The following is a 224,853-nucleotide window of genomic DNA, read 5'->3' on the forward strand; positions in this document are numbered from 1 at the left end:
CATTTTATGGTAATAAGTAATAAAAATAATTAAATCCACCGCATATGATACACGTAATGCGTGACGTATTAGAACATAATTAAATCCTCCGCAAATATACTCGAATCCACCGCAGAAATTAGTAAATCCACCGCGAAAAACTTTATTTCTTCTTTTTCTTCTTTACCTCTAGCCTTAGATCTTTTTTATTATATTATTTTTTTATAAACGACTTTTATTTTTTCAAGAAAATAAATTATTATATATTATTTAATTTTATTTTTTTAGAAAGGATGTCTACTTTTTTTGTTAATATTCAGTATTAACAGTTAAGCGATCTTCATCTGCAAAATGCAGCTGTATATTCCCGGTTTAAAATAACCTGAGTATCAAGCTCTCTTGGAGAGGGGGACGGGAAGAGAGAGAAACGAGAACTCTCCTTTTCCCGGAGCTGAGTTGGATGACGAGAGCTTTTACCAAACTTGAGGATTCTAAGTCTTATATTCCATACACTAAATTTATTTCATCGTCGTTAAATGTTATAGCGGACCACCATACTTGATAACCCATCGAGTTCGTTTTACATGACTTGACTATATTCTACGTCACTTGCGTCCGTCCGTCCGCAAGTGCTTACGTACATACAGTCAGTTCAAAAAACGTTGTCGTCGACCGGCTTAAGCCTACGCGACTGGACCGAAAGGAATGTGGGTAAAAATCACTGAAGCGGTTAAATATCCGTTCTTGATCGTTCTGAATTAATTGTTCCCGCTAGTAATAAGATAATAATGGCAAGAAACAATCCACCAAATGCATGTATTTGGGTTTAGGGAAAGAAAATCAAAGTAGTTGTGATTCAGTTCACAATTTCGAAAATATAAAGGCATTAAAAAAAAACGTCTCCTTCAACACTTCCCGCTCGCCTGCGAAGGTTCGTGCTTTAAACCAGGCATAACTAGTCAGATAAAATTATGTGGTCAACTCGGCTTCAATGATTGCTACCCAGAGTTCCTTTCGGTTCAGTCGCGTAGGCTTGAGTTGGTCGACGACAAAATTTTTTGAATTGACTGTACATCCTTGGACCACGCCATTCCGGTTGCAGGTTGATTTCAAAGCAAAACTACTTCCAAATGCAGAAAAACCATTTTTCACGTCCATTGAAAAACAAAAAAACATTTTTTTTTAAATCGAAAAGTTATATGTTTTGGTCATTGCAAAACAAAAACAAACAAAAAAATAGATAAAAAGAAACGAACTTTAAGGGCGATTATGGTTTAAAAGTTGATTTGGAGCTTCAAAGGCAATTTCTCACTTGATGTGGCTTAATTTTTTCAAATCCATTGAAAGTTATATGTTTTGGTCATTGTTTTGGTCACAGAAATATCAAATAAATAGATAAAAAAGATTAGAAACTTTATGAAAGATATGTTATAAGGTTCAAAGGTCCTTATTTTTGATGTGAACTTAATGTGACCAAGAGGGAGCGACTTTTTCACAACCATTGAAAGCAACGTTTTCATAATCGAGAAGTTATAAAACTCTTGATATGGATACCCAAACATCGTTATGTAAATGAAGTAGAAGTAGGCTTATATTCGTTTGCTCAGTATTTTTTTATAGTTTTAAAGTTTAGGTGTTGTTTTGTCCTGAAAAATATTGCAAATTTCCAAGATTCGGATTTCATTGAGGACATTCTAGGTAAATTTTACTAAACCTGATATATTGTGTTTTACAACAACTCACGTAAATAACACATTCTGATTGGCTGAGAGCTATGATCAATAAGAGGACAGACACATGGATGACGTAATGTTTTTGAAACCAAGACTCGCCGGTAGGATTTTATCGTAAGGACTGTGATTTTGCGAATTTATTTTGCTAATAAAAGTCGACAATGGAACCAGAAGAGGAACCAAACTTTGAATTTAATCTTGCTGATAGTCTTGCCGACGAATATTTAGTTCTGGAGGCAGAAAAGATAGAGGAAGACGTGAAAATTTCATCTCGCTTTGCAACTTGCGAAGAAAAAGACTTGAATGAGCTTGTGTCAAGTGCTAACGCGAAGGGCAGAAAAAGAAACACCAAATGGGTATTAAAACTGTTGCAAGGAAGGTTAGCTCATTTTTTTCAAGCAAATATGCGTTAAAACCTAGCTAATATTGAAAAGGATAAAGAAATCTACAGAAATAATCTTACTTTCACTTTTAGTTACTTACGAGTTGTTGATGCAATTTTCAGAATGGTGCCATGAGCGAAAAATTTGCAAGCCCTTGCTGGATCTAACAGAGGCCGAGCTAAATGACATCCTGAGGAGGTTTTATGCAGAGGCCAGAAACCAGAAAAGTGAAGAGTATAGCCGCTCCTCGCTGCTTGGGTTCAGGAATGCTGTTGAACGCCATTTTGCAGTCAATGGTAAAGCAATGAAGCTCACTAACAACCCAGCATTTTACAGCTCTAACAAGATACTGTAGAGCAAGCTGAAGGTCAACAAAAGAGAACAGAAACAAAATACCAAACACAAACTGTAGTGTCGTTGTCACATGCCAATCATGTAACTAATTACCGGGTGCCTTTTGAGTTATACATACACACGTGCATACACGCACTTCATTAAGGAATAAAGTAAACCAGAGACCAGAGACGCGGTGTGCGTTTCTTTTTCATCCAACAACATTATACAAACCAGTCATTGAGCCAGCCGATGTGAGTAAAGTCAAGAAAAATCCTTTTTTGAGCCACGAGAATCCTTACTGCCTCCTTCGGCGAGTGTGGTTCATAGTGACCCTGTATTGTTTCCGCCGTGGTTGTGAGGGCCAAAGACAGCTCCGCCGAGAAAGCTTTACTTTTGATCTTGACGGTGAAGGAAAGGAATATGTAACCATGACTCACGAGGAGCAGACCAAAAACCATCAGGGTGGCTTTTGTGACAAGCAGAGTTATGAAAACGAAACACGGTTGTATTCAACAGGTGAAACTGGCGATTCGCTGTGGTGCCTGAAGTACTATCTTTCCAAACTTAACCCCAAACAACAAGCGTTCTTTCAAAGATCAGTGCCAATCTTTACACCAGAGGACCCAGTGTGGTATGAAAACAAGATTCTAGGTGTCAACAAGTTGGGTGATATGATGAAGTCAATCTCTATCGGAGCCGGCTTGTCAAAAGTCTGCACGAACCACAGCGTCAGAGCAACAGCTATCACCATGTGGTCAAATGCTGGAATCCCGACTCGTCACATAATGAGCATCTCTGGACATACCAATGAACAGAGTATTCTATCTTATAACAGAAGACGATCGGTCCAGCAACTAAAGACCTGCTCGGACGTGATTTCCAGTGCATTGACCGATTCAGAGGGCGAGAGTAGAAGGCTTGATCGAGATCCCAGGGCTGTTTCGTCTGCTTCCACCTCTGTACAGGTTGTACAGTCTGAGTTGGCCATTAACTCCATTCCAGAGTCGATCTTCAATGGCTGCTCCATCCAGAACATGAATGTCTATGTTGTCAAGCGAAATTGACATTGCTTTTCTTAGCTGAACTTATTAGTAAGCTTCGTTTTTTAGAACCTTTGAGTTCTGACTCAAACTCTTTTTGACTTAGCTAAAAAAGCCATTTATAAGTAAATGTCAAACGTTTTGACCAATAGCAAGCATTCTTTCACAGTGGCTGTCAAAGAACTGTCAAAATTAGCCAATCACAGTGTAGGAAGTTTGGTTGTGAAATGTTGACGTGTTTTATGAAAAAAACTTTTGTAAGTTATAAAATAACCTTTGAAATTTTCAAAAGTAAACAACCGAAAAACCTTCGTCTTACTCGCTGCGCTCGTGGTTCCACTTTAGTTTTGAACATTTTAAGACGTCATCTATGATCAATAGAGGACAGACAATGGAAATCTATGTGCGATTTGTTAATTACATTACTAATCTGTAGTAATGTTTCGTTTTACGAGTAAAGTTAACCAGCAACTTCAAAGTGTGAAAATGTCGCCCATGGCAAACGTTATCGCAAAAATTTTCAAGAACAAACATAGTACCCTGGCGTGGTTGCTGGTGGGTTTATACCCTTGTCAAAGTTTCTAAGTGGGGTGTAGTAAGGTGAAAAACTTAGACTCGCAAAGACAAGTGTGCAGTGCATTTTGATTATTTTTTTTTTACTGCTCTTCTTTATGGCCTGACATTATCGTTGGAATTTGGAATAGGAAAAATAGTTAAAGAAGTTTTCCTTAAGTTAGTCTTTAACTTTTATTTTATTACTCGAGATTTCCGTAGGAAATGCCCGAGGTATAAATTGGGCTTCATTATTTGCCTTCAGTCACAAATCGCAGTAGAGGCGCTAAAGCGCATGTGCGAAATCTAAGCAAGTCTAGAGCACGTGGTTGAACATGGCGAATGGGAATTTATCTTCGCTGAATGTAAGGATGGATAATATGGAATCCAACACGCTCAAAACAACACTGTTCACGGTAGACCCACACTAAAAGAAGTCGAGCTTTTTCGGAACGGTTCGGTCCGCCAACTTTATGAAAGATCAATTTACGAGCGAACCATTTTGAGTGAACCGTTTTATCCAGCATCATGCTATACTTATATCAAGCATAGCTATGATCTATGTCATCTTGAATGATCAAAGCATCATCATATATCGTGTATCAGTATAGACGTGATCGTGAACCAAGTAGAATACCAGAATACTAGAATACTCTGAAGCGTCTGAGGAACAAGAGCAGAAAGCTGAAGGAGTTTGACGGCAAACGTATTCGTCCAGGTATACCGAAGCCCTCCAAGCTGCATTGTTATGCTGAAGGTTAGAAAACTTACCAAAAATGAATGTAGGGTTATAAAAAAGAGAATGAGCTTGAATAAAATCACGTTACATGAAAAGAAACTTTTGCTCTAAGAGGATTTATCAAGGGAAATTAAAGTTAAAATATAATAATGCTTTTCAGTTGACTTTATACAGTTATTTGAAATCAGCAATTAAAGATATATATTTGTGTCTCTTAATTGACTAATCTCATCTTAATTGATGCTCTTGGTTCAAAGTTCTTAGTCCCTACTTGATGCTACCACTAAAACAATCCAATGCTTCACAGAAACTTTCAAATATGATATTTCAAAGTAATAAATGGGTAAATCTTTTGATTTTAAGTCGAACTTCCATGAACGCCCATCATTTTAGAGAAAATTTGAAAGTTTTGTTACACCATTGTTTTATTTTGGTATTTTTTCGGTTTTACCTCGTATGTTGAAAACCTCAAATTATTTCCACTTGAGAAAAATGTGGCATGTCAATCCTCCCGTTTTAAATTTTCCTTATTTTTTTCATAGAAAATGAGTTATCTTAAGGGTTGAAGTTAATTGACAACTTCTCACCCTACTTATAAAAAAAAATTATTACAATTATGAGAGGAAGCCAATTTTTGCTCATTATAAGACAACATGAAAAAGAAAAAATGTAAAACTTTCATTATTCTATGTTCTTAAAAATAAAAACTTCTCTTTTCGTCAGTTCTTTAAACATAGTCATAGGTTTCCACATATACAAGCCCGAGTTCACGCAGTTGTGCGTCTATTTTGTTAGGCAGTGCCTACGTCTATATTATCGACAGAGATGAAGTTTTGCGAGTTGTGATTGGTCGGGAAAGTTTAGTATTTTATTTTTATTTTATTTAGAGACTTCCACTCAATCAAAATACAAAAGTTACAATATACAAAAAAAAAAACATGGTAAAGAGAGAGAGAGAGAGAAAAAAGATAATAATGCAAGAAAACAAACGGACAAGACAGATAAACTGAGAAAACAACTAACGGACTCAAGGTCCCATCAAAGTTACTCCCAACTAACAAGAACTAAAGTTATAATAACACAAAAACTAAAATAAAAGTAATAGCGGAGATGTTATTGTATGAAGACTTTGTCTTTCACTTTAAAAAGCTACTAAATATTTAAAACATCTACAAATGCCAATTTACTGACAGGAAATTCATCATTTTATATTTTGCATTGCATTTTCCTTTATTTCTCTATTTTGTCTCAGTTGTTTTCTAACAATTTTATCTGAATCACGTAAACTTTGTTTTTCGAAAAATTTTTCGGTCGTTCGTGATTCAGTTCCGTATCTTTCTCGCGCATGAAAACAGATGGAAAAAAAGATCAAAAAATTAAAATCGAATCTCAAAATCTAGTATTTACAACTTATGTTTTCAAGCGTACCGAAAAGTAGTTAAGGCTCATACAAAAGGAATAAAAATATTCTAATGAAGAATTAGGATGAGAAAACTATTTTGAACTGATGACACATTTGGTTTTAACGTTCAGGGCCTTCATTTCACAAGTTTAGTTAGTAAATGATCTCCAGCCAATTTTCTCTCGCTGTTGCTACCTAATCATTTATTTTTCTTAATTTCATTGCGGTAAAAATACTGTTCTTACAAAAACCTAAACTCTTCATGGATAACCAAACATTATCATGTAAAAGAAGTAACAGTAAGCTTAGGTTTTGCTCACCTTTTCTTTTAAGCAGCTTTCTATTCTGTCCTTATATGGCCGTGTTCATTTATAGGAAATCTCCAAAATTTGGATTTTAATGAAAGACATCCAAGGTAAATTTCACTAAACTTGACATTTTATTGGAATATCTGTACTTATCTTTCGTTTTTCAAGTAAAACTAATAAGGAATTCAAAGCGTAAAAATATCGGCCATGGAAAACTTTGTCGAATAATTTTTCAAGAACAAAACTAGTGGGAGAGTACTAAGGTCGAAAACGACAAAGACTGGTGCGAAGATAACGATGTAGAGCATTTCCATTTCATTTTTTCACTTCATGGTTTCCCTTATGGGGGACATTGTCTTCATCTCGATGGAGAGAAAAAGTTGAAATATTTTTGCCGGATGGATTTTATTTTCATCTTTCAGTTTTCTCTAAATTGGGCTCCCTCTGCTATTGAATGCTCCGCTTTTAGGCAGTGCCTAAATAAATATATTACTAAAACGTCTTTTGTTCTGCATTTCGTTATTTCCCCCTTATATTGAAGTTTTGAATTATGCTAAAACGATTATTTAAAAAATTAGACACAAAAATGGGAACTGAATCCTCCTCCACTGCCTTTGTTGAGATCCCGCAACGCACGAGATCTAGTGCACTAAAGGATCTTGAAAAATAAAGTAACATTCTTTAGGGAGAGAAAAAAGAAAGCAGTTCAAGCTGAAAAGGGATTTACGTCCATAGAAATCGACGAATAGAAACGCTGAAAAATATTCAATAAAATCGAATACCAAGCAGCAGGTTGGAGAGAAATGATGCGTATTTAGTACAGTAACTAGTAGATGTCTGAAGAGATGTCTAATAAAAGCATATCCCATATTAGCATAAAACTACCAGCATACTATCACGAATCCTGCAATCTGATTGGCTAACATACTTACTATCCATCCGCCTGTGATAGATAGCGAGTAGCGAAAAACAAACAAGTGAATGAATGAACAATTTTATTTAAACAGGGTAATCCCTTCAGTTACATGGAATGTATAACTGCTATCAATAGGAGCCCTAATAAATATAAGATGATAAATAATTTAGGTTAAAAGCTAAAATATGAAGCTATAGTAATAAAATCTAAAGTATGTTAATAAGATCTAAAATATGATACTAAAATATAATACTAAGGCCGAGGTTAGACGTCGACCCCACATGCCCCGAATCCAACGCAAACGAGCAAACGCTAACAATTTCATTTGCATTGGGCTCGAGACATGCGAAACTCGACGCCCAAACCCGATCCAATCACACGTAGCCTAGTATATGTTTAAATATTAATTGAAGTATATCTATATAAAATTACGTATTAATCATATAAAGCAACAAGAAAGTGAAAAAATACGTGTAGAAAAATTATGACGAAGAAATAACTATGTTAAAAATGTATTATAAACTGTGCAACCATAATAATAAAAGCTGCGCTTAGCGATTTCCGTTTTTACCCTAGGTAAATGTAGAAGATGGCTTTGTCTCGTTGAGCGCTGGGAAACACTACTATTAAATTTAAAATAATTAATGAAGAATTGCGGACAGCGGCCACTTGTGCATTTCTTTACTAGTTTAAAAGTATGATGGTCGCGCCTACTTGAAAGTGTTCCCCACTTTAAGGAGTCCATTGCGTTATCACTGTCATGGGACTTAACAACTATGCGTGCTGCACGTCTTTGCAACCTTTCTAGGTCTTTAATATTTACCTCACCACAACAGTGGTATACGGTATCACAGTAATCTAAAATAGGACGAATAAATGACATATAAATAATGTTTGCACAATGCGCTGTCAAGTTATGCCTAATACGTCCTAACATACCGACTCTTTTACCAGCCTTAGCCAAGAGGTATTTAACATGAACACACCACCTGGATCATCACGGTTTAATGCAAAATACTCTTCGCCTTTAGGAGTTTTGTACAGTTTTAAGGCTCTCCGATTTTCTCTTCCACGACGACCAAGGTAAAAAGAAATAAGAAACCAGGCGGTTTGTTGAAGTTTTACTGGATTACTGTTGGACAATCAACGAGCTCTCCTTCCTCAAACAGCTTTGCGACAGCTTGTCTCGTAATTGCTGGCTTGTGCTTTGTTGGACGAATTCCTCCTTCTTTGATTAAGTTTTTCAAAAAGCTGTTCATCGTTTCACTGGCTTCTTGAAATTCTGGACTGCCGATAATTGAAAACATCTTCTTGTGGTCTTGTCTAAGATGTCGCTCAATGGCCGCTCGTATGGAGGTTAGTGAAGCTTTGTTGTAGTAGGAGTCGTCTTGTTTTCTTGCAGAAACATAAAAGTTCCTCAGGCATTTGTTTAATTCGCTTGTATTCATCTATTCAATCGGGTATTGGAATTCGTCTTGCTGAGAAAACCAGTCTAAATGACAAAATATTTGTATAGTATGTTTCGCAGCTAAGCTTTTGTAAGTTTGTAAACCAAAATTTCGTTTTTATATTTTATCTTTGTTTTCTCATTTTACATAACCTTTTTAAAATTTACCTTGAGAAACTTTTAGGCCATGATACTTCAATGCTTTTTTAGTAGTGATAGGAATGGCATTTACTTTCATTTTTTGCAATTTCCTCATCGGAAATTGTAGCAAAACGATTGCCGGCAGATGCCATTTGGTGCCGACTCAATATTCCGAGATTCAGAGGTGAATATCGTACAATATTAACCTCCAATTATAACCAATGAGCGCGCGCGTTCTTAGGAAGTACATAAGTTGGTATATGCTAAATATGTATATACACTCGACATCAAGGAAACGACAAAATACTCCGCTCGTAAACTCCAGATACGCGAAGGCTAGAGAGAACAAAAATCTCCGAAATCGATTTATGACTCAGCCAAAATGGCTGATGACGAAAGACAAGAAGTTCACATCGTCACAGAAACGAGAAATCTTAAAACTCAACCTTTCATTGATCCAAAAGACGCGAACAAGATCGGACGAGAGTGGAAAGAATGGATTGAAGGCATCGAAGGAGAATTTCGCTACTTCAAGATCACCGAAACGTGGGATAAAAAAGACGCTTTCATCATATATGGAGGTAGGGAGATTGCACGATTAGAAAAGAGCCTACCAGATCCTATACTGACGGAAGTGACTATGAAAAGTTGAAAACAAAGCTCAATAATCACTTCATACCAAAACAAAACAAACAACACTGTAGATATCAGTTACTAAAGATGAGATCCTCAACAGGCGAGTCAGTTACTGCATACACAGCCCCACTTCGAGAGAAAGCAAAGAAGTGAGAGTTTGGAGAAGTGCATATGAGAGAATACTAGAACACATAGTCCAAACAATTGATAACGAATCAATTATACAGAAAACCATCAACAAGAAATGGAATTTGACCCAATTCTTACAAGAAGCTAGATAGATTGAAGATGTTAATCGTCAAGGTAAATCGTCAAGTAAAGCTAGTAAAGGAGATGAAAACAGTTCCAGAGGAAGAAAAGAGGGTACTAGAGCAGAGAATCGGAAGTTCATTCAGCAATAGACGCCAACGAATTAGATCAAGCTACCATAAACCAAGTCAACCTCAGGAGCAAGGTAAACAATGCAAATGTAGCAAATGTGGATACGACCAAAAACGACATGACCGCTGTCCAGCATATGGGAAACGTTGTAGTAAGTGTAACAAGTAACAACACTTTGCATCAGTGTGCCAATCATCTAAAAATAGTACACAGGACCGACGAAAGCCTAAACATTATAGTAAAGAACACAAAGGACAAATCAAGAAAGCAGAGAATGAGGAATCAATAATGAATAGTTCAGAATGCCAAAAAGGTCAGTGACACTTTGGACAATAAGAAAACAATAACTGTCAGACTTGACGATGTTGATGTGGAAGTGGAACCAGACAGTGGAGCCGATGTTAACCTATAATAATAACTTTATTTCAAGAGGGTAAATCACATAACAGATACGCAAGATACTGATAAACTAGTGGCCCCCCCAAAAAATAAATAAATAAATGAAATAAAAAATTAAAAGTTCAAAGCTGTTGCCAATAGGAGCAAAACCAAACTGACATTGCAACCCAGCAAAGCAAAACTTACAGTACAAGCTCGAATTAAAAGGACAATTCCAAACCATCGTCAGAAACCAGACATGTGGAAAGCCAGCCAGATTTGTTGTTGTATATGGACGTATACACTCACCTCCCCTCATATGCAGAGAAACTCTGACGCAACTTGGTATGATGAAGATCCATCAAGATGGGGGACTGACCCAATCAAACGATATGAAGATACAGAATGAAACTTCACATGTGAAAGCAGCAAAACTACAAAAAGAAGAACAGGAAATGATGGACATCACCAAGAAATACAACCAAGTGTTACAAGGCATTGGAAAAATACATGACAAGATAAATGACAAAGAGATTTATGGAAACTTGAACATGAGACCGGAAGCCGCTCCCACTGCACAGAAACCTCGTCAAGTACCATACTACCGTAAGACACCACGCAAGCAATGGCTAGACCAAGGCGTAAGTGGAGACATATTTGAGAAATATGTCTCAATAACATGCATGGCAATAAAGTGCCAGTTCGGAAGAAGTACACTGGAATTCTACGGGTACAAATCCAGCCAAGAAGGGCTCAGGCCTACTGAAGACAAGGTACGAGCTATCAAAGAATGTGGCCGACCAGATCAAAGACGGAAGTTCGAAGCTTCCTTGGCATGACGGGATACCTGTCCAAGTTCATCCCCGATACGCATCCCGCAAAGCCCCTGCAAGATTTTACACTCAAAGAAACACAGTTCCACTGGAGTAAAGAAGAAGAAAGTGCCTTCCAGAAGCTCAAAGACAGCATATCCAGCAAAGATGTGATCGCATTCTTCAACCCTAAGCTACCGAACATGGTCAGGACGGAAGCCAGCTAAAACGAAGAATTGTCGGCAGGACTATTCAAAAAGAAAGAAAAGGGATGGCAACCAGTTCACTTCATTAGCCGCACCCTAACGGATACAGAGAAACGGTATGGGCAAACAGAGAAGGACGCACTGTGTGAAATGATGGAAGGAGATATTCAGCACCTACCTACTAGGAGCCCCAAGGTTCACCATTGTAACAGCACACAAGCCACTGTTGACACTATTCAACAAAGCCACAGCCAGACTTTCTCCACGCATCGAAAAGTGGGTAATGGCAATGCAAGATGTTGACTTGAAGTATAAACCTGGAAAAGATGAAGCTGACCCTCTCGATTTCTTATCACCACCAGAAATTGAGGAAGATGACACAGAATACACAGTAAAAGCTATCACTAGGGTAAAAGCAGCAGTTGTTATCGACAAAATTAAAGCAGAAGCAAGAAAAGACAGAAGACTTCTGAAGCTCAGAAGAAAGACCCAGACATCGCAACCTTCTACTCAGTGAAAGCAGAACTATGGTTGCAGATGACCAGATATTCCGACTAGACAGAAATGTTCTACCAGAGAAGCTACATAACAAAATCATCACTATTGCACACGAATCGGAACATCTCGGATCAACAAAAACCAAAAAAATGCTGCGAGCCAATTACTGGTTCCCATACATGAACTCAATGATAGAACATGCTGTTGGACATTGTTATGATTGTAAAGTAACAACTAAGCAAACAAAGGAGGAACCTATTAAGCCTACAGTGATCCCAGAGAAAACATCGGACACAGTAGCTGGAGACTACGGCGGACCACACCCAGATGGTCATTACAATCTGGTAGTGATTGACAAGAGAACCAGATACCCAGAAGTTGAAACCACAACCTCTACAGGATTCAAGACTACTGAGAAATAGCTCACAAAAATATTTGGACATCATGGGATACCAAGAAGACTGGAATCAGACAATGGCCCCCCCTTCAATTCCAAAGAATTCGCTGATTTTGCAGAAAGGAATGAACTGGAGAAGTATCCATCAGCGACGTCGTTTAGAGATGAGAAAAACTCTGTTAAATCTTCAGAAGTCAACGCAGTCGCCATCTTGCTTCATCCTCTAAATGATGACCGCTGATCCTTGTCCGCAGAAACGGATGGATACGATTTCAATCGATATTTTGTGATTGCTAATCGATATTTTCGTATAGTGATTTCCGGTAAACTGACATAGTGAATTCGTTTCTGATTCTGGTGAGGTAATTATTAATTATCGTTTTGCGATTTCCGGTAAACTGATATAGTGATTTTGTTTCTGATTCTGGTATGATAATTATTGATGTCAAAGCAAAACTACTCACGAATACGGGTCTTAAATGCACAGAAAAAAATTCTTTAGGACAAGTTATAGACCAAAAACAATTTAAAAAAAACTTTCATATAGTCGAAGATGGATCAAGAAGAGTCCAGGTGTGTGTTTGTTAGCAAACAATCGTATATTATACTTTTTTTTGACAAGCATTTTTCTCGACGAATCGGACAAATCCAAGACTTTCTCTCAAAACTTATATTCGTCCTTTACATACAGTTAAACTTGACAAGAACAACTGACACACAGTTAAACTTTCTCTCAAAACGAATATTCGTCCTTATTTAGCTTTGTAAATCTTTAACAATTCGGTTGTTTTTAACCAACTATCGTATGTTTTTCGTTCAAGAAAAATGCAGCTTTGTTCGCCTTCTATCGCGGGGGTTCTATCGGCAAAACAAAGAAGACTTTCATTCAATAGTTTTATATCTTTCTACAGATAATTTATTCAATTATTGAATGAAATATAAATTTACACCAAATATTCAACTATTTATTAAGCTGTTCGAGCAAGTATGATTATAAAAATGAGCTTACATTTGTGTTGTTGAGAGATGTTATTGTATAGACTTTCACTTTCAAAAGCTAAAAAATATTCAAAAACATTTACAAACGCCAATTTACTGACAAGAAATTCATCATTTTGTGTTTTGCCTTGCCTTTTGCATTATTTTCTATTTTGTGTCAGTTGTTCTTGTCAAGTTTAACTGTATGTAAACTTCGTCTCGTTCTGTAAAAGACGTAATTGCCCTATTTCACTATGACGTCACTGCTTGTTTATGTGGGGGATAGAATCGCCAGATCAAATAGAAAATTCAACAGAATTTGCTCCTAGCGAAACAGTTTAATCTAAAATGGCCTGGTTTTCAGATATAATATGTGTTTATATCACAGGTAGCCCAAGCTTGGTTTCTGTGGTGTCCTGTTATAAGGAAATGTATGGGGATTCATCAAAAATTTAAATAAAATAATCTAAACGTGAAATAAAGCCTTGAAATTTTACCCGATCATTGAGAAATAGCACTTTTTTCGCTCTGCGTGGTTATTTTTTGAATTTAGCCAGTTTTAAGATTTTTTCCCCACAAATAAGAAATAAGAGAAGGTTGGAGACTCGAGTCCCAAAAGCTAACCATCACGAGTCTTTGAAACCTCGTACGTCTTCGAATTTTCTTTCCAGCGCCAAATTTTAGTAATGACCCTTCTCTCACATCCCTATAGAACCGAGAAAGTCGCATTAGAGATTAATCTTCGCGTCTTTAAGTCATGAAATTTGCCTGTATTCACATACTACCTCGCTTGTTCTGACCCGTACTTGGAGCTCACTGTACACCAGTTCAACGGATTTCTTTCGGCAACCGACCCAAGGTCACGCCGGAAGTCTTCGTATCGTAAATGCGGAGCGGATTTGGATATAGTTTTCCTTCGAAATTATGTATTTTTTAACGGCCTAAGATACAAAAGTATTTATCTTATAATTTCGAAGAAAGACTATATCCAAAAGAAAATTCGAAGAAGTACGAGGTTTCAAAGACTGGTGATGGTTCGCTTTTGGGACTCGAGTCTCCAACTTTCTCTTATTTCTTACTTGTGGGGGAAAAATATTAAAACGGGCTAAATTCAAAAAACAACCACGCAGAGCGAAAGAAGTGCTATTTCGCAATGATCGGGTAAAATTTCGAGGCTTTATGTCACGTTTAGATGATTTTATTGAATTTTTTTATGAATCCCCATACATTTCCTTATAACAGGAAACCACAGAAACCAAGCTTGGGCTACCTGTGTTTATATGTACTAAAAAATATATTCTGAGCATTTACTGGCCATTCTACTTCTCTTCGTGGATTGATACGGGTTTTAGAACGGTTTTCGGTAAATTTGCGTGAATTTGACCCCCTCCGACGACCATGATCCTTTGCGTTTAAACAATAGATTGTTTTGATGTGACGTCATAGTGAAATAGGGCAATTAAAGTAAGCTTATTTTCTGCTCACCTTAACCAGTTTTAAAGTCTGTTTTTTGGTCTTGATTTTCCCTAAATCTCCAGATTTTCAATTTCAATGAAAGACATCCGAGGTAAATTTCACTAAGCTTGATATTGTATTGGATTATCTGTGGTTATCTTTCGTTTTTTTTTTTAAGTAAAAGAGATTCAAAGCCTAAAACTGTCGGCCTTGGAAAACTTTGTCGAAGAATTATTATTGAAGCTCTCGACAAATGGATTCCTAAATTAAAGCTGAAAAGCGCAAACACTCCGGCGTGGATAGATGGTGAAGTCATTCATTCTATATAAGCACAACACCTTGCGAAGCAAAGCAGCTAAAGGTAACAACGCAGGGTTATGGGAAAGAGTGAAGCTATTACGTCGGGAAACTAAGTACCTCATCGGAGCCAAATTTAACGCCTATGTACACAAGCTCAATACAAGTACTGCTGAAATAATCAACAAGAGTAAGGCCTAGGGCAAACCTTGAACTTTCCATGCACCGAACGCATTAAAAACAATGGATATCAGGTGTTAATGAGGCGGCATTCTTTGATGTAATTAAGTCCGGTGCATGGAAAGTTCGACGTTTGCCCTAGGCCTAAGATTTGGTCCTTTTTCAAGGCAGAGACAAGAAAATGTTGATTACCCGCGACTGTTGTGCACAACGGTACAAAGTAATATTCTCCTCTTGACAAAGCAGAATTTTTCGATAACTTCTTTGCTTCTACTTTCCAGCAACCTAGTCTTTGGTCTGCTCTACCTGCAACACATCCTTTTACTACTCAGACTTTCCAAATCAGCTGGACCTGATGACATCTCGCCTGCTCAGAGAGTGTGCTGCATAGATTGCTCCATATATTACCGACCTTTACGACCCGTCGGTCGCTGTCCAGTGTGACAGCAGATCTGTTACTCCGGTAACAGTCTGTTGTCGATAGATTATTTTCTTTCTTTATTATTATCCATGTCATGTTAGTTGTTAGTTATGTATCTGTTGTAAATCGTATCAATTTGTGTATGTTGATGGAAGTATGGGGCATGTCCACATAGACTACGAGTCTATCCATGCTCTGTTGAAGCTATTAAATAAATAAATAAATAAATAAATAAATAAATAAATAAATAAATAAATAAATAAATAAATAAATAAATAAATAAATAAATAAATAAATAAATAAATAAATAAATAAATAAATAAATAAATAAATAAATAAATAAATAAATAAATAAATAAATAAATAAATAAATAAATAAATAAATAAATAAATAAATAAATAAATAAATAAATAAATAAATAAATAAATAAATAAATAAATAAATAAATAAATAAATAAATAAATAAATAAATAAATAAATAAATAAATAAATAAATAAATAAATAAATAAATAAATAAATAAATAAATAAATAAATAAATAAATAAATAAAATAAATAAATAAAAATTGGAAGGTGTTCTAATATGTGTGATGGCATCATCAATCTTACGTATTTCATGACTTCATATTTCATAAAAAAGTAAAGTTAAGTGTACATTTGGTCGATTCCTGACCCAAAAGTTGATAATTTTTAAACTTAAATAAAGCAACAATTTTTATACAAATGGTAAGTCTCATAGTGTTTCGAAATCAATTATAAGGATAACAGTAATTTGAAAATGTAACCGTTTATCTTATCTTGGCTTAAGGATGACCATGAATCTAATTCACCATAAGTATATTTGTACCCGAATATACATTCCATTCATCCTCTAAACTATTTCTGCACAGTTCTAAAGCCACCCCTCCCCAGCCACATTCTCAAGGGGTATTCTAAAATTTAGACCACCCCTCCCCTCCCTAGCAAAAGGTGCTACGCGTTTAAATATGTAGCTATATAGTCGTGTCCGGTAAAACACTCGATTTTATCAAGGCCGTATAAATATAATTGAATATTTTTCTTCTACTCAAGTATTTGATGTTACAAGAAAATGGCGGGAATAGTCAATCGGATTTATTGATCGTATGACTAAGAATTTCGTCTAGATGTAGATCGATAATGATAGGAATATGAAAACCTGTCAAAAACGTTCGTAAAAAACAATGTTTCATTTCATAAACTGAACCGAAAAATAGTAATTGTCTAGTCATGACAGGGCATTAAGCCATTTCCGAGCAGTGAGAAGAGTCTGATTTTCAGCACTGGACAATTCCGAGATGGGGTCTGTGGTTTGACCCCTAGCAATAGCTGGGCTCAGCAGCCAATGGGTGTCCTCGAAGGATGACGGGGAGGAGTCTTGGGCCGCGCTCCGGAGGCTCCGGCTCCGGATGGCGTCTTATGACGTCACCCTCTCCGTGGTGCAATCGGCTATCCTAAGAATAAATAAGACCCATGTCCAGGTGTTCGGAGTGGGGTCTTGGTGTTAGCTTCAGAGCTCTCATTGTTTCCTACATTCGTTGACGTCATGCTATGGGCTCTGACGCCACCCCTAGGGTTGATCTCTGGTTCTTTAATTTTTTTTACGTCATGCTATGGGATCTGACGTCACCCTGCGATCCGCCCTGATCATCCCGGCGTAGAACCGCTATTGTGTATACTACTAGCTACCCCTCCACGCTATAATTGAAAGTCTTAATATATATATTAGGCACTGCCTAAAAGCGGAGCTCCCGATACGGAAGTCACAGGGAGTACAATTTGAATGAAACTGAAAGGTGAAAATAAGATCTTCAATTATTTTTTATTCGAAATGATGATAATTTCTCCCATAATAAAAACCATGCAGTGAAATCGAATCGAAATGCACTACATTGTTGTTGTTTTTTTGGTTTTTTTTTTGAGCGAGTATACTCTCCCACTCAGGTATTTTGTACACAACTTACCACCACCCCCAGGGGCTAGTTTTGTTCTTGGAAGATTCTTCGACAAAAAGTTTTCCAAGGCCTACAGTTTTAGGCTTTGAATCTCTTTTACTTAAAGAAAAATAGACGCTCGATGAGCGCATGTTGCTACTGCAGAATTGCGAAACTGGGATTTAGTTCATTTATTTTTATTGGAATGCTTTAACATACATGTTTTTACGGGTTTTCTGAGAAAGCAAGTGTAATCTATATATTTTCGTCCGCGTTGAGGGGTATACCCAGGATTTTCTCCGAGGTATGGACTGCAATTCCGCTTCATTGATCTTCTTTTGTCTTTTAATATAGTTTCTCACTAAATTACTTATGTCGTGTTTTTCTATGACAACGTTTTTGCTAGACTCTTCCACAGTCTCTCGCTCGTCCGTTCCGTCTCCACGCTTAGAGACTGTAACGGTACAATGACCGAAAGGACTTATGGGTCCCGAAAACTTGGACCCAGCGTGCTTTGGGAAGTCTCTCTAGTTTCAATATTTTCAAGATGGCGGCGAAAACGAGAGAGACTGTGGAAGAGTCTACGTTTTTGCAAGTAGGTATATATATTTATAGATTTCCCTCCACTTTTCTGGAACGCATGTGCGTAATAACATACAACTAGGTATGTTATTGTGGTTGTTGTTTTCAAATTATGGCTCGCCCTGGCACTAGTTTCCTGTCTTTGCGTTTGGTAGTTTTAGACCGGGCTGAGAGCTGAATGTTTTGGAGAGAGACGTCAAAAGAGCTGTTTTGAGTGTTCTCAAGTTTCGTTGAAAATGTCCAAATATTATTTTCTGTTTGTTGTGGTCGCTACGTCAATTTTTTTTTGAGCGGGCAGAGTGTAATAGTGCCAGCTCTATATTGAGAAACCTGTAGAATGTAGAACGAAGCAGACCATTTAACGTATATATACACAATTTATTGAAATAAGAAGTAGTTCAAGGTATTTTGAAACTTCTTTCTTGTTAATGAGGGGTTATCAGGTTGCGTGACATTTAAAAAGTTTAATCCAACATAAAAAATAATATTCGAAAAGAACATGCCAAAATTAGTAAAAGAGGCTAGGTTATCCTCCGAAGAGGCTCAATTATCCTCCAAAGAGGCTCAATTATCCTCCAAAGAGGCTCAATCATCCTCCGAAGAGGCTTTTGCTTTCCCAATAAAGGATTTATCTGCATACAAAGCTCATTGTCTGTGATCAGCCAGGTTTGTCTTCGCTGTCCTGCCTGGTAATTTCGGCGTAAAAATCGGCCTAAAATTTGAGTAACACTTGCAAAACATTTCATTCAATAGTACAGATAAACCAAATGAAAGTTGTGATAAATAAAAGTGAAAAATTTTATAAAAACACTTCACTTACTTGAACTTTGAACAATCAACCATGAACAGTCGAGTCTCCCACTACGAGGTTCTAAGGCCGTCATCGGTTGTCATCCCCCTCGGCAATAATCGGAGTACAGCGAGATTTTGTTGTTCAAGCGTTGATTGGTTCCGAAGTTTGTTCATCGTTTCGTATCGAATTGTTTATTATTGATGATGATTGCTGATTGGTTCCGAAGTTAATCACAATGCCTCGAAACCCTTTCGACTAATTCCGAACGTTTGCCGAGTCACACTCACTCTTACGGACGGACGGACACAACTCGATGACATAGTGGCTTCGCCTCTTCGAGGCAGTAGCCACAAAAGCGAAAGCTAACTACAGATTATCCAATACAATATCAAGTTTAGTGAAATTTACCTCGGATGTCTTTCATTGAAATCGAAAATCTGGAGATTTAGGACAAATCAAGACCAAAAAACAGACTTGAAAACTGGTTAAGGTGAGCAAAAAATGAGGTTTACTTTTAAGTAAACCTCATTTTTTGCTCACCTTAACCAGTTTTCAAGTCTGTTTTTTGGTCTTTTACAGTTTTCCAAAAACAGAGCTTACATTCATTTAAACAGTTGACAAAAAAAACTGAGACAAAATAAAAAATAGTGCAAAAGGCAATGCAATACAAAATGACTCATTTCTTTTTGCACTAAATTGGCGTTTGTAAATGTTTTTGAATATGTCTTAGCTTTTTAGACTGAAAGTCTAGTAGGTCTTTATACAATAACATCTTTCAACAACACAAATTTAAGCTCATTTTTATAATCATACTTGCTCGAACAGCTTAATAAGCAGTTGAATATTTGGTAAAAATTTAAATTTCATTCAATGATTAAATAAATTATCCCTGTAGAAAGATATAAAATTATTGAATGAAAGTCTTCTTTGTTTTGCCTACTGGATCCCGCGATAGGAGGCGAACAAAGCTTTTTCTTGAACGAAAACCTTACGATAGCTGGTTAAAAACAACCGAATTGTTAAAGATTTACAAAGCTAAATAAAGGACGAATATTTGTTGTAATATGCTCTTCATGTCATATTTCCTCCAGCATTAAAATAAATTAAGCTTATCGATAGAAATATAGAAAGTTTTGAGAGAAAGTCTTTGATTTGTCGATTCGTCGAGAAAAATGCTTGTCAAAAAAAATATATATACGATTGTTTGCTAAAAAACACACACCTGAATTCTTGAAGAACACTTCTTGATCCATCTTTGACTACATGAAAGTTTTTTTTAAATTGTTTTTGGTCTATAACTTGTCCTAAAGCGATTTTTTTCTGTGCATTTGAGAGCCGCATTTGTGAGTAGTTTTGCTTTGACATCAAGCGGGATTCCTGTGTTGTGTACAGGGACGGACGGACGGAAGTGACGTCAGCCAAGCCATGAAAAATCAACTCGATGGTTTACCATTTTTTCTTAAGTATGGGGCCCGCGCGGGAGCTCCGCTAAAACTTTTTACTCTTTGGCCCGTGAATATACCATCACATGTAGTACATTCACATGTTAAGTTATCACCTTTTATTTTTCGCTCCTGAATCCTATAGTTTAATTGCGAAAATTGATATAAACTAACCTTTTAGTTATTTGGCAGAATGCGAGGTTTTCCCTGCAGTCTGTTTTCTATTTTTGCGCGACGCCGCATTGCAGATATGCACGGGCTTCAATGCTAGCAAGGTTTGAGATTTGTCATGCAGGCCTGGTTACAATAAAAGAGCCAGAAGTATGCCATTGAGTATCCCAAACAGCTTTACTTACCAGACAAAGATCATGGTGGTTCCCACGGGTAAAGTGAAAATTAGCATCAAAGTTCAGTCATGTGTGCGCGTTTTTTTTTGTTTTTTGTTTTGTCTCGAAATTTAACGTCATTCTATAGGAACTTCGTGAATATCTGCAATCGATAAATCCATTTAGTCGCGAAGGGGTTTTCCTAATGTGACAAAATAGATTTCTCTCACCCTTTTTGGCCTGAAGAGTTCAGAGAGGGGGCAGAGGTCTTCTCCCTACGCCACTCGTAGTGAGAGTTGGCCTTTCTTATGGCTAAGTACAGTTACATCAGTGGGCCCACTAGCTCAATCCACTTACAGTATTCAAACATATTACGTTATGATTCAGTAAAATTCATTTGGTGTATGTTTTAGAAATTTGAACTTTCTTTTGAAACTCCTTGACACTGATATGTTATACGGAGTATCATAAATTGGTTGTGGCGAAATTCAGCGATAAAGAAATTAATTCAAATCAATAGTGCAGTTGAATAGACTAGTTACTCTTCTACAATACACCAAAACATTAAGACAGCAAACTTCATTTGGTGGTGTCGTAATATCCATTTTATTTCATTTTGATAACTAAGCAATTGATGCGTGGTGCATGATATTTAATTTAACTCAACTTTGCATGATTTCGTCAATGAATTTGCCGTAGTAATCTTCACTTTCCGAATCATTTTGTTGGGCATCATTTTGCATTCCCTCTTTATTTATTTTGGGGTCTGCCATTTTTCTATTGTAAATGTCAACTTTATTGTTGATACTTTGCATGCACTGAAAGGAAAGGGGTTGACCAAGACGTTCAAGAGGACAGTCAAGCATCAGAAAAAAGTTTTTGACAAAATTCTCATTGCTGGATACCATGTTAACACCTCTCCTCTTGTAAACATCCAACCAATAAGACATCATGGTCTCGGGGTCTTTGACACCAGCAAATGACACCAATCCTCCTCTTTTGGGAGCCGGAATGCCTTGTCTTAAAAATTTCATAGCAGCAAACATTCTCCACATGTACTTGCTCATTTTCAGCAAACATTCTTCTAGGATTTTTCCTTGACAATGAATGTATTCCTTGATGCTCTCGCCCCAGTTCTCTATCATAGATACCCATAAGTCGTTCAAAGGCAGTTTAGCTGTTTGGTATTGGTTTAGCTTCATTTGGGTTCCTCCAACCACATGACGTATGGCGCCACGCGTGTGATAAGCCTCGGCAGCGTACAGCAAAGCCTTAGCAAGAATGGCTGTTAATTAAACAAAAAGATTATTATAATCTGGCAGAAAGTGTATTTACGTATTATTCTTATCTTTTCAAAAAGTGACCAAAATTTCAATATACTTTCCCAAAGATGTACATAGATTTACATAGAACCGCAAGCGATCGCATTTATCTTACAAAAGGATGGCTAAAAGATGTTCAACTACTAACCGAATGAACAAAAAATATATTTTGTTAAAGAAATGAATAACGAGATGTGAAAAGAAAGAACTCAGAAAAGAAGCTGAGTTTCAGATGGGATTTAAACCCACGTAATCTAATCCAACCACTGAGCCTTCTCGTATTACTCTCTTTGTGATCTACGGTCGTTTATGTAGTATTTCTCATACATGAACTGCAATTCAGTAGTTATTACGATATATGTACTGCGGTCCAACAGTAACTAATTATCTCTAAAAAATATGATATATATATGTTCTTTTTTAGTCAATTTGAGTTGCTAAATAGTTTGGGTATAATCAGTTATAGTGTTCATTGGCGTGCACGGTATGATTTTCACTCAGATCGGGCTATATATAATAGTGATTATTATTTCTTATTGAGGACCTTCACTAACTTACTGAACTGCTAATCAGTCGATCTACAGATAATGTTCTTGCTATGCTACATGCTTAATCAAAGGCAATCTAATCGTGAAACATTAGCCCAGTAATCTATATTCCATTGCAAACCTAAACTATCTTTGGGTGATCCATAGCCGTTCTGAAGTACAGATATTTGTTCCACTAGTTGCTGATACTTCTCGTTATGCGCAGCTCTTGATACTTTAGCCAAAGGAACCTGTGAATCGAGTGCCTTGATCTGACTCCGCCATGTTTGCAGTGCAGTAGTTCTTGCGGAATCCGATTGAAGATTCAACAAAGCTGTTTCCCAAAGTTTTTCTGCAAATTCTTGGTTATATTTGAATACTTTGTAGTAAGAACTTGCAAGTTCTTGCATTTGGTAGTTGATAGTACCTTCTGCTGCTTTAACCTGGTTTTCAAAATTTGATGGGAGACCCGAGAATATCGAGGGCATGGCGTATTCAAGAGTAAAAGCGTAAACATTGGTATCAAACACCAACTCTGAAGGCTTTCCAAAGCCGTTGCTAGGATCTTGAAAATACTTATTGAATTTAGCGGTTACGGAACCAGAATCCTTGCCTATCAGTCCAACATCATAATCAGACGTGCAAGAGGCAGTTCCATAAGGTTCTGGATAGCAGACAGAGGAAGGGATTCTGTTTAACGCTTCATCTTTTCCACAGGACATCATGGTTCCTTTACTGACCTCCAACAACACATGAGTCACAAACAGATATCTCGCTGCTGTAATATAAAGAAGTTCCAAGCATTTCCCTGTTTTTCTGAATTGTGGATTGCTTTTTGTTTTCCCCCAGTCATTATTCCTTTTAAAGAATTCCCTTGCCCTAGAAGCAGCGATGAGAAATGCCTCGTCTTTCAAATACGGACCAAATTGGCCTTGCTTTTTCCACATATCTCTTCCCTCCATCTTTTGGAAACCGTACTTATCAATGATGTTTTCCTTAAACCATTTAATGTCATTTGCATTGGCCAAGTTTTCATCTTCATAAAAATTCAACCTTAAAGAAAAATGTTATTTCATTAATTGTAGTATAATCTAAGCATTGAAATAAAAATAATTATGTAATATAATAAAATATATAAGAACCTCCCATTATTATTATTAGTAGTAGTAAATATTTATATATATATAATAATAATAATTATCATTATCATAGCATTATAGCATTATAGCATTATAGCATTATAGCATTATAGCATTATAGCATTATGGCATTATGGCATTATGGCATTATGGCATTATGGCATTATGGCATTATGGCATTATGAGAAATGTAATAAATAGCGCATTTATACACAACGTCTCAATGCGCCTTACTTCTGAGATCAGTGGAGGACTTTACGGGAGACATATTTAGGTGCTAGTAGCAGCCGTGCCCAACTTACAATCATGTGTGGTTTGTTAGTATGTTAGCACCATGCCTAGAGACGATCCCCTACTCTTACGCGAATAACCATATGTAGATATTATTAAAAAGGCAGCACCTTCTACTCAGTTATTCTACTCAAAACCCTGGGTGTTGGTCCGGCCGAGGCTTGAACTACCTCCCGCACCGACAGACCGACGCTCTTACGAACTGAGCTAACCGGGTGGCTGTAATAATAGAAGGAGCATTGGATAAATGCTATGATTTGGTGCAGATTACTAACCCTGTATCATTCACTAACGTGCCATTCGTCTGATCAAAGAAAAACGCCTGATCCGTTTCAGGAAGTATGTCTTCCTCAACTCCAAAAATCTTGGCAGCTTCCTCTTCTGGGTGTAGCTCCCTTGGTACCTTGGTAATGAAAATAGCTTTAAAACACAAAATTATAATAGATGATAATAATAATAATAATAATAATAATAATAATAATAATAATAATAATAACTCATTATTTATATAGCGCACATATCCTGTGCTCATTGCGCTTTACAATCTTAAAAGTAAAGGTAACTATTTACAAAATCCTATACCTATATATATATATATATAAATGATACTTGATAAGAAAACTCGTAATAAGAATGAGAATGATAATAAAAGATAATCAAAACAAACTCCCATGAGTTCCACCATTCAGCCTCCACCCCGCTAGTGTAATAAATTACCTAATATTAAAAAAACAAAAAAACAAAGAACAGCTATTTATAAATTCTGTAAAAAGTTAAGTCTTGAGGTTCTTTTTGAAGCTGCCTACAGAACTTGATTTACGAATAGCTAACGGCAGCATATTCCAGCGTTTTGGCGCGCATACTGAAAATGCTCTATCCCCATAAGTCTTTGAATATGATCTTGGTTGTGTTAACATCTCATTACTTACCGGTAATGATCTAGAATGTGCTCGATAATGCAAATGCTTAGTTAAATAGGTAGGAGATGTCCCATTGAGTAATTTATAAACTAGTAATAGAAATATAGATAAGTTATAGTGCATGGGAACGAGGGCGAAAGCCCTTGGAATTAAATTCGGAAAAATTAATTTCCGACCTCGCTGGGAATCGAACCCACGACCTTCGGAATTGTACTACCAATGTTCTACCAACTATATGCACTATAACTTATCTATATTTCTATATCTTCATGTACTTCATAAGTGCTACGCGGTCCATATATTCTCATCTTTGCATCATAATTACCGCGACCTTACATCTATTTTACCCCGGCCTGCTCTCAGTCTGACCTCTAGCTCAGCTGGTAGAGCATCGGTAGTACAATTCCGAAGGTCGTGGGTTCGATTCCCAGAGAGGTCGGAAATTAATTTTTCCGAATTTAATTCCAAGGGCCTTCGCCCGGAATACCCTCGTTCCTATGCACTTATAACTTATCTATATTTCTATATCTTCATGTATTTCATAAGTGCTACGCGGTCCATATATTCTCATCTTTAATAGTTTAACTAGTAATAAAATCTTGAAAACAATACGATAATGAATGGGGAGCCAATGCAGATCCCTCAAGACAGGCGTAATATGCTGCAACTTGCCTACTTGACATATAACCTTCGTGTTTTGGACATATTGCAGCCTGAATGCGTGCGCCAGCTGATGCAACTAGTTTGTGGGAATCTTGGTCGGTGCAACAGTAATATCGTACTTTGGATGACTTACCACGCCTTTGCTGATTGTCAGCACTGCCAGTGTTATTACAAATAAGTTCATCTCGATTCACTGCCCTAAAATTATTAAAAAAGAATAAATAAAGAGCTGAACGGCGTATGGGAGCACGAAATTTTGAAAGTACGAATGCTTATTTTACATAATCAAAAGTTTTGGATATATACTATCGCTTGGAGTGCATTTGAGATACACAAGCAAATAGCTGAGTGGTTAGAGACCCCGACTATTACCTCTGACCTATCCTCCTCCTGCCTCATGGTACATAGCTGCATGAGTGGTAAGAGCACCCGACTATTACCTCTTATCTATCCTCCTCCTGCCTCATGGTACATAGCTGAGTGGTAAGAACACCCGACTATTACCCCTTACTTATCCTCCTCCTGTCTCATGGTACATAGTTGAGTGGTTAGAACACCCGACTATTACCCCTTACTTATCCTCCTCCTGCCTCATGGAACATAGGCCGTCTCGATTATGAACACCAATGACCGCGATGGAATCACCTAGAGCTATGCTGGCGGGAGTCATGTGATCCTGTTAGGGTCACCCATGCATGCAAAACAGGTCGAATCGCCTCATGTAAGGGAATCCGGACTTATGCTGGATTCCGGATTCCGAGACTCTTAATTACGGATTCTATAGGGGTCTGGATTCCGGATTCAAAAACATTTGTATTGCGGATTCCGGATTCCATATCGTTAATTTTCAGGTACTTTCTCTGAAAATTATATTTGATATACTTGTCAGTATAACTAGGGAGGTGTCCCTGGTATATATAACTAGCGTGATAAAAAACAATTGCGCATACATTAAGTTTCAGACATCATAACGTATCGCAAGGCCTGGATTCCGGATTCCAGAGTGCTGGATTCCGGATTCCAAAACCTAAAATCTCGTGGATTCCGGATTCCGGATTTCCTTACATTGGGCGAGTCGAAGGGTAGAGATCAGACGAACAGCGACCCCACTGGTCCGGGGCGGGCTGAGGGTTAATATTTGTTTATTGTCTCCTCCTCCTCTTGAAACTAGTTTTCTTAATGTTTTTCCCAGCCCCTCCTAATCCACAGTTTCTCTTGGCAATTTTTTGTCTTTTGGGAAAAAATTGTAAACTTATTTTTTTCAAGGCAGGAAGGGAATTGGAGCTGTGAATTGAAACTCATGTTAGAATTCAAATCTTTTGCTGTTTTGGATCAAAATCTGAGAGTAAAAATTAGGAAAACGTTTACGACCACTATGCGCGCAAACTGAAATAACGCGCTTGCTTTATAGTATAACACAAGCAAAGTATACATTTTCTGAAAGCTGAATAAACATAGTTTATGAAGAAATCTTCAAAATACGATTTTTTAGATTGTTGTTCACGTTATTGTCCTTGAAGCGAAATTTACCATGCCTCAGTAAAAACGTTAACGGACACGTACATTTTAAGCTATGTTTGCGCAAAATGTCTTAACATACTCAAAAGCTCTCGCTATTTTTGATCAAAGTTTGACGATTGCTGTTAGAGTGTTGTTTAGAGTAAAAAGCATCATAACTTTGGAAAGAAATTAAATTTCAAAAATCGGGGACACCCTTTTTCGGATTATGAGTTTCTTTTTAAACTCTTGCAAACTTGCAAGAAGTTTCACTAACATATGAAAGACAAAAAATTAAAGTTACGAAATTTCAAAAAAAATTTTTTCGAGCAAATCGTCATTTTTCGTATCCTAATACATATTTCATTCAATAATTATTCCGTCGAAAACAAAGGATTTAGTGTATCGTAGAATTATCTTATGGTGTTTATATTTTAAATTTGACATGGAGTTAAACTTTAATATTCCACCATTCATCGTCACGTCTTTCATCTTTCCCACTCACCGAACTTCTGATGCATTAAATCACTCCCGACCCGGTTAAAGACGGACTGTCAAGCCGGGGAGAAAGCTTGATTAAAAATTGTAAAAAAAACTGGCGGTAAAAAATTAATAAGCGTCAAATGAACGAGAAAAATATATTGGTTGTTAAGTGTAACTATATATTTGTTATGAGGTTTAAATACGAGTTCTCATTTTCAAAGTACATAGAACTAGAATCTTCCAATTCGAACTTTCATTTGGTAGGTCCTGATTTTTATATCATTTCACCACATTTCAAATTCATCTGAGACCTGAGGATTCTTTTTAAAAAAAGAAAATAAAAAATTCAATGAAAAAGTTAATCAGTTTAAGCGTGAGTTCTAGGGCTGAACAAGAATAAAACTGCTATATGTAAACGCCTTATAGGGCGGCGATAGCTTACTCGACCTTACGATCATGATCAATCATGCCAAAGAACGGCGAAACTCATGGGAAAGACAGTTACAAAAAATATATATGAAAACAGTAACATTTCACAGGAAACTTACTTCTCAGTTGAACAGCCCGTAAATTCGAATAGCTGTCTACCAGCCTCTTGACCTGACTCAATGGTCTACTTCGAATCCGAGATTACAGGTATATTGGTGATTAAATAATGCGTATATATACGGTACGACGGTTTTTCTATTGACAGCCAGTTTTGCCAGAAAAGACATCAACCAACACATGACAGCTTCTAGGCCTTGCTTTCATTGGTACTAACACCAGGCATGGAAACTAGGAAAAACCTTTTTAACTACAAGAAGTCGAACTCATGAAACTGATTTTTTTTGGGGTCACTCAACAGATGACCACATGTAGAATGAATGCTGAGAATATTGTCAGAAAGGTTATAGGCACTTAAAAGGAATGCGATTAAGATATTAATTAGCTTCTCTTATTAAAGAGCAGTTAGAGAAATACGAAAAAAATGGCTCCAAATTTCTCATTTCTACATGCATTTTACTCAATGCCCTTTGTTAATGCTCTTGTGTTCAACTTCCATCACATGAGATGTCTATTCACAGTGGCACAACCAGAAGGAAAACTAGATAGCATTTACATTTTATCCTCTCGAAACCAACGATTCAGTCCAGACAAAAGAATTATTACATTACATGACAGTAGTAAATTCCAATATTCAACACATCGAATCTTTATTAGTTTAGAGAAAAAACTATACACATGTTAAGAGTGAAAGCATTAAACCCGTGAAATAGATATTAGACCAATACACATTAATAAACCCTAATTCTATTGTCATTTTTTGTTTCTATTTGACTATTACGTGTCGAGTAGCATTTTATTCGCTCCATGTAAGAAAATCCGGAATCCAGCACTCTGGAATCCGGAATCCAGGCCTTGGAATCCGGAATCCAGGCCTTGGAATCCGGAATCCAGTTTATAATGGAATCCGGAATCCGCTACTTTGAAATTCAAAGTATACACTCAAATGCTATCGCCTCGACCTAGGCTGAACCGATGTAGCCCCTCCCCCTCTGTGTAATATCTCCACCAAGAATATCTCTCATTAGATGCTGATTTAATTGATAGAGGATTCTACTTATACTGTCAAGTATATCAAATATAACGATTTTCAGAGAAAGTCTCTGAAAATTAACGATGTGAGCCGATGTGGAATCCGGAATACGCAATACAAAAGTTTTGGAATCCGGAATCCAGACCCTTGGAATCCGTAATCCAGAGTCTCGGAATCCGGAATCCAGCGCTTGGAATCCGGAATCCACCATAAGTCCGGATTCCCTTACACGAGGCGATATTATATATCTTACGGGTTAAATGCCTTCACATAAGATAAAGTGAATAGCACTAGATGGTAGACAGAGGTAAGGCAAAGCTTTGTCTTTTAACTAAACATCCTTTATTAAATACCCTGGTTCTAGAATAACACATAGTACTAAACCATTTAATCAGATAAATTAAATATCAAAGACTATTGGCACCAAAGAAATAGTTGGCAGTGTCTGTTAAATGAATGACAAAAGATCATTTCACCTTGGAAATTACTCACAATCCAGCAACGAGTTCTCTTTTGTCAACAATATCGGCCCTCTATCTCTCTCTAAATATTTGATTTCCCTTGAAGAGTACATCTCAATTTCCTCTTAAAATTACGATATTACAAATAAGCAGACTTGCCTTCCTAATAATAAATTTAAGCATAAAAACTATATTTGGAGACCACGCAGGATGCCTATTATTAGCATGGAACTAAGAGAAAATGTAACAGAAGCATATTCCAATACTTCACTTTTGTAAGAGCAAGGAAACCAGCCTTTCTCCTTTAATGTTTGGGCATAAAGCTTTTGCACTATTTTGTTTGTCATCGTAAAAACCGATGTCATTAGTCCATTCTCGTTTCTATCCTGATAATGAGCATACTTTATAGGCCTCTTCAGCATGGAACAGATAACACGTTTTGTCTATTTGAAACTATAAGTCGTTCCATTGAATATTATTTTCATTTTTTCACACTTGTGTTGCCATCGCAACGATATATATGTCTTTTCCGATTTTTTTTGAAAATCATCGCATATCATATATATATATACCCCTTTAGTATCTGAAAAGGATTTTTGTTTCTCGGTATCTCATATATATATGTATGTATATATATGTAAATATATAAAAAATATAAAACTCGCATGTGTGTATCTCTACTGTGATATAAACAACCTGGGAGCTGTAGAGCACGAGGGAAGCAAGATGAGTTCTCTACAGCTCCCAGAGTGTCTATATCACAGCAGAGTCATAAGCAGCCGTTTTATACTGCTTTCTTAAAAGATTTACAGTGCGCGCGTCATATTTCAAATATTTTATATATAAATATATGAGACGATCCTCCAACTTTTTTCAGACACGGCTTATATATATATGTATATAGCGGATGATGCTCATAGTAATATTTGGTACTGACTTCTTTACACTAATTTTGCCAAATGTGCTGCGCGCGCCTTGACAGCGTTAGTAACAGTGCTTCTTTCATTATTTATACCAATCAGATCATGTGTATTATCTTAGCTATATGATAAAGTGATATTCTCTACTTCCCCATACCCATAATACTTTGCGGCTTTGCGGGGTAACCAAAGGAAAAACCGCATTTATTTTGCTGAAGGCTGATCAGACAATGTTGAAGTATCTCGTTTGATAGCCAAATATAAAAGAAGAAAAAAGCTGAAAAAGATATAACCTTGAATAAGATTAAGTAAATAAAAAATATTTCTTTCTTAAGTCAATACATTTTCTGTAACACCAAACCCTCTTGATGTTCTGTATGCGTAAAATTAACTCCGAATAAACTGATAATCAGTATTGTACAGATAGATAAAAGCAGATTTAATTTAAGAACGTATTTTAGCATTATGGCCATGGGAAAGTAGAGAATAGCGAAGTATTTGAAGCGGTAATAAGGATTTACCTACACCCTTCTGCCTGCACCCCCTGCAAAACAAAAAGATGGCAAAATACACATGATACATTATATATGTCTTTGGTTTCCTCATTGTCTCACATAAGAGGTTACGCTAACTCAAATTAAAAGTTTGAAGAAAGAGTATGAAGTTATGTACTTTCTTGCAACTGTTCGTACAAATGTCCGCGTGTAAATGTAAAACTGAGTGTTACGGTTTTGGAATTCTTGTTCAAACCAGTATGTCGAGCTGTTCGAACCTTTTAAGTGAAACAATGGGGTAAAAAACATGTTTATTATATAGACATTAGTGTTTTACTAGGAAATACCCCACTCATATTTTTCATACATGAACTACAACTGGGCTTCATTGACATATTTTACATGTTGTCTTCACAAGTGAAGATATCGATGACGACTTTCCCAATGTCTCTCCGCCTACTTCAACAAGTTTTTATTTGTCAATGTGTCTATATAATAAAAATTTTATGCAATATCCTCTATACATCCCATGCGCATATTTTTACCATCTTTTCCAACCCGGGGGTGGGGGTATTTTAGGTTGGAAATGGGACAACACTTGGGTGATGGTAAGCAAGTAAATTTAAAATACATTTTGCATGACTGTTGAAAATCTATTGAACGTATTTCATTCAATATAGATAGGGTGTTATTATTAAAATCAACTTTTCACTGAAATCAAGTAATAATCTTGGCTAACGTCCTTGAGCAGTCCGTCATTTAACTCTTTCTTACTCGATTTTATATTGCAACTACTATGACCGGGAGCACTTGGACAGCGTGAACCAATCAAATTGTAGAATAAGAACAATGCATTCCGACTTTGGGTAATGGAGCCAATCAGAAATCAGCAGAAAACGATAGCCTTTCGACATATCATTTTATTTCCTCGAGAAAATGACGATCGCTATCTAGTTGTTTACACGGAACACCAGGGTCAAATTACAATTCTCATGCAGTCTAGGTTTCTGATTGGCTCTACTACCCAAATTTGGAATGTATTGTTTTCATTCTAAATTTTAATTGCTTCTCTTGTCTATTTGTCTTAGTGGCCCCGGTTACAGTAGTTGCACTGGGCCACTGTACAGTAGTCGCGCCGGGTTCGGTGTTGAGTAGAGTTGTTTGTTGGTTCTCTCCTGTGCTTCGAGGGTTTTCCGGATTCTCCAGTTTTCCTCCCTCCGCAAAAATCAACTCCTAAATTCCAATTCGATCATGGAATAAGAGCCACAGGTTTGTTAGCCACTGGCTATTACGTGCTACCTTCGTGAAAAAAGGACGTTACTGTAAAACTTGCTTATCATTAGTGTCACCCAGCTGCTTATCACCGGCCGAATAAATACGTGTTTAATCCTATTTTGAACATCACACTTGTTATACTTTGTTATATATATCTTTTTGTCAGGGTCATTTTAATAATATAATGAGATAACAATAAAAGAGGATAAAAGATTGAAAGGGCAGAAACCAAAGAGAAAAGGGTACTGACCCAACTGGAGTCCAGGTTTTACTGGATTAAATCTTCAAAGCTACAAAAATTAAATAAATCACTATAATATTGAACAGTGATATTCAATTTGTCTCGCATTTCATAGCTGAATGAATAAAGAAAATGTTAAACACCTTGCTAAGATTACCTAACGAATAAGGTTCCCAAGTGTGAATTAAGACACCTGGTTGCTCATAAGTTAATTGTACACCTTGTGTTGTGGTACTGACATTATTTTGAAGTACCAGTCATTCTGTCAGACTAGCTTGCCTGTATTGATTTGTATCCATCAGCAGCTTACAGTGTCTTATATTTGTCTACATAGTCTGGAACGGGGCTAAAAAACATTAAAATACATTAACAAAATTTAACAAAAAAATAATACAGTATTCATAATTATACATGTCATTCAAAAACATTGTAAAGACGAATGTATGAGATAGGCGAAAAGCAATAGCAGATACTGAGGTCATTCCAAGATCCAAGAATTGCTGGAATGACTTGTGATTCTGCTTCTTATTCTCGTCATGAACATAGACCTTAGTGATGAGACTGATTGTATTCAACGAAACCATTTCAAAGTCGAAATGAACTATCGCCTATCGCCTTTGGCGATGACAACGTTTTTTGAAATAGGTGTATACTTCAAGTAAGTAGTAACTGAGACAAATCTGCTCCATAGAATGCGAAATACATAATAGACGGCATCCTGCAAACGGTTCATTGTAATAATATTTAATTTTTAATATTAATATACAGGTACCACTTTAAAAAAGGTTGGGAAGCTTTAGTTTCATGTTGCTTGAAAGCAAGCTTGAAATGTATTATGGATGGTATGGAAATTTCAGCACAGAATGGGAAGTAAAAAAAAAAACGAAACAAAAAAGTGTATACGTTCAACTTTCATATCATTGTGACCTTTCAATGACTCTATTCATATTGCCTATAGTGTATTTCGGGCTCAATAGGCAACATGCAACTAAACCTTCACCAACCTGTTTTCCAACTAGCTGTAACTTACTTGTTCGCCCTGCTAGACAGTTTACCATCAAAGTCAAAATGTAAAGAAATCTCAGTTTCTCCACCTGCTATGAAAAGAATTGATAAATTTTGAAACTACATGTAAATGATCAATAGGTAAAAATAAACTCATGTTTCATCTTTAGCCTAGATTTAAAATGAGTGTGAAAATAAAACAAAAACAAATTACCAACCTCCAAGTTCATCTGATCGTAGATCCTGTCTGTATAAAGAAAAGTGATAATATTAACATCTTGGATTTAGAAGCTTATTTGAAAGTTTTCCATCCAAATTCAAAGAACAGTTATTGGTACTTACTCCATTAAAATCTGTTCCACTATATCATCATTGCCTTTCTTGTCATCTGACGATTTCTGTGAAAAAGTGCTCTAATATTAATATCATGCTTCTATTCTATAACTGGACAATCTTGTGAGTTCATATAGTAAATAGACAATTTCATCTCAAAGGAGTATTGTTTCTTTTATATATATTTCTATTTTGAAAGGGGCATGCACAATGATTCCATTTCATATCAATGCAAAACCTAATACTAAGTAGTGTCCTTCGACCTAGTATTGGTCTTGATCACTCCCTTTCTTGACAGACCTAGTACTGGTCTTGACTCTCTTCAGGACAGACCTAGTACTGGTCTCGACTCCCTTCAGGACAGACCTAGTACTGGTCTCGACTCCCTTCAGGACAGACCTAGTACTGGTCTCGACTCCCTTCAGGACAGACCTAGTACTGGTCTCGACTCCCTTCAGGTCAGACCTAGTACTGGTCTCGACTCCCTTCAGGACAGACCTAGTACTGGTCTTGACTCCCTTCAGGACAGACCTAGTACCGGTCTTGACTCCCTTCAGGACAGACCTAGTACTGGTCTTAACTCCCTTCAGGACAGACCTAGTACTGGTCTCGACTCCCTTTAGGACAGACCTAGTACTGGTCTTGATTCCCTTCAGGACAGACCTAGTACTGGTCTCGACTCCCTTCAGGACAGACCTAGTACTGGTCTTGACTCCCTTTAGGACAGACCTAGTATTGGTCTTGACTCCCTTCAGGACAGACCTAATACTGGTCTCTACTTCCTTCCGGATAGGCTTAGTCTCGACTCCCTCCCACTGCACTGCCCAGGAGGGTCTGGGACCAACACTCATGATGGATGTCTGGAAGAAAATTAAAGTTTAAATAGTCTAAGGATAGTACTCAAATACTTTGTATTCACTAGTAAAGTACCTTCCAACTGTGTTGGGGAGAAGAAATCTTTTTGTTGACCAATGAAGAAGATAAGGTTTGTTCAGAGTCACAAATTCCAGTGTCCTCAGCTAAAAGCTGGTCAAGAATCACAGATACAGTATGACACAATAATATTATAAGTAAGTGTTCTGGACAGGAACATTTTAATATGTAGTATTTAATAAAGGCGCAAGGTAGAGCATTTTATTTGTTAATTAAAGCACACTAGCATAACCATAACATAAGCAGTCAGTCTTTTGATCAGCTTCATAAGCTCAGGAATAATTCATTAGCCTTTGACCATACACCTTTGATTTTTTACAAGATTTATTACCAGTTAGAGATGCTATATCAGACACTCAAGATTGTACCATTCTTTATCCCAAAGCTGTAAAACTGGAATTTACAATTTTAACCCAACCTTCAATGGTTTATCATACTGAAAAAAGCATCAACAATTAAAATAGATGACAAAGTCCAAAATATCTTAATGAACAGCATAATCATTTCAAACAATTCTTTCAATTTGAGTGATACTGTAGGTTTAAATAACAAAGTATGAATTATTTGGTACTCAGTAGGATATGTATGCATATAGCTTTTATTAGGATACAGCTTGAATGAACTTGATTACTTGTTGAAGGTAAAGATGGTATTCTGCAAAACAAAAACGAAAAAAAAAAAAAAAAAAAAAAAACAACAAAAAAAACAAACAAAAAAAACAAAAAAAGAAAGTAGAACATTACTACCATTGATAACTGAGCAGTATGACATACCTTTTTTACTCACATTCTATTCTACGACTTAGCAATTGAGTGTCAACCTGAATAAACTAATTAATAGATACAATCTACGGGTGCAGATCAAAAGTCCGAAAAAAAAAAAAAAAGATGTATGTTCATTTGGTCAAAATATAAAACAAAATCTACCTCCTGTGACCCTCTATGCTTGAGGAAATAGAATGACTGGTTGAATACCCAGAAATTCTTGAATGAAGACTTGAACTGCGGACATGACCAACCAGTGGAGGTTCACTGGAACTTCTTGCATGGCCAGGAATAAAAGGCACCTTGGGACCTCCGGGAATGCCACTACCAGCTCCCTGAGACTCTGCTGAATTGTTACTACTCTGACTTTCTTTTATGCTGGTGTTGTCCTCTGTACTTGCTTCGCAACTTGACATAGAAGAAGCTTTATTCTGTGGGGCTCGATTCTCTTCTGTTTCTGTTGAAACAGCATGGTGAAGATGAGGAGTTCCAGGTCTATATAAAAGAATGAATACATATATGTAAGCAAGACCCAAGTTTAATTGATATATATATTTAAAATAATTTAGATGCTGTGTTTGTTGTGAACGACAAACACACTTCTGGATATCCAGTCATATATTGTTAACAAGTGGTAGCTTGAAGAAGAAGGGTACAATTGGAGGTTCATTTGAGCCTAAATCTGAATGGGTCATGCATACTTTACAAAATGATTTAACAATCTGAAAGCCACCACTGCTTGCATTGAATTCCCAACATTCAGATAAATGTTTTTGGCAACAAAACATTTCAAATTGTTAAGACTACCTATGGCTATTGTGAACAATCCGTTTGTAAAATGGTCGGTAAGGTGTCGGTAAGTGGTCGGTAAGTGGTCGGTAAGTGGTTGGTGAGTGGTTGGTAAGTGGTTGGTAAGGTGTCGGTAAGTGGTTGGTAAGGTGTCAGTAAGTGGTTGGTAAGTGGTCGGTAAGTGGTCGGTAAGTGGTCGGTAAGTGGTCGGTAAGTGGTTGGTAAGGTGTCAGTAAGTGGTTGGTAAGTGGTTGGTAAGTGGTTGGTGAGTGGTCGGTAAGTGGTCGGTAAGTGGTCGGTAAGTGGTCGGTAAGTGGTCGGTAAGTGGTTGGTGAGTGGTCGGTAAGTGGTTGGTAAGTGGTTGGTAAGTGGTCAGTAAGGTGTCAGTAAGTGGTTGGTGAGTGGTCGGTAAGTGGTTGGTTAGTGTTTGGTGAGTGGTTGGTAAGTGGTCGGTAAGGTGTCAGTAAGTGGTTGGTAAGTGTGGTCGGTAAGTGGTTGGTTAGTGGTTGGTGAGTGGTCTGTAAGTGGTTGGTAAGTGGTTGGTGAGTGGTCGGTAAGGTGTTGGTAAGGTGTTGGTAAGTGGTCTGTAAGTGGTTGGTAAGTGGTTGGTAAGTGGTTGGTAAGGTGTCGGTAAGTGGTTGGTGAGTGGTTGGTAAGTGGTTGGTAAGTGGTCGGTAAAGTGTCGGTAAGTGGTTGGTAAGTGGTTGGTGAGTGGTTGGTAAGTGGTTGGTAAGTGGTCGGTAACTGACTTACTGACACCTAACTGTACGGTGCGGATTGTTCACAATAGCCCTAATTATACATTTACAGTTTTGATTAGAAAATGACTAGAATTAGGCTCAGAATACTTATTTGCAGAGAGCTTAAGGTGACTGCCTACTTTTGAATGTTCAATTTGAGCTTCAAATGCTCACATGAGGCTTCCATTAAATGATGATTATCTTGAAAACAAGTTTGGGACACCCAATTTTTCTTTCCAGATTTGGAGTCAGGATTAAATTTGAATTAGGAAAATCCAAGTTTTTAAAAAAAATTAAATTTTTTTCCAAAAATAGGCAGTCACCTTAAAGTGCAAATGAACCCTTCGACAATACTTTCAATACTGATCATACATGAAGTAAATAGTTGAATGGTAAAATATTTCTTGATTTGAGTGATGCGTTTCTAAATTATGAAGGTTTATACTTTCAATATGCTAATAAGTGTGATGTCTATTAAGGCTTAATTAAATATACAAAATCGAACTGGTTCATAGATACAGTATTTAAAAAGCATCATTATTTTACTCATGGTTTACATGAAAGCTATTTAAAATTTTTATTTTCAAAATGACCAGCATTAAGTATTACTAGTTACAACAAAAACACTCAAATACCTTACCTGACGTCATCATCATTAACATATTGGAAGTATAAACCTTCCTAACTTAGAGACGCGTCACTCAAATCAAGAAATATTTTACCAATCAACTATTTACTTTATGCAGAACCGGTACTGAATGTATTGTCAAAGGGTTCATGTGCACTTTAAGTTTGGACTCTTTGTCAGCCATCTTGTCAAGTTTAGTTAATGTGTTTGTGCATCACTTTTATTTACCTTTTTTATATGTGGATTTATAACTTTAACTTATTTATTGTAAAGGGCATCAAGTTTTCAGATTTTACATGAAGAGTAATTATTTTTTAACAAACTCATTAATAATTCATGAGAAAAACACAATAGAAATCACGACCGTGAAGAGTGTAGTTGTAAATCTGATACAAAACTGTGTTCACTTGCATAAACTTTAAGTTGGATTTTCTTGGCCAAATTCACTTTAATTTTGAAAATTTTAGTGAAACACAAAGGAACTAACCTAGACGTTTGATAAGTCATATACAGTATTCGTGTTGTATCTGATATACAATCACTCGGCTATGCCTCGTGGTTGTATATCTGCTATAACACGTCCACTCATACTGTATATATTACATAAAACTAACGCTGTTAAAACTGATGGCTTTAGTTTCCAGGTTTCAAATAAGGAATGATTATAAAACTAACTTCATACTTGAACTTACACTTTAAATAAAGGATCTCCTAAAATCAACTGCATACTTATGCTAACCTAGAAAAGGAAAAAAAAATTTAATAGCCTTTTCACTCCTGGGCATTTTAAACATTTTTTATTGTTTTTATTTGGGTTTGGATTGACACTGTCATTGCTTCATGCTAATAAGGGTTTACATTGAACAGTGGCATGACTTTCTAGCGCAAAAGGGAAGCATGAAGCCTGTAAAACATTGGTATATAACACATTGGTACGTAAAACATTGGCATGTAAAACATCAAACTTCTGCTGTGTATATATGAATGTCCAGTCTATAGTAGATATTTTGTTATTTGCAGATTAAAAATGTCAAGAAATGCTTAATAAAACAGCAAATAGCTAGGCTGTGCCTGTTGCAAAAGTAGGGATTATTGCTCTATATACAATGAATGTTTCAAGGAACTTACTTCTAATATAGAATTGTCTTGTCTTGATGTTTTGTCATCATATCCTTCAAGTATGTATCTTCTCTTCATAGCACCTGGCCCTGCAAACTCTGCCAAGTTGATGTCAACAAATCCAAGCTATAAATTAAGTAAAAACCTCTTAGATGTAAACAAATAACATACAGTACTGTATGTATAATCAAACTATTTAAATACTTGTCATAGTCATACCGGGGGGGGGTACTACCACCCCAACTTGGGTAGGGGTGTGCCGCCAGGACCTCAAAACCCTGACCCTACCCCAGACCTAAAATTTTGATTTTACATACTCTACCCCAGACTAAAACTAAGAATTGTACACCCTATCCCAGACTAAAAGACAGAAAATACGGTTTTACAATCGATTGCAATCAACATTTTTATTGTTTTTGTGTCGGCAGAAAGCGTAGCCTATTTGCCAGACAAAAATGACCAAATCGTTAACCCTATCCCAGACTAAAATGATACCCTATCCTAGACAAAATGTCAAAAAATGATACCCTACCCCAGACCCAAAAGCCGAAAACCATACCCTATAGGGCGGCACATACCCGTATAGCAAATATAGGGGAGTACCCCCCCCCCCCCCCCCGGGCAGTCATATGGATACAAGCTAGAGTGCAAAAGCTACTGTGTAATCATTTCACAATTTTTTTTCATGAATAAGAAATTTATTGTCACCGTGATTGCCATGATTATTGAAGATGTGTTGAACCCATAAAATCATGATTCACTGAAACACTTTTTGGGGTGATAACAGTGATTGCAGCAATCAAATAGAAACCAGGCTTTAGATGTTCACTAATTATTTCTCTTTCTTGTCAAGCACAAATTAAAACACTTTAAACAGGACAATGCCAAAATTTTGAATGTATGAAGAGTTTTGAATAACACTTTACTTCTGTTTAAGAATAGACACTGTAACTTAATTGTCACAGACATAAATATAACTTTACCTTGACATAAGACTTGCCTCCTTTTGCTTCCTATTAATGATAAAATCGACAATGTGTTAATTTGTGAATATTTTTTTAATCAGTCCAAATGGTGAAATCTACATCAGTGCATTTACAGCAAATTTTTTAATCAAAATGGTAAAAAATGAAAATATGTCTGTAAATTAGTGAAAAGCCTTAAACTTAAACCGTATTTACTGTATAAGTTTCATTTATTCATTAATTTTGATCTTTATATAATCCTTTGATTATGTGAATATTAAGAGTATTCTTTCTAAACAACCAACATGTCATCACTTCATCTAATTCAAAAGTTGATTTGTATATCAAAAAGCAAATTTGTTTTCAGAAAAAAGTTAGGTTGAGCCTAGTAATTTATTAAAATATATTTTGTTCGATCAAGTTGAACAAAGATCCACTCAATAAATAGATGTCATGAAGATGTAATTGCCACCTCTTATAATTGATATATTTGGGCATAAATTAGAGGCTTTTTTAAAAAAATAGGTACTTATTAGATCATTACCATTCAAAATCTATCGGAAATACACCTTGAACCAATATCACATAGAAATCATTTTATCAGCAGCTAAAATTTACAATTTTTCTAAAAAAATTAGATTAATGAGAACTGTAAATATCCAAATTCATATAATTTAATAGTATAGGTAATTGTATGACATCGAGTAAAATTAAGAATTAATTTCATGAGTGTTCAGGAATCGGGCAATTTCAAAACTTTTAAAACACATTTACAGTGAAATTCATCTTTAGCTTTACGAGGAACCATAAGATGAAAAACTTTATTGACAATCTATAAAAACTATATTAGCTTCATATTGAATCAAAATAAATAAATAAAAATAAAATAAAATAAACTGGACACCCGAATGATGGGTGGTATATGTATACGACTAAAATAATTTGAATAAATAAATTTTAAATATATCTAATAAATAACAATTCAATTCTATAAAAAACTATTTTCAATTTGTGCATTGTCTATGTCATAATTTAATTTCTTAATAGTTCCTTGTTCCTCGTATATATGGTACTGCTGACCTTATCAAATTTATTGGAAAGTTTTATTCTGAGCCAAATAATTAATGTGTTGTACTCAAGTTGTTTCTTCTTAGATAGTTTTAATGCAAGTTCTGAAATAAAGTGTTCTGCTTCCTTGCCATTTCCTTCATATGAAATAAAGATGAGTAAAGTTAGTGCTTAGTTTCTGGTTAAGGTGGCTCTTTGCAAAAGGGTTAAAAACCCTCACATCAAAGAATAAATGTTGCCCCCTTTGCCAAAATCCTCTGGCACTGACATTAAGTCAAGCCTCATCCGCAGTGAGGAGGAGAACTTCTCCAGTAAGTGGTTCAAGCTCTGGCTCCACTTGGACGTCATAGCACACATCTTTTAGTAGGTATGCGAACAGATCTCCGACGTCGTCTTGGCACTGGTGAACGAATCTGTCTTTCATACATGACATAGCATGGTCAACATCGAATCTCTTACCACAGAGGCATATTGATGGAAGGTAGTTTGGTGTCCAGTGATATCTAAGGTTGAGGGCATCATAGAACTCTCTCTTATTCAGGTTGAAGTTTTCTGACTTTAATGGTAGAGTAGTTACTAAGTCAGCTTGATACACCCTTCATTCTGCTTAGATCTTTATCTCTGAGTTGTTCTTGACTCATCTTCTCACAAATTTGTTGTAGAATGGTCTCTGACTCTGATTATGTTCTTTCTTGTGTTCTTGAGCTGTTCACTATCAATTGGTGATGTGTTATTTTGATCTTTGATGTTTGTGACCAGCTGTTGAGTTGCTATACAGGAGTTTGCATACTCGAGATCGGAAATGTTAGAGAAAATGGGTATTGCCAGGCCTCCTTTCTTAACTGGCAAAGACAGCAAAAGTCGTTAATCTGCAGTACAGATATGACTTCTGTGATTGCAGGAATAAACTTGTTATCTACTACCTCATCTAATTTCAAAAGGTGCTGCTTGATGCAGTGTTCTGACCAGGAATTTCTTTCAGGGGGTCAAAGGGCCCACCAATCCAAAATTTAGGGGCCATTTAGAAAACTGGATGGGCCACTTCCAATATCTTAAAACAAAGAATAATGATGTTTTTTGCCAGTAACTCTGTTGCAAATCTACAACAATGTAAGACAGCTTTTTAGTAGTATTGATAATACAACTTGCCAACTTGCGCTGGGCAGCCATACTCGAGCCTCCAATACAAGATGGCGGCTTCGTTCAATTTGTGTCGTTGCACGTGGACTTTCACCTTGTTTATTGACAATATAATGCGACTTTTATTATTTCAAAAGTACTCTAAATCTTTTGAAATTATCAGGAAGCATTCTTTGGATAATTCATGCGCCCTTGACGGCGCATAGAGTTGAAATTTGTGCGCCATTTCTGTTTTTTTATGCGCGATTCCTGCAATGGCGCGGCCTGGTAAGAACACTGTTGATGTTAGGTATTATTCTGATATAGTAAATCATTTTGTGTCTAAAACCACTTGTGAATGTAGCATAGGCAAGCTGGTGGCTCTGATCTTGCAATTTTGGACAGGAGAGTCAATTGGTCACACCACATATCAACTAGTTCATCTAAGTGTTTAGTCTGACCAGCATCACTACCAATCTCGTGTGTAGGCTTCCATTAAATGCTGATTATCTCGAAAAACGAGCTCCGGACACCCTATTTTTCTTTCCATATTTGGAATCAGCATTAAATTCCAATTCAGAAAATCAAAGTTTTAAAAAAAGTTTATTAAATCAATTTCCAAAAGTAGGCAGTCACCTTAAGGAATCCTTAACTTATTTTCATATACTTTATGAAGAATTCTTGAAATATTTCAATTCTGAATTAAAAATTTTGCCTTTTTTCACGCGACATCATGGCGTTCATAATTCTTGTCTCTATAATTTAATGTTCATGGTATCCTCTTTTACTCCGACGAAGGACTAGCGTCCGAAACGTCAGTAAGTTTTTTCATCTTTTCACGGTGTATAATTTACCTTTTCATCATTACTGTTTCATTAGAAACACTGACGCAGCTCACACTAGTTTTTAGCTAGTTATATCTGTTCATGGTAATGTTTTTCCAGTATACAAAATGTATAATAAAGCAATAATTAATTCGGTTATCACATAATTTACAATATCATGCTCAACCTCATCCAATAATAGCCCTCTGAAACTTTTACGTCAGCAACGTCTTGTGCAAGGAATTATGGGATACGCTCGGGGTAAACAAACAAAATGGCGGAGTGTCTTGTAAAATTTTTACCGGAGGATGTTCCAGGGGCAATTTTACCTTGCCCTTTGTTAGAAGATAACACCTTTGAAGACCTCAAACGATACGTGGAGACCAGAGCCTTTACAGTGGGAAAGCAAGAGTCAAAAGTGAAGCTTCTTAAAAGGTAAGTGCTGATGAATTGAGCGATATTTCGCGGGATGACTTGAGTTTTTATAAGACTTATATTTATATAGTATAAGGCTAATACTTCGTCTAGCCGTATCAAAAATGAACCTGGAATGATCTAGTTAGCAAAGTAGAAGCAATAAGCAAAAAGCATTGTTAAAGACAGGAAAAATAGGTATTTTTTTAATTTCCGTGACAACTAGTAGCTAGAAGCTCGTAGCTTTGACGAAAGAAAGTCCCAGCTAGTCTCCTTTCGTGTAAGACACTGTCATAACATTGTCTATTACCCACTTGTCGTTGATTTAGTGTTAATAAATTACGTTTTTTTTTTTTGTAACTCAGATGATTTATAAACAACACATACAGTGTTACCGAAAGACAGTTTCGTGCATAGTTGCATGTGGTTCGTATAAGCTTTTAAAAATAACAAATAGCACTGTTTTTCCCTCTTAAATCCAAAGTAGTTTAATAGCATAAGAAAAGCATAGCTATTTATTGAATAATGCTGGTATCTGCTGTGTTGTAGAGTTTTCATTTGTCTTCTATTATAATTATTCAGAATTTCAGATCTCAAGTCGAGTGGGCTGGACAAATTTATCGTCGATCCAGATGGGGATGTACAGTATGCAATCATCGAAGAGCACGTGAGACAAAAAATTCCAGATATTTCTCCCCCCTTGTTGAAAAATTGGACGAAGGACATGGCAGTACCCACAGATTTTTCCTATAGTCATTTATATGAATATCTTGTCAAAAGAACTATTACAATTCTGAAGGTAGATATAAATTATTGAAAAGTATATTTTTAACTAAATTTCTAAAAATCATGTTACTGATTGACATTGATAGGTAAAGGATGATGTTAAAGAGGAAAATAGTGTAGATAAGGAGCTAGAATTTGAACTTCCCATTGCCGAGAAACCTCTAAGGAAAGGGTAAAACTTTTATGGCTCTGGCCATGTCAAGGAAATAAGATTTTGCCCTTCATCATCTGTTACCCATGTCAAGTCATCTGTCATGGCCAGCATGAGGAATTTGGTGTATGTAGTTTCAATAACCATTGAGAATTCGACATCCATCATCCTTACTGCAAAGTGTCAGTGTGTGGCTGGTGCAGCAGGCAAGTGCAACCATGTGGCTTCAGTACTGTTTGCTCTTGTGGAATACAAAGAACAAGAAAAGAAAATTTCATGTACTGATGAACCCCAGCAGTGGAATTTACCATCTCGAAAAAGCAAGCAGAGCACTAAACCTGTTAATACTGGTAATAATAGATTTAATGACTGCAATAATATTGTGATTATCATAATACGGTCTCAGTAGCTAATAGCAAGCTAGCGCTGGCATGCATATCACTTTCCTTGCTTGAGAGAAAAGGTAAGTATCAACCAGAAAGCCTCATTTCCTAATCAGTATGTTTCCTACACTGTGATGAACAGGTATTCCCACATCATGCTATGCAGGATTAATCTCTTGCCAAGTTAAAGACTCAGTCATGGTCTTGATTCTCTATTGTGTTTGGCCTTATGAACATCAATGATTTTGATAATAATACTGCAATATGCTGGAATTTCTAGGTAAACACCAAATCAAAAAACACACATTTGGAAGGGAAGTCAAAAGACAGAGACCTCTACAAGAATATGCAAGTCACAATACTGTACAAGATCCTACAGTGGATTTCAAATACTTAAAGGAAAATATCAATGATGTACCACATAAAATGGCTATTGAACAGCTATTCATGACATCCCCAAGCAGCTCAAGCCAATCAGTGCCATGGATAGTGAAAATCTGAAACCAGAGGAAATCATCATGAAGGAATTAAAAGTAAAGCAGAACATTCATAGTATCACTCTTCTTTTTATTTTTGGTATAGATATTCATTTAATAACTAAATGATCATAAAATAACTTAATCTATGTTTCATTGATTTGAAGTTTATGTAGAGTTTATAAAATTACATAATTGTCATGGATGATAATATAGATTATTTTAGTATGATCATAATTTATTTACAGCACCATAGTATTAATTTTCATAATTGTATACCTATGCTTGTTATTCAGAACATATTTGGAGGCTATATTTTATTTTCTTTCTTAGGTGTAAGTAGAAGACAAAATAAGAATAGAGAAAGATACTAGAGGTCAAAGTGAAAGTCTTAGATGGTATAGAGAAAGGAAAGGCAGAATTACAGCAAGCATTGCAAAAAGTTGTTGTTCTAAAGGGAACCCTGCTGCCACTGTAAAAAATATCTTAACAGTTGGTAAACCAGGTAGAGGGCCAAAGTCACCACATATTAAGTATGGTATCGAAAATGAAGAAAATGCAGTTCAGAAATTCAGTTCACAAATAAATGCTGATGGTTGTCACTGCAGTATTTGTAAATGTGGACTGTTTATTGAAGAAGAAACAGGTGTACTAGCTGCTACACCAGATAGACTAGCAACCATAGATGGAGAAGAAGTGGTTGTAGAGGTGAAATGTCTATCTGCAAGCAGAGATCTACCACCACTTGCTGCAGTTACTGCAAGAGAGAAAGATGGCAACTTTGGATTTAAATTAGATAAAAGTCAAATTGTTCTGAAGAAAAAGCATAAATTTTTCTATCAAGTACAAATGCAGATGGCATTAACTAATAGGCTTAACTCTTATGTAGTAATATTTACAAATGATAAATTCAATGTTGACATTATAAAGGTAAAATTTGATGAGCAGTTTTGGAAGGAAACAAAAGAGCAGCTGCTAAGTTTCCATGCTAGACATGTTGTACCTGCTCTTGTACGCCAGAGATTCAGATAGATATTCCTAAATATAATTTTGTGATCATTATATTTAAATTAATATAATTATATTTCAGTGTCAGAAACAGGAAAAGTATAATATGAATTTATTTATTTAAATTATTATATATATAATAATATATAGTAATATGGAGTATTTAATTGCTTCATGATCCTTTACTGTTGCTATGATCACTATCTGTCTCAATATCAATGATTAGGGGCCAAAACAATGGCAAATTGCCATACACAAACCAAATATCATTCAAATTATTCCAGTATGTCAATGGTATTCGGTTGGTTAAAATATTCCATTGTTTGATTCTACCAATGCATCTCTCTACATGAATACGCAACCGTGCTAAAGAAACTGACTTTACAAGATCAGGAATAAGAAACTGATTTTTATCCATCAGAAATTCTGGAACAACTAGTCTAATCCCATGCTTGAGAAGTGTTGACTTGTTTGTCCAGCCTCTGTCTGCCATGATTGCATCCCCTTTCTGAAGTTTGGCAAGCAAACCACTTTGAACAGTTATGTCATTGTCACTGACACTTCCTTCCATCAAGGGAGATACAAATGTTGTCACTCCTGTAGGAGACAAACCAACAAGGCCTTTAACTGTATTTCTACTTTTGTATGATGAATATGTTGCACATTGAATCTCAAGATCAGAAGGACGTTCTATTTCCATTTCTGTGCAGTCCACAATAATTCTTACATCAGAATATAGTGGTTTGAAGCAACTTGGCATCAATTTCCTTACTTTTTTCCTACTAAGCCAAGTGTCTGTTTTCGGGAATGCAGCTGCCATAAGGTTAACCCATGTTATGACAATGGATGAAACATGTCTACTTGACATATTAAATCTTTCTGCCAGGTCTTCATTTGCACTAGCTCGCTTCAACTTGATGAGTGTGAGAAATAATTCATCTACAGCAGAAAGCTGTTGAACTGTGCCTGCCTTGAATTCCCTTTTCAAACCAGTATTATTTGCACCCCAGTACTTCATATGGGACTCATTAGGGAGTATGAAACCATTGAAGAAGTAGATAAGGCTGGCATAACTTGGGAATCCTGTCCAAAACTTAATATCCTCATCAGAACCCTCAAAGCGCCTGAGTAGAAACTTATCCCATTCCCGCAATTCCATCACTGCATCTAACTGCTCTTGGACATTTCTTAATAACTTGATGACAACCTTTAGAAGGGCTAGTAGCTGTGAAGCATCTGGACTTCCTTTATCTAGTTTTTCTTCAACACAGGACAGCAAGGACTGCAACTCATTCCTAGTGAGTAAGTAGGTATCAGGATAATATGCAACCTAAAAAATAAGAATACGAAAACATATTATTATTATTGTTTTACAAAGCAATTGCAATTGGGAAGCAAATAGGTGTTAATATATTATTACATATTTAGGGAAGGAGGGTTACACACCACTAGAATTAGATCACTTATTTAAGTCACTTGTACTTACTAAATTTACTTACGCACTGTCTGTTTATGAAGCAAGTCCGTCAGATCTTAACGTTATGCAATGTTTTCTAACTAGATGCTAAAGATATTTTTAATATTTTAGAACAGTGTGACCGCATACTCTATGCTAAGATTAAACATAATTCATTACATCTGTTATATCCAATTTCCTTCCAAAAGCTAAAGAGTACTCTAGGAAGCTGCGCACACAATCCTTGGCAAGGCCTAAGATAAATACAGAACGTTTTAAGAATTGTTTTTTAATAGACAAGTTTTTAAGTATAATTTAGCAGGGGAGTATAATAATTTTAACGTTTTTGAATTTTCATATAAGAATGTATATTGTATTATATATAGACACACCTTCGTCGTTGTGGACGTGTCTTTAAACGTTACATCTCTTAAGTCAACTTCGCCATTCTTGGATAAGGCAATCGGAGTTTCTTCTAGATCTGGGCAATGTGTATGATCTGATTCCTGATCTGTGTTGGGGAGGGTAGACGTTTCTTCACTTTTCTCGAGCTGAAAATGTAACGTAATGCCGGGTGTATGTTAAATTCAAAAGTTTATTTACATGAAAGCCTCAAACAAAATTAAAAAATTTACTGTGTGCCTACAAAATACTTACACTTTTTAAGGCACGTTTAGAGGTGTTGGAATGACGGACAAACTTCTTGAAGATTGCTGGAACTTTCATCAGCTTTGGAGCTTTGGCATATCCATGGTCTGTACCTTGGGCCAGCAAAAAACGTTCCGTTACGTAGTTGTTGTAACTTGTCACAACATCAGGCCATTCTGGACTCCAAGGAAATATTGAAGGATCAGAATAAAATTCTTTCTTCCAGCCACCTTCGAAGTGTAGTCGACACAGACAGGTCCATTGTGAATCTCTCTCTTGCGTATTTCGTGTCAACTTTTTCCACCTTCGTCTTCTTGCCTTGTCTTTGGGTAGTTTGTAAAACTTTAAATACTGATACGAACGGTTATTGGACACGCAACCAGGAACGTAACAGTTAACATTTACCATTTGATAAAAAAATAGCAAAAACGTGAAAAAATGGAGTACGAGAGACTACTAAAACCAAAACGTTATACAAGACACTCCGCCATTTTGTTTGTTTACCCCGAGCGTATCCCATAATTCCTTGCACAAGACTTTCGTGACATAAAAGTTTCAGAGGGCTATTGCTTATTATTGTTATCAATTACTTCATAGCTTTATAGTGATTTCAATGAATATTAGTTAGCATTAATTTCTCGAGAGTCTAGATGTTTTCCAAGCTTAAGGTGACTGCCTACTTTTGGAAATTGATTTAAGCTTTTTTTAAAACTTCGATTTTCCGAATTGAAATTTAATGCTGATTCCAAATCTGGAAAGAAAAATAGGGTGTCCCGAGCTCGTTTTCGAGATAATCAGCATTTAATGGAAGCCTACGCACGAGCTTTTGGAGTAAAAATTGCGCCACTAGAAGTGATTAGAAAAAAATTAAGATGAATAAGATAATAGTTATTTGCAGACTATATGATTGCATAAATGAAGGCTAGTCAATCATTCTACAATAATACATGGATATTTTCGACAAAAAGACAGAGAGATACATTGATTTGTCATATTTTGTAGTTTCGGTGCTCTTAGAAAATCTCATAAAGTCAAACAAAAATCCCTACAAAAATCTATTTTTTTCACGTGTTCCTGATTTAAACTTTTCCTAAAATGTTGATATAACCTAGATTTTTAGGAGTTTCTTCGAATGAGCTATCAAAAAATATAGAGTCCCGTGCAAAATGTGAGGGTTTTGCCCTGTTGAAGCTCAAAACGCGTATGGTTCTTCAATAAAATCTTGTAGATTTTTCAGCGGTTTTTAAGCGCGCGCTCATCGTGGGCTCAATTCGAACGTTCAAAAGTAGGCAGCCACCTTAATATGTCTTTCTCGAAAAAAAAAAGTTCTCATTGAGCCTTGACCTTAATGCATTCATATCACGAGTGCCATAAGTTAATCATTAACGAAAAATGACAAAAAGTTCTAGAAACATCAAGTCATCCATCCTAATCACGAATTCCTTTAACGGCCCACAAGCAGATGCTTCAAAATCTTCTAAATACCTAAAATTTATGACTTATAAAATATCTTAGTCGAATCAATCTAAATTCATAGTCCTGAATATATAAGCGTAGAAGGTGTCACATTGTCAAAGCGGATAAAATAGTGACGTTTATATATTTCCAAAAAATATAATAAAAGAATCATAAACTGCAAGCTAGAATACAGTAAAAAAACGGGTCCTTTTTGGACTGGTCTTTATTTTCGATAAGATGAATTAGAACAAAAAAATTAAAAGTCAAAATGTAATGAAAATGTCAACCACAGGTGGGCCGGGACATGCAAGTTCCAACAGAGATTAGTCGACCGAATATGGAAAAGCACAATCACAGACTTTTACTTTTTTAATCGACCAGCAATCATAGAGTGTTTTTTTGGGATCAAGATACAATTTAACTGTGAGAAGTAAATCCTATATCACATGTAACTATCATCTAAATATGGTTAGTGCAATATTTTACCTTGCGAACGGAAACACGACAACGGCAAACATCGAGGACTCCATTTGTAGCACTTGCTGTTAGCTTGCACGGAAAGTGGAAGTTTTTACGCCATTTAACAGAATTATTATGAACCTCCTCTCTTAAAAAACAAAGCAAGACAAAAACCAAGATATATCAAAAGCTAAAACCTGGATGCAAACAGACGTCAATAAAGAGACTGCTATCATGTGCAATTTTTAGTCTTCAGCCAACTTACCTCGAAGACACTTCATTGAAACTACCTCCGTCTAAGAGTCTTATTTTGGAAAATAATACTCCATTTACAAATGGCACGCTAGATAATTCATTTAAAAAGAAATCTACATTGAATTTAAACTTTTTCTTTTTCATTTTCAAGTGTTTTTATACGAGACTATTGAAGCAAACCTTCTCTTGAAAAGCATTTTCTTTTAGCGATAACAACATCTGTTGGTCCGTCCACAATGCAAAGCGAAATACCGGAAGACGTCATATCTGAAGGAATCTGAAGGTCACTTTAGAAACGAGCAAAAGACTGGGACGAGTTTTGAAATTAAAAAAAGAGAGAGAGAGAGAGAGAAAGAGTTTTGTCATCTGATAAAGCACCTCAATGTTAGTGCATCTGTGAAATTTGAACGTGTTTCGTAAAAAAAAAAAAAAAAAAAAAAAAAAAAAGAGTCACAAGCCCTCAAAAGTGTGAAAAATTTACAAAGAATGTATGGTTTATACAAGGGACACTTGTGTAACCATGTACATGTACATTCTTTGTAAATTCTCGAGCTTTTGAAGGACAATAATTATTCTGAACAATAATTCTGGTACGCCTTTCCTTGAAAACTTTGATATTAGTTAGAGGTAATTACCGAGAACGGAGGCAATAAGCCATATACATCCCGAGGACCGCAGTCCCGAGGGATGTATAGGCTTTTATTTCTCAATTGACACGGTTTTCATTGTTATTCACAAGGCTTTATTTTTTTTATAACCCTCATTATAAATGCGAGGTCAATATATAGTTATAAACCCGGTTAATAACTATATATTGACCGTTCGCATTTATAATGAGCAACATTTGATAGAAAACCTTCTCAATTGATAAATAAAATACTTAATTACCTCGAACGTCGGCAATAAGCCTATACATCCCTCGGGCCTGCGGCCCTCGGGATGTATACACTTATTTCAATAAAGTTAGTCACCAAAAAACCTAGAAAGCTGAGATCGCTGAGGATCATGGGAAACTTTTAATATCAAACAAGTAAAGCTTTTGATACAATTTGCAGCTTGAGGATGCTCAGAAGAGGTGAGACTGTAACTGGTAAAAGATCTTAAATCCATCAACAGTTATTAAAGCGGTTGAAACATGAAAATTGTAACTACCCATAATCCTTGTTGGTCTCAGCTTTGTAGCTTTTCAGGCGACTAACTTTATTGAAATAAGTGTATGGCTTATTGCCTCTGTTCTCGGTAATTAACTCTTACATTGCCGACGTGTTCAAGTGAATAGAAATAGAAATAGAAATAGAAATAGAAATAGAAATAGAAATAGAAATAGAAATAGAAATAGAAATAGAAATAGAAATAGAAATAGAAATAGAAATAGAAATAGAAATAGAAATAGAAATAGAAATAGAAATAGAAATAGAAATAGAAATAGAAATAGAATAGAAATAGAAATAGAAATAGAATAGAATAGAAATAGAAATAGAAATAGAAATAGAAATAGAAATAGAAATAGAAATAGAAATAGAAATAGAAATAGAAATAGAAATAGAAATAGAAATAGAAATAGAAATAGAAATAGAAATAGAAATAGAAATAGAAATAGAAATAGAAATAGAAATAGAAATAGAAATAGAAATAGAAATAGAAATAGAAATAGAAATAGAAATAGAAATAGAAATAGAAGTATTTTTTGTAATGCGCACAAAGCATGCTAGGTAGACTTTTGTGCGCATACTGTATTACGCAAACTGCTGAGTACTGCCACGTGTACGCCGACTCATAGTTTCAGGGCTGTCTTGAGGTATTCGTGCACTGACATTGTTACTGGACATCATGAAGACAGTGTTAATGGTTGCGGAAAAGCCTTCCCTTGCCCAGTCTATTGCTGCCATCTTATCAAAAGGTAAATACAACTCGAGAAAAGGGTTGAATGGAGCGTGTTCCATTCACGAATACACTGGTATCTTTAAGAATGAGACAGTGAAATTCAAAATGACCTCTGTTTGTGGCCACGTTATGAGCTTAGATTTTCATCGCAAGTATAACAACTGGGATGCAGTTGATCCTCTTGAGTTGTTTACAGCTGCTACCTTGAAAAAAGAGGCAACGGAAAAATTACAAATGCCAAGGTTCTTAAATCAAGAAGCTAAAGGTGTAGATTATCTTGTACTGTGGCTGGATTGTGACAAAGAAGGCGAAAACATATGCTTTGAGGTCATGGACTGTGTTACCTCTGTTATGAACAAAAGAAGTGGAGAGCAAACGATCTTTAGAGCTAAGTTTTCTGCTATAACAGAGAAAGATATTTCTCATGCAATGCAAGCCTTGGGGCATCCCAACCAAAATGAATCTTTATCAGTTGATGCCAGACAAGAATTGGACTTGAGGATTGGTTGTGCCTTCACAAGATTCCAAACCAAGTATTTTCAAGGAAAATATGGAGATTTGGACAGTGCACTAATTTCCTATGGACCTTGCCAAACACCTACACTTGGATTCTGTGTTGAAAGACATGACCATATACAGTCATTCAAACCTGAAGCTTTCTGGGTTATTAAAGTTCAGGCCACACATCCTTGTGGTAAGATTTTGTCTTTGGATTGGAATAGAATCAGGTTATTTGATAAAGATATTGCACTAATGTTTCAAAACCTGGTTAAAGAATCAAGTGGAGCTAGAGTTGTTGATATTTCTAAAGTTCAGAAAACTAAGAGCCGACCTCAAGCTCTTAATACTGTGGAAATGCTTCGTACTGCCTCTTCTGGATTAGGCATTGGTCCACAGTATACTATGCAGCTTGCAGAGAAGCTTTACACTCAGGGATATATAAGTTACCCCAGAACTGAAACAACTCATTACCCAGAAAGTTTTGACCTTAAAGGAACACTTCGCCTTCAGCTCTCAAATCCAAACTGGGGTGAATATGTAAAAGAACTGCTAAATGGGCAAATGACCAAACCAAAAAAGGGCTATGATGCTGGTGACCATCCTCCAATCACGCCAATGAAAAGTGCAACTGCATCAGAACTTGGTGGGGATCTCTGGAGATTGTATGACTTTATAACGAGGCATTTTATAGGCACATTGAGTCCAGATTCCAAGTATTTGCAAACCACTGTTAAATTTGCCATTGGAAAAGAGGAGTTTAGTTTCTCAGGAAAAGCAGTGATCGATGAGGGTTTCACTTCAGTCATGACCTGGCTGGCAGTTGCCAATGATGAGCAGTTACCACCATGTTCTAAAAATGATGTGTATCAAATTTCTGTTGTGAAGCTAGAGGAGAGGCAAACATCACCTCCTGATTTTCTGACAGAGAGTGAACTTATATCTCTGATGGAAAAGCATGGCATTGGTACAGATGCTAGCATTGCAGTTCATATAAATAACATCTGTGAAAGGAACTATGTCCAGGTACAGAGTGGACGCAAACTGGTACCTACCACCTTAGGTATAGTTTTGGTTCATGGTTATCAGAAAATTGACCCAGAGTTAGTGCTTCCCACAATGAGATCAGATGTAGAAGCTCAGTTGAATCTCATAGCACATGGCAAAGCTGATTTTCATGCTGTTTTGAATCATGCATCAAATATTTTTACTAAGAAATACATGTATTTTGTCTCAACAATTGGCAGCATGGATGAACTCTTTGAAGTTTCATTTACTCCTCTTGCTAAGACTGGGAAGCCTCTGTCGAGGTGTGGGAAATGTAATCGTTACATGAAGTACATTCATGCAAAGCCGTCCCGCCTGCACTGTGCCAACTGCGATGAAACATACAGCCTCCCCCAAAATGGTAGCATCAAGCTGTACAAAGAGATTAAATGCCCTCTTGATGATTTTGAACTAGTACTATGGTCAACTGGTGCAAAAGGGAAAAGCACTGCTGTTTGTCCATATTGTTACAATCATCCACCTTTTCCAGATATGCGCAAGGGTATGGGGTGCAATCAGTGTTCACATCCAGCATGTCCACATTCAGAAGAAGCCTTAAGCGTAGCAGACTGCACAGAATGTGGAAAGGGAAGTTTGATTTTAGACCCTACTTCAGCTCCAAAATGGCGACTAGCATGTAATAACTGTAATATGCTTATTCACTTGTGTGAGGGTGCATTTCGCATCTCAGTGGCTGATCAAATTTGCAGTTGTGGATCAGCACTTCTTAATATTAACTTTAATAAATCCAGCAGTCCTTTGCCTGAAAACAAGACACAGCACTATGGCTGCCTCTTTTGCGATCCATTATTACTTCCTCTTATGAATATGCAGCATGCTGCATCTAAGCACCCTATGTTTAGGGGAGGAAGAGGGAGAGGGAGGGGAGGAAGAGGGAGGGGTCGGAGACGTGGTCGTGGTAGAAGTGAACCTAAAGACAAAATGTCCCGACTTGCAGCTTATTTTGTTTGAAAGAAAATCACTGGGAATTTCATTATGTCAAGGAATTGTAAATAAACAACTTTAGATTGAGCTATCAATGATTAACTACAATTTGGGAAGATATATATAGATTTGGACTTTTACCCAAAGAATTTGTGATAATATATAGTTCACTTATTGTTATTATTTTTTCATTTTCTTATAGAGGTCCTCTAGAAAGAAAATACACTATTACAATCTGTATCTTAGGACTTTAGCTTAACTAAGCTACCTCCATCAGAATCTATTTTTATTAATCAAACAGTTCATAGTACTATAATAAGGCTTAAAGAGCAAGTTGAATTGATCTTTTAAGTGGTTATAGTAGTTGCACTGTAAAGGCTTCATTAACTTTGCATAATGTAAATGGTTCTTGCAAACTATTTCAGGAGCATAAAGTTTTTACTCCTGGTTAGCATGAAGGTTATTGCAAATTCGTTTTCTCATAATTATTAGTTATGACAGTTAGGCTCGGGTCAAACGTCGAACTTTACATTGAGCCGAACCTTACTGTATTTGTGATTAACTCATGATTAAGTTCAACTAATTGAGTCAAACTTGGAAATTATGTGGAACTTAAAACCAATGAAACCAAACAAATCATGTTTAATGCTAACGCGGTCAGTAGTCACGCCATCATAACAGCATCCATATTTTTGATCAAGAAAATAAACAAATTCAGAAAAAGGCATGCTGCTATCTATGTGATGTTCAACATTTGAGCCCAAGTCGATCTACAGTTACTTTTCCCGACTGACCTACATGTAATAGTGAAGAGGGACTTAAAAGGTCCAAATTCAATTTTTGCACAGTTAGGTTAGGCGCACATAAAGTTTGATGTTTGACCTTACCCTTACACTTGAATGTCTTACATTATGAATATTTTAGAAGTATGATGCTTTATAATTTGAAATTGCAACTCTCAAATGAACAAATTTAATATTTCACCATTTAAATATTCACTTCATGCAGAATCAGTATTGAAAGTAGCAGCGGTAAGTTGTTGTAGGTGCTGGCTATAATCCTCATTTAATTATAATTAATGAAAAGCATAAATTGAGTTTAAATAAAGTATGTAAAGTTTCTTTAACCCTTGTAAAGTGTATGAAGTGTATCATTGTTATTATGAGCTGGAGGAAAACCCTTGTGGCAAAGACAATGCATTTATGAAGTACCTTCAAGACGGATGTCGTACAGCATCATCATTTTCAACGTTTTGATGTTTTTAAAACAGGTTGAATAGCAGCTAAGGCTAAGAAAGATAGCAACCATTTTTTGAAATCTTTATTACCTATTACTGAAATTAGCTCATAATTTAAGAAGAAGCAGTGCCTGCCCTTAATACCTGCTGTAAATACAGAACGTTTTCAAATTATGATAGTTATGATTCATCAGCTTTTTAATTATAAATCAAGCCAAGCTTTCGAGCATCTTGCTCTTCATCAGGGCAAACGGTTGTGACAATTTTACAAGAAAACATGCAACATAACAATGTGCGCGTGCTAAAGTTAAATGTATCAGTTGCTAGCTATCGTAGCTTGATAGGCAATTAAGATCATATAGCGTATCTTAATAGACAAAAAAATAAAAATAGCGCGCGCAATTAATTCTCCCTTCGTAACAAGGGCGCTCCTAGCAACTGATACATTTAACTTTAGCACGCGCACATTGTTATGTTGCGTGTTTTCTTGTAAAATTGTCAACCGTTTGCCCTGATGAAGAGCAAGATGCTCAAAAGCTTGGCTTGATTTATAATTAAAAAGCTGATGAATCATAACTATCATGAATCTTAACTCGGCTTACAAACACTTATTGGGTTTTCAAATTAGTTTTACTAACAGATTGATTTTTAGATACAACTAGTTTTAGATTTTAACTTTTTCTTTTTCTTATGTATAAATTATTTTAATATGTGCAAACAATAATAATGATAATCTTTATTTTTTTATTTATTTTTTATTTACTCCACTCCACTCCACTCCACTCCACTCCACTCCACTCCACTCCACTCCACTCCACTCCACTCCACTCCACTCCACTCCACTCCACTCTCCTCTCCTCTCCTCTCCTCTCCTCTCCTCTCCTCTCCTCTCCTCTCCTCTCCTCTCCTCTCCTCTCCTCTCCTATTCTTTATTGCTAGCTACTTTATTGATTTACAAAATACTAGATTAATCTAGCTGAATAGTAAACATATTAGTGCTAAAAAATTGCATGAGTACTGTACAGGCCCGCAAATGATCCCAGGACCGCAAATGATCCCGGGACCGCAAATGATCCCGGGACCGAAAATGATCCCGAATAGGACCGCAAATGATCCCAGACCGAAAATGATCCCGATACTGGATTGCAAATGATCGCGCAATAATATACGGAATGGTTTGGAGTGGGGGAATCCTCAACATGGATAATTATTGCGACAAACGCGTTTCAAAATATAATACGATTTACAGTTCTTTTGTTCATTTAAAAATTGGGAAGATAATAATAATGAAATATGGGTTGTATGCAAGCTGTATCACAACTTTCCAGATGTATATATGTGAATATATTTCGAAGCAATAAATTATTATGTATCTGTATACATTTATCATGTTTAAAATCTCAATTCAAGTTCTATGATAAAAAATCTCATTGCTTGGGCTTCCTTTGTTGACATGCTTGAAGTGCTACGAACTGTCAGTGTCAACCACAGGCTAACCACTCTAATAAATGAAGGAAATACTAAATGGTGTCTTGTCTTTGTCTTTTTATGCGAGCGCTATCGATTTTTTGTCATCTCACCTACCCCCCTTGGTAACAATTTTGTTTTTCTACTATACAATATACTAACAAGGTAGGCAACTTCACGGGCTTCCTGTGGAAAATTCGAATTTTGAAGAGAGAAAGCCACGAATTTATCCAGATATTTTGACTTCGAAAACAAAAAAAGTATACAGAACGTCGTACTTACATCTAATCTTCAATAATTTAAAGGATTTTTGATAATAAATTCTCTATAAGGAGGGTTTTTTGAGCTTTTTTAGCGAAAACTTATGTGCCGTCAGTTATGCTTGCATCCGAGCGGGCCTGAACACGAGAAAAGGGATCCAAAACAAGTCCTCTCCCTCCCTCTCCAAGTGTTTTTGGTTCGTTACCACATGCTTCCCAACCCCACATCCCGTGAGTCTTGCAATTTACTTCCGGTTGTTTTTTTAACCAATCAAGAAGCGTCGCCTATTTTTGGCTTCGCGAAACTTTTTGTAAAGCTTTTTTATCGTAGAGTTGTCAGATTTATCTTGAAAAACGTCGTATAGAAAAAAATAGAAATAAGATATATTGTATCAGGATGAAAAAGGACAGAAAAAAACATTTTAAACTATTTTTCATTCACCTAAAGTGCAATGAAGTAAGTATTCTTTTATTTTTTTCTTGTAGTAAACTTACGTAGTACAAGGCTCGACAAACTTGGTGTGAACAAAGTTTATTAAAAATGTGTATTTTCTCTGCCGTTTAGGTTGACGCTAGAGCAAAAGTATTTCTTAGACCAAGCACTAGCAGGGCATAATTTTCTTATACAAGGCAAAGCGGGCACTGGTAAATCTTTTCTTATAACTGAGATGATTAATTTATTTGAAAGTAACGGCAAAAACGTTAACCTAGTGTGTTCCACTGGAATGGCTTGCGACGTCTTCAAAGCCAAAAAACTGCCATGCCTTCCTAAGACGATTCATGCAGAGAAAATACGCATTTTTAATGCAAGTAGGAAAATATTATTAATTATAAATTGGTTATCATTGGTTTGATAAATATGTATTTTTTAATAAACTTTGTTCACACCAAGTTTGTGGAGCCTTGTACTACGTAAGTTTACTACAAGAAAAAAATAAAAGAATACTTACTTCATTACACTTTAGGTGAATGAAAAATAGTTTAAAATGTTTTTTTCTGTCCTTTTTCGTCCTGATACAATATATCTTATTTCTATTTTTTTCTATACGACGTTTTTCAAGATAAATCTGACAACTCTACGATAAAAAAGCTTTACAAAAAGTTTCGCGAAGCCAAAAATAGGCGACGCTTCTTGATTGGTTAAAAAAACAACCGGAAGTAAATTGCAAGACTCACGGGATGTGGGGTTGGGAAGCATGTGGTAACGAACCAAAAACACTTGGAGAGGGAGGGAGAGGACTTGTTTTGGATCCCTTTTCTCGTGTTCAGGCCCGCTCGGATGCAAGCATAACTGACGGCACATAAGTTTTCGCTAAAAAAGCCCAAAAAACCCTCCTTATAGAGAATTTATTATCAAAAATCCTTTAAATTATTGAAGATTAGATGTAAGTACGACGTTCTGTATACTTTTTTTGTTTTCGAAGTCAAAATATCTGGATAAATTCGTGGCTTTCTCTCTTCAAAGTTCGAATTTTCCACAGGAAGCCCGTGAAGTTGCCTACCTTGTTAGTATATTGTATAGTAGAAAAACAAAATTGTTACCAAGGGGACTAGGTAAGACGACAAAAAATCGATAGCGCGCGCATAAAAAGACAAAGACAAGACACCATTTAGTATTTCCTTCATTTATTAGAGTGGTTAGCCTGTGATTATTGCGCGATCATTTGCGATCCAGTATCGGGATCATTTGCGGTCCGGGTACATTTGCGGTCCTATTCGGGGATCATTTGCGGTCCCGGGATCATTTTCGGTCCTGGGATCATTTGCGGGCCTGTACAGTACTTTTTCACACCCTATTTATAGATAGACCTATTATGAGAGACCATTCTTGTACCCAGACCCTTTTCACCCAAAACATCGAAGCCATTCTCTCAGTTTGGCTAGTCTTCCAGTGGGCTTCCGGTCATTTTGATTTTCTGGGAATTGACAAATGGCTTTTGGTCACCCTGTGAGTTCTACAAATCGACATGGCGGTTTCAGTTGATGCCCAAAACATTTTACTTCTCACTGACTCTTATAAGGTACAAGAAATCGTGTTGTAAATTGTCATTCAAATTAAGTCTTTTATTAATTTATTTACAATCTTTCAAGACTATTTTACCAAGTTGAGTTCGAAGAACTATTTTATGAAACATGTAACAGCAAATATAAGAAATGACTGAAGCAGATCGAACTGGCAATTCTTGGAAACTTTTGAGGCTTTTCTTTGCCCGGGCCTGCTAAAAAATCTCTGCAACTCTTATTAGTTTAGGGTATATTGTAAAATGTAAATATTTTGTGCTCTCTAAGTAGCAATGACAACGGTTTATATTGCAAAAGGATTACGACAGTCCTCGATTATTAATTATTGATTTTAGAGTGCACGCACTAAACCCCGCCCGTGAATAATATTTAGTACTAATTAGTTGTAATACGTACAGAATCTTTTGTTTCCTAGTCTATTGTTTGATTATCACTATTTAGTACTAAAAATTAGTATTTGTTTCACAGGTTTAGTGCGAGCACTGGCTACTGTAACGTCCAGAAACCCTAATCCAAACCCTAACCCTAACCCCCCAAAAACTAACCTTAAACTTTATTATTTAATAGATAATTACTGAAGCACGCAGCATTCGTAGGTATAATGCAGGCAGCTGAGGGCGTAGCCTGCATTATACCTACGAATGCTGCTTGCCGAAGTGATTATCTAGTATAATTATTGTTCTTATCAAAATCCAATTGTTTTCTTTCTAGCTTGTTTATCATAGAAACAAAGCCAATAATGAATGAACTAAACACGTCTGATTTTCCTCTATGCATTCGTGGGGATAATGCACACTGAAAACAATGGATTTTGATAAGATCAGTAATTATATATGGAATAGTCTTACATGAAGTAGTAAGGTCGGTCAGTCGGTCGGTCGGTCAGTCGGTCGGTCGGTCGGTCGGTCGGTCGGTCGGTCGGTCGGTCGGTCGGTCGGTCGGTCGGTCGGTCGGTCGGTATACACATGTAAATAAACAGTAGATTGGAATCAATTTTCCGAGCCTTCCTAGGCGAATTACCATCCTTAATTTCGCGAGTTACGATTTGATTTCCTATGTGGTGCATCAAATTTTTTTTAAATCAGAAAAAAGAGTTAATTTGCATACACTCAATAAAATTACTCAATTTTGATTGGTCCAGAGGAGTACAAATAATCGTTAATCCTTAGTAGTACCTATTTAGTTGCATTGAAACTAACATAATTATTGTACACATGCTTTTATCTACAAAACTATTAGTATAAAACTAATTTACAACTAGTCTTTTATGTATTTTATTGTCCTTCAAAAAGTCAATAATAATTAATGAGCCTTTGAACCAATTGGAGCGACCATACACATCACGTAAACAAGGAAGTGGCATATGGACCTTCATACCCAAGAAAGTCTTCTTAATAAATATTCTTTACATAAAAGTCCGTGTTTGCAACATGTATGGTCACTTTATACAACCAAAGGTTTGTGTATTATTCCTGAAGTTTTTGAAGCTGTTCAATAAACCTGCAAATTCACCATTTTCCATACATTGGTTCACTGGTCAAACACAAAGTGCTCAAGCGAGGCGCCAAGGTACTTTCAAAGGATTATTCAAATTTGAACCTTGCAACCTCAACTGAATGCTTTGTGTTTGACCTTTGAACCGATGTTTGGAAAATGGTGAATTGTGTTTTATCTGAGGCCTAAAACAACTTGGCCATACCTTGTGTTTTAAAACCTGCACCACTTATTAGATTTTTTAAATAAAAATTTAGCAAAGAGACAGCTAAATTCCATTGCTTCAAATAATTACTTTGCTGAAATTATGTACTACTGAAAAATTGCGCAGCATGCTGATGACAATTTATAATCTAGAGAATTTATTAATTTTTTCGTACTTTTCAACTTTTACAAATTAGATTAAGAATAACACTTTCCCCACTAAACTCAGAATTGCTGTGGGTGCGCACAAAGATTGGAGCGGAATAAGCAGGGAGAAGGGAGAGGAAAAGTATAATAACTTTAATAATTGAAAATTTGTAACGAGCATATTCCATATGCATATATACTCACATGCACGCATGCACTAGTACCCATACTCAGCTGCTTACTTGGATCCAATCTCCACGCAAGTCCACAGGAATCCTAAAACACTCGTCTTTACGGAGTCTGGAGTGAAAAGTGGGACTGATCATGCTATATATTTAAAATAAAATTTGCTACCTTTAACTAACGTTTTGCTAACTAATCATATTCCAATAAAGTCAGTAATATAATTATGTAGTTATAAATTGATAACTAGTCGTATTCCAATTGGCCTAATAATAGTAGAGATGAAGTTGACAGGTGCCATATTACATTTTTTATGGGCCTGTTCTCTGAAGGGGACTGCAGAACCATTCCCCATTCAATGATGATGAGTAGATGAAGTTATCAGTGGATGCATGGTATCAGAAGATGAAAAACCCTTTTTAACCACAATACACATACTGCACTGCAAACGTAACAATGATTTGCTTTGCATTAAATTTGAGCTGCCCAGGCAAAATGGCGGATTTGTAGGTGCATTGTGGTTGACTTAAGGATTCTTTAATTAAGAGTCTAGGAGTCAGAAAACGTGTTGTATAATGTATTTGCATTTGTTAATCATGATGCACAGATATGACACAAAGCTCTGCATGGTTGTTATAGCCTTATAATAACAATGTTTGTACTTGTAGTCTTTAGTTATAGATGTTAAAATTGAATAACCTATCTAGTCATTAGATATTGACACAGAGTTAGAAACACAGGGACTTTCTAACTTCATGCAACCACCCTTTACATGAAAGAAGAGCAATTTTACCTCCAGATATATGGTTCACTGATGTGCATGAACCCTATTGTTTATTTGCACATTTATTTTTCTACTCTTAGTATAATAAAGTACATTCATCTTGCAGAATTTAAAAAAATTGACTTAGAGCCCATGAATGTCCTTGAATAATAATTACATTCAAATCATGTCATTGATTATCATGCAGGTGTCTCATCACCAACAATATCCAGAGGGAACATCTACTCTCTTCTCATATTTTGAAAGCAGAGGTGGGAAATTTTCAAGTGTATGCTTTTTTGGGCTCCAGTACATTCTAAAGGTAAATGCAACTCTGTTATTAATTATTATTATCACAGCTCATTTCATGTTTCTGTGATCCAACTTGTCTTCTGTGAACCAAATTTATAATGGTCGAGTGTATTTCTAGTTTAATTCTGATCACTAGAGACAAATATTCCTGCGAATTGAGAGCCACTTTCCCATCGTGGAAATATCTATCATTCACAATCTGAATGCACTTAATTCGGGTAATTTTGATTGACCACAGCCAAAATGCTAAACTTCTGGAGTGGATTGGGTCAAAGAAATATAAAAAGAGCTGTAAGGCCCAGAGTATAAAGGGACCAGCCATTATTTAATGGTGGGGGGATTAATTGCCACTAAAAACATGTGGCAAGAAATTTGAATGCAAAAAATTGTACCCTGCGCCTATCAATCTGCAGGCGATGTAGCTTAATATGAATGAGATGATTTGTTTGGATTGTTACCTGTGGGGGACAGTGTGCGCTGAGCTGCTGAAAGCTAGCCCAAAACATTTGGAAAATATTTTTTAACAAATATCCATTAATGCTATTTTGGCATAATTCTGAAAGCCAACCTATAATGGGCAAGTACATGTGTGTAAGATTAGAGGCCCAAGGTTTATTAAATCGTTTGATTTTAGGCCATTCGTTAAGTCTAATCGATAACCCAGTCTTAGTGCAGCTTGACTCATGAGTAGATTCACTGCATTGTCCTTTAAGATTAGGAATCGTAGGTTTTGAGAGGTCTGTTTATTCTATTCCAAGAACAATTTTGGTATCAACTCACGTAACAGCTCTGATCCATCTTGGCACCGATGGTGAGCTAAAGGTCTAATTTCAAGTATTGAATAAAATTGCTGAAAAGGGTACAATATCAAGCAAAAAATTTAATAAACAATCAAATTATTTTGACTTTAAAGATTTGAAATACAACCACTAATTTTAAGTACTAAAATTCAAATTACTGAGAATTATATTCATGACAATCAAAAGAATACCAACTCTAAACTTCCTTAGCTGTGTTTGGATTGATGCAATGAACCCTTAATTAGAACTGTAGGTCTGAAAGCAGTGGATACAAAAGGTACAAAGGCTGATTTATTCTGCATTACACTGTTCTGAATTTACAAGCTTAGTTCACTGGAAACTGCAAATTTTATATGAGTGTTGATAAGAAGGTGCCCTGAATTTTTTTTTTGTGATAGTCAGGTTTCAAATTTGATGGAAAACCTGTCCCGGGTTTTGAATTCAGCATTATTGATACTAATAGGGGAGAGCGGGGCTGAGTTCAAAACCCGGGACAGGTTTTCCATCAAAATTCAAACCCTCCATCAAACATTAAAAATAGGACTTGGTTGTTTTTTAAATCAGTTTAAACACACGTCCTTGGATCTGAATTGAAATTCAAGACATCAGGCCTGCGGCACTTGTTCTTGAAATCCAATGCAAACCCTTGCCCTAGCGTTTTAACCTTTATTTAACAACTTCTGTAACCACTATTTGTAATTATTTGTATTATTTGTTATGTGTACTCATGATTTATGTTTGTTAATAAATAAAATAATATTAAAAAATAAAATAAAAAGCCATAACGAAAAGAAAAGAAAAGAAAGAAATCAGTCAAAAATAAAGTGTAAAATCCACTGAAAAAAAAGAACCAACTTCAAGCTCAAAAACTAATGGCCCCCAATGCGCCCTCCCCTAAATGGCACTCGAAAAATAATGGCGCTATCTCCCAAAATAGTGCCCCCCCCCCCCCCATTTAATAATGACCCTTGGCTAATTATCTCTATGTTAACATACCCATAATACTTTGCAGCATTTGAGGGTAACCAGAGGAAAAAGTGCCATTGTAATGAACACTTATCAGACAAGGTTGAAAATACCTGGTTTGATATATCTAAATGCAGTTTAAGTTTTCCAATTATAAAAGTTTTGTAAAATGTAACTATCACAAACAAGAAGAGGTGAGAGGTGAGTGTACTACCACGTGCACCCTTCCCTGTTCTAATATTACTTGGTCATTATTAATTGTGATTTCTACTAAAAACTGTTCATAGAAATGGCTTGTTGGGCAGGTGGTAACAAAGCAAAAGATTCAGGAAGCAAAAGAATTTTACAAGCTTCACTTTGGTACAGATCTGTTTAATGAAAAAGGTATTTTTTATCCAACCAAATTGTTTTTTTAAGTGCTCTTGCATTATGTATATATATATAGAGAGAGAGAGAGAGAGCTAAGTTTTAAGAAAGGATGACAATTTTTTTTGAACGTAAGCTTTTCTTTACTTATGGCAGATGAATTATATGTATTTCAATAATAGATCTCTATAAACATATTTTGATATATAAGTAATCATATTACCACATCCCTCTATTAAAGCCCCCCTCCCCCCCCATCCCTCTAATAAGCACCATCCCCTTCCAATAAGCCCTAATTCCATGAGCACTGAAAAAGGATAAGCCTTCAAATTCGGAGGACTTTGGAAATTGAAAATGAGACGCTGAGATGCCACATACTACGGAGTTTATATTAGTGTGCTCCCGTTATTTTCTAATACTCGTATCAAAAAATGATAATCACTCAGTCTCGAATAAAGCCTTATGGTAAGTCTGGCATTAATTCTGGTTTTAATTATTTCACTTTGAGCTATTAATAAACCCGATGAGTTACCTCCTTAAGTTCCTTAAGTTCCTTGAGTTACCTGTACTGATCTGACAGTAATAAACTTCCACCTCTTGATCCAGTTACCGCCTTTCTTGCTGCATGAAGAGATATTGCCTATGATCGCATACCATGTGTAGACTAAACTAGGTAAAATCATCTAACCTGAGTTTGCTGTAAAGCTTGCTCTTCATGTCACTAAGGTTTTTTTTGAGTTATTCCATCATTTTTTTGCTGCTGATGTTCTCCCCTCTATGGAAAAGTCATTTCTTTCTCCCATCCCTAAATCTAGCTCCATTCAGACTGAAAATGGCCTCCCGCCCATATCACTTTCGTTTCCTACGCAGGAGTATTAGAAGTGCAGTTTTTGTATGACCGTGAAAAGTTCACGCACGAACACAGTCATGACAGCAAGGGATATGCCAGACCAATCACATTGCACAAGAATTTACTCTCCATCCAATCAAATACCCAGAACCCGGCATAAACACGGTGCAGACACGGTGACACCAAGGTCAAGGCAATGCAAGACCAATCATAATTGCGTGTGAAAAAAATCAGCCAATTAAAATTCCAGAAAGCATCACTGTCACGGCACATCACGCTAACGGCACCGAGTTTTTCACATTCATACAAAAACTGCTCTAGTGTCGTCACGCAACACTCACTAGGAGACTAATGTCACTTATACTATTACGTGTCAACCTGAATGGTTGATTGAGGATATTGGAGATAATTAGCTTGACATGTGAGATAGTGAGTCAAATGTATAATAAGTTGATAGATAGATAATTTGTAACACCGCATGGTATGTAAAAATGAAACTGACGTTTCGGACGTTAGTCCTTCATCGGAGTAAACCGGAGTACCGAAACGTCAGTTTCATTTTTACATACCATACGGTGTTACAAATTATCTATCTATCAACTGTTTTACTGAAAACACTGACGTTTACACTAGTTTTCACTGGTTTTCCACCTTATTCAAATGTATAATAATGTCACGTATACTACATGTCAACCTGAATGGTTGATTGAGGATATTGGAGATAATTAGCTTGACATGTGAGATAGTGAGTCAAATGTATAACAATGTCACTTATACTACATGTCAACCTAAATAGTTGATTGAGGATATTTGTCTCAATGGTATTTCCCTTTATCTCATTGCCGGAATACAGCTAGTACTTGCAATAGACCTTTCCCAAGTCGAATGCACATATACCAGTCAGTCTCAGTTTGGATTTTTGTTTTTGTTTGAAAAACTACCTCCCCCTACCAGGTAATAAATGACTGGCTCCTTAATTGAATCCTTGACTAAATAACAAGTTATTATGAGTCTGATCCTTCTTCACTACATAGTCTTGACATTACTCCAAACCCCTCCCGACAGCTCCCGACATAAGACACAGCTGATTGGGCTCTGGCAGTCTTTATTATAATTCGATCATTACTAGAGAAATGTAATACTAAACATAGAAACTATGGTACATAAAAGATATAAATGAAAATACAGTATATAGACATATGACCAAAGAAAGGCTTGGCAGGATGGAGGGGACATACGGGTGAAGCTGAACGCATGCAAATTTGCCTTAACTGGGCATAACAGGCTACTAGGTATACGAGGTAATGAGATTTCTACCCTTTACTACATAGTCTTGACATTACTGTCAAGACTAATCATTACTATATGCAGTACTAGCTGCAAACTAGCTATTAGCTAATGCTTGAATGGCTGTGATATCTTGGCAGGCTGGACCTATATTCTTGAACATCACAATGGCTTTCTACCTCTCAGAATAAGAGCAGTTCCTGAAGGCAGTGATGTGCCTGTAAAAAACGGTAAGTTCAAGTCACATAAAAATCAATTCAGGGAATGGCCTCAAAATAAAATTTATTGCATTCTGATTTCTTGCATTTAAGTATTAATTCTGTGCAATAAGGGCTGGCTATATTCAAACTATTGAGCAGCACAAGCACTTTCAATCAATTAAGAATTGGTTTTCTTTCTTTTAGTTCTCTTCACAGTGCAAAACACTGATCCCAACTGCTTCTGGTTGACAAACTGGGTTGAGGTAAAGAGTAATTTTTTGTTTCCTGTTTGTTAATCATATTCAAGTAAGAAAGAACTCTGCTTTATAATTCTGTAAAAAACAATAACAAAATGACAGCACTAATATATATGGTCCAATGTCTGGTTCTATTAGAAAGTTACTGATCTCTTCACATTCCCTTCATTGACCAGATGCTTTCACTAACATATATGTATAGATGTTATGGTCAACGATCAGTTCTTTTATCCTAGTCCAGTCATTAATTAGTCGTTGCAATATAGACCCTTTGCCAAAATGGCAGCCGCAAATTCGAATGAGTTAAAATTAAACTGAGTGAAAAACCATTACCAGCACTGAAAGAGCACCTTTTTAGTAACCCTACAAACTTTAAAATTCATTATGTCAGGTGTTATATCGGCCAAGCAAACTTTATTAGAAAATTGACCAATTTACAGACGTTTTGGTATGTCTGGGGGTATAGGTACTCTATACGCTCATTATCCCTTAACTGGTAAAACTTTAGAAATATAATTAAACCTACATCATATCTGGTTTTCTAACAGAGTGTCTTAGTTCAGACTTGGTATCCAACCACAGTTGCTACAAATTCAAGAGAACAAAAAAAGATCATTGCACAGGTATTGATTTCAGTAATGCACTGAAACACTATTCTATTTTTAAGTATCAAATTACAAAACGTTTTGTCTGTCATGAGCCACAAGAGTATAGTAAAATGACGAAATCATGTTAACAGTAGTATAATAAAAAAGTACCTTGATTTGATATAGTTATAAAGAACATTAGTTCTACTGTCTTCCTGCTCTTAGGGACTGGTCATAAGTAAAGGTTGGGGGGGGGGAGTGTTAAAAAACAGGGGGTGGGCACGCAATTTTGAACTCCTAAAAAAGGAGGTGGGCTGTATACAAAACTGTACAAACAGATAATGCTTATCCATCGATTTGATGCCCAGTATGATGAAAATTGCATTTCCAATCTGAGGGGCATGCCCAGACCCCACCTAGAATAGGGATTTTAACTGAGAACATTGTGACATCAATGCCTGAATATTTTATTTGTACTGAACGCAATGTTTGTTACAGTTTGAATTGGAATAAAAAAGTATTGATTGAAAATGTTTAGCTATATTAAAAAGCGGTTGAAATTCTAAGATAAATAAAGCAGAACACTTTATCAAAAGAAAGCTATGATTCCGGTTTGTTGAAAATGTTATGGAATTGTCTGGAGTTTACCTCCAAAATACTATTTTCGAGAGCCTACAATTCATTTTCTTGGGTGGGCATGCCCTCACCCCCATAGTTGGACTGGATTTATTGTAGAACAATAAATGGGCTTTTGGCCCTATTGAGTGACAATGCCCATCTGTAATTTTATTTAGCTACATCCCTGATAGTCTGCGAGGGTCATTTGCAATTTGTGAATGAAGACTTGGGAGGGGGAGGGGGGGAGTCACCCAACCTGATTTTATACTGGGCTAGCTCCTACAAATCTAGTTCCCATTCAACCCCCTTTCCTTTATGACCAGTCCTTTATAACATACTGACCAGATAAAGTATTTTGTCTATTATTGGACAACAATCGAGTGAATCATTACTCAATTTTACCCACTCAAATTTTCATTTGTTTGGCTGTCTTTTTTGTTTTTCATGCATGTGTGCTTTAAATCCTCAGTAAAGTGTGTTTAATATGATTATAGTATCTTAGTGAGACTGCTGACTCCTTGGATGGACTTCCTTTCAAGCTCCATGATTTTGGCTTTAGAGGAAGCACTTCTGTTGAGGTTTGAATACAAAAAAATATTATGATTTATAAATTACAATAATTTGAAAGTACTTTCTCATTGCTTCCAATGTGAGTGCATGTTTGCATGGGAATCTGATGCCTCATTCATTTCACAGTCAGCGTCAATTGGTGGAGCTGCACATCTTGTAAACTTTTGTGGCACAGATACTGTGACAGGAATCGTCATGGCAAGGTAACATTAAGTGATTTACAGTTAATTAATATACTAATAATCACATTGATCATCTTAGTTTATAATGATAGTGATAAAAAATAATAGGTTGTTTTTCAAGATCATCGGAACTTTTCTTGTGGGATCCGTTTGTATTCCTCTTTAATTAATCACAGTGAAAGACCATGTCAGTGGGAGTGTTGTTTACCTTCAACGTTTAGGAGTAGTATGGGCTAACCACTAATTCTATGAGTAACAAAAAGCCAGGAGACTTCGAAAGACTCTGAGACTCGTGAAACCAGGAGAATTAACTATTCGCTATTGATAAATTGAGACTAATTTGATTACTAAAATGCAAATCTGCGTTTAAACTTGAGAAATGTTTGTGAGATCCTAAGCTATGTGAGCGCCTTATTATCATGCACAATGGTTCATGAGCGCTGATAGATTTTCTTTTATCTTTTTAGGAATTATTATGGATGTGAAATGGCAGGTTTCTCCATTCCTGCTGCAGAACACAGGTAGAACCAACATGATTAAATCATTCTCGGCGTCTTATGTTATTACACTGTGAGCATCCCACTTTTTCCTCCAGATTCTTGAGTCTGGAAAAGTGGGATTTCTCGCAGTCTATGCGTTATTTATTATTTAAAGTCATTTATGCAGCTCTATAGCATGTCATCACAATCAACACTCATTTTAAGGAATGGTCAATGCTTATCAGTTAGCGTGCTCAGATCGTGTTCTGGATGCACGCAAGCGTAGGTGCATGAGGCGGAGCCGATAATATAGTAAACCATTTTCACTGATATTCCTACCGCTCATTGTCTCTGCGTGATTAAGTTATGGAACCGATTTTGGCTTCGGCTTGTCCCAACTTATGAGCCTTACATATCCTAAGCAAATGGGCATAAAAAGAGGCATTCACATGACGACATAAAATGTAAATAACACTCCTTCCCAAAACACGAAATCTAAACATGCTAGGGGAGGCGCAAGATTTCCCTTGAGCAACCATATTCACGGATGGTAGGGGCGCGGTCCAGTTAGAGGGGTTGCTATTCCCATCGCACTACTCTCAGAGTAGTAATAGGGTATTGGCGATGGCGTAGATGTTTATTGCAACACTCTGAAAATCTCTAAAATGAAACGAAACAAAAGGATTTTTTGTAACTAATGAAAGAAAATGAAAGTGAAAAGTGGAAATATAAAAAGCAACCTATATATGCGAGGGGATTGAAACCCCCCCCCTAACTGAACCGGACCAGAAACCGGTGGTGACACACGTTGCAACATTGCACGCAACAGGACTGTTGTAGCGTGTGTACCCCTGAAACTTGTTGCATGCAACAAATCTGAAGTTGAATCGAGCTCTACTCTTGCAACATTGCGCGCAACAAATTTCATCATGTGAACAGGGCTGCAACATTGCGTGCAATATTTTGAAATTTTCAGCCAATCAGCTTGCACCAAATTTACAACTGCTGACCAAATATATCTTAGCATAGCAGGCTGACACAAGCGATGTTGCGTTATTTTGTTGCAATGTTTGTCACCCGGATTCAAATTTGTTGCTTGCAATGTTGCGTGCAATATGTTGCACCGTTTGTCATCACCTTAGGCCCCGTCCACACTATACCGGATAAATTTGAATCCGAATTTTTATTTATTCGGTTAGGCCTACCGTCCACACTAGTCCGGGCGAATCCGGAACAATGCTTCACCGAAAACGATTTGTTTCGAATACGGTCTCCAGAGTGGAACAATTTGAAAACGCCGACTAACCGTATTAGTGTGGACGGAGAACATTTCGTATCCAAATTTCTTCGGATACGATGACGTCATGATCGTCATGGGAACATGGCGGGAAGGCTAAAAATTCACCGCGGGCTCAATTTCAACTTCGATGCACATGCTCAGATGTGCAATGAAGCGTTTTTGCCGCCTCTGATCGGACTAGTGTGAACGCGAAGCATTTTATTCGTTTTCATGTGTGGACGGAAAACTTATTTTTCGGTTTCGGTGTGAAAGTTTGGGATTCAAATTTATCCCGCATAGTGTGGACGGGGCCTTAAGCAAACTAATGAAACTAATGAAGGAAGAGAAAGCAAAAATCTCACCTGACAGCCCACTTGCTTCTGACAGTCCGAAAGTAATTGGCTTCTGACAACCCTTGGCTTCTAACAGGCAACAGCCCCAGTAAATTGGCTTCTAACAGCCCTAAAAATTAGGCTCCCGTGACAGCCCGAAAGTTATTAAAGCTAGAATATTTTACGCTGGCCCTGAGTAAGAAAATTTCACCAACCCGAGAAAACACAACACAAAACAAATTGAACGAAAGGTAACAAGAATGGGCCGAATAAAAATACACTAGAATAGCTAAAAGCTAGAATGATAAAAATTAACTCGTTATTAGATTCTAAATAGGATATACAAACCGTTACTATAGCTCTTTTCATGAAATAATTTGTAAACGAAACAAGAAAGAACAAAGCAAGACACTAAAAACCTTCGGCGACACAACTTAACGGCTTGCGTGGATGAGTCAAAAGGCCAGGAATCTATCTTACTTGCAAGCCTCTAAAGTACCCAAATACAGTCAAATCTCGCCTTACGGACACCCCGCTATTACGGACACCTTGATATTACGGACAGGAAATAAATCCCCGGCGAAAAATACAAAGAAATGACTGAAAGTAACTCCCGCTATTACGGACTCTCGCTATTACGGAATTACGGACACTTCGTGTGGTCCCAATCGCACGTTTTCGTTGTGTAACTCTCGTTATAACGGACACATCCTGTAATTAAGTACTGCAGTACATTCATAATTTCAAGTGGTTTATTGAAAAATAACCAGATACAGTACAATTCTGTATTGAACGTTTTTGTTCAGCGTGGGCTGACTAAGATGGCTAGTGGGTTTTCAAGTTTAAGCAATAAAGTAGCAGAAAGTGCACTCAAAAAAAAAAAATCATGCCAAAGCACAATCGATAGCTTTTTCAAATCTTAGGAGAGTCAGAGTACAGTATACTACAGTACTATACCATGCAATTTTTAATTTTACGTTACTTTTTTATTCATAGTTTTCATACGATCTTATAAAATAAAGTTTGCTTAATATTAGAATAATTATCATAGTTTTGATTCTATATTGCTTGTTTTATTTGATAAACAATAATGATAGTTGTCATATAATCAAATTAAACAATTTCAAGATAAAAATGAGTGTTTTTTTTCCGCAACCCGCTATTACGGACTCTCGCTATTGCGGACACTAAATTACGGTCCAGAGGGTGTCTGTAATAGCGAGAGTTGACTGTAATCTGACGTGGCTGTCGACTGTGAGAATGTGTAGGAAATACACACCAGAGTACATGAAGATTGCATCACGCAAGGAGCGATTTCGCGGCTTTCCTACCAATGAAAATAGTAATATAGTCACAAAGGATTTTCAATTGGTTATCTGTTTCACCAATAAACAATAAAATTTGCTTAAAGATAAAAAACATGGTGTAGCTAATCTTGAATTTGATGCCATAACTGATCACAAATCACCAGGAAAAAATTACTAGTAATTTTCTCCTAAAATCACTTATTAAAATCAATTAAACTATATTATCTTATATTTTCATTGTAGCACAATTACTACCTGGGGAAAAGAGGGTGAAGTTGATGCTTACAGGAATATGCTGGAAAAGGTACTGGTCAGAATAGTGCACTTACACTTATTTACATGTTTTAATATGGTTTTTGTTTTTTGGTGTTTTTATATTTATTTTATCAAAGGGGGGCAAGCACGACAATCATCCACATTTTAATTCAGCTGAAACTTTACTGGAATAACCCTAAAAGGTCTTATAATCACTGGTTAAAGTTTTTTCCTGATAATTGGATGGGAAGTATTGTACTTTTATAGGACTCTGTGACTGTCATACCCTTCAACACTAAACCTCGTTCCATACATTTCTTTGTATTTTGTAATCAAAATATCTTCTATATCTTTTATACTCAGTATTGAAGAAAAGGTACCATGAAATGATTCTAACCATGTTATATACGTTAAGTCTCTCAGCGGACCTTTGGGTTTAATAGAAATAAAGTAAAACATGAAGTTATTTACAAAGAAATGTATGGAGCGATGTTTAGTGTTGAGTTTATAATGTCACAGACTCCTATACGAATTCGTTAAAATATAATACTTCCCATCCGAATATGAGGAAAAACCTTTAAGCAGCGATTATTAGACCTTTAAGGGTTATTCCAGTAAAGTTTCAGCTGAATTAAAATGTGGATGATTCAGTTTCGTGCTAGTCCCCCTTTAAAAAAAATCGTTCATAGATTTCCATCATGACTGTTCTCTTATTAAACATAACACATGAACAACTTTAGCGGATGGCAAGTAAAGTGCTGCGAGTAGGCATGAAGTGAAATCTGTTTTTTCACAAGCTCAGACGTCAACGAGCGTCCCCGCTGATCCCCACTGAACATACGTACTGCATGCTCCGAAAATCTTGTCAAATGACAAGATTAGTGTCAATGCTCGCATCGCTTACAGCAAAATGTATTCTGCATTTGCTATTAATTTCTTATAACACCTGTCCATTTATTGTTATATTCAAAGTTTCCTTCGGGATCGATGGCGTGTGTTAGTGACAGCTATGACATATGGTAAGGAATACTCATCCCAGCTTAACTTACAAGTATAATTTTATATTATAATAACCTGAGCAATTTACTGCCGGTATCACCCTCCTGAGCCCTGTTGTACAAAGGGGGGATAGCACTATCCAATGGTTTAATATTATCCACTGGATGAATTTATTGGATATCGACTTATCCACTGGAGAAGGATTTATCCATTGGATAGCGCTATCCACCCTTCGTACAACCGGGCCCTGATATATAAGCACTAATGTGGGTGTTTCTTCCTCCTCATATTTTGCCCTTTTTTAGGAATGCCTGCAAAAATTTGTGGGGCAAAGAGTTAAAGGAACTCGTTGTTAAACGAAAAGGTATATAGTCTTGAAATATGAAATATACATCATTGATCATCCAATGATGCTGCTTTAAAATAACGACTTATTCACTGCTGTGATGGTAGGTATCCTAGTGGTGCGGCCTGACTCTGGTGACCCTCCAGAGGTCGTAGTGAAGGTTCTTGAGTCACTTGGTTCGGCGTTTGGTACAACAAAGAATTCAAAGGGCTTTCACATGTTGCCTCCTTATGTGAGGATAATCCAGGTGAGTCATTATGAATCTTATGAGCAAACAATTTAAATACGATTGCTTAGCCACTACATTTTGTGGAAAAAAACCATTATTAACTTGAGTTTGTGCAATACTTATGTCTCTGATATAGAAGATAAGTAAGACTAAATAAGTTACTTTTTTACGTTCTGCATCTTATTTGATATCTTGCATCTCATTAGATATTTGTATAAATGTATACTACAACCTTTTTGCAATCAAGTATATATATAATGGCTATCGAGAGTGAGAGGGAGAGTCTAAGTAATGTTTAATAAACGAGCAGGAGTGTTTTATCGGGTATAAAACACGAGGCGCAGCCGAGTGGTTTTAGACCCGATAAACCACGATCTGCGAGATTATTGAACGGCTTAGAAAACTTATGATGTTTGTTCTCATTGTGTACCGATTTTTTTACGAAATGAACCAAGTTTGATAGAGAAAATCCAAGTTAAAGTTTATGCAAATGAAGACGAATCTTTATCAGATATAAAATCACCTTCATGGTCATGATTTCTATTGTGTTTTCTTCATGAATTATTAATGAGTTTTCTAATGGATCTTTGCTATTTTTTGTTGTCAGGGTGATGGTATAAGTTATGAATCCTTAGGAAAAATACTTGAAAATGTGAAAAAACACAAATGGAGTACAGATAACGTTGCATTTGGTAGTGGGGGTAAGTAAAGTTTCTAGGTCCAATGACTCCCATGACAATAAAGAGCTCTTTTACCAAAATTACCAGTTTCCTGCAGTTTGGCTTTGATTAGCTAAGCAACAGCTTAAGTATAAGCCGAATTGAAAACATTAATAATTACAAAGAAATGTAAAGAGCCTGATATATATTAATGAGTTGCCGAGTTTTACAAGTCTCGCTCGCCTTCTTTTTTCCCTTAATCTGTAATCTTTAATCAGCTGTCTCCTAAAACAGTAGTGCACAATTTGAATCCGAAATGCTACCGGGGGGAGGGGGGATAGCTAGCTATATCTGGAGCTATTCCATTCTCGTACCCAGACCCTACTCATTAGGCTCTAGGAAACTCTACTGATCGACGGAAGCTAGAATTTTGTGACCAGATCACCAGAGCGCGTGCTAAGCTTGCTAGTTTTTGCTAGCGTTATATGATAAAAAATAGCATGACAGTATATATAATAATATTATTGTGAAAATAGATTAGAAGGACAGCAAATTGTTAATTTTTAATCGCTTTCTCTTTATATGGTAAGATCCGTTACTATAGTATTTATTAAAAATATCTCTCCTTAAGATATTGCTTTATGTTTTAAAGCGAGGACAGACGGTGCAACATTGCACGCAATATTGCACGCAACAAATTTGAATCGGGGTGACACACGATGCAACAAAATCACGCAACATGTACATCGCTTGTGTCAGCCTGATATGCTTAAAAATTTAGTCAGCTGTTATAAATTTAGTGCAAGCTTATTGGCTGGAAATTTCAAAATATTGCACGAAATGTTGCAGGCCTGTTCACACGATGAAAATTGTTGCGCGCAATGTTGCAAGAGTAGAGCGCAACTTCAGATGCAACTTCAGATTTGTTGCATGCAATGTTGCATTCAACAAGCTTCAGGGGTAGACACACGCTGCAACAGTCCTGTTGTGTGCAATGTTGCACCGTGTGTCCGTACCTTTAGGTCACCGTGTTTCCGGGCTTGAATTTGTTTTCTTAGCTTCTTCGCAAAAGATATTCCCAATTTAGTGCTGCAGTTTTAAATTTAAATTTTCTTTCGTCTATCTAAGAAGTGTAGGCCTTATGGAAATATTTTTGTTAAAAAATTTAGAATGTTTCATACATTTAGCCAATCAGTCAGCCAATCAGATCACTTAAATTATAGGGTTTCCATAGCCTAGGATTTTGCTAATGAGTGGGGTCTGGAATGGGAGCAAGTCTAAAGATGTTTGGGAGGTGCCTACACTTAAAAGGTATCAAACCCAAACTCTTAAAACTCCCGAATTGACTAGTTTTGATGTACTTTTTCATGTTATGGTGTTAATTCGAAAAACTTTTTCCCATTCCTCAACTCGTTTTTAAAGTGGGTATTTGATTACAGTCAATTCAAAAAACGTTGTCGTCGACCGGCTCAAGCCTACGCGACTGGACCGAAAGAAATATGGGTAAAAATCACTGAAGCGGTTTAAATATTCGTTCTGAATTAATTGTTCCCGCTAGTAATAAGATAATAATGGCAAGAAACAATCCATCAAATGCATGTCTTTGGGTTTGGGAAAGAAAAACAAGGTAGTTATGATTCAGTTCACAATTTCGAAAATATGAAGGCATTAAAAAAACGTCTCCTTAAACACTTCCCGCTCGCCTACGAACGTTCGTGCTGTAAACCAGGCATAACTAGTCAGATAAAATTATGCAGTCAACTCGGCTTCAATGATTACTACCCATAGTTCCTTTCGGTCTAGTCGCATAGGCTTGAGTTGCTCGACGACAACATTTTTTGAATTGACTGTATACATGTCAAAATGAAAGTCGAATTACCATATAACATAACATTCTACTTGAATCACTAGGCGCTCTTCTTCAAAGGTTGGACCGAGATACTCAGAAGTTTGCCTACAAATGTTCCTATGCTGTGATCAACGATAAAGGGGTAAACAATTAAACATGCTATACTTGTCATAATGTGCTGAGAAGTTTTTGGTCGGTTTGTATCAAATTTACTCTCTACTATGATCAAATCTCTGACTTGCTGGTTGTTGTTGTTGTTGTTGTTGTTTTGTTTTGTTTTGCCAGGATTGAAAGGCCTTTGATAGTGAAGTGAAATACCACTTTCCTTTTTCAAATATCTTTTTGTTCTTCAAAAAATATTGGAGCTTAACAAATTGCTGCCATTTTCCTGATGACGTCATATCCTCATTAGTTGACCAGCCTAGGATTATGATAACCTATATCGCAGCCCAATTTCAATAAAAAGTCAGTCAGTCATTTAGGAAGTTTAAGGCATTTTTAAGGCATATGCTATTAATTAATTTTAAACTTTAACTAGGTTTACAATAAACTGTTGAAGTAGTCAATGCGACTAGGAATAAAGGCATGCATGAGTGTCTCTGTACACTCCTTGCTAAGATATTTCCTGATTCGTCTGATATTATACAAACAATAGAACGCAGCAGGGCTTGTTTTCGTAATGTGCTCACTCATCGATAGATTGGAATCTAACCATAGTTTTTTTACGTAATATTAACTTAAACTTCTTCTCTTTTGATTTACGCAAATCGCTCGGTATCTTATTCCATAACCTAGCTCCAAATCTTGAAAATGAATTTTTTTGCACTTCAAGTTGAGATTTTTTAATATAGAAATTTCCTGATCATGAGAATCTTGTGTTATATGAGTGAACACTCGAAGCAAGGGTAAATTGATTTAGAATATCAAGAGGTGCAAGCTTATTTTCAATATCATGCATAAAGAGGGCGTCTCTGTAACAGCGTGCCACTCGATCTTGGCTCGAAAAATAGATTTCTTTTATATTCCTATCATCGAAAGTACTATCTATCCTCACTACAAAATTGCAGTTAGAATTGTTCTAAATTCTTTTTTCCACCCGCTATGCGAATTTTTGTCCATCGACCCCAAATCAATGAAAGACGCCGATTTTCGAGGTCGGCCGAGGGCTATTTTCAAAGTCTGTTTTCTCGGGTTTCTCTGCACATAAAAGCTAATTTTTCTATCCAGAACTTTAGTCTAGTGTAACTTCTGCATAAAAACAGTAATAGTTTTTTCTGAAAAATAATCCTAACTGATCGAGACTACTGAAAGCGTGACATGGAAAGCTAAGATTATGAGACCTCGAATATTGCATATTTCTCATTTGTGGCACCTAATCCAGCCCTAAAATATCATTCAACCTTGAGATAAGAAGCTCTTTTATAGATGTGTGCAATAAAATTTGCGGCACTTTGCGTTTCTACGAAATAAGCTAAGTTTCAAATTGTTTTATTTTCAGTTATTTCCTTGCGTGACACGACAGGCCGTTGGGTCTGTGATGGCTACTTCTTTGCTCATTATCCTCAATACCAATACCTAAAATATAATATGATGAATTAAAAACCTTAACTTTACAATATTTGTTCCATTATAAAAGATTTCAATGATCTACGGCTTCATTTAATAGTGTTTCAATAAGCTGTTTTGAAATTTCACCGCACAGTAATTGTTTTAATTTGCATATCTCGAGGTCGGGAGGTCAATCGCTATTTGTTTTTTTAATTGTAGTAAAGAAATTCTTGCTTTATCTCGAAACATACTAAAGAGATCCAAAACTGAGAACTGTTCTTGTTTGTAGAGCTGAATATTTCTAGTTTTTTTAGTTGAAGGTAACATATCATTCATATCATTGTAAGTAAAGGATGTACTTGCCCGCGTTAGTAGCGTTATTCACTGTGTTATTGATCAACTCTATACTTATATTAGTAGTACTTGGAATACTGAATCTATGTCTTTGTACTAAATACCAGTGAGTTAGACTAGGACGTCTAAATTGAAGACTCTTGCAAAAAGAAAAAAAGAAAAAAGAAAACAAAATAACAATGCATAATAATTTTTTTAAAATATACATCTTTTAAATATAATACAAATAACCATTATTACAAATAAAAATATATATCTAAGAGCGAAATTCAGTCAGAGAGAAATGAAACTATATACGATGGGCTCCGCCGACAACCAGACGAAGCTTCTTATATATCACTTGTTCAAGAGACACCTTCAACACTTAGCATGAGCTGGGCTCTAAAACCAAGAACCGGATCGAGCTGCTCGTTTTACAGAAAATGTGCGGTCGTATTTGACAGCAAAGTTTAACCTGGGTGAGAGGACTGGTAGAAAAGCAGACCCTGAACAAGTTGCCACGGAAATGCGGTGCGCGAGAAATGAGAACGATGAAAGGCGCTTTGAAAGAGAAGAATGGCTATCGAAGACCCAGATTGCAGGATTCTTTTCACGTCTTTCCACTTCGCGAAAAAAATCCACAGTACGAGATATTACCGTGACCAGTCCTCAGGAAAATGTACGATCTTTGGTAGAAGAGGAAGACATTCAGGATGTAATACCAGAGTCAGAACGTATGAATCTGTTCAAGGGCGGATCCAGGACGGGAGGGGGGGGGGGGCAAAGGGGGGCTGAAGCCCCCCCTTCAGCAGAAAAAAACGATGCTATTTTATATTGTTTTCTGTTGTGTTGACGGAAGAAACTCAATTACACTCCCCCCCCCCCCAACTCAATTAGCCCCCCCTTGCTGTTACAAGAAATTGATCATGAGCATAGCATATTGGCCTGCAACACCCCATTATGTCACGTTCGATCCTTGCGCCTACTATATCAAAGAAACAAGATCTCAGCCTTCAATGTTGCAATGCTGAAAAAAATACTTAATCACTTTGAAGTACAGTTTAGATCTAAAGGCCTTAAGGCAGAGCTCGTGCGTTTGGTTGGCGAGGTCATTAAGGAATGCAAGTGTTCTCCGCAGTAGAATCAGTAGTGCTAGCTAGCTATACCGCAAACCGGTTGGCTCAGCTAGTTGGTTGAGCATCGGGACTTTCGTGCGGGAGGTCGTGCCTCGAGTCCCAGCCGGACCAACACTCAGGGTCTTAAAATAACTGAGAAGAAAGTGCTGCCTCTGTAATTACATCTGCAAATGGCTTTCAAGTGGCTCGGATGACCACTTTAAATGGCGGTCTCGTCCCTTCACAATCATCATTACTAACCAACATCGGAGGGACGTAAAAGAACCATTGAGGACGTAAAGAAACCCTGGCAGTGACCACCCTCAGTGCCTACACTTCATACTAACCATCTCTCATGCTTGTAAATTGCACAAAAAGCAATCTGTCATTAACAACTCAATGTAAAGCGCCTTTGATTATATTCATATAGAAAAGGCGCTATATATAAATTCATAAGATCATTGTAAGCATTTAATCTTAGTTCAGTGAGTACGCGACAGGGGCGGCGGAAGCTGAACATTATCCATTGGAGGACTTGGAGGAGCACGTCAAAACAGCCTGTACTGATTGACTGTTTTAAAATCGCCTTGAAAATAATGTAGTTCCGAATTCATGTAGATAACCAAAGAATTTGCTTTTGTAATGAAGATGATGATGATGATGATGATAATGACAATGACAATGATAATGATAATAATGATTTATTAAATTATAATAAAAATAACATTAATGATATTTATATTAATAATGATAATAATAATAATAATAATAATAATAATAATCACAACAAAACAACAACAAAAGAAAAGGCCGTCCAATAAAAACATCAATAAGAACAACCTACCAAAGATTTCAGGAATATCAACCATCACAGATTTTGAAAGAATGCTTTAGACGCAACCATAATAGCTTGGCTTCAAAGCAGTTGAACTTAATCGAGTAGAGTGAGAGCTGAATGTTTCTCTAAGAGAAATGAGCAATACATTGATTCATTGACTGAATAATGATAATAATAATAATGGTTTATTTGAAGCATATATCTACAGAGTAGCCCTATGTCTTCAAAATTATTGGAGGAGCCAGTACCCGCAACCTCCACTTCCGAACCGCCGCCCCTGTATGATCATAATTTTCACAATCACTTGTTCTGTAGTTATGAATGACTTCATACGTTTGATTGCACCTGTTGCAAAAATCGCCATCTCAGCCGAAGAACAGTCAAGACTGCAAAGTATTTTTCGAAAAGATGATAGTATATGGAGTTCGAAAATATCGGAAGGACGAAATACCTTTTCACAATAGGAAATGATGGATAATTTATAAAGGAAATAAACGTTGAGAAGGTTAAATGACTAGTGACAAAGATATCAATGATATATTTACTACAACTTAAAAAAAACTAGAAATATTCAGCTCTACAAACAAGAACAGTTCTCAGTTTTGGATCTCTTTAGTATGTTTCGAGATAAAGCAAGAATTTCTTTACTACAATTAAAAAAACAAATAGCGATTGACCTCCCGACCTCGAGATATGCAAATTAAAACAATTACTGTGCGGTGAAATTTCAAAACAGCTTATTGAAACACTATTAAATGAAGCCGTAGATCATTGAAATCTTTTATAATGGAACAAATATTGTAAAGTTAAGGTTTTTAATTCATCATATTATATTTTAGGTATTGGTATTGAGGATAATGAGCAAAGAAGTAGCCATCACAGACCCAACGGCCTGTCGTGTCACGCAAGGAAATAACTGAAAATAAAACAATTTGAAACTTAGCTTATTTCGTAGAAAAGCAAAGTGCCGCAAATTTTATTGCACACATCTATAAAAGAGCTTCTTATCTCAAGGTTGAATGATATTTTAGGGCTGGATTAGGTGCCACAAATGAGAAATATGCAATATTCGAGGCCTCATAATCTTAGCTTTCCATGTCACGCTTTCAGTAGTCTCGATCAGTTAGGATTATTTTTCAGAAAAAACTATTACTGTTTTTATGCAGAAGTTACACTAGACTAAAGTTCTGGATAGAAAAATTAGCTTTTATGTGCAGAGAAACCCGAGAAAACAGACTTTGAAAATAGCCCTCGGCCGACCTCGAAAATCGGCGTCTTTCATTGATTTGGGGTCGATGGACAAAAATTCGCATAGCGGGTGGAAAAAAGAATTTAGAACAATTCTAACTGCAATTTTGTAGTGAGGATAGATAGTACTTTCGATGATAGGAATATAAAAGAAATCTATTTTTCGAGCCAAGATCGAGTGGCACGCTGTTACAGAGACGCCCTCTTAACTGGGCGACCGATTCATAGTAGAGGAAATTAGCACTCAGTCTAGGTACTTATTTTGTGCCCTATTCTTGCATTATATCTCATTAAAACACTCATGAATAATTCATAAGCTTATGGTCTAATTGGAGCCACCACACACGTCACGTGCATGAACCTTTATACCCGATAAAGTCCTTTTCATTAGTATTCAAGTGCTTTTATATAAAGACACATGTGTCTTTGTGTAAAGACACATGTGATCTTTATATAAAGACCACTCGAATTCTTTGAGAATGACTTCATCAGGGATGAAGTATGCTTCCAAGTTTAGATGAAGACATAGAGCTTCATCAAGGTCATAGTCAACCCTAAAGATCTTTGACTAACGTGCCTGTCTTTGCCTTGGCACGCAATATGCAACGTGTGGGAGCTTCTATTGAATCTGGTTGCGCATGCCCGTGACGTCAAATGACAGCCATTGAATTTATCACTCTTTTCATTGCTACGCGTCGATTGAAACAACAGTCGCGACAGGGAAATTGGGCAATACACTTCCGTCAATCAAAGAAATCGGTACTTTTATATTCTCTGATTGGCGGCAGTGTATTGCCTTATTTCCCTGTTACAACTGTTGTCTTGATCAGCGCGTAACAGTGAAAAGAGTGGTAAAAAGCTTGAATGGTCTACGAGTCAATAGGTCATGAGCACTAGAAGTTTAATTATTTGGGTATAAACCTACTAATCGGTGAAACAAATGGGTAGTCTTCCTTTCTTTCTTCAAATAAAGGTCGATGTGTATAAGCAGCCCATTACAGATTTGAGCAAGAAATCGAAGAAAGGCCTACTGTCCCTTGAGAAAGACGCAGAGGGGCATTACATCACAGTAGAAGAAGGGAAAGGAGACGCAAAAAAGGTAAGAAATGTGATAAAATGTAGAAAAATATAGTACAGTGCGTTGCAGTACAGTGCATTAATGATTTACTGTTGTATTACGTTCTTAGGATTTGTTGGTAACCGTGTTTGAAAATGGTCGACTTCTCAAAGAATACAGCTTTGAGGAAATACGACAGTGTGCTGAGTTACCCCTAGTCTTGTCTGCCAAGCAATCCAAGGTGAGTTAGTTACCTTATCCAAGGTGAGTTAGTTACCTTATACAAAGTGAGTTATTTACTTTATACAAGGTGAGTTATAGTTACCTTATCCAAGGTGAGTTAGTTACCTTATACAAGGTGAGTTAGTTACCTTATACTGTCTTATACTTTTAAAACCTTTGCCTCTTGCTAGAAAGAAACGACCGTCCCTTGACAAACGACCTAAACTTCAAAGGCTGTTATTTTTCAATTCTTCTTTACACATTCGTCGGTCCTTTTGTTTGTTTGTTTGTTTGCTCGTTTACCAAGTATCCAGGTTATTCATACACTAAAAGTTGCAGCTTAGAGAATAGTAGGCTCACCACATGAAAAATGTTTAAAATTTCATTTTCTCAGATGAACATGAAATTGTAAACTTTGTCAAACTACAAAACACTCAGTTCCCACCTGGTATTGATCTTGTTTGTTTGCTTGATTTTGATAGACGTAATTCAGACGACGTCGGCACCTTCAGCTGATCAATACATGATAACATGTTACATGGCACATTTTAAAACTAATTCACTTTAAATAAGCGACAAAAGCTATAAAGGAAATAATAGCGACGCACGTAGAATTAATGTTTGATGGTAGACTCGGTTTGAAACATAGAAATATTTGTTTTAGGATGTAAAAATATAACCCAATCAAAGAATATATCATGAGAATAAAAACATAGAGCAGAAACAAAGCCAAAGTTGTAAAGATGCACGCTTTCTAATGGCTAGTTTTAATTTTCTTGTAACCAGGACTGCATGACAAAACACAATACTTGTTAGCATTGATTAGCATATCTGCAGTACTCCAAAAAATATAAAGGCAAACTGAAGGAAAAAAGCCAAAGCTTGCATTTGGCGAAATATCTTAGCAAAATTGTTTACTTTGTGAAGAAAGCAACAAATTTGGCACAGATGGAGATTTTAATCAACTAATGAAATTCAGATCTAGAAATAAAGTTATCGCCAGCCACTGACAGGGTAGTGTGACTACGAGGCTAAAATACAAAATCCATGTTCACTTTGTGAAGAAAGCACCAAATTTGGCTCAAAACGGGAGTTTTGCCAGATCATCATTACAACGCAGGCTAAAAGCGTCTGACCTGAAAAACCTGAATAAACACATGATATTTGTATCGCCTTGTGTACATTTTAGTTACATTTTCGTATTGGTTTGTTGTTGTTCGTTATTTATTTCTGTTATACACCTAATTCAAAAAACGTTGTCATCGCCAAAGGCGATAGGTAATAGATGATAGGCGAAAAGCGATAGGATATATGTATATGTCATTCCAAGATCCAAGAATAGCTGGAATGACTTGTGTCTCTTCTTCTTCTTGTCGTCAAGAGTATGGACCTTCGTGCTGAGATTGATTCGATGTCTTTGTATTCAAGGAAGCCATTTCCATTCGGAATGACCTATCGCCTTTGGCGACGACAACGTTTTTTTGAATTAGGTGTATATAGTAAACCATTTGTAGACGTTATCGACAAACTGGTGCTCACAGGCATACCATTAAAAATATAGCCAATCAGAATGCAGGATATCGTTACTCCCATCAGGCATTGTTGCCTAGTTGTATACTTATTGGAGTGGGATAAAATAGTCATATAAATTACTTCCTTGTGGCATGAAATATTCCAATTGTCACCTGGTAGACAAGAGAGATTACAATCTATTTTAACATACTTTAGCTATAACGCGCGCTCTGATTGGTTGGAAATCTATGAACTATTTCCCCATGGGCTGCACGGTTCATCTTTTCTTGATTCTAACTATATTATAAATCAATTAGACAACGGAAAGTCGCTCGCCCATTGCGTAATAGACGCACTCGAGAAAATATAAAGAACTACGCCTCGTGACACTCTTGACGCTTGTTAATCGTTCTTTATATTTTCTCTCGTGCGTCTATAACGCCATGGGCGCGCGACTTTCTGTTGTCTAATTGATAAATATCGCTTTCTCATGGTATGAAGTATTCTATTTGTTACTTGTACCCATTTTATGGTATGTCACTCAAAATCACTGCATGACTTGCATGTATACATGATCAATACTTGTTATTTTAATGATGAAAACTTTTAGCAAATCCATGAAAAAGGAATGAATTCTTTGCGAAGATAAATGAAAACTGACTCTTAACTGATATTGCTTATCACGAAAAAGCATAATTATCTGTGGACTTTCTAGCCATGTTTTCTTCGTATCGTCTTTCTTTCAGGGCTTCTTCATTTTCGGCTACTAGTTCTTCAGATAACGTAAGTTTTGGTACCTCTGACAAAGAAAAGAATAAAAATGGTTTAATTTACAGATGGAGAGAGTTAAAAATGATAAATTTGCAGACAATGAACAAATTGTTGGGCTATCCTAATATTTTTCTTGGTATAACCGGCTTGGTTTAGTCCTCGACCAATCGTTAAATTCCATTTTTTTTTTTTTTTTTTGAACTGCACCCTTAGCTTGTTACATCAGATTATACATTATAATTAAAAGGTCAATAATTTACATGACCCAACAATCTAAGCTTGCTTTGGGCTGTTCCTTCACTCTCAACAAGTATTGCAATACAATACAATACAATACATTATAATATTTATTTCAGTAATCTTCGTTTTAGTCTTTGAAAAGATCCGGTTTGATTTACAGTCTATTTTAACACAACTGACACGCGTTTAAGCCAGGATTGCTGTGTTATATAATTCTATATATATGTATACGTCTAATTGCTAGAACTTCATATAAAATTAAAATAATGAATCGGAATAAGTTATTATTTTTAAGCAAAAGTAGTGTAATTATTTCACTGTTCTGACTGACATTTTTAATATTGACTTGTTGGTATTACACCTATTTCAATAAACGTTGTCATAGCCAAAGGCGATAGGACAGAAAGACTGACATTGAATCATTCTCAACAATAAGGTCCATGTTCTTGATGAGAATAATAATAAGAAACACAAGTCGTTTCAGCTATTCTTGGATCTTGGGAATATATAGTAGGTATAGGTATAAATAGGTATATAGTATAGGTATATATAGGTATATAGGTACTATAGGTATACACTTGTTTCAATAAAGTTAGTCGCCAAAAAACCTAGAAAGCTGAGATCACTGAGGATCATGGGAAGCATTTAATATCAAACAAGTAAAGCTTTTGATACAATTTGCAGCTTGAGGATGCTCAGAAGAGGTGAGACTGTAACTGGTAAAAGATCTAAAATCCATCAACAGTTATCAAAGCGGTTGAAACATGTAAAATGTAACTACCCATAATCCTTGTTGGTCTCAGCTTTGTAGCTTTTCAGGTGACTAACTATTGAAATAAATGTATACTATTTCTATCAAGGTTTGAAATCTAGATATATTTTTTCCAATTAATTTCTATTTGATATTTTATTATTTATTATTTTCATATGATAAGGTTGTTGCAATTAGGCGTATATGATAAATAAATGAATGAATGAATAAATAAATAGATAAATAAAAATATAGTATTGATTTAGGGACTGTACAATAATTATCAGGAGGGGGGCTGAAAAACCAGAGGGGGGGGGGGGGGGCATCACATAAAATTGATGCTAAGATAGGGGGGCTCAAAGTAAGATCACTCATTTGACGGAGGGGGGTCCTTAAGTTTTATTCGAAATGTATATAAAACCACACGGATACATTTCATCTAGTGTGACCAGTCTGAGTGACGAAGTCGACCGACAACTTCCAAGTGTGCAAATCATGCAGATGTTTGCTTCTGGTAGGTTAGCCTCATCCAACGTGAATGAAATGCAGGAGGTGTGCCGGAATTTGATGGTTGATGAAACCACTCTCAAATGCTTTGTGCAACATCTTGAGAGTCTTGAATTGAAAGCTCAAAAAAGAAAAGCTGAACGAAACACCCTTCCAAACATTAACTGGAAAGATGAAAACGAATTCCAAGCTCTGACAGCAAAACAACTAAAGATCTACCTCAAGCAGAACAATCTAAACGTATTAACAGGAAATAAAGCTGCGCTAGTAGCACGTGTCCTTAATTTTGCTCTTGCTGAAACACCAAGGGATGAAAGAATTAATTCCAGTGATAGTAGTACAGAATTCCTGTCTAGTGATTTCGAATACGACTCTCATTCTTCTGAAAACAGCGCTGATGTGGAATCAGATGACTGAAATGGACGGTTTTGTTGAACATTCTTAAGAAGTACTATTTGTTGCAGACAAGGACATCGAACAAGTAAGCACAGGCTTGCAATAGCATGACAACAGGTATTCACATAAAGACATTTCTAATTGAAGGATGGTAATCATTGGGGGGGGGGGTCAACGTTATTTTTAACATAACAGAGGGGTGGGGGGGGGTAAGAACTAAAAATTTTGTTTCTAAGGGGGGTACTGCCTAACCTTTTGCTTGATATATCTCGTTTTTCAGCCTCCCCCTCCTGATAATTATTTCACAGTCCCTTACCTTTTTGCATTAAAGAACTCGTTGCTATAGCATCTGTATCATAGTCAATTGCTCTTCCTATGCTTCCCATAGCCTGCCTGACTTCGTTCCCTAAAGTTTTTCAAAATTGTCTTCATGATTATGTTTTGTGCATATATGTAGCAGGACCCAACACCTCATTGAGGCAGTCTTCTTCATGTTGCCATGCTTATCGGGTACGTTGGTTTGTAAAGGCCAAGAATCCCTCGTTACAATCGTAAGGCTAATGTCTAGATATTGATCTACTAACGTATTCATCAGGTTTAATTGTAGATATAATTCATTGTAATTGAGCTAACTGCTTCCTGTAGCCCACTGTACCCTAGTTCAGCGGTCTTCACTTCAAATAGATCCTTTCCATAACAGCTTGTTTAATGACAAGATGATGTACGGAACAATATGACATACTTACCCAAAGTGTTTTGAGCTATTAGATTGGATGACCCATATGAATGAGTGGGATCGTCAAAATTGTAACCATAAAAACCTGCAAAACACAATATTTTTAAAGAAATGAAGCAGCCTGAAAAAAGGAACACACACAAAGTCTTTAGAACACCCGACAAGCACCGATGTCTCAATAGGACATTTGCATGATGGCGTCATTGACCTCTACTACCAGACTCCCTTGCACACTTTCTTTTTTTCAGTTAATTAGCACCAGTTGTCTTACTGTTCTCATGAGGGAATGCAAATTTAAATAAGAAAGAAAATTCGCGAAGCATCTTGGAAGTGGGAATCAAAGGACGCCACCATGCGAATGTCTTATTATTTGCACGATAATGTTTTTATATACCTTGAGTGGGTTTTTGAAAGTCTTTGTTTTCATCATCACCATCATCAGGATTAACAGACGAGTCTAGTTCAACATTTAAACATGGATGAATTTGGAACAACAATGAATGAATATGATGACAAAGAAGGTAGCATTTCATCACCTAGCTAACCTAGCTCCTCCGCCTATTAGTGCGATGGTGATCAGTTTTCTTTCAGTGACTTTTCGTCTCCTCCTTTAGACTAGTTGTATTTTCTATTAACGGTATGCTAGACTCGAGCGACCTTTTTACCATTGCTTTAAAGATTTTCAAATATCTGCCCTTTGTTTTTGCAAGAAAACTCTCTTCAAAATAGACTTCTTAAATAAAGATAATTTGAATTACTGCATCAGAATGCAGAGTTAATAATAGAATATCTTGGGTATTTTAATACCCAATATATTAATTAAAAGTATATAAAGAGATATTAGAGATATTAATAAAGCTGTATATGTGTTAGAATACATAGAATACTTTATACATACCGGACTCCAGACATTCTTCCCTGACAACTAGTTCGTGGTTCTTGTTCTTGTGGAGAATAATTTTGTATGGTCTATAAATGCACAGATTATAAAGACTTACCCTTGCCAATGTAGGTGGATTGTCCCAACTACGTTAAGTTACTACAACCTCCCCCCGCACTCACCACACCTTCCCCCCATACCTTCCCCACACCTTCCCTCCACACCCTCCACACACCTCCCCCAAAACCAATATTATAACCAGTACTCACGAGGCCGAAGACTTGACGACTTCATCCGTTGTGCCACTTGGTATCCCATACTTATCGTACATAATTTTTCCATCTTCATACATCTTGTAAGGATCATCATCTTCTAATTCTCTGTTTTGGTTGTCAAGGCCTGACCTGGTCGGTGGAAAGTTGGACTCCACTCGGTGATACTTTGGGAATTTTGAATCACCACATTTGAGCTTTGCCACTAATTTTTGATAGACATTTTCAGTTTTAGAAAAAAATTATCAATATAATCGTTCAGAAAGATTTTAAAAGAACATATTACGAAGGCGATACCTGGTTTTCCTTTGTGATAAACGTGGTGATCATGAAACGATTTACCGTGCCTTCCCTCTAGAAGAGGAAAATGCAGTTGGAAATTATCATATGTAGTTTTATGATAGTTTGAATGGAAACAAACAAACATTAGAGTGATTTTCATATGATCGTGAAAGAATAGGCAAACTAATAGTTAGTAGTAGACTCTAAACCAATGATTTTCTTTTGTTCTTTATCAACTATTACAAACTAAATGGTCTATTTTCTTTCACGGTCATATGAAAATCATTCTAATAAATAACAGTACTTAAAACCATATTTTAAAGATTTCCTCGAGAGTAATATACCCTCAGACCTTCCCCAGGTTTGGTTTAGTCCCAACCCAACCCCCCATCTGAGATTCCTGTATCGTCCCTGTCGTCCCTACCTTTTGCCTCAGTTAACTATTGAGTTTTCACTTACTTAATCGTACAATTTTCTTTTTTCCATGTCTGTCTACATATTGATACAAATTGCCGCTGATATGCTTAATTATTCCAGAATTTAGCTTTTTAGGGGTGTCTGTAAAAATAATGAAAAATGGCATGTTAAATTCATGCGGTATTGTATGGTATTCATCTCGTATTCTTGTATTCTTTGTACGCGACTTGATATTCCATGCAGGCATAGAATTTATGGCCCATTTATATTCATGCGTTACCTATTTTTACTGTGTATCCTCCATTGCTTAGCTTCTCCACATGATATTCTGGCATGTGTTCATAGTCATCGTTTGCTGGAGAGCAAATCATGAGAAAATTAACTATATGCTCTTGGTGCAAAACATCGTCGTAAAGTCCCGCGTTAAAGTCAAATATCAACAAATGGTTAGATGAAAATACAAAGCAGATTACACAAGACCATAAAACAGGCGGATTTAGTATTTAAACGCATTTCAATCTGCAGCTCAGCCTTTCTTTTGGTGTGTTTTCCAGCTACCATGGGGTTTTACCAAGAGAGTACTCATACTCTTTTGGATTTACTTATATCAACAAGAACAAGAATCGGTCTCGAAATGAAAGGCCGGAAACAATAGAGGCACCCCTCCCTCCTGTTCATGATAAAACACAATAATAGTCTGGACTAATCATTTGGTCAGGTTGATGTGGGTAATATTTATACCCATTGGCTCTGAGGTCTCGCTCGGGTTCTATTCAGATCAGTGCAGATTCAATCGGCACGCGAGTAGAGTTTGTTATGCCTCCCCCCTTTCGGGGTTAAATGTACCAAGTACCGATTGGTATTTTCATTTTATTTTATTTTTATTTTATTGATTTTGTCACCAAGTAAAATTCACACATTACGCCTAAACGACTAATTACAAACAGTACAGCGGACAGAAAAAAAGAAAAAGAAGAAGAAGAAGACGAAAAGACGAGCATGTGACAGGAGGCGGTAACAGGACAGAGTCCCAATTGACAACCGCCCCCTTATACAGCTATTTCAAAAAAAGTCGGTCGGAGATCTGAAATCTGAGAGTGGGCACTACGTGTTTTCTCGTCAAAAAATCTAAATACGTTAGTGCAGGTCATCGTTCAAAGTAGGTATATTTATATTGAATAAATATAAAAACACGCGCGCGTGCTGTGTGGAGTCATAAAGCACGCGGGGATTGGCAGAACACGAGAGAAGTGTTAGGAGGAGTATGACGCGTAGTGGAGTGCTTCTCGACACTTCTCGAGTGTTCAGCCAATTCCCAAGTGCTTTATAACTCCACACAGCACTGCAAGCAAGTTTTTTATTTCTTTTATAAAATGCAAAGGGCGCGTGCGTGCTGTGTGCTCTCATAAAGCACGCGCTCCCAACCAATCAAAAATGCGAGATTTATAACAGTTATTTTATAATATGATTTGTTGCGAACTACTAATAGACCATTTCACAGATCCCGCGGCTCAACCTCAGCTTCTTCAGTTTGTAATAGATTCTTTAGAAATTGCCTACAATCTGTGAAATTTTGAAGTGTTTCAATTGTTCGTTGATGTGTAAATTCCTTTCATTACTGCGGACTGTAGTCAAATTCTAAAGAATAATTACACGCTGGCGAGGCTGAGGTTGAATAAAAGGGATCCGTGAAATGGCTTATTAAATCACCAAACCGTTTAAGCAGCTTACAATCCACAATTCATTTCGGTCTCAGATTACAGATCTCCAAAACGACATTGTTTTTGAAATAGGTGTATACGGCTATTTCGAAAAACGTTAGTCTGAGTTATAAAATATATGGGCTACCAGAGACTAAATGGAATTTTTGCGCTTCATTGTTTTGCTAAATGAATATTAATCGAAGCACAGAATATGTGGACCTAATGGTTTATTCCCAGCGAGGTCGGAAATTAATTTTTCCGAATTTATTTCCAAGGGTCTTTCGCCCGGAATGACCTCGTTCCCAAGCACTATAACTTATCTATAATTCTATATCATTAATCGAAGTATTATGATCATCCGGGTGGATGTAGTCCTGAAGAGTGTTTGGTGTGACTGACGTTTCGACAACCTGAGCGGAAGTCATCTCCAGAGTCAAGTGAAGAATAAAATTGTTAACTAGGTGTATGTTGTTACATATACATTTATTCACGTAGTTTTATAGGCAGGATGTTGTTTTATTATAGAATATGACAACGATAAGACAGGTCATGCAGATTACATATAATGGTTCATTATACTAACCTTGCTTCAGAGAATGTGATTCCTTAGTCTCCTTACTGAGTTTCTTTTCGTTGTTAACTGTAAAATAGAGTTCTCTAAAAACTTAGCAATGCGTTCACTGCAACTTCATCTTGCATAACCTTTTCTGATTATATAACCATGATATAACTCATGCATTTTTGCGTGTTAGTAATGAGGTACATTATATAGAGTCAAAAAAAAGTTGAAGATGAGAAACCCCCTATGAAAAAAAGGTATCTAACTAATATATGTGTGTGTGTGTGTGTGTGTGTGTGTGTGTGTGTGTGTGTGTGTGTGTGTGTGCGTGTGTGTTTGTGTGTGTGTGTGTTGGGATAAGGATTTGAAATAAGAATGCAAAAGGACAGACGTAGAAGTATTTTATACAGGCTTCCTAACCTTCACATTTAGCCACATGACATTCAACGGTTTTAATGGGGCTTCCAAGTCTTGTGCAGTCTTTTCCTCCAAACTGCGGCGGGGGTTGTGTACAGGTTCTGTGTTTGTAGCGCAATCCTCTGCCACAGGTGGCACTGCATTCACTAAAGTCAGAAAATGGAGTGTAGCCACCATTGACTACAAACATATCAAAGACAAACTGTCAGTTCAAATCTCTAGATGTTTGTTAGTTACAGAGTGATGCTGTTCGTTTCGGCAGGTAGCCAGGCATGCAGGCAATAGATAAGTCATTATGACAAGAAAGTATAAGTAAAAGAGCACATCTCCCATACAAAGGTCTCTGTACCCATGAAAAGTATTTGAAAATCTATTTTTAGCTCCGTGCGCAGCCTGAAATATTTTTAGCATACGATTACTGATTGTTCAGATCGTAGTGACTTCAATGCGAGCGATAAATGTTTTAAAAATCACATGTCAATATATTAGACGATGTTGAAATAACTTTCTACTTAGACGAATAAAACGGAAGTCATCTTCAGAGTCTAGTGAGTAAACGAAAGACAGTCTATGGTATTTATACCTCTGGTGTGGTCGTAATGTGAATGGTAAGAAGTCGGTATTGATATGTAAAGATGCGTCAGTGTTGTCGCAAGTTTTTTACAGTCAGTTGTTTGTTTCACTTATTCGTAGATACTAAATAGAGTTCACTGATATATGTTTTTTCTGAATAGATACTAAATAGGGCTCACTTATCTTAAAAGTAAACGTCCTTTCCAACCCGCAACGGTCTCTCTGGTTTGAATCAGCTATACGCTCTGAGTATTCACCGCTGCACTATCCGTGCCAAGCAGCGCCGGCGTCGCTTCGTTAGCGATTATTATGAGTAATACCATGGCAATGAGGGATATTATTGATTAAATGTCCCCGAAGCCGAGGGATGTTTAGTGGAAGGCCCGAGGCCGTAGGCCGAGGGATTTTTACTAAACCTCCCTCGGCTTCGGGGACATTTAATCACTAATATCCCGAAATTGCCATGGTATTAGTTTGTAATACCATGATTTCCGAGGAAATTAAAGAAAACAAATCGAACTTGAATACTAATAAGTTGCTATCAAACTGTCTAATCCATCTATCTGATTTATCGTCTCATGGGAGATATAAAACTTTGTACCTTATGTTTTTGTTTTATCCGTGTAAACATTGGCAAAATATTTGGCAAATTGGTAGCATACTAAGGCCTACTTAATTCTAGCCTACTAAATCAAAATTCATTGTATAAAGAACTTTGACTGAATGATTACTCTTGGAAGCACAAGTAAGAGAGTGTTTGGTTAGCAAAATGCTAATTAAAACTTAAAATGTTTTCTTAAAACTACTTCAATGACATAATAATTTGTTTAAGAACTCTCATTGGAATGGCTTTTTGTCAACACAGAAAACATATCAATCAAGGAATAAATTTTTGCTTTACTACAACTTGACCAGAATGGCGGAAGGTCGTTTTAGCTTTTTAAAAACGCTGATGTCGAGAGTGTTAGAGAAACTACAGTTCCAGAGAACACTAAAAGACACACTGCATGGAGTACTAAAACTAAACATTTATTATTACAATCAGTTCTAAATAAGACGTGTGAAAAATCAATAAAGTGGTTGAATAAACGTTATCAATAAAGTGGTTGAATAAACGTTAACTTTTTGCTTTTTGTTTCAAAATGGCTTTGCGCATGCGTGAAGGCTGCCCTTGCACCGAGAAAATTAACATTTGTGTAAAACATTAGATTGTAACAAGTTGGTAATTTTAGTCCATTATAACGCATGCGCAAAGTTTTTCCTAGCGTGTAGAATCCGACTCTAAGACCAATTTCTCTATCCCACATTGAATAAAGCCTGTTGCAGGGTGGTATGCATGCTCATTAAAAATGCATCAGATTTCGAACCGGGTCAATTTAGACTCGGTGTCCCGATGATTACGTTACATGAGGGACAACCTCTCATGAATAACATGAGGGATATTTAGTTTCTTACTTACTAATCGTCCCTCATCCATATGAATGAGGGATAATTAGTTTCTGAATTTCCTTCATGTCATTCATGAGGGAGGGATGTTGGTGATTAAACGTTCATCCAAAAACAATGGATCCCGAGGTGATCATGGTATTACTTTCTTTAATGACTTAATCAAATTTACCTACGTCATAGTAATGATGAAAAGGTAAATTATGCACCGTGAAAAGATGTAAGTTTTTTTTCATCTTTTCACGGTGTATAATTTACCTTTTCATCATTACTGTTTCATTAGAAACACCGACGCAGCTCACACTAGTTTTTAGCTAGTTATATCTTTTTATTACCTACGTCATCACGAATTGCTAAACCGTAAATTCTCATTATAATCAAATAAAAGCGTTGGTCCGGCTTAGACCTGAACCACGACCTACAGCACGACAGACCGAAGCTTGTAAGAGTATTTATACATGTCTATCAACGACATTAGACACCACAGAGAAACCACATAGGAAAACAAAGGTGCGCGCGTAAAAAATGGACATTATCAATTTTTCTGAGTTCCACTTTTATCTAAATTGGGCTCCCTGCGTGCAAACGTGCAAACTGTTCACGTGCGTTTCCCCTTCAAGCATTTAAATATTTAAAAAAAGTCAATTGAGCCGCCGACTCGTAACCAATCTTCTTCGGCCAATCGACACGGACAGACAGAAGGACAGTGACCAAGGGAAATAAAGGGACCGCTCGCAGTCTAGTCTATGCAATAAAGCACTGGCGATCTCTTTAGTATCCATGACCACGAATCGTACAATAAAAACAGTTCAGGCTACGCGCGGAGATAAAAATAGATTTTCAAATAATTATCATAAGGCAAGGAGATGTGCTCTCTTACTCCATATTCTCTTGGTTATCGATATTGTATGTAGTTCTAAATTCTAGAGAAAAGGATTTTCTGAAATAAGGTTACTGTTAACCTTTGCGTCGCATTAAATACTATTCTGTACTGTTATACACGATTTTAAAGCTGAATAAATAGAGAATATATCTGTGAAGATATTTTATGAAAACATATTATTTGTAACGCGCGAGAAAGACCTACATTGAAATCGGGTGTGTGTGTTTGAGAGAATAGTCACGCAAAACTGAGTGCAAAAAGGTTTTGGTCAATGTAGATGCCGCGAACCTTGACTTGATGTTTGAAATTTTGTTAAAAAATATCGGGTGAAATATGCTGACTGATATGCACTATAAAGTTTTGTAATATATCATTATTATTCATTAATTATCAATCATATATACTTGGACATTCGTGTGTATTGCAGGCTCTTCGTTGAAGTACTTGTCTATTGTTGACTTTGATCATGCGCAGTCGGATGCCGCCTCCACACGACTTGTCGCACGGACTAAAACCCGTTGTAACAATTGGATCTATTGAAAGAAATTGGGAACTCAAGTTATGTAATTAAAATCAGTTATGCCGGGTTTACCATTTTATAAAAAACTACCATGATTTTTACTTTCTGCACTAGTCTCTAGACATTAGATGAGCCCCTTAATTCATTCCTATCTGATTAACTATGATTATCCATATAATTACTGATCGGTAATTTTTTTGGACAGCATGCGCATTAACCAAATATTTGCTCACCGCAAAGCCCACATGATTTCCTGCAATAACGCTTCATCAGCTCGTTAAAAGTCAGGCAATACCTTTTCTGTGCCCATACCTCACAAACGTTGGGCAGCGAATTCTGGCAAGTTTCTGAAAAATCTAAGGAGAGTTTGTTTCATCAACACGTGGATAAATTTTTAACATTGAAATAAGGAATATTTTGAATCCTCACAGAAGTGCCTCTGACAAGTAGTGTTAGTTCTATAGTGGATGTATGTGTGACGAGCATTGAATCACATCAAGTGATCCTCACAGAAGTACCTCTGACAAGTAGTGGTAGTTCTATAGTGGATGTATGTGTGGCGAGCATTGAATCAAATCAAGTGATCCTCACAGAAGTGCCTCTGACAAGTAGTGGTAGTTCTATAGTGGATGTATGTGTGGCGAGTATTGAACCAGATGAAGTGATCCCCACAGAAGTGCCTCTGACAAGTAGTGGTAGTTCTATAGTGGATGTATGTGTGGCGAGCATTAAATCACATCAAGTGATCCTCACAGAAGTGCCTCTGACAAGTAGTGGTAGTTCTATAGTGGATGTATGTGTGGCGAGCATTGAATCACATCAAGTGATCCTCACAGAAGTGCCTCTGACAAGTAGTGATGGTTGTAAAATATTATTAACTTTAGGATAAATAAATCTATAGCTAAGCGAACCCTGATCCATTTAACATTTTCCTCGTGACCCATTGAATGTAACATTTTGGTTAATCATCTCATTTCCACGTAATTCTAGTCGGCATAACATATTAGACATTACTTACAAACCACTGGTCTTCCGTTTGTGGCAAGCGTTCCATTTAGCCTTTGCTGGGGATTATATCGATGAAAGGGTTTAGTTGCGTTTGGCTTCAGTTTGTTGCTATCATTGTTTAGCAAAGAAGTGCTGTGTAAAGGATGATTATCCTGGTGGTCAGTTCTTGCAACTGATGTGTTTACTATGTGCACACTCTCACCCAGACTGCCGAAAAGTTGTTTAGTGTTTTCTATTTTCGTTTGTAAACGTTTGATTTGGTTTTGGTTATTGATTATCTGATTGTTGTTGTCTGCTTTTGGCTCGCCATTTGATCCCATCATCCTGCTCTGTCGTTTATCTTTAGCTCCCTCGGGTATCGCAAGGGATGCCCGGGCTATAATGTCGTAGTGCTCATTGACAAGCTTTGGACTGCCTTTCACAACATTTGAACTTGCTTTGTCATTTTTTGTAAATTTGTATGAGCTTACAGTCTTCAGTTCTTTTTTACTAAATTGAGTGGGTTTATTAGTCTTCTGTACTTGTGTGCTATGGACGAAACGGCCTGGTAGAACATGACTTTTAGACGCAGATTCTTCAGTCTTGATGACAACATCCTGATCTACTGTTTGTGTATCAGGTTCAGTACTGGTACTGTCCACATCATTGTCCTGTATTACTACGTCAGCAGTTTTTGTCTCGTCAGTAAATGCCTTTTTGTTATCTTGCTCATACAAAGATGAAGCTAAATCATTTACTTTTCTTTCTATGTCTTTTTCCATGACATCTAATGATCTTCCATTCTGTTGGGGGCGAGACGCGTTAAATGCTGCAAAGGAATTAATTCAATATAGACATCAGACATCAGACATCCACCTATCACAGAGACTGAATTGTGTTGTAATAAGTGTTATCTAGTCATTTGGGTTCCCTGTGGCCCCTGCAGTATATGGTGGGTCACCCCTCAGTCTTTTGGGAGCCATTGTGAAAATCTCATGGTTGGACTGTTAGGGACTTATTTTAAAACTTATTTTCACTCTTGTCAAAGAGCTTTAGATAATAAAAGACAATTATTTCAAATTGGTATAGAGTCAGTGGGTTTTTTAATACATCTATCACAAAGACTGAATTGGTATGGAGATGAAACTTTCAATGTCTCTTGACTGTACCTTGTTCTACTTCGTGTATGATATCTTGCTCTTTTTTGGCCACATTTCCAGATTCTACAGTATTTGGATCAGTTACATTATCAGAGAAAATGTATGAAAGTCCTAGGATATGCATGATATATTCCGGCATGGGAAGCAAATCATTGCTACACCCTTTCTTAGTTTGATGTCATGTAATATACACGTCTCATACACGTCTTATACACATGTATTATTTACCGGCAAGCAGGTCCGTTTTCAAGACGGGGGGTACAGTCTTTTCCTATCCGAACCGATTCAAGGACGGTAAATAACTCTATATTTTCCCCTTTACGTTTTACACGGTTTTACACGAAGCTTGTTAGATATGCTTAAGACCTCTTAAGCGTATTATGCAAAGTACTGCCGAATTTGATACTGATAGATTATAGTTATTTTGGAATCCTCCTTTTTGTCACCAAATTCTTATATATAATATATATAATATATATATAATATATGTTAGCATAAACCACTAGCATACAATCACGAATCCTGCAATCTGATTGGCTATTGATTGACTCAGAAAACCCGACCTCGTAGTCTAATTGTTAAAGAGATGAGGCGGTAAGCTTCATTTTTTACGCGATTTGAAGTTGTGAAAGGCCCATTGGCCCTCTTCTTCAGTCGTTTCATACGAGGCTCGTAATTTACCTATTACGCATGTTCTTAATTAATATCTGATCCTAAGTCACTCAAATCATACGTTTCATGCCCTTTATGGAAGAAATGGAGAATGATTAAAATATCCAAGCGCGTCATCCTACTGCCCACTAAGTGCGGTTACCTGCCGTTGCCACGGTTACAGAAGCCGTGTTTGGTTCATCTTTCTCGCCACTTTTCATGACAACTGGAACGTCAATGAACATATAACGATAAATGTATATATTATAATCAACCAAACGAAACTGAGCCAATTTCTTTAAGAACCAACGCTTCATCCCATCTTCATTCTTATGTGGACCAAAATGTTAAGGTATATTTCAAGGTAAAACAAATGTTGCATACCTTCGTTAATGCTGGTTTGAAATGCAGGAGCGGTTTTAGCATTTTTGTCGTTAACTGGGAATCAGAAAAAAAGGAATATGTCAGTTGTACTTATCAACGTGTCTGTGATGTTATTCTCGAACTGCCTTTGAAACGATGAGAAGCTGCCATATGAATCCATAGGGTCAACACAAAGACAAATAAGATACCTTATCATCATCATGAACAGTGTCAGTCATCATTGGTTTATTCATTCTTCGTCCGTAGCCAGACCGAAATGATTACATAGGCAAACTACCGCGGAAGGCGGGGACAACTCTAGGAGGGTTCGGGTAGGGCTCTCATAGTTATTCAATACACCTACCATATTCTTCGTTATGTTCCATATCACTCGAATCATCGTCAGACTGGTCTTCTGCGGAAGTCAAGGGAAATGATTGAACTAATTTGGCAATTCAACAATGTGAAAGTATAAAGAGAGTTCGCATTGCTCTATAAGCAGAATTATCTAGCAATATAGACAGCAAACGTTCCCCAAGAAGCATTTCGATCCAGGCTAGCACAGCTCGAGTTTTCGTATGGTAATTGATAAATAAATAGAAAACCCCTGTGTGCGTGCTGTGTGCACGCGGAGCACTTCTCGACGCTTTTATAAAATACATATTATAATAACCCTTTTTTGGGAATAGGAATGACTGAGAGTGCGCGTGCGTGCTGTGTGCTCTCATAAAGCACGCGCTCTCAACCAATCAGAACGCGATATTTATGACAGTTATTATATAATAATTAATACTGTGCCATCGTATTTCTTCTAGTTTTTGTTTTCTTTTTGACATCTTTTTGCCAGCTTCTTAACAAGGTTTAAATTATTCTGTGCTCTTTTCAGATACCGCTAACAAATCAACAGAGGGTTTGCACCATCACAAGACGGCAGCCATGTTAGATGGCAGGAACAATACAATCGTTTTACGTAAGAAACAATTCAATTCCCAAGATGAAATGGATTTCATTGTTCTTCTATCTAACCACAGGCAGCCCAAGCTGTATTATGGGCTTTGGCACGGGATGGTACAAATCCTCAATAGGTTTGGGACAGGACTCAGTTGTACACCGATGTAATGAAACATACACTAGTAGGTAGGGAACAGGCCAGCTGTTACTGGAAATGACAAAAGGCTTTCCTTCACACCATGCATTGACTCACCTATATTCTCGCGCAGGCTTGACGGATTTCAGGCACTTTTTACTTACTTTTTTCATGTGCTTTAAAATCCCTCTTTTTATCCCTATTTGTTTATCACTTCCAATTCGGCATAAAACACAGTCGTAAATTTCACGTTTCTATCAGTTTGCAGTGATACGATATCAATTCACGGTCAACCGGAAATCGTAAATTTCGTAATAAACAAATAAACAAATTATTGCATGTTAAGAACCTGATATCTTTTTTATTCACTCGTTTCTAAATCATAATACTTACTTGCTCGCAGACTCGCTCGTTCGCGATATCATATGCAAACTCGTGAATAAAAACGATATCAAGCACTTAACTTGTCTCAAGTGATAATCTATATTTTTCTATATTGGTAAATACCGCTGTGATTTATGACTAAAGACTCATAAGAGCAAATCATTTGCCACAGTTTTTGCCACAATAAATAATATTGTTTTGAAACCCCACAGAACTTTAACGGTATCTGTAAATGAGTGACTTATAAACGAGGCCAAGCCTGTGCAAATGAGCAAGAGAAAATTATCATATTCTCTTGAAATGAGTCTGCGGTCTTCAAAAACAGCGGTATGCATTGAATGCTAAACTTGTGTAATATACTAAAATACATACCCATTAATGAGCCATGGCCAACAACCACAGTTTTCTTTTGTACTTGTCCTTGGATATGAATAAAGATAGTTACAGGCGTCAGAAATTAGCAGGGTTTAAAGTGCACATGAACCCTTTGACAATACATTCAGTATCGGTTCTGCATAAAGTAAATAGTTGATTGGTAAAATATTTCTTGATTTGAGTGACGCGTCTCTAAGTTAGGAAGGTTTATACTTCCAATATGTTAATGATGATGACGTCAGGTAAGGTATTTGAGTGTTTTTGTTGTAACTAGTAATACTTAATGCTGGTCATTTTGAAAATAAAAATTTTAAATAGCTTTCATGTAAACCATGAGTAAAATAATGATGCTTTTTAAATACTGTATCTATGAACCAGTTCGATTTTGTATATTTAATTAAGCCTTAATAGACATCACACTTATTAGCATATTGAAAGTATAAACCTTCATAATTTAGAAACGCATCACTCAAATCAAGAAATATTTTACCATTCAACTATTTACTTCATGTATGATCAGTATTGAAAGTATTGTCGAAGGGTTCATTTGCACTTTAACACACTCACTACCATCGATGATAATGTTACGTTCTTACAAGTAAAATTGTACCTTGTCTACGTTTCTGAAGGCAGCGGACTTTTTTGAAGGCAAATGTTGAATCCATTACTTCATTTTCTGACCCTCTTACATGACCAAGCATTAACATGTGTTTCTTCTTATTATGCATAATAAACCACGATGGATGGCCATATAATTCAAATGCATACAAGGGTGGATCGTTCTGGACTTTTAAAAGGTAGAATGTAGCATCTTTCGCTGGAAAACAAATTATTACATATCACATTCACATCATAATAGAAAAATGAACAAAAGTTTTGTTGCAGCCGGCACTGATGAATGGGACCGATGAATGTCCTATCTTTCGTCCCCTATACAAACATCGAAGCAATGCAAATCCTTATGTAAAGCAAGACGACGAAGCCGTACACGCGTTTGCTTGTTGTTGTTTTGTTTTTGTTTTTGTTTTGTTTTTGAGGACATTTATGCACTCTTACCAAAAAAAGAAGAGTTGATAGCCTTTTGTAGATGGAACTTGTAATTCTTGTGACGAAGGTAGTATCCAGGATTTTTCGCAGATTCAATTGCAACAGTTTCCTTGATTCCCAAAAATCCTCCATGTTTTATACGAAATAAGCCAGGATTTTTGCTGAGAAAAGCTTCTTTGACATTTGCTTTGAAGGCATAATTGTTGGTGGATTGTGCAGAGTCATCGCTTGGCACGTTTATAGATACAATATGAATGCAATGTTTATCAGGTTTCTTTAGCCCTAGAAGTTCATAAATTAAGATAAAGTGAAAACATGACATACTAATATGACCCGATATTCTCAGAATAAAAGAAATATTCTATCTTTTTATGAACTTCGATAGAATACCTTTTACTATAAAAATACCTGTTAAAAAAACTGATGACAAATACTAAAGTCAACCTTGCTTGCTAGGACAGGAATGCAAGTCGCGTTACTGGAAAATCACCAGTTCACCATCAACATAGTCCGTCTTGGATGTGGCTTGTTTTACATCAATTACAAAATACAAACTACTTTGACCGATGGAAAATGGATTGATGGCATTCAAAAACCAATCCCGAGACGTCTTGAAAGATGTCTGGGTCGAGTGCCGACGAAAATGAGTAAAACAATTTTGAACTACTCACTACTTACATATAGTGTGAAAAATCATGGATTGTTTTGACTCATTACGGCTGTAATAATGAGAAGGGTAATATTACTCCCTACACACAAACATTTTGGGTCAAAATTAAAAGTATTGATGGAAGAAAGAGCATTAAGCAAAAGTACTTTTTGAATTGGGTGTTGGCGGGTTCGCAGTTAACTTTAAAGAAAAGTGTAGCCCTTTCCGCCTTCCAAGCAGTAAGACATTCACGATCCTCCTATTAAGTCATCAAGGAACTAGCTTTTGTCAAAAAAAGTATTGATCCTCCACAAAAGTTTCAATTTTCACTAATGTCCCTACCCCAATAAAAAACGTACCATCCCTATTATAACAATGAAAATGGAGTTTACAGCCTAGCAAAACACAATCTTTATTTCGAATTTAAATCTGCACGATCTTCCAGGCGACCTTTAAAAAGGTCATCCATGCCTAGAGAATATCTCGATATGTTACTATTGATACGCTTGAGATATCTCTCAAATTTCATTTCTCACCTTGATTCGTTGTAGACTGCCCTAAGGAAAACACTAAAGATAATAGAAGCACACAGTAACTTTCCTTAGCTTTCAAGATAGCCATTCCACGTAGGAAATTATCAGTTTTCGACCTAAAAACTAATCGCACATATTTTGTCTCGATTTTTGGCGTTGTGTCTAACGGTGAAAATCTAGCGACCTGCTGACATGACTTGTATGACATCACAGCCGGTAGTAACTTTGATATCAACGACACCTTATGAATATAAACACCAGCAGCCTTTAGTTATTTTATGAACATAAACGACAAAAATAGTGAATAGTTTTTTATTTTTCGTATTCAGGGTAACATGCATGCAAACGAACTATTTTGGTGTACTTCCATTCATTTCACTAACACATGTCAAATGCACTAATCCTGGTGCCGTTCCACTAATTTTACTAACACTTGTTCCGGAGGTGAGATAATCCGTTGGTATACTTTAACTTTACTTTAACTTTAATTTTCACTAACACGTGTGAGACGCGCTAATCCTCGGCCTGGTGCCGTTCCACTCATTTTAACAAACACTTGTGAGATATACGCTAGAGGAGTCAAGTTGGTGTGGCTTGCCTCTCATGCATCTCTGCGGCGCGGTCCTGGATTCAATTCCCTGTTACCCCATGTGACCTTATTTGGGTAGTCCTTTCTCTGGGAGGTTCCCCCCCGGCTTAGCATGGTTTTCGTTTTTTTTCTTCTATCTTTCAAACCAATCGAAACTAATTCGAATTATCTTAACCTGTAATCCAGGGTCATTCAGGGGACTCAATAGTGCACCACTACCAGGGCTAGGGAGCCTTGACCCCGTTGAGCTGCACCATTGTTGTACTTGGCCTTAGTGATTAGCGACGGATTAACTCTGTTGAGTAATCATTGTGGAATTTGTGGACTTGCACTCATTTTGAACTGATTTAACTCGACGGGATGCTTTCGTCACGGTTAAGTAGGTATTCAGTTTATTCAGTGTATTCAGGTATTCGGTGCATAATATAAATCGTAGTGTTTCCACGATATCGAGGCCAAACCAAGTACAGTGAAACCTCTCTAGGACGGACACTCCCGGGGACCGGCGCCAAGTGTCCGTTTTATACATACATTACGTAATATGACACCTGATATACAAACTTGCACAACTATGTGAGAATGCACTGTACAAATGATAACAACTCTACTGTAGATTGTTAGCACTTTAATCATTTCTAACACATTTTTAAATGTTAAAATAACGTACATTGTACATAAGGTATCCAAATTTATTTACACTGTTTACTGTACACATAACTGTAGTTAGTGCAGAACACATGTGTAGTCATTCTGAGTTCTGTAAATGAACACTGTATATGTATGCCGTACAGTATTGTGTACAACAATTAAAAATTTTCAAGCTCTAAAATAAATTTACTTCCTTAGTATTTATTTATCTACGTAATCAAATCACAACTTCTTTCGTTTATTTTTGCAATTTTAATCCCATGAATTACAGTAACGTGTAGATGACTTGTCCGTTGACCTCTTCAAAGTGTCCGTAGTCCGTCTTATAGAGGTGTCCGTTTTATAGAGAGTTTAAATACAGTCAAATGACCATAAACGGGCAGGGACTGCAAAAAGGTGTCCGTTTTAAAGAGGTGTCCGTTTTAAAGAGGTGTCCGTTTTAAAGAGGTGTCCGTTTTAAAGAGGTGTCCGTTTTAAAGAGGTGTCCGTTTTAAAGAGGTGTCCGTTTTAAAGAGGTGTCCGTTTTAAAGAGGTGTCCGTTTTAAAGAGGTGTCCGTTTTAAAGAGGTGTCCGTTTTAAAGAGGTGTCCGTTTTAAAGAGGTGTCCGTTTTAAAGAGGTGTCCGTTTTAAAGAGGTGTCCGTTTTAAAGAGGTGTCCGTTTTAAAGAGGTGTCCGTCTTATCTGGGTGTCCGCTCAGAGAGGTTTCACTGTAGTATCATTCTTTAAAGGTTTTTTTACACCCAATGAAATGTTAAAGATATGCTTTGCAGGAGTTTTTGTTTTTTCAATTTTCGTATTTTTCGTCTTCGCCACCCCGGCCCTAGATCCTCGTATCCGGGATTTTATATTAGTACCTGCTATCTAACACAAACATCCGTAAACGAGAATTGACCTGACAACCTGTGGGAACCATCACTTTCTATAGCTATGGATTACTAGTCCAGAATACTGTACCGATGCCAAGAACGTGAAAAAAACAACAATTTACTCCAGTAAAAGGTAAGGAAACCTAATAGAATCAGTTGAGAAAGACAAGAACACGACACGAACACAGTAAATGAGCCCCATTAAAGTCAACAGGTACATTAGGAAGAATACCTGCCGGATCATTTGAATTAATTACAGAGATTTTGCCCGTTCCTTTGTGACGATCAAACAACAGATTTTTCCGTTGACGATAATTTCTTCTATATCGTTCAGTAATCATTATAAATGTGAACATAAAAGGTAGTTATTTGTACTTTGGATTGCATCTATACTAGTTTATATTATTCAAATAATCTAACCTGAGTGAAAAGAATGACAACTACTAATATTATTTATTTTTCTACAACAATGAATAACCGTAGACAGTTCGAATTCCTTTGCAGTAACTTATTCATTCTACTCTATCTTTTCAGATCTTTTCAGAAAACAAGCTAGATTTGGCTCTACATATATATATCCGTATTTAATGTGAACTGTCTTAATGACATGAGTGCTAAACTGTGTGGGTGGCTGTTCATCTTCTTCAAACTAACATCAGGTCGGTTGTTAACAACAATACAAGTACATACTAAGCAATTATTGGACGAGATTGAGTAAAGTATTGTAATTTGTTAGTGGCGAATTTTGTGATAACCGAGTTCAATTAATGTTTTATTATTCAAATTATTTTTTCCATCGTTTTGATTGGCCGGGACAACTCCAAATAACTACCTGCAAATAGTATTGTGTTCATTTGCGTGGCAGTAAAAAGCCGTTTTGCTGCAAATAATTATCTGCTCATGCGCAGTAACGTTGCATTTGTCAACATGGATCGCTTCCCTGTGACTTGGTATGAGTTTGATACACAGCAAAAACAGCCAAAACGCAAAAATAAAAAGGATAAAGAATAATTCAAATTATTTAGCCAATGCCAATGCCAATGCCAATGCCAATGCCAATGCCAATGCCAATGCCAATGCCAATGCCAATGCCAATGCCAATGCTAATGATGATAATAACAGTCACATTGAATATTTAGAGATACAGTCTATCTGAGTCAAATGAAAAGACAGACCTAAGGAAAGTTTCATGTACACTCGACTCGACTGGCCACACTACAAAAGTTAGCAGAATCAACACAGCTATTTCAGTTAGCAAATGCAGTTTAACTTTAGGCTTAATTACATTCAACGACACATTCAATCTCTTCCAGTTTCAGTTCTAAAATCCAAACCTTTATTCTAGAAAGGCAGTAAACGTTGTTAAATCTAAACTGCGTCGATGCTAAGAAAAAAAATGAAAAAAATCCTTCCCGTACTACCCGAATTGATCATGATTTAACAAAACGTTCCATAAAAGATATATTATCATATACTTAACTAATACAGTAAATATATTTGCAGAAGCAGCTGTTTGTGGCTCTGAAAGTATGGTTTCGCAGGATGATAGCTTCAGCTCTATAAAGAACCTCATTTTTCATAAGCTTGAGAATCAAATCGAAAGATTGTCTTCTTCTGATCCAAGTAGTAGTGATAATGAAGCCTTTGTTCGTAGTAAGATCCAGAAATATTATTATTTGCGTAGTGGAAAACAAAAAATGAGCTGGATGTATAAACCTACCAAAGGAACGACAAGACATCTACGGGAAATCTTTTTAGGTCGATGCTGGGACTTTGTTGAAAACAAGAACGCTAACTTAGTTGAGCCCGAAAACATAAACTGTGATGTGCTTTTGACATCCTTTCTGAAGGCGTTTTCTTATAAAAGTCCATGTGAAGTAAAAAAAGAAGATTATAGAGACTTCTTCAACCATTTCCGGGAAAAACAACTGATAGATAAGGTAAGTTAATTTTAACATTCTTTATACAGGTTGACCCGTTCAGCTGAAGCTGGTTTAAAGAGAACTTCAAAAAATGCAGCGTTATAAAAATAATAATGGACGTTCGCAGGCATTGTTAACTCGCATCGTAAGCATGAATTTAGTGCGCGACACTCATTATAAAGACGTCATTCCAATGTTTTGATGTACAACATACAAGAAAACCTATTCAAACCCTTAAATCTCTTCAAAACGAACGGTGAATTTTTATTTAATATATATAAAGCAATGCTGAATATGTACTTTCATTTATTTTAAAAAAGACTGAAGACATTTATTGTTTGCACCGAAACACAACCTTTTCTCCACCCGGGAGAACGACAAAAAGCGACAGTTTTGCTCGATATACTATTAGTTATAAATACATTCTAATACCTTTTTCCCTATAATTTGTAATCAGTTTTTCACTGGAACTACTTTTTGTTTTCACTACTCGGTGACTCGTTACGTAGCTCACACGATAGATGCCGAAATGATCGACTTGTGAGTCATTTTACTCGCATGATTTCAAGGCGGCCCCATGTTTCTTTTGGGCTTGTTTTGTGTGTTTTATGTTGTTTTATCCACTGGCAAAGTACACCCGACCCAAGTATTTTAAAGGACCCTAGATGCTTTTGGGTTCAGATGATGGCGGGAAGTAGATCCATCTATTTTGTGTATAACCTTTTAGCCTAACCTTTAGAAAGATGAAAACAAAAACTACTACGATGATATGTGTTGAAGAAGAAGTTGATGATGACTTGTTTGAAGTGTTTTATTTTACTCATGGGTTTAACATAGAGAGCATATTTGTTTCTTGTTAATAAAGGTATTGCTGTGGTCTGGCACGAGGGAATGGACTCATGCCTATTCCGGTTTGTTCAACAAATACGTCACTTTGGAAGATACTTTACCAGGGTAAGAAAAACAAATGGCAAATTAGCTCCCTTTTTGATGGCTATAACACGTGATATTCAATGTTGTCCGCCAGCTTCTCAGCTCCTCTTTCACTCACTGAAAGTGCTCTTTGCCTTCCTTACTGACATGATGAATGGTATTGATATTCATTAATACTTACTACATCATCGGTTTAGGTATGTCTTAAATGGTCTTTCTTGGTGTGGTAGCAAAAGCTGGCCAGGAATAGATTACAAGTCATGTCCTTATGAATGCGTTAAGCAAAAGGCATTTTGGGGACTAGCAGCAGCGAAGGTTAGTGTTTATTTTTCAGGGTCAATCAAGGATTAATGTATTCAATAAATGATATATAAATCTTTGCATTAAGCTTGTATAATTTACTTCATACGGAGTCAGATAAGAAAAGCAATGTATGATAAGGTATTCTGATAATTTATCTAAAGATTGAATTGATTTGAAGATTCTTTGGATTTTAAGCTTGCAAAACGAGCACGTGGAGTCGTCTATGTCATGCTGAATGGAACAAGACAACACCTTATTGACAGGCAGATATTCCCTGCATTCATGGAAGACAGGTAACCAATCAGACAAACTAGTCAAGCTAGACAAACAAGACAAACTAGTCAAACTAGACAAACAAGACAAACTAGTCAAACTAGACAAACAAGACAAACAAGTCAAACTAGTCAAACTAGTCAAACTAGTCAAACTAGTCAAACTAGTCAAACTAGTCAAACTAGTCAAACTAGTCAAACTAGTCAAACTAGTCAAACTAGTCAAACTAGTCAAACTAGTCAAACTAGTCAAACTAGTCAAACTAGTCAAATAGTCAAACTAGTCAAACTAGTCAAACTAGTCAAACTAGTCAAACTAGTCAAACTAGTCAAACTAGTCAAACTAGTCAAACTAGTCCAAACTAGTCAGAACTAGTCAAACTAGTCAAACTAGTCAAACTAGTCAAACTAGTCAAACTAGTCAAACATAGTAAACTAGTCAAACTAGTCAAACTAGTCAAACTAGCAAAACTAGTCAAACTAGTCAAACTAGCTCAAACTAGTCAAAAACTAGTCAAACTAGTCAAACTATCAAAATAGCAACTAGTCAAACTAGTCCAAACTAGTCAAATAGTCAAACTAGTCAAACTAGTCAACTACGTCAAACTAGTCAAACTAGTCAAAACTGTCCAAACTAGTCCAAAATAGTCCCAACTAGTCCAAACTAGTTCAAAATAGTCAAATAGTCAAACTAGTCAAACTAGTCAAAACTAGTCAAACTATGTCAAACTAGTCAAACTAGTCAAACTAGTCAAATAGTCAAACTAGTCAAAAACTAGTCAAACTAGTTCAAACTAGTCAAAACTAGTCAAATATCAAACTAGTCAAACTAGTCAAACTAGTCAAACTAAGTCAAAACTAGTCAACTAGTCAAACTAGTCAAACTAGTCAAACTAGTCAAACTAGTCAAACTAGTTCAAACTAGTCAAACTAGTCCAAACTAGTCAAACTTAGTCCAAACTAGTCAAAACTAGTCCAAAACTAGTCAACTAGTAAACTAGTCAAACTAGTCAAACTAGTCAAACTAGTCAAACTAGTCAAACTAGTCAAACTAGTCAAACTAGTCAACTATCAAACTAGTCAAACTAGGTCAAACTAGTCAAACTAGTCAAACTAGTCCAAACTAGTCAAACTAGTCAAACTAGTCAAAACTAGTCCAACTAGTCACTAGTCAAACTAGTCAAACGAGTCCAACTAGGCACTAGTCAAACTAGTCAAACTAGTCAAACTAGTCACTAGTCAAACTAGTCAAACTAGTCAAAACTAGTCAAACTTAGTCAAACTAGTCAAACTAGTCAAACTAGTCAAACTAGTCAAACTAGTCAAACTAGTCAAACTAGTCAAACTGTCAAACTAGGTCAAACTAGTCAAACTAGTCAAACTAGTCAAACTAGTCAAACTAGTCAAACTAGTCAAACTAGTCAAACTAGCCAAACTAGTCAAACTAGTCAAAACTAGACAAACTAGACAAACTAGACAAACTAGTCAAACTAGTCAAACTAGACAAACTAGACAAACTAGACAAACTAGACAAACTAGACAAACTAGACAAACTAGCCAAACTAGACAAACTAGACAAACTAAACTCTAATCAGCTGAATTTTCAAATGAACTCCATTCAGCTTAGCCTGGAGTATTTAATATTCATTTTAGCGGCGAGGGAGACTTCCTACCAGCCTTAGCCTGAAATACGTCCTACAATAGGTCACAAATGCTAAAAGGGTGCAGCTTGTAAAGCTAAATAGTACTAAATAGTGTTCTAAATTATGCTAGTTCTATTGTTAGTACAAAGTATTGCAAGCTGTTAGTGTTTGTACCGCCATCAACATATCTAATAAAATGCCAAATGCCTCATATCCTTAGCTTAATCTTTTAACATGATCCATGATTTTATTTACCATGCCCCCCTAAGTTGTTCTCTAAATGTGATGGCAAGCTGAATGGAACTATACCTTTCAGGTCTGGAAAATAATATGTCGTACACTTTTTTTTTCAGTTATCTTGCCGAGAACCAAGTCCCAAACCTTCCCGTTCAAAGCATCTCTGAAGTAAAAATACTTGTTGGGCATTCTTTACATCACGTTTCATTGTGAGTGTCATCAAAGTGAATCCCGACAAACTCTTATTATTTTTCTCTTATTATTTTTTGTCTATCAAGTTGACAGAAATATACCAAAAGCTTTTCCTTGATACTGAATATGGGATTGTAGCATACATCCCAATAAATTACTGATGGATTTTAGAATTCGTTATTTATTCGTAAAGAATTTGCTCAGATGCTTGCATTGCAAAGCAATAACCCCCTAATCTTAGCCCTCAGCTGAGAATACCGTTCTTATCGATAATGCCCTAAATGGCCCCAAATGGCCTCAACGTTACCCATCAGGTGATTTCGAAATGTTGGAAAATAACTAATACAATGTTGAATTAAAAATTACACAATACTGATAGAATTAAATACTAATATTAAATAATACTGATGAATACGGCTAAAAGCAAAAGTCACTACTCCTGTTACTTTGATTTTAGGGAACGTTGTAATAGTCTGACTATAAAGCAGTTTCAAGACAGACTCGTTTCACGAGGACTAAAGGCATCATGTTATGACAACCCTTAGTAAGTATCCTCTTTGTACTATTAGTGCAGGGGCGGCGGAAGCGGGGGGGGCCGGGGGAGCACTGGCCCCCCCACTAGATTTTTTGGGGGGGACTGGCCCCCCCCAGAATATAATGCCTCACACAAAAAAAAACCGCATGAGATTTGGTTGTGATTACCATTATTTATTATTTTGATATTACATAATATTCTGTATCTAAAAAATATACGATATATCTAGCGACGACTTGCATCATTTTTATGTCTCTCAGCACAATTGCAAGTGGTTTAATGTGCGCAAAATGTTACTGATTGAAATATCACACATACACGTTTGTAATCAAGCTAAACAGGGAAGGGGGGGGGGGGGGTCATTTCAAGGTACCGTGAAATATTGGAGTGCCCCCCCAAATTTTTCAGCTTCCGCCGCCTCTGATTAGTTTCTATGATACTTAGAGGTGTGTCCATCCATCCATATCCTCTATGCTACATATTCAATAATCTGCTGCAAACATGTTAGGAAGCCTCATTAGTCTTTCAAGGACATTTTATTTTTGCGAGAGAATATTAAGTCACTGTCTTTGTATATGTTAAACTGCATACTCAAGTCACACTACAATTTTTTTGACTGTATACCCAATGTCTGTGAGTTAGCCGTGCCCTAAGTCTTGTCGTTTGCCATTAAAAATGTTTGATATTGATGGTAGCTTGATTTTAATGTTGTGATTTTTACTATTAAAAACAGTGTGTTCCGTCATCTGTTGTGCCTTGAGCAGCCAGTTGATCCGCTATGTCTCTTCAAAACTTTGGTGGAAAGTGACAGCTGAGATGATGTCACATCATGTACCCTGCGCCATGAAGTTTGCCGTACTGGGAAATTCAATCAAGAAAAAAAGTGGAAGAACTAGCGACTAAGCAATTAAATTAGGAAAGCCACATTTTTTGTTAGATGAAATAAGTAGGTTCAAACGAAAAAATAACTGCATTGGGAATTGGATGCATAGATCTGCCCTCACTTGGGAACTGGGCCAGGAGATATTATGCACTTAATGTCTGGTCGTGAGGGAAATGTTTAGTTTTGTTTTCCCCCGATTCTCGATATTTCCCTCGGCTTCGCCTCGCTGAAATTAATCCCTAATTTCACTCGGCACATACGATAACCTCTACTAATACCCTGGAAAAAAAAAAGAAATCTTACCTCCGTAAAAAAAAAAACGTTTTATAAATGATAAACTACTGGCTCGGGAGATTTGGTTAACCACTCCCCACGTAATCGAAGTAAAATAAATTACCTTTACCTTATTAAGTTTTACCTCTATTTAGACAAGTAATTTATTTCCTGGCTTCTTATTAAAAGCTACCGTTTAAGGTGACTGCCCAATTTTGAACGTTTGAGCCAACGACTGATTTTATTGAAGAACCACACACGTTTTGAACTTCAAGAGGGCAAAACCCTCAAATTTTGCACGGGACTCTATACGTTTTTAAAATTGAATTCAAAAACTTTTTAAAGATCTACTATGTGTCAAATTCTTTAGATTTTTTTTTGTAACACACTTTTTTCTGACACACACACGAAAAAATAGATTTTTGTAGGAATTTTTGTTTTACTTTATAAGATCTTTTGAGGACACTGAAAGTGTTTCTTTCTTATAGAGTCTGTAAATTAATAACTATTATCTTATGAGATTTAATTTTGATCTGATCACTTCCGCCGGCGCAATTTTTGCTTCAAAAACACGCGTGTAGGCACCCCATTAATATCTGATTATCTTGAAAACAAGCACAGAACACCTATTTTTTCTTTTCATATTTTGATTAAATTTGTCTTCAAAGAATCGTAATCTAAAAAAAAATAATTGTTTTCATATAGCCAGTCACCTCAAGCAAATAAATTATACAAATTGATAAATTATATATAGAGGATATTACATGGGCGCGCGGAGATACGAAATTTATTTTCGAGTGTTGAAAAGATCTCTCACGAGTGAGCGCAGCGAACGAGTAAGAGATTTTCAACACGAGAAGATAAAATTCGTATCTCCAAGCGGCCATGTAATATTCTGTTTATTATATAATTATCAATGAAGTATGTTTTGGCTTTTTCAGGCAATTCTTTCCGTGTATTTTTGAATAGCCATCGCTATGGTGTTATTTTCACACGTGAAAAAAACATGTTATTTTCACGTGTGAAGATATCAATTTTTCGAAATAGAAAAAAAAAATTTCATTGGTAATTATATAATAAAAATTGATATTAACAGCTCCCCAAAATAGAATACAACAAATGACGAATCTCTATATATTTTCCGTCATTTCCGGCGTATCGTCCAAGTAGTCCGTTGTTGCATTTGGGTCAGTCTCTATACATTTTATCAATTGATGCAAATGGCTCGATTTGAAACAAGGGTTTGAATAAGATATTGTTACTCCAACGTCTGCTATTGGTAGAGTCTTATACCCCACTTAAACTATGTTGTTATTAGGAAAAAAATGGAGAAACTAGAAACCTACAATATAATGAAACTTTCTAAAATATTATCAGAGCAAGTCAAAGGCGTAGATAGTTGTTCAAACCTGTTTAGTTAAACCACTTTTAAACATGTTTAAGCCTGGTAAATGGGGTATTAGGTTTTAGGGGGAAAAACTATGATTATCTGTCAAAGTGTGTATTTGTTGTATGAAAGATACAATTCAATTTACATCTTGAAAAAATACGAACCTTAATTGTACAGATTCAGTAGTTGCCTGTGACTTTGCCATTAGGATAATGTTTATGATGGTCAGACCGTAATTCAACGATTTTTTCTGAAACATTTTCCTTTATATTAATATTCTGAATGTGATGGTGCACAAAGATAGGCTTTGAAGCAGAAAAGAACGAGTTGTAGTGGTAGTAGGACTCACAAATACCAATTGGGAGTCAATTATATAAGCCGCTAAAATGACACTAACTAAATGCAGTATAGGAGTTTGTTTTCTCAAACGAACTGAATCTTTTATTTGGATATAAGATACAACTCTTTACATACTCAGATTTAAGAAAACAGGCATGCATATGGCACTTACAAATTAAACCCAATATATATCCCATTAAGAACATTAAGTTTTGAAAGATTATATACCGTATATACTTGACAAATTGTGACTATTCGAATAAAGCTATGCTAAAATAATAATATTTTAGATTTTAGATATTATTTAAGATTATACTCAACCAAACACTTAAAAGTGCGACCTAGCTTGGTACACATTATGCACCTTCTAGAGGTGAATAACACAGGATTTTTTTTTGCTATGTCTTATCTAATGGAGCAGGAATACCTTTATTCTATCACTTTCTTGGAAAGCTTTCAGCTCATGAACAATTTTTAAATAAAAATCTATGGGCCTAAACTTCAACTGTTATATATAGAATCATATCACTGATCAGTTTACCTTACAACATGCGATAATATAGCTGCAGCAATAGCAGTGATATTGCCAGATACAATCAGTTCATGCACCATATCTATCGTATTAGATATAGAACTTTTTCAACGAATCGGCATTAATGCTATTGACTATCCGATTGCATTAAAAACTGAGTTCAATCCTCAGATCATTTATTTAGAAACTGATACTGCCAAGTAATACACCCAGTAGATTAGATTCAACAGCAAAAAGGTCAAAGGAAAGGCAATTCGCCAAACAATCTCAACCTTGTTGATGAGAGCCACAATGCTGCTTTGATCCTTCCTTGCCCGACTGACATTCTTCTTGCAAGGTGCAACTCCTGTTTTGGTCAACACTGTCTCCACTTGTTGCTTACTCGGTACCCAAACCGCTTCTTGGCCCGGTTCTCCGCTGCCGTCTTGATCACCCTCGAGCACAGCTTCTTCGGGAAGGAGCATCTCACGGGAATGCTGGTATAATAATAAACAATCAGTATGAAGGATTGAAATATACTTAGCAATTATATACTTAGCAATATCGGGGAATATTTACCAAGACGTGAGTCTTCGAGCGGCGAGGTAAATATTCCCCATATTCACTGAGCCTGAGGCGAATAATTGTTATAACAAGCATATACCAACTTGTGTACAGAGTAACTTATTTTTGTATACAATAATTCAATAAAAACAAACCAACAGAAACTTTTAGTTTACGTGACAAATTCACGTTCTTAGGAAGTACACAAGTTGGTATATGATAATGTCTTATATAGTTATACTGAGTTTTGCAAAATCTTTATCATTACTTTATTTGGCAATAGTACAATTTTTATAGTAAAGCCGTTTTGCCTTAAAGCAAATCTAAAGAGATTAGGGGGAAGGTGTGGTGGACATATTCTGACTTTTTCAAAATCTAAAATTGACTGCAGTATTTGACACACAAATAGTGCAACATTATAGAGTTTATTGACTCTGTGAGGTCAACACGACTTTCATACTATGACGTCATACATTGGCTGAGTCTGCAACCTCTAGTGCGCAAGTTATTTTCAAATATTTCTGGCTGTGCTGGCCTGTAAATATTGCACTGACTCAACAAAATTTTTTTTTTTATTTGTTAGAGCAGGCTGATTATTCTGTCAGCTCACACTTACTACCACTACAATTACTATTTTATGAACACATGGCATTCGAATTTTTAGTTCAGCTCATATCTTTAACAATGTGAAACTAGATTCAGCTAGCTAAAATGCAGTCTAAAGAACTGAAGATTTGTCATCATATTGTCATTTGTCAGTGTGAATTATCGGAAACAACAATAAAATTATTCATGATAGTTATGATTCATCAGCTTTTTAATTATAAATCAAGCCAAGCTTTCGAGCATCCTGCTCTTCATCAGGGCAAACGGTTGTGACAATTTTACAAGAAAACACGCAACATAACAATGTGCGCGTGCTAAAGTTAAATGTATCAGTTGCTAGGAGCGCGCGTGTTACGAAGGGAGAATTAATTGCGCGCGCTATTTTTTTGTCTATTAAAATACGCTATATGATAAAATTATTTGTCATCAGTATTCAGCTTACCTGCGGATCACGTGCAAGATCTTCGCGGTTCTTGATCCTTTGTCGGAAGACCAGATAAGATACAAATGAATACTCAAGAATGGCAGAGAAAACAAACAAGAAGCACATGATGAGGAACCACTCCAGGGATTTGACGTAAGACACTTTAGGTAGGGACACACGGGCACTACCAATGAGGGTTGCCATAGTCAGCACGGTGGTGATACCCATGGCGATCCGGGCAGCAGTTTGCTCACGATCAACCCAGAAGCTTACCCAAGCCAGTATGACAATCAAATAAGATGGCAGATATATCTTGAAAATAAATAAATTAAATGTCAGGGGTCTTTTTAATTACTAATTTGATGTTCTTATCATAAATTAGCCGAAGAAGAAGAAGAAGAAGAATAGAGCCAATCACCGTTGCAGCAGATTTCCCAGTGAAAACAAAATCTTGTCCCACAAACGACTACACAGTATCTCATTTAAAGAGTACTACAAGGATTGCGAGGCAGTCTTCTTTTATTTTCAAGGGAAAGTAAACGATCATAGAAACAAAATAATCAATTTTCGACGATCAGAGCTTTAAATTCGGACTAGAAATTCTTGCTAATTTATCGAGCTTGTGTCACACAGCGCAACAGTAACTAGGGGAGTAGAACCATGAATCAATTTCTAGTTAACCGCATTTGTTAGTATAAGTCCCATCCGCGCACCGCTGTAAACAAAATGCTCAACCCTACTCTGGTATATCACTAAGCTGGGTGGGATTGATATATTAACTATTGATTTTTCTTTGCAAAAGAATTATGGAGGTATTAAGATGGTATTCAGGCAAATATACCTGGATCATGTGAAAACCAAGGCGCCTATCAAGTTCAAACTGCACTGTCAGAAGAGAGTACGACCCTATGGAGACAATAAAGGTTCATTAATTAAAAGATTACATCACTAATCAAAAATTCATTTGAAACTCATTAAAACAGCACCATTCCTGTTTTAACGAGGTTTGGTTTCTGGGCCTGGATCAAGATAATCTACATCTCAGCATATTAATAGCGGAGCACCATACTTAAGAAAAAATGGTAAAACATCGAGTTGATTTTTCATGGCTTGGCTGACGTCACTTCCGTCCGTCCGTCCGTCCGTCCGTCCGTCCGTCCGTGTACGCAAGAATCCCGATTGGCTGGTTAGATTATCTTTTATTTTTGGCGGGAATGTCGACGCGTTGCAACATCCGGGTACACATGAAGGTAAATTCGGCTATCAAACTTTTGTAAAAAACGTTTTTACACCTGTTATTACGTATAGAAATACCGAAAGATAACAACACAGTTTTTTATTCAAGCTTATATTTATATTCATATTTACTCTATTTACGATGGAACCCCTTTCCGAAATCGATATGTCGAAAGAAAGCTCAGAGGAGCATGAAGCCAAAAGAAAGGCCAGAAGTAAAAGAGTTTTTTCGGAAGAGGACAAACTCTGGAGGCGTGAAAAAGAAAGGCAAAGACGAAGGAATCTCACCAAAGAAAAGCGGCAAGCAGAGAGAGAGAGAAAACGCAAATCCAGGCGGGACTTCGATTATGAACAAGGAGAACATGATCGTGAAAGAAAAAGGAATATGAGGCAAAACTTGACGGATGAACAAAGATAAAATTAACGTGAAAGACAAAGGAATTTGAGGCATAACTTCACGGATGAACAAAGAGAAAATGAGCGTGAAAGACAAAGGAATTTGAAGCAAAACTACTAGCTAAGGCGAATCTCAGATGCACAGAAAAAATAGCTTTAGGGCAAGTTATAGACCAAAGACCATTAAAAAAACTTTCATGTATTCAAAGATGGATTAAGAAGTGTTCTCCAAGAATTCAGGTGTGTGTTGTTTAGCAAACAATCGTATATTATTATTTTTTGACAAGCATTTTTTCTCGACGAATCGACAAATCAAAGACTTTCCCTCAAAACTTAATATTTCTGTACATAAGCTTAATTTATTTTAATGCTGGAGGAAATATAACATGAATAGCATATTACAACAAATATTCGTCCTTTGTTTAGCTTTGTAAATCATTAACAATTCGGTTGTTTTTAACCAACTATCATATGTTTTTCGTTCAAGAAAAATTCAGCTTTGCTTGCCTCCTGAAAACTTTCATTCAATAATTTTATATCTTTCTACAGATAATTTATTTATATATTGAATGAAATGTAAAATTACACCAAACATTCAACTGTTTATTAAGTTGTTCGAGCCATGATTATACAAATGAGCTTAAATTTGTGTTGGCTGACCCGACTGGTCTAATAGTTTTAGTATAAACCTACTAACAGGTCATATAAATGAATACAAACAATGGCCAGGTGAGTTATAATAATCATTTATTTTCGCGTTGTTTTGGTTTTCAGGCTCCAGCATACCAGCACCTTGGGTAACCCAGTGCACGCTCCAAGAGCGTCTTGTTCCTATTACGGAGGACTGATTAGCTTGACCTCGAACTTAAGAAAATAATTAGTTCAGGAAATCGCACGATCTCGAGTACGATTCAAAATTGGACGAGCCTTTAGGGGCGAGTCCATTTTGAGAACTTTCAAAGCATTACGACTATCTATAAATTCCAAATGTATGAGAAGATTGTGCAATTTCCTATACTTGTACTCCTCTTCTCCAATCAGAATAGAGTAATTTTGTTGGGTCTATTATAAATCATTTAGTTTTTCCGATTTTATTTTCAACATTAAAAGTAAATTGGGCTCCCTGTGGATAGACCATTGGTAGGTATATACTCAACATGAGATAGAGTACGTTTGTAGTTGGGGACTGGATAGCTAACTGTCGTTGCGCGTTCCCACCGCCGTGCAAAGATACTAAAAGAACAGTATCAGTCGGGAGACCAAAAACAATCTGGATAGGGAGAATGGAAATGGAGAGGAGAAAAGCTGATTGGAGTTACTGGAATTGTGCAAAACGGTGGAGAAAGATAAACTGAAATGGATAAAGAACAAGTCATTGCAAAGTGAGAACTAATAATGATGATAAGCTAGTATTCTGTACGGACCTGTTGTAAATTCTTCTTTGCCTGTATACCATGTCACGTCTTCAAGGCTGTAACTTGGGATCTCTATGCCTTTTGCTACATTAACAGGGTTGATGGGATGCCATGCAAGAGTCATCTCTTCTTCATCATAGCTAACTAGGGTAGAAAAAAATACATACACATCACAACATGAACAAAAAATAGAATTTTCTGCAAAGCGAGGCATTTTCAATGTTACCTCTCATACTGATCAAGTCAAAATAAATGTGGATAATAAAAATTGATGTTGATTGATGGCCAAACAGGCCCTAATCATGCATTTGAATGTAAAGTTCCAGCAATGTAAACGAAATTCAATTTTGACAACACCCTGACCTTAATTGCCCTAATGATTGAAGACCATCAACATTGAGAAATTATGAGAGATTAACTTATGAGAGATTAACTTATGAGAGATTAACTTATGAGAGATTAACTTATGAGAGATTAACTTATGACAGATTAACTTATGACAGATTAACTTATGATGAGAGATTAACTTATGATGAGAGATTAACTTAAGACAGATTAACTTATGAGAGATTAACTTATGAGAGATTAACGTATGACAGATTAACTTATGACAGATTAACTTATGACAGATTAACTTATGACAGATTAACTTATGACAGATTAACTTATGATGAGAGATTAACTGATGACAGATTAACTTATGACAGATTAACTTATGATGAGAGATTAACTGATGACAGATTAACTGATGACTGATTAACTTATGAGAGATTAACTTATGAGAGATTAACTTATGACAGATTAACTTATGAGAGATTAACTTATGAGAGATTAACTTATGCGAGATTAACTTATGATGAGATTAACTTATGAGAGATTAACTTATGAGAGATTAACTTATGACAGATTAACTTATGAGAGATTAACTTATGAGAGATTAACTTATGAGAGATTAACTTATGATGGGATTAACTTATGACAGATTAACTTATGATGAGATTAACTTATGACAGATTAACTTATGTTGAGATTAACTTATGACAGATTAACTTATGAGAGATTAACTTATGAGAGATTAACTGATGACAGATTAACTTATGAGAGATTAACTTATGAGAGATTAACTTATGAGAGATTAACTTATGTTGAGATTAACTTATGAGAGATTAACTTATGATGGGATTAACTTATGAGAGATTAACTTATGATGAGATTAACTTATGAGAGATTAACTTATGAGAGATTAACTTATGAGAGATTAACTTATGAGAAATTAACTTATGATGAGATTAACTTATGAGAGATTAACTTATGAGAGATTAACTTATGAGAAATTAACTTATGATGAGATTAACTTATGAGAGATTAACTTATGTTGAGATTAACTTATGACAGATTAACTTATGACAGATTAACTTATGATGAGATTAACTTATGAGAGATTAACTATGATGGGATTAACTTATGAGAGATTAACTTATGATGAGATTAACTTATGAGAGATTAACTTATGAGAGATTAACTTATGACAGATTAACTTATGAGAGATTAACTTATGAGAGATTAACTTATGACAGATTTAACTTATGACAGATTTAACTTATGATGAGAGATTAACTTGATGACAAGATTAACTTATGAGAGATTAACTTATGAGAGATTAACTTATGAGAGATTAACTTATGAGAGATTAACTTATGAGAGATTAACTTATGACAGATTAACTTATGACAGATTACTTATGAGAAGATTAACTTATGATGAGAGATTACTTATATGAAGATTAACTTATGAGAAGATTAAACTTATGAGAGATTACTTCTGAAAGATTACTTATGATGAGATTAACTTATGAGGAGATTAACTTTGATGAGAGATTAACTTATGAGAAGATTAACTTATGAGAGATTAACTTATGAGAGATTAACTTATGCGAGATTAAACTTATGAGCGATTAACTTATGAGAAGATTAACTTATGAGAGATTAACTTATGAGAGATTACTTCTTAGGACTTGACAGGATAAACTTATGAAAAGATTAACTTATGAGAGATTAACTATGAGAGATTAACTTATGATGAGATTACTTATGAGAGATTAACTTATGATGAGATTAACTTATGAGAGATTAACTTATGACAGATTAACTTATGAGAGATTAACTTTGAGAGATTAACTTATGATGAGATTAACTTATGAGAGATTAACTTATGAGAGATTAACTATGAGGAGATTAACTTATGAGAGATTAACTTATGAGAGATTAACTTATGACAGATTAACTTATGACAGATTAACTTATTGATCAGATTAACTATGATGAGCAGATTAACTATGACAGATTTATGACCGATTACTTATGATGAGAGATTAACTTATGGAGAGATTTAACTTATGAGAGATTAACTTCTGAGAGATTAACTTATGCTGAGAGATTAACTTATGAGATTAACTTATGAGAGATTAACTTATGAGATTAACTTATGAGAGATTACTTATGAGAGATTAACTTATGATTAACTTATGAGAGATTAACTTATGAGAGATTAACTTATGAGAGATTAACTTATGAGAGAATAACTTATGAGAGATTAACTTATGATGAGATTAACTTATGACGATGACTTAACTTATATGAGAGATTAACTTATGGAGAGATTAACTTATGTGAGATTAACTTATGACAGATTAACTTATGAGAGATTAACTTATGAGAGATTAACTTATGATGAAGAGATAACTTATGAGAGATTAACTTATGTGAGAGAACTTACAGATTAACTTATGAGAGATTAACTTATGATTAACTATTACTTATGACAGATTAACTTATGATGCGATTAACTTCTAGACAGATTAACTTATGTTGAGATTAACTTTATGGACAGATTAACTTCTGATGAGATTAACTATGAGAGATTAACTGCTGAACAGATTAACTTATGAGAGATTAACTTATGAGAGATTAACTTATGAGAGATTATTCAACTTATGTTGAGATTAACTTATGAAGCATACTTATGATTGGATTAACTTAGAGCGATTAACTTATGATGAGAGTTAACTTATGAGAGATAACTTATGAGAGATTAACTTATGAGAGAATTAACTTCTGAGAATAATTAACTTATGATGAGATTAACTTATGAGAGATTAACTTAATGAGAGATTAACTTATGAGAAATTAACTTATGATGAGATTAACTTATGAGAGCTTAACTTATGTGAGATTAACTTATGACAGACTTAACTTATGACAGATTAACTTATGATGAGATTAACTTATGAGAGATTAACTTATGATGGGATTAACTTATGAGAGATTAACTCTATGATGAGATTAACTTATGAGAGATTAACTTATGAGAGATTAACTTATGACAGATTAACTTATGAGAGATTAACTTATGACAGATTAACTTATGAGAGATTAACTTATGAGAGATTAACTTATGATGAGAGATTAACTGATGACAGATTAACTTATGAGAGATTAACTTATGAGAGATTAACGTATGACAGATTAACTTATGACAGATTAACTTATGAGAGATTAACTTATGGCAGATTAACTTATGACAGATTAACTTATGATGAGAGATTAACTTATGAGAGATTAACTTATGAGAGATTAACTTATGAGAGATTAACTTATGAGAGATTAACTTATGAGAGATTAACTTATGAGAGATTAACTTATGAGAGATTAACTTATGACAGATTAACTTATGACAGATTAACTTATGACAGATTAACTTATGATGAGAGATTAACTGATGACAGATTAACTTATGACAGATTAACTTATGATGAGAGATTAACTGATGAGAGATTAACTTATGAGAGATTAACTTATGACAGATTAACTTATGAGAGATTAACTTATGAGAGATTAACTTATGCGAGATTAACTTATGATGAGATTAACTTATGAGAGATTAACTTATGAGAGATTAACTTATGACAGATTAACTTATGACAGATTAACTTATGACAGATTAACTTATGACAGATTAACTTATGACAGATTAACTTATGATGAGATTAACTTATGATGAGATTAACTTATGATGAGATTAACTTATGATGAGATTAGCTTATGAGAGATTAACTTATGAGAGATTAACTTATGAGAGATTAACTTATGAGAGATTAACTTATGATGAGATTAACTTATGAGAGATTAACTTATGAGAGATTAACTTATGATGAGATTAACTTATGACAGATTAACTTATGTTGAGATTAACTTATGACAGATTAACTTATGACAGATTAACTTATGATGAGATTAACTTATGAGAGATTAACTTATGATGGGATTAACTTATGAGAGATTAACTTATGATGAGATTAACTTATGAGAGATTAACTTATGAGAGATTAACTTATGACAGATTAACTTATGAGAGATTAACTTATGATGAGATTAACTTATGAGAGATTAACTTATGATGGGATTAACGTATGAGAGATTAACTTATGATGGGATTAACTTATGATGAGATTAACTTATGAGAGATTAACTTATGATGAGATTAACTTATGAGAGATTAACTTATGAGAGATTAACTTATGATGAGAGATTAACTTATGAGAGATTAACTTATGAGAGATTAACTTATGATGAGAGATTAACTTATGAGAGATTAACTTATGAGAGATTAACTTATGAGAGATTAACTTATGAGAGATTAACTTATGAGAGATTAACTTATGAGAGATTAACTTATGAGAGATTAACTTATGAGAGATTAACTTATGATGAGATTAACTTATGAGAGATTAACTTATGAGAGATTAACTTATGAGAGATTAACTTATGAGAGATTAACTTATGAGAGATTAACTTATGAGAGATTAACTTATGAGAGATTAACTTATGAGAGATTAACTTATGACAGATTAACTTATGACAGATTAACTTATGACAGATTAACTTATGAGAGATTAACTTATGACAGATTAACTTATGAGAGATTAACTTATGAGAGATTAACTTATGACAGATTAACTTATGAGAAATAATTAAATTTGCTTTTGAAATTTCTTCTTTCAGCTTTGAAACTAAAAAAAGATATCCGCTAAGTAAATGCTATTGCTCGTATTGTTTCTCTTGGAATATAATAATATACTTATGGTTTATTTCGGGTTAATATAACAGATAGATTGTTTGCTGACTTACATGCTTCCATTTTTAGTTTACATTTTTGCTTATCCATTGGAAAGTTTCGAAGATCCATGGAGCACTGTGACGTCACTTTCAACCTGGTACAGAATTCAGAAAACGTAAATTGCCGATTTTGCTAAACAAGTTTTACTAAAGCTACGGACTCACGATGCAACACTGCGCGCAATGTTGCATGCAATTGATGTTGCGAGCCATGACACACGACGCAATTTGTTGCACGCAACGTTGCTGAAGTAGAAAACTATCCTACTTCAGCAACATTGCCTGCAATTGGAATTGCAATGTTGCGCGCAATATTGCACCGTGTGTCCGTGCCTTATAAGCATATGCTAGTATCAGATCACTCACACATGGAGCAATGAAGGATAACTTTATCATGCATGCATGGGTATTGTGAGAACATCAGGTTCATCTTCTATTGAGTCAAGAACGTAGGTACGTACCTCATGCTATATAGAATAGTTCCATTCGGGAATATTCTAATAACTTCATTAGTAGCGGTAATATCATGTTTGGCTCCATCCTTGATTCCCGGAAAGTGAGTATCTGGAACCCAGATGAATTTGAGCATATCTGGATTGAAGGACAATCTCTTTTTGTATTCACTGTCTTTATAAGCAAGTCGTGGGTCATCCCAGTATTGACGAAAGTACAAAATAGTGGTGAATTCCTAAAGAAAACAGAGAACATGTGAGTATGGATGATAAGGTAACCACATAAAGTATTGAATCTCGTAGCCGTGATCCTCTTCGTTACAGTGCGGACTCTTGAAACATCAACATTTCTAGGTTTATTTTGGCATTTTTTTGAATGATCCAATCATAAGCTAGTTTCATAACGATGCTCGTACAATATCTGCACGCGATCCCAGTTTCTCGTGTTAGTGTCGTAACTGAGTTTTTAAAAATTGTAAACAATTGTTTTCTGCTGTCGATTTACTTAATGAAGAGTCGATTTGTTTCTAAACATGAAGTAGAATGTTAATCAATCAGGGCCGTCTTCCAGATCTAGTTCCAAGACGTAATAGTAAGTCTTATGACGCGCGATGAATAAGTAGAGTGATTTTCATGACTGATAGAAACATTTTCCTATAGAACTTTGTTTGGCTGATTTTTTTCTCTCTAATGTAGTTGGGTTGGCGTACTACGGCAGTGTGTTCATGCCGTGTTTCGGGTATTTGATTGAATGAAGAGTAAATTCACAGGAAATGTGATTGGTCTAGTGACGTATACCTTGCTGTGTCACGACCGCGTTCATACCACGACCTCTTTTTAGTTATACAAAAAAACCCAAGGATCCAGGGATGGTTCTCTATTGCTTACATGGAACCCCTCTTTGACAAACTGATTATGTTTTTTACGCTCAGTAAATTGACATTGATTCAAACTATGGCTTGTCCTTTATAAAATGCAGGAACTATCCAGGTAACAGTTTTTCTCAAGTCCTCCGTCAACGTAACGGTTTTCATTTTTTGCGTATTGGGGGGCAACTGACTTGCACAACATCCCTGATTAGCGTGCAATAGGACTTAACCAGCGTCTCTGCTCAGGGAGTGTCAATTTCAAATTTTCATAGAAAGGATTCGAAATTTTTGAACCAGCGGTAAATGGAAAGTTATGATCAGTCTTTTCCTCCATTGAAACTGACTCTAGTCCATTGCCACGTGGGATGACCGGTCTTTCTGATGAACAATCAATCAAAATTGATAAAACTTAAAAAACTGTTCTTACCATGTTAATCTCGTCGATATCACCAATGAACTCGATGAAAGTTGTTATAGTCACATTAACTGGAGGCCCTAAAAAAACAACACCAAAAACACATACTTTTATAAACTATTTTGTTTTGGTATAAATTTGGCTGAAAGTGATATTTAATATACACATCGATAAAAATGTGCTTTTGTGCATTCCAACTAAAACACAATTTGATTACTTGTGCCTTTCTTTGCAGTCACGCATGTGTTTGATTAGTTATCAATTCATGTTTCAAGTGCAATTAAATGCTTTTCTTATCAATTTTTTCTCTCGCGATAACATTTTACTTGTCAATTTAAACGTAGGAATCACAAAGGCAGAGCCTGAATTAAGCAAATGTTAAATTACCTCCAAAATTAGGCCTAAGTCGTTTGTCATATCCCAAGAGTAGGCTATTCAAAAACTCAGTAACGTTGATGTTACTAGCTGAAGGAGATGGAGCTGGAGCTGGCAATGGACTGTGGGTTGATTTTGAGATGGTAATGTTAATTCCACTGCTTGAAAATAACGTCAATATTAATCTACATTAGTATTTTTACACAAGTAAAAATAATAAATCCGGTACGCTCATTGGTCAAAATTTACGTCTTATGCTGATATATACACCTGCAGGTCGTTTTTCCATCGCGATTTGTGCCGCTTGCGGAGATAAATAAAATTTGATCATTTTCAGTTATTTATTAAATTAACTTGTGTTAAAAATGCTTAGACAATTATTCGCCTCAGGCTCAGTGAATATCGGGGAATATTTACCTCGCCTGATATTCACTGAGCATGAGGCGAATAATTGTTATTTATTAAATAACTATGATATATTGTGCGCTGTGATTGGTTGAAATGCGTGTCAGTATGCAATGATATAAATATAAACAGAGTGACTTCATGTGATGATCAGGAGAGAGTACGCGTTTTCAAAATCAGTGATTTGAATTCCACATTAAGAAATGTCTGACATTTTTTTACCACGTAAATATAGACATTTTTTTATTCCCTCCGCCTGGGGCCCGAGAAACACAGAACTAAAGGGACGTTTCAGTTTTCTTAAAAAATTATCACGCAACCTTATCTTTCAGTAAAGAAATACCGTAAAACAGAGAAAAAAATAAAGGCATAAAGGCGTTCAGGGGTTGTTACACAAAAGTAAATATCTTGTAAAATAAATCCCTGCAACCCCCCTCCCCCCTACCCAATTATCTAATGGTCCATCCCTCATCGCGTTTAGTTCGCGGGTGTGAAGCTTCTCCAGACTAGCCTGGGCCGACTAAAAGTTGCGGTTTCAGTGTGACGTCTATAATGGCTCAGAATTTTGACATGTGATTGGATGTTTTTGCCGTGGAAAAGTTTGTTAAAATAAATGTGAATTAGCATTCAAGTTTACAAACAGTACGTGTACAAACAAGCAAAATAATTCAGAAAATATTTCCCCTTATAGAATAGAGTTTTCATAGTTTGATCAATAACAGGATTCGATTAGATGATGTGTTTGGCAGAAATAAATATTTAATGTGTATCGGTTTCATCGACGTAGCAACTCTTCATTGTCTTCGTTCAACTAGAAAAGTTTTATTTAACATTTCAATGGTCTGTTTTATCAACAAAACTGCAGTTTGAAAGTGATTTCTCTAACGTTTTGAATAATAAGTTGTGTGCTTCCAACATGCACTTTGAATAGATATATGTATATACAATAACGAGTTTGCAGTTGGTATGACATTAATTATTTCTAAAAGTCAAATATATACCGGAAATTATAACATCAAAACAATTACAGATGAACTTAAGATGTTTTTTTTTAAGTATTGAAGGTGAACGCCCAGAAAATAATTGCAGGTGTAGAACTACAAAGTTAAAAATCAGCTTAGTACTTTGAGGTACTAGGCCTAGATCGAGAAGCTACCAAGAAAACAGACTTAGATAATATATTTCTGGGCCTTAACTGGTCAATGCAGGTGTTAAAAAATTCAGTTTTAGAGCTCAAATGATGGAATAAAATTGTAAAGTTGTATTGAGTTTTGATTCTTAATGAATAAACATTGTCAATTTAACAAGTTGCGAAATCAAATTCCATTTCCATTTTATTTCTTATCGACCAAACCTCACTGCATTGATAACGAATGTCCATACGTTTGAAGTGCTCTTGTATAGATCTGGGTGTTATTCTTAGAAAACCAAGCTTATCCTATATCGAACGAGCCGAAAATATAGCGGATTCATCTTGTAGTTACTACTTGAAGAGGATCTCTATACTTGTAGATTATATCTTCAATCATTTCAATTACCCTAAGTTCGCTTTAGATTTCTCAACCAAGTAATGCTAAGTTTAAGATTATCAACAAACAACTTGATGGGAAGATTACGTACCTGGAAGTGTTTTGCACTTCCGCAGCTTCAATGTGGCTGGCAAGGAAGAGGAGGGTAAGAGACGAAACAAGAAAAGACCTCATGTTTAGTGAAACGAGTGATCCAAGCTTAAGGGAGCGGTCTTGCCAAGTGATTTCTTGATTATTCCCTTTGCATATTTATCTTGTCCGTGAAACAGGTGCAAAAAGCGTTGATTTTCGATTGCATATTATAATGATCTCAATGATCGCAGTTATATCAGCCAATGCACAACACTTTCAAATTAAATGCGCCAAAATTCACAGCGTTTGGTTTTGTCTTAGCCCCAGGAGTCCAGAACTGGAACAAAGAACCAATGTGGATTTCGTTAGCTTCTTGAATAATATAAACACACAGTAGTCAGCCATCAACAACATCGATCGACTTGGAATCTTTTTTCAAAACAGGTTAAACTTTTTCGTTTTTGATATTATTTTCAAGATCCAAGTACATACCAGAAAGTACACCAAACCCCCAAAAAATCAATCTTTAATCTTAAGATTCTGAACGGGCTGTACTAATCTGAATGCTTGACTCTCAAATTAAAGTGATTAATACTGTCCTGAAAGATAAGGTCATTAAAGAAAGGTGCTTTATTTAAGTACACAAAGCCAACATAGAAAATCAAGAATCAAGAATGTTGTATAAAGTGTTCTGGTTTTGTCAATGGTTTTCTTTAGTCATCACATGCAGATGGAAGCAAACCTTTTTTTTCCTAATTAAAACCCTCGCTTTCCAAAATATAGAATGAATAAAAAAATGTGTTTACAAAGTCGTTATGGATACCTTTTCAATTCGGGTAGCAAACACGGTATTTAAAGTATTTTGAGAAAGAACAATAATAGAAACAAAACAAGTATTCTCAGCTAGGTTCAGCGATGTAACTAGCGGATTCTTGTCAACGATATTATTAGTTGAACGAAAAGATTGTTATACCTTCTTTAACACAAAAATATTTTCTAATGTCGTCTCTGTAAAATATTTTCTGTACTCAGATACTTAAAAAATAAAATGAAAGAGATATCAAAACACCCGCATCCAATTTGTATTCAAATTTGAACCAAACTTTTCGCAGCTACTGAGCTAATTATAAATGGATGAACCTGCTTCACATGATCTCGTAGCAATCATTTCTATACGCGCTAAAACACTCACAGTTATGCAAATTCTAAATGATTTTGTTATATAAAAGGTAAAATGAAGTAATTTCAAGTTAATTTTTTAGTTTTAACATTATTAAACATTGATTCCTTGCATACTGCACAACACTATTGCCCCCCTTTTTTTCTCGTAATACGATGAAAGACGTCTTCAATCAAAACCAAATAAAATTCCCGATCCATGGCATTACTGGCGAACAAGCGAGACTGTTGCTCGAATGACACTTGTAAGCTCACCTCAATAAAAGTTTTATCGATAGAAATGTGTACTACATCAACTGATTCATTTGCCATCTTATGTTATCTTTTGGCTTGAACAAAAACATCTCGGTTATCTATATCCTTTGTCCTTTGAGATCAGTTAAACAACGCGATCATCATTATTGTACTATTTATGGTACGATTTTCATTCTCTAGGTTATTTTCACGTACAGTAAGAAACCGGTTTTTGAAAACTGTTTCAAAGAAAAACATTCGTGTGGAAGCCTTCTTTTGGGAAAAAGTAAATTCCGTTGGATAATAAATAATTTATGATGAGACATTTTAGGGTTCAGTACGGTTGGACATTTTTAGTCTCGTGTTTCTATATCCACCCATACTGCACCCTTAAATCAGTGTCTAATAAGATATATTTAAGGAGAAATTCTCATATACGAAAAAATACAATCCTTTAAAAGTCTAAAATCATTTGCATTACTTTAACGGTTCCAGCCACCCAAGAATAATCATTGCCAAAACATCTTCATTCTCACCTGTCAGACTATGAGATTTTTTGAAGAAACGCTAGAACATTTCCGTAAACAATATATACGACTGAGAAATGTCGTTATTTTGACCTTGAAGGTTTCAGCTTGAATTGATGAAAAGGAATGTATGCAGTTCAACACTTGTTACTGATTCCTTCTAACAGACTAGATATTGTAACATTCGAATCTCCTGAACAAAATGTGAAATTTGATCGCTTCAAGAGCTTTCTGACTTCACTTGGTTTATCAGTATTTTCCCTATGTATGGTAATGTGAATACTGCTTGCCATGAGGACGTTTTGAAAACCCCACTCGTTTCTATCAAATTGGGGGTAGGTTTGAGGTTAGGTTGAAGCCGGTAGGATTTTATTTCCATTTGTAGTTACCAGGCTTTTAAACAACTACTGTATACAACTTTTCTATTCAATTTACTATCTTCACTGTCGCTGCACTCAAAATGACAAATACTTTTATCTATTGTGTATAAAGGCTTGCAGCGAATACAATGTCTCTCCTTATCGAGGCTGAAGCATCTTCCATCTTCTTATACAACGTAGGATCACCAATTATTCTTGCAGCATTCCGTACGTCTCGGCAAGTCTCATCTAAACGCTGAATACATCGCACGATTATACCTGTTAATGAACATTAATAATACATTAAAATAATACTTTCATGCAGAACAATCTTCCTTGTTGTCCGCAATATCAAGGGTTTCTGCAACTTTCTCAAGTTAGTAACTAATTTCTCACAGTCTAGTCTTATACATGAAAAATAAGCAAATATAATTCCATACAGCCCCCCTCTGTTTAAAAGCTCACTGTTGTGTTGTATGACTAACCTTCCTGAACATCAGTCATATTAATAATCTCGGAGAAGGGTGTTCCACGTGACCACTCATAAACCACTTCAACCAAGCCAAAGTAAAACTGTTCTTTGAATTCCTCTTCAGACGTAACGAGCCCACACTCGGTCTGCGCAGCGGCTATCGTTCCAGCAATAGAAAGAATTCGTCCTTTTCCCTAGAAACATAAAATTAAGAGATGCTTATCGGTGGGAACTGAGGAACAGCCGAATACTTTCCAATGGTGCATGGGATCAAATATATTGATGTCAGTCACACAACCACATACCCACCTCTTCTAGAGTTTTTGTAAAGTTGGGTTCACTGCAGCGACGTTGTTGGAACACAAAACAGGACAAAAGAGCAGCAATTTCTGTATGGTGCAAATCTGTCAACAAGTTGTGAAAGACGAGTTCTGTTATCATTAACTCGTGGTTACTTATTTCACAAGCGACGCGACCTTTCAATTGTACCCGATTGTTTGTGTCCAAATATCGAAGTTTTTTCAGAACCTGCATAAAGGAAAACATTTCAATCATTTGCCATTCTTATTGTTCCATCACAGCGCAAAGTAATTCAAATATTTTTACCATCACAAAGTAAATTTATGCCGCGCATGAAAATGAAATATCAATATTCGAAAAAATCTTACTACCGTATTTCTTCTATTAAGCTCCCTGCAAGCTTATTCATTTTTGATGCTTTTGGACAAGGCCCTTATTAGAAGGGGTGCTTATTAAAGGCTGGAGGCTTAATAAAAGAAAATACGAGATAAAGGAATCATGGATACCTCTATTCTTTGATTGTACTCTTTAATAAGTTGCAGACTGTCATCTGACAGCAGAAACTGTAAGTGGTTCAGATTTTCTCTGAGAGTAATTTCGTTTCGCACAAGAGAGAACTGGAAATGAAATGGATAAAATCATGAGGAAATTTAAATAACATTAAATCTAATTTAAAAACCAACCACGTCCCATTTTTATTGTTTGATGTCGGGTTTGAATTTTGAATGAAATCCTGTTCCAGGTTTTGAATTCAGCATTATTGATACTAACAGGGGAAGGCGGGGCTGAATTCAAAACCCGGGACAGGTTTTCCATCGAAATTCAAACCCTCCATCAAACATTAAAAATAGGACTTGGTTGTTTGCGGCCCTCGGTCTTGAATTTCATTGCAAACCCTCGCCCTAGCGTTTTAACCTTTATATAACGACTCTTTTCGGAGGACTTTTAGGGATAAAATAACCGCAGATAATTGAAGATAATATATCCCCTGAATTTGTTAAAATGACTACACAACATTAAGGTCTGGCACAAGTCGAACTTAAGGTGACTGCCTACTTTTGGAAAAAAACCTTTTAGCTTTTTTTTAAAACTACATTCTTTTAAAGTGAAATTTAATGCTGATTCCGAATATGAAAAGAAAAATGGGATGTTACGAGCTTGTTTTCGAGATAATCGGCATTTAAAGCGTGAACTTTTGGAGCAAAAATTGCGCCCTCGGAAGTGATCAGAAAAAAAATTAAGATTCGCAAGATAATATCAATTTGCAGAATCTACGATTGCACGAATCACGGCTAGTCCATCATTCTACAATATTACGTGGATATTTTCGACAAAAAGACAAAGAAATACATTGATTTGTCATATTTTGTCGTTTCGGTGCTCTTAAATAATCTGAAAGTCGAAAACCCGACAAAAATCAATTTTTTCATGTATTAGAAAAATTAACTTTTTAGGAGTTTGTTTCGAATAAGCTATTTAAATAAATAAAGAGTCCCGTGCAAAATTTGATGGTTTTGCCCTGTTGAAGCTCAAAACGTGTATGGGTCTTCAATAAAATCTTGTAGATTTTTCAGGGTTTTCGAGTGCGCACACGTCGTGGGCTCAAATCGAACGTTCAAAAGTAGGCAGTCACTTTAAACAATGAAAGCGTACATGTTGTTTACGTTATAAATGGACAAACCTTGGGTGTACTTCAGTGGCTATCAATTAACATACGTACATGTTATTTACGTTATAAATGGACAAACCTTGGGTGTACTTCAGTGACCATTGACATACGTACATGTCGTTTACGTTATAAATGGACAAACCTTGGGTGTACTTCAGTGACCATTAACATACGTACATGTTGTTTACGTTATAAATGGACAAACCTTGGGTGTACTTCAGTGACTATTAACATACGTACATGTTTTTTACGTTATAAAAGGAATAAATGGACAAACCTTGGGTGCACTTCAGTGGCTATTAACATACGTACATGTTGTTTACGTTATGAATGGACAAACCTTGGGTGCACTTCAGTGGCTATTAACATACGTACATGTTGTTTACGTTATAAATGGACAAACCTTGGGTGTACTTCAGTGACTATTAACATACGTACATGTTTTTTACGTTATAAAAGGAATAAATGGACAAACCTTGGGTGCACTTCAGTGGCTATTAACATACGTACATGTTTTTTACGTTATAAAAGGAATAAATGGACAAACCTTGGGTGCACTTCAGTGGCTATTAACATACGTACATGTTGTTTCAGCTTTGGGCATGTGGTGCAGACGAATGTACCCAGTAAATCTTCCAGAAAACACTTTCGAGTAAGGACATCCACCAAGTCAAGGTCGCGAATGTTGAAGTCTTTAATTGGATCCATTACTTCGAGGCCTTCAGGGTTGGCTTCTATCAAACGAAGAAGTTCCTGCCGTACGATAACCGTTGAACGAGAAGGGGGATCGTTACTGTACAATAAATACAACAGTTCGGCATTACACAAGTTAAAACTATTTTAGAGTGAAAACCGCTGACCCGTGAAAAAATACAAAAATAGTACATAATACAAAATAGCTCAATAACCCGTGAAAAACTAAATATTCGTAAAAGAAGAAACGCTTAAGAAAGGAGTGTCAGTATCCATCTTTTAAAGGACTATTTTAAAGGATTGTATATAAGGCATTAGAAACTTTTGAATCGTGATTACACTGCCAATTGTTCACTTCTTTACAGTAACTGTTCAATATTGTGCTTACCTAAACCGTGGCTGCATTCTCTTTCTGTGATCCTGTATAATTCTATCGCCTTCAATCTTCATCTTACTTGTCGTTATGTCACAAACATCCATCACACTAATTTGAAATATGTCGTAGGTGGAAGGTCCTATAAATTAACACTTGTAAAGATTAATAATGAAGTTGCAGATGATTTTGTTGATTGTGTCCCTCAACCATGTCAGTTTATATTTATATGTACAACGAAAACCGACCTTCAGGTAGAAGAAGTTTTGTCTTCACATGTGGTTCCAAATGATTTTCATCTTTAATGGATTTAATAGATTTGAGTGCATCTCCTTCAAAAAATTAAACATAAAGCTGATTAGCCAGATTACGAGGGGTGCATGGTGGATTTGATTGAAAGGACCGCATACGGACAAATCTTTAGGACTTCATGCTAGGATACGAGATCATGGGAAGTAGGGGCGGCGTAGCGGTGAGAGCGCTCGCCTCTCACCAGGGTTACCCGGGATCGAGTCCCGATCGTCGTATGTGAGTAGAATTTTTTGTTGGTTCTCTCCTGTGCTTCGAGGGTTTTTCCTCTGGGTTCTCCGGGTTGGTTTTCCCTTCCACAAAAAGCAAGTCCTAAATTCCAATTCGATCATGGAACAACGGCCACAGGTTTGTTAGCCACTGGCTATTATGTTCTACCCTTGCAAAAACAAGGACGGTATCCCCCAACTCTTATTTTTAAATGTAAATACCGGCGTTTGGCCGAGGCATATAAAAGATGTTGTGGAATAATACCTGCAGTACCATTGTCGAGAATAGAGAGTACAGTAAGCGACTTATCCACGAGCTTTTTACCAGATCCGTCGGATTCAACTTGAAGCACAATTGCTAGTGCTTTTTGATTGTTATGAGTCTCTAGGGTAATGATACGACCAGGTAACAGGGCTTTTTGTGCAAATGAAGTTGAAAGAACTGCCACCTGGCAAAAAATTGAGATTACTAAGCATACCTTTTGTAGATATCGACATTGCGTGATTATAAAACAAAGATGTCAGTAACTTAGGAAGAAATGCCATAAAAATAATACTCCTAAATACAATATTCGAGAAAAAATTTAGGAAATTATTATTCAAGTGAAATTCAATGCTGGGATTTCAAATCTGAATAGGAAAAAAAGGGGGTGTCCAGACAACAATGAACAACAACAACATGGAAGTGCTACCTTGATTTGTTCCCTCAGTACGGTAAGTTCACTCAAGGCTTGGTGGTAACTCATTAGATCCTTGTTACAAAGTAAGCAGTCCACACTCTCTATCTTCGATAGCTTTGCCTCCAATTTCTCAGCCTCGTGTTTAATTGTTTCTGCGTCACGATGAGCATTAAATTCTGCGAAGCTCCTTTTCATCATTTCCTGAACTCTGAGCTGCTCCACCCGGAGAAGATTTAGAATCATGGAGTACGTTAAGCGAAATTGTGAGTGGAGTGAAATAGGCTTACCCTGGAATAACAAAGATCATTAATAATGTTAATGACTTGCGTGGTGTTTTCGGACAGCGTATCAAAGGCTTACTTAACCCGCCGTATTTATTGGGTTTGAAATGCTTGTGGTCATGGCACTGAGAAAATATAGTATGAATAAAGCTATAAAGATCTTTCTTTCGCAATTAGCCACCCAGAACTAACTGCGAAATAGCTTCCGAAAAGTGTTGTTGAGATTTTGGTGGTGATCAGCAAATACTCGATGATCCGCTGAGTGGGCTCATATCATACGAGGCTCTTTATGTTAACTGACAAAATTAGTAATGCGGCGTGATACGCGACAAATTATCAGCAACATATGACACTGCATCATGGGCCAGGTTTATTCGCCCTTGGTATGGTGAGCCCCTATTGTAGTCGTAATCCAATAGGGGCTCACCATACATGACCATAGGGGACTAGGAAGCTGACTTTACAATAGAGTTAGGGTACTAAAAGCCCTGACTGACTCGCGTATAAAGTTCTAGATGTATTGCAGGTAATAAATACTTACTAGCATCATTGAATACAGTTCAGCCATCTCAGGGACGTCTCCTTTACACAGTATAATAACGGTGCCAGTGATGTCCTTACCACGACGTCCTGCTCTACCAGCCATTTGAACATACTCACCAGGTAGCAAATTCCTAAAAGAAGATCCGTCATGTTTTCTAATAGAGTCGAAAACGACGGTTCGCGCGGGCATGTTAACCCCCATGGCGAAAGTCTCTGTGGCAAACAGAAGCTAAAAGGCAAAAGGGAAAAAAATGATTAAAAGACACCAAAATATTAATGCTGCAAGCTGAACAAGAAAAAAACCACCTACTTTTACAAGGCCTTCTTGAAAGAGAATTTCAATGACCTAAGAAGGAAGATACATTATAAAAGGTTAGGAGATCCATCGTTTACAAGGTTGGCAAATCTTTCTTTTCCACGTTATTTTTCATCTTCCAAAAGAACATCCATTTCTTTTGGCTTTTTTTTTTTTTTTTGGCTATATCTATTAGGTCATTATCGCTAATGTTGTCGAAACAAACTGAAAAGTCTGGAAAATCCATTTTCTCACCGAAATGTTCCAGGAGACCCATGCTTCATAGATAAATGATTTTGACGTTATATCTATCAATCTATACTCTGATATAACATACTGTAGATTTTCAGCCAATCAGAGCGCTTACTCGTGAAAATCTATATAAGATTCTCTTAACAGAAGTTTGTACATTCAGGCTGACAATGTAGAATGATTTATAACAAATACCTCGTTAGCACACCGAGAGATCAAGCAAAACCACTCATTTAATTATTTTTATTTGAAAGTTTTCAGTGGATGAAATGCGACTTTTCATTGTACCTCTGGCCATGAATCTGTATAAGTGGATGGCTTTTGCTAATTCATATGATTTAATTTCTATTTTAAACAACTTTGTACGAAACAGTCCAAAGGTGTTCAGTCTTAGTCATTTCGGAAATGGATAATAAGCAATAAAATATAATTCTAATATACAAGGCAATTGCTTACCTCTTTTAGGATTGGTAATATGCCACTGTGGTGCACTCCAATACCACGCTTCAGAAGTTCTTGCATTCTTACAACCTAATAATTACACGCACAGATATATTACTCGGTTTGCTGGCCGAGCATGATTCAGTAAATAACGAACGTCTTACCTGTGGTAGCGTCCTATCTCCTCCCTTCAGCTTTGCGAGATACTTTTGCATTAGAACTTGGGTTTTACTTCTTTCTAGAGATGTTATCAGGTTCAAATTACCTAACTGATCCGCATTATCATCACATTTTTTCCTAGAAAACGTGAACGCTACGACCGGTAGCTTTTCCTTCTTCTCCAGCATCGTGACCAAGGATAGCCAGATATTTTTCTCCTAAAGAAAGTTTCAGTAATCTAGAATTAGACATGACTGAATAACAAGTCTGCACTCATATTTATCAGTTCAGTAACATCATATTAAGGAAGAACACTACAGTACTTGTTCCATGAGTAAAAGGATATCCGTCCATTGATAAACCTGACATAAACGATCATCATGTATGCCATCTGTAAGGCAAGTGGCTATCCACTAGTGAACAAGCACTTTAAGCTAAAAACCACTTACAGATTTAAGATTCATATGACTTCTTCCTCCCTTTGCACCACTCATCTCTTTTCCTTTGGACGAGCGTTCTTTTATTGAATCAGCGGCCATTTGATAACCCCGTGTTTGAAAAACATTGTTCTGGTCGAGCAAGACGAACATCTCCGAGCTTGTTTTGTTGCTATTGCCAGTATATAAGAAATGTTCTAAAGGAACAGGTCGTTTGGGAGTACTGATCACATAGATCTTCTTGCGCTTTGTACGCCTAAGATTTAAAAACAACCCATCCTAGTTTATTAGCGTCACTTCTATATCAAATCATTATTTAACTTCCTTTAGTTACAGTTCACTCGAACCGTGAATAGCACTTGTTACATATACTTACCCAATCCAGTCGGCGAACTCCAAAGTGTTTGGCACCGTCGCTGAGAGTAAAATGATACTCACGTGATCAGGTAACATGATAATTACCTCTTCCCATACCACTCCTCTCTGATAATATCAATACAATATATTCAGTATATATGTACAAAAAAGTTTCTAAATTACAACATTTCATTTTTTCATGACGCGCGGCTAATAGAAGATTATCCATCGAAGTTAATGCCACAACTAGTAAATAAACCATTCACTTGCCTCTGGGTCGTTGATGTAGTGAACTTCATCAAATATTACCCATTCTACATCGCGTATAACGTCTGATCCATTGTATAGCATTGAACTGAAAAGAAGAAGAAAAAGAAGAATCTTTGAAAAGTACACGCACGTGACTTGATGCTGATGAAGTCCTTAATTACACAGTTAAAAGTTTATCTTCGAAAAGTATTCTTTCACACCTTCTGAGGCTACATACGAATTCTTGATAGGTACTGAACAAACAATAGACAACACAAGTTTGTTACATACATACCGTAATATCTCCGTGGTCATAATTAGGCAGGCAGCTTCAGGTTTGATTTGTACATCTCCCGTGATCAGACCAATATCAAGTTCTGGGTGAGATGGCACTAAATTCTTCTTGAAATCACGGAACTTCTGATTGGAAAGAGCTTTGATGGGCGAGGTATAGATTGTCCTTGGAATTAATTTCAACTCATTTAGGTAAATGGTTTCCCATTATTCGGGTTTAACATGCTAACGACTCTATAACATGATAATGAGCTTTAAAAAGTTTCTGGTTTTCATAGCCGCCATGTTGGATGCATGGGTTTTTTCATTATTCTCTCCTGACAACCATCCAACATGGACGTAGTGTCTTTGGCTATGGAGCAAGCTTACTCGTTAACTAGTATAGATATTCTACTTCTCACTTGGTTTTGTGTCTGTTTGCTAGGCCGATGGCGTATTCTGCCACTGCAGTCTTGCCAGCAGATGTATGTGCAGCAACAAATACACTGTCATGCGACTCCAGTTTTACAATGGCTTGCTTCTGGAACGTATCTGGTTCAAAGTCCCACTTCACAACAGATAATGGTTAGAATAAACAATTAATAACAAGAAACACGAAGAAAACATATTTAATTGTATCGAACCCTGAAACAACATTTGGGTTGATCTAAGTCAGGGCACGCAGATGCCTGCAGATGGCACTCAGATGAAATTTATCTTTTTAGGTCTTGTGGAGGAAACCTTAAAGCTTCTAGCCTTTCTATCAAAAACTTTAAAAATGCCCTTTCCTTGGTTAATTTAAGTACGCTTATAAAAACCCTTAGTAGGGTAGAAGAGGAATATTATTTAGAAGCGCATGACTGACCTTATGTGCCATGTTAAGTACTTTTTTATGAAAATCAACCACTGGCTTGGATACATCAATCATGAATGCCCACTTCTCCTTCTTCTCCTTCTCTTGCTCAGGCTCAGCTGTCTTTTCAGACGCCAAACCTAAATCTTCTTTTTCCTTAAAAAAAAGCAACCAATTAATGCATATTAATTTATTCCTGTTTAGAATATTATACTATTCCTCGCCCGCGATATTTTTGACAACGATCTTTACATATCGGAATCAAACTATTATCTTTCTCGAAATCGAGAGAAAAGGAGCGAATGAAAGAGATAAAATAACTCATCAGCCAAAATCTGTTAAATAAGTTAATAATTGTCAGATTTTCAGATTTGAATTTTGGACATTCTCAGTGAAATTCTGATTTTATGATTAATTTAATTTTTTGTTTTAGGTAGGTGTAAATTCATCAACCAAGTTTTAGCAGTACAACGATCGAACTGCGAACTGCGTATGGAAATTAAAGGAAGGAAGGAAGGAAGGAAGGAAGGAAGGAAGGAAGGAAGGAAGGAAGGAAGGAAGGAAGGAAGGAAGGAAGGAAGGAAGGAAGGAAGGAAGGAACAAAAGAACAAAAATGTGATCAAAGCAATACAGTGGTAGTTAATATGAGGTAGAGAAATGGAGAAGTCAATAATTTATTATCAATATTAAATCTACTATCGATGTCTTTAAAATGAGTCACGTGTTTATGGATAGAGAATGCAAGCATTACTTACTTCGTGCCAAGGTTTCAAGGTTACAAACTCAATCATTGTTTCCAGTCACTGCGATATTAGCAGTTCCAAAGTGGCTTACCTCTTTTTCGTCCACAGTTTGCTTATCATCACATTCATCATCACTGTTATCGTGGTCGCTATACTCTAGATCCTCCAGATCTGTATATGACTGAACATCAGAAACTATAAAATCTTGCACTTCACCTAGTGGAATTGAGTAAAATTCGTGACGTCAAAAAAACACCACAAGTTTGTGCAATTTTCTAAACACTTGACATATGACAAAATCGCACTCCAGCCAGTTTAACTAACATTACGAACGTTACTCCCTGTAACACAGCAGCAACAGCGCTAGCAAACAGGACAAACAGGTTTACCTGGTGCTGTTCTGCTTTTGTCATCATCAAATTTGATGTGACCGTCGAAGCCTGGAGGAGTGTCTAGCAACCCTGTAACAAGTACACATTCTACAGATTACTTTAACATTCAAACGAAAGCAGGAAAGGGCCTTCAATTATTTAGAGCCTTGCATGGCACTGTTGGGATTTTTCCGATACAAGCTGTGCTCAGCTCAAAAGCCAAAGCCGTTAATATATATTTCTAATAAAGAATATCTTGCTTGCATTCGGCCAACATCTACAGCCGGAAGCACCTGGTTCAGAAGTTCTTAACAAGAAACACCAAAGTTGGTTACAAGCGTCAAGAAAAGGTATTTTCTAGCAATTATCCAGGGAAAATTTTTCAAGCATAAAATCAACAGCACATTTTGATAAAGTCGAATTCCACAAATTTGAGCACCTTACTCGTTAGACTGTTATATATATCAGGAAAGACCCACTGTGATTTACAAAGCAGAGGTTTGACAAACACATGCTAACCTGTGACAAAATTCAACTCTGCTGAGTCTTCCTCTATCCTTTTAGTTTCTAGGTGATCCATACCACCTAACGACAAAATAGTTACGTGGTATTATTAATAGTGCACAGGAACTGACGTCCCGAGAACTGGATTCAAAATAAATATTTAGACTATATACATGGTGTGCTTTTAAAATTTTCATTCTTTAAATTTTAAAGCGTTCTCAAAAATACAGCTCCGAAAATTCCACGTAAAATATACTAATGCATGACGTTCTCGATCAACTAGTTCAGTTCGAAAGTCAAAACAAAAGACTGTACCAGGAAAAAATGGAAAGTTCGTTGATTTTCCTTTGATTGGTTCAGATAACGCACAGGGCTGCCTGTTCAAGGCCATGGAGCTACTCCCTGAACTGCTTGATTCCAAACTGAAAACCTGTAAAGCGAAAAAATATCACATAGGTTGTTTTACCTCCCGACCTATCAAGCAATCAATCAAACAACAACATAAAAACAAACAAGCACCACAAGTAAACAATTATTTCTTTCTAGGTTTTGGAGAGCAATGTTAATAGACTTTATTCCTAGTGGTGCTATGTTTCCCATTTCAGATCACGTGTCATTCTCAGGAGCAATAATTGTTAAACAAAGAAACAATACTCTAGTGACTGACAAGTGATCTGTAATGTGAAAACATTGCATCACAACCCATAAGGTCCATTTAGTTTCATTTTACCTCATTGAAGCCTCTCAGTTTTCCTGTTTTTGGATTGCGTTCAACTTTTATTGATGTTTGAACAGCACATAATTCAGCTACCATTGCATTCTCAATTTCTTTTTCACGAGGCCAAAAGCTAAGACAAAATATGATGATAAATAAATATAGCTTTTAAATACGACATATGGAAAAAAAAAAACACTTTCGGGTTCGAAGGAAAAAAAAACAGTTCAGCTATAAAGATTTTTCTTACTTAAATTTTCTGCATGACAGGATTTTTTGTCCAAAGTCCTAATTATTTTAAGGTAAAAGTCAAAATTACTACATAATTCATAGCTCAACTTTAGCAGTTTTTGTGAACAGTTGAACCCAATAATGCGCCACAACTTGAAAGCTCTTAAATATTACTCAGTAGAGTGCAAGCATTAGTAACCAGCCACACCTCAATCACATTGTGTAATGGGGTTGTTATCCTAAATAATGTCCTGGTACAGGTCTATATTTCAAATGTAGACCTTTCCGGGGGACATTTATATCAGACCAATATGAAATATCCAATTCCATTGTTCCTAAATCACTGATTGGGGCTGGTTATTAAATCTGATCAAACACACAGGCGAGGGCATTCCTGCCCTAGTGTTTGATCCTGTACATAAAAGAAAAGGAACTAATTAGCGATGCACTTCAATCAACAAACTGGTTTTCTTTTAAGTTCAGATATATGGCAATAAAATCCTTGTTTGTTTGCAATAATAAATATTTTTACTAATAAATAAAACCTACCCTTGGGTATTATTAAAGGCATGTATCTTGAGTTTGTCTGCTTCACATAAATATTCTTCCATCTTCTTTCTTCTGTTATTTTCAAACCACACAGGTAATCCACAGGGCAGCTAAAGCCATGTACATAAAAAATACCTTTCTTAAGAAGCTTTTAGGGCTAAATGATGCTTGGGAATAGCTGCAATAAGAACAGCTTTTCCTTTGATGGGGTGGGGGGTTTGGGTAGGTAATGTGATTGTGCCTGTTTTTTCCAAAATATATATATTTAAATTTGGCAGAAACATTTATTATCAGTTCTAGTATGAAAATATGAAATAAAAAATGGGGTCCCCAAATTCGTTGAAAATACAATTAAAAAAAAAGGGCTTGCCGCCATGTTTTCAGGGCGTAGCCCTCAGCTGCCTGCATTATACCTACGAATGTTGCATGCTGAAGTAATTATCTAGTATAATTATTGTTCTTATCAAAATCCAATTGTTTTCTTTCTAGCTTGTTTATCATAGAAACAAAGCCAATAATGAATGAACTAAATTAAATATGTCTGATTTTCCTCTATGCATTCGTGGGGATAATGCAGACTGAAAACAATGAATTTTGATAAGGTCAGTAATTATTAGTCCATATCGCTTGGAAACAATAACATAAACAATTTCAAATGATACATTCGTTAGTATAGGAAATCGCACAATCTCGAGTACAATTTGGAAATTAATAGACACGAGTAATGTTTTGTAAGTTCTTGTAATTGCACGAGCCTTTAGGCGAGTGCAATTAAAGAACTTTCAAAACATTATGAGTGTCTATTAATTCCAAATTGTACGAGAAGATCATGCGACTTTTTGTTTATAGTTCACTCAACAAAATTTTAGTAAAAAATGCGAAGCGATGCCGTTCATCTTTGTCTATTTGGCGGCCGATTTTCAGTCCATCGCGCAACTGAAATGCATAAAAAAGATTAGTTCTTACGGCTTTGAAATTTTATTTATATGGTTTTTAAGTACAAAATGATAGAAAATAATTGTTTTGACATTGTTTTGGCCGTGTTGCCATAGCGACTTAATTCGGTACTCCTACGGAGTACAATTAACGCTATAATTGTACTCCTCTCGACCAGAGTCGAGTAATTTTGTTGAGTGTACTATAAACATATAAATAAATGATTTTTTTAATTGTGTTTAAGAATAAGTTCTCAATTAAGTAAATTTCCAAAACAATATTACATTTAGACTGTGCTTTATGATCCAAATTTTTGGGCATTTTCAAAATCTAGCCCAAATATCATCACTACTGGCTGAGAACCTGTGAAAATCCTGTGAAAAACCTGTGAATTTTACACGGCTGATAACATGTCGATTATTGGAAAAATCTTAATTTTTGAAACCTTTGAAAAACCTGTGAACATTTTAAACCTGTGTGGGAAAAGCCTGTGAATTTTATTATCTGTGGAGAATTTACTGTGAAAAACCTGTGAATTTGGACATGATAAAAACTCATTGAAACAGAAACCAGTCCTGTGAAAAACCTGTGAATTTGGACATGATAAAAACTCATTGAAACAGAAACCTGTGAAAAACCTGTGAATTTGGACATGATAAAATCTCATTGAAACAGAAACATGTGAAAAACCTGTGAATTTCAGCACGATAAAAACTCATTGAAACAGAAACCTGTGAAAAACCTGTGAATTTCAGCACGATAAAAGCTTGTTGAAAGAGAAACCTGTGAAAAATCTGTGAAAACAGCTGAATGCTTTTTATATAATTCTAATTTTGAAGGCATATGATCATACTTATGACACTAATCAACAGCTACAGTAAATCTAACTTGACATTATAAAAGTTTCTTTTATAAAAAATCCTAGTATTCTATTCCACAACACTCTCATTCATGCTCAGCTGAATTAAGGAATGGGAAAAAGTTTGATCAGCATGTTAAGCCAAGCTTGAAACAGCTTGGTCCATTTTTTATTTATAGACATTCAGTTAGCGTCCTTCACATGCATATGTGCATTTAGCCAATAACAAAGTGATATTGTAAGTTATTTCATCTTTGCATATCATTAGGAGTGTCGTGAATAGGATGCACAATCCTGCTTACAATCCTACTTAAAGATAACAGTAGCATTTTTCTAACAGAGTGAGTGGCTCTTCATCCACTGAATTCCAATTGGAATTTAAAAGTTGATTTTTGCGGAGGGAGGAAAACCAGTAAACTCAGAAAACCCTCAGAAGCACAAGAGAGAACCATGAAAAGCAACTCTACTCACAAAACAACACCACAAGCCCTGCAGAACTTGAACCCAGGTTGCATTGGTGAGAGATGAGCACTCTCACTGCTATGCACCTGTGCTTCCCTAGTCAGGAATAGGATCCTGAAAATATCATACAATTCTATGCTGGAAACTATTATTTACTGAGTTTCTACATATTGCTTATGGAAAAGCTTACCTACATGCATGTTATTATTAAAAAAACCTTTTAATTTAGTTAAGTTTATTGAATGTAAACAATGTCATATAAAACAGCAGTGCCCTAATAATGTGGCCTAGATCAGCCCAGATATTTGGATATTAGTATAAAAAATACAGTAAAAGGAGTATCGGTAATTGCTGTATGGAAATTTTGGCTGATGCTACTAAAAGAGGATAAAGACTTTGTTGTCTCTATCCAGTGTTAATAAGCACTTCTGATTAATGAGCTCTAATAAAATAATATTCACAGGTTTTTCACAGCATTTTGAACCTGTGAAAGTGTCCCTTTTCACAGGTTTTTGACAACTTCAAACCTGTGGGGTAAAAAACCTGTGAAAAAACCTGTGAATTCTTTTCATGGGTTTTTCACAGGTTTTTCACAGGTTAAATTTTCACAGGTTCTGGAACTTGTGAAAGTGTTCCTTTTCACAGGTCTGGATGTTTGAAAATCCTGTGAAATTTCTAAATTACAGAGATATTTTTCACAGGTTTTTCACAGGATTTTCACAGGTTCTCAGCCAGTAGTGTGCATCTACCTTCATTTTTTGATATGACTTACTGTAGAAAAATCAGGGTAGGTCACCCTGTAAGATGTTTAGATAGTTGCCGTTGAAGATGAAAATGCTTTATCTGCCATATTGATAGAGCTTCACTACAGGAAGCCCAAACACTGAATACTTTGAAAATGAATGAGCACGATGCACAATCGCAATACCTTAAGGATAAATAATTTTATGTACTAAGGTCTAAAACTTTTGCACTTACAGCCAACCCCTTTGAAACTAGCAGCCAGGGGATAAGCAGTCCCCACTCCTCTCCCCTCTCCATAAGCACTGATAAACACTCATTTTAAAAGTAAAAGGCAATTGCAAAAAGAGAGAATTCATATGATAAATTAATTAGCTTGTAATCGTTTCAACTTACAGTGCTTAAATGCTTCCATTTCATCTTTTGTTGATTTGGTGTTATGACAACCTCATTTATCCCTGAACATCCAATGTCCAAAATATCAAACCCGCAACCTATGGAAGAAAAGAAAATAAATAAAATTTTGTATAAAGAAATTATACTGGCTTTGATATATAACAGAACCTCTGTGGAGCAGTCACCTACTGTATTAAGTGGCCATCTATTAAGCAGTCACCTACAGTGTATTAATCCATCTATTAAGAGGTTACCAACAGTGCATTAATCCATCTATTAAGAGGTCACGTACAGTGTATTAATCCATCTATTAAGAGATCACCTACAGTGTATTAATCCATCTATTAAGAGGTCACCTACAGTGTATTAAAATCCATCTATTAAGAGGTCACCTACAGTGTATTAATCCATCTATTAAGAGGTCACCTACAGTGTATTAATCCATCTATTAAGAGGTCACCTACAGTGTATTAATCCATCTATTAAGAGGTCACCTACAGTGTATTAATCCATCTATTAAGAGATCACCTACAGTGTATTAATCCATCTATTAAGAGATCACCTACAGTGTATTAATCCATCTATTAAGAGATCACCTACAGTGTATTAATCCATCTATTAAGAGGTCACCTACAGTGTATTAAGGCGGTCACATATTAAGCAGTCACCTATTAAGTGGCCATCTATTAAGCAGTCACCTACAGTGTATTTATCCATCTATTAAGAGGTTACGTACAGTGTATTAATTCATCTATTAAGAGGTTACCTACGTACAGTGTATTAAGGCGGTCACATATTAAGCAGTCACCTGTTAAGTGGATATCTATCAAGAGGTCACCTACAGTGTATTAAGGTGGTCAGATATCAAGCAGTCGCCTATTAAATGGCCATCTATTAAGCAGTCACCTACAGTGTATTAATCCATCTATTAAGAGGTCACCTACAGTGTATTAATCCATCTATTAAGAGGTCACCTACAGTGTATTAATCCATCTATTAAGAGATCACCTACAGTGTATTAATCCATCTATTAAGAGATCACCTACAGTGTATTAATCCATCTATTACGAGATCACCCACAGTGTATTAATCCATCTATCAAGAGGTCACCTACAGTGTATTAAGGTGGTCAGATATTAAGCAGTCGCCTATTAAGTGGCCATCTATTAAGAGATCACCTACAGTGTATTAATCCATCTATCAAGAGGTCACCTACAGTGTATTAATCCATCTATTAAGAGGTCACCAACAGTGTATTAATCCATCTATTGAGAGATCACCTACAGTGTATTGATCCATCTATTAAGAGATCACCTACAGTGTATTAATCCATCTATTAAGAGATCACCTACAGTGTATTAATCCATCTATTAAGAGGTCACCTACAGTGTATTAAGGCGGTCACATATTAAGCAGTCACCTATTAAGTGGCCATCTATTAAGCAGTCACCTACAGTGTATTTATCCATCTATTAAGAGGTTACGTACAGTGTATTAATTCATCTATTAAGAGGTTACCTACGTACAGTGTATTAAGGCGGTCACATATTAAGCAGTCACCTGTTAAGTGGCCATCTATCAAGAGGTCACCTACAGTGTATTAAGGTGGTCAGATATCAAGCAGTCGCCTATTAAGTGGCCATCTATTAAGCAGTCACCTACAGTGTATTAATCCATCTATTAAGAGGTCACCTACAGTGTATTAATCCATCTATTAAGAGGTCACCTACAGTGTATTAATCCATCTATTAAGAGATCACCTACAGTGTATTAATCCATCTATTAAGAGATCACCTACAGTGTATTAATCCATCTATTAAGAGGTCACCTACAGTGTATTAATCCATCTATTAAGAGGTCACCTACAGTGTATTAATCCATCTATTAAGAGATCACATACAGTGTATTAATCCATCTATTAAGAGGTCACCAATGTACAGTGTATTAAGGCGGTCAGATATTAAGCAGTCATCAATTGCAATTAAGTGGCCATCTATTAAGCGGTCACCTATTAAATGGTCACCTATTTCTTGACTTCATGTGCCATCCAAAACTAAAATCAAAACTATTCACTCCCCAGAGCTGTTTTTTAATTGTTAGATATTTATTTTATGCTGTTACAAGAAAAGTCTTACCAAAAATTAATAACTATCTATTATCCATGTTTGGTTTTTAGATTTATTGCAAGTCAAATTCTGTCACCCCTACCCCCTAAGTACAGTAGCATCCTGTACAACTTATGAGATAAGATACAAGATGCTTTTATTGATAGAATGAAATAAATATTCATGTTTTTCTTTATCAGTGAGAGTGGTTGGCTGAAACTAGATTCAGATATATTTTGAGCCACATTATAGATTTACAAATATTTAACAAAAAGAAATTGCATAGTGCATTTAGTAAAAGCTTGAAACTTTACTATAAATACTAAATTGTAAAGTGCAAACAATTAATCCGTGAAACACTAGTTACTAAATAGTACAAAATTGTGTAATTAAACAATAGAAAACAATAGAGTTTGCATGAAATTGTGCTATTTAGTATTACTAAAGTTTCACGGATTTACTGTGGTCACTCACTATTTTGTACAAATTAGTCATTAGTAAATTTTATGTGCACGTGTAATCACTGAACCGTGATTGTGCAAATAATCAAGTCAAGCGCAGTTGAGTGCGCTTTAGAAACACTTGTGTCCAAATGTCTAGTACTTAAGTCCATATGGGTAGTTTTATGGGGATGTTTTATGACTGATCATTAGCCCTAATACTATTCTGGTATTCCTTAATACTTCAAATTAAGGTTCTATATTATCTTAAAGTTCAATATTCTCTGTCAGGGTTTTATATTTAAATGGAGAGAAGTTGGCTTAGGGACCCAAGACAATTCACCTTTTCGACGTTAGCCATCACGTGATATAAATTGTGTTGGATTGTGTTACGGTCACCAAGAAGTTCCGACATTGTTCTCGGATTTCCGTACCAATGTACTGGCTTTAAATGAACTATTTACTTGGTTTGTTTAGTTAGTTCTCTAAATACAAGTAAAATAAAAATTTTCTAACTTGATTGAATCTTTTCTTGTTGCTGTTAAGAGAGCTAACTACAAAAATCTATATAAATTTTCTCATCAAACTTAGGCCTAGGGCAAACTTTGAACTTTCCATGCACCGAACTTAATTACATCAAAGAATGCCGCCTCATTATCACCTGCTATCCATTGTTTTTAATGAGTTCGGTGCATGGAAAGTTCGACGTTTGCCCTAGGCCTCAGTGTATTTGTATGGGAATCCAAGAACAATGTCCGAACTTTTTGGTGACTGTAACACAATCCAACAAAGTGTTTATTGCCGAAAAGGTGAATTACATATCCCTAAGCTTCCCACGCCAGACTACTTTAAAAGACATGAAAACTTTCTCTAGCACAGGTTACATATTAGGATGCATGCTAACTCGAAGGGGGGAGGTGGGCTGTCTTGGTCCACAACACAACTTCTCTCCAAATAAATATAACTAGGGTTAAGAAATTATTTTACGAATTTTAATTTTTTTAAAAGGTGTCTACCCCTAAAGACATATTTACAGAGTAGCTTAGTCCTAGCTTTAAATGTGCGAATAAAGAAAAGTTATACAATTCAAACATCCCCCCGCCTCCCTCTGTTACGTACATGTAACATGGATCATAAAATGGCTGTTTTTTATGATCCAAGAGACTGTCAGAGTCTCGGTGCTAGGGACTATGGCATAATTCCCTTAAAACAACCCACAGCTTCTTGTTTACACCGATAAAATAATCATTATGCTAATGGATCATTGGTTTCTATAGGTATAATCATATAACTAGCTTTACTTAGTGTACAATACCTTTATTATTCTCCTCCATATTTTCCTGCTTCCCTTTCTCCTGCAAAAGAGGACTAGGACCGACAGGTACTGTAAAACCAAAGGAAGCCCAAACAATAGAGATAGAAAAGTATGTAATTTTTATTAGTTTCTTTATATTCGTTTACCATAAGCCAGAGAAAGAATTAGAAGCAGACTACAGGCGGTGAAAAATATTAATTTACTATAGCATACAATTTAAATTAACAAGTACAATTGTTTCAGCCGTCGTTTCAGACAGGTTCCAGGCTCCGCTCACGAGTCCACCTACTCGGCATCGCCCTGCCTTTGTCTTTGGAATTGCAATATAGATATAGTTTCGATAGCTTATAAGACCTAGAATGTCAAATTTACAGAACGAGCTTGAAAGTGATGAACTTGAATTTCTTGAGAAGGCATTTGAATGCTGTGACGAGGCTGATTCTGTTTCTCAAGGCGTGATCGCTGTAGAAAAGGACTCTGAAAAATACGTCAAGAAGAAGTCAACAGTGCCTCCTTATCCTAATCAACCCTGTGCCGAAAGGATTGTACGTAGAGAAAAGGTATCTTCTAACACATTTGAAAACATAAATTGATATTTAGAATATTTTCCATGCCAGCGATGGAATACGACTTGCTGAAATCTAGTATATTACGGAATAGTACGTGTAAAGACTTATATAACAAGAAGATTTAGTAGAAGGCTGCATGAGCTCTAAAATAGATGTCAGATGCATGGGCTCTAGATCTTTCTATGTGTATAATGTATTACTTAATTAAGACTGTGTCTCGAGTCCTTCAATAATGAGTTATGAAGCAGTTGAAACATGGGAAATATATATAGTTCCCATATAACTCTTGCTGCTCTTAACTTTAATGCTTTTCAACTTTATTGAAAATATTATAAGAATGTTTTCTATACAAATATATTAATATTTATTTTATAGTCAGGATAGTATGTGTGTGCTGATTGGTCAAAAACTGTGCTTTATTTGTGAACAAAGTACAGTGCTGATGCCATCAGCGCGCTCAAAGTGCTGTTAGATACTGCAACCTTAAATACATCCAATCCCGAAATAAAATTAGTAACTATATAATAAAACGAATAAAACAGCTTTTTCCATGCTCCATCTACTAATAAAGCACTTAGGAAGCTGCGCTGTAAGCACTCAAGAGGTGTGTATGGTTCGTATGCTTCTTCTTACAGTTCTTTCCTGCCTACTTCACTTCCTGCATGCTTTATTACTAAATCGAGCACAGAAAAAGCTGTTTTATTTGTTGGATATTAGGAACATAAGAGGGCCTGTGTATGTATATTGTGATGTGTCTGTTCGCAGCTTGCATGAAGCATGAAACATGAAACATGAAGTGTAGCCAAGTTCTTTGACTAATCTTAAGTTCTTTTCCACACTTTTCTTCCATACATACTTTACATGGATACTCGCAAATGGACAGCTACATGGGTCAGACACCACATGGTCATGCACACCTTGTACACTACAAACACTACTGTACATGGACACTTGTACATGGACAGCTACAGGACTCCTGACACCACATGGTCATCTACACCTTGTACACTACAAACACTGACACACCCTGTACATGGACACATGGACACTTGTACATAGACAGTTACACGGCTCATACACCACATGCTCATGTACACCTCATACACTACAAACACTGACACACCCTGTACATGGACACATGGACACTTGTACATGGACAGCTACATGGCTTAGACACCACATGGTCTGTACACCTTGTACACTACAAACACTAACACACCATGTACATGGACACATGGTCACTTGTACATAGACAGTTACACGGCTCAGACACCACATGCTCATGTACACCTCATACACTACAAACACTGACACACCCTGTACATGGACACATGGACACTTGTACATGGACAGCTACATGGCTCAGACACCACATGGTCATGTACACCTTGTACACTACAAACACCGACACACCCTCTACATCATGGACACATGGACACTTGTACATGGACAGTTACACGGCTCATACACCACATGCTCATGTACACCTCTTACACTACAAATACCAAGAAAATACATACTTTACAGTTCTACTACAACCAATAATATTGCAAGGCTACCCAAACAAATTTTAAAGTGTATATCAAGAAAATGTTTTTTTATTTGTAAAATCAATTTTATGTGAATAGTGTAGTAGTATGGTTGCAGTATTTTTGTATCTCAAATTTTCTTTTTGGAGATTTGAAATATCAATATGCAAATGAGATGCTGTAAATTCAAGACTAATTTATTATACGAAAATGCTTTTTTGGAAAGTACTGCTGTTTTTGGTTATTTGCCAATCATCCTCATAACTGAAATATATGGCTTTGTACACTTTTAGGTTATTTCACTTCAGAACACTTGTCATAAATTACACTGCAAAATGTAACCCATTCTTGCATGAATTTATGTCATCTCACGATCATACAATATTGATATTTCAAATGTTTATATATCTGAAAAGAGAAGACCACACACAAAACTACTGCAACCACACTACTACACTGTTCACATACTGTATAAGTGATTTTGAAAAAAAAATTTTTCCCTTGATATACAATTTAAAGCAAATTCACAAATCACATATTTGGTGCAGAAAAACAGATGAATTGATGGATTCTATAACTGATTTTTTGTTCATTCCTGATCATAAATTTCTTTTCTGATTATATTGTTTGTATACTGTACTTTATCATGATTGGCTATTTGTATGAAAGTTTGTCTGGGTGGCCTTGGCTGGTGTAGTCTCACTGTAACCAGTGATTGTTAAACCCTTAAAGATTAGTCCTCACTAATAAAGTTTCAGCTGATTTAATTTATTAAATACTATTATACAGTACACTCAGTTTCCCATGTATTACAACTATTTTTGGAGTGCAATTACAGAGCAATAATACATGGCATGGTCTGTAAACTGGTTTTGAACGTTTTTTTGCTGATGTCAATTTTTTTCCTTATCCTTTATTTGGCTCACGTCAGTGTTTTGTGTTTGGGGCTTCCAAGTTTGCTTGTTTACAATAAAAATGGTTGTTTTTCATTCACTCTTTCTCAGTTTTTCACGTCATACAATAAACACTTTATTACACTGCTATAGTTGTGTATTACTGCCAGATAATTTTACTCTTGAAGCTGCTTCTTTTCTCGCCCCCTGCAGGGCTCGAAAAAAATATGGCCACTTTCACTTGGCAGTAATATGCAACTAGCATTGTAATAGCCTCTATATAATATTAAAGTTATAGAAAAAACTATGGAAATTTCCACATATTGGGATCTTTCTCCAGACTTGGATTGGCTACATATCAAGATTTCTAGTGGAGTTTCATTAATTGGGTATTAAGAAATGAGTCCATTCTTTCAATGAGGCAAAAATCTAATTTTACCATTACAGTATAATCTTTTCTTTGAAGTGGCATGTTCAAATCGTTTTTAGCACTTTTTCTAAATAATTGGAAATATTTTTTTTCTCTTCTAGGTATCATCTTCTTGGGGGATACACATAAATAAGGAAAAACAAAGTGGTTCCATGACAAATGAAATTCCAGCTCTTCTTTGTTTTGAAAATGGAGAAAGTTTCAATGAAGAAATGATTCACAAGTTAGAGAAAGCTTTATCTACAATCAGTGGAGGCAGTATTAATGTCCTGAAGTACTCTGACTTGCAGATCCTTGCAAAATTCAAAGGATATGATGCATATCAAGAATTTGGAAAACGTTTCATGAATGGAGAAATTCAAAAGATCAATGGATTTGAGCTAACTGAGGTTAAAGGTATGAACTTGTGAGCATGCTATAATAATGGATTTTATATATTTTTACAATTCTTTGGGGTTCATGTTATGACATACTGTAGCTACCATGTTGGTTGAAGTTAACAGAGCCCTTATGAAAAAAGAAGATGGTTAAAATATGTTTTGTAAAATGTATAAAACAGATTTTAAAAATGTTTAAAACATATGATTAGCATTTCTCATTAGTTTCTCTTGTTAGATCAACATTTATATCTCGAGGGATTTTGAGTCATGTTGCTCAACCCAAGAATATGATTTTACCAAAACACTCTTATAATGCCTTAAACTTCCTTAACCTACAGTACTTTTTAAAAAACCTGGCTTATTATTCTTCTTCTGAACCACCAATAAGTTTGATAACTTTTTTTCTGTTTATTTCCCTCCAGTCATTTCAGTCATGAATCCACTTCCATTCTATTTGGAGGTGTCATGTTCCACTTCTGATGGTCCTAAACTGCAAGCTGATTTATCATCGTTCTTTGTATCATACTGTTCCAATTTTTCTTGCATTGCTTTAAAAGAGACTGCTCAGAAAGCCATCTATAGTACAAGCCCAACCGACTTCCCCCAAACTGATGAAATTGTGCCAGCCATCAGCATGATGTTCATGTTTATGGCGAAAGCCCAAAGAAATGCTCAAAAGTTTATCCAAGCGATGGAGATAGCTGGAAAGGATTGGGAAGAGTTTTCTATGCCTAAAGAATTTTGTGAGAACGGAGAAGTTTTTTTAAAATTCTCAAACACACCCGGAGTGTCGCTTTCAGTTAAGCAGGGTTCACCATTCGCTGGAATAAAGATCATGTTATTTGTAAGCAAAAAATTTGAAGAAATGGAGACATTTTATTCTTTCATAACAGGAAAATCACCTTTAGTTGTCGACAGAATGGAAGAGGGAATAAGGTATAGGACTTATTCTCTCTCAAGGAAATTGGAGCTGCAGTTAGTCTTGCATCCAAGGCTCAAGCCACTTCACTCAAAAAATGTGAATCTTTGCTTTTCAATTAATAATATTGATAACATTTTGTCAGGATTTTCTGGAGATGTCTGTAACGTTGGTGAGAGTCATTGGCAGGTTAAAGATCCGGAGGGAAATTCTGTCATTCTGTACAGTTTTTAGATCCGGAGGGAAATTCTCTCATGTGTACAGTTTATCAAACAGTTTATGATGCACTCTTCAAAATTCGTGATTATCATGAAAAAAATAAAGAAATGGGAGTTGAAATGAATTATTCATAATGTAAATGAGACGTCTAAGGCGAAGGAGGAAAAAAAATCGATTCGTACACTAGTGATTTTAGTGGGGGAAAAATCAAGAGAAATAAAGTGTGAACTAGCAATTCGTTGCAGCACCAAGTCTCAAACCTCATTTGATACTTATTTATTTGAGCCTCTTGGGAATTGTATCATTGGAACATTTGTTTGGTCCTGCCCAAACCATGTTAACAGATGTGAGGTCATGTAATACCAGGTTCAGAAGGCAAAACAGAGCCAGCCTGTATGTAGAACTCACCGTATACTCAACCAAGAAATGCAAATATAGTTTTACTGGTATTCAGGAGGAAGTTAATTAGGGAGTTTAGGAGTTTGACACTACAAAACACTCGTATTGGAGTTTGCACTGGGTAAGAGAATATAATGTTATGATAACTGGTTAGGCTGGAGTCGGGAATACGAGAACTACAGTAGTAATTAAAAGTATTATTACAGAACCGTCTGTAAAAAAAGCGGAATCTGTATCCAAAAGTGTTTTTTGTCGTGTCAAAAAATCCAGGAAGGGAAATTGTCTCGAGCTTGGTATCGCGATGGGCCAATGAGAATGCAGCATGTAAGCAGCAAATCAGAATATTTGTTCGCCATAAATATCTTTTAAATATCGGTCACGTGCCAAACACTTCGATAGAGAGATGATTATTCTGCTAGAAAATCCCGGGGGGGAGGGGTACTCCGCCAGAATTTGGGTAGGGGTGTTCCGCTGGGATTCTGAAAGGGGTACCCTGTTTATGACAAAAAACATATTTGTAGACCCTGTTTATGATTAAAGATATAGCTAATTGCACTGAGTTCCCGTTTCAATTATCATGTCATCTCGCGTATCGTTTTTTTACGACCATAATAACCAGTTTCGAGCAATACGAAAGTAGAAACCCTGAATATGACAACAAACTCAGGAAGAACTTGGACCTTGAGTGAAATTGCATACCCTGTTTATGATAAGAAGCTCGAGAAACCATATCCTGTTCAGCGGATCATCCCTGTATAGTTCATATATGGGAGTAACCCCCCCCCGGGTAGAAAATCTTCTCAGGCTGTCAAAATGCCGTCTGAAATATCCTTTACGAACAAATACTTGACAATTCTTGAAAGCTGTACCCGGTTGTTGATGCAAAACTGACAAAAACAGGGGCGTAGCCAGGATTTAACCTTGGGAGTGGGTGGGGGGTGGGGGGGGGGAGGCAAAACCCATTTGTAGAACAAGAATAAGTCGCGTGAATTTATCACGTGACTACTTAGGCTTTTACTTTTCCACCGGACGAAAGATAGTGGCTATCGCTTCTCTAGAAGCAATATCCACAATAGAAATTTAAGTTTAGTAAGAAAGTAAATTAGATAAATCAAAAAGTAGGAATAAATCGTCAATATCGTCAGACTTTTTTAAAGGCTTGGATAGATAGATAAATGTCAGAAATGAAGTAGATGAGACTTTAAAATTAAACCAAACGAATTCGAGCTGCATTGTATATTTTGTTAGTTCTAATTCTTTATGGCTTTAATAATTTCACTGTCACCCTGTCTGTCGAAGTCAATGATAATTGATCCCTAATTTTGGTAAATTTACTAATCCACTAATTTTTTATGCTTTATTTTTTATATTTAATGTCAACCTTTTTGCAATTACTTGTATATCAGAAATAGATAACAAAAAGCTTTGAACAGGCAAAGTCTCGTTTTGATCGGATACATCATATCGCAGGGTATGTACCAGACCTCTTTGGGAAAACAAACTATACCTATTCCAGTCGATACGTCTTAACTGTACTTTACTGCACATGTTTTATTTCGAAAAGTTCTATTAGAAAAGGCGCATTAATAAAAAGCAAACTTTCCTCCAGCTTTATCATTTGTTACTAAAGGATCAAATCGATCAAAAAAATCGTTTTGGGCTGGGTTATAATTTTTCAGGAAAAATAACATTTACATCTTTCAAAGAGTCTGCAATATCAAGCATTCTGTTCGCGTCGCCGATCCACTTTATTGCCGTTGTCGCTTATTAGAAGTGCATTAATCAAATACTGTGCCAGGTGTATCTCTTCATGTATTCATTTAATCATTCCCCAACAGCTGAAGGTGTCGACGTCGTCTGAATTACGTCTATCAAAACCTAGCAAACAAACAAGATAAATAATTTATAGAATGTATTTGGTAGGTATAGTAGACAAAGTCCACAATTGCACTTTCACACTACACACACTTCCACACACTTCCACACACTTCCACACACTTCCACACACTTACACACACTTACACACACTTACACACACTTACACACACTTACACACACTTACACACACTTATACACACTTACACACACTTACACACACTTACACACACTTACACACACTTACACACACTTACACACACTTACACACACTTACACACACTTACACACACTTACACACACTTACACACACTTACATACACTTACATACACTTACACACACTTACACACACTTACACAAACTTACACACACTTATACACACTTATACACACTTATACACACTTATACACACTTATACACACTTACACATATTTACAAACCTTTACACATGCATACACACACACTTACATAAACTTACACGCACACTTACAGACACTTACACACACTTACACACACTTACACATACATACACACAGACTTCCACAGACTTCCACACACTTTCTCATATTTACACAAAATATGGAATTTTGAAAACTTTTTCATGTGGTGAAGTGAACCTCAATAGTAATCTCTTAGCTGGAACATTTAGTGAAGAGCCTGGTTACTTGGTAAACGAGCAACCAAGCAAAGAAACAATCCAACAACCAAAAGGCGGACGAGCGGATAAGGAATGTAAGGAAGGAAAAAATAACTTGCTTTGAAGTTTAGGTCCAGAACCAAGGGACGGTCGTTTCTTTCTAGCAAGAGGCCAAGGTTTTAAAAGTATAAGGTAGCTAACTCACCTTGTATAAGGTAACTAACTCACCTTGGATTGCTTGGCAGACAAGACTAGGGGTAACTCAGCACACTGTCGTATTTCCTCAAAGCTGTATTCTTTGAGAAGTCGACCATTTTCAAACACGGTTACCAACAAATCCTAAGAACGTAATACAACAGTAAATCATTAATGCACTGTACTGCAACGCACTGTACTATATTTTTCCACATTTCTTACCTTTTTTGCGTCTCCTTTCCCTTCTTCTACTGTGATGTAAAGCCCCTTAATGTCTTTCTCAAGGGACAGTAGGCCTTTCTTAGATTTCTTGCTCAAATCTGTTATGGGCTGCTTATACACATTGACCTTTATTTGAAGAAAGAAAGCAAGAATTCGTCGACATCGTCGTCATCATCATCATCTTCGTCATCGTCACCATCATCATATTCTTCGTCATCATCATGATCATCATGATCATCTTCGTCGTCATCCCCTTCGTCATCATCATCTTCGTCATCATAATCATCTTCGGCACCATCACCATCATCGATCATTATTATCTTCTTCGTCACCACCGTCATCATCATCATCATCATTATTATTATCATTATTATCATCATCATCATTATCATCATCATCATCATCATATTCGCCACCATCATTATCATTATCATCATCTTCGCCACCATCATCACCATCATCATCATCATCTTCGCCACCATTATTATCATCATCGTCGTCACTACTGTCATTATTATCATCATCATCATCACCATCATTATCACATCCGATAAAAGTCGCACAGCAATATAGATTTGATTATTTTGTTTGTTTTCGTTTAGTTCCCTTTCGATTATTTGATTAGCCCATCTTGTTCAGTTGCTTCAACATATGGAACATTGTCACGAAATTTAGTCCCTTTTCACGAAACTTTTCTGCAATGCGCAAATCCACGAAATGTGCGCTGTTCCATGCAATTGACCACAAAAATTAACAACAAGAAGGTAATGGATAGAGCAATAGCGCAGCGCACTGATTCTAAAAATAGCTTAAAGATTCGGACAAACATTGCATTCTGTTTTACCGCTACGATGATTATACGAACCGATTTTATTATTTTTACTCAAAGTTACAATAATAACCCATGTAAACTAAGTTCAACTGCGATCGGCTGTGAAAATTATCTGCTGAAAATTTACTTCTAAGTTTGTTTGTCCGAATTTCGCCTTTGTCTTCGTTTTTATGACGTCACGACTGCGCTTCGCTATTATGAGTAGTTATATAGCCAGAGAAAAATAGGAATAAAGACAATTTACTCGAGCATAACACGCCCGTAAAGAATATTCAGGTATATTTCAGGTATATTTTAAAAGTAATAAAGTTTGACAGCAACTGGCCAATAACGTTGCCATAACAAGAATGATGTTTAAATTACCTCATTATTGTTGATCACAGCATAGGAACATTTGTAGGCAAACTTCTGAGTATCTCGGTCCAACCTTTGAAGAAGAGCACCTAGTGATTCAAGTGGAATGTTTGGTTAGCATCTCCTAATGTATGTGGTAAATGGAAAATTCGATATCTGATCAGGGCCGGCACTAGTCGTTATTGGGCTTTGTAACAAAATACCCCTCTATAACAAACACAATCTTCTTTCGTGTTAACAATGTTTCATAACTGACTTTGACCGTGCGGAAGTTTCATTTCGTCATATGTACTTACCTCCACTTCCAAATGCAATGTTGTCTGTACTCCATTTGTGTTTTTTCACCTTTTCAAGTATTTTTCCTAAGGATTCATAACTTATACCATCACCCTGACATTAAACAAAAAAGATGGCACATCTCGATTAGACTTTCGCAGGACGTAATGTTGGCTTTGAAGATCCCGGTCATTTTTGTTTTCTCTATCGTTTGCTTGTATCTTTGCTATAGATGAACTGGTACACATCTTATTTTGCTCTTTTTTGTTATTTTCCCTGTGGGTCTGTTTTTCAGTGCTCTGCAAAAATGAGGGCTGTTAACATGCAAGTAGCCAATCAGTCGGACAGCTCGTATCTTATACAATTTGCAGTCATTTTTTCAAAAATGGGACTAAATAATAATAATTAATCTTTATTCAGGAATGCCTACGTCACATAAATGTTTTACAGTAGGGTCCTAGGGACTAGTAAAGTGCACTGACTTTGATGCTCATATAAGATTGCATAGGTCCTAACAGATATGATGACTCACCTGGATTATCCTCACATAAGGAGGCAACATGTGAAAGCCCTTTGAATTCTTTGTTGTACCAAACGCCGAACCAAGTAACTCAAGAACCTTCACTACGACCTCTGGAGGGTCACCAGAGTCAGGCCGCGCCACTAGGATACCTACCATCACAGCAGTGAATAAGTCGTTATTTTAAAGCAGCATCATTGGATGATCAATGATGTATATTTCATCATGACGAGCTGGAGAGCCCATTTTACGGTAAACAGCATGTAGTCTTGGTTGCTACAGATAATAGTTAATCCGATTTCCGTGCTGTCAAGATGACGAATGCCAGGCAAAAACATCAAGCATCTGTAAATATGCCTGCACTCGATCTATTTAGAGTTATAAACCAAGTCATTCGCACAAATAGGTCGCTCGGCTATGAAAGTCCCAATAAGACACGCAAAACAATATACTTGTCATATAATCACTTATTACCTGTAGCATTAAAAATGCCAATGAAACAATTTGATTGAAATAAACATTTATGAAAATATATACCTTTAACCCGCTCCCAAAAGAACAACACCAGCAACACAAGCTAAGAACAGACGTATTATGTACAAAACAGAAACAGAGTCACATCTATCACAAAACACAGTGATCTAAGTAAGCATACAAATTATACAGGTAAACGAGTACCTAAGTACAAATGTGCCTACAGATCTAATACATAACACGGACAGTGATCTAAGTAAGCATGAAATTATACAGGTATGCGAGTACCAAAGTATAAATGCGCCTACAGATCTATCATAAAACACAGTGATCTAAGTAAGCATGAAAATTATACAGGTATACGAGTACCTAAGTTTAAATGTGCCTACAGATCTAATACATAACACGGACAGTGACCTAAGTAAGCATGCAAATTATACAGGTATACAAGTACCTAAGCATAAATGCTGCCTACAGATCTAATACATAACACGTACAGTGACCTAAGTAAGCATGCAAATTATACAGATATACAAGTACCTAGGCATAAATGCTGCCTACAGATCTAATACAAAGACAATAAACGCACATCACATACATAAAATAACAGCAAAAGGGTTAGATAGGCATTGATAATGTGTAAGAAAAACCTGAAATCCTTTGATCTTGGGCAATAGTTCATCGAAACGTTCTCAGTGACCCTTTCAAATAAAGCGCCACAGTAGAGTCACATGATATCTTATAACGACGTAAATATTGTTTCAGTGATGTAATGTGCCGTCCATTGATAGTGGCATGCTATGTGCTCATGCTGTGTTAATCCGTACGATGACATGCATTACGCAAGTATTCCCTATGCAATGAATAGAAATGAAATCTGCTTCACGCCGGTAACTAAGCCGTGTAGCTCGTCATGTTTCAAGACTATATACCTTTTCGTTTAACAACGAGTTCCTTTTGACTCTTTGCCCCACAAATTTTTGCAGGCATTCCTAAAAAAAGGGTAAAATATGAGAAACACCCACATTAGTGCTTATATATCAGGTTGTATGAAGGGTGGATAGCGCTATCCTACGGATAAATCCTTATCCAGTGGATTATAAGTCGATGCTGTTATCCAATAAATTTATCCACTGGATAAGATTTGTCTGTCGGGAGGCCCAGGAGTAAACCGGCAGTATATGTTGCTCACGTTATTATAATATGCTTAGACATTAAGAGCACCAATATGCTCTCCACATTACTTTATAAAGTCATACGTTGTCTCTTGGTACTAACCACTGCCAGATGCCATCAATAAAACAACATTATATATGCACATAATATTCTCGAACATTATATTAGCTTATTCTTTCCCGTGATTCAAATGTACTTGATAATAACATCGGAAAATTCTAAAACGTATTATTTTATCACTCCATTTTGTTGCTAAAAAACCCTGAAAGTTCTATTTGGAAGTTAATTAAGAAAGCCTAATATTCCTTACCATAGGTCGTAGCTGTCACTAACACAGGACATCAAACCTGAAGGAAACTTTTGAAGGGAAAACGTATTAGTTAAAGGGGGACTTGGATAAAAATTGATGGAAATTGGAAATGACTTGAAACTTAGTTAAACTTATCTAATTATATGGCCCCAATAGTAGCCAAGCAGCATATTTTCTTCGCAGTAAAAAGTGGCGGATAAAAAGTATCAATATATATTATTCAGCGCACCCAAATTGTGAGTAAATGACGTCATCTAATCATTCCTTTTCACTTTTAAATCAAAATTCCTCAACTGCAAGTGACTCCCAGGCTAAAATATTTGTAATCTGGTTTTCATAATCATAATTGAATCATATAGTATCCTCAAATGCTTCAGTTATTCGGACTTTCAAAAATTGGGGCGTGGTTGTAATGTATCATAAGAAATGCAGAATGCTTTTTTAATTTGCTACCTATTTCAGGTGACCTGAGAAAAAATATTAGCCAATCAAAATCGAGAACATTTGAAATTGGAAATTTGAAACTGAGATTTTGTTTTTCCACTTGAAATAATGGATTTGCAAGCTACAAAATAATAAAAATAAGTGCTTTTAAATGGGACTAATGGCGCAATGAGTGTTATATTGTTATTCCAATGGCGGACATGTTTTTACTATTTGGCTGAACAATTTTCACAAACTTCACCACACCTCAGTTTTGCATTGACGTCATTTCACGTCACTATTTCAGATCTACTGGTTGTCGCTACCATTTCCTCTTAAAACAAAGTAACACTAAAAAAACATATTAACAATTTCTACAAATGTAAACTGCATTATTTTGATCAGTACCTTTTCCAGCATATTCCTGTATGCATCAACTTCACCCTCTTTTCCCCAGGTAGTAATTGTGCTACAATGAAAATTTAAGATAATATAGTTTAATTGATTTTAATAAGTGATTTGTGATCAGTTATTTATCATTTTATCACTGAAAGTCCCGCAAGCTATTTTTTCCCCCGTTGCACCATTTCCCTCGAGCCGTCGTAACCAGAATTGCACTTATTGAATCCGAGCTTGTAACGGAAAAAAATTAGCGAGCGAGACTTGGAGACTTGAAGACTTGGAGTTCTACCTGTGTTCTGCAGCAGGAATGGAGAAACCTGCCATTTCACATCCATAGTAATTCCTAAAAAGATAAAAGAAAATCTATCAGCGCTCATGAACCATTGTGCATGTGCCAAATCGGCAGCAGTTTTTAAGGGAATAATTAGAGATCTTTAGCATCATGTTTACCGCTAACCGCTAGTAATCAGACCCAGACTGAACAGGCCCGCAAACACGGCAGCATAATGTTATTTATTATGGCGCCTTTTCTAGCGACCCGCAATATATCGTCGTTTAGTTCCCGTCTTGAATTGGGCATGTTTTTATCTTAAACTTGTGGGAGCCTTTGTTTGGACTCACTGCGCATGACATGGATGTTCAAACATCTATCAAAGTATTAAAGTTCATGTTCGCGATGTGTTTGGTCGCTCTAATCCAACCAAAAGTTTGTGAATTATGCCTAAGTTTTTGAAGAAGTTCAATAAGCTCGCCTACGCCTCGTGTATTTAAACCCGATATTTAAAATGACACTCTAGCTCGTTTATTAAACAGTACTTCGCAAAATCTATATCTATCGCATTTTTTAAAACATCCCCCCCTCCCCTTCGGCCTATTTGCCTCAAGATTTTCTTTAAAGTCGGCAGACGGAATTATAACCATCAATGTGCGGGATCCATCAAGAGAAGGCATTGACTTTGAAAAACCTATTATTTTTTATCATTATCATAATAAACTAAGATGATCAATGTGATTATTAGTATATCAATTAACTGTAAATCACTTAATGTTACCTTGCCATGACGATTCCTGTCACAGTATCTGTGCCACAAAAGTTTACAAGATGTGCAGCTCCACCAATTGACGCTGACTGTGAAATGAATGAAGCATCAGATTCCCATGCAAACATGCACTCACATTGGAAGCAATGAGAAAGTACTTTCAAATTATTGTTATTTATAAATCATAATATTTTTTTGTATTCAAACCTCAACAGAAGTGCTTCCTCTAAAGCCAAAATCATGGAGCTTGAAAGGAAGTCCATCCAAGGAGTCAGCAGTCTCACTAAGATACTATAATCATATTAAACACACTTTACTGAGGATTTAAAGCACACATGCAAACAAGCAATTGCAAATGAAGCCAACTTGAGTGGGTAAAAATCGAAATCAGTTGTCGTCTAATCATAGACAAATATATGACTTTATCTGGTCAGTAAGAAGGCGAAAAGGCAGTAGAAGTAACAAATGTCAGTACGTTTTGTTTTTCATGTACTGTATCAAAGTATGGTAGGTCCTTTTTTATTATACTACTAATGGTTACTTAATTTTGTCCTTTTACTACTCTTGTGGCTCTCTAAGGATCTTTAGCTATTTTATGCTGGTATAACAGACGAAATAAAAAGTTCTGCAATTTGATATTGAATAGTGTTTCAGTGCATTACTGAAATCAATACCTGTGCAATGATCTTTTTTTGTTCTCTTGAATTTGTAGCAACTGTGGTTGGATACCAAGTCTGAACTAAGACAGTCTGTTAGAAGACCAGATATGATGTATATATTTAATTATAATTATATATTTCATTTCGAATGCCCCGTCCACACGTATACGTTTTCTTTCGTAAACGCATACTTTTTTGATGTATTTAGCCCTTCCGTCCAACGATGTCCGTAAACGATGAAAACGCTCCCCGTACACTTTTGAACACGCCGTTTGTGCGTTTTCGTGTGGACGGCCTAAACGAATACTTTCAGTCCAGTCTCTCAAATTTATTATGTATCCATGGATGATGCAAGATGATTTCACATGAAAAATGGCGAAAAGTCGTGTGTTGGTTTGTTTGATGCTAGCGCTCCTTTCAAGCGGGATTGCAAGCATCCAATTCAATATTGCCTTTCTGAACATCCAGGCAAGTTATAACATAAGACAGTTTAACCTTACAAGATTGTAGTGCTTTACAACAACAACACTTGAACATTTCGCTTAAGAGTACAACCTACGCTCACTGACTTTTTTAGAACGGTGAATTTTATTTCAGCCAATCACAGCGCCTATCACAGGCTACTTTTTGCGTATTTTTTTGTTTTCTTTCCACTAAGCTTATTTCATATTTTTAGTCAAGTACAATGCCGTACCCACAGCCTTTATTTAGTACTGCGCATGCTCGACGAAGTAACAAAAAAAAAAAGAAGCTCTGGACACGAGATTCAGTAAATTACTAATATTATGCACATCGACAGTTTTGAATTATTACTCTACCTCAACCCAGCTTGTCAACCAGAAGCAGTTGGGATCAGTGTTTTGCACTGTGAAGAGAACTAAAAGAAAGAAAACCAATATCTAATTTGATAATCTTGGCTTGTATATTATACAGTTATCCAAGGGCGTAGGCAGGAGCCAAAAAGGGCAGCCTTCCCATTCCCCCCCATCCCTCCCCCTTCGTGCTTGTCTCTTTATTTTATTTTATTTTATTTTTGTTTGTTTTGTTTTGTTTTGTTTTGTTTTGTTTTGTTTTGTTTTGTTTTGTTTTGTTTTGTTTTGTTTTGTTTTTGGTTCGGCGTTTCCAGGGCGCAAACAAGAATGTCGTATTTTTGACTTGTGATTTGTGCCCCCCTTCGGTAAATCCTGGCTACCCATTGTTATCTTATCTTTGTTTCATGTGCTTCTCAATCATTATAAAATAGCCACTACGATTTAACACTAAGACTGCACCACTTCTTGAACGCGTAGTGTGGATTTTGAATACACCTGGCTCATCAAGTGAATTGATTTCATGTGACTTGAACTTACCGTTTTTTACAGGCACATCACTGCCTTCAGGAACTGCTCTTATTCTGAGAGGTAGAAAGCCATTGTGATGTTCAAGAATATAGGTCCAGCCTGCCAAGATATCACAGCCATTCAAGAATCGTGAAATACACTTTTTTATAAAGTGCACTTTAATATAAAAACAAAAACAACAAACAACAAACAACAACAAACAAAAAACAAGAAAAACAAAAACAATACAGACAATTTCGTTGGATAGAAAATACCTTTTTCATTAAACAGATCTGTACCAAAGTGAAGCTCGTAAAATTCTTTTGCTTCCTGAATCTTTTGCTTTGTTATCACCTGCCCAACAAGCCATTTCTAGAAACAGTTTTCAGTAACCATCGCAATTAATGACTCGTCCTAAAAAGTATTTCAATAAAACATCTCGGGTCTCAGGCTCGTTTGTTCATGTTATCACATGTAATTAAGTAGAATTTGTTTTATAGATCTCTGTCTTGATTCGAGGGTCAGTTTTCCTCTGGTTCAGGTACTATCGCAAAACATAACAAGCTTGAATATTATAAGTAGATATGAAACGAGAGTACTGCGCCACCCCAGCTCCGGAGCCATCGTATCGGCCTGTCCTTCCGCTCCGTTCGGTGGAAAGCGATGACGTCACATTTATTTTGGGGCTCTTCCAGGTGGGACTCTTCATATCGAGTGAAATTTTATAGCGTTTTTCTAGTTTTCTTGTAATTCTTTGATCTTCTTTATTGCCAGCTGGATTCGCCTCAGTGCCACTTTCACTCCGTTATGAAAGTAATGATTAAACTTCATGCATCAAAAATTTGCTTATAGCATATTTATTTCAATTTCGTATTTCTGAGAAATATCAGTTACGATATTTCTATTACTCAATACTTAAAGTCACCCAAAATTGTGAATTCCTTGACGGGGAATTGGACCCCGGTCTCCTGCGTGACAGGCGGGCATACTACCCACTGTACTATCAAGGTCGACTTTGATGTTGTCTAACGAGTCCGTTGCTCTACTAATTGAGCTACCGTGAGATATATACTTTTACTATTCTTTAAAACCCTACAAGTATGATCTAAATGGAAGTTTATCGAATATTGTCAAGGCTCGCTGAATACAGTAAATATTGGCCACGAAGTGGTTTTCACTCAAGTTTCTTCTGATTTGATTTGCATATTTCAGTTACGACATTAAAACTTTATTGCATGGGTTGCAGTTTTTTTTCAGTTCAGTAATTTGGAAATCAGTTACTGCTTACAACTTTTTACCACTTGGTAATGAAGGAAAGTAGTCGAGCCCCGTTCCCATTTCCTCGTCTCTTGTTGTGGTACAATAAGTTAATCCTTATTTTCATAACGAGGCGAATCCAGCTGCAATCAAGCAGATAAAAGAATTACAAGAAAGCTAGAAAAAGACTCTGAAATTTCACTTTGTATGAAGAGCCCCAAGATAAATGTGACGTCATCGCTTTCCACCGACGGGCGCGAGGACTCCGGAGCGGATGGACAGTCCGATGCTTCGGCTCCGCGGCGGCTCCGGAGGTGGGAAGGAACAGAACTCTCATTTCATATATCTACTAATATAAGTGGATGTAGATGACGTAGAATATCAGTTTTATTCTTACCTTATTATAATATGTTTTCCAATCTTTAGAATTTAATTGTTTGAAAAGCTGTAATTATTTGCTAAAATGGAAATTACTCCTGTAATGGTAATAATTAATAACGTTGCATTTACCTTTAGAATATATTGGAGCCCAAAAAAGCATACACTTGAAAATTTCCCACCTCTGCTTTCAAAATATGAGAAGAGAGTAGATGTTCCCTCTGGATATTGTTGGTGATGAGACACCTGCATGATAATCAATGACATGATTTGAATGTCATTATTATTCAACGATATTCGTGGCAAACCAAGCCAGACTTTTAGCTGTGACATTATATCTCCAAGTGGGCAATATTTGGAGGTAAAAGTCTCTGGCATGGAATTTAAACCAGAAATAGTAAATATTTGAAGATACATAAACGATGAAAGAAAGATTGTTTTCAAATATTACTAATTACTAATTGCATTGTTTTTCTTCTGTTTTTCTTTGTCTGTTAGTCACTTATTATATACCGTAGCCGCTCTTAAATGTGCCAAGTAAAATCTGTCTCTATTTCAGTTAGTGTTACGTGGTACAGTCTGTTTGCTTGATAATGTTAGCGCGACAGAACTTTTGTCACAAAATTATCGGCGAAATGCGCAATTTTTCAGGGGCAACGTCTAAAGCGTTTCATAATGAAAGCATAATACTGGCGAGTGACTTGTGTTGCCCCCCGCGACAGCATGCACATTGCTTCGAAAAAAAACGTTCTTAACAAAACTTTTGTTGTGTTTATATGTAACTTAACTGTAGGATTTATTAATAGTGGATGGCCATCATTTTACAATTATTCAATAATAATTTATTAACTTTATCAAAGTTTCTTATCTTCTTCTAGCTTGGCACAATTTTAAAAGTGCTTTGCTAATCGAGGAGACATTTTGACGTGAAAATCCTTTCGGAATCGTCATTGTTGTGCCTATGAGAGCAATGATTTGACCCAACATTATAGACCCAACATCTGGTCACCATTTGTTGGCACGTTGTTGGCTGAATGTTGGGTGTATCGTGTCAAACGATACCAACATTTTTAGGACAATAGAAATGCTGGCGTGATATTTATGTAGGCAATTGTTTGTTTTCAAATCAAAGTTGACTCAATATTTATTTGAACATAAAAAGTCACCTCCGAATATCGTTAAGTTGAAAATTAGAAAAAACGGTTACAGCATTTGACCCTAGAAATATGTTGGCTAACATGTTGGCTCAAATCAGTCGGGCTCGCTTGTATAAGCAATTGGGGTAGGTCAAATATATATATATATTACTATATATCATAGTAAATAATAAGTACTATAGACATATATCTTTTTTCTCTAGAATTAGTGATTTAGATTTAGATTTGATCAGAGTATTTATTAATATCACACAAATGCTTTTGTTTCGTTTGTATATTTGCATTTAGGGAGTTTTTTACGTAGGGCTAACCTCTAAACTTCCTTTCGTGGTGCTTATTTATTCCTATTTTTTGCTGCGTGTTAGGTTTTGCTTTCACTCTTGCAACTTTATTGCATGTTACTGATTATTTCAGTCCTGAATAAACTACTATTTGATATATAGCTTTAGATAATGATAGAATTTAACGTGAAAATAAAATAATCTTGAAACATTGCCAATTAATTATATAGAGGATATTACATGGGCACGCGAAGATACGAAATTTATCGAGTGTTGAAAAGATCTCTCACGAGTGAGCGTAGCGAACGAGTAAGAGATTTTTAACTACAACACGAGAAGATAAATTTCGTATCCCCAAGCGCCCATGTAATATTCTGTTTATTATATATTTATTTTATATATAAAATCACTGATACAAAGCTTATTAAGGCTTAACAAGCATTTTATCATGTTATAAAAAGTTTTTATTCATAAACTAATAGCTTAATTACACATGGTAACGATATTTTCATATGTGAAAATAACATGTTATTTTCACATGTGAAAATATCAGTTTTTCGAGAAGGAGAAATATATAGAGATTATCACATGTTAAGAACTTGATATCGTTTTTATTCACGAGTTTTTCCGTATCATATCGCGAACGAGCGAGTCCTCGAGCGATCAATATCAATATCATTCAAGATATTAAAGCTTAATTAAAAATGTAAGAAGCACAAAATTCATCTTGAATTTGATAGAAATAAACACTAAATAGAGATTGATCTCGTCACTCTTGACTACTATCGTAGTCAAGTTACAGTTATAGTTTACCGTGAAGTGATATCGTATCACTTCACTGATATGGTTTTTATTCACGGCTTTATTTCACGGATATCGAGCTTAAATGTGTAATAAAGGTATTTTATGGATAATTATATGATAACACAAAATATACTTGACAATTTACAACATATCTTTTTTACCTTATAGGAGTCAGTGAGAGTCCACTGAAGCCGCCATGGTAAAACTAGCCGAGATAACAATGGTGTAAAACTAACAGCAGAGAAAACAGCAGTACATTACATGAATAATTCAACACAAGGGCGGTGATTTGAACAAAATACTTGCAACCGTGAAAGGCTAGCTTTTTGCTAGTAACTACATCTGTATCAAAATCTGTCTGTGATATATATTTTCTTATTTTAACAATCTGTCGGACAGGATTTTGTATTCGTATAAAGTAAAGTAAAGTAAAGTAGAGTAAAGTAAAGCCTCATACCAGAGTTAATAGAATTAACTCTGCTCATACGTACTTCTCGAGGGCTGTAGGCTTAAGCATTAATTAATTTCCTTCAAATTTCAATAAGATTTTAGCTCAAAAGAGTGCCAAATTACGTCATTAATCCAATAATTGTTTTATTAGAATGATTTTAATTTGCCAGTGAAAGAATAGTCAACTAGTACTAGATACCAAAAACCAACGTTTTTTTTTTTTTTTTTTTTTTGTTTATAGTTACTCTGAGTTTTACTTAGCCAATCAGTCCCAAAATCATCTCAAATTTGAACCAACTACGGATAATTGATTTGATTCGAAATCTTTTTGAGAAGAAGCATCTAGTCGAGAGTATGCAACCATAGTTAATAGAGGGGAATGGTTAGGAAACTCTATTGTCATAGGTCTTTGTTCACTTTTTTCATGCGCGACCGTGCACAATCCTTTGTTTTACCATTGTTTTACCATTATTGGCAATGGCTGAGTGAACAGACCAAAATCTTTCTTTTGGCTGCTAGTTCAAAATGCTTAATTAAAGATTTATAAGAGTTATTTGAATATTCCTTACAACAATCCCATAGACAAAGATTATGGTAACTTATTTTGCAATTTCGGATGAGCATAAATCAAACATTGTGCACGGTCAAGACCGGTCCAACATCAAAGGCGAACAAAGACCTGATAACAATAGGTTTACTAACAATTCCCCTCTATTAGGACGTTTTCCAACAACCGGGGTTAAAAATTCTAATGAGTTTGCTAATATGCTAATGATCTACGTACCGTACTGCCAGCTAAATTATACCGAAATAATCTGCGTGAAGAAGTTTTAACCTTAAAATGCTAGTCTTATTGCACTTTCTGTGAACTTGTCATAATTTCCAGGAATGTAAACGAACTCAGCATTAAAACGCTTGCCATTCTAAAACGTTCTTACAAAACTATTAACGCTATATATTTGGTTTTAAGAGAAGTAAACTTGCTGTTGCTGGTGCTGGCCTTTCTCCGGCTTTTCAGAAGTTTCATATATGTAACTTCTGAGAAGTCGGAGATAGGCCAGCAGCAACGAGTTTACTTCTCTAAAAACTCACTAAAATTGTTACAAGATTTTTATAGAAGTTTTATTCAACAGCAACGTTTATAAATTACAAATCTTTGAGTAGAAGTGACGATATACCAGCTCGCTATAACAGTCGAGACTGAAGATTTGAATCCATTTTTTAATAGCTTGGTTATTCTTATCTAGATATTTGTCCACCTTGCCTAAAACGGCATCTACTTTACTCATCGTTTCCAAAGCCTTTTCGCACATTTTCTTATGTGCAGCTTGGGTTTCTGCTGCATTGTCAACCTTCCTCTTTTTAGATACCTTGTTCGTACCGGCAAAGCAGTCATCTTTTTCATCAAACTCGCTCTCGCATGATGATGACGCAACATACTCTCCCTCTAATTTGTCCTTCACTGCTTGTCTTCTCTGGGAAGGCGTTTTCTTCTCTGCATACTTCATGGAGTCTATTGGTTCAGTCGGGGAAGCCAACATTTTCTTTAAAATGTTCTTCATTCTGGTTATCAGTCGACTTGCCAGTGGGCTCTCCAGATAGAGTGCCACAACATGATGAGGGAGTTGTGCCTCTAGGATTCTTTTTTTTTGCAGTACTGTAGGATTTCAGGCCACTCTTTGCTATTACATTCGTTGTAGCATTTAGAAATAAATTCAATTTCCTTTTCACCAACATTAGCACGCTTTGGTAGTGATCCTATCACAATTAAAATTACAAACCATAAGTTGAAAACGATAATAAAATTAATTTGTCGCAAAAGTCCAGAAATGGGCTTTTTAAGAATGGTTTACTTACCTAACCCATGCGAATTTCCCGGTATTGGAGAATCTTTTTGTGACATCTTGACAAAACGTTCATCAGAAATAATCAAGTAAACTAGCTAAACTCAATTGTCACTCGATGGGCACTGAATGCTCAGAAAATTCCGAAGTGCAAAACTCTAAACAGCCTGGACTAATTACAAAAACGGTGTTAGTTGCACGCTTCGATTTTAATTATTCAAAAAATAGAAGTTTGACTGGTAGCTACTGTGAACTTGAGATGCAGATTCAGGATATACGTGTCCTGCTTTTGCAAATACTAGCAATTTTGATACTCCTGTTTGCTTCCCAGCCTCCGATAAACATACCAAACGTGCCGTTAAATAGACGTCTTCTTACAGGCTTCCGTGGCAGGGATGTGTTCTCTCTAATACAAAGACAGCCATGGTTGTTTTGGAGAAATACAGGTGAAACCCCACAGTCATTTCTGCAGTTAGTAGCAGATGTTTCTCCAGCTCTATTCCGTTTAACAAGGGATGGATTACCACGTCAACGACTAGGACGCTCACAACTCAACATCACGAATCAAGTTCTATTAGCTTTAATGTGGCTATGCAAATATCTGCATGTGGAAAGTCTAGCTCTGTGGTTCGATACAGACCCATCAACTGTTGTGCGAATTATATACAGAGTCATACCAGAGATGTGGAGGTATTTCCAAAATCAAATTCGCTGGTTAAATGTAAATGAATGGGCCAACATCAGGGGAAATTGGCCAGAATTCCCAAACGCAGTGGGCGCTATAGACGCAACCCCGCATGAGATATACCGACCCATAACAGAGCCCCAGAGATCGTTCTATAGTGGGCACCGTCACTACCACTGTTTCAACACCCAACTTATCATTGATAACCTTGGACACTTGAGATATGTTCAAGCCGGGTTTCTTGGTAGTACACACGATGCGACATCTTACAGGCTGATGGCCCGCATTGGACCAGGACAGCCTCTGGACCTACCACTAGGAGCAAAACTTCTAGCGGACAAGGCTTATCCTGATGGTGGACCATTGCTGACGGCCGTAAGAGCAAATCAAATGCATTTGCTGAACCCCAGAGAAAGAAGGCGGGCAAGGCGCTTTAACAAGTGTCTGTCACGATGACGAATCAAGGTGGAGCATGTATTTAAAGAAATAAAAGTGTACAAAGCCATATCACAGTTATGGAGACATCCTAGATGGCTTCTTCCAGTGTGTGGAGCTTGCGTCATTTCTTGCTGAACGTCGAGTACGCTTATTTGAACATTTATAACAAACTAAAAAGGTATTTCTGTGTAAAGCAAATTTCCATGCTAGGTTAGTCCACTCGTTTGCATTTTTTCAGATACAAACGTTGATGCTGAATAAAAAACATAAAGTCTTGTAACACTTGTTGAGTTTTTAATAAATTTAGAACGTTGAGTTCGTTTACATTCCTAGAAATTATGACAAGTTCACAGAAAGTGCAATAAGACTAGCATTTTAAGGTTAAAACCTCTTCACGCAGATTATTTCGGTATAATTTAGCTGGCAGTACGGTACGTAGATCATTAGCATATTAGCAAACTCATTAGAATTTTTAACCCCGGTTGTTGGAAAACGTTCTATTAACTATGATACAGCCGAATACAGCCTGTTGTGTAACACATATCAAAAGATTAATGACTCATAAACGATGAACAAAAAGTTCAAATTATGCAAAAACTATTATCAAAACTTTAATCATTATTCATAATCAATAGTCATATTATGTTATATACTAGATTTTCACGAACGCGCGCTCTGATTTTTATCAGAGTATAGAAACATAGATATGACGTCAAAACCATGTTTTCTATACAAAAGTAAACATAGAAATTACGTCACAGGAATTCGGCTTTTCAATTTCAAGCATTTTCACATTTTAAATTTAAATATTCATTTATTTTTATCAAGAATTGTCTTTCCTCTAAAAAAGGAAAATATGTCGTTTTGAAGCACATAGTGATTGGTACTGCATTTCGATGAGTAAAGTTTCTTTCATTTGTGCTGCGACTATACGATGACCTTATTTCGCTAAACTAGAAGCTTTTTGCTTGACAGTGATGGCGTTAGAGAAGTCAAGAAATAATTTTAAACATTTTTCACAGTTTAACAAGAATGAACAAATCTATTGTAAGAAACTTAATCTTACTTTAGAAACTACCATCGTCAATTTTACGCTAATTTACGGTAATTTTTTTACCGTAATTTGTTTTCCAATAGCCCGAGACTACGATTACAAAATACTACCTACATTACAATAGTTCAGGGTCAACTAAAAAAAAACAAATTTTCCAAGTACTGCACTTCTAGCTTTCTTCCAATTTTGAAGATCAAGATATTTTTCAGTCTCTCGGCTCCGTTGGCATTCAAAGTGTTCATAAGCTGGTTTTCTTGAGTGTTTGTACAGGTTAAATGTCCATTTAACGATCTGAACTTTGAAAACGTTTTTCAAATTCTTCAGTACTTGAATCTTATAATAATAATAATAATAATAATAATAATAATAATAATAATAATAATAATAATAATAATAATAACAACTTTATTTAATGAGGGTGGCACTAAATAGTGTACTACACTAATAAACTTGTGGCCCTCAACATAAAACTACTAATATTTACAAATTTAAAAATATAAAATGTATGTAATAACAACTATCAACATGAACTTATTAGAAAAATTGACTATAGTATAATAAAACATTACATCAAGATTAAAATGAACTATATATAAATTTAACTGTGAAGCTCAGCGACACCACGCTCACGCGTACGACGCAGCGACGCAGCTGAACGTAAATAATATACTTCAGCAACGTCGAAACGCCGCCCCATGAACACGACGCCGCCAAACTTCACAGCCAAATTAAACAGGAATCTATATTATGAATGTAAAAGGGTAAAATCGAAATGGGATAAAATGAAAAGAAAATTAGGGGAAAAAAATAGTAATAAAAAGGAAACTATAGATAAAAATGTGGCAAAAAAGTCTGCTCTTCGAGAAATTTCCGGCGAAGAGCGCGTTTAAACAATTGAACTGTTGCTTGTTTTTTAATGTCCGCACTTTAATTGTTCCATTTTGAATGTTGAACTATGAAGGTTCTTCCTCCTTCAGTCTTCCTATCATAGCGTGGTGTAATGAAATTTAAGCTTGAGAATCTAGTGTTCCTAGAATGTACAGAACTGTTCAGTTTTAGAGCCTCTATCAGGTACTTAGGTACAGTATGCTGTGTTCTCTTATATAATAATGTACACTTTGATATATAAGTATCTATGAAGAAAGGCAGCCACTCCAATTTATTAAATAACGGCACTGAAGGTGCTCTTGACTCAGCATTAAGTATGACTCTTGCTGCTCTTTTCTGTAGGCGCAGAATCCTTAACAGACAGTCTTTAGTACATGATGTTTGCCAAACAACGCTAGCATAACTAAACACTGGTTTTATCATAGCATTATAGTAAGCCAATCGTTGTTTTATGGGTAGGCAGGATTTTATCTTATTCAGTACTCCAATTCTTTGTGAGATTTTCTTGCACATTCTGTTCACATGATCTGAGAAGGAGAGCTGACTATCGACATCTAGGCCAAGTAATCGGACAGTGTTCATTTGCTCAAGCCTTTTCCCGCTGGATGTGGTTATAGATAGTAAGTTGGAGGGTACTTTATCCTGAAGGCGTTTGCCATTCACAAGCAAAGTCTTGGTCTTTAACTCGTTGAGTGGCAGCTTATTGCAATTACTCCAGTCCTCTACATCCCTCAAGGCGGAGTTCAAGGTTTCCTGTAACTTGCCAGTGTTCGAGACATCGACAGATTAGGAAAGAGTTGTGTCATCCGCATATAGGTCAATGTTGACATCTGCAGACTTTATATGAAGCGGCAGGTCGTTTATAACATAATAAACAACAAGGGACCGATTATACTTCCTTGAGGCACCCCATGAGGAACATTAGCAAGATCAGAGATATTGGAACCAATAGATACATACTGCTGTCTGTCTCCAAGGTAAGACTGAAACCATTGGGCTTATCTTTCACACACTCCATATGTCTTTAGCTTTTCCAATAGAATTTGGTGGTCTACCATGTCAAATGCTTTACAGTAGTCGATTAGAACTAATCCGCTCACTCGATTTCTATCAAGACTGAATAACAACTCATCAACTAATTTGATGAGAGCAGTCTCAGTTCCATGTTGTCTGCGGAAGCCTGACTGACGAGCGTATAGCAAGTGGTTGTCATTTAGATAATCATAAAGATGGTAATGCACATGTCTCTCCACGATCTTGGAGAAGATTGGCAAAACTGAGATCGGGCGATAATTACTGGGATCTCCACGATCTCCCGCCTTAAACAATGGGGTCACTTTAGCGGTTTTCCAGCGCTTTGGAAAAACAGAAGAACCAAGTGAATAGTTCATAAGTTTTGTAACTGATGGAACAATAACTGGTGCAGCAATCTTCAGTACTCGTGCACTGAATTTATCAACTTCCGTTGCTTTATTAGAATTTAGATTCCGAAAACAATCAACGACAAATCTTTTGGTTAATGGAGGGATGGAAAATTTGACGTCAGGATCTGGAAAGAACGAAATGTTCAAGTATTGAAATGTCAAAAGGTATTCTGGGTAACAAGCTCCTTAAACGATCAGCAATAGAGGAAAAATGAAAGTTAAACTCATCTGCAGTCATACCATCTGATTTTGTAGACTTATTACTAGTGCCAGATAGTGATTTTATCGTCTTCCAAATACCCTTAGAATCTTCCTTGCTATTTTCAAAACAGTTGTTGTAGAACTTGAACTTTGTGGTCTTAATCAAGTTAGTAGCTTTGTTTCTTGCAGACTTGTAGTTTTCCCAGTCATCCAGCAACGCAGAGACTCTGGCCGTTTTAAGAAGCGAATCTCTCTTCTGGAGATGTCTCAAAACTTCATTCGTCATCCAGGGAGCCTGTTTCTCCCGCGCTACTCTTTTTTCCCGCCAAGGACAGTGACTGTCAAGTGCTTTGTTGAATAAATCCTCCCAAGCGCAAAGAATATCATCTACAGAGTCAAAGATAAATGAAGTGTCCCAAGGGATCTCTTCTAGAGTTGCTAAGAACTGTGTCTCGTTAAATCCATTCATGTTACGATAGGTGATACTGCAAGGATTACCACGTGCACGGGAGCCATATTTCCCTTTGTATGAACAAACCGCGAACACGGGCAAATGATCCGCTAATCCTGAATTCCTGACACATACAGAATGAATCCTCTCGGGACGATTTGTAAAAACATGGTCGAGGCAAGTTTTACTAATTGGCCTTGTTACCTGAGTCACAAGCTGTTTAAAATTCATGCTAGTAAGTGCGCGAACCAAACGATGTTTTTTAAAAAAGTTGAGGAAGCCAGGTAGTTTACGTTAATGTCTCCGATAGCTATTGTCTCGAGGTTAAGTAAATAGGCAGATTCAATATTCTTTTAAATGGGTAACCTTCCAACCAAACTGCTTCAATATTCGAGTCCTCGAGATCAGTCCTTCTTCGGTGTTTCACCTCCTCGTTGACATACACCAAAACTCCGCCTTTCTTTTTAATTCCTTTGCGGTCTCGACGATGCATTGTAAATCCAGGGATATCATAAAGCGAGTCAGGAATCGAAGGCTTCAGGGCAGATTCATTGATTGACAAAATATCGATCTGCGGGCGGTTGTCACTGTCCAACATAAATAGTCTTATTTGATCAAATTTGGACATTGTGAGGCCATTAATATTCCAGCTACCAATACGATGACCTTTGTTACCAAGTCCCAAGTTGAAATAAGTATGAAAATCGCCAACATCATTATCAGATTGATAGGATCTGTCAGAATCAGCAGGCGAGTCTATACTAATTCCTTCACACTGAGAATCATCATCGCTGCTAGATGTTGTGGATAGAAACGACGAGTCAGACACAATATTGTCGTTAGTAGGCACACCATGAGGTCCAGGGTTAAGACTAACATCTCCAGATAGTATTACCAGATAAAGAGCTACCATCCCAATCTTAGACACGAATAGACCAGACTTCATTTTTAAACATGGCGGCAATGAAGGACCATGTGAAGATCTTTGAAGGCCACAATTTCGTCCAGAAAACACTCTACCGTCCAACTTTAGTGCTAGGAACAAACTGTTATAACTTAGAAAAGAATCACGAATATTTGGTAGGCGCCATAAGCTGGAAACAAGCAAAACCAGCAGAACAAAACGGGAGCATCGAGAAAGCAGCCTGTACGCCATTGTTAATTATAGGTTAATTATTTTCTTTTTTTCTAGCAGGTAAATGCTTGTTTTCTTTGGCCTTTTTTTCTAAGATTTACGAGCAATTCTCCTTTCTTGTTGAACAAATGCGATAAACCAGTTGTATGCCAGCCTGTACAGATCTGTCATTACAAATACTAAATAATGATAATTAAACAATAGAAAACAAAGGATTCTGTATGAAATAGTACTAATTAGTACTATTTAATGTTCACGGTTTTAGTGCGTGCACTCTACTGATCCCAAGAGGCATGTTTTCTATCCTAAAATACTGCGTTTTAAATACTGCGTTTTAAGGTGGCTCGATACAATAATTTTGAAGCACGACTCCTCTACTTGTATTGCAAACTGCGCGGCACCAGATATACCTTGGCCAGATATGAGTTGATACTAAGTGTAGGGATAGATGGAAGTTTTAAATTTGAAACACTGGTCTTATTATAGTAGGAGTTGAAGTAGACGTGCTACTTTGTGCGCTGAAATTTGAATTCAAACTACAATCTGGAATATCTAGCATTCCTAACAATTCATCTGGTAAATCGAAATTTCCAAATTCATCAGATAAAGAATTGTCGTTCTTGTTGATTTGCTCATTTATTTCTGACAAGTTCCCGTTCAATACCGAGGATCCAGATTGTCCTAAGACATCACTAGGGATATCTAGCATTCTTAGCAATCTGATATGTCAAAATTAACAAATTCTTCGAGAAAAAGATCTTCCACTTTCCCACTACTTTGCGTTTCCTTCTTTTCTATGAAGCCTTTATTAGATATAGTGGACTTTGGTGCTCCTAGGACATTACTAACAAGTTGTCTGTTCATCACTCGCCTTCTCGTAGCGAAATAAAGAATTGGATTCATGCCCTGTGCGTTCACGGATTTGTTTCTCATTTGCTGAATAATTTTGGAAAAGCCGAGTAGCACATGATATTCGCAAACAATGCGAGGTTTTTCTCTTCAACCCTGTTCTAGCACATAATTTATCAGGCAATATCTTATTCAAGCTATTCATACCAATTCTTTTCATAACCAAAAGAGCCATTACGTTGTGGCCTAAAATAAAACGCATCTAGTTTTTCCTTTACACATTCAATGATTTTGCTTAGATACAATCTATACAGGCTTTGTAAACAACGCGAATGAATCTCGCCAATTTCATGGCACTTGTGCTGAATTACTCTCGAGCTGGTTTTCAAATCTTTTATTCCGCCGTGGAAAGTTTTGGATACTCTTTCATCAAATATTAGGAAATTGTCTTTTAAGATAATGTTACAAACTCTGAGAAGCCTATCCCTTGAGAAAGAGGCTTTTACGAGCAAATCTTGAAAAAAATAATAATTCCAAAGCTTAATCAATGGCTTTAGTCATTCTAGGCCGAAAAGAAAACACTATTTTGAGAGCTAGAACTCACTAAATTCAAGCTTGATTTCCGTCGGTGTTGTCGAAAGAGTTCGTCGAAATTCTCCGAGTTCAGGCTTGCAAATCTGGATTTTTTCTTTTTTGTTGAAGGCTCTAGCTTCTGGTGGTTCTACTATTTCAGATGCTTCCTCAGGAAAGTCAAAGTCTAAGCTTGGAAAATTAGCCATATTCTTCTAATTTTACTGGAGTTATGACTATTTGTGTACAAGTACAACTTTCAAACAAAACTCAAATTTTCCCTTCGTTGTCGACACGCGTCACAAATCCGTCACAACCGTGTTTGCACAGGGAAATGCAAACACGGCTCTCGGCCAATCACAGCACGCGTACTATCTGAATTATTTTATAATCTTTCATACAAGCGAAACTCTTTCGATCAAGGCTCTACACGGCACTAGTTGAGCGCCGATTTTGTACGACTAGAAAAAACTAGAAAAACTAATTATGCTAAAGCTAAAACTACAAACTAAAGGGTGGTGAACAGCGGCTAATTCAGTAAATGAAATAAAGATAGGTTTGCAGGTAGAATTAGCGTAAATTTGTTATTTCAGTGAGCTAACAACGTCCAGTTTGAACTTATCTGAATCGCTCGGGTGAAGAAGCCAGTAGTTTCTTTGGTAAACGTTTTAAGCAGTTTTCAAGGCTCATCCATCTTGAAATATTTCCATATTTCAGTAATACCATGATCACCTCGAGATTCATTGTTTTTGGAGGGACGTTTAATCACTAACATCCCTCCCTAATGAATGACATGAAGGAAATTTAGAAACTAAATATTCCTCATCCATATATCCCTCATGTAACGTAATCATCGGGACACCGAGTCCAAAATGACCCGGTTCGAAATCTGATGCATTTTTAATGAGGATGTATACCACCCTGCAACAGGCTTTATTCAATGTGGGATAGAGAAATTGGTCTTAGAGTCGGATTCTACACGCTAGGACAAACTTTGCGCATGCGTTATAATGGACTAAAATTACCAACTTGTTACAATCTAATGTTTTACACAAATGCTAATTTTCTCGGTGCAAGGGCAGCCTTCACGCATGCGCAAAGCCATTTTGAAACAAAAAGCAAGAAGTTAACGTTTATTCAACCACTTTATTGATTTTTCACACGTCTTATTTAGAACTGATTGTAATAATAAATGTTTAATTTTAGTATTCCATGCAGTGCCGGTGCCTTTTAGTGTTCTCTGGAACTGTAGTTTCTCTAACACTCTCGACTTCAGCGTTTTTAAAAAGCTAAAACGACCCTCCGTCATTCTGGTCAAGTTGTAGTAATGCAAAAATTTATTCCTTAATTGATATGTTTTCTGTGTTGACAAAAAGACATTCCAATGAGAGTTCTTAAACAAATTATTATGTCATTGAAGTAGTTTTAAGAAAAAAAGTTTTAATTAGCATTTTGCTAACCAAACACTCTCAGTGGTATAGGGGATGGGGGTTCTAAAACACTGACCACCGGAGGATTACCCGTCTAAAGTACCCCCTCGATTCGTGCCGTGATTACCCTCATCCCGCGTTTATGTAGTTAAATATGTTAGTCTATATATGGAGTGCGAAGAATGTAAAGAGTTTGTAAGTGGATTTTGTATAAAGTGCTTGAAACCCAAGTTGTGTTGTGTTGTGCCTAGTAAGCCAAATAAGTTTGTTTGTTGTGGCAAAAAAATGCAAATAGAAGATGACACATCAGCACAGTGTTACGAGTGCGGTAAGAACATTCGCAATGCCGTACCTTGTGCCACCAGGGAACAATATTACTCTAACGGAGGTCGTAAGAAGACCCCATACAAGAGAATAAAACACTTTAGGGATTCGGCCGGTATATTTAGACAACGAAGTAATGGAAGCGCTTAACTCAAGAGACCCAACCCCGCAAAGCTTAAGGAAGACATTGAAAAAATTAAAGCTAGGGAAATATTACAAAGGTATTTCCTACCTTTTGTCTGAAATTACCGGCGACCCTATTCCAGAAGTGTCTGAAGATACTATGAGAAGAGCTGAGTGGATGTTCTGTAGGCTGGATAAGGATATTCCTTATTACCCTGACGTAATTTACGAAATATTCCATGAAATTGACCCCAACCACCCCCTGTTAGGATGGATTCCAAGAAGATAGTGGATCTTATGGCATAAGACGATGCTATAATTTATGCTTGACGCGTATTATGACAGCATAAATCTTATGGCATAAGACGATTACGTCACATGTTTTCGGCCAATCAAAACCTTCACAATTTTCTTTCACATTTGTGAAAACGTTTCACATTTGTGAAATAGATTTGTGAAATTAATTTGCATATGACCCAGACTTTCGTTAGATATGCAAACAAAATCCTGTCTCGCTTTTTTCAAAGCAAATATTTACTGAGCGAGTTTTCTTTGAAGCTCTTCTTTTGCTTCTTGGTAGATCTTTTTGCGAGATTCCTCGGAAAGATCTTTTACGACTGTTTTTTTGTTTCTTATGTCCGACTTTAGCTTTTCATACTTTTCCTCTTCAGCCAGAATAATCGAGAATTCTACGTCGTCTATCTTTCTGTCACGCAAAGCCTTTGAGACAAGGTCGGTAATAGTATTTACTTTTGCCCTAGACAGAGCTATTGTCGTGTCGTGTTTTGATATTTTGCTAGACAGCCGTTTCATAATACCCGTAGCAACAGCCGAAATGATACCACAGGCTGCTCCAACGCCGGCCAAAGGAACCCCAACAATTACTCCGGGTCCAATAAGCGAAGTAGCAACGCCGGAGCCCGTCAACACTACGGATATGGATCCTGAAGTTATCGCAATCTTATGTAGCGTACTTCGGGCTCTAACGTATTTCTTCCTAACTTTTTCGTAGTGTTTTGTCTGTCCTTCCAAGTAAGCCAGTATTAAGTTCGCCTTATTGAGCCTAAAGTTTTCCGCGTTTAATTCGTTAGGCGTAGTATAGGGAATATCTGGGTACATCTTAGGTGCCGATGGTATAACATCCATTATATATACTAATGTACGACGCTTTTGGGAATGACATCGAGGAGCAGCCACATCACAATAATCGAGACTACTGGAATTGGCGGGCCTTTAGGAAGATGTTTCCACACGCAGACCCCAGCAAGTTCGAGCGCAGACCCGACGGTATTTATTACCAAGGCTCTAGAATGTACAGCAATGCGGACCTAAGTCCCAAGCCTGAGATACCTGGTCATGTTGAACATAAGCAGCAATCTAATTTAACCGTAAACTTGCTAACAACGACGCTTAATTACCCATTTTACGACAACAAAGGCGGCGCAAATGACTTTGCTAAGATGGTTACGTCTTTGAAGATTCCCGTGGGTCCTACAACCTTCAAGACAAAAGTCAGAGACATCTTTAGAGAAACCGCTATGAAGCACACATCAGGAATGGAGTCCAGAGAATGGTTATCAGGCCCCAACATGCGATATTGGCCGCAGCAGTTAAACTTTGCCATCTGGGCTGCTATTAAAGGATGCGGTATAGCCGCGGATATGTTCCATATTCCTTTCCTAAGGTTTCATGCTGCTTTAACTATTCGTAGGATATTGTTTGAGTTAGACGCACCTTTACCGGGTGACACTGTCTTTGACCCAAAGGATAACAAATATGACAAAGTCGCATGGGAGCGATTGAAGAATGAGTTTAAGCTTACCAACCCCGACTTTCGCAACAAAGAGGGTGCCGCCCATGGTTTACAGGAGAAACTTACACCTACGCTTCGTATGTTGGTGCTAGCATAGAAACTCCAGGCATGGGATATCCTAGCTCCTACGAATTTTCAGACTTAGGAGGCAGCGGAACGAAGGGAAATCTACTCTACTTCATTCAGAGCAAAGAGAAGTATCCTTGGGCGCCTTTCTTTGCCGCAAAGGGTATTGGTCTAAAGAATCCAGCAAGGATTAACCGCAGCATTGAAGCCTTTGTCTACTGCATCCTAGGAGCACAGGTTAGCACTCGCAGCCCCATTGTAGATGCAAGCGGTGCGTCGCAGGAAACACAACAAGTATTCCTTGTCCTTTTCGAAAGCGCCGTTATCGAGAATGAGATCTCCAAATCAGTTCAAAGGTATCAACTTGCGGTGCAGCAATCTAAAGTGCGGTTAGATTACGCATTGAGTCCTGGTTGTTGGTTAATGCCAAGTAATTTGGTTATCAACACTAATTCCGTTGTGGATTATAACAACAAACTTCAGCGAGCTACTAAGGATATGAAGTTTGGGGTGAACGACGTGAACTCAGATATTCTTAAGAATATTCCTCACTTCGTAGAGAAACCAAAGAAGGAACACACAGAAAAACCAGCGGTCAAGAAACCATCAAAGCATATTCCCGCGTTACCAACCATACCTGAGGAATATGACCATAACTTACTAAAAGCCGGCCTAGCCACCGCAAGCATTGGTCTGAGCTATTATATATGGCGATGAACAACCCCTACGTAGCTGGTGTAGATTGTGTCTATACGACTTACACAGAGAAAATATACAACCAGGCATCTTGGGTTGATGTCACGGGGATGTCCGTGGACTTGAACTACTCAGGAAAGAAGCTAATAATATGCAGCATTTGCATTGGTACGGACAGCCATGCCAACGTGGGCTTCAGGTTCCTGGATGACAATGGCATACTGCAGCCTATGAGAGCTAAGACAAACAACAGGGAGCCTACGCATTTCTCCGTAGAGCCAAACCCCAGCAGCGTCGAAAATCTATCGGTTTGGACTTTCCATATGGTTGCTGATTGCCATGGGAAGGTAAAGCTGCAAATCCGCGTAGATGATACGGGAAAGGTCACAGTAAATAGCGTAGAGGACCAAAGAAATAAGCCCTATAATCACGCGACCATCAGCACTCTTACGGTGTTAAGTATATGAATCCACACTTAAGAGAAACGCGCTGCGTTTACTGTTTAGACGCGAAGGCTTATGATGAAGGGAATGAGTGGCTTGATACCGGAATGTGGGTTGAAGTCGGGGGTCTTGCGTTAGTCATTTGTACCATTAGTATTAACACGGGGTCGGGTGCAAACGTGGGGTTTAGGCTTGTCGATGAGAATGATGATCCATTGCCGCCTTACAGGACGAAAAATAATACTAGGAATTCAGTTCATTTCTCGTCGGAGCCCACTCCATTAAGCGGAGAAGATCTTACTCCAGTTGCTTTTCATATGATAGCCAATTGCAAATATGCTAAATTGCAAATGCTCCCCAATGATGGCGGCGTAAGGATAAATGGCCTGAAGGGCTATGTCGTAGATGCTGCTTGGTGTCATAAGCCTATTAGCACCATAAGTGTGTTGCCGGTAATGCCAAATTATCAACCCGGGGCTAATACTATATTTACTTATCCCCAGTCAAAGATTCCTCGGATGCCCAATGAGCCCGATAAGCCCCCAGTAGTACACAAGGACAAGATTAACCCTTCATCTTCTTCAGGAGCACCACCCCGATAGCAACGACCAAGATCCAAACGTTGTTGCCCACGAACTTCAACAGTTCCCCACCGGTCCTAAGTACCAAAGAGATGACAGAACCCAACAGCCCGGGCAAACCGGCTGCCATCTTTTTTACCAAGTCCGTCAGCCCTTAACTCCGCAACCCTTTCCCTAAGGGCTTCCACATCCCTTTGAGCTGCCTCTCTTTCCTCTTCGGGACGAGTTTGGTCATTACTTATTTCCTGTTGCCGCTCTATTTGCTCCTCCAAGTCTTCGACGGCCTGTTGAAGTTGTCGTATTCGTTTCTCCGTCACTGCCTTGTCCGCCATTACTTGCCTTTCTCTGTCAACAGACTCCATTAATTCTTTTCCCAAGCGCTGTAGTTCTGCGTCTTTTCTCGCCGATTCATTCAAAGCAACCCTTAGCTGATTTCTTGCGGTGCTTTTTTCTTCTAGCAGCTTGGAAAGCCTAGCTCTAAAGTCTGCAATTTCGGCGGCATGACTTTCAGTAGTTAATCTACCTTGTTTCATGAATTCGTCTTCCAATTCTTCTATTCTCCTTTGTAATCCCTCCCTAACAGCATCAAGGCGACCAGACCATACCGCCTTCTTCTTCCTTGGTCACTTCATCAAGGCTGCGCGTAAGGTCATCGATGGTTATGTTATTTTCGTGTATTTCCTTCTTAAGTGCTTCCTTTTCAGCTCTTACCTTTTGCAAGTAACTCACAGCACCTCCGGTCGCGTCGCTATTTGGGGGAAGTTCTTCAAGTTGTTTGCTTTTTTCCTCTTCAACAGTTTCTTTTTTTTCTTTTTTTTTTTGTTTTTTTTATTTACAAATTATATGTATATAATATATTTACAATTAATGAGTAAGGCATCATCAAATGCAAAATTCTAGATTCTATTTTGTAACTATTTACAATATGTTTTTAAAAAATATATATATATTTACAAATCCGGCTTTTAGAATTTATTCTGTCATTTACAATTGATGAGTATTGCACCACTAAGTGCAACCCTCTAGATTTTTTTATCTTTTTTATAGATAACTATTTACAATATGTTTTTGTATGATAAATTAAGAGTGAGCAAAACATGAAGTACAATATTTTGAATTTTGAATCTGCCCTACTTAGATAGATACACATACACAAATTATACTTAGACAAATTTCAAAACACACATATATACACACACTGACACACAGTTTCCCTGTGCCCATCTACCAAAAATTATTACCAAAATTATCATATATCGTTCAATTTTTTCCACTTTTTATTGTGCAGACTCATTTTGTTCCTATTCAGGGCCACCTTTCGTTCGATATATTCGTAATGCTTTAAGAGATTCTTAAATAACTGTAAGGATAAAGCTGTAATTGATGCTTCTCTTGCCTTATATAATGAAAATTTATATAACAAAATAATGAAATTTACTAGCTCATCATCCACCCCTAATATAATGTTAATTTTATTTGAACTTGGTAAAAATATATCGAATTCTTTTAACCAATTCCTTATTTCAAAATAATAATTTTTGGATTCTATACATTCAACAAAAAGATGATCAATTGTTTCTGGATATATGTGACAGAGAGAGCAAGAGGAGTAATTAATTATCTTGAAACGGTGTAAATCTTTATTTAAATAGAGTACATTGTTCAATATCTTATACTGAAACATTCTTAAATAAGTGTCAATCGTTGTTGTGTAAATTCTACCATACACTTTTTCCCATTCGATTGTTTGATTATTGCTTATTCTTTTATTTAAGTTATTTTGAGCCGTAGGCTTTGCAAATTTTTCTTGAACAATAGCGTCATATATGTCTTTGGTCTTTACCTTTTCCATGATTACTAACGCGTCCTTTAACAAGAATTTTTTATCTTTTTGATTTTTATTTTTTTCAATATTTTGTTTATGTTGTACAATGAAACGTTTCCAGGTTTTTGGCATTGTGTGAATTATCCCCGCTCATCTAAAGTAATCTTTATCTTGTAGGCCCATGCTTTTTGTTTTGGTCCATGAGAATTCGCCTTTGTGATCACATAAGTCTATAATTTTATCAATATTTAAATCAGAGAAACGCTTGTTAAAAATAGACCGTTTGTCGATTTGGATATATCTGTTGTTCCAAAGAGACTGGTTTAATATCATTGATAGATCTTCTTCAGGGTTCATTTTTGTATATTCAGCCCATGTTGATAGTAATTGTCTATAAAAGGGTGAAACTGACTTAGGTATTCTTTGAACGTCAAAATTAGAAGTTAATTGTCCAAGTCTTCCAATACTTTCTAAGTAAATTCCCGGGATAATAGTGAATGTTTTTTCTTCTTTATAGTGCTCTATCATTTTTAACAATAAGCTTATTTGTCTTGCTTTTAGGTGTGAGTGGAAGTCTGGAAGTTTTAATCCCCCTTGTTGATAGTTTCCTATTAGTGCCGGTGTCGCGCTTTATTTTGGGTTTTTTCCCGTTCCATATAAAATCTTTTATAGAACTTTCCACAATTTGAGTAAATTCCATAGTTACAGCCATTTTTGTACAAACATAGTACAGTTTCGGTAATGCAAGCGAACGAAGTACTTGAATTTTACCATATAATGTCAGGCTTCTTGATTTCCAAATGGAGAGGATTGTTTTAAAGTTTGTCAATACTCTTTGTAGGTTATTAGCATACCGAAAATTTTTATTGTAGGAGATATAAATGCCTAGAATTTTAATGCCGTTTTCATCAAAATCTATGCGTTTCATTCCAGCACTTTTAATGAATTCGTCATCATTTTCGTTGTTCTTTCTCACAAACCAGCCTGTTTCAGATTTTTTGTAATTAATTTTTAAGGATGAGAAATCGTAGAAGTAATCAAGATTTTTCAGTACTTCTTGGAAGGAGTTTATATTTCTAAGAAAAAACGTTGTGTCATCCGCAAATGAAAGCATTTTTATTTCGTTTTGTTTTAAACTCAGCCCTTTTATTTCTTCAGATTGCCTAATCATCGTTGCTAAGATTTCGATTACCAATATAAATATGTATGGAGAAATCGGGTCTCCTTGTTTGGTTCCCCTTTGCATTGGAAAGAAATTAGTCATCTTGCCATTATTTATTATACAGCTGAGGTTGTCCATCAAAAGAAATTTAATCCACCTTATAAAGTTTTGGCCAAAATTGAAATGTTCCAGAACTGCGATTATAAAATTATGGTCAATTGAGTCAGATGCTTTTTCGAAGTCTGCCGCAAACAATAATAGTGGCATGTTTTCTTTCTTAACATATTCCACCACATCTTGTAACGTAATTAACAATTCCTCGATTTTTCTGCCTTTTACAAAGGCCGATTGATTCAAATGAATTAGGTTTGGTAGGATTTTACTCAATCTATTACTTAAAACTCTACTACAAATTTTAACATCAACATTGATCAAACTGATTGGGCGCCAGGAATCCAGTAGCCTATTGTCTTGTTACCTTGTTTTTCTAATAGAGTTATTATTATTTGTTTCTGAGTTGTCGTAAGTGCACCAGTTTCAAAATTCATTTCTAAACATTTTATAAAGTCATCCTTTATATCTTTCCACATACAGATGTATAGTTCTTTTGTAAGGCCATCGTTCCCTGGTGTCTTTGATGCTCCCATTTGTTTTAACGCTTCAAAACATTCTTGCTCCGTTATTTGTTGTTCACAGTGTATCTTATCTGACTCCGATAATTTGGGTACAGGGTAGTCTTTTAAGAACTTCCCACAATCATTTACTGTTTTATTTGACTTTGATGCATATAGCTTACTAAAATGTTCCTTAATCTTAATATTTCGTTTTCCTGTGTAATTTCATTTTTTTCATTATCTAGTAACTTCTTAACCTGTGTTTTTGATTTGTTGCGTTTTTCTAGAGTTAGAAAATATTTATTACTTTTTTCACCTAATTCATACCATGTAGCCTTTGACCTTATTATTATGCTATTCGTAATGTAGTTACTCAATTCCTCTAGTTTTTTAATTAATTCATTATGATTTACTACTAATTCTTCATTCTTTTCCCAATCGTCATGACTCTCAATTGCCACAATTTCGCTTTCTATTTGTTTGTAATCTAATTTTCTCTTACGTGCTAGTGTTTTGGAAAACTATATCGAAAATTTACGAATCTCGTATTTAATGACTTCCCATCTTAATTGGTGGTTTGTAATATCTTCTTCGTCCAGACCATGTTTTACAGTTTTCAAATGTTTTTGCAGCTCTGCAACATATTCTTTATTTTCTAAGAGCGAATTATTTAATTTCCAAAAGGACGGACTTCTTTTTCCTTCTTGAAATGCTCATAAATTCAATATCAATGCTGAGTGATCTGTAGATGGGGCTGGGATAATATCACACTTTTCAATAAAGGGTTGCAATTCGTCCGATATGATTAGAAAATCTAATCTGCGGTGAATGCGATGTTCTGCCTTGCTACTTCTACCTTGCCCCACTCCCCTGCAAGTGTATCGTTTTGTGTCTGGATTTCTTAATCTCCAAATGTCACACAGGTCGAACTCTTGCATAATGGTTTGGATAGTTTCTATTGATCTTTGCTTTAGCTTTGGGTTACCTCCCGATGCTTCCAAATCAATATCAAAAGTAAAATTGAAATCACCTCCCCATATAATTTTTGTATCAACTGGAAAATCTATCGCAGAATTAATTATCTCCACAATTTCTTTCATTACTGAAACCTGTTCATCCTCGTGATTTGGTAGGTAGGAGTTAATTAACAAAAAATTGCTACCTTCTATTTCTGCCACAATTATGACAAACCTCCCATTGTTATCTTCAACAGTTTCTAATTGCTGAAGTTTTTCTTGTTGCTTACTTAGTAGTGCGGTTGCAGATCTAAGGGCCTTTTGGTAGCTTGGGTTTAAAAGTTGCTTAGTAAGAGCCTTTTGAGCAACTTCTGTTTCCTTTTGAGTCAAAGTGCTTAGCATCGTCAAGTTGGGCGTCCCCAACGCATCCTTGATTCCTTTTGGGAGCTGCTTGTTAAGCAGGGAGGAATTCTTTCTTTGATACAGGTTGTGCCATTTTTCCCTACGTGCTTCTCTAACTTGAGCCTGCCCTTTGTCTCCTACTTGAAACTCCAAAGGAGCTAGGTTTTACCCCGGGTATCGTTGTCTTAGGTCGTTAATAATGTCTGTTATTTACGCCGACTGCAAGCCTAACAAGGTCTACTCCCAAGGGATAAAGCGTGCGGATATGTACCGGGAAGTCGCACGCAAGTTTGGCGACCAAATTGCCCCAAAGGAGTTCTTCGCGGATAAGTACGCGCTGTGGATAGACATGCGCACCACCAACGATGAATCTATGCACGGCCAGGGCCTGCGGCTGGTAAACACCCAGGACGGCATTACTTTGGAGATCAAACGCACCAAACATGCCAGCGACACTACTAAGATAAACTGCTACGTCTTTGTCGTGTCTGACGCGCAGTTGAGCGTAGAAATGAACCAACTTAAGAGCGTTGCATATTGAAAAAGAATAAAATATCCTTTTGATATACCATGTTACGCGTCTTCGAAAACAACGATACCAAACTGCAATGCGTGGTGCAAGGCGACAAACTGTACTTTAAGGCGAAGGAAGTGGCTTTGGCATTGGAATATGAACGTCCAAAGTATGCTATCAAGGCGCACGTTCGCGATAAGTATAAGATAAAGCTTAGCGAACTTAGAAGGGAGGTGAATCGCCTCCCTTCCAACTTACACCCAGATTCCCTGTACGTAACTGAATCTGGGTTGTATCAATTAATATTTAGCTCTAAGATGCCAAGGGCAGAGGAGTTTCAGGATTGGGTTCTCAAAGAGGTCCTCCCCGCATTGCGTAAGACAGTTAAGTATGAAATAGAGCGGCGTTTTGACAGTTCAAACAAGTTGGTATTTAAGATCGAAAATGAGTTCGACCTGCATAAAAAGGTAGTGGACTACATCCGAAAATACTACCCCCAGATGCTAATCGCACACGGTCTAGGAGAACTACAGGACACCGACAGCAAACGCATAAAGTGTTGGCAGAAAGGATATCAACGGGGGCAGCCGGATCTGGTACTCCTAAATGCGCATGTGCGATATAATGGCTTCTGTTTAGAATTGAAGACCCCTAAAGGCAGCGGAGTGCTGTCTGAGGATCAACGTAAAGTACTGCAGCGGTATGAGCATAACGGGTTCAAAGTGTCTGTTAGCAACGACTACGACGACAGTTGTAGGGATATCATGGAATATTCCCAAGGTATTCGCCTGCCGTGGACACGGCTAAAAAACCGCTGCGAATGCGCGAGATTCTGAAAAACAAGATGGCGTACGCTCGAGACTGTTTTCGTCTGAAAAATGCTCTTACTTTCTTTGACTTCAAGCCTTTCATCTTGACTTTTATTCGAGATAGAAATGAACCAATTTAATCTGTAAACCCTATTCCAAATATCCATGGTCTATAAGAGAACATTAACGTATCAACTGTCGTGTTAAACGATGCTGTTTTGGGACAACAACATTCATAGTGGTAGAAAATATCGATGCCACTCACCTCTGCCTTTTTAGCTGAGCTAAGGTCAGGACAACTAAGTTAAGCTTAAGACTTTGATATTTTGTTTATCTTTCGATGTTCTATAACATATAAATGGAGTATTTTTTTCTAAGGATGAGTACCGACGTAATCTTTGTCCAAACTCGTACACACTGAATAATTTCCTTGTTTCCCGTGCTTCAAAATGTTTATATTTCCAATGACTCCCAGCGTTTCAGTTTGACTTTGATTGGAGATCGAGAGCAAGCAGATAAATCTGTAGACCCTATTGAACATGTCCATGGTCTTTGAAAGAATATTGACTCATTGATCATCATGGTAAACGATGCTGTTTTGGGGCAACAATATTGATAGTCATGGCAAAAATCGTTGCAAACCACCTTTGTATTTTGAGCTGACTTAAGGTCAGAACAACATACTTAAGCTCAAGACTGTGATATTTTGTTCATTATTTGTCATTCTACAACATATCAAATGAGCTCCTGAATCCAAAGATGAGCACCGAGACAATTTGCATTTTTTCCTTTCTTGTACACGAAGCCTTCAACAAGATACCTGGGCATTCGAGGGAAAATTCTTCGTACGATCAATAGTCCATCATTGCCATTCTAATCTTTCAAATGTGACAAGATTCGCTATACTTTAGATCAGAATTATGATACAAATGGAATTATTTCAATAAAGATGTTTCCAATAGTAATAAGTTGTAATGTTATTGGCTCCGAATATTTCCGCCGTAAATTGCTTATGTAAGCTAATTATAGATCAACAAATTTAAGCTTCTAGCTTTGTGAAAATGTTTGTTATTGTTTCTTCTACTAAATATCGAAACTGACAGTTGCTTTTTGTCAATACTTTTATCTTTTTAAGTTTCAAGTGTTTAATTTTTGATATACAAAATTGTTAGTCAACCCAGCTAGATTTCACTTCAGAAGGTAAATAAAAAAATCTCTGGGTGCTTCCAAAATGACCTATTCAATAAATATATATTTTCGAGTTTACCTATTTTCATAACATGAATACAAAACAAGTGGATCACTTAATTAGTTTAGCCTTTTTTATATAAAATTATCTTGAATATTTATCATGCAACAAAGGTGGTTACTGGATATTTCTACTTTAGCATTAATCCATTCTGCATTATTGGTAAGACAGAAGATGATGCTATGAAATCAGAACAAGCATGAAATTAAAGCCTATGAATAATTTATACACATACAATGGGATGAACCCCTAAATTCCTTTTTATATTTGTATAATATTTCAACAAAATTTTCAGTTCATACTACAAAGAGGACTCATGCTAACACTCTCACTACTCAACTAGGAGCATTTCAAACTTAGGCCTAGGACTAGTTAAAGCTTTATTTTATTTTATTTATTTTTGTTTGTTTTGTTTTGAAAGTAAACCTTTTTTAAAAAAGAAAGTCTCCTTTTTTAGCCTCTTGTAAACTGTAATTATGCAATCAAAACTGATTAATGCATTGTGAAAGGTGACTGTAACTCTTTTTTCTATTTATTCCAAATGATATCATCATTCTGACAAATATAATAAATGAAACACAATTATATCTCACTTCTGTAGTTAACCAATGATCTATTCCAAAAGAGCTTAATATATAGTCAATATATGAGCTGTTTCAAGAAATAAAACCTGGAACTGAAAAGAAATAACCTTTGACTTAGAGCCACACTGAATGTATAAGGATATAACCACACTCCCAACAACCTGATCTCATATCTACTAATATTCTGTACCAAAGCAATGAACTTTTAAAATTAAAACATAAGGTATACTTATGAAGCATTGTAAAGACTAATATCTGCTACCATGAATACATACAATGAATTGTTGTGAATAAACATTTTCATGAAAAACCTCAGAATTGCCTTACTGAATTCAGGAATTGCTCTACATTTTTGTTCAGTCTATTTTCTATATGGTCTTCTCAAAAGTATATTTGTATGACTGGTAGATGAAAAATCTATCTTCTTTGGTTCTTTACTTTTTGTAAAATAAACACTGAAGACACAGCACATGGCAAGGCTTCTGCTGTCAAAATAATGAAGGCTTTTACACATAATGACTAAAGACAAAAATAATTCAGAAAGACTTTTCTACTTACAGTGCTGCAAAGTACTTATATAGAGAAATACATAATTATGTATATATAGCAGGTTTGGGATATCACTGGAAAAACCTTGAAAAGCTAGAAATTGAGGGGAAAAATCATTTTTGACATTGACTATAAATGCCACATTAACTTTGGAAGCACTTTTAAAAGACAACCTTTGGTTTTGGTATTCACCTGTGAAGTTTAAAAGAGAACAAGACCTTAGCCAAACTATACAATTCAACAGCTCACTGTTATACACAACCTTACTTCCACTTTACAGCTATAGCACTTGAAAAAATATTTTCTCTTTTTAATCAAAGGAGTGTATTTCCACACTAGACATAATCAGTATTATTATGATATTATGATTTTTTTCATTTATAATAATATGATGAATTATTGAACTGAAATGAAAGTAATATGAATAGAGAGAATCTAATATACACTCTAATTTGCATTTAATTCCTTTAAATAGTGATGGAAATATTTAATTGTAAACCAGGAGGTGATTAAACTAGCCTTTTAAAGTAACTTCAGTCTGTATTCAAAATCTTCTTAATAATAAGTGGTTGCCGAATAATTTGTTTTCCTTTTTTTTTGTTTTTTTTTGTTTTTGCTTTTTACGTTGTTGTTGTTGTGTTTTTTGTCTGCGAAATCCCCAAACGAAGGCATATCTAAGGTTTTACCTCACGTTATTGAAATTTGTCTAAAATTTGCGAGTCCCAGAATTTATAAGTAACGTATTTTACATCATGATCGGAATAAAGCTTGTTCATCTATAGCTTTTATTGCGATTTTTAAAATTTACAGCATTCATGACTATATTTACTTGATTATTTTGACAATCGATGAGCTTTTCAAGTTCAGAATCTTGAAATAGACTTGGAACAAGAAAACAATAATCATATTCCTTCTCTGTCTTTTTATCCAAGTCAGCTTACTCGATGACTTATTTTTGTCCGAATATGACTAAAAACTTGACAATTTACCATTTACCGGACATCGTGTGTCTCATCTGTGTCGTTTTCTTGATAAACTATGGCATATAATCAAGGTCTTTGAGATAAAAACTGCGATTTTCGGAAGGAAAAATGCTCGACAGCAATCCCTTCATCGTCCGCCATTTTGTCAGGGCGCCTGCGATACATTCAGCGGTAAACCATATTGCGCACTCTCAGTTGAGATTTAAATTAGCCAATCAGCGGTTTTTTAGCCGTGTCCCTGCCGTGCGCATACTGCCGCAAAAGATTCAAGTCCACGGACACTTTGAAAACGCATTTGAAAATATTTCATAGGATATATGACGTTTAACGCTGTAAAACAAATCCACTGGAGGGACTTAGAGGAAGGTAAAGTGTATGAAATAAAAAATTATGTCGCGTTTGAGGACACTGACCGCTTACGGTTGGTCCTCAAAGACGACAAAGATGTATTATACTCCCTGTGGGCGCCCGACAGGGTGCGGTACGTCGTCGAAGGGCAGGAGTTCACACATTTGAAGTCCTATGGTAAGAAAGACGGCAGGTGGGAGTTTGACGTGGCTAAGTGTCTTCCTCCTTCTCCTCTGCATAGTTAAGCGCGTCTACCATCGTGCGCCGCGCCTTTGGGTCGGCTGAGCACCAATGCCCCACAAACGATTCTCTCGCAATGGAGGCAGGTGTATTTTTTACGCGGTTTGGGGATCGGTTGGTGGGTCAATGGAATTTGTATGCAATCTGTCGGGGGTTCGCATGTAATACAGTCCATATATTGAAAGCGTTATTAGGAATCCTCCAAAGAATGCTGCTGCGTGGGCTAGCATATAATAAGACCTAGCCCGACTTGCGGGCATCTCAAAACTATTTGAAAATCCTCTCAGAATGTTGCGTGGGGGTTAAATCCTTGTTAAGAGACAGTTGAATAGGTGCTCCTCTTCTCTTACACATCCACAGGTCGCACACGGCTGCCTCCAATATTCTCTGTTAGTCCATGGGACGCCTTCTAAGGCATCAAAGTGGGGCAATGTCCTACTTATCTTCCTAAAGTTGTCTATCCTATTCCTTAGGTAATCATCTTTATGCTCACAACGACTCATAATATCTCCGCATTGGTAACAATCCACTCCTTCTAAATCGTACTTCGTAAAGAAGTATTGATATCTTCTCTCATGTTTCTTCTTATGCGTTTGTAAACGCTGACGACTACTAAGAACCTTAGCACAGTAACTACATTCTGTTGTCCTACGGCAAATGTCCTTATTAACATGCTGCTATAGTTTCTGTAAGGTACTGAATTCCCTATTACAATCTATGCAAACCCTACTGATGGGCTTCTTCATACAAACAACATTTTCAACGTGATACCGCAGTCTTTGCTTGGTACTGAGTACCTTCTTGCAGTTGGAACACTCCATATATACTTAACAATATTTTAACCTCCATACAACATTCTGAGAGGATTTTTCAAATAGTTTTCCAAACACCCTTAACGAGACCTTAACCTCCATACAACATTCTGAGAGGATTTTTCAAATAGTTTACAGGGGATACCTCAAAGAGTCCACGACGGACTCCTTAGCCCACGTTGCCATGGTTATCAAAGCGCCAAACCGTTCTGCGCGCTTCAGACCGCTTATTTCCTCATATAGCTCCTTTACGCGCTCCTGCAGCCGGTCTATCTCCTCCCTTTGCATCTCTACGGTTCTTTCCAAGTCTGACTTCCTTTTGACGATGTTAACCATCTCTTTAACTGCTTCCACTGGTGTGTAGGCACCCTCCATATATACAATGGATCCGAACCTTATTCCTTGTAACGCTCTGATAGTAGGACCCACCGGCTGCGGAAAGACCCAGTTTGTGGTAGAGCAGCTATTAGGACCCTTTAGATACCGATTTGACTACATAGTGCTGCTTTGCCCCACCAACGTGAACAACCGCACCTGGACGGGCATAGGCGTAAAAGATGACGACTTCTTTGTAGATATCTTAGACCCTAATGAGTTATCTGGACATCTGGACATCTGGACATGGGTGGTTGTCTTTGAAGTGTGGTAAGTTAATGGCAGTCGCCTCTGCGGCACTTCACGTAGCTCAGCATGTCGACTTGAAAGAACTTACGATGTCTTGGAAGGACTTCAAGAAGGACAGAGAAGTCGAAATGGTACTAACTGTCGCACTTACCGAGGTACCTGATCAAGTCGCCTCAAGTGATCCTCAAGTCATTTCCAGGTCGTCCTCAAGTACTTAGTCAAGTCGCCATCAAGTACCTTCAAGTCCTTAGTATCAATGAGTGACACAGAGCAGAAACCCCCAGAGGAGGAGCAGCAAATTACCAAGGCTAAGTCCCCCGGCCGCGTAGCTGCGGGTAAACGCCTGGCGGAGATGAACAGGAAAAACAAAGCTAAGAAGGAGGAGGCGGAGGAGGGATTCTCCATCAACCCCGGATATTTGTTTGGAATACTGGGGCTTGCCGTGGGCGTGGGCAGCTTATACCTACAGTGGCGCAAGCCGGCACCAGAAACCGTTTATCTGGTGCAGAAGCCACCTAGGAAGAAGAGTCGTATTCCGGAGATGGATTAGGAAACCTTTTGGTTTTGTAATATATGAATCCCTTGGCTATGGGTCTTCAAAGTACCATAGGCACTACTGTGGGCTTTACTGTACTTGGCTGGGTTGGTAGGAAGGTCATAGGCGAGGAGCTTGTGGCCGACCCTAGTAAGAGCTTTGCCAACTTCACAAAAATGGCTGCATCGCTGGCCGTTATTCGCGTAACGTTTCTTTATGCCTTTAAGGATCGCATCGACGCTTACTATAAAAAACACCCAAAATCTTCTACGGATCTAATATAATGTCGTCCGCGATATTGAAAACTGTTGAAGAGGCTGCTATCATTACTTCTATTGTTGCGGGTATTGGTTGGGTAGATAGGAAAGTGATCAAAGAGGACTTTACTGACGACCCCAGTAGGAACATCGCTAACTTCGCTAAGATGACCGCTGCCGTAGCAGGCAGCATTGCCCTTAAGGACTATTTGCAGAAGGAAAAGTACATTCCTAATGTATAAATGGCTAGCGTGGTTGTAGGTGGAGTTATCACAGCTTTAGCATTTACAGGAGCTAATTATGGTGGTCAGTATTTAGATAGATTAGTCAGAGGCGATCAAAGTGGCGCCGCCGAAAGAAAGAGGCATGACTTAGCGCTGGAGAAGTATCAAAGGGACGTGGCAGCTTGGAATGAAAAAAGACAAGCTTACAGGGATTGGCTGGACAAGAACTACCAAGACAAGATGCAGGCAGACAAGGACTTTGAAAATACGGACTACGCCTTTAAACTCTATGCGCAAGCACACCCCGACTTTAGAATGAGAAAGCCCCAGTTTAAGAATTACTACCAGCCTTCTAAGAAACAAAAAGACAATAAGCTGGTATTTGTTGGTATTGCAGGGCTGGCCGGAGGAGCCGCCTTGGCGTATCTAATATAATGATCGTCTTTTTGGAAAGCGACAAGAATAACTTTACCACTTATTTGAATCCCGCCATCAAAGCCTATAAGGTTCGGCTCATAAGTTGCTCTTTGTACAATTCTTGGTATAATTTAATCAATGGCTTTGTCGTTGTGAATACCAACAAGCCAAAGTTGCCATATTCCCATTACACCCCTCTAACGCTGGCTAAGGAGCTAGCAAAGCATGGATGTACTCTTACCACAGGATTACCCCATGAAATGAAATTCAAGAAAAATAGTGGGAGTGCCAATCTAAAGGGCAGTCCATTGGTAGAACTCCTGGGTCTTAGCGGCAATACATATGACGTGAAATGGAAAGTACCCGCTAACTACGAAGTTTACTGCAGCCTAGTAAGCTAATACTTCAATGAAGGACCCAGTAATCTAATGTCCAAGTTTCCGCCCAAAGGTAATCCATTTGACCTGGTAGAATACGCTCCTATTTCTTTAAGCTATGACTTACCTTGCGAATTGGTAAAAAGCTTAAACGTCACTATCAAAGTGGATAGAGAGACGGTGGATTTCAACGGGCGAAAGATCAATCTCGTCCTGGAATTCATATAATGGGTCGAACTGAGGACAAACTTAAAAGGATTTACTATGGGCCTGAAGGCTATTGGAGAGGAGCGTCAGCTATTAAGAAACTCGCAGCCGCGGCCAGGGTATCAGAAGAAACGGCTAAGAACTGGTTAAAAAAACAAACCCTCTGGCAGGTTTATCTTCCCGTGCCCAAGTACATTCCCAGGCCCAGCTTCACCATAAATGCCCCCAACGAGGTTCATCAGGCGGATTTGCTTTTCTTACCACACGACAAAGTGAGAAAGAAGACCTATAGATGCGCTTTGACCGTAGTTGATATCGCAAGCAGATACAAAGACGCCGAACCCATAACCAGCAAGGATTGCGGGGAAGTCGCAGAAGCCCTAGGTAGGATTTATAGCGCGTTTTGAAATGGCCTAAACTGCCCAAGTGGATGCGGGGACGGAGTTTATGGGCGTGGTTACCAAGACCCTGAAAGACCACAGCACTAAAATTAGTAGAGCCGAAGTTGAGTACCACAGGGGCCAGAGCATCGTCGAAAGATTCAATAAGACCCTAGCCGAGCGTCTCTTTAGATACCAGTATTGGAAAGAGCTGGAAGATCCCTCCAAACGCAACAGGGAATGGACCCAGAGACTCCCCCAGGTCATCGTGGCTTTGAACAACGAGGTAGCCAGGGCTACGGGGATGAAACCCAAGGATGCCATAAAAAAGAAACACGTGGAACACAAGTCCTACGTCAGAAGTTCGAGGGCGGTCTTCCCCCAGGAAAAGAGAATAGGTGATGTCACGGTTCGATATCTCTATGAGCCGGGCGAATTAGAAGGAGGATCCAAAAGAGCTACGGATCCTAATTGGTCTTTGGAAACTTACCAGATTCAAAGTGCGATAGCTAAGAAGGGTCAGCCCATCTTGTATTATCTTCATGATGGTCTCGTTCGTGGGTTCGTCAAAGAAGAACTGCTTATCGTGTGATGTCCGAATGCTATCGTATGGATACCATCATCACACATCCATCTCTTACCATCAAATGCTGACAGGGACACCTTCTCTTGCGTAACGTTGTGTATTTGATGTCCGTAGCTGCGTAGGCTGTTCATCTTATGCCGCTGTTCCTTGCGTGTTCGTAAGACCTTTAAGTAGGAATCGTGGGTTTTGTCCTTCTTAACCACGTATTTTTTTACGCCTTTAGCTTTCTTTTCTACACCGTCCAGCTTTAGCACGCTCTACATCTTTGGTTTTAGCCCCACGTACTCTACTATGGGTTTTCCTTTCATCTCATCCTTCATTTTCCCGATTACTTTCTTATTCTTCGCAGAGTAGAGGAAGTGGTCGCGCGGGTAATCGCTGGTGTCGTACTCATCGATGTCGGGAACGCAGTCTTCGTAAATGTCTTCCGTCTGCACCTCTAGTATCAAGGAATCGGTGTCGGTGTATAAAAGGCGGCATTTGTCGCAGTATTTCGGTTTTAGCTTATCGTAGTAAAACTCATACATGAGCAACTTTGATAGGTCTAACACTGTGTGTGAAGCTATCCATCTAACGAGTAAGATGTCTACTTAGTAAATGATTGTTATTGTTTGTGTTCTTTTGTGGCTATGAAGTCCGATTCTAGAAAAACATCGTCTTTGACAGGTAGCACATACGAACTCTGTAGCTGTTGGTTCAACTGTTGGAGAAGTTTGTTGCCTTGATTTTCTTTGTGACCAAAGTCTTTCTCTGTGCTCTTTTCTTCGTTGTTCACTTTGCTTCGCTCCTGCGTAAATAGCATGTCTCCAGCCAAGTCTGTTGCCAGCCTGCTCCTCCCAATCATCTGTGTTGATAGCACATTGTTTGAGATTGTGCTTCAAATTGTCTTTGAAGCGTTTCAGTTGACCACCTTGGTTTCGCTTTCCATTGGTCAGCTCACCGTATAGAATTTTCTTGGGGAGTCTGGATACGGCATACGCACAACGTGCCCAGCCCATCTAAGTTGGTTCTTGATAATGATGGTCTCAATGCTGGAGATATTGGCCTCTTCTAACACACTATTGTTGGTACGTCTGTCCTGCCATTTGATGTTCAATATACGGCGAAGGCATCGCTGATGATATTTCTCCAAGTTTTTGAGGTGGCGACTGTAGGTGGTCCAAGCCTCTTAGCCATAAAGCAGGGTTGGTAGAATCATGGCTTTGTAGACCTTGATCTTTGTGTTGATATTGAGGTCTTTGTTATCAAATACTCGAGTTCTCAGGCGCCCAAATGCACCACTAGCTGAACTAAGACGAACTTGAATTTCTGCATCCAGATCACCCTTACTTGACAAGCAACTGCCAAGATATGTGAAATTATCAACAGTGTTGAGGTACTGCCCACCAACTGTAATCTGTGGTTGTTGTCGTCCGTGTATGCTAACAGGTGATGGCTGAAATAGAACCTTTGTCTTTTGAGCATTGAGTTTGAGGCCCAGCGCACTATAGGCGTGGCTGAATGCATTCATTGCTGTCTGAAGATCTTCCTCTGTGTGAGTTGCTATGGCATTATCATCAGCATATTGGAGCTCGAGTATTGTCATGTGTGTAGTCAACGTTCTAGCCTTCAAACGTCGGAGGTTGAAGAGCTTACCATCCATCCGGTATTGCATATCGATGCCTCGTGGGAGCTTCTCCATCACCAAGTGTAGTACAGCGGAGATGAATATTGAAAAGAGAGTTGGTGCAATTACACATCCCTGCTTAACTCCGGTCTTTACTACGAACCTCTCGGTAGCCTCGCCATCAATCAGGACTGATGCTGACATGTTGTCATGCAGCAGCTGGACTATTTTGATGTATTTCTCAGGACATCCAATTCTAGAAAGCACTTTCCATAAAGTAGGTCGGTCCACAGAATCAAACGCTTTAGTTAGATCGATAAAGGCCAAGTAGAGATCTTTATGCTGTTCTTTGCATTTTTCCTGTATCTGTCTTGCCGAGAATATCATGTCAACAGTCCCACGTGCTTGTCTGAAGCCACATTGCGTCTCCGGGAGGATCTCTTCAGCAATAGGTGTGAGACGACATGCAAGAATGCGGGCGAGTATCTTCCCAGCTATGGAGAGAAGAGAGATGCCTCGATAGTTCCCACAGATTGTCTTCTCTCCTTTCTTGAACACGGTAACAATCAAGGCGTCCCGAAGATCACTCGGAATAACTTCCTCTTCCCAGATACGTGTAAAGAGGGTGTGTAATTTTTCAGCCAGATCCGGGCCTGCAGCCTTATATACTTCTGCCGGGATCCCATCTGGGCCAACAGCTTTGCCATTCTTCATAGCAGTGATAGCTGTGGAGACCTCCTCCGTTGTTGGTGGCTCGACTAGATGATCTCTTATTGAATGCTGAGGTAGTTTTTCTACTTCCGTGTTGTTTACAGAGGGGTTCTGATTGAGCAGCTCAGAAAAGTGTTCTTTCCATCGCTTGCGGATACTAGCTATGTCCTTGAGAAGGTTACCATTCTTGTCAGCAACAGGTCTGGCTCCCTGAGATGTTGGTCCATAGATCTTTTTAGTAGCAGTGAAGAATGCTCTGCTGTTATTAGTGTCAGATAACACCTGCATCTCCATTGCCTTCTGCTTTCACCAGTTGTTTTTCATCTCACGAACTCTTTGCTGCACCTTTGATCTTATTTCATGGTATTGCCGTTTTTTCCCTTCATTCCTGATATCGTTCTGCCAAACAGAGAATCTTCTACGTTTTTCAGCAATTATTTGCACAATCTCTGCGTCATTTTCATCAAACCAGTCCTCATTGTGTCGTTTCTGAATGCCCAATGTCTCAATACATGTTGTTTTGATGGCCTTCTTTAGATCTTCCCAGAGACAATCAACACTGGTGTTTTCTACATCCAACAGCACTTCGCTCATTTTTGATTGGAACTCAGTTCGTGTTTCAGATGAATCGACTCGTCCTAAATTGTACTTAATCCTCATCAGTTTCTTCGACTTCCTCTGTTTCTGGCGGAGGACGAAGGACAAGGTGGAACGGACGAGCCTATGATCGGTCCAGCACTCATCTGATGATGTCATTGTCTTGGTATTGAGAACGTCCTTTTTGTCACGATTACGTACGATGATGTAATCTATCATATGCCAATGTCCTGACCTGGGGTGCCTCCATGATGTCTTTTTCCTATTCTTCTGTCGGAAGAGTGTGTTTGTGATCATATCAGTTGATGTTCCGCACATTTCGTTAGGAGCATGACCCCATTTGAGTTAGCGTTGCCTACACCCTCCTTCCCAATCACATTTTCCCATACTGAGTGGTCCTTGCCTACTCGAGCATTAAAGTCGCCGAGGAGAATGATCTTGTGGTTGCGTGGTATCTGTGAAAGCATAGAGTCAAGTGTGGTGTAGAATAACTCTTTCTCTTCGGGTTCAGCCAATAGAGTTGGAGCATACGCAGAGATTACTGTCGCTTGTTGGTTGGAATTAAGCTTAATACGGAGCGTCATCAGACGCTCATTAATGCCAGTCGGGAACTCCTCCAACTTCCTGGCCAACTCATTTTTAATAGCAAAACCGACACCATGAATGCGTTGTTCGTTCTCCTCTTTTCCTTTCCAAAAGAAGGTGTATCCTGCACCTGTCTCTGTCAGCTGTCCTTCACCAGCGCGACGGGTCTCTTGAAGCGCCGCAATGTCAATAGAGAGCTTACGAATCGACGACCGTTTGCACGACGACGACTTCTAGTGACGTCACCAACTAGGTTGGCGTCGTAAGTGGCGTCGTAATAGAATTTAGCTTACGAAGGTAGCACGACGGCATGCCGAAAACGCGCGTGCGCGTCTACATTAATTTCCCGCCAAAAGGTTTCAATTTAATTGTCATCGGTTTTTTGAGACTTGTAACTGTTGTTTCTTTGTTTTTATGTTTGACTCGTAAAATTTAACAGTTTTCTTTTGAAACACTCTATCCTTTGTTTCCTTGTTTACATGCCGAACTTCAGAGAGACGAGACTTTGTATTTTACATGCTTACCGAAAAGGATTTATTAAGAACAGAGAGTTTGTTTTACTTTACGATGCCTATACTTCAAAAAACCCAGATTTTCCCTATTGGAGTTATGACCGTTTAGAGCTAGACTTGTTAACAGATGATGAATGCAAGGCCCAATTTCGATTCTTCAGGCAAGACATCTATAAACTTGCTGAGGAGCTCCAATTACCAGATGAAATTGTAACATACAATGGCTTGGTAGTTGGATCAATTCCTGCTCTATGTATTTATCTGAAACGTTTTGCTTACCCTTGCCGATATGGAGATTTGGTTCCTCACTTTGCTAGGCCAATTCCTGAACTTTGTATCATTACTAATCACATGATTGACTGGATCTATAACCGCTGGCATCATCTACTTACAAGGTACAATCATACTCTTCTCTCCCCGGCAAATATTGTTTTGTATGCCGATGCAGTTCATCAGTCAGGTGCAGCTTTGGACAACTGTTGGGGGTTTGTAGATGGAACGGTTCGTCCAGTGTGTCGTCCTGGTAGGAACCAGCAAAGTATATACAATGGACACAAACGTGTGCATTCAATCAAATTTCAATCTGTTGCTCTACCGAATGGATTAGTCGGCAACCTTTTTGGTCCAGTAGAAGGCAAACATCACGATAGTGGTATGCTAGCCTCTTCTGGTTTACTGCAAGATCTCCAAAGATTCTCTTATAACCCAATTACTGGCTCAACGATGTGCATATATGGAGACCTTGCTTATCCTTTACGACCACAGCTACAAACTCCTTATAGAGGTGCAGTACTTACACAAAATCAACGAGATTACAACAAATCTATGAGCTCTGCTAGAGTCTCAGTAGAATGGATTTTTGGGGACATAATAAACTACTTTAAATTTTTGGATTTTAAGAACAACCTTAAAATAGGTCTAAGCGCAGTTGGCAAGATGTACATAGGATGTACCCTAATGCAAAATGCACGCTCAATTTTGTATGGATCTATTACTTCACAGTACTTTGGTATCGATCCGCCTGCCCTACATGATTATTTCATCTAATTGATTAAGTAATGTTTTACCCTTGATAGCCAAGTGAATAAGAACAGTGACGACCAGTAGTCTATGGTTTTTATTGATATCTGGCAAACAAAATTTCCAGCTGAATATAAAATGTGGCTATAATCAGTAATAACTTATTATAAAAACAAATGTCATTTTAAGTCAATCAATTTAAGGCAAATAATTTTGTCAAAATTAATTTTTTACCAATTGACAATTAAGATGTTCCATTTCATTCAAAAATGCAATTCAATTACTTGATTGTAAATTAAAAAAATCGAAATCGAACAAATCGTAACTGAATCATCAATGAAAAGGCATGTATACTTTACTTGTCTTTTTTCAACAGTTCATGAAATACCTGAGCTTGGGTATTTTGCTGATTCATGAACATTTGCATGAACATTTGAAACTGTTGTTGCTGGGTTTTCATATGATCTTGGACCTGCCTTACCATTTCCTGCTGTTGCTCAAAACATTCTTTGTTGTTCAACTTTCGCTCTTTCTTCCTGCTGCTTCTTTATTTCCAACTCTGCCTTTCTTAACTCGAATTCTTTCTCAGTGGATTCTTTTAGATATTCCATGGCATCATTTTGTTTCCTTCTCTTTTTTGGTGTGTCACTGCCATCTTTCTTTTGTTGCGAGAGGCGTTCCATTGCCTTGTTTCTCATTTCCTCTGCCAACTCCTTATTTTTCTCCATCTTCTTTTTATCTTCCTCTGATGATTTCTCGGCCAACTCCTCCTGCTCGTCTCTTAACTGAATGCAGTTTTCCATAATTTCATCCAGCTCGGTTTTTTTCTGGAGAAATCCCAGATGCGCTTTTTTCGGTCCTTTCTTTCTTCTTAAATTCCCTTTCCATAATTTTCATCCTGTCCCGAATGGCCTTCTGAGAAACAGTAAATGTAGGTTTCTCTTGGCGACTGTTTAGACTCTCTGCGATTCTGTCTAGGCAGTTTCCTCGTTCCCGGCTCCCTGCTTTGAACTTCCACAACTCAAAAAGCATCATCTCTCTTCCTAGAAAAACATCACTTGACCATTTCATTTGTGAAATCCTATTCAAAAAAAAAAGTATTACAAATTATAATGGAATCAACAGAAAAGTTTCAGTGCACAATTTTCTTTAGTCTTTGTTTGATTTGTTTTTTGTTTTTGGAGGAAGATTTGTTTGTTTGTTTTTTTTGTGTGTCTGTGTGTCTTATGTTGTTGTTATGTTTTCCCTTTGACTAATTATTTCTATTTATCTCAATGATAAAAATATTTTTACACCGGCTTACACCAAACAAGGAACATGTCTTAAAGTGGTTTAGCTAATCAGGTTTTTAGAAATATCTACAAACACTGAACAACCTTTTTGGTGAAATAAGCTTAATGCATGTAAACTATCCGACATCTTGCTCTGAGCATATTTTGGATCGTTTGATTTTATTGCAGGCCGTTATACTAGCTTCTCAATCTTTTAATAAAACACAGTTTAACTAAACACCGTTTTGATGTGAACGGGGTTGTATTGCTCATAAGCTTAAACTTGTAAGCTTAAATATAAATAACAAATTATTTTTCAAACTGACTGTACATTCATTGAAAAGTTCAACTTTTAATAAGTAGGGCCAGCTGTATTTCAGTAAAAGAAGTTACTTATCACATTACCTGAAGCACCAATAACATTTACTAAGGAATATAAAGAAGAAGCAATGTAAATGCAATGTAAGATAAAACGTATTTCAATTCAAAGGCGAAAACTAAAAAAACTGATTGCTGCATTCTAGCCTGGCATTTATAAGCCAATTTTAAAAAGTTGAATGAGATATTCACTCTTATATATTCAAAAGTTCTTCTTTTCAGTCTAATCAATGACTGTTATCGTAATTATCTCAAATTTATCTCGATAAAACCAAACCTACTTTGTGTTGTTGGCTGCCATGATGACTGGATAATCTTCTGGCTTGTAAAACTAGGCAAAGAAATATGAAAACCTTCACATTAGACTATAAAAGGAATAAAAAGCGAAATTTTACAAATGCTACATGGTTTTCAAAGATTTTTGATTAAAAAGACTCGAAAATATATAAGTAAAATACATCACATACCTTGAGGTGTAGGACGACGTCAAATTACTGCTTTAGAGGTCGTCGTCGGTCTGAAGACGACGGTGCACATGACGTCACTTCCTGCTGCGCATGCGTAGTAACGGTGTTCTCATAAACGGCGTCGTCGTCGTGCAAACGGTCGTCGATTCGTAAGCTCTCTAATGTCATACTGGCGAAGCTCTCGAGCAACAAATGCCGTTCGTCTTTCTGGTCTCTCGCTTCGTTCATTATCCATCAAATTTCGCACATTCCATGTGCCAAAATGTAGTTGATGCTTTATTTGTTTTCGACCGCAAAAGGTGAACCCACTGGGTGCGGTTTCCCAGCCAGGGTTTTAAGGAAACAGGCTATGTTTAGGGTACCTTTTCTAACCCCTTCCCCTTGTGGAGTGAGCAGAGTGGTTCCTGAAAAGGACTGCTCAGTCATGGAGGCTACTACCGAACTACTCTCCTGTTTCCGAGTCCAAGAGCAGAGCGACTGTAACTTGACCTCCACCGCCTACGTGCTGGCTTGCAACTAAAAGCTTCCAGACTTCACAATCCTGCTCCCGTCGATGCTTACCAATCGCCGCAGGGCTTTAGTTTGTAACCAAGTAGAAGCTGTGCGTGAATTTTAACGTGAAGACTTAGCTGCACAACGAAGTTCCACGACTCTTGACATCACTTGTCCTGGTTCCAGTGGCAAGGATACCTCGACGACTGGAGGACGAGTTCAGCTGCAGTGGATGGCGGTCAGCTCCAATAAAGCTAATCCGTCTTTTGCAGGTCTTGTTTTTAATCCTGACGGGGTGTCCACACACCCACCTCTTCAACCAATTAAGGCTTGAAGGGTTTGCCGGTTTAGTCGCCGACGATCCGACTCTGCGACAGGTTGTACTGGATGAAATAGTACAGTAGCAGGTCTCTTGAACTGACCTGAGCTGTCAAGCGCGCGCCACTCTAGATCTTTTGGATGGACGGTCGCGCTCAAGCAGATTTACCTGCGCAAGCGCGCGTTGTTCTAGATCTTTCGGTGAACGGTCGTGTGCTCGAGCAGATTTAAAAGTTTGAAAAAGTTAGGTGGTAAACAAAACAGGATGCAAAAATACCGTTGAAGAAAATAACGAAATAGGAAAGAAAAAAAGAAAAAGAAAATAGGAAATAGCTAAAATAACTAAAAAATAGGGATCAGAGAAAAAAGTCAAAACATAAATGACTAACAAAATTAAAGAAGAAATAAAGATATACAAGGAAAACCATTTGATATACAAGGAAAACCATTTGAGAAAGTCCAGTCAAATACATTTAAGACAGAAATTAGAAAAAGAAATGAGGTCAAGCTTCAAGTAAAACTATATATGACTAGTAGAAGGAGTGCAGAAGTTTATCGATCACGATCAAGAGAGAAGAGATAGTGGGTCGATTATCAAGAGAAGAAAAGAAGGACAAAAAAGGACAGTTTATGTACCAAAAGATTGTTTACAGAGAGTAGATAAGATCAAGCAACAAACTTTGCGACAATATGATAGATAGGTTATCCAACAGTTAAAAGGGAAGATAGAAAGAAAAGGCATAAGGAGCCAGTTTGAACCTGGAAAAATCATTCAATATGTAGTACTAACCTTAAGAGGTAGAATTTGATACAAAACAATTGCAGCAGATAGTGATAAGATAGGAGAAACGGGCGAAAAAGATAGGAGCGAAGAGAGTTACGACCGACATCTTGACAGCGCGCGCAATGTAAACTGTAAACCCAGTGTATACAGGCTTATTCAGGAATAGGTTAGCTTTCTTCATGTGGATCACTTAGAAGTTTAACATTTCTACGTATCTGACGAATCCAGGCTGTGACACGTATGCTTCTGCTTCCTCTCTGGTGCTGACTATTTTTATGCTTACGCCCTTGCGAATGTTCTCCATGGTCTTACCAAATACGCTGTTGTTCATTAGTTTGAACAGGTTCTTCTCAAAGTCATTCTTTGCCTGCGTACGCTTTTGTGTGTTAAAGTCAATGTAGGAGCGCATCCATGGTTCCTGCGTAAACTTCAAAACGCGGTGTATGTGCGTTACTCGCATTCCATGTCGCACGTAGAACTGCAGGTTGCGGTAATGCACCACGTACTTCTTCTTGTCCATCAGGTTCATAGTTAGTTTCCTGTACGGTTTGTATCCGGGACACATTTGCTCTTGCAGCGGACTCAGCTGCTTAAACGGTATCTCTATCGCTTCTGGTGCTAACGGGAACTCATCGTGCGCGTCGTGCAGGTGCGCTGGGTGTTCCAAATCCATTTCTAAGACATAACCTTTGTCGTCTTCTTTACTTACCCGCATGTAGAAGTCTATCGGTTTCACTTTGTCCCATTCGAAATCCCTTACGGGTAAGTACTGCGACATTGCCCAGCCGTAAAGGTTGTTAGCGTCTAAGTAAAATATGTATGTGGTTGGCTTCTCTGGGTCGTACTCTACTGTGGGATTGTTTGCTCTGGCGTATCGTCTGCTGGGCCCGCAAACGCCACCACGAATACCATCTTCCATAAACCGGTACATGTCGTATTCCGTTAGGAGATCCAGTTGCGCGTTTGTCTTCTTTAGCAGCGCACTCCAACTAAGCCCAGGAGCCGTGTAGAAGTTCGCTGGATCCAACCCGTAGTATTCCATTGCCATGTTTCGAAAGCTTTGAAAGACGTCCGCTAGTAGGACGACGTCAGACCTTAAGTAGATGTCGTGGTAGTCCCCCATCGTTTCGCAATCATGCTTCTGCCACACGTCTAAGGCGTGCTGGTACTCTTCGTCCTTTATTTCGGACTCGGTTAAGGTGCTGTAGAATCTCTCTTTGGGCGGTAAGGGCTTTTCAAAGCGCTCCCAGGAATCCATGTACTCATATGGGTACACTCCTTTCCTTTCTGCGCCGTATTGGCTGGAAATGGGGAACTCCGTGTTGTATTTCACGAGATTCGCTAAGGAGTCCGCCATGAACTGCTGCTAGTCTAAGAACTTCAACTTGCCTACGGTTACGGACATGTAGCGCTCTTTGTTATTGGGTATACACTTTACTTCGGAGCCGTCGGTTCCTTGTAAGAGTAAGTGACTGTCGTAACCCCTTAAATTGTGAAAGAATACGGGTATTTCCATTTCTGGATCTACTTTGAAGTTTATATTGCATTTCCAATGCGTTGCCCCTCTGTATTTACCCGTGATGTGGCAGTGATCTCTAACCTTATCCACATGGAAATCCTCAACGAATGCTTTATGACAATGAATGCAGTGGGTGGAAGGCTCGTTGGTCTTTTCCCCCTTCCTTGCATACCTGCCACATTTAAAATGAACTTCTCCTAGATACTTTCCATCTTCGTCCCACGCTTTCTTGGCTTGTCTTCCAAACTGAAGAAGCGTATGTTGGCAAATGTGGCATTTCTTTGCCTTGGCAAAAGCCTCCTGGTTCTCTTTGGTAAATACCATCTTCTTTGGGCGTCTTCATCGTTCTCTTATCTCTTCCTCCTCTTCTCGCAATGCTTCTAGAAACTTATTAGCAGCGTTCTTACCTCGGTAAATAGCAGGAGGGTTAGCCTTACCGTCTGATCTGACTACTATGTAACCAAAGGAGCAGATCTCGTGTAATCCCACCTTATTCGTGGCACCACTTTTCTGCTCTTCCTTAGAGTTATCAACGCTTCAAAGTCTGCATATATCACGTAAGGCACCTGCATCTGCTGTTGATGGTCTGAGTACGATAGGTTCTTATCTGTGGGCATCTGGATCCGTTGCGCTACTTCCTCTACACCGCGGCAAATCTCGTCGTGGTCCTTTAAGGACTTTAAGGAGGTAAACGATAATAAGCAGCAATCGCAGAAGTATTTCTTGCCTTTGTGCTTGGTATGTCTGTAAAACAGTCTGCTCACATGTTTGACCCATGAGTAGTGTCCGCCGTAGTAGAAGAGGTGTATTCGTTCTCCTTTCGCCTTCGACAGCACTAGTGGCACTATCGTTTGATCCCTGGCTCCGTAAACGTTAATGGCTAGGTCGTTCTCCTCCTCAAATATTGGAATATCTATCAACTGCATTGGGAACTCCACACCATCCCACTCCAAATCGTCTGTGGGATACTTACTTGTTCTACAGGGGTTGTCGTCTACTGGATACAGCGCGGATCGTATTGCCCACATAAAGCAGCGGTTGTCGTCATTCTTTACGTTGACTATGGCTTTCTTCCTTTCTACCCCCGCCGGAAGGGGCACGTTACTTCCTCCTCGTATTGGCACGTACCTTGCCATACTAACCTCCATACCTTCTACCTCCGTCACTATCCAACCTGATCCTTCTCTTGTGTAGTTAGACAGCGACTCTGTAATTGCTTCTAACGCTTCGTTAAGTGACCTATCCAGGTTCATGGACTCTAATATAACCAGTGACTTCAATCGCAGCATTGCTGTTGTCGTTACCTCGTCTTTTGACAAACTTACTTCTACCATTATGCTCGCTTTCAGGGCTCCTAATTCTTCTATGCCTTTTCGGAGGGTCCTTTTGCCCTTCCTTTCTGATTGACGCCAAAACTGTCTAACGTCAATCTCACCATTACCGGGTATTGACACCGTTTCGAAATTGGTTTGGGATTCCATATATAATAGGAAATATCTTATACCTAATTCCAGACCCTTTTCAGATCATCGTAGTCATACTCACAGTTCTGGCAATGCCAATACAATTTAACCTTTGTATCGAACTTCTTACCACACCCACAATCATAACTACTCATACATTTCTTCTTCATCTTCAAATGCTTCTTTAAATCCGCTTCTTTCTTGAAAGTTTCTCTTACATTCTTCGCACTCCATATATAGACTAACATATTTAACTACATAAACGCGGGATGCGGGTAATCACGGCACGAATCGAGGGGGTACTTTAGACGGATAATCCTCCAGTGGTCAGTGTTTTAGAACCCCCATCCCCTATACTACTCTCTCTTACTTGTGCTTCCAAGAGTAATCATTCAGTCAAAGTTCTTTAAACAATGAATTTTGATTTAGTAGGCTAGAATTAAATAGGCCTTAGTATGCTACCAATTTGCCAAATATTTTGCCACTGTTTACACGGATAAAACAAAAACATGAGGTACAAAGTTTTAAATCTCCCTTGAGACGATAAATCAGATAGATGGATTAGACAGTTTGATAGCAACTTATTAGTATTCAAGTTCGATTTGTTTTCTTTAATTTCCTCTGAAATCATGGTATTACAAACTAATACCATGGCAATTTCGGGATATTAGTGATTAAATGTTCTCTCTGCCTCGGGAGGATTAGTAAAAGTCCCTCAGCCTACGGCCTCGGGCCTTCCACTAAACCTCCCTCGGCTTCGGGGACATTTAATCACTAATATCCCTCTTTGCCATAGTATTACATCAAGAGAATATGAACTAAGAGAAGGAATCCCCCTATATAGCCTCGTAACCATCATGTGCACAGTTTGATGCTATTTTTAGCTTTGAGATATTTTCAGCGAAGAACCTGATTGGTTGATTTCTTGAGGATAGGCGGCCTCTAGTCTTGCTGTAAACAAAAGTCTGTGTTTTTGTCGCTTTTCGTGTCCTAAAACGAGGCATCAAAGGAAGCATGATTATCAGGCGGGTATGGTAACGAGTTAAAAATAGCATCAATGATTCTAAAAATAGCATCGAAGTGTGCACATGATGGGGCACGGGGATTGCGTCTCTAAGTTCATTTTCTCTTGATTACATATAATAATATTTCACCCCCACTTGAATTTGAAAGCATTTTTAGACAGGAGAGTTGGCAGTACCTTTTTTAACTAAGTCGAAAGTGTGCCGTCTTCATGATTCAGCCATTGTGCATATATGGCGGCCTGCTTCAAACAGTGAAAATGTTGAAAATTGATGAAAACTAGCCATGTTCAGCCAGCCGTAATTTTCCAAAGCTTTTCATTCATTTCTGGAGACGGTTTTTGAGTTTTTTCCTCAATAAAAGGCAGGAAAACAAGCGGAAGGCTGTAATATTTTTCATCTTGGTTGTGAATAGCTTGAAGTTTGAAGTACGACAGTTTTCTTCTCAATCTCATGTTGAGTTCTTGAGGTCTTCTTTTGATGCCTTTTTTGCTTTGCATTTACGCGCTACGCGCTTGGGCCATAAGGCAGTGGAAAAACCTCGGTCCATAACTTACGGTACGGACCTCGCACTCGGTTAATAAGAGCTATTTATTGCCCAGCAATCCTTTTCCCCATAATAGATCTTCCTCTTCTAGGGTAACTTCATTTCGGACATCTTTCTTAGTATTAACATGTACGCCATTTTTAGTTGCATTTCTCATCTCGTCATCCATAACTTTGCAAAATAATGCAAACCTAAAGAAAAAGGATCTAAGCCACTTTTGTCGTTTAAATACCTCTTCAGCCCGGGGGGGGGGGGGGGGGGGGTGCTGTCACCCCAACCCCCAACTTCAACCCCAACTTCAGGACCTCAAAACCCTGAGCCTATCCCAGACCTAAAATTTTGATTTTACATACCCTACCCCAGAATAAAACTAAGAATTGTACACCCTATCACAGACTAAAAGACTGAAAATACGGTTTTAAAATCGATTGCAATCAATATTTACTATAACATCTTTATTGTTTTTGTGCCGGCAGAAAGCGTAGCCTATTCGCCAGACAAAAACGACCAAATCGATAGCCCTATACCAGACTAAAATGATACACTATCCCAGACAAAATGTCAAAACATGATACCCTACCCCAGACCCAAAAGCCGAAAAACCATATCCTATAGGCCGGCACATACCCGTATATCATATATAGAGGAATACCCCCCACTCCCCCCGGGCTCTTCATACCAAAATGAGAACATATATATATTGTTCTTGATGGATATCTTTCACCTTTGGTGTTTCGAACTTCTTCCAAAAAGCGAATAGGCCATAAGTTCAACGTCTCAGCATTCATGCAATGCACTGGTGTAGACAGTTCTTCGATTTTGGACATATCAAGAAAAACTGAACTTGACTGCAGATTTTTATGAGTGTTATCGCTTCTACACGTTAGTCATTCTTCGAAGAATATTTTGTGCTGTTTTGAGTATTCTTTGGTACAGTATTTTCGACTAAACGATATTCTTCATCCTCTGTCAAAGCCTCTCGGAATCTTCAACCGCCTTCCATCGCTAGCTGTTGTGAATGAGCACTACAAGACCAACCCTTAGTAAAACGTGTTTCATATTCATGCATGACATCTAACACCATTTATGAAGCAACCATTATTGAGTAGGATTTGGTTTTATATTCAACAAATCCCAAATGATATTGTTCAAAATGTCAATTCATATCTCGATCCCTTAATTCCTTCTAAGTCCCATAAGAATTTCTAATTATTCATTCATTTCATAAGTCGCTTACAACATTCGCGTCCGTGTTGTATCAGATCTGCAATCACTCGCCTTCGGCTCGTGATCGTAAATCTGATACAACACGTCCGCTAATGTTGTAAACATTACGGAATATTTACGAGGAATTCCGTTACAGGGTTTGAAAGTTAATTTACGAGTATAAACTGATATAAATATGAATAGTATTTAATTGATATATTACAAATAGCTATCTAGGATGCTTGATTTTAACTTTGATTTAAATTCCTTTAATGAAAGATTCTTCAGTTTTTTATCTACAGTGTTTCAAAGTAAGGGACCGCAGTAATACATTCCAAGTACTAACAATACATGCGAGTATACTTATTTAGTTATGGCATGTGTGAAAAAATGGTCCACACATCCCAGAGTAGATCCGCTACACATCATGAAAATGCACCAGGAGACCTAAAGGAGATAACGCACACTTACACTCTGACGCACCCTTACACACATTTACACACATACACACAAACTTTCACGTATATTCACAAATTTACACTAACTTACACACACTTAGACATACTTAAACACACTCACACGCTCATACACACCATCTTAAACACTCTTAAACACACTTACGCACATTCACACACACTTACACACACTTACACACACTTACACACACTTACACACACTTACCCACACTTCACACACTTACACCACTTAACACACTTACACACACTTACAAACACTTCACACACTTACACACACTTACACAACACTTACACACACTTACACACACTTAAAAACACACACTTACACACAATTACACACACGTACACACACTTACCCCACTTACACACACTTACACACACTTACACACACTACACACACTTACCACACTTACACCCCTTACACACACTTCACACAATTACACACACTACACACACTTCACACACTTACACCACTTACAACACACGTCACACACTTACACACACTTACACAACCTTACACACACTTACACACACTTTACCACACTTACACACACTTACACACACTTACACACACTTACACACACTGCACACACTTACCACACTTACACACACTTACACACACTTACACACACTTACACACACTTACACACACTTACCACACTTACACGACACTACACCACGTACCCACACTTACCACCTTACACACACTTACACACACTTACACACACTTACACACACTTACACACACTTACACACACTTACACACACTTGACACACACACTTAACACACTTACACACATTTACAGACAGTTACAAAAACTTACACACAATTAAGTACACTTACACACACTTATACCTTCTATTACCCCTTACCAAAATTACACAAACTTACACACACTTACACATACTTACATACACTAACACACACTTACACACACTTACACACACTTACACAAACTTACACACACTTACACACACTTCACACACTTACACACTTACACACACTTACAACACAGTACACACACTTACACACACTTACACACAATTACACACACTTACACACACTTACACACACTTACACACACTTACACACACTTACACACACTTACACACACTTACACACACTTACACACACTTACTCCGACATACACACACTTACACACACTTACACACACTTACACACACACTTACATACACTTACACACACTTACACACACTTACAACACACTTACACCACACTTACACACACTTACACAACACTACATTACATTACAGACAGTTACACAAAAACTTACATACAATTTACAGATACACTTAAACAAAACTTACACATCTATTACAACACACTTACACACACTTACACCACACTTACCAAATCTTACCTACACTACACACACTTACACATACGTACATACACTTAACAGACAGCTTACAAAAACTTACACACAATTAAGTACACACTTACAACAAACTACACATCTACTTACCCACAATTACACACACGTACACACCTTAACAAACACACGTACATACACTTAACACACACTTACACATACTTACATAGACTAACATACACTTACATACACTTACACACACTTACACACACCTTAACCCACACTTACACAGCACTTACACCACTTACACAAACTACACACTACTTACACACACACTTACCACACTTACACACACTTACAAACACCTTACACCACACTTACACACACGTTACACACACTTACACACACTTACAACACACTTACCAACTACACACTTACACACACTTACCACTGACAAAAACACACTTACAGCACCTTACAGCACACCTTACACACACGTACACAAACTACATACACTTACCACACTTACACACAACGTACACACACTTACACACCACTTACAACACACTTACACACACATATACACACACTTCACACGAACACTTACACACACTTACACACAGTACAAACATTACACACAACTTACAACATTCACTACACCCTTACACAAACTTAACACACTTACACACGACTTACACACCTTCAGACACACACATTACACACACTTACACATTCACACACTTACAACACACTTAACACCACCTTACACACACTTACACACCTTACACACACGTACACACACTTACACACACTTACACACACTTACACACACTACACACCTTAACACACTTACACCACTTACAAACACTTCACAAACTTACCCCACTTGCCACACACTTCAACACTCCACACACTACACACACTACACCACTTACACAAACTTACACACACTTACGACACCTTACACACCGTCCACACTTACATACGCTTACACAAACTACACAAGTTACACCAAACACTTACCACACGTTACACACATTTACAGACAGTTACACCCACTTCACACCAAGTTTACACACACCTTATTACAACCCACACGTACACACACTTACACACACTGTACACATACTTACCTAACTTACACACACTTATACCCACCTTAACACAAACTTACACGCGTACACACGTACACTTACAAACTTTACACACACTTACACACACTAGACAGTTTACAACAACTTACACACAATACGTACGACACACCTTACAGGTAACGTACACACACTTCCACAACTTACACACACTAACACACCCTACACACACTTACCACACACACACAAACTTACACAGCACTTATACACAACAATACACACACTTCCACCACACTACAACCACCTTACACACCTACACATTACAACACATTACACAACACTTACACACACTTAACACTTCACACCCTTACACACACCACACACTTACCACCTAACACACACTTACAACACACACTTACATACACACTTACACACACTACACACCTTACTAGCACAACTTACCCACACAACACACTTACACACACTTACACCACACTTCCCAAACTTCCCCACACTTACACACACACTTACATACATTTTACAGACATTAAACAAAACTTACACACCCTTAAGTACACTTACAACACTTACACATCTATTTACCCACACGTACACACACGTTACCACACTTACAACATCACTACATACACACACACTTACCAACATACTTTACATACCTAACATACACTTACAACACACTTACACCACACTACAACAACACTTACCCAACTTACACAGCCTTACACCACTTACACCCACCACTCCTTACACACACACTTACCCACACTTACACACACTACAAACACCTTTACACCACCTTTACACACACGTTACAACAATTACAAAACACTTCAACACACTACACACCTTACACACACTTACACACACACACACACACACAGCACACCCTAATAGCACACACGTACACACACTACACACACTTTACATAACACAACTTACACACACTACACAGCCACTTTACACACACTTACACACTTTTACATATACCCACACACTTACAAACAACACACACTTACTCACTTACACACACTTACTTACAGACACACTTAACACCCTTACACACCCTTAACACCTTACACAACGACTACACACCTTACACACATCACTTACAGACCACTTACAACACACTACCACACTTACAACACACTTAACACACACTTTACAAACACACTTACACACATTTAACAGACAGCTTACACACACTTACCACAACAAACTTACAGTAAAAACCTAAACAACACTTACAGACACTTTGATGAAGACAGCTTACAAACATAGATACACACAGATATCCAAGCTTACACATAGTTACCAGGCACTTAACACACACATTAAAACACCAGACACTTACACCATTTACTGACTTACACAAACACTTACACATAATGTACGAAAGCATACACATTAAAAACGAACACTTACCCACTACACACAATACACACACTTACAACACACTTAACACAAACCTACACACACTTACAAAACACACTTACACACACTTACACACACACTTACACACCTTACACACACTATCACACACTTACCACTTACACACACTTACACCACTTACACACACTTACACACACTTACACACACTTACACACCTTACACACACTTACACACATTACAGACAGTTACACACTAACATTCAACACCTTACATAAAAACCTAACACACTTACAAGAACACTTTGGAGACTCTTACACATAGATACAACACACATATAAATCCAGGTTTTACATATTTACTGTTCATTTACCAACACACATAAACCAGATACATCCTTTACTGACATTTAGCCACACTCTTACCCATTGTACAAATGCAACACATTAAAAAAAAGACACTTCACACAACACCCTACACACACTAACACACATCTTAACCCACTTACACACACTTACACACACTTACACACACTTACACACACGTACACACACTACACACACTTACACACACTTAACACACTTACAGCACCACTTCACAACACTTAACCACACTTACATCACACTACATTACACACACTTACACACACTTCCACACACTTACACACACACTTACACAAACTTACACCACTACACAAACTTACACACACTCACACAAGCTCAGCACACTTACACACACTTACACACAATTACAGACTTACAAAACTTACAACACAATTAAGTAACACTCTATTACACACACTACACTCTATTAACTACCCAGTACCAAACTTACCACACTTACACATACTTACATACACTAACACAAGACACCTTAATACACAAATACTTACACTCACTAACAGATACAACTTCTACACACACGTACACACACTTAACACACACTTAACACACCAACTACACACACGTAACAACACACTTACACAACACTTACCAGAACACTTACACACACTTACACACACTTACCCACACTTACACACACTTAAACACACTTACAACACACACTGTACCACACTTGTACCAAACACTTACACACACTTACACACACACTTACACACACTTACACACACTTACACAAACTTACACACGCTTACACACAACTTACACAACACTTACACAAACTACACACACTTACACACACTTACACACACTTACTACCTTTACAGACATTCAAAACCTTACCACAATTAAGTAACACTTACACACACTTACATACACTCTATTACCACACTTACAACACCACTTACACCACTCACATCTTTACGTACACTACACACACTTACACACACTTACCACACACTTACACACACTTACACACACTTACACACACTTACACACACACTTACACACACTTACACACCTTACACACACTTACACACACTTACACACACTTACACACACTTACACACACGTACACACACTTACACACACTTACACAAACTTACACACACTTACACACACTTACACACACTTACACACACTTACACACACTTACACACACTTACACACACTTACACACACTTACACACACTTACCACACTTACACACACTTACACACACTTACACACACTTACACACCTTACACACCTTACACACACTTACACACACTTACCACAGCTTACCACACTTACAACACACACTTACAACACACTTACACACACTTACACACACTTACACACACTTACACACACTTACACACACTTACACACAACTTACACACACTTACACACACTTACACACACTTACCACTACACACTTACACACACTTACAACACACTTACCACACTTACACACACTTTACACACACTTACACACACTTACACCCACTTACACACACTTACACACATTACACACACTTACACACACTTACACACACTTACACACACTTACACACACTTACACACACTTACACAGCACTTACACACACTTACACACACTTACACACACTTACACACACTTACACACACTTACACACACTTACACACACTTACACACACTTACACACACTTACACACACTTACACACACTTACACACACTTACACACACTTACACACACTTACACACACTTAAACACACTTACACACACTTACACACACTTACACACACTTACACACACTTACACACATTTACAGACAGTTACACACACTTACACAAACTTACATAAAAACGTAAACACACTTACAGACACTTTGAGACGCTTACACATAGATACACACACATATAAATCCAGTTTTACATATTTACTGGCATTTACACACACATAAACCCAGATACATCCATTTACTGACCATTTTACACAACCTCTTACACATATGTACAAAATGTCATACACATACAAAAAGACACTTATCACACAACTTACCACATTACAACTCTTACCCACTTACACACACCACACTACACACACTTCCACACAACTTACACACACTTACACAACTACACACACTTAAACACTTCAACACACCTTACGAAACACCTAGGCAAAACTTACGGCAAACTTAACGCACACTTACGCACACTTACCACGACTTACAGCACACTTACACACACTTACCACACCTTAACAACACACTTACACACACTTGTACACACACTTACACACCACTTACACACACTTACCACACTACACGACACTGACAACACAACTTACACACACTCACACAACACGTACACACACACTCACACAAGCTTACAAACACTTACAGACACTTACACACACTTACACACACTTACACACACTTACGAACACACACTTGAAGCCACAACTGTACACACACTTACAACACATTACACAACATTACACAATTACAAAACATTTAACAAAAACATTTATACAAACACTGTACACACATTTACACACAACTTACACACCCACTTACAACACAACTTACATACAACACCTTACAACACCCTTACACACTTACACACACTTACACACACTTACACACACTTACACACACTTACACACACTTACACACACTTACACACACTTACACACACTTACACACACTTACACACACTTACACACATTTACAAACATTTACAAACATTTACACACATTTACACAAACTTACACAAACTTAACATAACACACACTTACACACACTTACACACATTTACACACACTTGCAAACACTTGCACACACTACACACACTTAGAGACAACACACACTTACACACATTAGCCACACTTACACACCTTACACACGTTTAGACAAACACACTTTTCAACATTTACACATCGTTACAAACATTTACAAACATTACACCATTTCCACCACACTTACAGACAACACACTTACACACACTTACAACACACTTACACACACTTAACACACACTTACAGCACATGTACAAAGCATATTGTAACACATAACCTTACACACATTTACAAACCACCACTTAAACAGCAACGATCTTAAATCACACACACGTCACCACACACTTACAACACACTATACCCACGTACATACACCTTAACACACACTTAACACACTTTCACACACTTACAACACACTTAAACACACTTAAACAAACACACATTACACACATCTTACAACACACTTACACACACTTACACACACTTACACACCCTTACACACGCACGTTACACAACAAGACTTACACACTACAAACACATTACAACACACTTAACACACACACAACTTACACACACTTACACACACTTACACACACTTACACACACTTACACACATTACAGACAGTTACACACACTTAACACAAACTTACATAAAACCGTAAACACACTTACAGACACTTTTTGGAGGACGCTTTACACATAGAATACACACACATATAAATCCAGTTTTACATATTTACTGGCATTTACACACACATAAACCCAGATACATCCATTTACTGACATTTACACACTCTTACACATATGTACAAATGCATACACATAAAAAAAGACACTTACACACACTTACACACACTTACAGACACTTACACACACTTACACACACTTACCACACTTACACACACTGTACACACACTTACGACACACTTAGCACACACGTTACACCACTTACAAACACCTACGCCACTTACGCAAACTTTACGCACACTACTGCACACTTGTAACTCACACTTACGCACACTGTACACCACACTTAACACACACTACACACACTTATACAACAACACATCTTACACACACTTACACACACTACACACACTACACACACTTATACACAACACTTACACACACTTACCACACTCACCAACTTATCACACACTCACAAGGTCACACCAAAGCTTACACACTTACAGACACTACCCACACTTACCCACACTTACACACACGACATACCCACCCTTACACAACCACTCTACAACAGCAGGTTACACACACTTGACAAACCATTTACACACATTTACAACATTACAACATTACAAACATTTACACCCATTTACCACGCCATCAGCCCACTTAACAACACACTTACACCACCTTAACAACACCGTAAACACACTTAACACACACTTACACACAACACAACTTACACAGCACACAACTTACAACACACTTACACACACTTGACACACACTTACACACACTTACAATACACACACTTACACCCACTTATCACAACACTTACCACACACTTACAACACACTTACACACACTTACCCCACTTACCCACACTTCCAACACACTTACAACACATTTACAAACCTTTACAAACATTTAAACAACACATTTACACAAACTTACACTTCACAAACTTACACACACTTACACACACTGACCCACATTTACACACACTTTGCACACACGCACACACTTACACACACACTTAGAGCCTAACCAACACTTACACACCTTCCCCCACTTACACACACTTACACACAGTTACAGCCCCTTTCAACATGTTACCTCTTTACAACATTTACAAACATTTACACACACATTTACACACACTTTAACACACTACAACACTTACACCCACTACAACAACTTACCACACACTTACCACATTTACAAACATTTCCAACATTTACACCATTTACAACAAACTTACACACACTTACACACACTACCACACTACACACTTTACACCACACTTGCAACCACTTACACACACTTACACACACTGACACACAACTTACACCCACTGTACACACACTTACACACCTTACACACACCTTAACACACGTTCACACGAGCTTACAACACACTTACACACATTACCACACACTTACACACACTTACACACCCTACACACCCGTCACACACTTCCCACACTTACACCCACTTACACACCACTTCACACACACTTAACAACAACT

The 224,853-nt window shown here is 36.9% G+C and overlaps 13 protein-coding genes and 2 pseudogenes across 24 annotated transcripts; 6 read left to right on the forward strand and 9 right to left on the reverse strand.

Annotated features, from left to right (window-relative positions):
- Nucleotides 1-21,293: 21,293 nt before the first annotated feature.
- LOC116308238 (uncharacterized) lies at nucleotides 21,294-28,377 on the reverse strand. Its single transcript, XM_089025366.1, has 5 exons — nucleotides 28,102-28,377; nucleotides 25,707-25,771; nucleotides 24,266-24,393; nucleotides 22,703-23,613; nucleotides 21,294-21,996 (listed from the first exon to the last, which is right to left on the reverse strand). Exons 2-5 carry the CDS (start codon nucleotides 25,755-25,757, stop codon nucleotides 21,374-21,376), a joined length of 1,713 nt encoding a protein of 570 aa, XP_088881492.1. The 5' UTR covers nucleotides 25,758-25,771; nucleotides 28,102-28,377; the 3' UTR covers nucleotides 21,294-21,373.
- Nucleotides 28,378-28,724: 347 nt separating this feature from the next.
- On the reverse strand, nucleotides 28,725-50,543 carry LOC116308243 (EEIG family member 2). Of its 3 annotated transcripts, none has more exons than XM_031718626.2 (12): nucleotides 50,315-50,543; nucleotides 50,077-50,197; nucleotides 39,818-39,847; nucleotides 38,844-38,960; nucleotides 38,408-38,454; nucleotides 35,769-36,053; nucleotides 35,405-35,448; nucleotides 34,792-34,880; nucleotides 33,871-33,926; nucleotides 33,747-33,775; nucleotides 33,554-33,620; nucleotides 28,725-32,869 (listed from the first exon to the last, which is right to left on the reverse strand). In XM_031718626.2, exons 1-12 carry the CDS (start codon nucleotides 50,446-50,448, stop codon nucleotides 32,830-32,832), a joined length of 1,059 nt encoding a protein of 352 aa, XP_031574486.1. In that variant the 5' UTR covers nucleotides 50,449-50,543; the 3' UTR covers nucleotides 28,725-32,829. The 3 variants fall into 3 exon arrangements, with proteins under 3 accessions (XP_031574486.1, XP_031574485.1, XP_031574484.1); XM_031718625.2 differs by having other exon boundaries at nucleotides 33,554-33,617; nucleotides 35,721-36,053; nucleotides 50,315-50,542; XM_031718624.2 differs by having other exon boundaries at nucleotides 35,721-36,053; nucleotides 50,315-50,541.
- Nucleotides 43,085-44,186, forward strand: LOC148904400 (uncharacterized). The gene is made up of 3 exons (XM_089025377.1): nucleotides 43,085-43,245; nucleotides 43,807-44,023; nucleotides 44,097-44,186. The coding sequence occupies exons 1-3, from the start codon at nucleotides 43,085-43,087 to the stop codon at nucleotides 44,184-44,186; spliced, it is 468 nt and encodes a 155-aa protein (XP_088881503.1).
- LOC148904401 (uncharacterized) lies at nucleotides 46,201-48,683 on the reverse strand. The gene is made up of 3 exons (XM_089025378.1): nucleotides 48,142-48,683; nucleotides 47,877-48,035; nucleotides 46,201-47,358 (listed from the first exon to the last, which is right to left on the reverse strand). The coding sequence occupies exons 1-3, from the start codon at nucleotides 48,538-48,540 to the stop codon at nucleotides 46,201-46,203; spliced, it is 1,716 nt and encodes a 571-aa protein (XP_088881504.1). The 5' UTR covers nucleotides 48,541-48,683.
- Nucleotides 50,544-52,095: 1,552 nt separating the features above from the next.
- LOC116308253 (DNA topoisomerase 3-beta-1-like) lies at nucleotides 52,096-55,804 on the forward strand. The gene has a single exon (XM_031718638.2). It carries the CDS (start codon nucleotides 52,135-52,137, stop codon nucleotides 54,703-54,705), a length of 2,571 nt encoding a protein of 856 aa, XP_031574498.1. The 5' UTR covers nucleotides 52,096-52,134; the 3' UTR covers nucleotides 54,706-55,804.
- A 3,705-nt stretch (nucleotides 55,805-59,509) lies between these two features.
- On the forward strand, nucleotides 59,510-84,716 carry LOC116308254 (nicotinamide phosphoribosyltransferase). Its single transcript, XM_089025369.1, has 18 exons — nucleotides 59,510-59,663; nucleotides 62,664-62,777; nucleotides 64,821-64,917; nucleotides 67,177-67,266; nucleotides 67,441-67,499; nucleotides 68,042-68,116; nucleotides 69,193-69,276; nucleotides 69,395-69,471; nucleotides 69,918-69,971; nucleotides 73,091-73,151; nucleotides 74,075-74,121; nucleotides 74,407-74,465; nucleotides 74,555-74,694; nucleotides 75,284-75,377; nucleotides 77,247-77,326; nucleotides 83,240-83,365; nucleotides 83,454-83,564; nucleotides 84,028-84,716. Exons 1-18 carry the CDS (start codon nucleotides 59,610-59,612, stop codon nucleotides 84,031-84,033), a joined length of 1,428 nt encoding a protein of 475 aa, XP_088881495.1. The 5' UTR covers nucleotides 59,510-59,609; the 3' UTR covers nucleotides 84,034-84,716.
- On the reverse strand, nucleotides 84,292-103,788 carry LOC116302026 (uncharacterized). Of its 2 annotated transcripts, XM_031711211.1 has the most exons (22): nucleotides 103,650-103,788; nucleotides 102,474-102,746; nucleotides 102,028-102,234; nucleotides 101,415-101,462; nucleotides 99,936-99,986; nucleotides 99,593-99,646; nucleotides 99,372-99,434; nucleotides 98,567-98,620; nucleotides 97,429-98,226; nucleotides 96,644-96,766; nucleotides 96,295-96,423; nucleotides 92,992-93,168; nucleotides 92,596-92,652; nucleotides 90,590-90,664; nucleotides 90,352-90,450; nucleotides 89,908-89,964; nucleotides 89,608-89,815; nucleotides 89,357-89,427; nucleotides 88,853-88,915; nucleotides 88,469-88,543; nucleotides 88,039-88,128; nucleotides 84,292-85,856 (listed from the first exon to the last, which is right to left on the reverse strand). In XM_031711211.1, the coding sequence occupies exons 1-22, from the start codon at nucleotides 103,732-103,734 to the stop codon at nucleotides 85,738-85,740; spliced, it is 2,976 nt and encodes a 991-aa protein (XP_031567071.1). In that variant the 5' UTR covers nucleotides 103,735-103,788; the 3' UTR covers nucleotides 84,292-85,737. The 2 variants fall into 2 exon arrangements, with proteins under 2 accessions (XP_031567071.1, XP_031567072.1); XM_031711212.1 differs by lacking the exon at nucleotides 98,567-98,620.
- A 1,903-nt stretch (nucleotides 103,789-105,691) lies between these two features.
- LOC116302029 (ADP-ribosyl cyclase/cyclic ADP-ribose hydrolase) lies at nucleotides 105,692-113,076 on the forward strand. 2 transcript variants are annotated; one of them, XM_031711217.2, is made up of 9 exons: nucleotides 105,692-105,882; nucleotides 106,284-106,408; nucleotides 107,253-107,689; nucleotides 108,537-108,625; nucleotides 108,802-108,919; nucleotides 109,103-109,200; nucleotides 111,176-111,268; nucleotides 111,709-111,795; nucleotides 112,520-113,076. In XM_031711217.2, exons 2-9 carry the CDS (start codon nucleotides 106,357-106,359, stop codon nucleotides 112,599-112,601), a joined length of 1,056 nt encoding a protein of 351 aa, XP_031567077.1. In that variant the 5' UTR covers nucleotides 105,692-105,882; nucleotides 106,284-106,356; the 3' UTR covers nucleotides 112,602-113,076. The 2 variants fall into 2 exon arrangements, with proteins under 2 accessions (XP_031567077.1, XP_031567078.1); XM_031711218.1 differs by lacking the exon at nucleotides 105,692-105,882 and adding an exon at nucleotides 106,034-106,110.
- A 1,664-nt stretch (nucleotides 113,077-114,740) lies between these two features.
- LOC116302028 (glycine receptor subunit alpha-3) lies at nucleotides 114,741-129,315 on the reverse strand. 3 transcript variants are annotated; one of them, XM_031711215.2, is made up of 9 exons: nucleotides 129,134-129,315; nucleotides 127,121-127,266; nucleotides 126,746-126,813; nucleotides 125,459-125,685; nucleotides 125,010-125,092; nucleotides 119,833-119,967; nucleotides 117,618-117,682; nucleotides 116,795-117,088; nucleotides 114,741-115,679 (listed from the first exon to the last, which is right to left on the reverse strand). In XM_031711215.2, the coding sequence occupies exons 1-9, from the start codon at nucleotides 129,214-129,216 to the stop codon at nucleotides 115,380-115,382; spliced, it is 1,401 nt and encodes a 466-aa protein (XP_031567075.1). In that variant the 5' UTR covers nucleotides 129,217-129,315; the 3' UTR covers nucleotides 114,741-115,379. The 3 variants fall into 3 exon arrangements, with proteins under 3 accessions (XP_031567075.1, XP_031567074.1, XP_031567076.1); XM_031711214.2 differs by having other exon boundaries at nucleotides 127,121-127,269; XM_031711216.2 differs by having other exon boundaries at nucleotides 127,121-127,230; nucleotides 129,134-129,314.
- Nucleotides 129,316-131,401: 2,086 nt separating this feature from the next.
- On the reverse strand, nucleotides 131,402-150,703 carry LOC116302025 (superkiller complex protein 2). 4 transcript variants are annotated; one of them, XM_031711208.2, is made up of 27 exons: nucleotides 150,626-150,703; nucleotides 146,766-146,863; nucleotides 143,372-143,481; nucleotides 142,607-142,724; nucleotides 142,192-142,306; nucleotides 141,892-141,957; nucleotides 141,391-141,462; nucleotides 141,093-141,217; nucleotides 140,271-140,414; nucleotides 139,828-139,973; nucleotides 139,428-139,592; nucleotides 139,154-139,238; nucleotides 138,903-139,009; nucleotides 138,539-138,782; nucleotides 138,095-138,307; nucleotides 137,946-138,020; nucleotides 137,253-137,288; nucleotides 136,941-137,171; nucleotides 136,131-136,406; nucleotides 135,704-135,887; nucleotides 135,169-135,252; nucleotides 134,936-135,062; nucleotides 134,437-134,647; nucleotides 132,692-132,802; nucleotides 132,195-132,413; nucleotides 131,899-132,079; nucleotides 131,402-131,692 (listed from the first exon to the last, which is right to left on the reverse strand). In XM_031711208.2, exons 1-27 carry the CDS (start codon nucleotides 150,642-150,644, stop codon nucleotides 131,532-131,534), a joined length of 3,723 nt encoding a protein of 1,240 aa, XP_031567068.1. In that variant the 5' UTR covers nucleotides 150,645-150,703; the 3' UTR covers nucleotides 131,402-131,531. The 4 variants fall into 4 exon arrangements, 2 of the variants coding, with proteins under 2 accessions (XP_031567068.1, XP_031567069.1); XM_031711209.2 differs by lacking the exon at nucleotides 131,402-131,692 and having other exon boundaries at nucleotides 131,940-132,079; nucleotides 132,195-132,289; XR_004197808.1 differs by lacking the exons at nucleotides 131,402-131,692; nucleotides 131,899-132,079 and having other exon boundaries at nucleotides 132,195-132,289; nucleotides 134,402-134,647.
- Nucleotides 150,704-150,924: 221 nt separating this feature from the next.
- LOC116302031 (uncharacterized) lies at nucleotides 150,925-156,518 on the forward strand. Its single transcript, XM_031711221.2, has 3 exons — nucleotides 150,925-151,185; nucleotides 154,148-154,442; nucleotides 154,849-156,518. Exons 1-3 carry the CDS (start codon nucleotides 150,985-150,987, stop codon nucleotides 155,577-155,579), a joined length of 1,227 nt encoding a protein of 408 aa, XP_031567081.1. The 5' UTR covers nucleotides 150,925-150,984; the 3' UTR covers nucleotides 155,580-156,518.
- A 791-nt stretch (nucleotides 156,519-157,309) lies between these two features.
- LOC116302032 (nicotinamide phosphoribosyltransferase-like) lies at nucleotides 157,310-167,387 on the reverse strand (annotated as a pseudogene). Its single transcript, XR_016118926.1, has 17 exons — nucleotides 167,286-167,387; nucleotides 166,954-167,050; nucleotides 166,709-166,798; nucleotides 166,178-166,236; nucleotides 165,375-165,449; nucleotides 164,908-164,991; nucleotides 164,713-164,789; nucleotides 163,950-164,003; nucleotides 163,667-163,727; nucleotides 162,836-162,882; nucleotides 162,282-162,341; nucleotides 160,888-161,027; nucleotides 160,376-160,469; nucleotides 160,089-160,168; nucleotides 158,894-159,019; nucleotides 158,705-158,815; nucleotides 157,310-157,841 (listed from the first exon to the last, which is right to left on the reverse strand). The product of XR_016118926.1 is annotated as a nicotinamide phosphoribosyltransferase-like (transcript).
- Nucleotides 167,388-176,912: 9,525 nt separating this feature from the next.
- On the reverse strand, nucleotides 176,913-178,221 carry LOC148904402 (uncharacterized). Its single transcript, XM_089025380.1, has 2 exons — nucleotides 177,579-178,221; nucleotides 176,913-177,463 (listed from the first exon to the last, which is right to left on the reverse strand). The coding sequence occupies exons 1-2, from the start codon at nucleotides 178,219-178,221 to the stop codon at nucleotides 176,913-176,915; spliced, it is 1,194 nt and encodes a 397-aa protein (XP_088881506.1).
- Nucleotides 178,222-204,652: 26,431 nt separating this feature from the next.
- Nucleotides 204,653-205,732, forward strand: LOC148904403 (uncharacterized). Of its 2 annotated transcripts, XM_089025372.1 has the most exons (2): nucleotides 204,653-205,367; nucleotides 205,446-205,732. In XM_089025372.1, the coding sequence occupies exons 1-2, from the start codon at nucleotides 204,653-204,655 to the stop codon at nucleotides 205,730-205,732; spliced, it is 1,002 nt and encodes a 333-aa protein (XP_088881498.1). The 2 variants fall into 2 exon arrangements, with proteins under 2 accessions (XP_088881498.1, XP_088881497.1); XM_089025371.1 differs by having other exon boundaries at nucleotides 204,653-205,732.
- Nucleotides 205,733-206,243: 511 nt separating this feature from the next.
- On the reverse strand, nucleotides 206,244-210,346 carry LOC148904404 (uncharacterized; annotated as a pseudogene).
- Nucleotides 210,347-224,853: the final 14,507 nt, after the last annotated feature.

The sequence above is a fragment of the Actinia tenebrosa genome, unplaced genomic scaffold (genome assembly GCF_029948245.1).
Source record: "Actinia tenebrosa isolate PJP-AT-01 unplaced genomic scaffold, QUT_ActTen_1.0 utg1515__unscaffolded, whole genome shotgun sequence".
NCBI lineage: Eukaryota > Metazoa > Cnidaria > Anthozoa > Actiniaria > Actiniidae > Actinia > Actinia tenebrosa.

Bases quoted from the DNA above. Each gene is read 5' to 3' on its own strand.
- LOC116302031 (XM_031711221.2), top strand. From the start codon at position 150,985: ATGTCAAATTTACAGAACGAGCTTGAAAGTGATGAACTTGAATTTCTT. The intron at 151,186-154,147 runs GTATCTTCTAAC...TTTCTCTTCTAG, and splicing joins GGATTGTACGTAGAGAAAAG to GTATCATCTTCTTGGGGGAT. The intron at 154,443-154,848 runs GTATGAACTTGT...ATTTCCCTCCAG, and splicing joins TGAGCTAACTGAGGTTAAAG to TCATTTCAGTCATGAATCCA.
- LOC116302025 (XM_031711208.2), bottom strand. The intron at 141,958-142,191 runs GTACAGTCTTTT...TTTTGTCGTTAG, and splicing joins GAACTTTCCATTTTTTCCTG to GTGGTATGGATCACCTAGAA. The intron at 137,289-137,945 runs GTAAGCAATTGC...CTTCCTTCTTAG, and splicing joins TATTACCAATCCTAAAAGAG to GTCATTGAAATTCTCTTTCA.
- LOC116308243 (XM_031718624.2), bottom strand. From the start codon at position 50,448: ATGAAAAAGAAAAAGTTTAAATTCAATGTAGATTTCTTTTTAAATGAA. The intron at 38,961-39,817 runs GTAAAGTTATAT...CTTAATTTATAG, and splicing joins GAGGCAAGTCTTATGTCAAG to CTTGGATTTGTTGACATCAA. The intron at 38,455-38,843 runs GTAAGTTCCTTG...TTCCTTTTCTAG, and splicing joins AAGACAATTCTATATTAGAA to GTTAGCATAAGTATGCAGTT.
- LOC148904400 (XM_089025377.1), top strand. From the start codon at position 43,085: ATGGCGGAGTGTCTTGTAAAATTTTTACCGGAGGATGTTCCAGGGGCA. The intron at 43,246-43,806 runs GTAAGTGCTGAT...ATAATTATTCAG, and splicing joins AAAGTGAAGCTTCTTAAAAG to AATTTCAGATCTCAAGTCGA. The intron at 44,024-44,096 runs GTAGATATAAAT...TGACATTGATAG, and splicing joins GAACTATTACAATTCTGAAG to GTAAAGGATGATGTTAAAGA.
- LOC148904402 (XM_089025380.1), bottom strand. From the start codon at position 178,221: ATGAATTTTAAACAGCTTGTGACTCAGGTAACAAGGCCAATTAGTAAA. The intron at 177,464-177,578 runs GTATGACTGCAG...CGTTCTTTCCAG, and splicing joins TAAGTCTACAAAATCAGATG to ATCCTGACGTCAAATTTTCC.
- LOC148904403 (XM_089025371.1), top strand. From the start codon at position 204,653: ATGCCGAACTTCAGAGAGACGAGACTTTGTATTTTACATGCTTACCGA.
- LOC116308238 (XM_089025366.1), bottom strand. From the start codon at position 25,757: ATGAACTTATTTGTAATAACACTGGCAGTGCTGACAATCAGCAAAGGC. The intron at 24,394-25,706 runs GTAAGTCATCCA...TTCATTACCAAG, and splicing joins TGACAATCAGCAAAGGCGTG to GTACCAAGGGAGCTACACCC. The intron at 21,997-22,702 runs GTTTGCAATGGA...TTTAATTAACAG, and splicing joins ATCACCCAAAGATAGTTTAG to CCATTCTTGCTAAGGCTTTG.
- LOC148904401 (XM_089025378.1), bottom strand. From the start codon at position 48,540: ATGGTAAATGTTAACTGTTACGTTCCTGGTTGCGTGTCCAATAACCGT. The intron at 48,036-48,141 runs GTAAGTATTTTG...TTACATTTTCAG, and splicing joins CTAAACGTGCCTTAAAAAGT to CTCGAGAAAAGTGAAGAAAC. The intron at 47,359-47,876 runs GTGTGTCTATAT...CTTATTTTTTAG, and splicing joins ACACGTCCACAACGACGAAG to GTTGCATATTATCCTGATAC.
- LOC116302026 (XM_031711211.1), bottom strand. From the start codon at position 103,734: ATGGCTATCTTGAAAGCTAAGGAAAGTTACTGTGTGCTTCTATTATCT. The intron at 93,169-96,294 runs GTATATATGATT...ATATGTTTGTAG, and splicing joins CAATACACACGAATGTCCAA to TCAATGGTGGCTACACTCCA. The intron at 88,916-89,356 runs GTATGTATAAAG...ATGTTGAACTAG, and splicing joins GGAAGAATGTCTGGAGTCCG to ACTCGTCTGTTAATCCTGAT.
- LOC116308254 (XM_089025369.1), top strand. From the start codon at position 59,610: ATGGCGGTTTCAGTTGATGCCCAAAACATTTTACTTCTCACTGACTCT. The intron at 59,664-62,663 runs GTACAAGAAATC...ATTATCATGCAG, and splicing joins TTCTCACTGACTCTTATAAG to GTGTCTCATCACCAACAATA. The intron at 73,152-74,074 runs GTACTGGTCAGA...TTATATTCAAAG, and splicing joins ACAGGAATATGCTGGAAAAG to TTTCCTTCGGGATCGATGGC.
- LOC116302028 (XM_031711214.2), bottom strand. From the start codon at position 129,216: ATGAGGTCTTTTCTTGTTTCGTCTCTTACCCTCCTCTTCCTTGCCAGC. The intron at 125,093-125,458 runs GTACGTACCTAC...ATTCTGTACCAG, and splicing joins ACTATTCTATATAGCATGAG to GTTGAAAGTGACGTCACAGT. The intron at 119,968-125,009 runs GTAAGTCAGCAA...TTTCTACCCTAG, and splicing joins TAAACTAAAAATGGAAGCAT to TTAGCTATGATGAAGAAGAG.
- LOC116302029 (XM_031711217.2), top strand. From the start codon at position 106,357: ATGAGTGCTAAACTGTGTGGGTGGCTGTTCATCTTCTTCAAACTAACA. The intron at 108,920-109,102 runs GTTAGTGTTTAT...TTGGATTTTAAG, and splicing joins GGGGACTAGCAGCAGCGAAG to CTTGCAAAACGAGCACGTGG. The intron at 109,201-111,175 runs GTAACCAATCAG...TTTTTTTTTCAG, and splicing joins CCTGCATTCATGGAAGACAG to TTATCTTGCCGAGAACCAAG.
- LOC116308253 (XM_031718638.2), top strand. From the start codon at position 52,135: ATGAAGACAGTGTTAATGGTTGCGGAAAAGCCTTCCCTTGCCCAGTCT.